Source organism: Eublepharis macularius, chromosome 7 (genome assembly GCF_028583425.1).
Source record: "Eublepharis macularius isolate TG4126 chromosome 7, MPM_Emac_v1.0, whole genome shotgun sequence".
NCBI lineage: Eukaryota > Metazoa > Chordata > Lepidosauria > Squamata > Eublepharidae > Eublepharis > Eublepharis macularius.
Window position 1 is genome coordinate 96,577,703 of NC_072796.1, and position 264,333 is coordinate 96,842,035.

General features: G+C 41.7%; 1 protein-coding gene across 4 annotated transcripts; it reads right to left on the bottom strand.

The window, feature by feature from the left end:
* Window positions 1-30,496: 30,496 nt before the first annotated feature.
* On the bottom strand, window positions 30,497-184,609 carry EYA1 (EYA transcriptional coactivator and phosphatase 1). Of its 4 annotated transcripts, XM_054984999.1 has the most exons (18): window positions 184,539-184,609; window positions 182,933-183,060; window positions 181,202-181,264; window positions 150,332-150,409; window positions 149,094-149,163; window positions 148,676-148,821; window positions 141,739-141,876; window positions 132,308-132,390; window positions 130,141-130,327; window positions 122,505-122,647; window positions 119,754-119,837; window positions 90,230-90,319; window positions 55,751-55,809; window positions 55,400-55,560; window positions 55,107-55,221; window positions 53,060-53,181; window positions 44,487-44,587; window positions 30,497-33,828 (listed from the first exon to the last, which is right to left on the bottom strand). In XM_054984999.1, exons 2-18 carry the CDS (start codon window positions 183,054-183,056, stop codon window positions 33,748-33,750), a joined length of 1,845 nt encoding a protein of 614 aa, XP_054840974.1. In that variant the 5' UTR covers window positions 183,057-183,060; window positions 184,539-184,609; the 3' UTR covers window positions 30,497-33,747. The 4 variants fall into 4 exon arrangements, with proteins under 4 accessions (XP_054840974.1, XP_054840975.1, XP_054840977.1 ...); XM_054985000.1 differs by lacking the exon at window positions 181,202-181,264 and having other exon boundaries at window positions 122,505-122,644; XM_054985002.1 differs by lacking the exons at window positions 90,230-90,319; window positions 181,202-181,264 and having other exon boundaries at window positions 122,505-122,644; window positions 141,739-141,861; window positions 148,676-148,818.
* Between the last annotated feature and the right edge of the window lie 79,724 nt (window positions 184,610-264,333).

Here is a 264,333-nt window from a genome sequence, read left to right on the forward strand (position 1 = left end):
GGCATCCACAGCTGCCATTTGAGGGGTGGAAAGGGCATTTTTTGCCTTCTCCTCTGCTGTGCGGGTCTGCAGGGCAGTGAAGGAGGCCTCCTCCACCTCAGCATCAGAGGGAAAGTAAGTTGGGGGCTGGGGCTGGGACTTGGGAGGGGGTGAGGGGCTGGGGCTGAGGGGTTGGGGCTTGGGGCTGTGGGGCTGGGGTTGGGCCGTTTAAAGGGCCCTGCTGCTTGCAAGTGGCAGGAAAAGTTTAAATGGCCATTTCCCCCTGGTTTGCGAACCCCGAACCAGGCTGGTTCATGGGTTTTTTTGGTTCGTATATAGGTTCATACCCATCTCTATTAAAGAACGACTATTTCCAGAGTATGAGTTTTTGAGAGTCAAAGCTCCCTTTGTCAGAGAGCTTTGACTCTCAAAAGCTCACACTCAGGAAATCTAGTTGGTTTTTAAGGTGCTATTGGATCTTAGTCTTGCTTTCCCACCATAGACTAAAATGGCTACCCACCTGAAACTATAACCAGGACAGTTAATTAACATTAGTAGTGCAGCTGATGAACAATATATTATTTACTTATTTAGCTTATTCATATTTATTAATTACACAAATGTCCTCCTAAATATTCCTGTTTTGCAAATGTGTGGAATGATATACTCTGGGAACCTTCCTGATCTCCTCAGGCAAGCTGTACTACAAGGTGGGAGCCACTACAGAGAATGTATGTTAGTGGCCAGTTGTCAATATTTTCAGTTTGCATGGAGGATCATTTAAAACGTTCTGTTCAGGTGCCCAGTACTGCCACGATGGGACGTAGTAGGAGAAGCAGCTAAATGAATCCTAGGCCATCAAGGGCCTTGCAGGTGACTTTGAATTGACCCCAGTAACTCATCAGTATTCAGTCGCCAATGCGGCAACCACAGGGTGGGCTTGAAATGGATGTTCCGCAGGGTACCAATGAGTAATCAGGCTGCTGCATTTCATACCTCCAGTTCCCACCTCTTCAGAGAACCTTCTCAAAGTGGCTTGGGTTTGATACATCCAACTGCCTGCAAATGGTGAATTTGTCTTTCTTTTGATTCTTGGCATTTTATGTACTTTAATTCTGGGAAAGCATGGGTTTAAACCAGCCCCTGCTTTCCACTGGCACCAATACATTATTTCAGTGCAACGAACATTCTTGGGGTGGGTGTGGGAGAATGGACCACCGTCCTGCATCAGTGGAAGGGTCCTTGCGCTAGGGAAGCACACTGGTGTCAGCAGAACACGCTCTAGTATCCACCTCTACAGTTCCCAAAATGCTCCCGTGCTTTGTGTTTCCAAGTTGGCTTCTGGGTACTTTTTGTCTCTGAAGGACATCGGTCTGGATGCTTATATACAAGCAAGATAAGGAAACAGAAACAAAAGAAAGGTCAGTGAGCAACTATAAGGTGGTATAGAATATACAGTGAAGTTAAGTAATCCTGTTTGGCATATTCCGCTCTTCAGATACGAGCTACCAATAGGCTCTAATCCATTTTTATTGTTGTGACCAGAGGATGGTAAAATGGGGAGTGGTTTTGGCCCAACTATATATCAGAAGAATACCTTGTGGTGTGTGACTTCCTATGATGAATGCTAGCTTCTCAGTTGCCCATCAGTTTTCATGTTCTGTGGTGCTGGCACTTTAAAAAGCAGAAGTCAGGCCAGTTGCATCCTTCAGATCAAAAAGAAAATATTCAACATTCCAGAGTGCTCAACATGGTCCCAATTCAACTTGCTATATTATTAAAGGGGGATTTGCAAAACAACTGACGATATAAGTCAAATCTCCTAAGTAATCACAGAGCACAAAGAGAAATATTTACTGTGTATCAGGTTACAAGATGAAATGAGTAATTGGCTTTGTCTGAATTTAAATTCTGATGAAGATGTATGAGCATGAACTAAACACTCCGTTGAGCCAGCTGCCCCTTTACAGTTCTTGAGCCATAAAGTTCTCACATAAGGAATATTTTGTTAGTACTGCTAGAGACAGCAAATCATTCTGAGTTGTTGAAGCAAGTGAAGATTTCCTACCGGCAAAATGCAACTGCGGATTAAGTAGTCCCTGAGGTGACTGAAGCAAGAGTGGTTTTCTTTTGCTGAAAATGTTATTAACATGTTTCTGCCACACATATTAAGACTGGGACACGTTAATACGCAATATAATGTAATTATTAAAACACTGAAATAGTGTTTCTTGCACTGGGGCTCTCATAAGACTAAAAGGGCCATGAAGAATTGACAGATATTAGTCTACCAAGCATCAATGTTATTATCAATATTATGGCTCGCTGGGGTCTCAGATATTTCATGTCACCCACCACTATTTCATCTTTTAATGGGAGGTGCTGGCAACTGAATCTTCCAAATGCCAAGCATGTAATCTACAGACCCCCACCTGTTTCCCAGTTTAGCCCTCAATAGCTGACCAGTCACCCTCAGCTGAATAGGTGGAATGGGGGGGGGCATACCAAATTTTTCAAACAGTACCAATAAGGAAGGTACAAGGTGTCTTTCCCAATATTTTCTTAGGGGTATTCTCTCCACTGTTGTGTGGTTGCCCTTCCCCAGGCCCTAATTTCTTGTCCTCAGAGCTAATAGTGCATCCCAAAGAAGATTCATTCAAGCAGCACTATCCCTAACTTTCTGAATTACCTTTGGAGGAATGTGAAAAGTGAAAAGTCATGGAAGCCCCAGTCCACACGTGGGGCTCATCCTTTAGCTCTTTATTGGGGCATTCAGAAAGCACATCACTGTCCTAGGGAAAGAACATGAAGGCAGAATTCTGCTCCAGATGGAGAGTTTTTAGCTTATTCAGCTATTGTGTGTTTGGCATTCTTTTGCAACCACAGAGACTTTCTGTCTTTACTGCAGTCTCTTGATTTACATGCATGAGCCCTAGAAAAGAACTTACCTGCTTCTAATTCAGGTTCCATGATCAGTTTACTAGAAAACATTTGAAACTTCAGTTTCCACAATAAGAGCCAGTTTTGATGTGGTTTTGATGGAATCTTGTTTCCATGGAATGGCTAGTAAAAATCATTGGTATGCAGGTTGAGGAAGCTGTGAACCCACCTTGAATTTGTAGCAGGTTCAGGCAAGAAAAACAGGAGTAAAGACCTGACAGGCAGCCACTCAGGACTGGTAACTTGAATTCACATTGTATTTGTCTGCCATGAATGTGAAATGTTACATCAGACTTTAAATTTACTGGAGATTGGCTGCAGGAACTCCATTAATGGAACACAAAAAAAGACTCTTCCATTTCAGAGAAGCTGTCAACCAGTTAGTTGATGAGGTCCTTTTAGTCATGAATGAGGATGCAGGTCAGGTAGAAGACCGACATTGTGAGGCTATTTGGTTCTCCTTTGTCACTCTCCATTTTAGGAAATGATTTGCAGGAAACAAAAAGTGATTCTTCTACTAACTTTAAAAAAAATAGCTGTTCCATATTGGCTGTGACACACGGTGTGTTCAATAATTTTATAGAGAATTCCTACAATGGATCTTTACCTACCATCTACACTTGCCTGCCTTTCTGCTGCTCCACTATCTTCCACTCCGCCCCAAAACCACTGATTGTTTTCTGGGCCACAGGGATGATATATGAGAACTGTTCTGCACCAAGCTAGAAACCAACATGAACTGTCTCATTACTGGTATAAAACTACTGGGATTATATTCATTATATGAAAAGAAGTATTGTTGACTTATAATATACTACATTCGGAGTGGATATCATGTTCCATTTCATATTACTAGCAAGAAGGGTTTCATAAGAACATAAGAAGATCCCTGTGGGATCAGACCAGTGTTCCATCTAGTCTATCATCCTTTATCACACAGTGGACAACCAATTGCCTGGAGAACCAATGAACAGGTCATAGAAGAGAATCTAGATTCCGTTCCCATCACATATTCATAATAGGCCTGTCTGGTGTGTCTATGACTAATAGTACTAGTGATTTGATTTTTAAAATCCACAAGCCCTGTTGCTGTTTTTCCACTATGTTGTTAGGCAGTAACCTTGTCAACATGCCTTTTGCATTTCACTAATGGTGCTTGATTTCTAAAGCTACATATGTAAAAACCGCATGCATTGTGCGCGAAAGTAAAAATATAAAAAGGGCTCCTTATTTTGATATAGTCAAATCAAAACCATTTTTACAAATGACTGGCAGATGTTTGCATATTGTTTATACTATCAGATACGCTTGTTGTCAGAGTCAGTACTTTTTGGTGAATATCATTTGTTTAGACTGTAGGCAGTTTTAAAGTGAGAATATTTTCTAAACTGGTCTTTTCCAAAAAGAAAATCCAGCTACAGATGCTTGCAACAGTTGGATAACAATAAATGCCTTACAGCACATCAAGTTTTCTTAGTGGAATAATGTTATATAGACACTTTATACCATACGGAAGATCAACAGTATTTAATATTAGGCACATGTAAAAGCCTCAGATGGAATTCTTCTTTCAGATCAGCTTTCTAGTCACCAACCAAAAGACTTCCACAGGAAACTTCAGCTGGTTGGTTCCCCAGTATTTAATATTATCAAATTATTCAATATTATCAATGACAAAAGGAGATTTTGCACATGTTCAGTTTGCTTGCTGAGCAGCATCAAAGGAGTTGTAGCCTGAGAAAGCATAAATTTGTCATTCTCATCCATGCTTGTTTCATTTGGGAGAATGAAAATAACTTGCCACCAAAGTTAAAATATGAGACGATAGACGCAAAAATAAACATATTTAATTCACACAAGAATGATTATAAGCAGATTTGTTGAAAGCAATGACTATCAGAATCTTCGCATTAAGATCCAGGTGTGATAGAACTGGAATAGTCAGCTCCAGTTTCTGAATCAAGAAGAGTGGGATGGTTGGTGAAGTTATAAAAAGGATGGTGCTTCCATGGACAGGTCAGTCTTTTTTTGTCAATGTCCATGAAGAGTGAGAATCTTCCATTTAAGAAGCAAGTTGGCATGGTGGTCAAGAAAGTTTTTCATCAAACTTGGTTCCCCCCCTTTTTTCTCTGGATTCAGTTCAAGATACATAAAGCTCATCAGGCTCCTCCCTCCTTTACTACTCAGTAGCAGAAGCCTATTACTTTCTATGCCTCCCTTCCACACTCACAATTCAGTCTATATAATACAGGTCTTGTTGGGTCACAAAGAAAGAACAGGTGTGATACATTTATGGATCAAGGATTCTACAGGGCTATAAGCAAAACAAGCCATGCAGAATAAGAAGCTGAGGAGGCTGCTTAACAAATTGAAGGGACCAAGCTGGCACAAATCCAAGGCATTTGGCTTAACTAAGCAAATGTAAGTGAAGTGAAGCTCTTAAGCAAAGTGCTCTAGAAATACATTATTTGTATGAAAATATTATCACTGCATCTGCCCTGAGCCTTGTAGTCTTTCCCATTAATACAATTATTTCCAGAGATGTCTTTCAAAGAATGCAGGGATGGAGCCTAGTCTTCTCTTTATCTTATGTTTGAAGCCCCACTCGATTGTTCCTTAGCAGCCTCTGTACATTACTGTCTTTGTAAAGCTTCATAATATTGATCAGAGAATAAGCAGAGAATGTGTCTTGGGCAGGGCTTTTTTCCAGCAGGAATGCGGTGGAACGGAGTTCCGGAACCACTTGAAAATGGTCACATGACTGGTGGCCCCGCCCCCGATCTCCAGACAGAGGGGAGTTTAGATTGCCCTCCGCACCGCTTGGCAGCGCGAAGGGCGATCTAAACTCCCCTCTGTCTGGAGATCAGGTGGCGGGGCCACCAGTCATGTAACCATTTTTTCCAAGGGCAACCCACTGAGTTCCACCACCTCTTTTCCCAGAAAAAAAGTCCTGGTCTTGGGTGACATAACCAATACAGAGGTCCCTATAATGTATTAAATCATGGGTCCTAGGCACCTAAAGGGCATTTGTTATAAATTACATGGGACAGCATATGTGGCACAAGATACAAATCCATTTTCTTCAGAACTCTCTGTGTTCAAATTTGTTTTCAAATTTCTGCAGCCCGTATCCTATTGTATTTGTTTATTGACTGTCCTAGCTGTTGCTCATATTGACTTGCATTATATAATCTGCCTTGGGTCTCAGTAAGAAAGGCAGCCAATCAGTTAATCAAGTGCCCAGAGTGTCGGCCACCACCTGTTTGCCCTTTGTTAGTTATTAAGAAGCAAAGAAAAAAAAATCTAAAAATTGTGATAAATGTTGTAAGAACTTCCTTTTCATAGTTTAACGTTGAATGTATGTGCCAAGCAGGAGCTTTTTGGAAGTTGTTTCTGGACTTCCCAAACTGTTCCATTACACAAGTACATAAACACACACACACACAACTCTAAAATGGCATCTTGAATTATTTCAGACCCAACAGAGTGAGGACTTCCTGAAGCTAATTATGTATTGTAAACGAGTTACCACAGGAGTTACCAAACCTATATAATTACCAGAGATGACTGAAAGTGAATTCTTAAAACTGAAACAGCTGCTTTCTTTCAGCCAAATGACCAAAAGGGGGTCAAAACAAAACCTTCGTAGTATAAGCCACAGCAAAAAAAATCCCACAAAGACTACAATTCGTCTGCAACTCACTTATTTCTGTATGTAGGTGTTGTGGCTACCATGCATCTGCAAGAAAGGCCCTTTAGGAGCAAAAGGTGCAATATTTAATTTGTAACATCCTTAGCCAACTGCATTGAGTAATGTCGCCTGTTCTGCAGCTACTATACCAATGTTGTTTATTGGTGGTTGCACCACATTTCTGAACATCTGAGACCACTAATAAAAGTAAAAGATGTTCACACATGTTAGGGCTAGCAATAGTTACCTTGGCTCTCTAGCCTGGTTTCTGAAAATATACAGACCCAGTTCTGCATTTCATCCCAGATCTTTCTCTTTGCACACTTAGCCCATCTCTTTCTTTCTGCTCCACTTTACACCAAGGTGTATGGCTGCTAGTTTAATAGAACTTTCTTCACCAGGAGCTGAACTCTACAAGGCTCTTAGAAAAAGCTTTAATGCCTTGTTACAACTGTGATAGTAACATTTTAAATGATTGAGTGCAGAAGTAGATTTGGCCATTAAAACAGCCCAGGAACAAACTGAGTCAGGCACCCAGTCCAGGGCCCACTCATCTTGGAATCAGCCATCATCAACTCCTCTCATGCTGCCACAAACCAGGTTTAAGTCCACTGCAGCACTGGGGCTCAGTTTGTTGCTGGCCGCCAACAGCCTTCCATAGCAGCAGCACATGCGGAGCTTCTCCAATCTGTTAAATGGCCAGTCTACCCCAATTGAATAAAATGTTGACATTGGTTATGGATTTTATTCATTAATTGTATTAATGTTGTAGGATTTTGAATAGGGGTGTGCAAGGACAGAAAGATTCTGCTTTCCCACTTTGGAATTTCCGAAGCAGAAAAAGAAATAAGCGATTTCGCTTCAGAAACCACTTATTGCCCTGTTTCGGTATGCTCCATGAAGATTTGGAGCACACCGAAACTTCCCGTCCCACCTCATATTTTACCCAATGGGAGGGGGAGGAGGGGGTTCCCTCCTCCCCCTCCCATCGAGTGAAATAAGCAGCAGTAGGACTTCCTGTGCTTCAGCTGGCCAGTGCAAGGGATCCCCCCCATGGTCCAGCTGAAGTTTAAAGGACCCTTTCCCTGCTGCTTGCAAGAGGCAGGGAAAGGGCCCTTTAAACTTCAGCTGGTCCGCTGAGGGTATCCCCACACCACGGGCCAGCTGAAGTGCAGAAAGTGACTTTTCCCTGCTGCTTGTAAGTGACAGGGAAAGGGCCTTTTAAACTTCAGCTGGCCCATGGAGGATTCCCCCCATGGGCCGGCTGAGGTGCAGAAAGGGCCCTTTCCCTGCCACTTGCAAGTGGCAAGGAAAGGGCCCTTTAAACTTCAGCAGGCCTGCTGGGGAGATCCTCCTCTGCTGGTCAGCTGGAGGCAGCTGCAGGATTTGAAAGTTCCCCGAAGCTTCCCAAAGTGACCCGAATTGCGTTGGGAAGCTTTGATTCAGCATTTCCAAATTTGGACCAGCATGCTGGGCCTGATTCAGAAATCCCGGATCTTTACAAATCAGGTCTGATTCAAGTATTTATCCCAAATCAGAAACTCAAATTGTATTTCCCTAATTTTGAATATTTTGAATTGCCTTAATTCTCTGGTGAACCACTGCATATAAATAAACGATCAAATATATTTTTAAAACAGGAGAAATGCATATGCAGGAGGATACACAATTGCAAGTTTGCTCTCTTTTGCTGGTTCTGAATTGCCCTTTGCTTCCCAGTGTTGCAAATGTTTCGCTAATATCCAGAGACCATTGAAAGCCTACAGACTACAAAATGTACTGGCATTTGTGCCATGTATTCAAACACTTACCCCCTGAGGAATGTGCATGTAGCCATAATTACAAAGAGTGGAATGTCAGACATGCGTTTGCCCACAGAATATTGTTGTATTGGTGCCAGAACAGACAGTAAATATATCACAGCAGGACTGAAGTACAAATAATATGAAAATGATTATCACAAGTAATTTTATACACCACTGTAGCATATCCATTTTCACTGGGCTGCATTAATTCATTTTTCCTAATTTTGAGATCAGTATTCAATAACACTGGCTCTGATGAAATTCTGAGACTTTAAAAAGAAACAGCAGAGACAAAGGATAAAGAAAAATAGAGAGTCCTGATAAATAACTAGAATGGATCAGCAACTGCTAGAATGGATCAGCCAAGTCTCTGCCCTATGGCTTGGTGCAAAACCATGGTTTGGTGCTGCATGTTAAATTTCTTTGGGTACAATTCCTCTTCCTCTTATGCACAGTGAGCGAATTAGATATTTCCAAACCAACAAACTGATTTGTGCTTGTCCTGTAAACTGGGACTGCAAACAGAGCACCAGTCAATGTTTCCATACAACCCTGGTTTGTTAACTGGATGTCATGGCAAACTATAGTGAGCCACAAAAGCAGAAGTTACTAATTTGCTTGCCATATGTGTGGGGAGGAGGGATCATTTGCGTGAGCCTGAAGTTTCTTCAAGGCTGATTATGTAGTGCCAGAATAAGTACATGGAGTAAACTGGTTGCTAAAGTGAAGGTCATAGGGGTGTGTGTGTTTCTTTGCCTATACTAGGTGGTGCTGAACTGACGCTAACAAATGCATCAAAGACGTAATGAGTTTTGTTGGCCCCCCACCCCCACTATTGTTAAAAGATCAAATAACTGCAATAGCAATACGTGTGAATTTTCATTTGTACTTTGTATGGATGCTGATTCCCCTCTGGGATTCTGTTGAGGTGGCCACACTGAGCCATGTTTCTGTAACTTCAGACCTTGATTATTGCAATGCAATGTATGTAGGGCTGTCATTGAAAATGATTTAAAAGCATCATTTAGTACATAATATGACTACTCAACTGTTGGTGAGGGCCTAGAGGTGAAAGCATATTGTTCCCATCCTGAAATGGCTTCATTGGTTACTCATTCATGTCTGGGTCCCATATAATGTGCTGGTAATCCTTATATGACCTGGGACCTGCCTGCCTGCCCATTTGTTTGTTTATATTCTGCCTTTCTCACAGAGACTCAAGGCAAATTATATAGTGTAAGCCAATACAATCAATGGCTGGTACATCCAACAAACAATACAATGGGGTAGGGGTTAGAGATGGGCACGAACCACAAAAAAACTGAACCATAAAGTTTGTGGTTCGTGGATTTTCATGAACCAGGAACCACAAACTGGCATGAACTGTGGCACGTTTATGAACCAGTTCGTGGTTTGTGGGGTTTAAATGCCCCTTTCCAGCCGCTTAGCAGTAGCAGGGAAAGGGGCATTTGACAGTTTAAAGGGCCCTTTCTTGCCTTGCAAGTGGCAAGCAGGGGATCCCCCCAAGGCCACCTGCCAGCTGATAGTTTAAAGGGATTTGCCACTTGCAAGCGGCAGAGCCCTTTAAATTGCCCAAAATCCAGCCCCCACCCCCCTGCCCCAGCCCCACACTTACCTTGCCGTGCAGGCCCACGACATCCTCTCCCTCCTCCAGCGAGGGGCAGGAAGGCCATTTTCGGCTTCCTCCACTGCCCTCTGGGCCCATGCAGCGGTGGAAGAGGCAAAAAACGGCCTTCCCACCCCTCGTGGGAGGAGGGGGAGGACGCCGTGGGCCCATAGGGCTAGGTAAGTGTGTGGCTGGGGCTGGGGGGTGGGGGCTGAGGTTTGGGCAGTTTAAATGTCCCTGTGGCTTGCAAGCAGCAGGTCCCTTTAAACTATCAGCTGGCAGGCAGCAAGGGGGGGATCCCCCCTGCCACCTGCCAGCTGATAGTTTAAAGGGACCTGCTGCTTGCAAGCCACAGGAAAAGTTTATATGGCCATTTCCCTGGGGAACCACTGGTTCGTGAACCATGAACCGGACTAGTTCATGCATTTTTTTTGGATCGTAATTCAATTCATGCCCATCTCTAGTATGGATTGCAGAAATCTGAAAACAAGCATAGAATCAAATACAGATATGAAACAGTGCAGAAACAAAACATAAGAAATTTGGCATGAACATATTAAATAACACTGAAACTCTTGGTAGGAGGATATATACACTGACAGATAGTACCCAGTAGTATTGTCTACAGGCCCTGCCCCTTTACCAAGAAACTTGTCTGATCCATTCTTAGAGGACAGACCTATTTTCTGTGTTAAAAGCCCTCCTGAATAATTCAGTTTTGCATAGTTTGCAGAAAGCCAAGAGCATGGGAGCTTTGCTAACCTCTTCAGGCAGGCCATTCCATAAAGTAAGGGATATCAAAGAGAATGCATGTGTATGTACCTGTTGATTTTGCCCATTTGCAGAGTGGTATCTTCAGAAGGCCTGAATCAACCTGGCGATCAATGGGGTGACAGATGTCGCAGCCAGATCGCCCTCACAATAAGCAAAGCTGCCATGGTGAAGCCTAGGGAGAGATTAGATCCTGCAGATAGGAAGGGCCAAAGCCATGAAAGGCCAGTTTGGTATAGTGGTTAAGAGTGCGGGACTCTAATCTGGAGAGCTGGGCTTGATTCCCCACTCCTCCATTTGAAGCCTGCTGGGTGTCCTTGGGCTAGTCACAGCTCTCTGGAGCTGTCTCAACCCCACCCATCTCACAGGGAGTTTTGTTGTGGGAATAATAGTAACATACTTTGTAAACCACTCTGAGTGGGTATTAAGTTGTCCTGGAGGGCGGTATATAAATCGAATGTTATTATTATTATATTATTATTGTATGTGATAGCCAAAACCTTGAACTGAGCCTGGTAACTGATGGGTAGCTAATAGAGTGACTGCAGAATGGCAGTAATATGGATACTTCACCTCACTCTTGATAATAATCGAGCTATGGCAGTCAACTAGCTGGAGTCTCCAAGCTGATTTTTAGAGGTGACTTATCTAGAATGCATTACAATGGTCTTGAATGTTACCATGCCATGGATCCAGGTGGCCAGATTGGTCTGGTCAAAGGACAGAGCCATCTTTTTTGCATCTGCATTTACTTGCTTCTCTAGGAGCAGTGCTAGATCCAGTAAAAGTCCCAGATTCTTACCTGAGCCTGCAAGAGTCAGCTGAACCCTGCCAAAGGTGGAAAGCACAGTATCATTCAAGAACTATATCCAACCAGCATCACTTCCATCTTGTCTGGGTTCAGTTTCCATTTGTTTGTACTTCAAAGATCAGCCCTCCCAGTATGAACTTTTGAACTCTGTCAGTTCCTTTCAGTCTCTCCTACTATTAGAGCCCTCTTTAAAATTGATCCTTTTGGTCACCACTTGACTCACTCCTTTAGAAGTCATTATTTATGGTGAGAAAGTCATGATAAAAATATTTTCATAAATAAATGACTGTATAGTGAAGAACTGTCATATATCCCAAGATGCTAATATGGAGGGGTGGGCAGTGATTCTTCTAGTTGCTTTCATATAATCCAGAATTTTAAAGCCCTGCATATCCAGGCCTGTCGCAACTAAAGGGCATGTTGAAATATGTCTTGTGGCATTTCAGATTTGTGGACAGTAAGACAGATAAACCCTACACAAGATTCTAGGACCTATGATCTAGAGAACTGAAACCCTAAGATCCTGAACAGCCACTGCCAGTCAGTGTAGACAATACCTTGGAGAGGAGCTGTGGCCCAGTGCCTCTGCTTAGCATATGGAAGATCCCACGTTCAGACCCCAGCAGCTCCAGTTAAAAGGACCAGATAGTAAGTGATGTGAAAGACCTCTATGTGAGATGCTGGAGAGCAGCTACAGTCTGAGTAGACAATACTGACCTGCCAGGACCAATGGTCTGATTCTGTATGTGTCTCTGTGTGTGTTCCCATTGTTGGACCAATGGTCCAATAAGGCAGCTTCATGTGAACTGTGCAACTAGCCCACACTTTCTATGGACTTTTGATTTTTGAAAGCGAAAGCCCTACTAGGTGTGTGAAGATGTAGTTACATGGTTCATTGGATTATGCAGACTAAGATGGCTGTACTCCACCAGCACACAGTGAATATGGCTGCCAAGCTACAGGTGTGGCCTGGAGATCTTCCAGAATTACAACCGATCACCAGACTTCAGAGATTTTCCCCTGGAGAAAATGGCTTTTGAAGAGTAATCTCAATGGCATTATACCCCATTGAGCTTCTTCCCCTCCCCAAACCTCACCCTCTCCAGGTTCCACCCCAAATATCCAGGAACTTCCCAGCCAAGAGTTGGCAACCCTAACAGTGAATCATTATTTCTTATGCATCTGTGTCAGTCCGAACCTATTACAGCTCTTTGATAATAGAAAAGATGACTATTGCTCAGTCAGAAAAACAAATCACAGCCTTCTCTTTAGCTGGAAGTTACGGTTGGTTTGTTTCTGTAAATATGAGTTGCCCTTGCAAAACAGGAAAACAAGATACATATTTACATTCCAAGAATCAAAATGATCTGCTTTAAATGATTTTAGAAGAAGGAGAAGTAGTGAGGGTTTCTCAAAACTTTGGTTCCTGGAGAGTGGTCCAATGTGACTTTTCCATTTAGCTCATAATTAGTTTATACATATCCTATTTTATAAGCAACATGTGTCATAAGCCATCCAGCTAATCTATATTCTCAAAGCATAGTTCAAAACTCATGATGCCCTACCATAGACGAGAATTTAATTTCAAGAAGGATATTCATAGAACATGTAATTCACAGTTAACATTTCCTCATTTCTATAAGGCCCCCATGAAGGGTAGGAGTGTGCCTGCTGCTGGGCACGATGATGTGCCCAGCAGCAGGCACTTTGATGTGCCCAGCAGCAGACCACTTTGTTCTGAAGGCTCGTCTGAGCATGCCGCTCCTTTCCCGGGTGGGCGGTGAGCGGATTTACGCTCGCCCGCGGAGGCTTATGGATCCAATTGGTTTCCAGGCGGCTCTGCAGGATCCGATGCCCCCTGGCAGTACGTTAGATGAGCTGGTGGATGATTGGCATGGCCGTCTTTCCGAAGCCATCGACGCTATTGCCCCCTGCCGTCCTCTCCGAGCCCGCAAACGGGTAGCTCCTTGGTTTACCGAGGAGCTTTGCCAGATGAAGCGGTCTCTGAGACGACTAGAGCGAGTGTGGAGGCGGGGGCGCGACGAAGAGGCAAGAACATCTTATAGGACGTTTATGAAAGCCTATGAGGTGGCAGTGAAAGCAGCAAAGAGGGATTTCTTTGCTGCTTCCATTGCATCCGCTAGCTCACGCCCGGCTCAATTATTTCAAACAGTTCGGTCCTTGGTCTCCCTCTCTCAGGGAGACCACCAAATTCTTAATTCAACTATTGGCTGCGAGGCTTTTGCGAGCTATTTTGCGGGTAAAATCTTGTCCCTTCGCCGTGGCCTGCCACCCACTGTTGATACAGTAAGGGAACTGGAGACCCCTTGGCCGTCTTCTGGGTCCGTATTAGACCATTTCAGCCTGCTCTCTCAGGACGATGTGGACAGGATCCTGCAGGGGATGAGGCCAACCACCTGTCCTCTGGACCCCTGCCCATCCTGGCTGGTGAAGGCCAGCTCGGAGGGGCTACGGGACCATCTGGAGGCCATTGTTAACATCTCCCTGAGCTCTGGGGTTTTTCCAGGAGTGTTAAAGGAGGTGGTAGTGCGGCCCCTCCTGAAAAAACCATCTTTGGACCCCACTGACCCGTCCAGTTACCGCCCAGTGTCGAACCTCCCGTTCCTGGGCAAGGTGATTGAGCGGGCGGTGGCGGTACAACTGCAGGAATTCCTGAATGATGCTCTAGTCCTGGACCCATTCCAGTCTGGCTTCCGTCCTGGCCATGGGACGGAGACAGCCTTGGTTGCCCTCACAGACGACCTTCGCAGGCATCTGGATCGAGGCGGGTCAGCGCTGCTTGTGTTACTTGATCTCACAGCAGCGTTTGACACGGTTGACTATGATTTGTTGGCCAGCCGCCTTGCCGACGTGGGGATTAGGGGGACAGTCTTACAGTGGCTGGTCTCCTTTCTCCAGGGTCGGGGACAGAGGGTGGCGCTCGGGGGAGATCTATCGGCCCGTCACCCTTTGGTGTGCGGGGTTCCCCAAGGGGCGATACTCTCCCCAATGTTATTTAACATCTATATGCGCCCCCTCGCCCAGTTGGTGCGGAGGTTTGGGCTGGGTTGTCATCAATACGCGGATGACACCCAACTTTTTCTGTTGATGGACGGCCGGCCAGACACGGCCCCAGACAATCTGGCCAGAGCTTTGGAGGCTGTGACGGCATGGTTGAAACAGAGCAGGCTGAAATTGAACCCAGTGAAGACGGAGGTCCTGCAGCTGGGACGGGGGCTGCCAGATGTTGGGATCCAGCTCCCTGCCCTGGATGGGACACCACTGGCAACTTTGCCAGTGGTAAAGAGTCTGGGTGTGCTCCTGGATGCCTCCCTATCGATGGAGGCCCAGGTCACGGCGGTTGCCAAGTCTGCATTTTTCCATCTTCGTCAGATCAGGCAACTTGCCCCCTACCTGACGCCCCAGGACCTGGCTACAGTGATCCATGCAACGGTCACCTCCAGGCTAGATTACTGTAACTCACTCTACGCTGGGCTACCCCTGGGCCTGATCCGGAAACTACAACTGGTCCAGAATGCGGCGGCACGGGTCCTGACTGGTATACCTTACCAGTCACACATCACACCTGTCCTGCGCCAGCTGCACTGGCTTCCAGTTGAATTCCGAATCAGGTTCAAAGTGTTGGTTCTTACCTTTAAAGCCCTGAGTGGGTTGGGACCGGCATATCTTCGGGACCGCCTCTCCCTGTACGTTCCCCGGAGATCGCTCCGATCAGCGAATAAATATTTACTTGTGGTCCCCGGCCCTAAGGAAGCCCGCCTCGCTTCAACCAGGGCCAGGGCTTTTTCAGTCCTGGCCCCAGCCTGGTGGAACGCTCTGTCAATGGAAACCCGGGCCCAGCGGGACATATTATCGTTCCGCCGGGCCTGTAAGACAGAGCTGTTCCGCCAGGCGTTTGGTGATTGAAGGGGGCGGTGCCATGTCGGCCTCCCACCTTTGGGGTGGGGAAGGTTCTCCCCACCACTGCACCTTGTTAATTTGTTTTATTATTTGTATATTGATTTTAGTTTTGTTTTTATCAATTTTAACTGTTCACCGCCCAGAGCCCCTGGGATGGGCGGTATATAAATTGAATAAATAAAATAAATAAATAATGTCATTTCCAGAAATGACATCATTGCACCCATGGGGAGGGTGCCCGCTGCATGCTGGCTCGGGAGGTTTCTTGCCTTCTGGCCCCATTCCCCAGGACCTTTCCCCCCCACCATCCAAGTGAGTGGCAGTGGGGGACAGAGGCTGAGAGTGAAGGATCCTCTGCCCCCACTGGGGACTAGCTGCCCTAATTGCAGGTAACCTCATGTTTTCCTTTATGTGCTACTTTATATGGACAGAGAATCTATTATTTTTCTGCAGCTATATTTAGCCCATCAACAACAATTGAGAACAAATCTGCCATCTGTTTGTGTGAATTAGGCCCCACATCCCTCCTCCTGGACACCCACTGGTTGCCAGGCCATGCCTGAAACCCTATGCCAAGGGTCAGGCTTACAGATGTCATAGAGAAGCTTCCAAGCTGAGGGCTAGGCAGGTGAGATAACTTGGAAGAGTAAAATAGGCCCAAGTGATCGCTGAGCGGCTGACAAAAGGGTATGCTTCAGAGACATTAAAGATCAGGACTGCAGGTAGAGGCTTAAACATGAGAACAGAGGAGCAAGTGTGGAATGCAGGACCATCAGAAGGGCGGTTTGATGACACTTGTAGAAAGCTGCCAGCTGTTCAATACCTGTTACCAGGTATATACATATAGTACTGTTAAATTAGTGGTTATATAGTTAGAGATTTGCTGGGAGCCAGATACATTCAACCACATCAGAAGTGGCAGAGCAAGGTGTATTCAGGGGATGGTAAGTGATGGATCCAATCCTAACCTCTTTGTTGGAAGAGGACTATGGATTCTTACTTTCCTTTTCTGTGTTAATTTGTTGTTGGTTGAAATAAAGCAGAGAGCTACGTTCAGCAACTCCTGAGAGTACATCAATTAATTGCATTACCACTGTGCAATCACAAAACCTTACATCACATGTAGTTTGTCCCCACCCCCAGTTTGAGAAAACTGATATGAAGGCTACTATATTCTCTGGGAAGCAAAGGGGGAGTATTAGTGATTAACTGTTCCATTGATTTTTATAGGACTCAAATTATAATCACCTTTCAATGGATTTGAGCCAAAGGATTTAATTTTTTTTAAAAAATATTATAAGGCTTTAAAATTAATATTTCATTTAAATCAAACCGTTCCTGTATTTGTTTGTATGGTTTTTTTTGTGTGTATGGGGGTGGGTGGGTGGGTGTTGAATGGAATGTAAAACTTTAGGATGGTGGTGGTGCTTTATGTAAACATTAGTTTATAGCTGATTGAGACATCGAGTTGTATATTAGCCACTTAATTCTCATGTAGGTGCCTAGAGAAACACATGAAAATGATTGGCTTTTTGTAATGTTAGGGTTGCCAGGGTCCCCTTGCCCATCCGGGGGGGGGGGGCAACACTTACCTTCCTGAAATCTTAAAGCAACGGCCCATTTGAGGCGCAAATCAGCAAAGTGCGGGAACACTCCTGTGGCCTGCGCAATGATTTCAGTCCTGGGAGTGATGCCGTTGCGCTGCTCCAGGAGTGCCCCAGGAAGCCTGTTCCCCCTTCTTTTCCTCCTGCCAGCCAGGTGAGTGGTGCTGGGGCAGAGGGCAGGTTCCCCCTCCAACACCGGGGGACAGGCAACCCAATGTAACGTTCCACATTTGGGCCCATGAGGCTTGTTTTCACTTCTGGAATTGATGACATTCTAAAAATTAATCCTTTAAAAAAAATGGAAACTCTACCTATCTCCTCTGTCACTTGATAGTCAGCCAGCTACTCTTTAAAAAACAATCTCAAAGTACTAACATCCTAAGGGATGCGAGATGCTCTTATCATATTTGCATGGTAGGCCTGTCACTAGATTAATTTTATGTATTTCCATAAAATGAACTACCTGAACTCAGAGGTCATTTTCATGTAGACTACAGAATGTGCTCAGTGATGTTGTTCAAAATCAGACTGTTGTGTATCTTTAGACACCCATGCATGGTGGCATTACTTCAGGACGATTTCAGAAATTTCTCAAATGATATGCTATGAAGCAGTTTTGTCATGTCACACAGACTTCATCTGTAGAGCCTGTCCCCTATGATTTTACCCTTACCTTTCTCTCAGGCATTTATGACAAAATACATTGTTTTGCCCATTTTATCCTCTACCCTGTCTACGTTAGGCTAAGAGACCTTTACTAACACAGATCTTCATAGTTTAGTGGAAATTTCAGCCTAGGCTTTTTTTGGTCCTAGTTTAATATTCTAGCACTACACTGAACTGACTCTCATGAAAATAACTTGCATCTTGGGAAAATGCAAATTTATACTTGCGGATAAGTGTGATTTGGTGTTTATTTTAATACTTATTTTATTTACTTCATTTATATGCCACCTTTTCCCTCAGTGGGGAGTGGGGACCCAAAGTAGCTCACAGTTTTCTCCTCACCTCCGTTTTATCCTCACAATGAATCTGTGCATTATGTTAGGCTGAGAGTTTGTGAATCATCTTGTGGATTAGAAACTGGTTAAACAAACTGCAAAAATAGAAGTAAACAGAGGCCATTTCCACACACGTTGAATAATGCTCTTTCAATGCACTTTCACAATCCTTTGGAAGTGGATTTTTTGTTCCACACATGGAAAATCAGTTTCAAATGTTCACTAAAGAGTATTGAAAGTGGATTATCCAACGTGTGTGGAAGCAGCCAGAGACTACCGAGACCTCTGCCATTTAAATTTTTAATACATAATCTGGTACTGGGAGTGAAAAGCAAGGTGGCCAAGTTTGCATATGACACCAAGTATTATGAATGATAAGGACAACAGTAAATTATGAAGAGGTCCAAAAGGATCTTTCCAAACAGCATGATCGACAAGATATATCCCTGCAAGATTCTAAAGCATAAGTGTCATGGAGCTAGGGTTGCTAGGGTTGCCAACTTGAGCTTGGTAAATTCCTGGAGATTTGGGGGTGGTGCCTGGGGTGGGTGGGTAGGGTTGCCTGCTCCAAGTCAGGAATTCCCAGAGATTTGGGGGGTGGAGCCTGGGGAGGGCAAGATTTGGGGAAGAGAAGAAGAACCTCAGCAGGGTATAATGCTATAGAATCCAACTCCAAAGCAGCCATTTTCTATGGGAGGTTTCCAGGCCCCACCTGGAAGTTAGCAATGCTACTGTGGGGTGTAGTTTGCGGAGGGGAGGGAACTCAGCAGGGATGTGATTTCACGGAGTCTGCCCTCCAGAAATGCCATTTTCTCTAAGCGACCTGGTCTCTGCAATCTGGGTATCAGCTGACTTCCAGAAGAACTCCAGGCCAATTGAGGCTTGGAATCCTAATGAGGTTCTTTCCATTCTGAAACTCTGTTCTTCTCAGGCTCTACCTGAGAATCTCCAGGAATTTCTCAACCTGATGTTGGCAGCCCTACATAGTGGTTGTGTATTTCTAAGCAACTCGTCCTCTTCATCAGGCCTCTACCAACTGAAAGTCATCCATCCGACTGGGACCAGACTTTGCTCCAAAATTAGCGCTCCAAACCATAGGACTGCACTGTAATATGCACAAAAAAGGTATTTTAACATCATGTGATTTCATTTTTCTATTGTTAAGATGTCTACATAATCTAGCGTTACCTCTGCAATACATGCTAATAATTTCTCAAAGTTATGTAGCTGAACTTGTGTTTACCAGTTTTTCAAATGATGAATTTGGAAGCAAAAGAGAGAGAGAACAGAAACATGCAACGCCATGCCTTTATATAAATACGAAGCATTTTGTTTATTCATTTAATTCATAGAATAGGGTATGGGCAGACAATTTAAATATGCAAAGGCCCTAGCTTATTTATGTCTAAAGGCCAAACCAATCCATTTTGAACACAATCAGATCTTTGTACATAATTTTGAAAGTCTACACTTGAATCTTTTAAAAACTTTATTGTATATATTAAACATTTATCTCCTGAACACTCACTAAACCTGTTGCTTTGGGCATTCAGCTGAAGCTCAGCTATTATAGAACAAGCCTGGGGAGCGTCTTGTAAAAGTTTTAATTATCACATTAAATAAAACATCAGCTGTCTCTTTATGGGGTGCATCAGCGAGTGCAGCCTTTCTCTTGAGTTTTAATAGCTTTGTAAAAGTATCCCATTAATAGACAACTAGTTTTTTCATGTGATTGTTCAGACAGGGTTGGAGGTGTGCCTGGTACTTTACTAAGCAGATAAAAATGGTCTGGAATATCTGAACATTAAAATTAAAGCCCTTTGGATTAAAAGGGCTGAAAATCTGCTTTTAATCTTGAATTGGGAAGAGTCTGAGAGCAGTAGCTGTAGAACTTCGGTACTAAACTTATGACAAATATGCAACCAGCATTAATAATAAACAGAGCACAGTCACAAGGAGACTATTGTGTAAATCCCATTCACTTTGGTGATGTCCTAGTAGTGCACGAAGTCTTGTTTCATAAGGCCTTTTTAGGAAGATCCTGGAAACCTTGGTATCAATCCCGGCAATACTTTGAGATACAGCTGTCGAAAACATACAGTCATTAAGCCTAGCAATGTGCTTCTTTTTAGGTTTTCACTTTTTCCCTGTCTCACAGTCAGGGGTCATTTCGTAGAAAAAGAGCTGGAGGAACTCATTAGCATAACCCATTAGCATAACTCATTAGCATATGCCACACCCCTTGACAGCACCGGGAATGTGCCATTGGCATAACTGATTTGCATATGCCACACCCCCTGACATCACCTATCCTGGCTGGTTTGGACCCAATCCTAGCCATTCAGGGCTGAAATTGGGCCCAAAATGGCAAAAGGGGGCTGAAAATGACTGAAAAGGGGCCCAAAATGGTCAGGATTGAGCTGCTGCTGAACAGGAGAGTGATCCACCACCCGTCAGAGGCCCAATCCAGGCTGTTTCGGGCCCAATCCAGAACAAAACGGGCCAAAAATGGCTGAGAGTAAGTTGGGAGGCCACCAGACATGTGACTTCTTTGGGGAACTGCCGGAATTGCGTTCCTGTGCGTTCCCCCTCAAAATGAGCCCTGCTCACAGTACAGCACAGTTGTAAAGATTTTGTCGACCACTTCCCCCATTTCATTCAACTAATGTGCCAAGAACTAGGAAGGTGAAACTCCTTTTAGAAGAGGCTTTGTCAGGGAGGCTTCAAAGGTGATGAAATTTGGCACATTAATTATGTTTGTTACCACTGAGCACCTTCTTTCTGGGCAGTAAGGAGATAATATTGATCTCTTTTATGTTTGTTTTCAGCTGGAGATAATAAATGTGTAAAGCACTTTGAACACTTGAGAGAACAGGGGAGGGCAGATTTTATATTTCAAGGGGGGAGGTGTTGTCAGAGTTATAGGAACCCAAGGGCCTTGGAACAATGGTATGTGCAGCAGACTTGGGGCTGGGTGTTGGGCCATCCCAGCTACAGTTGCCAACCTCCAGGTGTCACCTGGACTTCTAGAATTACCTGATTTCCAGACTACATAAAAGGTGGCAGTTCAGAGGGTGCACTTTATGACATGTTATTCCTTCCTGACCTCCCTCCCCTTCCCAAACTCTGATTTCCTCTGGTAATACCCCCAACTCTCCAGGAATTTCTTAAGCCACAGTTGGCAACCATAATCTCAGCCTAAACAAACTCTCCCAGACATGAGCTTTGTAGGCTTCAATCTTTATTCAGGTTGTCTGACTGGGGAGTTCCCCATTGTATCCCTGGCATGGAGTTTCATCACTCCCTATTTACCTGGCTCTCACTTGGTCTGCTGGTTACCTGCCTCACTTCATCTTCCCCAGGCTTCTGACTAGCTCTTTTAAGGACCTCCTCAATATCTGGGCCCACACCTTTGGGGGGCTTCTGCCTTGCTGTTGGGCCCATGTCTGGCATAGCTCCAAAGGAATGCTGTCTCTTTCAGTAATGGCCACAATGGCCAATCAACCCCTCCTAGAGATCCCAGGTGCCCACCACGGGTGGGCAACCTTCCAGCATTTTGCCTGCTTGCCTACTTCTGTCTGAAGAAGGAAAAGATGACTCTCAAAAGCTTGCACTCTGAAAATCTTGTGGGTTTCTAAGGTACCACTGTATTAAAATCCTGCAGTTCTACTGCAGACCAACATGGCTACCCACCTAAACTATTATTACAGCAATGCCAATTAAATAAATAATTTAGTGCAACATCATGCTAAAGGCCAATTTTTTTTTCAGCATTTCTTGTATGTATGTGTGATGCACGGCACTTTTAAAAAAATTAGAAATGCTAAACAGCTAAAGGACTGTGAAGGCTTATTTCTTCACAAGAACAGAGCGCCTTGAGTGACAGGTTGCTCCAAGGAGTCTGATTGGGTAGTATGAACTGAACAGGGAGAAACTTCTGAACTGGATGCTGGGGAGAGGAGAGTCTGATTTCAGCCCTAGCTGAGAGGAGTCAAGTACTGACAGTTCTGAGATTTAGCCCTGACTGAGAGCAGTTTAACACAGACAGGAGAACTGGGGGAAAGTTGGAAGGGAAATTTGAGAAGTAGATGAAGACTCCCATTCGGGCCAAAGAAAGGGAATAGATCTTTTAGTGAGTGGAGAATTTCCCTACTGGGTCAAAGAGGGAGATAGCTCTGGAGAGTGAAGAGGTCTCTGGTTTGGTGTGGTTAGGAATTGGGGTGTGTAAAAAAAAATTCAAGTTTCCTGCTTTGGGAAACCCGAAGCAGAAAAAAGAGTCAGAAATAAGGAATTCCTAAAGATTCATAAAGATTCGGAGCCCACCAACAAACTACCCCCCTGCTTATTTCACCCGATGGGAGGGGGAGGAGGAAACCCCCTCCTTTCCCCTCACATTGGGTGAAAAAAGCTGCGAGGGGGGAAAGTTCAAACCCACAGAGTAGATCAGCTGCTTGGCAGGGTTTGTGGCTGGCCCTTTAAACTCCATCTGGGTCACAGGGGAAACCTGGGAAACCCCTGCGACCCAGGTGAAGCATGGAAGGGCCCTTTCCAGCTGGCTGGAGGAAGGGGAGAGAGTTTGAAGGGAAGAAGGTTCCCCACGCTGCTTGCAAACGGTGCAGGGAACCTTCTTCCCTTCAAACTCTCTCCCCCTTTCCAGCTGGCAGGAGGAAAAGAGGAGAGTTTGACGGAAAGAATGCTCCCCAGCAGGCTGTACTCAGCCACTTGTCAAGGGAAACCCCTAACAAGCTGCTGAGTCGGGGGGAAAGGCCTCTCTCCTTGCCACTGCGCAGCAGCATGGAGAACGGCATTTCACCCTGGCAGGCTGCACTCAGCCGCTTGTCAAGACCAGCCTGACAAGTGGCTGAGTCGGGGATTTAAATGTCTGTCTTCATGCCACTGCACAGCAGCATGGAGAGGGAAATTTAAACCCCAGCAGGCTGCACTCAGTTGCTTGTCAGGAAACCCCTGACAAACAGCTGATTGGTGGTTTAAATGTCCCTCTCCCTCCTGCTGCACAGCAGCATGGAGAGGGAGGGACATTTCAGCCCCTTGACCCGAAGCTTCCCCGAAGCTGCACAAATAGCTTTAGAATATTTTATTTGGGGTTCCTGAAAAAGCTCCAGTATGCTCAGGCCGTTTAGGAAATCCTGAATCTTTGCGAATCCGGTCCGATTTGTGTATTTTTCCTGAATTGGAAACTCGAAGTGCACACCCCTAGTTAGAAACTGCCTTGGAGACCTTAATAGTCAGATAAAAACTAACAGAAAGGCCAGAAGGCGGGGGCCACTCTCCCTCTTAAGCCCACGCTGTGGACCTGGGAGGAAGCGCTGCCTCCCAGGTCTGCCGAGCTTTCCCCACCCCTGATAGCTCTCAGCCGGCAGGTGCTGATTGGCTGGCCGGCCGTGGCCACATGGGATCACCCACAATGGCTGCTGGGAGCCCAGAAGATGGTGGCCGCCATGAGTCTCACCCTTCGTCTCCCACCACAGCTCGCAACTGGCACCTCAAGGAAGTCTGGGTGTCAGTGTTTTCAAGAGAAGGGGGTTTGGGTACTGGAAAGAGGGTAGCAGCTTTCTGGAAACCAAAAAGAGTAAGAGAATACTTAAAGAAAGTATACTAGAGTGTTTGGGAAAACACTGGAACAAAAGCCTCTCCACAAAGAGATTTAAGCAGTTTAAGTCAAAAATGGGGTGTGTGTGTCATAGTATGTCATACCAGTCATACAACAGAATTGTCAGTTAGGTTGTTTTCACGAAATGAATGAACCGGTTCATGAACTGGGGCAAGTTCGTGAAAGTTTGTGGTTTGTAAAATGCGATGAACCTCAAACCATACGGTTTGGAATTTTCCCAGTTTGCGCCCATCTCTATGCTGTAATGTTAAAGATAGTGGAATTAAATGAAATCAAACATATTTTTTAAAAAGTTGGCAATATTTTTTAAAAGCTCAAGGAGAATGACATTTCATATGTGAGATGCCACCACTGAAAAAGCCCATCTCTAACTGGCACTGGCCTCACCTCTGAAGGCATGTGGATGGAGAACAAGGCTGGTGAAATAGATCTTAACTGGCGGGCTGGACAATATAATTTCACATCAATGGTTTTCCAAAAGAAGGCATGTTAATCAGGTGGCATTTTTAATAGAGACCTTCTTTTAACCAACAAAATGAAACCAAGGTTGCAATCAGAGGAGTTAGCCGTGTTAGTCTGTAGTAGCAAAATCAAAAAGAGTCCAGTAGCACCTTTAAGACTAACCAATTTAATGTAGCATAAGCTTTCGAGAATCAAGTTCTCTTCGTCAGATGCATGATCCGAACTGGTCAAATACAGAAGAGGAGGGATGAGAGGGGAGAAAGAAGGGGACATATATCACAAGGGGACAGAATGCAATTAGCGTGGAGGCAGTCAAAACATTCCTTTGCTTGGAAATGTAAACATCTCCTTTTGGTGTGCAGTCAGTTTGCCGTATTCATTTGTAGCAGTGAAAGTATCTAATTCCTATGTAGTATAAGCCTTCGATGACCACAGCTCTCCCTGCCAGCTGCATCTGACAAAGAGAACTGTGATCCCCGAAAGCCCACACCAGGCGTCACTGGGCTCCCCCAGACCACGCCTCTGTAAAGGGAATCTGTTACCTGTGATAATGTGATAACCATTCATAGTCTCTATTCAGTCCCAGCTTGACAGAGTCAAATTTGCATATGAATTCCAATTCAGCAGCCTCCCCTTGGATTTTGTTTTTGAAAGGTTTCTGTTGAACCACAGCGACCTTTAAGTCTTTGGTGGAATGTCCTGGTAGATTGAAGTGTTCTCCCACTGGTTTTTGGACGTTTCCATTTCTAATGTCAGATTTGTGTCCATTTATTCTTTTGCGTAGAGGTTGGCTGGTTTGTCCAATGTACAGAGCAGAAGGCCATTGTTGGCACATGAGGGCATATATCAGATTGGAGGATGAGCAGCTGTAAGAGCCAGAGACAGTGTAGTTGATGCCATTGGGTCCTGTAATTGTATTCCCTGGGTAGATATAGGGGCAGAGCTGGCATCTGGGTCTGTTGCAGGGCCTGGTACCTGTGCTGGTGACTCTGCTGGCCGATTCATGATTGTAAGTGAGAAGTCGTTTAAGATTGGGGGGCTGTCTGTAGGCAAGGAAAGGTCTTCCACCCAGGACTTCTGAGAGAGAGGTATCATTTTCCAGGATGGGTTGTAGCTCACTGATGATACGTTGGATGGGTTTGAGCTGGGAGCTATAGGTGACAACCAGTGGTGTTCTGTTGTTAGTTCCTTTAGTTCCTTTAGTTCCAAGGTTGCAATGTGTTGGTAACTTTGCATTGTTTTCCTGCATTAACATATCTTTGCCTTTGCTGCTGCTTTAGAAATATATAACTTTTGGGACTACTGCTATTTTGAATAGCAGATTAAAAGTATTTTTGGACCTTTTTTGTGAGGGGGTTAAAACTAAGACTATCATGTATGTAACAAAACTTTTCAAAAGCATGATAGGAGTTAAACATGGAAGGAATTTTGTTTCAGTCTCTATTTAAATCAATGATGTTTTCAGATGGGGTCCTGACGAATAATACAGACCTGGATAATCGTTCTAAACAGGTGATGCCCATAGCAATTATTCAAACAATGTCACTGAAATGATATTAAGTACATAAGAGCTTTCATTGAAGAAGGCAGATTTCAAAGTGAGAGGGGAGGAAGCGTTTCAGAATTACACCGGTTTGGCTCAAGCTTAACACAGAGACTTCACACCTTCAAACAGAGCCATAGAAATGCACCCCTGAAAGCACTTTTCAAGAGTAGATCTCCTTATTCCCATATTCTGTACATATTTAATAAGCAAGGTCCTTTAGAAGCTTTACTGTTTGCCTAACAAACAACTCCCAGAAGTAGATTGTCATTCCAGCTTTACAGATGGAGAATAGAAATTGACAAACGAACCCAACTTGCTCCACCCAGTTTGTTATCTTCTGAATGACTCTGACTTGAAAGGAGCTGTGTTGCTTTCTCTCTTTCTCTGTCTCTGCCTGTCTTGTATGGAAATGAGGATATGTATTTTAACTAAATGCATGTATGTAAATGACACTGTCAGACATACAGCCCGTGAAACTGAGAGCATGGGGTAAGGTGAAAGCAAAGGGTGAGAAAGGAGAAGGGGGATATTTCCAGTAAAGGAAGGTTTCTGGCAGTGCAAAACTGAAGAGACACCCTTCTCAGGCCCACTGATTTTGATGGACTTAGAAGAGTATACCTTTGCTTAGGATTGCACTGTATTATGCTCAGCCAAATGAACAAACCTGAACTGGTAGCTTTTAGCACAGTAGATCCATTAACCAGAGCTGCACAGTGAGTGGTACAGGACTGAAGCTCTGCCCAACATTCTTTAGGCAGTTAGTTCAAGGCCTATTGACTGATAGAGGCCATTCACACTTATTTATTGAAAAACAGGTAACAGACAGGGAATGTGTTTACTGCCTTCCATGGGTTTATTTAGCTGCATATTTCTACGCCACATATAGCAACACTAAAGAAAGTAGGATATGAAAGAAAAGTACTTTGATATCTGAAGAAGGGAGTTTTGACTTTTGAAAGCTTATACCTTGAAAATCTTGTTGGTCTCTAAGGTGCGATTAGTCAAACCCTGCTGTTCTGCTGCAGAACAACATTGCTGCCAACGTGAAATAGTGAATAAACAGGTTTCCCAAACTTTGAAACTTCTAATGAATAAAGCTGTGCTATTTCCTTGTCCTTCTCACCTTGCATCTTTGCTTTCTCTTGCTCGGCTTTGTGTCCTTTTTATTTCATTGCAGTATAACCTGTAATTTCTCTAGATATGCATAAGAAAGCCTAATTCACAAGGCTCAAGTCAATATCCTTGGGAAACTGGAAAATGATTCTGTTGTGTGCCCTCCTCCCCTATTCTTTTTATTTCTCCCCTTCATTTTCTGTCATTAAGTCAAAATTAATAGAACAGTCTTGCTTGTGTGTTGCATTGTTAGCTGGCTATTGCTAAAACACATCCACTGGCCATTTGAGCAGAATAATTTTTCGGATCTTTCTTTCCATGCTTCCTTTTAATTTCAAAGTGATTAACAGAGCTCTCTACTTTTGGAACATGACTTTCCAATTTCTCCCTACCTGATGAAGTCTCCTGTGGCCCCAAGAAACCTTTCCTGAGGTTCAGGGGAAATTCCTGAGAATGGAGTGGAATGTAGACTGGGGGTTGCAAGTGGAAGACAGAATCAGGAGAAATTAGAAAAGAGCAAGAGTCCAGTAGCACCTCTAAGACTAACAAAATTTGTGGTAGGGTATGAGCTTTCGTGAGTCACAGCTCTCAAAAGCTCATACTCTACCACAAATTTTGTCTTATAGGTGCTAATAGACTCTCGCTCTTTTATACTGCTACTGACTGATTAACATGGCCACTCATCTTGATCTGTCTCCTTAGGAGAAATTGTCAGGGTCCATCTGTTCATGCAAGGCCAGGTTTGGAGCCAGGCTGGTGTTTTTGTGCCTATGAGAATAGCACGAGTTATTCTTGCAGGCACTGAATTCCACTCTCACATATACAATTAAATAAATGGCAAAGCACACCTAGTACCTTAAAATATACTATATCAGATCCTGTATTGTCTCTGTTTCAACAGAGGGAATGTTAAGTGTTGATGGTTCCAGTAAAAAATGTGCACTTCACTTCCATCATTTCTCTTTGGCACATTTCCTGAACACAAAGAGAGATATCATATGGACAATAGGATGATTTCCGAGGCTCCCTGCTGCTGTGGAAGACACAAGACCATTAACCATATCCAGAAATATGAACCTGAGGTAGATTCAGTACAATGGGATTAGGGATATTTGTACTCATTACAGGATATAAAGATGCTATCTTTATCTGGAGTCTTGATGTTTTGCTGTATGTTTGGATCCACTATTTTATTAGATGCTACAAAATAATTAGACTAAATCTTTAAGCCATTGTTTCTTTATTAGATTTCAGTTGGCTCACAGGCTGTTTTACTATTTTACCAGAGAACAAGATTTCATGTTCTCCTTTCTCCTGTACAACTCAAGAACTTTTCTAAACAAAAGATAATTTACATTGTAAAAATTTCTTCTCTCATGTTATAACTTTACATAAGCGGAGTCCCATTTTAACCTCTTCAGTTTGACTTGCTAATCCAAACAGACAAACGTTCATTGGATTTGATTTTTTACCCTACCTTTTGTTCTAGAAAGGTCCCCAAAGTCGCTTACACAACACAACAAAATGCAATTAAATTGTGGGTGCTGCCATTCCATCCTCTCTGACACACAGCATTGCTCCAGAAAACCACACCACAGGTCTTGTCTAGTTGCTGTGGTTCTCTCTATCCCCTTTCTGCTAGCAAATAGATGGTCAGTTGACAAGCTTTGCTCCCTCGGTTGTGCGGTTTTCTCACTGTCTAGGAACAGAGGGAGAGAAGGGGCCAGGAGCCCCAGCTGATATATTGTTGCTCATATTAGATACAATAGCAATTCAATACTTCTATCACTTTAAAATACAGATGACATTTTCCTGTTTGAGGATGCCGATAAATAAAACATATGAAATGTAAAAGAAGACCATGAATTCTAGATGTTTTCTGAAGCAGCTTAATCCCTCTTTTGTCTGTCTCAGCATGGAATGTGAACTTTAAACCTTGTGTTGAATATCTGGCATCATTTTAATCTCTAAAATGGTCTCTGGTCAGTTACATTTTTTATACTGTAGTAGTAATGCTCAAAACATGCTGATAAAAAGGACCATTCAACATACACACAGCCAGTGGCTTTCCACTGCATGTTTGTGGTATTCTCTCTAAAGAGTACAAGGACGTGGAATTCGCAAGCCATCAGCTTCTTGGTGGTAGTCCTCCTGAGTATATGGTTTTGAAAATCCAGATGACAAACTGGTTAATGATAAATAGTTTGAAATGATGCCTTAATGTCAAGTTAACAATATATTCTTTAAAATTCATTTTGAAAGTTTCGTTTGGCTGCATTAATTCACTTAGAGGCTAACAACTATAGATGCTTGTAAATAAGGAAATAAAAAGGGTCTTAACTTTTACTGTCCCAATGTAGTTTTCAACTTATTGCACCATGTACTAATAAACATCTCTTATGTATTCCCATGATGCCCTCTTCCTGTGTTTCTGTTCCACTTTTTTTACTAAGGAGATTATGGGTCACTCTTGCGTGCTAGTCTGCCATGAAGCTTGCTGGGACAGTTACTCATTCTCAGCTTTACCCATCTTACAGGATTGTTGTAAGAACAATGTGTGCTGCTTTGAGCTTCTCAGAAGAAAGGACAACAAACAAACAAACAAACAAATAAAATGCAACATCATCAGCAGGGCTTTTTTTCTGGGAAAAGAGGTGGTGGAACTCAGTGGGTTGCCCTCGGAGAAAATGGTCACGTGGCTGGTGGCCCTGCCCCGATCTCCAGACAGAGGGGAGTTTAGATTACCCTCCGCGCCGCTCGGCGGCGTGTAGGGCAATCTAAGCTCCCCTCTGTCTGGAGAACAGGGGGCGGGGCCACCAGCCATGTGACCATTTTCAAGAGGTTCCAGAACTCCATTCCCCCGCGTTCCTGCTGGAAAAAAGCCCTGATCATCAGTATGCTCCTTCCAGCATAGCTGCATGTTGATAAAGGCCTTCCACAGACTATTGTAAGGTTGTCATCTTGGTGGTGCAGCTAGGAATGCTGTTTGAGCAGCAACAGTAGTTATGTCTTTTCTATGCTTTTATAATACATTTGACATTTTTTCTGGGAATGTATAGGCTAGTTAAACAGGTGTAATCTCAGGTGTAGTGATGGCCATCTAATATGGACTACAGGACTGCCCTACCAAGATCAAAGACAGGTTATGAAAAAATTTAAACGATAAATTCCTTGGTGGTTTAACCCACAAACACACAGTACCTTTTGCTTCCTTTCTAGAAAATGCCATGGCTTGAGTTCCATAATGGTGAGCTTCACAGAAGCAATATAAAATTTTGTTGTTACATTTCTATCTTGCCATTTCTTTAATAATGAGGTCAAAGCTGCCTAACAATAACCCTGTTACATTAGATGTCTCTAGAGTGAGTGATTTGTCCAAAGTCACTCCATGAACCTTCTGAGCATTCTGGGTTTCTTTCAAACATCCAAGTTCAACCTTCTGGATGTTACATGACTCCAATACGAACACTGAAATAAAACAAATATGCACTTGAGGGGTAGGTGTGGTGGTTGGATGAAGAAAATCAAATCCATCTAGGAGATATGTCACAAATCAATTTTATTAATTTAAACACAAAATGAATGGAGGAAAATTTCTGTACAGAACTGTGGACACAACACACTTTTTGTACAATAAGGCCCAGACAAACTTTTTTAGTCACATGATGACTACAAAAATGAAAGAAAAAATAATTGTCCATCATTGTTTTGCTTGAAGCAAAAAAAAAAAAATCTAATTACAGCCCCTGTCCTTAAAAGACTTGAGGATATGTTTAACTTCATAGACTGTGAATAGTCCCTGAATTGGACTGCTTTTGGTGCATAAAGCTGATGAAAGACAAGGGGCCACATTTAATAGTCAATCTGAAAAAAAAATCACAATAATTATAAACTGTAGCAGCAATATACGTCCTCAAAAAAGAGAGGATGTTGCCTCATAGCTACTGTTGTTGCTTTGCTAGTAGCTGGCTTAAAAGCTGGTGTATTTTGCAAAAAACAAAAATCAAGAAATTGGAGAAAGAACTAGAAGAACTGAGGTTTATTTATTATGAAGACATTGGTGAAAAGAAGAAACCAAGGTTCAGATCAATCATTTGGATGCACAAATTCAGTGTAAGCATAACAATGGGACATTCTTATCTGTGGTTTTAAGACTGGAAGAAGGTTGTGAGATTGTGTAGTCACCTCCCTCCCCCGCAGACCTCCCACTTTGCAAATTTCTACTTCTCATGCACATGTAGAAGAATCTTGATTAAAGTGGGTGCTAGTTAACTGTAACTGTGTTAATATAAATGTCAATATATGACATAAATGTCAATAAAACTACAGTTTAATTTTACTTCATTTATACTCCATCTTTATCTCCAATGGGGACACAAAATGATTTATATCACTCCCACCTCCTCTGTTTTATCCTCACAACAACTCTGTGAAGGGAGTTAAGCTGAGAGTGTGTGACTTGCCCAGTGAGTGTCCATGGCAGAGTGGGGATTAAACCTGGGTTTCCCAAATCCTAGTCCAATACTCTAACCACTACACCACACTAGCTCTTTCAGAGGAGAAGCTTGCTCTGGAGGCAGACTGAGAAGATGGTGTATATATCACCCACAGTTAAACAGTCCCCCTTGGTTAAGTCTACACTGGCTTGAAGTAAAATGGACTGGATTTTTCATGGTCTTCATATTTTACAGAAGACAGATGTAGTTTAAATGAAGTATAAGCTAGTTATAAAAAAATAATTCAGTTTAACACAATTGGCAGTAACTGTTTTATTGTGTCCATTGCCAGCAATGGACCAACAGAAAAATCTGGTTACTGTGATGAGAAGTTTAAAATTGGGGGCGTACCATACCATACTATACTGTAGATTTAAAAAGAAATTCCAATTAAAAATGCTCACATGCTTTTCCAAAGGTTGAAAATCCGAAGAAGCAGGTGTGTCACCAGTTTCTTCAATTTGGGGGTGTATTGTGGTTTCAGACTCACCAAAACCACAATTTTCATTGTGAACTTCAGCAGTAAAAACTCAAAATCATTATCCTCTACCCTCCATCAAAATATTTCTCTCTGTTAAGCCAGGGCCATATTTGGTAAGTTTGGTACTCATCACAAAACATATAACTATATCCTTACATTTTTTTTTACAAAGTTCAGTGTGATATTTCAACAGTTTTAAGATTTTAGCAAGGAAACACTGTTTTTTAAAAAAATTCTCATTGGGAGAGCAGGAATAAAAATTAGCCAAAAAACAATTATTTCTTTTTTTAAAGAGATGGGACCAAACTGAACTGTTTCAGCTATGCCCTAGTTTGTTGTGTTCTTACAAGATCTCCTTTCTATTTTAAAATACATTATTTTCTAACATTTTTATTTTTTCTAGTCCATGAACATTTTTATTACTTTAAAATGCAAGCAATATTGCATAAAGTATTTTTCCAATTCTTTTTCCATTGGGGGGAAAATGAATACATTTAATGATTCACTTCTACCTTGTTCAGTATCTGTCAGTAAAGAAAATGAAATGAAACAGGTGTAGATGTGCACTTACTTTGCAGATATTCATATTCTAAAGACCAGGTCACTTCTCACCACACAGATTGCGTACTCAGTTACAGATATTTGCCTGAGCACAAAATACATGTGCTTCAAATCGGTTGAAGATTCATATGTATCCCTAATTTCCTGCTTTTCTTGGCAAAGTACGGTGAAGCAGTGGAATATTAAACTTGCATATATTTCACCAAGAAAAGTGACAAATTAAACATGTATTCCATTTTCAGCTGATGTGAAGTGTATATATTTTGTACTTGGATGCACAAAACATAGATGGGCAGCCACTCCATGAAAGATAGGGTGTTAGGAGAGAAAGGAGTAACCAGTATTTTGATATATCAGTGTTGCCAAGGAGGAAAAATATAGAGAAGAAAAGAGAGCGTAAAAGCAATTCCGTATTGACACTTGACATCCATGCTTTTGGTCTTGACAAATTGATCTAAAAAATCCATTATCTACATATTTATACACAATACTTTCAATAAGGCACAGCACAACAATTTGTGCGCACACTGCCTCATACTTCACCAAAAAGTCATTACTACCTTTCAATAGCATTTCCCTAAACAATATGTAAAACATTATCCATTCATTACAAATTTACACAAAAACATTCTTCCTGTACATGATTGTCTCAGTGATGTACCTATTGACTTAAATTAGACATACTTTAAACTACTTTGCAATGTGCTAAAATCAAAATATTTTTTACTATCAGAAGGCAAGGACTCAGTATAGCCTTTCATCTATCATACATATCCACATTTAGGTGATGATGTCAAAACAGAGTCTGTTCATAAATAAGTAATAAGATTTACAGAATACCCTGGGTCTGAGAAACTAAAAAAAAAAAAAGAGTAAACCTTTTCTTTTTCAAGAAATGTATCCATGGGATTTTGTTTTTAAAAAGCGCAGTCTTTGATGTGCAATCAAGTTTACTGAAGTTAAGAAGGTGTGTGTGACACACCGAGAATTCTAGAAACCACAAAGAACCCCCTCCCCCAGTCTCTTCACAGGTACGAACCTTTCAATGTAGCAAACGTGGTAAGAGCACATTGTTAAAACATTCTCATCATAGCTTGTTTTCATTGGATTCACAGCACTAGAATCAACAGCTGTTACCGAAGAAGAAACATGCTCCTTCGCTTACTGAAAGGGCAAAGGTTAAGACCAGTTGCAGCTGTACGTCAACATGATGAAATCACAAAGTCCTCCTGTAGGCCAACGCTGATACAAGGCATAGGCACGCTGTCCATAGGCATGAGGGAAGTTCTGGGGTTACAAAGTGCTACTATAAGTACTCCAGTTCCAAAGCATGATGAAGGGCCATAAGGTCAGAGTGGCTTGTGATCCTCCAGAATGGCATGGCATGCTATGAAAATACAAAAGCAAAGTACAGGGAAAAGGCTACGTTATTTCATGAGCACAGTTGTATAAAGTCATTTAAAATGGGTGAGGCAATCAAATTAATGCAAGAGAAGAGCAGAAAAATTGATCAATTCAAGGTTTGAAAAGTTTGCATTATGTGTAAGAGGCAAAGTAAAACATTAAAATGTTTAGGGAGATAAAAACGTACTAAAACTTGAATAGATAAAAATGAATGCAAAATCATAGTGCTTACTGCTATTTTTTTCATCATAACAAAGACAGGCTCAAATAGAAGCTATTTGGATAGTACTCTTTATTAAGACTTCTAGCTTCTGTGAGAGACCAGGGTTATGTAGTGGACAGATGTAGTGGACAGAGTGTCGGATTAGGATCTGGGTGACACAGGTCCGAATCCTCACTTTGCCATGGATGCTCACTGGGTGACCTTGGGCCCGGCCGTAACACACTCTCAGCGTAACCTACCTCACAGAGCTGTTGCGAGGATAAAATGGAGAAGATAATTATGTAAGCTCCCTTGGGTCCCCACTGAGTGAAAGATGTGGTATAAATAAGTAAGTAAATAATAAATGCACATATATTTTGAGTCTAAAATTGGAATAATGTTATACCTGGAACCTAACATCAAGCAGGTTCCTGACCATTAAACAGATTCTCCCCAAATCGAATTCTGCCTTCTTATTAATGGTTTAATAATCTGAATTTTCAAAAATAGGTGAGGTAATCACCATTTTCTCTTCTCAGTAACACATCTTTCTCGCTATTCACTATCATAATCTTAAAATCCAAACAAAATTGCCTTTATTCATTATTTTGAAAGAAGCATACATAAATATACAAGATGATATATTTCTACATGGCATGTACAGAGATGTGTTCCTAAATGATATAACTTCTGGTGACAATAAAATGAATCAGGTATTGTTCACTATCAAAACATATTCTTTAAAAACTCTTTCTGGCAGGTGGAAAAAACAGCATTTAAAAGCAAAATACTGTGATGGCCAAATCACATACAAGATAATTGTCTTCTAGTGATTCATATTATACCAGCCATTGTTCGCACTGACCTTATAAAAACTTTCCCATATGGAATATTTTATATGAATGTTTATGTTTAATTTCACTACCTAAATAGAGGATCTGAACCTCAGACCATAAGTATGTTTGCAAGACACCTGAATAAACCAGAGACACAAATAACAAGAAAAAACATATATTACATCATCTCTATGGATGATTGTGAAAACTTGTTCTCCTTAAACTGGCCTTTTATATCAGCAAACTATCTTTTACATAAATGTAAAAAAGATAGTCCCCTTTCATGCAGAAAATGTTTAAGTCACTGGGGGAAAAAACCTTGACAATTAAAATGTACACATAATGCACAATTCTCACTGTGCGTGTGTAAGGGGCTTTTCTTTTCTTTAGCTGAGTCCATCATGCTAATGGCTCAGGATTGGCTAGTTCCCAGTCTCATGCTATGGCATGGTTATGTGGCAAAATAGCAAAAGACTGGAACCAAAGGGAAAAAGCAATCGCTTCCTGAGGGCCAAACCCAACAAATAATATATTCCCTGTGGCTTTTGGATCATAAAAATGGTGTAGCCCCTGAGATAAAAGGTGCTCTAGGATTGTACAAAATAGAGGCACATCCCTGAGAACAGTGCTGGGGACTGTCTCTCATTGGCTTTGGCCCTTAATTCTTTAACAATGTGGGTTTGACTCTGTCTAGGCTCTGACTTCATTTTTAGCATCATTCTCAAATATAAGAAACAACACATAACTGTATTGAGCTGTGCTGTAGTATAGTGGCTAAACTTGTGAATCAGCACTCTAATGGTTTAAATTCCACTATTGCCATGGGCTCAGTATGTTGTCTTTGGTAAACTACTTCTTTCAGCCCCAGTTCCTCAGCTGTATTGTGGGGATAATAATAACACTGACTTTGTTCACTGCTCTGAGTGAAGAACTTATCTGTATAGAAGAGCGATATATTAGCATAGTTATTATTATTTATATTCTATATTTAAGCCTCTTTAGATAATGTAAATATTGACTCATAAAGCATATGCAAACAAGGAAGAATGTGCAAAGACTATTCCTGTAGCCAAAAGAAAGGAGAAGCCTAAATGGATGACTGAGGAAATTTTTAAAATTGCTAAAGATAGATGAGAAGCAAAAGCAAAAGGTGACAGAAATAGGGTAAAAATACTTAATGCAGCTTTACAGCGACTTGCAGGCAGAGGCAAAGAAATCTTTTATAATAACCAGTGCAAAGAAATAGAACAACAAAAGAGGAAGAACAAGCGATCTGTTCCAAAAGATCTGAGAAATCAAAGGGAAATTGAAGTAATAGCTTGGGATGCTGAAAGATCAACACGGAAATACAGTGTCTGATCAGGACAAAATTTTAAAAAGATGGAAATAATACACGGAAGAACTACAAAAAAGAAATGGAAGGATGACGTACTTTTGACGAAGAATCTTTTGATGAAGTAAAAGCTGCACTCACCGCAATTGGGAGAAACAAAGCACCTGGAGTAGATGGAATACCAATAGAGCTATTTCAAGCTACAGAAATGAAGTCCATCAGAATCTTAACAAGAATCTGTCAACAAATATGGAAAACAAAACAATGGCCCACAGACTGAAAACGCTCAGTCTACATTCCAATTCCAAAAAAAGGGGATGTCAAAGACTGCAGCAACTATTGGACTATTGTGTTAATTCCCCATGCAAGCAAAGTGATGCTCAAAATTCTACAGCAAAGACTCTTACCATATATGGAATGAGAAATGCCAGATGTTCAAGCTGGATTCAGAAAAGGAAGAGGCACCAGAGATCACATTGCAAATTTACAATGGCTAATGGAACATACCAGGGAATTTCAAAAGAAAATCACCCTGTGTTTTATAAATTACAGCAAAGCTTTTGACTGTATGGATCATGAAAAGCTATGGAGAGTCTTAAAAGAAATGGGGGTGCCACAACATCTGATTGTTTTGATGTGCAACCTGTACTCTGGACAAGAGACTACTGTCAGGACAGAATATGGGGAAACAGAATGGTTTCCAATTGGCAAGGATGTCAGACAAGGATGCATATTATCTCCCTACCTGTTCAACCTCTATGCAGAGTATATCATAAGGAAAGCTGGATTATATCTAGAATAAGGTGGCATGAAAACTGGTGGAAGGAACATTAACAATTTGAGATATGCAGATGACACCACACTACTAGCAGAAAATAGTGAAGACTTGAAATGACTACTGATGAAGGTCAAAAGAGAAAGCGCCAACGCAGGATTACAGCTGAACACCAAGAAGACAAAAGTAATAACTACTGAGGAATTACACAATTTTAAAGTTGACAATGAGGAAATTTAATTTGTTTAAGGTTTTCTATTCCTTGGTTCAGTCATCAACCGAAAGGGAGACTGCATTGAAGAAATCAGAAAAATGTATTGTCAAAGGCTTTCACGGCTGGAGAACGATGGTTGTTGTGGGTTTTCCAGGCTGTATTGCCGTGGTCTTGGCATTGTAGTTCCTGACGTTTCGCCAGCAGCTGTGGCTGGCATCTTCAGAGGTGTAGCACCAAAAGACAGAGATCTCTCAGTGTCACAGTGTGGAAAAGATGTTGGCAGGTCATTTATATCTACTCAGGAGGGGTGGGGTTGAGCTGAGTCATCCTGTAAGAGTTTCCCAGGGTGTGGAATGCTAATGGCGGGAGGCTTCACTGTATCCTGAGGAGGTTCTTTTGCATATGGATTGGTGCTTGATGTGCTAATCTTCCCTGCAGGGCTATTGTCGGGTGTAGAGTGTTTTGTTAGCCTGGTGTTTTTCAGAACTGGAAACCATGCTCTGTTCATTCTTAAGGTTTCTTCTTTCCTGTTGAAGTTTTGCTTATGCTTGTGAATTTCAATGGCTTCCCTGTGCAGTCTGACAAAGTAGTTGGAAGTGATTGTGTTGTGTTTGTCAGACTGCACAGGGAAGCCATTGAAATTCACAAGCATAAGCAAAACTTCAACAGGAAAGAAGAAACCTTAAGAATGAACAAAGCATGGTTTCCAGTTCTGAAAAACACCAGGCTAACAAAACACTCTACACCCGACAATAGCCCTGCAGGGAAGATTAGCACATCAAGCACCAATCCATATGCAAAAGAACCTCCTCAGGATACAGTGAAGCCTCCCGCCATTAGCATTCCACACCCTGGGAAACTCTTACAGGATGACTCAGCTCAACCCCACCCCTCCTGAGTAGATATAAATGACCTGCCAACATCTTTTCCACACTGTGACACTGAGAGATCTCTGTCTTTTGGTGCTACACCTCTGAAGATGCCAGCCACAGATGCTGGCGAAACGTCAGGAACTACAATGCCAAGACCACGGCAATACAGCCCGGAAAACCCACAACAACCAAATCAGAAGTAGATTGAGACTTGGAAGACCATCTGTGAGGGAGCTAGAGAAGATCCTTAAAGATAAAGATGTCTTAATGGGAGCCAAGATCAAGATAATCCAAACTATGGTATTCCCCCATTGCCATGTATGGATGTGAAAGTTGGACAGTGAAGAAAGCTGACAGGAAGAAATGTATTCATTTGAAATGTGGTGCTGGAGGAGAATTTTGTGGATACCATGGACAGCCAAAAAGACAAATAGGTGGGTACTAGATCAAATCAAGCCTGAATTCTCCCTAGGAGCTAAAATGACAAGACTAAGGCTATTGTACTTTAGTCACATCGTGAGAAGACAAGATTCTCTGGAAAAGTCAATAATGCTAGGAAAAGTGGAAGGCAGTAGGAAAAGAGGAAGATCTAAAATGAGATGGCTTGACTCCATAAAGGAAGCCATGTCCTCCAGTTTGCAGGATCTGAGCAAGTCTGTTAATGATAGGATGTTTTGGAGGTCTTTCATTCATAGGGTCACCATAGGTTGGAGGCGACTTGATGGCACGTACACACATAACACAAGCATCTGCAAAACTTTATCATGCCTGTGTTATGAAATGAAGACAGACAGGTCAGAAAGGTTCAATGCCTACTTTGCCTCAGTTTTCTCCTTGAAGGAGGGAACAGGCCCACCCAGATATGGTAGTGGGCAAAGCATAGCTTCAGGGATACTGGTTGACATGGTCAGAGAAGTTATGGAGAAGCACCTTGCTGCACTGGATGTGTACAAATCTCCTGGGCCAGATGAGGTACACCTCAGAGTGTTTAAAGAATTTTCAAAAGAGCTTGCCCACCCTTTGTTGATCATCTTCTAGGCCTCTTGGAGAACAGATAATGTGCCAGAAGACTGGAGGAGGGCAAATGTTATCCCAATCTTCAAGAGAGGGAATAAGGACATTCCTGGGAACTACAGTCCAGTTGGCCTGGTATCTGTCCCAGAGAACATACTGGAACAGATATTAAAGGCATCAATCTGCAAGCATCTGACATATAACATAGTGATACAAGGCAGTCAGCTTGCATTTGTCCCCAACAGGTCCTGACAGACCAACCTTCTATGACTGAGTGACAGGCTTACTGGATTGCGGGTTCCCCCTCATTGTCAGTCTTTAAGGAGCCGGTGGACAAATACTTGTTGGGGATGCTTTAGGCTGTTCCTGAATTGGGCAAGGGGTTGAATTAGATGGCCTAGAGTCTTCCAGATTCAGATTCTATGATTTTTATATTATGGTTTTGGATCAAGGGAAACTGATTTCATTTTCTTAGGTAGTGGGAAGGGCAGCGAGAAGTAATAGTGACACTGCTTAACAGTGATGTTGTCTCACCTCCAGAATAGGTTACTTAATAAAATAACTTAAACATTAGAGAAGCCCTGCTGAGTATATCTGCTCTAGCATTCTGTTTGCAGCAGTAATCAGCCAAATACCTGGGGGAAGCATACAAGTGGGCATGAATGCAACTGCTCTCCCGATTATCTCTACCACTTGGTCTTCAGTGACATATATCCTTTGTATTTGGAGGCTGCATTTAGCTGATTCACAGATGTTGATAGACATATCCTGTATGAATTCACTGAATTCTTTAAAAAAGCCATTCCAGGGTCTATAACTGCATGTCATGGAAGCTTGCTGAATGATCTTGGGCCAGCCACACAGGCTTAGCTTAACCTCCTTCACTGGGTTGTTGTGAGGACAAAATAGAGAACTTCCCTCAATGGGAAGAATGGTGGGGTATAAAGTCAGTGCGTAAATAAATAAATGTGAGACACTAAAATTTCTAACAGTCTTTTCTGTCTGGGAACAGCAGTTTGATGCAGCCTCTTTCCCCTTTTGCTCCATGGAGTTTTTAAAAAGACTTATATATGGGAAAACCTAGTGGCAATCCTAAATTTTTAACAAGTCAGCAGAGCTCAGGTAGACTGCCGCCTGAGACCTTGAAGAGCTGCTTCCTGCTTATCAGTTCTGGATTAGATGGACAATGGTCTGCTTCCATATAAAGCATCCTCATATGCTTATATGTACTGGCTATATATATGTCTCTGCTATTAGTTTTAATGTGGTAGACAGCAGTAACTGGGATCCAGTAGCACCGATGCCTACTGCTCCAAGGTGATCCCCTCAGACCTTGGGACCTTCTTGACTTTTCAAGTCAGTTAGGCAGGAAGTGGAACTGAAGTACTAACAGTGTTGATTCATGTATCAGAACAGAACAACAGTAAAATGCCTTTTGCACATTATATTTAGTAAATACCTTTTAGCCAGTATTCTATTTAATAACTATAAGCACTTGGCCAAGCCTCAGGATAAAAGCTGGTTACAAGTATTTTAAATAAATAAATTATTTAGGTAGTCTATGTTTTAAGCAGTCCACTTAAGTTTAAAAGATCCTGATCAGCACATACAGAGATAATTAAAGATTTTCAAGAGGCAATTTGAGTTAAATCATGGAAAAGGCATGGGAACGAAGATTTAAGCACTCTATCTCTGAATGGCCCTTCTCTGATCAAGTCTAAGTAATGTCTTCTGTTCTTATATGGCAATGTGGCAACCAAACGTTTTGCATACTAACAAATTATTCCCGTTGTCTTTTAGCCTGTTCATAAATCAGGAATTGCAAAAATTGTAATTTGGGACTGGTCAATAACCAAGCAGTCTGTTAAACATTTATTGTTACATTCTATATGCAATTTTTATAGCACGTGGGGCTGGAATTTCCCTAAACATATGAAGACATAGAATCATGATTCTGACTCCTTACAATCTCAGCTGCATAAATGGTTCTTGTTTGCATAGGTTTCTCCCATTTACTATTAATGCTTGGTCTGAATATTTTAACTGTGTTATAAAATGAGAGTGTAGGAAATGACAGCTCATGGAAAGGTGACAATGCCATGATTTATCCAATCTGAGTGAAATGTAAGAAGGTGTTGCATCCTGTATGAATCGTATTTATTTTAATCAATCAAAAGGGATACCTTAAAAGAATGCATTGTGAAATTGGTTCTTTAAAGAATATAAACTCTACTGACAAGTTCATTTACAAGTAAACTGCCTGATAGTCAGCCTTCTGTTATGCAGATTCAGCTTCTTCTGTTTTTAGCAGATATGCTGTTATCTGATAAAGTTTAAAATACAAATCTTAATTTTGGCCTAAACAAAAGTTCATTACTGTTTTTAACAGGTCTGAACACTCAGAAATCGTACATTTTAGAAGAATAAAGGGAAACTGCATGGCAGTGATTATTAGGAACGACATTGAAAATAAATTAGCAAATATCATAGTGACATTGTGTAGATCTATTCTGTGGCTGCATTTGGAATATTATGTATAGTTCTGGTTACCCCATGTCAAAAAAGATACAGTAGAATTGAAAAGTTGCAGGAAAAGCTGCAGAAAAAGCTACCCAAATGATCAAGTAGTTGGAATTAGAGATGGGCGTGAATCCAATTACGACCCCCCAAAAATGCATGAACCAGGCCGGTTCAGGGTTCGCGAACCATGGCTCGTGGAACCTCTTTTCTATGAACTTCCATGGACTGGTTACTGATTTGGGTCATATTGGGAAAGGGACAGTTTAAATGGCCATTTCCCCAAGGAAATGGCCATTTAAACTTTTCCTGCAGCTTGCAAGTGGCAGGTCCCTTTAAACTATCATCTGGCAGGCGGCAGGGGGGATCCCCTTGTTTGTGAATAACTGGATATTATCTCCATATTCCTTTACATTCAATTTCCACAAATCTCCAAGACCCCACTGAATATTTGTACTATCGTCTTTGTGCCGTATCAAGCAATGGATGGGATGAGGGATGAAATATAAAATTTGACAGGTTGACTTGAAGAGAAGATGGCTTGGATGCTTGAGTGGCAGTTGGGAAGAGATGGAAAGCTGACTTGACCACCAGAGTCAAGGAACAACTAGGATTAGGTAAAATTAGTATGTATATTACGCAAATGTAGCTCACACTAGAAGTCTATTTCTTTCCATTTTAGTTTGGGCTCTGACTATTACTGATTGCAAGATCTGCATTAGAAAGAAAATATACCATTCTGCAGTTAACTCCAGCCATGTGCTGTAGATGTGTTACAAAGAATGCTGCACTGACTTCAGCTCGCCTGCAACACAGTGCTGGTTGGTTCAACAAAACAGAGAAAGTGCATTTGCTGTGGTGGGCAGAGCCAGCACAGTTTGTTCTCTCCCCAAAAGTACAGGAAAAAATTGGAGGAAAATCTCCCTGTTGGCTGCAATGGGAGCAACACAACCACAGGCTGTCCTTTATTATTTTGGCCTTGGGGACAAAGCCACAATTGAGACCTTTAAGTTGAAGGCATATAAATATAGTCAGGGAGAGCTTGAAAAGTAGTATTTTTGAGGTGAGGTAAGAATCTGAATGGTTGTAGACCCAGGAAGATGTTTTTCTTAGGCATGAATACATATAGTTACCAAATTCCTTGCTGATATAATTCCATTGATTTCACTGTAGTTTTGCCAAGACAAAAATTTGGCAGTTTCCTTATGTCCTAGACTGGAAATTCCTTCCGGCAACAAAGAAGACATGAAAGCAAAGCCTCTAGAGGATGTTTTGTACTATCTGTTCATTTGAGAAATGCAAATTCTTACTTAGTTGGGTTTTGTAAAGGAAAGAAACTATTTATTTAGATTAAGGTACTGATGTAAGTACATTCTCCATTTGCAAAGGTTACTCTTTATTTATGACAGGGAATAAAATACTATTCATTTTGAATAGAGATAAGAAGCAAGAGAGATTTTCTCCTGATTTTTAAATATTAACTTTAAAATGTAATGACCTGTATCTAACAAACTGGTAGCAAAACAGTGATTTTTCCTGTGTTCCGCTTCCTGCCTGCAGTCCCTTTCGATCCCTTGGGTTGTATTATCCACAGGGATAAAATGTTGTGTAGCTAGGGGACTTCAGTGAGAGATGGGGTGGATTTGCCCCTTGTCTCTCTTCTGTCAGCATGGCGCTTCTGACAGAAGGAGGTCTTTGGCCTCATGAGTAGATATGGGCACGAACAGAAAAAAACCTGAACGTGATATTTGTTGTTCGTTGTCATCCACGAGCAGGGACTCACGAACAATCATGAAAATGGCCCTGTTCATGAACATGTTCGTGGTTGACTGTTCGTGGGGGTCAGCAGGCTCTCCTCCAGCCATCATCCAAGTCAAGATCCCTACTGCACCACTCCCAGAAACCTGTCCTGAGCAGGCATCAGGAAAGGTACCAATAATAAATAATCGCTTGGCCCAGAGCCTGGCAGCAACCCTGGAACTTGAAGGGGTAGATCCTTATCTCACCACACACAAAGAAAATTCAAGCTCCAATGCACTCTCTCTATCAAAATGCCAACAGCAACTGTCTCTCCACTGTCTGCAAAGTCAAAGCTGGGAGGCACCCCTCCCCCCCGGTCTTTGCTCTCTTGTAACAAATTTGGAACTCCACACTTGAAAGGAAGACCTGCCTATCAAGCTAAATTGGGCTTAGATCGAGGTTTCTAGGGCAACAGCAGGAGTTCAGACAGAGTTCAGACAATCCCTGCCTAAGTTGTCAAGGGAAATGATTGCAAGTGCTAAACTGTCTGGCTTGATGAACAGCAACAAATAGCAACAAACGAGACTTGCAATGACCACCTGTTCATTTAGAATGTGGCCTCATGAACAGCTTGTTCGCGAACAGCATATTGGGCTGTTCGTGCCTTTTTTTGTTCGTATTGCTGTTCATGCCCATCTCTACTCATGTGAACACTCATGTGAACACCAAGTAAATGTTTGTCTTTGGTCTGCATATTTATTTAATTTTGAGACCTTAGCAACATATTTCTTTGTCATTTATTGTTTGGATCTGCTAATGTAAGAGGAAAAAGTACCCCTTTTCAAACCCCAAATGTCTATATTGGGGTTTAAAGGGCATATTATGAGGGGAATTGGACCAAATTATCCCGCCACCTTCTTGTGACAGTTCAAAGACTAGTTGGATAAAACCAGTAGTATATAAATATAAATGAATTTAAATAAATAAATTAAGAATTCAAATCTTGTGATATGACATGTTTATTTAGAAGCAAGCCATTGACTTTAATTGTGAAAGCACTTAGAATCTGAATATTACTTACTTAAAAATTAATTCAACTATAGATGTAGTTACAGAAACGTAAACCTTGCCTCATTACCTTCTTGGCTCCTTGTTCTTCTTCCACACCATCTCCTATAACAACATATACTACTTTTCTTCCAAACCTTTGAATTATGCGCTCAAAACAGCTTTCTTTTCCTGAAAACAAGCATAAATTACTGAAGACTGTGCAACTGAAGTTAAACCATCTAAACTGAATGGTAAGCAACCATATTCTATTTGATTTAAGTATTCAATCAAACATTTATTTTGATTTAAGTATTTTATTTGATTTAAGTATTTAAACAAACATGGAAGGTGCCATCAAGTCACAGCTAACTTACGGTGACCTTGAAGGAGTTTTTCTGGCAAAAAGACTAACATAGGTGGTTTGCCATTGCCTGCCACTGCATAACAACCCCAGTCTTCTTTGAAGGTATCCCATCCAATTACTAACCAAGGCTGACCCTGTTTAGCTTCCATGATCTGATGAGATTAGTCTTGCCTGAGCTATCCAAGGGCTTTCCCACATGCTTACTTACAGTGGGTTTTCTGGGTATTGTTTGTGAGGATCGGATCTCTTTTGGGCTTCTGTAATTCTACACTTAAGGGAGTTGAACTGAAGTGGTTTTGGTTTTTAGTTTTGCACACAGAAAAATGCCCTGTTTCTGCTGCAGGCTTTCCTGGGGGAAGATGATGTCAGCGGTTTTGTTAGGCTTCCCAGTTGCCCTAGGTTTTGTCAGCATGGCTTTTTGGTTTATTTCTTTGTCCATGTGTTACAACTTTCTAACATTGGGATGTCAGAGGGGGTTGTGGTTAACCACTACCTCACTCTGTAATTGTCCATCAATGATTGGCCAGTGTTATTTGAGCTCTAAATTTAACAAAAATTCTCTGTGCTGACTGGCTGAAGTGTTCTGGAGGAAAACTTTAAAAACTGCAACTTAAAAAAAATTAAATGTTGTAACTTTTTTTTTAAAAATTAAAAGTTCGGGGTGGGGGGGTTGGCTAAAAAATACAGGAAACACAGGAGACTCCTTTACAAAATTTCATCCTAAATACCTTGTGCTCTTGAGAAGATGATTTACTTCATACTGCTAAGGTTAGTGTACACATACAAACAGTGACAACATTTTCTTTTTAAAGGATGAAGGCCGAGAGTGGTGTTGGAAGAAAGAGGAGGAAAGGGTGTGGATCAGGGGGTTTTTTCAGCTGGAACGCAGTGGAATGGATTTCCGGAACCTCTTGAAAATGGTCACATGGCTGGTGGCCCCACCCCCTGATCTCCACACAGAGGGGTGGGGTGGGGCCACTAGCCATGTGACCATTTTCTCCAAGGGCAACTCACTGAGTTCCACCATCTCTTTTCCCCCCGAAAAAAAGCCCTGGTGTGGATAAACATTGCTGTTCAACTCATCAGTATTCTGGGGGATAAAGGGGAGGGTGAAAGACAGGAACAGGGCTTACACTGAAGAAAACATTCTGCACTTTTTAAAAAAAGTCTTTTCACTATAAAAAATGGGGGTATGAGCACAGGGGGGAAAACGCAGAAAATCTGGAGAAAAATCTGCTGCAGATGCAGCCTTTCACTATACAGAGCACAACTGTATGTGAAGCAATTTTAAGACTGAAATGCGGTAATTTGACTGTATGTGGAAATCATGGGATAAATCAAAGCTACATGGGGCCAGAACTGATTTTAAAAAAAGGCCCGTGTGGAAAAGCCACAGGTTAAGGCACAAGTATTTTACAATGTGAAATTTTTATATTAAGGATCTGTATAGCATATGAATCTTTCATCTAATTTACTCTCCTAAATTAGGTTTGTACTTTTCTGTTTCATTTTTATGAATGTTAATGCCCCAATAGATGTAACATTAAAAAATCATGATTAAGATATTGATAAAAACGAGTTAACAAGCAGCTGCTTTGAAGACTGGGGAAGGGTTACTGGTTGAAAAAATACCTTTTCCACCTTGCGTTAGGCACAATTTAACACCACCCTCACAAATCTGCAATTATCTTGGAGTGGGAAAAAGATAGATTCGACTGATTGTACGCATTTCCTTTCTTCAGCTAACTAGCTTTGGTGAGGAGGGAGGTGTCACTTTAAATTTTGGAAAAGACAAGGGAAGCAAGACTTAAGCACTCTTTAAACTAGAGATGGGCACGATCCCCCCCCAAATACCGATTAAGCCATTCGTGGATCCGGGCCGCTGCCGAACCCAGGCCACCGATTCTAACCGATCAAGTCCCATTTCCGATCCGGAATCGGGAAGGCCAAAGCGGGAGGGAGCCCTGCTGTTTCCAGCGATATAGGAATGGTGGTTGGTGGCAGCGGCCGCCAGACCCGGTGGGCAGGGGGAGGCAGCTATGAGCCGCCTCCCTTCAGGGAGGGAGGGGACATTCACACAGAGAGAGAGAGTAGAGGGGGGGAGTTTTTAACCCGGCAACGAGCCACCTCCCCTCAGGGAGGGGACATTCCCAGGGCCAGCACCCTGGGCAATCGTAGTCAGGCTCTTGAGCGCGCGCGCTCCTGGGTCGCCCCCCCGTGCACGCAGCAAGCCGGCTGTCCCGGTGCGCTGCAGAGCTGGCAGCAGTGCGAGTGGCTCGGCGGCTGCCTGCGCCGTTCACCTGCCCCGCAAGACAAGGGGTGGCCGGCTTCCCGCAAGCCCCTTGTCCTGGGGAAAGGTGAATGGCACAGGCGGCCTCCCAGCCTCCTGTGCTGCCTTTTGCCTTTCCCCAGGACAAGGGGCGGCTGGCTTGCCCGCACGCCACTTGTCCTGGGTAAAGACGAACAGCGCGGGCGGCCTCCCAGCCTCCCGCGCTGCCTTTTGCCTTTCCTTTGTGCCCATGGCTTCAGAACACCCCCTTCCCCCTCCCTCCCCTGGGTTGCTGCTCCGTGGTTGGAAGGAAGCCTGCTAATCAAGGAAAGCTGGGCTTCCATTCATGTTTTGAGGGTGACAGAAGGAGGGCAAACACAGCTCATTCTCCTGGCTCCGTTGACCCAGGAATAAATTACTGGCGCCAGAGTGTCTGCAATTCCGAGCAGAAACCGATATATCCGATCAAGTCCAGAACAAGCAAACCCCCGACTGCTGGATCGGTTGCCGTGGACAGAACCGATTAGCTGAGTCACGATGGCGCAAACGCCAAAATCAGGATTTTTTTGAAATCGTAATTCAGATCGTGCCCATGTCTACTTTAAACCACAACTCTTTCCCAGATCTTCAAAGCTGCCACCTGTCACTATGAATTGGCTTTGTTAAAAACAATGGACGATCTATTCATAGACTTTTGTGTCATGTCCGGTTTTTTACTTGGTACTTCATTAAAGAAGTCCTAAGAATCTCACAGTATTTAGTAATGGCTCTTTATACAGGCTACTGAAACCTCCCCTCAACCCTCCACCAGATGATCTTGGGCAAATTTCTAATTTCTCATAGATATTCCACTGAACACTCTCACCTTTTTTCCAAGTTTCATTTGGGAGAGGCAAGATATTGCTGTATTTGCATATTCTGAACTACTTCATGAGATCATTAAAATGTCTTAAGGTTCATGTTCAACACTATCTCTCTGCGTGCAGCATCAAAATTACCAGTATGTGCACAGCTATAAAATTGAAATTATAATAAAATAAAATAAATCTTCTTTTGACATACTATGCCATGCTATCTTTGAAGTCTGTGTCAAGAAAAAGCACATGGTTCAGAATGTGGCAGCCATAATTAGGATGTACTCAATGGAATGTGTAATGCCATTAGTATCCCTCTTTGTATATCTTCAGGATCCAAATTCCGAATTATCTGAAGGACTACCTTCTCTTCTGAATTTGCCCATCTGTTAAGATGTTCCTCAAAGGATCTCTTCCGGTAGCCCCAAATTTTAGAAATTAGGTGACAGTCAGGGACAGGAATCCCATCAATGCAAACCGTTCTTTAGATAATTATCTAGCACTATTCATTTTGTATTTTATAGAGCAAATTAAAGGAATATTTCCCTGGGCTTTTGGTGTCAAAGTGTGGAAATCATTCTACAGTTTTAGTGCTGTTCTTTTCTGCATAGTAACCTTGATTGCTGTTTTGGTATTTTATTATCTTTTTATCCTTTTCTGTAAATCTTCTTGAAGGTCTAGAGAATTATAAATGAGGGATATAAATATTTTTAATAAGAATAATGAGTGGCAGAAAGCAGCAAACTGATGACAAATGGAGCAATGGTGAAAACTGAGTCTGCTAAATTAACAGTATTGCTTCCTAATATTAAAACATAGTTTACTATTAGTGTGAAAAAATGCATGCATGGAATGCTGCATGTTGTACAGTTTTCTTGTTTATCTAGATACAGAATATGTTAAACCTATGTGCATTAGAAAAAAGATACCTCAGACTGATGATTGGGATCTATGCACCTAACGGTGCAAAAGAAAATTTTTTTAAGGACTTAGAGAAACAATTAGATGAATTGACCTATGATCACACAATTTTGGCGGGTGACTTCAATGGAGTTACAAACCTGGATGAGGACAAGCAGTCTAAAGCTGCTCACAAAAAAAGAGGACTATTACCAAAGGCGTTTTTTATGCTTAAGGAACAAAAAAGTTTAGAAGATGTGTGGAGGAGACAATACCCTAAGAACAGACAATATACATTTTACTCTGCAAGACATTTCACATTATCAAGAATAGATATGATCTGGGCCTCTAAAGAACTGACATTATGGACTAGAGAGGTGGAGATAATGCCAAAGGTAGGCTCAGATCATAACCCAATTATGTGGAGATTTGGGAAAAACAATAAAAGAAAAGGATGGAGAATAAATGAGGACTTGTTACAAATAGAAGAAAATATTGCGTTGCTGCGGAGGGAGATCAAATTTTTCATACAATATAACCTGAACAAAGAAGTGCCGACCAATAAAGTATGGGACACATATAAAGCGGTGATAAGAGGCATACTAATAGACCTGAATGCAAGAACTAGGAGGAAAAAGGAGGAAAAGAGATCTGAAATTTTGGATAAAATAAAAGCCAAAGAGATACAACTTAAGAAAAGACCGGGGGAAAAAAAGACATATCAGGATATTAAAATTCTGCAGGAACAATTGACAGCAATGGACAATAAAGAATTAGAGTGGAATTTAAATAGGATGAATCAGAGGTCGTTTGAAGGTGCAAATAAACCTGGGAAATATTTGGCGTGGCAACTAAAAAAAAGGAAGGAGAAGAAAATCATAAGTAAAATTCTAGAAGATGATAAGGTGCTTATGGACCAAGCGGCTATTAGTAGAGCCTTTTTTAAGTTTTATGCAAAATTGTACCAAAAAAAAGAAGTGAGTAACGATTTAACAGCGGAATACCTAGAGAAGATGAAAATTCCGACAATTCCTGAAAAATGGAAAGAGAAATTAAATAAGGAAGTGACGGAAGAAGAAATAAAAGAAGCTATACAATCAACGAAGATAGGAAAGGCGCCAGGACCAGATGGACTAACGGCAAAGTTTTATAAAGTGATGGCTAATGAACTGGCGCCATTCCTGAAAGAGGCAATGAATGGAGCGATGCAAGATCAAAGGATTCCTGACTCATGGAACGAAGCCAATATATCGCTGATACCGAAGGAGGGTCAGGACTTGACCAATGTTAAAAATTACAGACCAATTTCGTTGTTGAATAATGACTATAAAATATTTGCAAAGGTGTTGGCAGAGAGGTTGAAAGGATGGATGTCGGAATTCATTGCTGAAGAACAGGCGGGATTTTTACCCAACAGACAAATTAAAGACAATTTGAGGACAGTAATAAACGCTATTGAATACTATGACAAGCACTGTGACAGAGAGGTTGGTTTTTTCTTCGTAGACGCGGAAAAAGCATTTGACAATCTGAACTGGGATTTTATGTTTGCTACCATGGAAAAGCTGCAAATGGGAGAAAAGTTCATACAAGCAGTCAAGGAAATTTATAGAGACCAGAGTGCAGCAATCATAGTGAATGAGGATTTGACAAAAAAATTGAAAATCAGCAAAGGAACTAGACAGGGATGCTCGCTGTCTCCATTGTTGTTTATTTTGATTTTGGAAATATTGATGATTCAAATACGTGAAGATGACACAATCCGAGGTATGAAAATAAAAGAGTTTTCTTACAAGGTCAGAGCTTTTGCGGATGACATAATGTTAATAGTAGAGGATCCAATTGAAAATATGCCAAAGGTAATAGAGAAAATAAAAGAGTTTGGAGATTTGGCTGGATTTTACGTGAACAAAAAGAAGTCAAAGATTTTATGTAAGAATATGACTAAACAGAAGCAGCAAGAGCTAACGGAGATAACAGACTGTGGGGTGACTAATAAAGTAAAATATCTTGGCATTGAGCTGACTATGAAAAATATAGATTTGTTCAAAAATAATTATGAGAAACTGTGGATACAAATAGAGAGAGACTTAATAAAATGGAACAAACTGAACTTATCATGGCTGGGAAGAATTGCAGCAGTAAAAATGAACGTCTTACCACAGGTGATGTTCTTGTTGCAAACTATACCAATTATCCGAGACTCCAAACAATTTGATAAATGGCAAAGGAAAATCTCAGATTTTGTGTGGGCAGGCAAGAAACCACGAGTGAAAATGAAGGTTTTACAAGATGCGAAGGAAAGAGGTGGCTTGCAACTGCCCATCATAAGACTGTATCATGAGGCAGTATGTCTTGTATGGTTGAAAGACTGGATAATGTTAAAAAACCGTAAGTTGCTGGCTCTGGAGGGACATAAAAAAATATCTGGATGGTATGCATACATGTGGTATGACAAAGTAAAAGCGGACTCTATGTTTTTGCATCACTATATTCGGAGAAGCCTCTTCACGGTCTGGAAGAAATACAAGTTGTATATGGAAGATGGAATTCCTTCATGGGTGGTTCCGTATGAAGTAATAGATCCGAGAACTGTCGATAATGAACAGCAATGTCTAACCTACAAGGAGATTACACAAATACAACATTCAAAGCTGAGAATAAAGACAGAAGAAGAATTGTCTCCTTGTTATGGATGGTTCCAGTACAGACAGATCAGAGACCTTTATAATGTGGACTGCCAGAGAGGAGGAATAAGATTGGAAAATTCAGAGTTAGAGGAAGTGATACTACAAGAAGGCAAGAAAGAAATATCCAAGATTTACAAATTACTTTTAAAATGGTTTACGGTGGATGAAACAGTAAAAGTCCAGATGGTGAAGTGGGCAATAAACTTTCATAAAGAAATAACAATGGAGGCATGGGAGTACCTATGGAAAAATACAGTGAAGATTTCAACTTGTACGAACATTAAAGAGAATGTGTACAAAATGATTTACAGATGGTATTTAACACCAAAGAAAATTGCGCTAGGAAATACTAATATGTCAGACAAATGCTGGAAATGTAAAAAGCATGAAGGATCATTTTATCATATGTGGTGGACATGTGAAGTAGCTAAACAGTACTGGGGAGAAATAATTGAAGCAATAAATGAGATTTTACAAATACAAAATAAACAAGAACCCAGAATTGTTGCTACTGAACTTGGGAATGGAGGCAGTTCCAACGCAGTATAGAACATTGTTATTTTACGTGACTGCAGCGGCAAGACTTTTGTATGCACAGAAATGGAAGACACAAGAAATACCAACTGTAGAAGACTGGATTTATAAATTGCTGTACATGGCAGAAATGGATAAAATGACAAGGAAACTTAAAGATCTTGACCTAGGACAATATATTGTTGATTGGGGGAAATTGAAACAATTTTTGGAAAAAAAGTGGGATGTCAAAGGAGAACTGTGGCAGTTTGAACTTTTAAAAAAAAACAATGTTGCAATGAGAAGAGAGAAGGGATATTACCATTTAGGGGGAATGTAATTATAATCTAAGCTAATATAATATTTAAGGGAATTTTACATTGAATATATGAGATAATGAGAAGGGGTAAATAGATATCTCAATGAGGTATACTATATATGATATATAACATAAAATAATGGGTTAGTGGATCAGACTTTACATTATAACATATTATGTGGTTATGCTATATGGTGTTGTGTGCTGTGCTACATTGGTGGCATAGCATACAATATATATATAATATATTACTATAATATATACTATATTGATAGTGTCTTTGATGGAGTATATGCCTAAAAGAAAAGAAATAGAATAAGTTTAAAGTAAGAGACAGTGTGATCCCTGCTATATATTATACTATATTGTTATGTTATATTGATATGAGATATACTATATTGATAGTATGTTTGATAGAGTTTATGTAAAAGAATAAGAATGTGCTTAGAGTAAGAGATATTATGATTCAAAGTTGTTAGGAAAATATAAATGAAATAGATTTAAGTAATAAGAAGGGTTAAGGGTTGGAAAGCTGTTGGAAATCAATAGGGAGGGGGGAGGAAAAGGGTGGGGGACAAAGTAAGGGGAAAAAATGGGATTATATGTGTTAAATTTGGACAATTTTCTTTTGTTTTTCCACTCACCAATAAAATTTTATTTAAAAAAAAGAAAAAAGATACCTCAGGAATTTCACTTCTCATCTGCAATTACAACCTCAAGTAATACTTGTGCTCACTGTAAAAATAACTCACCTATTTTAGTTGCACTGTAAATATTTTCAATTGGAAATACCACACCTAAGCCATATAGCAAGACTTTTGCAAGAGCTGGAATAAGCTGAGTAGTCGTCACTAGAATATTCACACAATTTGTCCTGGAAAAAAATTGAGATTCCTCAATAAATCCAGAAACCTCAGTTTCAAAACCTGGGATAGGAATGGAAAGGCAATCTGCACAAATTATGGAGAACAAGCTTATAGGATGGAAAATGGTATTTTAACAGCTGCCCAATGCACATCTTTGTTCTGGGGTTGGTGATAGTATGAGAAGCCACCTCTAGAACTTTGGTGTTGTAAAAGCAGCATCATAACTTAAGCAATAGGGACGCTAGTCCCCCACTGGGGGGGGGAGTCCCCCGCTCCCACTGTCCACCCCCACCCCCATTTATATGGCCGGTGGGGGGAAACGTGTCTCCCAGCAGCAGTTGGATTTGGACCTGATTCAGCTGGATTTGACTTGAATTGGGCCACTGCGGAGTGTGCTAGTGCTCTTGCACTCTGCAGCAGCTGGATTCAAGCCAATTTGGGTCCAATTCAGCCCTGATTCTGGCCCAATTCAACCCCCTGTAGAGCTCAGGAGTGCTCCCAGGATGGCACATGACCCACACAATGATGTCACTTCCCAGAAGTGATGCTATTGCATGGGCTGGGGCCATGCGCGCAAGAGGGAGCCAAAAATGTAGGTGCTGAACCTCTGACCTCCCGCCTGGGGGGAGGGGGTCAGGGGACCTGGCAACCCTATTAAGCAAACTTGCAGTTTATTCTGCTGCTAGCCTGGGGTGAATAATAAGTTACTCAGGTGACAAGTCAAATCACAGACTGCACCTATTTTTTTCTATTATCCCTGCTACTTTTTACACACACATTACATTACATCTCATTACAGAGTTTTCAGTCAGGGAAAAAACAGTGCAGCTGTATACATCTTTAATCTTGGCCTTTTACGTCCAAAAAGTTATAGGTTGTTTCATGGACTGTAAACACTACTGCGAGACAACATGATGACAGCTAAGGAGCAGGTCTGGTTTAAGAAACAGTGTTTGGGATGGAAGGTGATGAAAAATGTAGAAAAAAGAAGACAAAAAGGTTAAGAAGGGAGTGGAATTGAATACCCACTTCAAATCTAATTCACATGCTATACTAAAGCCATTTTTGCAAGAATCAGGAATCAATTTTTGTATTTCCCATATCTGTCTAATAATGTTATGTTAATCTTTTTCACTTTCTACTTTCTTTAGCCTGGAAGAGACAAAGCTTTTCAAGAGGTTAAAATGCAACCACTATTACACATCTGTAAGACAATGGTAACATTCAGATATCATGAACGAATCATAATTTATTCACAATGAGAAAGAAACAGGAAGTTATTTGGCTCTTCCCTTTGTACTTGACACTGAGATCTTCCTGGTTTAGAACTAATCACAAATTTTCATAACATTTGACAAGGATTCCAAACCAGGTTTAAGACTGAGGATTTCTGAGGCTCATCACAATCAAATACATTCACAATCAAACCATGGATTTTATGGTTTGTTAGTGATATCTGAATGCACTCAATGCCACTACATAAAAATAGAAAAATGAATCTGTTAGATTATCCAAGTGTAATTGCCATATTTCAAAGGGCTATGATTTACAAAAAAATAACTATTTCCAGCAATACATAGTGCATTAACCACAAGCACAAGTTTTAACAACAACAACATTCGATTTATATATCACTATTCAGGACAACTTGGATCTTGTGATTCTGTGATTTTACTTTTTTATATATTGTATTTATTTGTATGCTGTAATCCGCCTTGAGCGCGCTTGTGGGGAGGGTGGACTATAAATGTGATGATGATGATGATGATGACGACGACGACAACAACAACAATACTCATTCAGAGAGGTTTACAAAGTATGTTATTATTAAGGAACCAAGGTAGATCAGGAAGGATTAAAACACTATTTATGAAGTATCCTGCTTTGTATTTGATGTTTATCTGTATTGCCACCTTAATTTATCTCTACCTACCTTGAATGAATTAATGTGAGTGCTTTCAGTGCAAGTGTCAACCAAGAATCTGTAAGGGCTTCAATTTCTGCTCTAAGTTGCAACCAAGCTTCTCTCTTTGCTGGACCCAGAAGACCTGTGAAGAAAAAGAGCAAGCACTGAGGTGTTTGCAGCTGAGTTAAGATCACTTACTAAGATCTTATGACTCTGCAGATCATGTAGCTCTAAACAGCAGGGTAAACACAGTCACAGTGAAAAGGTTCAGAAAGAAATGATACTGCCATTATAGAGGAGTTGGTATGATAGACACTTGCCTCCAACATTATTTTTGTAGGTGTTGTAGATTTCTTTTACTCGTCTGTAACGGAAGGCCAGTTTTCTCATCCAGTCCACTCCTCCACGCACACCTGTTGCTAGGCATAAATTAGCACTGGTGGCTGCTGCAGGGAAGCCATCTGTTCCAAAGTTATAGGTGCTGATTTAGGTGTAAGAAATTAAAAATGTGTATCAACAGAATGTACCAGCCAAGAAGATTATTGTGGGAGTTTAGTTGAATTGCAAAGACAGAAGGACAAGCTTGTCTTAGAATTATTTTTTTCTTTAAAAAATCATTTATCTAGAGAGAGTTTGCAATACCAGTGATATTTGAATCAGTTTAGGCTTACCTTAAGTCTTGGCCATTGTCATCTGATGAAACGTCATCAATGTGAACTTGGTCACACTCCTGCAATGAATGAAAGTTGTCATTCTATTTATTTTTATTTGTCAACTGTAATTCAACAAACATTCATGTCATCAGGGATTTATTTATTTAAAATATATCAGTACATATATTCTATTTTTATATTGCTGTAACAGAGAAACTTGTCATTAGATACTATTGTGAAAAAACAGATTTTCATGTTTGCAGAGAAAGGGAGTTAAAAACAATTAGCTTGTGTGTTCTATATATACTCTTGTCCCTTTTCAGATACCTTCAGACATCAAGTTACTTCGAGCTCTTTCAGACAGTGTATGTGCATAACTAAAACCAGACATTTTGGTAAATGCAACATAATAGAAAAATTAAACCTGATGCTAACCACCAATGAAATTATGACCTCTGATTGCTGTTGAGCCACACACCAACACAGCCTGAGGCCAATCTTTCAGAGTCATGCAGACAAAATCTGTTACTTTCCCTCTATTAATTTGAGGGCTGCAAGCTACTCTCCTTCCTACTCCCCCCCCCTCCGGATTCATCTTAATGCATGATAATAGCAAGCCCAGAGTACAGAAGCATGTTAAAAACCTGGACTATATTATTTTTTACTCTCCTAGAAACCTCTTATTTAGGTTTATCTTTTTGAAAATTGTCAAATGACTACATTATTTGCTTCAATATTGAGAAGCAGAACATCAGTTATTATTAGTGCTTGACATTTGTCAAGCAACCAGACTTCCAAAATGGCAGTTTAATTCGATTCCAAGATCTAAAACATTACCTATTTAAGCCATCTCCTAATGTGAAGACAAATACTAAAGATGATACATTTTTTAAAGCACCAAAACACCGAAGCCACATATTTTCATGTTTCTGGTTACCCCTGAACAAATTTCTTTCTCTCCATGGGCTTGTGAGGGAGGGGGGAGAGACATAAGTGGAAAGAAACTCAAAACAGCTGTTCCCTAACAGAATTAAAATTGTGACCCTTAACCCCTCTTCTAAAACATCTATTTTCCAGCCAACCTTCTCCCAGCAAGCAGCAAGCTCCAAGGAGGAAAAGACTTTGACCTCATAACCTTAGCCTGGTCTCCTGAGGTCAACAACCTTAGATAAGAAAAAAAAGTCTATGTGGCCTCACATGATGGCTGTGAGTCTTTTAAACACAGATTGCCTTGTGAAATCATACCACAAGCTGAATGTAGCACTGGCACCAAAGTGCTGGATGGGAGTGAGAAAAGAAAATGAATTACTATTGTTTGATGTAAATTTTTCTTGAAGGATATAGCTCTATGGCATAGAGTTAAATGAAAATAAATGTAAAAATAATTGTTTTAAAAGTTATATGAGTAGAAGTTTGTTTTTGTCCCATTTAAGCTACTCCCTGGATTTTTCCTTCTTAAACATAAATTTTATATCCTGCTAAATCCTAAATGAGAAGTAAACAACGAAAAAAAAAAAGCACCACAGAAATTCTTGTCCATGGTAAAATCCTGGGTCTTATGCTATGCAGTCTCTGCTGAACAAACCTTTTATATAAGTAGATAAACATAATGAACTAACATGAATGTAAGCATTCAAAAGGGACTAAATTAGCAGATGTAGCATTATGTGCCTTAACTCACATAGATACAACCTTAGTACATATTCTGTTATACAACACTTTCTTTACATATCTAAGTGTGAAAGTAGGTAAGTCATTTCTTCATCTTCTTAAAACAGAGAAACATTAATGCTGACAGTTGCGGGGATTAATTCAATAATATTAATTTTAACTGTGAAAAAACTAGATGGATTTCCATAGACTAAGGATTTCCATAGACTAAGGGATAATTTTTGCTGATTCTCCTTGCTCACTGCAGACCTGCAACTCCTTCCTCAGGTGGTTCCCGAGGGTCACCTTGTCTCTCAGCAGCAGCAGCAAAGGTGAGTGGGGGGGAGGGTTGAGCTGCAGTAGGAGGTAAACACAAAGGTTGCTCTCTGTAGACAGAAATCACTTCTGTTTGTAGAAAAAGTCAGCCTTATCCAAGTCACAGGAGGAAAGGCAAGAATAAAATGTTCAAGAACAGAACAATCCCCATCCATTATAACCGAATCAGCTACCCGATGAATGAGAAAAACAGAAAAAGCTTTTAAACAGAAGGAAAAAATGTGGCTTTTCTGTGAATTCACACATAATAATAAGATCTGCCTTTTGAAAATAGCCACTATTTAATTTATTTCTTCAATTTACTAATTATTATTACTATGAATGCCCTGACCTAGATGGCCCAGGCTAGCCTAATCTTGTTAGACCTCAGATGCAAAGTGGGGTTGGCCCTTGTTACTACTTGGATGGGAGACTATCAAGGACATCCAGGGTCATTATGCAGAGGTAGGCAATGGCAAATCACCTCTGAATATCTCTTGCCTTGAAAATCCTATGGGGTTGCCATAAGTTGGCTGTGACTTGACAGCACTTCATATCCTTCAAATGCACATACTACTACTACTACTACTACTACTACTACTACTACTACTACTACTACTACAGATTAAGTTTAAAATACAAATATAATCTCATTTATACTCATAATGGAAAGCAAAGTAAACAACAGTTATCCCTTTATATACACTGTAACAAGATTCTGAAATACTAATGATTTGTCTAGAGCCACCCATGGATATTGTAACTGGACTTGAACCTAGGTCATCTAGTCTTTGTTCTAAAAACTAACTGCACAGGCCTCATTAGAGAGGAATACATTCTCTGAAGTATAGCAAAGAACACCAACTTGACCAGCAATAAAATGTATCCCAATGTTTACTACCTTTTAGGTGAAAATATTTTATGTTCTTTAATGCTATTTCAAGTGTTGAGGAGAAAAAGACAAGCGAGGTGGATTAGAAGATCTCTGTTTTCAGGATTGTGATAACTAGAGAAGGAATATGGGAAAGACCTATGCGGGGAAGGAACCACAGAGATAGACAGATCATGATGTGAACAAAAGAGAAAAAGAAAAGTATCACCAAAACCAGTTCAGAGGAAGGAGGAGGAGTAGATACAATGAAAAAGTAAACAAAAAGAACACTTTTAGAAACTCCTAATTTAAAAGGCATGGAAAACAGCAAAAGCCTTATGGGTAATTCCTGGATATTGGAGACGAAAAAACTCTTTAAAGCCTGGGAAAAGATAAATCATTAAACAACAAATTCAACTGACAGAATCCAATTATCCCCTAACTGTTAATGAATCTATTCTATCTATTCTTTAAACATCCTGTGTTTGTTTTTGGCTTTGGGGGATTTTTGTTACTAAGCTGAAGGAAGCATTTGATGCATTGTTCAGTATCTTGGTTAGGTTTAATTAAGTGTCAACAGGTTTACAAGACTTAAGTTCTGAAAACCTTAATTTGTTGAATGGGTACAACTGGGATTTTATTCTTATTATTAGTAATATGACTGACAGTCAGCCAACCTCACCTCTCTATCAGTATACTTTTGAAAAGCTTTTATTTACTTATAACATATGCTGTCAGAAAATCTTAAAGCATTATTTTTTTAAAGTTAAGAACTGCAACTGGATATGAAGAACAACTTTCTAGACATACTGTCCTGAACTCTTTGGAGGAAGAGGAATAAAAATGTAAAAAAATCAATGTTGTATTTGTATCACATCTAATCACATGTGTGTTTTACCTTATTCATAACAAGTTAAAATAGTTTAATAAGATAAATCAAATATCTTTTCCCCCTGATTATATTCAGATTGCATATATTGAAGAATCTGAGTATCCAAAGAAACACTTAAATGACTTAAAATTGCTGTTCTGAACAAAGCCTTCTGAAGGTGCCACCTTGCAACAGCTCCCTGTAGCATTATCTGGTTGCTTCCACCTGATGGAATGAGGTGAAAAAGGTAGCCACACTTCTATCATTCCATAGAATGTATAAAATAGAACTGTTCAGAAGAGCATTTTATAATGTTTAGTGGGGCATATTTAAATAAAAGTATTCTAGGGCTGTATTTTAATTTTCTCTGAAAAAGGTTGGCAGGTTTTTTTCTTTCTTTCTCCTCATATTGCCCAGTTTATTGGATATACAATCAGGGCCACCCCGCCCATTGAGGCCGGCACCTCAGGGTGCTAAGGTGCTGGAGGGGCACCGGCCCGGGGGCAGGGGAGCGCACCATGGAGCTGCCGCCGCCACCGCCAGCCAGGAGCACATGCTGGCAGCGGCAGCATGGGGCAGCTGAGTGGGCAGCCATTCCGTTCAGTTGCTCATGGGCCAGGCGCAGCTGGCGGCCAGGGCGGCCGGCTGCGCCTGGCCTGCAGAGCAACTGAACGGGAGGGCTGGAAAGCCCCCGTGCACATGCCAGCCCATGTGATGTCACACGCAGTGATGTCATCATGCAGTCCGGTGTGTGTGCACACGTGCGTGCATGTGCACAGAGGCAGCATTAAGCTGCCTCAGGTGCCAGTGACACTGGAGCCGGCCCTGTATACAATACTGGTTTTATTACATTGTTTCTTTAACATGTAATCATTTGTTTTTTAAAACATTAATTTAAGATTTATTTACAGTTCGCTTTTGTCACTGAGACCCAAGGTAGATTACACAGCGTGGGTCAGTAAAATTCAAAGACGTTTCAATACACATATAACGAGGTATGTGTGTGTGTGTATATATATATACATATATATATTTACAAATATTGAAAACTAGTAGAAATCCAATACAGAGCTGAAGAAATGCTGAATCAGAGTGTAAGCAATGTTAAGATTGACATATTAAACAGCGTAGGATCTATCCATTATGGCCATACTTACAGCAATAGTAGTAAAGTCTATAGTCACTCCCTGCCCCTTTAATAATGCATCTCTTTGAGACCACTTCATTATATCACAGTCCCCCTATCTAAGTAAAAAAGCCCTTTTAAATAATTCAATTTCATAGTTTGCAGAAAGTCAGGAGATTGGGATATTTCCTGACCTCTTCAGGTAGGCCATTCCATAAAGTGGAGGCCACTCATGTACGGGCAGCTGTTGATTTTGCCCATGTGCAAGGTAGCACCTGCAAAAGGCCCTATTCAGATGAGCAAAGCTGCTGTGGTGGGAAAAAGGTAGTCTTGTAGATATGCCACGCCAAGACTGTGAAGAGTTTTGTATACGATAGTCAATACTTTGAATTGAGCCCAGTGACTGATAGGTAGCCAACGGAGTGGCTGCAGAATGGATGTAATATTCATGTTCCTCCTAATTTCTGATAATAGCTGTGATGATTCAGATAGTGAGATATAGAGCTGGGTGTCATTTGCATATTGATTTCATCCAATTCCATAGCAATGAATGAGGTTTCCTAAATGAGGCTTTACATAGAGATTGAATAAAACGGGGAATAAGACTGTGCCCTGTCGAACCCCACAAGATAATCCTCAGATAGTTGGTCCCTACTAGGAATCTTTTGAGTCTGCTCCATGGTAAATGATTTATACCAGTTCAAGGCACATCCCTTGATCCCCACTTTTGCCTCTAAATTTCTCAACAAGATGGTATTGTCTACTGTAATGAAAGCTGCAGATAGATCCATGAGGAGCAACAAAGAAGCATGACCTTTGGCTATGTGCATGTGGAGATCATTAAATTAAGCCACCAGAGCTGTCTCTGTCCCATAGCCTGGTCTGTATCCAGACTGAAAAGGTGGAAAGGCACCAGAGTTATCCAAGAAGACCTGGAATTGATCAACTACTGCTCTCTCAATCACTTTGTTGTTGTTGTTGTTGTTATTATACATTTGATTTATATCCTGCTATGACGTAAGATGGTGATGATGATGATGATGATACAACAGTGAAAAAGAAAACTTGTGCTGAATAAATAAAAAGGGTCCAAAATACTCAAATTAAATGGCAGGAACATAATTCCTGCTATAAATACCTGGGCAATCCCAGTGAATCAATACTGAGCTGAAATTGTAGATTGAACACAAGCTGAACTAGAGTTCTGAATGATTACGTCAAGAACAAGAAAGAGCATATGCTAGATGAGGTAAAGAAGGAATAATTAACATTAAGAGTACAAAATATTACTTTAGGAAAGAAATATTGAAAGAACTGCATGGAGGCATGGCAGAGCAAACCATTGCATGTTCAATACATTAAAAATACTGAGGGTAAAGTTGACAAGAGTAACAATGGGAAACGGCTAACACAAGGGATTATTGAAAAAACAGATATAAGGACTTATATTAGCCACAGAAGAACAAGCATTAAAAATGTAGAACTAGATTTAAGTTTTGAAAAAAACAAACTAATCAAACTTCCTTGCTTTAGGCAGAACCCACCATATATCACCCCCTTCAAATTGATTCACTATATATCAACCTCCCCCCCTTCAAATGAAGCTACCGTATCCAGAATTTCACATGGCTCAGGAAAAAATCATCAATTTCCATTGGAATTGTTCTATAAACAAGGCTAGATTTATCTGAAGAAATGACCAGTGATTCACAAAAGCTTGTATTGAAATAAATGTTATTAGTCTTTAAGGCAGTGCTTTTTTCTGGGGGCATGGAGGGGTACATGTACCCCTAAACATTTTGTGAATCTAACGGGAGAAAGTAAAAATTTTAAAATGTTGGAATTCCTGCTAAACCAACTCCAAATGTATTCTGGATATTTATGTGATTTGTTAAGTTTTATGTAGCGTATGTTGGCAACAAAGATGTTTAGTTATATTTAAATTCACTAGAAGTGCTGTTCATCTTACAAAAAATGGAACATCTTTGAGCATCGAACATGCCACCGAGATCGCTGGCATAATCGGTGATCGTTAGGGTGCAGACAAATACAAACAAGTCTCCTCTAAGCCACTTGGAGCTCTGGTACTTGGAATCTAGCACGGTGATTGGTCAGTCTTGTTGCTACCCTTGATGGTGGTGACCAATGTGTGTATTTGTGTACATTCTGCGCAAAGAGTGCAAAGAGTTTGTCTATATCGAAACTCTTTGGTTGTGCGCACGTGTCACTATAGAGGGGCTTGGTTGGCATATTGATACCCATAATTCTCATCACCGACAGTCTTCTGACGTCATTTCCTTTCACGGTGTTTCCTGACTCACAGATGGAAGCGAGTGTTTAATCTGTGAAGCAGCATGGTGTTTTACTGATGAAAGTTATTGTGAGCTGTGTAATATGAGGTAATGCATGTTCTTGGTAATTTTGTCCACTGACTGCATTTGTTTTTTCTGATTTGAACTATAAAATGGTGATTTTCTTGAGTCAAACTGAGAGTACCCCTAAACATTTTTTTAGAAAAAAAGCACTGCTTTAAGGTGCCAATAGACTTCTGTTTTATTTTGCTATGACAAATCAACATAGATACCTCTGAAATCATTACAGAACTCTTATGCAAGTAAACATTGTGCTGTGGCCATTTGAACAGGCCTCTTGATTTTCTAGAGAACAGATTGGAGAGAATAAAGAACAACAGCCTCTCACAAAATGAAAAGAGGGCAGGCAAGAAGAAGGAGATGGATTCTGCCTGCAGTTTCTCTGAGAGTGATGAGAACGGCACCAGTGACTAATGTTTCCCAACAAAAGTGGGTAAATGGATGGCGAATGGTTGCTCTTTCCCTTATAACAGAATTGTGACGTCCACTGATATATGCCTCGGCAAGTAGGTCTTCCTTGACGATACTTTTCTACTCACAGTTACAAACAGCCAATATTTTTCACAACGTTCCTTCCTCTTATAGCTTAATGCGGATAACAGCCAAGTTGGGAAAGTTTAATGAATAAGTTGCAGAGATAAGTTTGCAACTCTTGTTTTTAACTAATTAAAGTAAAATACTCAGATCTGTATTTACTTTAGGCAAAAGCTAAACACCAAGCAGAAATTAGTAGCCATGCCAAAGTTCCTATATAAACTTTAAAGCAAGGCAGATACTATAATATTTTATACTTTTCTAGGTATTCAAGCGCCATGATAATATAAAATAGATTTTATTATTCAGGAAACTTTAGGAAAATCAAAGGAACAAAGCTGTATCAACTGCTGTTCTCAATTTTGTCAAAAGTATGTCAGCTGTAGTGATGTAATGTATGCTTCAAAAATTCAAAAAGTAAAACCAAGTCATTCTGTAGTCTGAATGAATAGTACTTATAAATGCTTTGGACAAGGTTGCACATAATGAAAAGGAACAATGTGAATAACATTATAAACATATCCTCTGAGAATGCTTAAGCACTACAGGCCACGGCACCAAATCTGCTGATTATAGTTAAAATGCACTTCCATGTTTGCTTAATCTTCCTAATTTACCGTGAGAAAACCAACACCATGCTGTCAACTAATTGTTTCAGTGATTTTCTTTACAAAGTAAAATGAGCTGAGAAAAAAAACTTCTTCAGAACTAGCCCTTTTCCTTTAGCCTTTACATCAGGGTGTCCTTTGAGACTTGCTGGACGATGGCCAACTCACAGGAAATGATCACTGGATTCTCTGTTCCTCTCATATCTGTCACTATGCAATTATCCTCACTGCTTCGTTTTCTCTCACTCTACTGACAGTAGAGAAATTTGGTCCAAGTATGTGTGAGAACAAGATGTTAAAGCTGCAAACTTAAATACATACATATACATGGAAAAGATCCCCTCAGTTACAAGAATAGGTTTGGAATATGCATTTCATTTTGTTCTAGAAAAATACAAATTTCCATATTGAATCTTTTATATATAGTCATAAACTAGTAGAAGTGACCAATAACAACATTAATAATAATAAACTTAAACTGTACACTTAATAATCTCCAACTGAAACAAAACTTAAATTTGTATAACTTCTATTAGCTCACATTCTATTTTCTACCTTTATCATCTTCCCTATTGTCAAAATTAGATTGTAAGCTCCTTAGAGGTTTATGTCACTCTGTGAAGTGCCATAAAAAGCAACAGCTATAATTGTAGTAGTAGTAATAGCAATACACCAAAAACTATTTGAATTAGATAACTTTCAGTGCACTCTTTTATTTTAATGAAACAAAAATCAATTTTTATGGATATTAGTATCAGAACTCTACATCAGTAGAAGTTTCTTGCACACAACTTTGAAAAGAAGTAGTAATGTGCACCTGGGATTTTCTTAGTGCATGCTTAGAAAAGACCTTGCTCATTAATTTAAAAAAAAAGAAAATCAAGCACATACGTCAGAGCCTTTGTGTACCGAATCATAATTACCACAAAAGTACTGGAGCGGGGGCTCTCTGACATGCTCAACTACTGTATTATACACAGGAAGGGTACTTTCTTCAAGACTGTTTTTCTGTTGTGGAGATGTTATTTTTTCCAACATTGCATACACAACTATTCAGAAAAGCATGCAGAAAAGCAAGTACTATAAATGAAAATATTGTAAGTGATAAAGCATAATAAATAGTTTGGATTGTTATAGCAGAGTTACCTGTATTAGACTGGCTTTTTATTCAGCTAATATTTGGGGATCCAACATTTTGTATTTAAAATGGCATTATCTCAGTTTTTGTGGTCATTATTATAAATCTTATATGACTCTAAAATATCTATGTTTTAATTAAATTAATATCTACAGAGATTGTGTAACTAAAGAGCAACAATTTAGGTACCCCCTTTCTACTTTTTCTCCATGTACCTTACAAAAAAAAATTGAAAAGGTTCAGAAAACCGTTACCTATTTAATTTACCATAAAGAATTTACTTTGGGGCTGTAAGTTCCCTGTGTTGCAAAACCAGCACTGAAGTACTCATTAAGAACTTTTTTTAAAAAAATCATAAACTATAGCCTGGTTATCTTCATGCAGCAAACCACTTCCAATCAGCACTCCCATCCTCTTTTTTATGTATGAGATATTGTACCTGGAATGGCTTGGAGGACTATCACACTGTCATTTTAGGATTTAGGAGGAAGCTTATTCTATGTTGCTGCAATTCTGAAATGAAAAATTTGTGATGCCCTCACATGCTTATTTTGCATTCTGTAAACAAATCAACTTAGAAAGGATGAAAATTGCACCAAATTGTACTTTGGGCAAACATTTGGTTGACTACAAGTAAAATTTCACTAGACTTTATACCCTAACCCCTAAACCCCTAAAGTTCTAAACCAACCACCAAGTACAAAGTGGTTATTTCTGTTGACTGTATGTACCCATGCAGCTACAAACTAATTTTCCTAACACTTCAGAAACTAACTGGATTATTGTAACATGGTGAACTTTCATAGGTGCATGCCACAGTCAAGAAGGTTATCTCTAAGGAGTTACAGTCCGTCTTGCCTCTTGCTGGCTGGCAGGATGTACTAAAGATAGCTAAGTACAAGGATCAATAGGATATAGTAATTCCTTAGAGAAGATAAGATCAGTGAGCAAGGGGTGGGGGAGTCAGCACGAAGATCTGCTTGTGTACAGTCAGGGAACCTCACGTCCATTCCTGCTCATCAAACACAGTGATTGTTACTATGTGTTGTGTTTAAATCTTCAGCTTTTATTAACTTTAATACAAAATCAATGTTCAAAAATTAGCATATTTATGTTTAAAAAGTCGTTCCAATTTTTTCCCCATTGTACTTCCTTTGTCTGGTTTAAAGACCTGTAGAGGCGGCTGCCTTTCAGCTAGGGATAATAAAAAGCTTAAGTGCTTCTGTGAACTGCCTAACCCATCATCACAAAATTCCTGTAAACACACAACATAAATCCATGTGAAAAAAGAGAGACTATGGTTCGCAGGTTCTCAATACTGGCGCATAATTGGCAGAATCTGTCATCCCTGTCTAGGGTGCAAAGACTGCACTTTGTGACCTGAACATTTCCTCCACTTTCCCACAATAATTATTCTGTGCAAAAGGCACAGAAAGGTGCATATTACCTGTGGGACAGGCATGAGATATAGAGAACAAAGAGAGCTCTTGAAATCCATTTCATTGCATTTGACAATTTGTGGATTAACAGTCAAGGAATTAAAACTGACCTTGAAGAGTTTAAAAAAGCTTCCATTTAAAATTTATGGAATGTACATTCATAGACTGCGCTCACATAAAAGAAATAACTACAGCAATACTTGTCAAGCAAATATTAGTGCTACATTGCAGAGCCCTGGAAATCAAATTAGATAAAAAGGCCTGCCCTATTATTTATAAAAGGCTGTGATTTTTCTCAGTAACTGAAGACAAAGACACATTTCCTATAGATACAGAGTTTGGTTCAGGTTCTTTTATCAGGTAACATAACTCTGTACAAATTTTTGTATTACATATATAAATTTTGACTATGCATCTAAATTTTTTTAATATATCAGGAATTTATTTTTGATACTGTAGTTTCAATAAAACATGAATACTCCATGTATTGGATTCTTACTAATGCCATGTCTTTGTAAAATTGTGTTTATATGCCCTATGGCATTGTTTATGGAAATGTCCTTGAAATTGACTGTACTAATCTCACACTGAGTAATAAGCCTTGAGTCTCAGTGAGAAAGGCGGACTATAAATGACATAGATAAATAAAATAAATAAATGCATTTTCACTATGTGAGTTATTTTACAGACTCAGAACAATACAGGCCTACAATAACCTCCTAGTTCAAGCTGTAAGTTTCCTTCTGAGACTGAACAGTGATGGATATACACCAATAAGAGTCAAGCCAAGTGATGCATATACACCAATAAGAGTCAAGCCAAGTGATGGATATACACCAATAAGAGTCGAGCCATAACAAGCCAAGAAGCTTTTTGGGTAATTTTAGGATAGACACCCTCATTCAGCCCAACCCTCACCAGAGGTTTGTTATGAAGTTAAAAGCGGGGAGGAGGGGGAGAACTATGGACACTACCATAAGTTCCTTGGAACAAGGATGAGATAAAAATGGATAGATTCTAACAAATTTGTTAATGTCTATAGACAGTAATCATTAACTAGAGTTCTTTTACTATTCGCTATAAGAAAACTACATCTTGTACATAAAAAATAAACACAACTCACAATTTAAAATATTCAGAGATTCACATTATTATTTAAAAATGGACAGATTAATAAAAATAAATAAATGTAAAAAAGATAAAACCAAAAAAGGAAGAAAAAATTAAAAAGATAGAAAGGGGAAAGGAGAGAAGAAAATATGCAAATAACCTACTCTAAAACTTGCACTGGGCAAGTTTTTGTGGCACTGTAAGCAGGGGAAATGTGGAACTTTCTCACATCTCTGAAAAGAATTCTGCCCCTCCCTGCCATAAGTAGGCTATAAATTGACACTTTCCATCACTCTCCACTGAGAACTTATTTCGATACTGCATCATTTCTGCATTCCTTAATCTATCATACACGACACAGCAATAAAAGAGTCTTCTGGTAACAGACAGGGCCTGCAAGCCCTGTTTCCCCAGGAAGGGGATCCCCTTATGTGATTTTAGGAGTGAGGCATGGCAGGTACATACCCAGCTTGGGGGCTGCCAGGGCGTTCTTTCTCCCGGGTGGCAGGGAATCCACACATGGTATCCTGCTCACTGTCATTCCATGATTCCCCCCTCAACAGGTGGGCTGAGGGGATGTGGTGGGTCATTGGCTGTCAGGCAGATCAGCTGATGCTTGAATCCAACCCCTATGCACTGCCAATGCTTTACAAGCTGTAAACCGATAAAGTTGTGGCCTCCTTTAACTCCAGCTAAACGTTGTGCTCTGTATTTTGTCACCATGCCCCAAACCCCTCCCCACTCATCAGTGCTGAGTCTGCAAATACAGGCCCCTAGACTCACCTGGGTGGCCCAGTTACAGCCTGCAGGGGGGACAGAGGCTGCCATCTTCATGATTCCAGCAATCCCTGCAGGAGCGTCCAACATTATCTTTTCAAAATGCCCAGCTAGAAAATCAGAGCAGGCCAGCTGGGCTGCTCGGGGGCAGGGTTAGGCAATGGACTTGAGGGGCAGTTCCATCACCAGGGCTTTTAAGGAGAAGTTGGCCATGCCCCATCATCACTTGGCTTGTGCCTGACAAAGACCAACTCAGCCCTCCCTTGGATCTTCTGCTTCCAGTAGGATTTTCTCAGTCTGGCTACTCTTGGGGCTCGGGGAATGTGGTTGCATGGCAGAGGGTCTTGGGAGATATTGTCTGTAGCTGCCTTTCTCGTCACAACTTTGGTTTGGCAGTTTGGGCACTGGGTTTGGTTCTTTTTGCGGGGAAACAGGGCCTGCGAGCCCAGTCTCCCCAGAAAGGGTATCCCCTTATGAGATCTTGGGAATAAAGCACAGCAGGTGCATTCCCAGCTCGGGGGCGGGGGGGGGGCGGCTATCAGGGCATCCTCACCCCCAGGGAGCACAAAATCCACACAGGGATATCCCACTCAACAACCAGAACAAAGTTTATTAGCCAGAGGCCATCACATTCTCAATATTAATTAAAAATTACACGATTGCACATCAGCGAGACACAGACCATTTTAAAATAAATATTTAAAAGGTACATATTTCCACAAGTTACCACCTTTAAAAATTTACTTATAAAATTAATCAGTCCTAAAAGCATATTTGGCAACAATATAAACTTAAAATATCCAGGCAATCATTAAAATTGTAGGTTACTAAAATTTACATAATATAAATACCCAAAATTCAAATTACCTTATATTATCAAATTATAACAATACTTATCTAGGATTCTGCGCACTAAGCCAAGATTTCCTCCTATTAATGGCCATCCAGCCATATTTTGCCACTTGGAGTGTCATTTCCCTATTCCTGTCTGCTAACATGATTTTAATATAGTTTTTTCCCACTCGCTGTCATCCCATCATTTCCCCCTCAGCAGGCAGGCTGAGGGGGCATGGTGGGTCATTGGCTGACAGGCCCTCAGAGAGTATGTGGAGCTCCATAAAGAAGGCCAGGGCATGTTGTTCTGCCTTGAGGATCGGCTCCCATTAACTAAGTATCAGTTTGGGGCGGTTACAGAGAGGGCTCTTAAGAATATTGGTTTGTCCAGAATCAAATTTGGCACCCATTCCATTAGGATTGGGGCTACCTCTACAGCAGCAGCTTTGGGGTATCCTCACCGGGCAATACAATGTGTGGGCAGGTGGAGGTCAGGTGCGTTTTGTACCTACATCCGCCCCTTGCCTCAGTTTAAAATAGCCATACTAATCACTCTTTTCCTAGGTGCCATGTCATGCCAAGGGAAGAGAAGGATCTTGATTTGTGGACACAGCATGGTGTTCTGGGCAGCCTACCAAGCCAGGAGAATGCCTACTGAATCCCAGCTGGGCCTGAGGGCTGTGGCCACGGGCGGGTGGCAGGGATGGTGCGGCCTTAGATGACTGGGCCTACTGCCACTTTTGTTTAGGGGAAGGACGGGTCCTCCCCCACATATTTTGGTCATCCACCTCGGTGGTAATGACTTGGGGTTAGTGCAGGGAAAGGCCCTGTCACTGCAGGTAGCTGAAGACCTCTGGGTTATAAGCAGCCGATGGCTGGGTATGCTTATATTTTGGTCTGAAATGCTGCAAAGGCGAGTACGGTGGGAGGCCTTGGATCCACAGGCAATTGAAGGGGCCTGTCGTAAGGCTAATCACTATCAAGAAACCCTTGGGGGAAGGCTTGGGAATTTACTTACCACATCCCAGCATTAGGGCTGAATTTGCCCACCAACAGCGTACACCTGTCAACAGAGGACAACAAGATCTTTCTTGATGACCTGCGGCAAGAGATTCGGTTGGCTTTAAGCCACCTGTGGGGCACGAGGGCCTAAGCAGAGGCTTGGCCCTTGCAGAGGCAGAAGAGTGTTGGGGAATAGGGAGCGGAACAGTGAGCACCTAGTGGCACTTCCCCATGGGTGGGGAATCAGAGTCTGCCAGCAGTGCGGTATGCTTGTGATGGCTACCATAGCATGGGCAGATGTCTGTGGGGATCCCCAAGGGCAGGTCCTTCCCTCATGCTGTACGGCTGGGGTGTCAGGAGCTTGATGGAGGATCCATTTGCCTGGCTGGCCGTGTTACAGCCATTACAAGGATGGCCTACACCCAGGGCTTTGGGGCTTTCCCAAACAAGTCAAGGTGGCGGTCCAGGGCTGACCTCATGGCTTGACCTGTACTGCCTATGTGGCCCTTGCCGTGGTTATGTTTAATGTTGCATTAATAAAAGGCCCTTTACTTCCAAGCCTGTGTCTGTCTCTTCATTCCAGCTAGGATTGAAAATACATTACAGTTCAGATGTGATTACACAGATTTTAGGTTGTTTGATTTCTCAAATATGCACTCCTCTGTCCAAAGAAATACGGAAATCCAAGTAGTTTTTGAGGGTTATCCAAGTGGTTTTTAAGTTTTTGAAGGTTATTTCAAAAACAGATTCCTGGCACTTTATCTTTGATTTTTATACCTTTTTAATTTATTCCTTTCCAATGAGTTATTCATTACCTTACATTCACTAATGTGTCTTTGCCACTTGCCAATGTACTCTACAGGTTCTATCACCTTTTATTCATATCTGCTAGTCCTGCTGAGTCAATCTAGTACAAAAGAATTTCTCATACTGACATCAAGTGTAGTCATGCTGTGAAGAACTACATTCCAATAAAATCAGTCTTTTTATTGCAAGATTGCTGCCAGACACTAGGAGAAAAACAGTGAGCTCAGGAAATCTTTTATTCTTTTACGCCTTGTTTACATTAATTCTTCTGCTTTAGGAACCAAGGCTTCAATTGCTTAAATTATTTCTTTTGCTCTACGAATCAGAACTTGCTATTCACTCACAGCAGCCTTAATGCAAGCCTTAACATAATTTTATTGATTGTAAGCTGAAAATTGCATTTTACATTATTTTGCAATGAAAAACAGGCAGAAGTTTAATTATACAACAGTTTTGGATCAAAAGTTTTATTTCTAGAGGCTCTGAATCTAAACTTTAATCATTGCATTTAGACAATAAGGAAAACATGTACATTCATAGTGAAGGAAGAACAGGTATCTCAGTTAAGCAATCTTTTCTAGGTGTCTTACTTCAACTATAAAATTATCAGAAATTAATGGTATAACTGTTCACTGCTGGGTGCCACAAGTCAACAAGCTTTCTGTCAGTGGAAAGGATTCTGATGAGAACTGAAAAATCAGAGCCTGAAAATCCTGAACAAATTAGGTAAATTTAGAATTTTAACAAATCTAAGGAGGAGAAAACAGTTGAAATATTTTTAAAACGTATCAGAAAGAAGAATGTCTGATTTACAGTTCACTGATTATAGCATAAAACCTGTTCTGAGCTATCTGAAGAAACAATGGGATACAAATATAATACATAAATTGCTGTTTATCATTTTGAAAGTTTCAAGAGAGTTCCAAAAATTGGTAGCCAATAACTGCATTCTTTAAGTTTAACTCATTAATTTTCAGCACAGACCTTTCACTCAACAAGTAATTAAATTATGGAATTCACATTCAGTGAATGTATTGATAGCCCTATATGTTTCCTCTCCAGAGTAACTGTCGCATCTAATTGCAAGTGCCACTGTAGGAGAGACCATGGCTAGGGATGCCAGCCCCCTGGCTGGTAGGGGACACAGAGGGGGAGGCAGGCCTGGAACCACCAGAGCATGGAGTAAAATGGTGCATATGCTCTGGAAGTCCCAATAACACATTTCTGATTGAAAATCGGAAGCTACATGGTCTCAGCAGGGCCAAATCAGCCCCAAACATAGGATTCCTGCCTATCCAGCAATCCCCCATTGCCCTATTTGATGATAAGCAGGCTGGCAATCCTAGCCATGGCTCTGTGGTAAAGCATCTGCTTGGTATTCAAAAAGTTCCAGATTTAATCTCCAACATCTCCAACTGAAAGGATAAGGAGGAGTAGAGATGGGCATGAACCAGGAAAATTCCAAACTGTACGGTTCATGGTTCATCACATTTCACGAACCACAAACTTGCCTGGTTCGTGAACCCATTCAGTTAGTGAAAACGTCACTTCTGGGTCAGCAGAAGGTCTGCAGAGAGCCCACCCTCCCCTGTTGCCTAGAAAACTGATTGAAACAAAGCAGGGAAACCCCGGATAGTCAAAAGCTACAGGAAACAATACCGGGAATATACAGTCAAAATTTTTGGATTTTTATAACAATATATTGGTGCAAAATGTGCAAAAGTGCAAAGTGTCAACAATAAATACAATCTATAATAAATACAATCTATAATAAATACAAGGTAACAATTATACAAGGTAACAGTTGTTTGTCCGTGTTTTTGTAATGTTCATAAAGAAACGTCTGGGTGAGAGCTGCAGTAGAGCCTTCTTAGGAATGTAGGCAGACAGTCCCACAGAGGAGGGTGACCACAATCCAAATCAAATGAAAATATTGATGTGCCGACGGGATTATGCTTGCATATTATACCATTCCCGTTTCGTATACACAACTTCTTCCTGGGCACAGTTATTGGATGTACACCTTCCTAATGGTCTTCAATTAGAACAGCTCACCACATGATATTTTCATTACTGGCATGAACCACCATTTCAGTGCAACGGACCCAGTCCGTTGCACTGAAATGGTGGTTCATGCCAGTAATGAAAATATCATGTGGTGAGCTGTTCTAATTGAAGACCATTAGGAAGGTGTACATCCAATAACTGTGCCCAGGAAGAAGTTGTGTATACGAAACGGGAATGGTATAATATGCAAGCATAATCCCGTCGGCACATCAATATTTTCATTTGATTTGGATTGTGGTCACCCTCCTCTGTGGGACTGTCTGCCTACATTCCTAAGAAGGCTCTACTGCAGCTCTCACCCAGACGTTTCTTTATGAACATTACAAAAACACGGACAAACAACTGTTACCTTGTATAATTGTTACCTTGTATTTATTATAGATTGTATTTATTATAGATTGTATTTATTGTTGACACTTTGCACTTTTGCACATTTTGCACCAATATATTGTTATAAAAATCCAAAAATTTTGACTGTATATTCCCGGTATTGTTTCCTGTAGAAAACTGATTGATCAGTGCTAGGCTGTCTGCAGTGATGAACTGAAATATGAACCAAATGAACCAGGCTAAAATTCATCACAGTTCTTAAGTCATGAGCTCCCACGAACCACTGGTTCACAAACCAAGAACTGGCCCGGTTCGTGATGAACTTCCGTTCGTGCCGACTTCTAGGTAGGAGGTGATATGAAAGACCTCTGCCTGAGGCCCTGGAAAGCCAGTGCCAATTTGAGTCAACAATAGTGACCTTGATGAAACAATGATCTGATTTAGTATAAGGCAGCTTCATGGGTTCATGTATATAGTGGATGTTATATCCATTTAGTGGCAGGTGTAGTGAAAATACACATAGTGTGATGACACCAAATCTGACGTGAATGCAGAACCTTTATAAACGTCTTTTCTATTAAAAATATCTTTTCTTATTAAGCATATTACCCAAAATTTAATTTGTTTCAAATGTTGCCAATCCATATAAATGAAAAGATTTTAAAGAAGTGGCAGAAAACAGAAAGTGACTTTGTATGGAACGGGAAGAAACCGAGAATAAAATTTAAAATATTACAAGACAAAAAAAGATGAGCTGGGTTGGCAGTACTAAACATCAAACTGTACCGTCAAGCGGTTGCATTAATATGAATATCAGATTGGATCATAAATCAGAGCAAAAGACATATAAAGCTGGAGACAACAGATACCAAGGAAGGAATTCACAATTACTTATGGATTAAGAAATCATTAAAAACTATTAAAAAACAAGATGGTACCCATATTTTGATCCCATATTTTGAGAGATGGACTATTAAGAATATGGTTCCAATGTGGAAACATATTAAGTCAGCCAACTTCACCATTGACATCACCAATAGATTCCTATTATGATGCTACTACAAGAAATAAAATAAATCATGTAAACTATTAATATATGATGGATAAACAAGTAAATATAAAAACATGGCAAGAAATTCATGCTCAAGGACAAAACATCCCATGGTTGATGTATTATCAAATGATGTCCAAACTAAAAGAACAGTTATCTAAAGAAGGTGGATGATTAAGAGAGAAAACAGTGTTTGAAGAACTAATCAGAGGAGAATCAAAGCATTTATTATTAAAAATATATAAAATTCTACTGCAATACGTCACAGAATCAGAACAAGTTAAAAACTGTATGATAAAATGGATGCAAAACTTTGCAGAAAGTGTCTCTATGAGTCAATGGGAAAACTTATGGACAAAAGAAATTAAATTTACAGACTGTCAAATGTTAAGAGAGAATTGGTATAAAATGTTTTTTAGATGGTATATCACCCCAAGGTCATTGCAACAACAAATAAAGACTACAGTGGAAGGTGTTAGAAATGTCAATGTACGGATGCAATGTTCTATCATGTGGCAGACATATAAGGACAGAATATATCAGATAAAAATTCATGAAGAGATGCAACAAATATTAAAGTTTTGCTTTATGCTGAACCCTAAAAATATGTTATTAAATATTTTACCTAGTAATATTACAAAAGTACACAGCATTTTTTTAAATATATGGTGACTGTGGCAAAAGTAGTTTATGCAACAAAATGGAAGGCGGAATCTTGTCCAGCTGTGACTGAATGGATGAACAAACTGTATGAATATGTGTCTATGGCCAAATTAACTTCCCATATGCATAACAGATCAATCTTAGAATTTCAGGAAAAATGGAAAGACCTTTTTGACTATATGGCTGGAAGTTAAGGAAAAATATTATGGAAGCGGAACAATTGGATAATTAATATTTTAAAAAGCTGAATATAAAATGTTGAGTGTAATATTCAATATAAAATGTTGAGTATATGTAAGTGATATGGAGAAGAGCAATATTGTGTAGCTTGAATGTGCTGTTATATATTCTATTTATGTTTCTTTTTGTAATGTTTCTTGTCTTTTTTCTTTTCAAATAATTTGTTTTTAAAAACCTGTATTTTCTTCTGTATGAACCTGTTTGTCACCTAAGATTGGCATCTGAGGCCCTGTTCTTTATGCAGCTATGTTCTAAAATAAGCACACATCGATGGATGACCAGTTGTTCACGGAACCTTTTAAATTTGTGATGTTATTTTTTGCCTCACCATTCTGCCGATTATGTCATTTTATTACTTTCTTTGTGTCCTTGGCAATAACGTGATTGTGTTAAATGCTGCTTAATTGATGTGCCTAAATTTCTAAAGTTTTAAAACTAAATGCTTGCTGTATTAAATATATTTCTTGTTTAACTTATTCATCTTGTTATAATTAAATTTTGTTGTAAACCAATTTGGATATTTTCTTTGAGCAATGATTGGCACTGTATAACAAAAGAGAATAAGAACAGAGGTACAAACTTAATTTATATATTTTCAAAGAATTATTCTCTATAGCTGCTTTAAAAAATCAAGATAGATTTAAGGTAAGTATATTTGCATTAATAAAATTGTAAGCCAAATTGTATTGTATAGTGGACAGAGTGTTGGACTAGGATCTGGGAGAACAAGGTTCAAGTCCCCACTCTGCCATGGAAGCTTGCTAAGCGAATTAGGGTCAACCACATACTCTCAGCCTAACCCAGCTCACAGGGTTGTTGTAAAAATAAAATGGAGGAGAGGAAAACAATGCAAGCCCCTTTTGGTTCCCTTTGGGGAGAAAGGTGGAATATAAATGAAGATAAACAACAATAGCAATTATAAGCATAACATAATAAATAATATAAAAATAAAAACAAATATAATAAAATAAAATAAGTTTCAACAAACAAGGATTCTAACATTACCTTTAAAAGACATGTTTTTAATACTACAGTAAGGAGAGTAGCAACATTCTTTAAAAAATTAGTAATTTAAAGCACATGCAAAAGTAGAGATCCTGAAGTCACAACAAACATTTCCTTAGAAATGGCATAAAATTCAATTGAGACAAATTTCTTCAAATACCAGTCCAATAATATTTGATTAAGAGATAGCATCAAAATGTATTTTAGCCTACTCCAATTAATCTACGCTTCTTTAAAATCGAAAGCAAGAAGAAAATAGTTCCCTGACATAATTATAGATTTTCTCCATCTCTCATATTTAGACATGTATTTAGATTCAGTTTTAAAGATAGTTTGTGGCTTTAACTTGGAAGTAACAGAGATAGTGACAAAGACACAGGATGAATTCTCTTTCCCTGATTCTCTTCCTATACTCATGAAATTTTGATCAACCATTGAACACTAGTCTTATTGTAGCACCCCTGAAACAGAAGAAGCCTGTACAGACTCTGAATCTCAAATTCATTCTGAAAGTCTGAATTATAGCAGCCGTCTTTGTTGTTTTAAATAAGCTCTGCAAATAACTTGATCGTACTAAAATATCTAATGCCCCAACATTTCCCACGCCGACACAACATACATATTAGTGGAAACATGCCTAGAAAGTCCAGCATAGTAATACTCAGTTTGAAAAGACCAGATTATAAAAGGTACAAACAAATCCAGAACGATGCCAGCACCATTAATGCATGTGTGGAGTCCTGTAATCTATAAAAGGCAAACAGATTTTCTTTAAAACATAGAACTCTTGGCAAATTCAGGAAAATAAAGAGGAGCACAAACTTGAGAAATACACACATAAATTGACAATAAAACCAATGAAGAAATAATTTGAGGGACATATTATTAAGAATATTAAAACAAAAATTCTTTGCCATCGAAATCAGAAAAATAACGAGAGAGGTTGTTGAATTTTTCGGCTTTTAAGTGTAAAAAAATGCTGAAGTTAGAGAGAAATATTATTTTTATTATTATTTTATTATATTTGTATTCCATTCTCCCTGAAAACCAGGCTCAGAGCAGATCACAGAAAAAATATAAAACAGGTAGAATGGTAATTAAAATACGTTCAATAAAAATACTGTGGCATTCTTATTGCACAGAGAAGCTAAATGGGTTACATTGGGTTCTCATTGAGGGAGATGTTAGAAACAGCTGTGCCTCAATCTTTTTCAGGGTGGGGACAGCACCTAAAAATTAATTCAAGCAGAAGTAACAACTGAAGAATGTCTAGGTCTAATTCAAAAATTTAATAACAAGTATTAATTTGAGAGATTTTGTGAAACGAAAGATTTTGTGAAACATGCAATTTGCCACTAAAATCAAGGCTGTTTTCACACTGCTTACCAGCCACAGAACATCGCGCCAAGCTCCCGGAACGACAGCGTCTTCCTGCCGTGAAGACTCTTGTCATTCCAGGAGCTTGGCACGATGTTCCGTGGCCAGTAAGCAGTAGACATGGGCATGAAAAGAACATAAACCGAACATAGTGTTTGTTGTTCGTTGCCATCCACAAACAATGAACAACGAACACTGATGAACATGATCCTGTCATGAACATGTTTGTTGTTCATGGGGGCCAGCAGGCTCTCCTCCAGCCAGAAAGATCCCTACTGCACCACTCCTAGAAACCCTACCTGAGCAGGCATTAGGAAATGTACCAATAATAAATAATAGCTTGGTCCCAGAGCCTGGCAGCAGCCCTAGAACTTGAAGGGGTAGATCCCTACTGCACCACTCCCAGAAATCCTACCTGAGCAGGCAGCAGGAAAGGTACCAATAATAAATAATAGCTTGGCCCCAGAGCCTGGCAGCAGCCCTGGAACCTGAAGAGGTACATCCCTATCCCACCACACAAAGAAAATTCAAGCTCCAATGCACTCACCCTGTCTCTCTAACAGCAGCTTTCTTTCCCTGAAAGCCAGAGCTGGGAACCCCCCTCCCCCCTGGTCTTTTCTTCTTGTAACAAATTCGGAGTTCCAGTCCACACTTAGAAGGAAGACCTGCCTATCAAGCTAAATTGGGCTTAGATTGGGGTTTCCAGGGCAACAGCAGGAGTTCAGAAAGAGTTCAGACAATCCCTGCCTGAGAGCGGGACCACAAGTGACGCCTGACACAGGTTGGACACTTGCCAGCTTCCCTCAAGTTTTGATGGGAAATGTAGGCAGCTTGGCAGAATGTTGGACAAGTGACAGTTGAAAAGTCCATTGGACAGCAGTCAGAGAGTCAAGCTGCAAGACCAGGATGCCTACATTTCCCATCAAAACTTGAGGGAAGCTGACTAGTGTCCAACCTGTGTCAGGCGTCACTTGTGGTCCCGCTCTGAGTTGCCATAGGAATTGATTGCAGGTGCCAGACTGTCTGGTCTGACGAACAGCAACAAATAGCAACGAACAAGGCTTGCAACGATCACCTGTTCGTTTAGAATGGGGCCTCATGAGCAGCTTGTTAGCGAACAGCTGATTGGGCTGTTCGTGGGTTTTTTTAGTTTGTATTGCTGTTCGTGCCCATCTCTAGTAAGCAGTGTGAAAACGGCCCAAGATATTTCTAGAGGATTGTGTAGGGTATGGTATATCTTAGGAATGATCTTGAGTCTAATTAAGGAGTGAATAAAGAGAGTTTATTCAGGAACTACAACTTTGATAGAAAGCAAAGAAACAGAATAGATACTATCTCACTAAATTGGGAACAAGGGACTTCCGGGAAGAAGCAGGAAGTAGCCTAAGAATGCCAATCTGGAGACATGCAAGAAGGACAGAAGAGAGGCAGAAAGAAGGATCTTATTTTGCTATCTGTCAGATTTGCTGCCCTCTGCAAGTATTCTGTCTCTTCTGCCTTCTCTGTACACAAGACATAGCATTTCCAACAGATTGGTTCTAATAAGAAATACTAATCTAAAAGAGATCTAAAGAAAGGCAGCACATAACATGACTCATTAGCATTATGTTTCAGGCAGTTCAGCAGAAATCATTCTTAAATCTAGAATTTAAAAAAAAAATTAAAAACATATATTCTGCTTTTTTGCTGAAGAAAATCAGCCCTCATAGCAACTAAAATGTAAATAAGTAAAATATAATCTATCATTTAAACATTATTATAAAACAAAAAAATGAGAATGTGGCAGCAAACTACCAACAGAAAAAATTTAATCCAAAAGCAGAATTCAAATCAATCATTAAAATTCATAAAAACAAAATCCAGTTATAAATATGACTAAAGCACAAATAAAACGGCTCTAAAGGCATAAAAACATTAAAGGTCTTCCTCAAAACAGATTTCAGTAATTTCTGGAAGTCCAGGTCTATGTTGTAGCATGGGGGGCTCTACATAGTTCCACGGGGTGGGGGGGGAGGAATCACTACTGAAAATATCTAGTTCCACATGCTAACCATATTAACCCTCTTTCATTGGGCACAAGTCTTCATGATTGTTTCTCCATACTTTCTTATTTGCCTTTGATGCTCTTCACTAGTTGTTCTGTCCTTGTTCAGCCTCCAGTTGCTCATACTTTATGTTTTAGCAGTTGTTTCACTGCTGCTTGGTCAGTGTCACCTTCCCTCCTTTTCAGTGTTAACATCCTTTTGCTTTCCTTTTCTTAGATTATGATATGCCTGTGGCCTCTGGATCCCACCTCCCCTTAATTTATTCGGCTACACAATTTCAATTTGATAGAGCACAAAGGGAAATCAGGTTTCTCTGCAACCACAAGTACTAGTAACACATTCTTAATACAGGTATGCTGAGACTGTGGTCAAGCAGCTAATAAAACCTTAAATACCAAGGACTACTTGGTTAATTAGAATCTGTCTGCTGATGTATCTACAAGATGTCAAATATTCATGATGTACACATCTGGAGTGAGCATGAAACATTGAACATATTGACAAGATCCAGATACATGTAAGACTTTTTCAGTCATTACAATGAGCAAGAGGAGGCAGGACAAGGAAAATGGACATGTGTACACAGGCCCAAAACACTGCATTTCCTGCCACCTCCAACTCCTGCCAGTTGCTGGGGGAATGTGGCAATCCTAGCCAGGCTTTCTATAAAAGTAGGATTTATTTCAGAGTTATTTTCTTTAGCCCAAGAAACCTATTCCCTGTGTACATTTCTTCTCCAGCTAAATGACAATCTTCATAATTATTTCATACAAATTTTCCTTGCAACAGTTATGTTAACTCTGAACTGGGTGACGAAATAAAGCAGTGAACAATGTATATTATCTTGTCAGTTTTAATTGTGTAGGTCCATATCCTTTTTCTTTGTAGAAAACAAACCTTCCACAACATATTCTTTGAGCTAAAGCATTAGCCCCCCACAAAAAACAAAACCCAACCCCACACACGGAAAAATAAAATGAATGATGACCACTTTTCAAAAATCTGATTTATAATATTAAGTTGTCTGAAATCATAGTTAACTTTAGGCATATTTAGTTGGCAGAGAATCCCACTGAAACAATAGGAAGTATTTTCAAGCAAATGTGGTTGTGAATAATCATGATTATGATGCATCCACTTTATTTGGGTAATCAGAGCTTCAGCTAAACAGGAACATAACATTGTATTTACATATTCCTTGAAACATCCCATGTATTTAGATAGAAAATAGTAATTTAAAATGAATACTTTGGGACAAATGGAGATCAGGTAATAAGATTTTTATGGGTTATATTATTCAAAATGAAAATCAAGAACTGGAGAAGATATTTGAGTTTAGCTGAAAAGATCTGTTCTGCCAAGAGACTATATACATATACATATACATTTGTCTACTCTGTTATAGACCAAAATGCAAAGTTGGATGCATTACTTGATTTTGTGATTTTTTTTCCTCTTTGAAAACTAGATAATGGGCATATCATTATGAAGATAAAATAATGCACAGTAGATAATGCACCATCTTCACACTGAGCCAAACTAGACATGGCTTGGGTTCCCCACAGCTACACAGCAGCTACGGTGAATGGCTATTAAAAATAAAACCAGGCTGATTTGGGCTTGGAATGTTGCTTCAGGGGAAAGAAGGCCTCCTCCCTCCCTTCAGATATTTATCATGCTGAAACAGCACTGGGTGGGTGGTGCATAGAGTTCTTCATGTGAAGCAGCAAAAATGGGGAAATAACTACCTCCCAGCACTTTATTTTTTAATAGTCACTCCCTGCAGCTGCTATATGGCTGCGAGGAACTTTAGCTGGGTCTAGAGAACCCGGATTAACTCTTTAAAAAGGTAAAATCTCATTTGGCCCTGTGTAAGACATTATTCTAAACATGTAAACATGCTGGGAGAAAAAGAAAATATCTGTACAAATGAACTGCCTTTCACTATCTGTGGCTGAAGATACATGCATCGAGAGTTTTTATTTTTTTAAAATCCTAACTGCAACCTCCTCCAATTCTCAGGCCATATAAGTGTGAAGCTCCTTCATGTAAAAAAACAAAAAACAAAACTGAGTTTGAAACATGGCAGGTGGAAAGCAGCAGAGAGGAATAAAAAATGGATGGCAGCATTGTTGGGTAGGAACAAGTAGTTGCAAGCAAAATTACACATCATGCCATACTGACCAAAATCCATGAGACAGGCATTGAGTTCCTCAGGAGAAGCCAACATGGATTCATATGGATACATACTGGCCTTATGTAATACAGATGACAATCCAGAAGGTCAGATATATTGTATTGCTAATTTATACATAATTCAGGGCTTTCAGGCAGCCAAGTAAGCTGATGTTGAAAACATCACAGCAGCCACGGTGTATATTCATTTTTATAGTGTACACTCTAAAGTTTAGTGATAAGAAGTAAATTTCTCTGACTTACTTGCTTCTGGAGCAGTACAATAAATAGGTGGTGGGGCGTGAGGGAAAGGAAGTAGAGCACTAAAATTAATCACTGTGCCACACCAAGCATGATTTATCCATTGGTAGTTAAATCAAAATACCTCAGAGCTTCGCTTAGAATGCAGGGAAGAGTAAAAACAAAGCTACTTAAGAGGTCTGAGAGGCTCAGATATCTTCCCTGCCATTGTTTTACATTTCTTCATGCATCTACACTTCCTGGTTCTGTCTGAGACCAGATGTGCCAAAATGCTCTAATAAAGAAGGTTGTCATAACCCAGCAAGAAGCAGGAAACACAGGTAATCTGGTGAACAGGAGAAATGTTTTCAAGACCAAAACATCTGCTCACACTTTTCATTAGCACTGAGTACTTTTCTAAAACTGTCACATTTCATTTTCAGTTACTTTTTGTTACTTGTCCAGGAATACACACACACACACACACACACACACACACACACACACACACACACACACACACACACACACACACACACACACACACACACACACACACACCACTGTTCATTAGATATATACCCATTTGTGTTCAGATATAACAATCTGTGTGCATTTCCAGGAACAAAAATTATTCTTTTAACTTTTACACCACCTATAGTGTTGCTGGCACTGCAAACTAAAATCTTTCACTGTTTTATGAAGAATACGTTGCCTTCTGCTATGAAATAGTGCTGGACAGACTTTCTTGTGGCCTAAATCAGCACACTCATTACTGTGTAGCTAAAACTAGTTACTTTAAAATGTTTCCATTCCCAACAATTATCTTTACTATTTTATTCTCACCCTTCTTTTATCGACAACAACAGATGTCAAAGAGGGACAATAATGTGAAATAATTTACTGAAGACTGAAAACCATATGATGAAAACGGGACTACTACTGCAATGACACATTGCCTCAGTCTCCCACCATAATGTAAATCATTACAGTATGCATTTCCTACTTCCACCAGCAGAGGTCAGGAATGTGGGCTAGGCAGGGAGCTGCATAGAATGATAGTAAAGAAGAATTTATTATTTATTTATTACATTACATTTCTAGACCACCCTCCTCGTCAGACGGGGGTGATATCCAAATACCATGTAAATTGTTTCTACATATTATGGCGGGGATAATGTGACATACAAGCATGGCAGTATCAGAATATGTAGTTTAATATGAGCATGTTAAACACTGGGATTGAATTTTAAAGAAATATTAAATTAGCCTCGCCTGCTCCTTTGGTAAGATATCATCTAATCATTTTACTGGCTTGGATCCAATTATACATTCTGACTATGGTGGAAATCATTAAGTAGTCTAAGCCTTCAGAAACGGTCAGAAACAGCCACTGTTCTGAGCTTATTTTTCTAAATCACTGGCAAGATATCTCTATACCAAAAATTAGACGTGAATTAATCATCAGCCTCTTAGTGGCAGCAAAAACAGCAATTGCTCTAAAATGGAAGTCACAATCTGTTCCAACTATATCCACATGGTATTTGAAAATATGGGATCATCTGATAATGGAAAAGATTTCAGATGGTCTTCTCCAATATGAAATTTACCCTCAAACAACTGGGTTCATTGAGAAAAGGCTCCCATTTCTTGAACACATTACCAAAGAGCATATCCTACTCCAAAACCCAGTCTATCTGAAACTCTTATATCCATAAAATTTAACTACCTTAACAGTATATCTAAGGTTACGCTCTGTTGTGTGCAATGTTCAGTCATGGAGCACATCATTAGTAGAATGTTACTGCTCATCTCATTTGCAGCTTGTTGTGTTAGCTTAAATTTAATATGTTTAATTGGCTCTGATAATATGACCTGATATCTGTAATTCATTCTCAGTTATATTGTAACTCATATGAAACGTCAATATGATGTGTTGTAAATCTTAGAATCAAAAATGAAATTTGGGGGGGAAAAGAAACAGCAACTGTAAATGAACACTAAAGAAGAAAGATCCTAATTACAAAACTTGGGAATATGGCCCTCACGGCCAACAGCACCTACTGATAAGGCCGGGGGCGCTCTTTTTGCCTCCCTAGAAGGAGGAGGAGACAGCGCATTTCCATGGCATCTGGGTCTCAGGCTGGGGGGCGGAGACAGGAGCCTTATGAGGCAGCTCTGCCCAGCCAGCTGGCAGTTGCTTTGTGTGCTCGGCCCACCTACCTCACCCTGTAGTAGTGCAGGATTAGCTGACTGCTGTTGACAGAGCCAGGTAGAATTTTTTTCCCCCTTTTCCCTAATTGGCATGGGGAAGAGGTGTTTTTTCGCCTACCTTGTGCTGCTTGCAGAGGTTTGAGGTAATTGACAAGGTAGAGCCACCTTAGGATGGTCACTGCCAGGATAGAGTTTGGGGATAGGGAGCAGGCCAGTAAACACCCTTAGCGCTTCCCCATTGGTGGGGAAATGGGTCTCCCAGGAGCGGCTGGTACTGCTTGTGATGGCTGCTAACTGTAGGGGCAGACTGCCTAGGGGAACCCTGTGTGCAAGTCCTTCCCTCGCTGCTGTACGGCTGAGGCTTTAAGAGCTTGAAAGGGGGGGATCAAGTTGCCTGGCCGACCGGCTCCAAGCCATCTGCTGGGATGGCTCGCACGCGGAGCTTCAGGGCTCACCCAGACAGGTCAAGGTGGAGGTCCAGGGGTGACCCCATGTCTTGACCTGTACCGCTAGTTGGCCCTTGCCATATTAATGGTTGATGTTATATTTAATAAAGTGGCCCTTTAGTTCCAAGCCTTGTGTCTGTCTCCTTATTCCAACTAGGGTGGCAAATACATTTTGAGCTATCAGTTCCTGTGGAAAAAAGTTTCTACCCTTGGTCCACATATGTCACAGTGAAGGTTTTTAAAAATTAATTTGGCGTATAAATTAATTTGAAAAGCAAAACTGAAATATATCAGTTATCAAGTTATTAGGAAATTCTGTTATTTGTATAAACAGTTGAAAGATGGTTGCATGAAGTTATTGTAGCCTAGCAGATAAAGTATTGGCTTTGGAGCAAATTGGCCTTGGGTCCAAATTCTCTCTCATCTATGAACTTCATTAGGTACCAAGGTCCAGTCATCTCAAAGGATTATTCAGAGGATTAAAAATTTGATCACCTCCCATCTATGCATTCCTATGCATGCCTACAAAGGGTAGCCTCAAATGAGGTATTACACTGTCGGTTGATTTTCTTCTGAAATTATTTGGTATGCTCCAGTATCTATCATAAATTTGCAGTATGTTCTCTGGTGCCTCCTCTTTGCTGAATCCAGCAGGAACATACGACATTTATTGTTCCATATATGTTAAGAGATTTTTTTGTAAAATGTGAGTCTCACTTTGCTTGTGAGGGAAATTTACTTGATGATCCAATTGTTGCTGCAATCTTAGCCATCTCCTTTAAAAAAAATTAAAATGTATATTGAGCATTTCTAGTCTGTGGGCCATTGTTTTGTTTTCCATATTTGTTGGCATATGCTTTTTAAGATTTTGATGGGACTCAATTTTTCTAGCTCTTCTGATACCCCATCTACTCTTGGTAATTTGTTCCATAATTATATATTTATAAGTATAGTATGTGTGTGCATGTCATGTGCCATTGGGTCTCTTCCAAATTATGGTGACCCTATGAATGACACCAACTTATGATGACCAACTTAGGGACACCAACTTATGATGACCATATTGTGACCTTCAAAACATAATTGACAGCTTTGCTCAAGTCTTGCAAACTGAAGGCAGTGGCTTCATTTATAGAGTAGATACATCTCATGTTGGGTCTTCCTCTTTTCCTAATTACTTCTACTTTTCCTAGCACTATTGTGTTATCATGATGCAACGAAACTATGATAGCCTCAGTTTAGCCATTTTAGCTTCTAGCTCAGTTTGATCTGGAACCCACTTATATGTCTTTTTGGCTATCCATGGTATCTGTAAAACTCTCCTCCAACACCACAAGTATATTATATTCCCAGTTATTTCAGTAGTTATACACATGAAAGGAGACAGATAATCTGCATGCAAGGTGTTGCTATACCATTTTTCTTCCCAACCAGAAAATGTGTTGCAGAGCTTTTTCCTGTTCACTCACATCACAATGCACTTTCCCTGACCATAAAAAGAACTTCCAGCTGCTGGCCCTGCCTCCCCTCACTCCGTTTTCTGCTGATGAAATCCCACCTGGCCCTCCGTACATTTGGGGGTTTGAATTTGCTCTACATGCAGGAGTTGTTTGGTTCTATTGTACTTTTCCTTTTCCTCACAACTTTGTCTGGCCCTTTGGCATTGGGAATGGATCCCTTTTGAGGGAGGCAGGGCCTGTGTGCCCAGTCTCTCCATTAAGGGGATTCCCATAAGGAATCTTGGGAGTTAGTTATATGGTGCATGCCAGCTAGGGGGCTGATGGGCATACTCACTCCCAGGTGGCAGGGAGTCACATAGCAGTGTACATCCATGTGATTTCCCATTTGGTGTCATTCCTTGGCCGTCGTCACACGGGCTTTTATTTAGCGCTAAAATGGCGCTATTTCCCGGCAAACACCCACCTTATTCCAACACTGTAGCGATTTTCTCTCTTCTGCTTTGTGCTTGATAGTCGCGCTATTTTGTGCCTCAGTGTGAATGCCTCACATCAATGTATTTCGCCTCGCAACGTCCTATGCCCTCCCTTCAATCCCAGAATCCATTTCTTCCTGCGACTCCCCTTTTTTAAATTTTATTATGTCCTTATAACGCCATAACGCCATAACACAATGCAAACTTTCTGCTGAAGTAAAAATGACTCAATCGCCATGGCAGTCTTCAGCGATGGGGATCATGTCAGACAGGGAGTTTTCTGCGGGCAAAGGGCTATTTATATAATATCAAAGTTGAAAAAATAAAAGGGTCGTAATGTTTTGCTCTAACGGAATGTTTATATGCTGTTATTCCGTTATAGCGGAATTAAACGCCAGAATAATAAAAAAAGGGGGGGAGGAGCTGCTTCTGCGTGGTTAGAGAGAACAGAACAGAGTGCTTCGGTGTGGACAGCTGGTGGCGCGAAGAGCCGTTAGGTGACCCAAAGAAACGTTACTGTGCCGATAAAATGTAGGACGCTATATGCTGTAAATTTAACGGAAGAGATGCCCGTGTGACGACGGCCCTTGGTTCCCCCCCAGCAGGGGTTTGAGGGGGCAGGGAGGGACATCGGCTGGCAGGTGGGTCAGCCAGTGTTTGGGATCCTATCCCTATGCACCATCAATGTTCCTCTTAGCTGTATTTAATAAAGTTGTGGCCATTTCAATTCCAGTCAACTGTGTGGGCGAGTGTTTATCGCTGTGCCTTTCTCCCCTCCTCCACCATCAGCGCTAGGTTGCAATAGTGCTTGCTTAACCAAGGGTTGCAACTGCAAATCAGTCCAGGTTACAAAATGAACCTCTGCAGGTACATACAAGCAGTACCCACAGCGGTTACTGCTCATGGATTTAGAATTATTAGTAATGTTATCAGAAAACATTTTTAATAATCAATATACAATTACCTGCACTAAAATTGATTTATGATAAAAATTCTCTCATGTCATGATCTTAATCTGAACATACTGAAAGTATGTGATGGGGGGGGGGCACACAAATCTTTCCTTCCTTTCTATTTATGTTCTGAATCACACTATGAGTTCAGCAAAAGTGGAAAGAGTGGATTCTCATTGGTATTTTTAAACACCTATAATTGTTTTCAGTTTACTGAATGAATTATCAAAAGACATTTTTCAGTACTCAGGGAGATACTCTATTCAGTACTCCCATTTTAAGATAGTGGCCATGGTCCAGAGAGTTACTTTGGACATATTCAATGGAACTCCTGTGCTGTATCAAAACTGCTTCTGAAATATTCCAGAGTTAGAAAAGTGAATTCCCTATGTGGGTTGAAAAGCTACTAGTCGAGAAATACAAGTTCAAAACCCTGTTTTGCATGCTGAATGTATCATACTGCATCTCTGGAATGCAGCCAGTGTTTTGTCACAATCCCTAAATTTATGGCAAATTTCCATTAACATCAATTGTAGCCACATCCAGTTATAAGATCTTACATATCTCCTCATGACTGTTTATGGTGGAGAAGAACAAATGAAAATACTAGGAACTATTTGACATAGGATCAAGATGTGATACTATTTTTAACCTTTCAATAAAATTAAACCTAACCAGAAAACACATAGAACCTTGGAAAATAAGCACCTTTGTTATTTTCTTCAATGGCTGAATAGCAATCCAATGCACATCATATACACTAATTACTCTGTTTGTACTAAACAATATATGTCTTTACATTAAATTGTCTTATTAAAAACACTTGCAAATATATGAAATCTTGTAGTTTGTATGTGACAGAAATAAATACTTCACTAAGGAATGGAAGAAAAAATAAAGCAGATTTAAATAATTTTATTACATTCTTAAGTTGCCAATTCATCTGAGAGTAGTTTCTTCACAGATGAAAAGAAATCAAAATATAGGACAGATGTTTGAGAAACCACATTTAAGGTTCGTCACACACCAGCATTTTTCAAATGATATTGGCTCATCTATTAAATAAGGTGTATTTTGCTTGATTTTTGAGAAAAGGAAACATCAGGAAATATTTAAAGGCCAATTGCTGCCAATTAACTTTGATCAGCAAAAGTTGTATTTGAATCTTTTGGATTCTTTTGCCTGTCTGGAATAACATACATTCATAAATTCTAACAAAACAACAATGTGATGATTAATGCCTGTTGGCAGTCCTGCCACAAGCTTGTTTAATGGCTGGCTTTTAAATAAACAGCTGTCTTTATTATGATGGGAGCAAAGCTTGACTGTTTTCATATTTTTTCTTTTTAATGAAAATATCAACAGAAACTGCTTTTCTCTTTCTAAGATGAAACAGACAGGCACTTTACTGAAAGCTGCCCATAGGAACAAAAAAAAGTTAAAGATGAATTCACAAAAGCACTAGCACCAAAAGATTACAAAGGTGGGGAAAGGATCCAACTGATTTTTTTTTCTTTTTCAGCTTATGTGGGAAATGCTCCAGCAGGATGGTATGCTGCGATCCCTGATCATGAAAGTAGGTGGCTGCTCAACCGTCAGTTCCCTATACAAAATTTATTGCTTACACAAGTGAGCTTCAAAAGAAAATAAATGACCAATTATAAATTTGCTAATTGATCACAAGTCTTTACACCACAGCACAGCACATGAGATGCATGCTAACAAAGAAACTCATGTGCATAACATGCTGTATGTGCAACTGGAAAGGCAGTAATAAGCCGAGATTGGCAGCCTATGTAACATTAATGATTTCCCCTGGATTCAGAGGTAATGCTTCCTCACCATGAGATGCAATGGAGAATACCAGTGATCATTAATAAGGCAGTGTTTAATATTCAACAGCCTACACAAACTATCACATTGTAATATGTGTAACTGTCATGCATTGATCATAATTATAATGGCTGAATCAATGACAGTCACAACAGCATCAAAATAATATGTCCAGTTATTAAAAGCACTAGATCTTGGATTAACAAATGAAAACTAAGATTTGTATGAGCATATATATTCATGTGTACATTAAATGCATTCAAAGGGTTATGACAATTCAAATTATTTCTTTTTCTACATCATGAAACAAATTCTGTATGTTCCTGAGGTCTTTTTTATTTTATGTTTTATGTGGTTTATACTTATATTTATATTCATATCCATATTTTGAGCCCGCTTACTGGGAGAGCGGAATATAAATTTAATAATAATAAAAATAAAATAAATAAAAATAAAAGGATCATTACTTACTTCTAAATCATTAAAGAACAAATGTGTATCTGCCAGATTGAAAATCATCTCCTCCATTCTCAGTCCAAGTGAAACAGAAGTTGGAGGATCCTTTAAAAAACAACAATAATTATGGTTAGTAAAGTATAGACAGGAAAGGTAAGAATCTATCCTGAAAAGCAAAATATAATATAACATCTGAATAAATAAAAAATGTATGAATTGTATTGTATCATTTCTTAATGGACTACATATAGATTAAGAACAGTAAAACACTATGCAAGCTGACAGTACAGACTAATTTCTCTCTTGCAGGTGCTAGCCTGCACATGGGTGAAATCAACAGCAGCCTGCACATGGGCTTTCTCTGTGGTGGCATCTATCCTATGGAACCGTCTGCCTGAGGAGGTCAGGAGAGCCCCCACTGTCCTGGCTTTCTGCAAACAATGAAAAATTGAATTATTCAAAAAGGCTTTTTACTCAGATAGGAAGGAAGTATTGTAGGGAAGGGATCTAAAATGCTTCACTAAGGAGTTAGGAACCATAGACTTCACCACTATGTTTCCTTGCATATTATCTATTGCTTGAATATGTACTCCTATACTACCTGTGCTTCATGTTATCTAATGTCAGTCCTAGAATTGATTATGTTCTGTTTCAGCAATTCTTCAACTCTGTATTGGATCCTTGCTAATGCTGCGTCTTTGTAAAATCCTATGACATTGTTACAGAAATGTCCTCAATACTGATTGTACTAATCTCACGCTATGTAATCCACTTTGAGTCTCAGTGAGAAAGGTGGACTATAAATAACATAAATACATAAAATACTAAGAAATTTCAGCTCATTGGACCACCCTATCTTAATGTATTTGTACAAATGTGAAACTGGTAACCAGCACAATATTTCAGAAAATCTTCTAGAAACTGTAAACAAATATTTTATCCACTTCCAATTTGATGAGAAAGACATTACAGTTGGATGGGGTAGTCAGGAACCAACAAGACAGGTTGGATTAATGTCTTTAAAACTTGAGAGATGTCTTGTGAAGCATCCATGACTGTAAATGAGAGAGAAAAAGAGCCCAGAGTTGACTCTATCTTGAACCACATTATGACATTATTGTTTCCTGGTAAGGAATAGGTGATTGTGGCCATGGGCTGCTGTGTGAGTGTATGTGTACTCCTGACTATAGAACTGGTGAAGGGCCAAAACATTTCTCTTATGGGAAAATGGAGTAAAGAACTCTTTGATCACCAGTATATGGGAACAGAGTAGCAGAAACAGTAATCATTGAAGTAGGATAAAGGACCTAGAATGCTGGGATTTTTACTGTGGAGCCTGGCTGGGGGAAATGAACTTACCCCTGGGCTCTGTTTCAAGATATTCTAATTAGAGATGGGCACAAAACGAACCACAGAACAAAATTCTGGACGGAACAGCTGGTTCGTAGTAAAAGAAACACATGTTCTGTAGGGCTGCATTTTTATGAAACAAATGACTTTTTCCTACTGTTCTGTTGCCGGTTTGGGAAACCAGACACTTTGGCGCCATCCAATCCATTGGCCAGGCAATGGTGGCAGTCTTTTGGTTGCCCCCAATCTAAGGCCTCCAAGCTTGATTGGCAGCTGTCCATGCCAACTAGAGAGCTCCCATTCTGGCCCATCCAGCCAGGAAAAGGGCCAGCCCCTCAAAGTAGCTGCCAGCAGATGCTCCAGTTTTTGCTACTGTGAAGAGAAAATGACAGGAAAGGGGGGTCCCATGGACCATGCCTTTCCCGGGGTTCAGTCTCTCTGAAACTTGGGGAGTCTTTAAAGGACAGTGAGGACTAGCTCCCCTGCAAATTTGGTAGGTATTGGACATTGGGAAGATCAGTTTGTAGCCCCTCAAAGTAGCCGCCAGCAGACACTCCAGTTTTTACTACTATGAAAAGAAAATGACAGGAAAGGGGGATCATGGATCATGTCTTTCCTAAGGTTCAATCTCTCTGAAACTTGGTGGGGGGGGGTCTTTAGAGGACAGTGAGGACTAGGTCCCCCGCAAATTTGGTGGGTATTGGACATTGAGAAGGTCTTGTTTAGTTTGGATGTGAACATGAAGGGGCCCGTTCTGGGCTCCCTCGAACCATGAACAGCAAACCGGTTCGCGAACAGGCTCAAGTTCAGCAAAGTTCATGGTTCGTGTTCCATGAAACTGAACGAACCACAAACCATGTGGTTCGTTTTTTTCCTGGTTCATGCCCATGTCTAATTCTAATATATTTACAAACTAATGAGCTCCGTCTTAAGACAGCTACTATAACGAGCTACTATAAGACAAGCTACTATAACCCTATACTCAACTACCAGAATTTCTGGCTTAAGGATTGTTGATATACTACTAGATATGTACACCTCAGTTTTCTGAGTACAAGGCATAACTTTAGAACAGCCTTATAGTAAGTCACTGCTGTCAATTAACAGAAATGTGGACATATGAAGCTACCTCATACTGAGTCATACTATTTGTCCAGTGCTTAAGATCATAAGTTGTTACTGGCAGTGGTGGACAAAGATATTCAGAAAAGACCTTCACACATATGCTATCTCAGGTCCTGTACTGAATAGTATCAGGAATTGAGTCTTGGACCTTTTACAGGCAGAGCATGTAATCAAAAACAATGCTAATAAATACTAATTTATTCATGGCCCATACATAGAAAAAAGCTTCTTATTAATGTACCACACACTTTAATCGCTCTGCAGAAATTACTGTAACAATGTACTTCTTATTGATCTAACAAACATAGAATGTGTTCAGCATTATGGTTACCAAATATGACACAGATGTTTGTGTTTAATGTTAATTTTATATGTTTTAATCAACAAGCTGCAGCAGAACCTTAACATATTAATGTGGCATACGTTAAATTATCATTTAAAATGTCTTCTCAAGGTTATGAACACAAAAACATGAGAGTATAGCTTATAAATAAAACTTAATAACCACATCTCATTGTAATTTATATTTTGTCAACTGCATGTAGAGCAGGCTTTCTCCCTCTCAATTCAGGCTCATTTAGCCGCTACTAGTTGAACACTGTAGCTATAAAGATTATCAGTTTTGTTCTGTTCAGAGAGCTTTCAAGAAGATCATTTGCCTTCCCTAATATTTGTCTGTCAAGTTCCATCATATGCATACCATTGCTAAAACTGGTAACAATAATCAATGAACAAACATTTTTAAAAACTGATGCTACAAAAATAATGAATTGATGTTTCAAAATTATATTTATATATCATGAAGAGAGAAAAGTAAGTTTGCAATTCAGGAATATTTCACATATTACATTTCTTTTCCTGCACAGAAATAATCTCCATATATAAAAGCACACACAACTATGCTATAAATCAACCCTTTTAAAAATGGTAAATCAATATTTTCAAAGTGAATATTCATGTAGTTTCTTTGTTTATACCACATACTGAAAATCAGTGGTGGCTAAGTGAATGATTTAGGGCTAGCCAGAGAACATGCCACAGAAGATTAAGCTCAAAACTGTTCGATCTCAAGAAAACACATATGGATGGGATAAATGAAAGTGCCAATTAAGAGAGGGAGGAAAATAACTGATGGAACAGGCCGCACGCTCAAGAATATCTAGTTGATCAAACAGCCTGAATCTTTAACTAAGGCAAAATAACTATCTTTTGAGGGCAGAAGAGTTGCCAGTTAGAAAGTGTTCTACTGAAATAATAGCCAGTATTGTGGTATGAAAAGCTACAACTCTAGAACTCTGCTAGGCTCTACCAACAATCCTCTGTGTTCATCCTTGGTTCTTCCCTCGATCTCCCTGAACCACAGCTCCAATACACCAAGCTGTGTCTGGTTCCTCTCTTTGGCACTATACAAAGGGTTTAGTATTTTTAATTGAAGTTTGGCAACTTTAACATATCTATAAAGCAGTATGAATAGCTGCACCTTCCCTCCACCTCTCAAAGAGGTGGTCATCTACCCACTGCTTAAAAAAACATCCTTAGACAAACATGACGTAGGCAGTCTTTAATCCGCTCTTTCTGAGCAAAGTGGTTAAGAGTAGCAGTAAGCCTTCTTGGACAACCCTGGACTCTTCTCAGTCTGGTTTTAGGCCAGTCTACAGGACAGAGACAGCCCTGTTGGTTCTCATTGATGACCTACACCTGAATATAGACAAAGGTCATGGTTTATTGTTGCTCTTATTGGATCTATCTGCAGCATTCAACACAGTAGACCATACCATCCTATCTGGTATTTGGAGGCAGAAATAGCTATCGGGGATGTGCCTTGGATTGGTTTAAATTGTTCCTTGTGGGTCTCAAAGAGTTGCTACTGGAGATCATTTATCAGTGCGGGAATTATCTTGTGAAGTTCCACAAGGCACAATCTTATTCCCCCTGTTATTCAACCTCGATGTAAAGCCTTTAGGGAGAACTCATTCATAGACATGCAATTGGATGCCATCAATATGCAGATGATAGTCAGTTCTATATTTCATTGACAGCAGTTGTGAATTGGCTGAAAGTAAACAAATTGAAGCCAGACAAGATGACAGTGAAGTTGATTGGTAAAGCAAAGATCTTAAAATTCTGCTTTCGAACTATGATGGGGTTCAGCTGACCCTGGCTGACTCAGTTAAGAGCCTAGAGGTTTTGATAGACTCAGCATTGCTGCTTGAAAAGCAAGTAAATGAAGCTGCAAAAAAATGCTTTCTCACAATTCAGACTAGCCTGGAAGATGGCCCCTACCTTGACACAGCCAATCTGGCCACCTGAATTCATGCCACAATAACACTGAGACTAGACAACTATAATGCACTCTATATAGGTCTCCCCTCAAAGCTGACTTGGAAACTCCAGCTGCTGCAGAACTTTGCAGATCACTAACTCTCAGGAACTAGACGGAGCATGTATATCACTCCCATTTTGCAGTTACTTCACTGGCTTGCCAATCAGTTACTGGGCTCAATTCAAGGTCATAACTATCACATTCAAAATCCTTCATGGACTTGGCCCCTCATATCTTTGGGACCTTGCTGTGTTTCATCATGACAGTTTCCTTCATCTGAGGCCTTCTGCAGATGCCACCCTGCAGCTGGACAAAATCAAGAGCTGCCTGCACATGTGCTTTCTTTGTGGAGGCCCCCACTGTATGGAATGACCTGTCTGAGGTCAGAAAAGCTTCTATTTTCCTGGTTTCTGCAAACTATGCAAAACAGATTTGTTCCAGTGAGCTTTCTACCCATATTATAGGGCTATGTCATAAGAAATAACTCAGGGAGATGCTGTGGTAGGACAATATGCTATGCTATTGGGTACTGTCTGCTGCTGCAAATAAGCATCACTAGGGACCTTTTACAGTGCTTAACATGCCATATAAATTAGTTATACATTGTTTCAGAAAATTTCATCTCTATGCTTGCTTGACCTTATGCTTGTTTTCAAATTTCCTGCTAACCATACCTATTGTATTTGTTCACTGAATTTCTAACTGTTGTTCATTATGGTACTTACTCAGTGAATGTCCTAATTGTGGATCTCGTTTGCACTATATCACCTTGGATCTCAGTGAGAAAAGCAGACTAAAAATGAATAAATAAACTGCTGTGAGAGACAGTTACGGAAGAGGCTTGAAGAGCGACCCTTGGAGAGCCGACTCGGAGGACTGGACTAGTTGTCCAGACAAGCCGCTGAAGTTTTCCGAAGAGCAGCAAGGGCCTCCGGAGGCTTCCAAAGGGGGCCGAAGAAAAACAGGGTTTCTCACCTGTAACTGTTGATCGTCGAGTCTCTTCTGTGCAGACACACATTGGGACTGCGCAGGCGCAGGCCGGCCGCGGAAAAGATTTTTCTAGCTTTTAGAGATGTGAAGGGGACGTTCGGATCCACCGCGCATGCGCGTCGGTGTTCCCGCCAATTTTGAATGCATATATATCCGAACGTCCCCGGCATTCCCTCAGTTCACCTGAGCCGCCGGAGAAACCAAATTAACCAAACACTCACAGCGGGGACAGACGGGAGGGAATGTGTGTCTGCACAGAAGAGACTCGACGATCAACAGTTACAGGTGAGAAACCCTGTTTATCGTCTTCGTCCTTCTGTGCAGCCCCACATTGGGAGAGTAACTAGCATCTCACCAATGGGGGCGGGTGTGAGTGTCTACTTGAACAAGGACTGCAGGACAGCTGTGCCAACAGCCGAGTCACGTCGTGCATGCACGTCCACAGAGTAATGCCGGATGAAAGTGTCTGCAGTGGACCACGTCGCAGCTTGGCAGACGTCCTGGAGCGGCACCCCTCGCAGGAAGGCAGCAGAAACAGCTTGCGCTCGAGTGGAATGAGCGGTAACCAACAAGGGACACTGGACTCCAGCATGCTGATAGCAAAGTTTAATCGTAGACACAATCCAGCGAGAGATGGACTGGGCAGAAGCAGGTGAGCCCTTGCGAGGGCCAGAGTAACACACAAACAGGGCAGGAGATTTCCTGAAACATTTGGTCCGGTGCAAATAAAACAATAAAGCACGCTTTACATCCAATGTGTGTAGTGCTCGTTCCCCTGGGGATGAGGGTGTTGGAAAAAAGGAAGGGAGGAACACCTTTTGCTGTAGGTGAAATCTGGAGACTACCTTGGGCAGAAACTCCATGCTAGTGTGGAGCATGACAGTACCAGGGAAAAACTGCAGGAAGGGAGGGTCACACCGCAGGGCAGACAGCTCCCCAACACGCCTAGAGGACGTGATTGCCACCAGGAAAGCCACCTTCTGAGTGAGCAAAGGCAGGGGACAAGAAGACAGAGGCTCAAAGGGCTGGAGCATCAGTTGGGAGAGAACCAGGGAGAGACTCCATTGAGGAATGGGATGGGCCCTAGGAGGGAAGGTCTTGAACAGGCCCTTCAGGAACTGCTTGGAAAGCCAGTGAGTAAAAACGGTCTTCCCATCAATCTGCTCATGGAAGGCAGAGATTGCAGCCATGTGGACCTTAACACTGGAAAACGCAAGGCCCTGGGAGCAGAGATCCAGGAGGTAGTCCAGGATGACAGGAAGCGGGCAATTAAAGGGAGAAACCCCCTTCGGGGCCAACCACTTGGAGAAACGTAACCACTTCCTCTGGTAGGACAACCTGGTGGACGGTTTCCGGGCATTCAAGATCACCCCAAGCACTCCAGAAGAGAGGTTCACTCCCGGTTGCCCAGAAGCCAGGCAGTCAGATTCAGTACAGCCACATCGTGATGCCACACCCCGTCCCTGGTCAAGAGGTCCGGGGCGTGAGGCAGGGGGAGGCATCGCCCCTGGGACAGGGAGAGTAAAAGGGGAAACCAATCCTGGCGAGGCCACCGAGGGGCAACGAGGATACAGTGGGTTCGGAAGGCCCTGATCCTGGAAAGAACCTTGTATAGGAGCGGGAAGGGCGGGAAGGCATAAAAGAGCCCCGGGGACCAGGGTATCTGAAAGGCATCCCCTAGGGAGTGACGGCCAATTCCGGCCCGGGAGCAGAACAGCGGGGCCTGTTTGTTGCGGGCTGTGGCGAAGAGGTCGACCAAAGGCGTGCCCCATGTGCGGAAAACCTGGTCGAGGTAAACCCTGTTTAGGGACCACTTGTGCTGAGGCAGAAACACCCTGCTCAGTGCATCTGCCGAGGTGTTGAGATCCCCGGCAATGTGCACGGCCCTGGGAAGGACGTTGTTGACCATGGCCCAATTCCATAGAGTCGTTGCCTCCTTGCAGAGCTTGAGCGAGACCGTTCCTCCCTGCTTGTTGAGGTAGTAGCAGGCCGTGGTATTGTCCGACAGGACCTGAACCCTCCTGTTCCGAATGGCATCTGCAAAAGAAGCGAGGGAGTAACGGATCGCCCTAAGCTCAAGAAGGTTGATATGCATGGATGCCTCAGATGGGGACCAGATGCCCTGAGCCGAGAGCTGTCCACAGCGCCCTCCCCATCCCAAGTTGGAGGCATCGGTATAAACCGTAACCTCAGCTAGGAAGGGGCCGAAAGGACAACCCTCAGACAGGTTTCCAGGGACAGCCCACCAGGCCAGGGAGCGCAGCACCACCCTGGGGATGGAAAAACTCTGGTGCTGACCCATGGTAAGGGGGTTGTACCTCCGGACAAACCAGTTTTGCAGAGGCCTCATACGCAGGCGCGCAAAGAAAACCACCCCTGTGGAGGAGGCCATAAGGCCCAACAGTGTCTGAATCAAAAGGGCAGTCTGATACCGGCAATGCATAAAATGCCGGGCTAAAGCGGAAAGCCTGGCCAACCGGTCAGGGGGCAGGTAGGCCCTGCCCAGCAGGGAATCGAAATGGACCCCAATAAACCTAATGGCCATGCCCGGGGTCAGGATAGACTTATCCCCATTAACCACCAAGCCCAACCTAGCCAGCACGGACAAAGTGAGGGCAATATGGGCCTGGAGAGAGTCAGGCGAGGGTCCCACCAGGAGCCAGTCATCCAGGTACGGGTAGATAAAGCAACCCTGGGACCGCAGGTATGCCACTACGGTGGCCATGCACTTCGTGAATACCCTGGGTGCAGAGGCCAGCCCAAAGGGCAATACGGTATATTCATACACAGAATTCCCATACACAAACCGCAGGTATTTCCTGTGGCCCTCAAAGATAGAAATGTGGAAGTAGGCATCCTTCAAGTCTAGAATGGCTAGCCAGATGCCCACCTCCAGGAGCTCAATGACCCGTGCCAGGGTTAGCATTCGAAACTTTTCAACCTTCAAATAACCGTTGAGGCCTCTAAGGTCTAAGATGGGCCGGGAACCTCCACCCTTTTTATCCACAAGGAAGTATCTGGAGTAAAATCCCCATGGGGAAGTAGCGACATTGACCACCCGGACAGCACCTTTGTTAACCAACTCCATAACATTATTGTGTAACACAACATCACAACATGTAGAACAACGGGGAGGGAGAGAGAGAGGAGGTGCATCTGTAAACATTAACTTGTAACCATGGGCCACAATGGACAGGACCCAAGTGTCAGAAGTAACACGTTGCCAACAGGGCAAAAAAGGCCGAAGCCTGTCCAGAAACTGGGCAGCAGAGGCAGTGTCCTCGGAGGCCAACAGGGGAGCGTTCAGGCTTAGTCAGAAGACCGAGGGCTTCTGCACCGAGGTCGAAGGCTTGGGCGAAGAGGGCTGTTGCCTGCCCTTGGACCGGCCGGAGCGCCTGGAAGAGTGACGCTGCTGGGCTGAATAGGATCAGTGACCGTAGGACTGACCCGAGAAAAAGCGCCCTTGACGCTGCTGGTAAGGCTGGTAAGGGGCCTGGTAGGATCGGAACCGACCATAACGATACCTCGGACCCGATGACTGAGCAGAGGGGGCGACTCCCAGGGACTTGGCTGTCTGCTGATTCTTTTTCATCAGGGAGAGGGATTCATCCGTCTTCTCCGAGAAGAGCTGGGGCCCCTCGAAGGGGAAATCCTCCACTTTCGCCCTCTTTTCAGGCGGCAGGGCAGTGGACCGGAGCCAGGCATGTCGACGCAGGACCACGGAAGTTGCCATCGTTCGCGCCGCGGAATCGGCGGCGTCCTTGCCAGCTGTCATCTGCTGTTTCGACAGCTTCATGGCTTCGGCTTGAAGGGCCTTCACCAGGTGGCGTCGATCCTCGGGGAGATCGGAAAGGTAAGAGGACAGCCTCTTCCACAGGAACAAGTTGTAGGAACCCATTATGGCCTGAAAGTTGGCAATACGGAACCCCAAGGACGCAGATGAGTAGATCTTCCTGCCCATGCCATCCAGCTTCCGGCCCTCACGGTCCTATGGAGCCGAAGAGGAACCATATCGGAACCGGGCCTGACCTTCTTCCGCCACGATGGACGAGGGTTTCGGATGATTGAAGAGGTACGGGCAATCATCCTGTTTTAAACAGTAGTACCTCTCTACCTTCTTTGCCGTCGCAGACACGGACGCCGGTGTTTGCCAGAGCGCAAGAGCGCTGTCAACGAAATCCTCCACAGGGGGAAACGCCACCGACGCGGGGGACCCGGAATACAGCGCCTCCAGCAGCTTGCTCTTGGGCTTGGAGGTCGTGGAGGAGACGTCTATCTCCAGCGCGGCGGCCATCCGCATCATTTGCTCGGAGAACAGCCTGTAGTCGTCATTCGGAGACGACGAACGGGGCCCACCCACGGTGTCATCCGGGGAAGGATCAGAGGCTGCGTCCGAAGAGCACTCTGACGGGGACGCCAGACCCTCCTCATCCTCGGAATCCGAAAACTCCGGCGAGGTTTGCGTCGGAACCGAAGACCGGTGAGCGGTCGGAACTGACGGACGAGCCGCAGGAACCGACGGTCGCAGAGGCATGCCAGGAGGTGGAGGAGCGGATGCTGGGAGCCCGACCAGCTGAGCCGGAACGGAAACCATCGGAACCGAAGGATGCTGCAGGAAGGGCACCGACTGCTGGAACCACGCCACAAAATCCTGCCAGGAGGTCATGTTCCCAATCCCCGCGACAGGCTGACAAGGGGGCAGAGGAGCAGGCACCGGGGCAGGCCAGCGAAGAGGCATCGGAACCGACGAGGTAGACGGCAGTGGAACGGAGGCCTCCGAAGGCGCCGGGGCGGAAGGCAGGGAACGTTCGAAAGACTGGAACGGTTCCGGGAAAGACAGGAACGGCACGAATTCCTCGGGAACCGACGGAGGAGGCGTGCAAGGAGGCGACGGGGTGTGGAGACTCACCACATCGTCAGGGATCAGGACTGGTCCAGATGGAGAGCCGGGCAGCACAGTCGGAGCCGGGGACAAAGTACGCTCCTTGGCCGCCGATTTCGCCTTGGCCTTCTTGGGTGGGGGCTCCGAAGCAGGCCCTGCGACCAGAGGCCGGGAGGAGGCCTTTGGCTTGGACGCGGAACGCTTCTTGGCCTTCCGGCCCGAAGGGCGATCTCCGGAACCGGAGCCGGATTGGGCCTCCGGAACGGGCTGTCCCGTGGAGTCCGAGGGGAGCGGCTCTGGCGACTTACGAGACGGCGCCGGCGACGGAGCAGCGGAGCGGGGCCTATCTCCCGAAGAGCCTGAGGGCTTGGGGGGGAGTAGATTGGCATCCCACAAAAAGGCACGGAGTCTCGCCTTTCGATCGCTCCTCGCTTTCGGGGTGAAAGACATACAGATAGGGCAACGCTCCACGACGTGCCCCTCGCCCAGGCAGATGAGGCAGTGCTCATGGCCATCCGAATGTGTCATCTTAGTGCCGCATTTAAGACACTTTTTGAACAAAGATGTCTGCGACATAATGAACGGTATCTCCCGAAAGATGAGATCCAGGGGAAAATACCGACTAGAAGATCACAATCCAAAAACTCCGAAGAGAGAATAAACGCTAGACAATAGAACCTTTTCGTACGGCGGCGAAAAAGGAACTGAGGGAATGCCGGGGACGTTCGGATATATGTGCATTCAAAATTGGCGGGAACACCGACGCGCATGCGCGGTGGATCCGAACGTCCCCTTCACATCTCTAAAAGCTAGAAAAATCTTTTCCGCGGCCGGCCTGCGCCTGCACAGTCCCAATGTGGGGCTGCACAGAAGGACGAAGACGATCTCTGGGATGCTCTCTGGAGCGGGCTGAAGGCTTCCGAGTGTGGAGAGTGTTGAGGGCACAGGGAGCCTGTCGAACCTGAGTCCAGTCGAAGCAAGATCGTGAGGAACATAGACTATCAGTGAGACTAGGAGCAAACCTTAAAGGCTATAGGGAACTATCATCTGCTATGGATTTTTATAATACAAATTAAATCAACTATAGCCTGAATTAATTACAGAGAAATCAATTTATATGTAAAAAGGGGGATAGGGTTAGGGTGGGAGTTTTTTTGGAAGGTGAATGTTAACTGATTTGATGATAGCATTGATTAGTTATAATTCCTATGAAATGAATACTGCCCCCAGTATTAATTGGTTGCTGACTATGCCAATGAGTCCTTCTAGTTGTAGCCCTAATTAATAAAGAATCTCGAGAGAGCTTCTCCTGAAAAATAATGAAGGGGGGGGAGAGAATTTTGCTGCAAATTGGAATTTTTCAAATTAGATGGTAATTGTCAGAATTGGAAGATTGGAATGGAAAGGTGGGGGGTGGGGTTATCGATCAGGAAAATGATTTACATTGGATCATGGGAATTGGATTAAACCCTGATTTTACAAGGTGCTATTATACAAGATGGAAATCATTTAGGCTGTTTCATAAGAAGTTCATCAGATTAGAGCCTGGTGTTACTTTCTGCTGATAGGGGGATATTGTGATGTAATGATGGTAGATGAGAGGAGGGCAACTGAGATAGAGCCAGGGTTCCTAGTCCTCTGGGGATGGGGAAGATATGGCGGTGGGACTTGGTCAAAGTGGAGAAGGCCTCGAAGACATGGAGAGGCTCGGTGCCCTTCTAACCTATGTCCCATCCCGAGACACGCAGGTATTGGAACTAGGAAGTTAAACCCCCCTCCGACACTGATTTCGTGCAATGCCAGGTCCATAAATAATAAGACCAGAATTCTGCATGATACTTTTGCAGTAGCTAATATGGACCTGGTATGTGTGACTGAGACCTGGGTGAGGGATGACGAGACAGTTGCCTTGGGTGAGCTACCCCCCCTCCCCGGATATTTTGTCCTTCATCAGTCTCGAATGGGGTGTCGGGGGAGGGGTGGCAGTCCTTATCCGAGAGGTTTTCTCCTTCAGACCGCTCCCCATCCTGGAGATCTCTGGCATTGATTGTCTGGGACGGGTGTGGAGTGCTGAGGAAAGTTTGGCTGTCCATCTGGTGTACCGACCGCCCAGCGAACCAGCAGACACCTTGCCGTGCCTGTTGGAGGTGGTGGTGGAGTGGGTCTTGAAATACCCCAGGCTGATAGTACTAGAGGACTTAAATGTCCATGCTGATGATGCCATCTCTGTACAGGCTGCGGACCTGGTGTCAGCCATGGCAACACTGGGACTTTCCAAGTTTGTATCGGCCCCCACACATAAAGCAGGCCACATGCTAGATTTGACCTTTGGGATGGGATTGGATGTAGTTCTGGACAAAGTAGAGTCAGTGCCATGGTCAGACCACGAGGTTTTGGAGGCTTGGTTGGGTATGCCACAACCCACCCCCCCGGCAAGGTCAGTGAGCAAACCCGCCCCCCGCAAAGGCGGTGAGACTCATGAATCCCAGTGGTTTCCAGAATGCTCTGTGGAAGCCAATGCTCCACAACGGTTCATTGGATGAGCTGGTGGAGGACTGGCAGGGTCGGCTGTCCAAGGCCATCGAATTGCTCCATGTCATCCTCTTCGTTCCCTAATCGTCGAGCTCCCTGGGATACAGAGGAGCTAAGGTAACAAAAGCGGGAACTAAGATGACTTGAGTGCACGTGCTGGCAATCTTGCGACGAGGAAACAAGAACATCTTATAGATTGCTTATGAAATCCTATGAGATGGCAGTGAAAGCTACGAAGAAGGAATTTTACGTAGCTTCCATTGCATCAGCTAGCTCACACCCAGCTTAATGGTTCAATGTGGTATATTCATTGGTCTCCCTTCCAAGTGGAAACCATCAAAATTTGAATTCAGAAATAAGCTGTGAGGCTTTTGCAAGCTTTTTTGCTGATAAAATCCTGTCTCCCCGCCGCGATTTACCGGCCACAGTTGATACAGTATGTGAACTAGAGGCCCCTTGGCTGTCTTCGGAGATGATTTCAGTAAAGCTTTTGATAAGGTCCCCCATGACATTCTGATGGGCAAACTGGAAGACTGTGAAGTAGACTATAGGACAGTTCGGTGGATAGGGAACTGGTTGGAGGACCGCACTCAAAGAGTGGTGGTCAACGGCGTTTCATCAGATTGGAGGGAAGTGTCCAGTGGGGTGCCGCAGGGCTCGGTTTTGGGCCCGGTACTTTTCAATATTTTTATCAATGATCTGGATGAAGGAGTGGAAGGGCTGCTCATTAAATTTGCTGATGATACCAAATTGGGAGGGGTAGCAAACACCCAAGAAGATAGAATTAAAATTCAACAAGACCTGAATACTCTGGAGAAGTGGGCAGCTGTGAATAGGATGCAATTCAACAAAGACAAGTGCACAGTATTACATCTGGGCCACAAAAATGAGAAGTACAAATACTGGATGGGGGATACACTTCTGGGCAGTAGTATATGTGAAAGGGATCTTGGGGTAAGAGTGGACTGTAAACTGAATATGAGCAGTCAGTGTGATGTGGTGGCAAAAAAGGCTAATTCAATCCTGGGTTGTATCAAAGGGGCCATAGCATCGAAATCGCAGGAGGTCATAGCCCCTCTCTATACTGCCTTGGTCAGGCCACACCTGGAGTATTGTGTGCAGTTCTGGAGGCCTCACTTCAAAAAGGATGTGGACAAAATCGAGAGGGTGCAGAGGAGAGCGACGAGGATGATCAGGGGTCTGGAGACTAAGCCCTACGAGGAAAGGCTGAGGGCCTTGGGAATGTTTAGTTTTGAGAAGAGGAGGTTGAGGGGGGACATGATTGCTCTCTTTAAATATTTGAAAGGCTGTCATTTGGAGGAGGGCAGGGAGCTGTTCCAGTTGGCAGCAGAGGGTAGGACGCGAAGCAATGGGCTAAAACTACATGCACAAAGGTACCAACTGGATATTAGGAAAAACTTTTTCACGGGCAGAGTAGTTCAAAAGTGGAATCAGCTGCCTAGGGAGGTGGTGAGCTCCCCCTCACTGGCAGTTTTCAAGAAGAGGCTGGATGAATGATATTTGATCACCCTCTTTCTGGGGAAGAGATGGACAGGATTCTGCGGGTAATGAGGCCTACTAAATGCCTCCTGGACCCATGTCCATCATGGCTGGTGAAAGCCAGTGTTGACGGATTACAGGATTCCCTGGAGGCCATTGTTAACCTGTCCCTGAGCTCTGGGGTTTTTTCCAGAGCTCCAAAGGAGGCTGTAGTGAGGACCCTTTTAAAGAAACCATCATTAGATTCAGCTGACTCACTCAGTTACCACCCAGTCTCAAACCTCCCATTTCTGGGAAAGGTGATTGAGCGGGGGGCAGAAAAACAGCTGCAGAATTTCCTGAAGGAGACCTCGGCCCTAGATCCCTTCCAGTCTGGTTTTCACCCAGGACACGGGATGGAGACATTGCTGGTCACCCTTACAGACGATCTTCGCAGACACCTGGAAAGAGGTGGATCGGCGCTGCTGATTTTACAAGATCTTTTAGTAGCGTTCAGTCAATTATGATCTTTTGACCCACCGCCTCGCAAATGTGGGAATTCAAGGGACAGCTCATCTCTTTTCTTCACGGTCGGGGACAGAGGGTGGTGCTAGGGGATAAGCTATTGGCCCATTGGCCACTAATATGTGGTGTGCTGCAGGGGGCAATACTATCCCCATTATTGTTTAACATCTAAATGCGCCTCCTTGCCCAGCTGGTGCAAAGTTTCGGGCTTGGGTGCCACCAATATGCAAATGACATCCAGCTATAGCTGTTGATGAATGGCCAGCCTGGATGTCCTAGAGCATGTTTTGAAGCTGTGGCTGTACTTGAGTTGATCCTGTACTTGAGTTGCGGAAATGTGGATTTGGGACCCAATGGGGCGGTGCTTACACCAGCTCCAAGAGTCAAGAGCCTGGGGGTGATCCTAGATGCCTCCTTGACAATGGAGGCCCAGATCACTACAGTTTCCAGGTCCTCTTTTTTCTATCTACAACCAGGCGGCTTTCCCCTTATCTTTCAACCCACGACTTAACTACAGTGGTCCAGGCAACGGTCACCTCTAGGTTAGACTACTGTAATGCACTCTACGCAGGGCTTCCCCTGAACCTGATCCAGCGGTTACAGCTGGTGCAGAATGCGGTGGCATGTGTCATCACAGGAATGCCCATGCGTGAGCATATAACACCAGCACTGCGTCAGATGCAGTGGTTACCAGTGGAGTACCGAATCAGGTTCAAGGTTTTGGTATTAACCTATAAAGCCCTATGCTGACTGGGACCGGTGTATCTGTGGGACCACCTCTCCCCATATGAACCCCAGAGGACTCTTTGTTCTAGTGACAAACATCTGCTAAAGGTCTCTGGCCCCAGGGATGCCCGCCTGGCATTGACCAGGTCCAGGGCCTTTTCAGTCCTGGCCCCAACCTGGTGGAATGCTCTGTCTAATGAGACCAGGGCCCGGCTGGACTTGTTATCTTTCTGCCAGGCCTGCAAGACAGAGCTGTTCCGCCAGGCATACGGGCGGTGGGAGGCGGAGCCCCCCTGGCCGGCTAATTGTAGAAGATGCCCTCCCTACTAGTAACACCCCCATCTAGTAATTTTTTACTGCTATGATGCTCTGTAGAGGATTAAGGACTGGTCGGTTGGATCTGGTGCTGCTATGTGCATGTATATATATGCATTTTAATTGCGTAATGTTTTTATAGCTTTTTAATTTATATTAACTGTTTTATGTATTTTAACTTGTATGTGATTGCAATCTGCCCTGGGTCCGCGGGTGTGGTGAGGGCGGAATATAAATCTAATATAAACAAACAAACAAATAAATAAAATTATCCAAGAAAAAAATCTCAGCCAATTAGGAAACAGTATTCTATTCTGCAGTGCCAGTATTGAATCTGAAGGGATGTACAAGGTAATACTTAAACAGAGCATTTATGAAGGCTGAAGTCTTCATAAATGAACTTACATACAATAGTTTTAAGAAAAAATGCAAAACCTTTAAAAGGTTTTCTGTTTTTGAAAGTTCAGATATAGCTAGTAGGAGTGTGCAAAATGAAACACATGAGCTGGAAACACGCATGGAAATCTTTGTTTTGTTTCATTAAAGCACCTTCCAGAATAGTGAAACAAATGTGGAAAATTAAATTGTAACAACATCCTCCCACCAAAAAGTTTGTGTGTTTTATTTTCACTTCTTACCATGCAATGGCAGCAGTACGCAGGTTGGCCCTGAGCTAGCAGTATCTTTTTTTCTTTAATGGCATTCTATCAATAGGATCCCAAGAGCCTTTATGTTATGTCACACCATGTAATTAATTCCAATGGTAGAAAGGGAGAATGTGCACAATGTGCACGAGTGCATCTTTTTTTCCCCTGGTGCAACCCAAACAATGACACTGTATTCCTGCCAATTGGGACCTCAAAAGGGGAGATTTGGCTTCAGAGTTCAAAGATCAGAGCCAAGGATGCAGTCATATCCAAGTGCATTGCCTCTGCTTGATTCTGTATTTGTCAGTTCCTTCTTTGAGCATCAAAAGGAAGGATTCATCCCTCACTGTAGGAACAAAACTGCAAAGCACAAAGAAACATGGCAGCAACAGGCAACAGCAGGACACAAAGGTAATTTATTGGCATTAACAGGAAAAAGTGAATATAAAACAGGATTTTTTAAAATATTGCTGTGCCGTGCTGGCTGGAGCACTCTCCTGCTTGAGTGCCAGCTTGCCAGTTTCCATCATAGCGTACTCCTGATAACACTTGCCTTCTCTAGGGTTTGTTGTTGTATGTGTATAGTGTACTTAAGGGAAAACTCAGTGGAACTATCATTAAGAGAAAGCAGGAAGAACGGTTGATGCAGTTTTTGGTTAAGCGTGAAAACAGTTGCCCAGAGCCTAATTTCCCCAATGCCCCTTTAAAAAGAACAGTGTGCACATGCACAACCACCAAGCATTTGCTTTGATATCTTCTCAAATCATTCTTCAGGGTCTGTAAACACTGAACCATTTTGGTATATGTGCTCTCAAACTTGGTGGGTTGATGGTTTAGAGGGAGAATTGTATTCTGTGCGATCTTGGTGCCCCACTCTCTCTTCTCCCTTTCTAAAGCTCCTACTCTATCTTTGTCTCCCATTTCAATGATCCTACCTTGTTCCTTCGCCCACTACAGACCCTTTATTCTTTCCTCCCATAGATGCTTTCCTGTTCCTTGTCCCCAATAACTTTCAGTGTTAAGTCTCCCCCATCCTTCCTCCCCCTACCCTCCTTTGTCCCCCAACATCCTTCCATGTTAGTTTTCCTCCACTTTCCTTCTCCCAACCCTCCCTTCTTCCCCCCAACTTTACCTGTTTCCTTGTTTTTCTTGTGTCTCAGACTCGCTGCCCCAGGTCAGTACTGCGCTTGCCACCCCCGGCCAACACTGAAGGCGGCAGGGATTGGCGTGCTGTTGTGTTGGCTGGGCACCTCAGAGCTCTGTGCACCCCTTCACTGGCTGTGCATGTTGGAGCTTCGTGCGCCCCAGTGCTGCAAGGAATATTGTAGCTTTGCATGCCCCAGTGCCAGCCAAGCACCTCTCTGTGTGTGAAACCTTGGTGCCTCTGCCTATAGTGCCATGTGGCACCTGGTCATCTTTTATAATGGCCAGGTCATTTGGAACACCCAGAAGCTGTGCAGTTCCTGTGGCTCACTGGAGGAGCATGTAGGTGCAATGGGCAGGTAAGTCTTTTGGGGCATCTTAAACCCCTTATGTTTTGTTTTTAGACTTTCCTCCCCAAAGTTTCAGAAGTCTGTGGTATGTTTGGAAGTGGCCATGATCTTTGGATATAAGCATCCATATGGTTGGGGCCACTTAAGAATTAGATATATGATATTAGATTAATGCTACCCCGCCACTGCATTACTTTTCTATTTTGCCAGTTCTTAATGTGCCCAACTAGGTGAATAGTAAGTTATCTATGTTCCAGTGCTTCACATTACCTACTAAGAGCTTAAATTTCAGTAAATTCATTAATTTGGCAAATTGAAGGCAACTTTGCCTAGTAGAAAATCCTTTTTTAAATATTCTATCTTAGATCCATCTATTTTATCAAAATACTTTAGTAGACTAGGAAGCTGGTAGTCCTCTTAAAATACAATGTTTAGGAATTACATACATTTTAAGTATGTTTAATTTTTGACACAAATGCATTGAGGGAATTAAGCAATGCAATGACTTAAATTGAACTTGCTGTCTCTAAGAGCGGAACTAGAAATGACAAAAGGCACAGATTGGACACTTGTCAGCTTCCCTCAAGTTTTGATGGGAAATGTAGGCATCCTAGTCTTGCAGCTTGGCTCTCTGCTGTCCAATGGACTTTTCAACTGTCACTTGTCCAACATTCCGCCAAGCTGCCTACATTTCCCATCAAAACTTGAGGGAAGCTGACAAGTGTCCAATCTGTGCCTTTTGTCACTTGTGGTTCCGCTCTAAGAATAAAGAAACCCAGGTATTCATGTTGAAACCCAGTGGAATTGCCAGTTATCAGATTATTGGAATCCCGTGCTAGTAGAACAGCCTCAGTTTTGTTCCAGTTAATTTTACAACCAAACAGTTTTCCAAAAAGGCTAATCAACTACACTATGTTAATTTAATTATAGGAGGAAAAAATACAAGGAGGAAAAATCAGTTGATAGAATCTCCACGCAATGTAAATCTCATAAAGCTAATAAATAAATCAGAACACATTTCTTTAAGAATAAAACAATGTTTTAGAGAATTTCCAGGAATCAAATAGGGCTTTTTAGTTGTCTCTAAAATATAATTACTCATCTGATACTATATTTAGGGTGATTTTGCACATCCCAGCATAGCGCTATACTTGCACAACAAGGGCATCTTCCTGGCGTGATTTCTGACGCCATTGCGCCTCGATGCTGTTCTCAAGGCACGATGATGTCAGAAATCATGCCGTGAAGATGCCCTTGTTGTGCGAGTAGAGGCATATGCTGGGACGTGCAGAATCGTCCTTTGTGTGATTTTAGGAATTTGAATGTTTTGACATTAAGCTAATAGTTACCAGTATAGCAACATCGCTTTAAACTGTTGCTCATTGCATGTGAATTAAACATTGGGATTTAATTCTGAAACTTCTGTGAAAAGATCTAGGCTGTCATTTATTCATACTGTAAACAAATATGAAAATAATGACATTTTTATACAAGGGCATTACATTTAGGATCAAACATTAGTTAATGGTCATCTTCAAACCTGAATTCTCTCTAGAAGCTAAAATGACTAAACTGAGGCTATAGTAGTTTGGTTGCATCATAAGATAAGAGTCACAGGAAAAGACAATAATGCTAGGAAAAGTTAAAGGCAGTAGGAAAAGAGGAAGACCCAACATAAGATGTATTGACTCAGTAAAGGAAGCCATGACCTCCAGTTTGCAATACCTGAGCAAGGCTGTCAACAATAGGAAGCTTTAGAAGTCATTAATTTATAGGGTTGCCATATGTTGGAAGCGACCTGATGGCACATAACACATGATGGTCAACTCAAATGATCTACATATTCAAATGAATAATTGAGACAGGTTATGTGAAGATAGCAGCATCCTTACATCTCATTCTGAACATCTACTATGCAGATCAAAAATCTGCATAATAGAGCCATGTATAAAGAATGGAAATTTTCTGCAAACCCAAGAGAACCAGGATTTTAGAAAAATCTAAAAATCTTTTTGAAAAAAATCCAACCCTTCCAAACAGAGAATTCCAATGAAAAATGCTTCCTGAGACTACATAAGAACATAGCTGGTATTCTCAGGGAGACTTTGAAAAACACTGAGGGTGAAAACAGCAGCAGGAGGAAGATGAAAAAAAGAAATGGTTGGAGGATTGGGAGGATGAGGAAAAGCACAATGATGAGAGACAGGGATGACAGGCAGCTGCAACATTCACACCCATCAATCAACTGTAGGGTTGCCAGGTTCCCTGGTGGAGGTGGGGGATGCCCTGCTTCCACCCTCTGCCACCACTCACCTGGGCGGCGGGGGGCAAATGTTGAGGAACAGGCCTCCTAGGCATGCTCCTGGGGCAGCGTGATGACATCATTCCTGGAAGTTACATCATTGCGTCACCCCAGAAGCACTTCCACGCTTCTCAGTGGGCTGATTTCGGCCCCAAAGCAGCCTGCTGCAAAGCATGGAAAAGCTACTAGGCCCAGCGTGCTGACATCACTTCCCAGAAGTGACATCATGTTATCCCGGAAGAACGCGTAAAGCATACACACAAAGACACCATGGCAGGTGAGTGTAAGCCCCGCCCCCCACTGGGAGGGTAATGAGACCTACCAACCCTAATCAGCTGTGAGTCAGATAGGCTGAATAAAGTTTGAAGCATCACCTGTGCTTTCTCCTTCAAGGCCTCTTACTGCAGCTGCCTCCCCTCAGATGATGCAGAGGTGCTTGGACAGGTTTCTCTTTCATCCTCTCTGATGTACAGCTGATTGGAAGTCTGCCTGGCAGGTTGGAAGACCACTGGGGAGTGGGGAATAGGAAATGGGAGGGGGAGGGGAAAAACTGGAGCTAGGGTAGGTGAGATTTCATAGGTCTACCTACTTGTTTTTAAATAATCCTTATCTTACTCGTTCTTTCAGTGTTTTCTTGACATGAGGTATACAGGTGGGCAGGTTCGGGCATGTACTAACATGCTGCCTTTCTTTACACACTACTGAAAATTACAAGAAAGATGCAGTGTGGGCAACTGTTTGCATGTGTGGCTGGCTACCATGTACAAAAGGGACTATGAAATATTTATCATGCCCATGTCTGCTTCTTTCACAAGAGAAAAAAACTAATCTTGACAGTCCATAAAGACTGGGGTCTGGTTTACACATGTAGGAGAATGCGGTGGTAAAATAGTGAATTGGTTGGAGACTGCAAATGGTAAATTTTAACTTTGAATGTTCATTCACATAAAAAAAACAAGTAGGGAGAAATGTTCTAATTTCTCTTTCTGCTAGTATCTAATTTTAGATATCAAATACTAGAAGAAACACGAAGTAAAATATGGCTTGGATCTAACAGAGCAACTCCATGGACAGAATGTTTTCTACCTGCACTTCCTACTGCAGCTCAGTCCAGACTCCCTGAAATACTACTTAAGAATTTTGGGTTGCAGTGGAAAGGGAGAGATGAAAATCTTTCCAGTCAAAGAAATACACCGTCAGATTCAGCTGCTTTTAATAATTTGGCTATTCCTTCACTGCTGCTACTCTTCTTCAGATTCAGAGTAATGAAGCAGCAACACATCTCAAACATCTGCATTTACAAGAATTTCTCATTATGGTAAAACCTTAGGATTTCATTTCCCCTTGTGAGGGGGTGGATACAGTGGCAATTTCCAAAGGTTCAATTCCTTCTTCACTCCCATCCAAAAGAGGAAAATGCAAACAGAACTTTTGAGCTAGGGATCATCCTAAAAGTCATGACAAATATGTTCATCAGCATATGTAGAATGACTATGAGAAAAAAGAACAGTCAGTAATACATCCCATACACATATCTGGGAGAGAAGCAGCGCTTCACAGTCAGAGGGTCTGCGTATTTTATTTTAAAAATTAAACAATGGAAGAGACAGAGCAAAAAAAATGACTCTTTATTGGCCAAAGCGACAACTAATTTTAAAAAATCAAAATTATCTACACTAGCTTTTCAGTTCATAAGAGATATTTTCAAGTCTGGTTAACTCAAAACCTCCTTTCAATTAGAGGTGTCAATGTCCAGGTAAAGCCAGGAGTTCTCCTGAAATTACAAATGATCTCCAGACTACAGAGAACAGGAAAAAATAACAGCTTTGGAGGTAGGGTTAGCAGATCCCATCTTGGGGTGGGGGTCACCTGCTCCCACCTCTGCCCCCACTTACCTGGGTGGCAGGGGGGAAAGGCGGGAGAACGATCTTCCTGAAATATGCTCCTGGGTGGCACAGCATGCTCCCACACTCCGCAGTGGGCCAATTTAGGCCTGTTTCAGCCCTGCACAATGCACCAAGTTGTGCTGCCCCGGCAGTGCTTCTGTGCTCTGCACCAGGCCAATTTCAGCCCCAAACGGGCCCAATTCAGCCCACAGCATGGGCACACAGCTGGGGGGGTCCTGGAGAGCTCCTACGTTTCACAGCGGGCCAAATGGCCCAAAATTGGCCCGCTGCTGAGCAGCTGTGATGACATCACTTCCTAGAAGTGACATCATTGCGCAGCCCTGGAAGCGCACATGAGAGATCCATGCTAAAGGTGAGTGGTGGGTCTTCTACCTTCCACTGGGAGAGTAAGGGAACTTGGCAACTTTATTTGGCGGGTGGACCCTGTAGCACCCTGTTGAGCGCACTACCTTCCCCTAACTTCATCCTGTCCAGGTTCTACTCCTAAATCTTTAGGAATCTCAGGTTGTCAATCATATTTCAATGACAGGCTCATTCCCACAACACTAGGTATTCCCTTTGCCATTGGGGGCAAAATGTTCCCCAACACATCATCCAGTATTCCAGAATATGTGCAGGAGTCTTCAGGAATCATAAAGTGTTGTTGCATATTAGGGAATCAAAGAAGCATGTAAATTGTGTTATAAAGCAGTTCCCAGTAGCATTCTTCTTTAAATACAAACAACTCGGATTTCAGATCTTTACTCTGCATCCACAATAACTCACTCTCAGAAGAAAATATGTTGAATGAAAAGATATAATGTAAAAAATAACCGAGAATAGCTTATTCCTTTAATGCAACTGTTCCATTTGGCCTCAAAAGGAGAATATATGAACGAAGCTCAGTACAGAGCAGGTGTGGCTTTGGTGTGGAAAAAAGCATAAGAAAACAAGGAAGTCCTAGATGCAAAATGGGCTTTCTTTTTAACTAGTAACCAAGCTCTTTAGTAACCAAAGAAACTACCGCTGGAGGGCTGCGCCACCATGTCAGACCTTCCCAGGCCTCCAGAGGACCCAAGGAGGCTGATGTGGCGGTGGGAAGGCAAGCCATGTTGCCGATGACTCACTTTTTATCCCCACAGAGGGGCCTGCAAGGCCCCTTTATCCTTTACCTTCCATCTCTTTATCCTGTACCTTCCATCTCTTAATTACCATCTACCCAACTATCTTTATATTAATCAACATTGCTATTCTGTTAGTCAGGCATATAGTCTTGGTTTTATCTTGGATCCTTCTGTCTCATTTCTTCCTCACATTCAATCAGCTATCAAATCATATCACTTCTTTCTCTTGAAGACTGCAGAAATCTGCTAACTCATCTTTATTGTACGTCCTGTCTTGACTACTTCATCCTTGACTATTTCAATCCCCCTTCAGGGAAGGACTGTGGCTCAGTGGAAGAGCATTTACTTTGCATGCAGAAGATCCCAAGTTCAATCCCTTGCATCTCCAGTTAGTAGGACCAGGCAATAGGTGATGTGAAAGATCTTTCCCTGAGACCCTGAAAAGTGCTGTCAGTTTGAGTAGACAATACTGACCTTGATGAACCTATGGTCTGATTCAAGCTTCTTGTGTTTATCTGGCCACAATTCTGGTTACCACTCACATTGTGAGGCACCCATCCTCAAATTCCACCCCCCTTATCTTTTGTGTCCAGTGCAAACCCCTTGTATTTACTTTAGAATAGAGATGGACACGAACAGCAATATGAACTTTAAAAAGCCAAGAACAGCCCAATCAGCTGTTCGCAAACAAGCTGTTTGTGAGGCCCCATTCCAAACGAACAGGTGGTCGTTGCAAGCCCGGTTCGTTGCTGTTGTTCATCAAGTCAGACGGTCTGGCACCTGCAATCAGTTCCCTTGGCAACTGGAGGCAGGGACTGCCTGAACTCTGTCTGAACTCCTGCTGTTGCCCTGGAAACCCCAATCTAAGCCCAATTTAGCTTGACAGGCAGGTCTTCCTTTCAAGTGTGGAGCTCCAAATTTATTACAAGGGAACAAAGAGCAGGGGAGAGGGGGGCTCCCAGCTCTGGCTTTGGAGAGGGAGAGACAGCTGCTGTTGGCATTTTGATAGAGTGCATTGGAGCTTGAATTTTCTTTGTGTGTGGTGGTATAGGGATCTACCTATTCAAGTTCCAGGGCTGCTGCCAGGCTCTGGGCCAAGCTATTATTTATTATTGGTACCTTTCCTGCTGCCTGATCAGGTAATGTTTCTGGGAGTGGTGCAGTAGGGATCTACCCCTTCAGGTTCCAGGGCTGCTGTCAGGCTCTGGGCCAAGTTATTATTTATTATTGGTACATTTCTTGCTGCCTGCTCAGGTAGGGTTTCTGGGAGTGGTGTAGTAGGGATCTTGATGGCTGGAGGAGAGCCTGCTGGCCCCCATGAACAACGAACATGTCATGTTCGCGAACAGGTCATGTTGGTCAATGGCAATGGACAACAAACACCATGTTCGGGGTTTTTCCCTGTTCATGCCCATGTCTACTTTAGAAGCCTTCCAAAGCCTTTCCTATCACATTTGTCAACCACTTTCTCATTAGGTCCCTTCCTGTGACCTTCATTTTTCCAAGTTTACCAATCTTAGCTGACCTCTTCCTTAAACATTTCTTCTGTTCCCTGCTGCTGACCCAACATGTGAAATTCTTTCACTAAACTAGTGTGCGGTGCCACATCTTTCCCATTCTTTAAATATCTCTTCTCCCCATTGTGGATTATCTCCTTAATTTGCATTTTCCACTACAACCAAAATTTAAGTAATGCGCGTACTCTTATATCTCTTCCTTCTTCCCACATCTTGTTTTCCCCTGTCTATTTTACACTGATAGCCATTAAATTGGACCTATGCAATTCTGGGCCTATGAAACTATCTGTGAGTCACCATATACCTTGACAGTACATCATCACCACTACCAACACACATAAATGCATCATAACTTCCCAACCAATCACTTTATCAAAGAACCTAGTCTCATCACAATACAAACAATCCCTCCTCCTACTTTTTCTGAGGGCATTTATATGTTTACAGACATTCTGTTATTATATTTATAATTTACAGTAAGTTTTTTGCAGTAGAATTGTTGAGAGTAAATTTCACTTTTATGGCTTTAATGGATAATCAGTAGCAGGAAGTGGCAAATTAAAGATGCTGGTGGGCAGGAGAAACATGGTATTAGGAGAAAAAAATGAGTGTCCATGGTTACTACTAACCTGCCAAAAGTCACTGATGGATAAACTATGGCAGGTAGGGTTGGCAGGAGACAGCATGTCACACTTGCCAGTGGGGAATGAGGAAGAAGGAATTCTTAGCGATCGTTATGAAAACCCTGCTTCCACTCAGACGACTTCTGTGTCCTACTTGGACACAGAAGTATCACTGATCAGTATCACTGATTGAGAACCATTGCTCTAGTGGCTGCAAATTTCCTCTTAATGGGATATTTTATCATTCAAATTACAGATATAAAAGAGGCTTTAGAACAGGGGAAAATAGAAAGAGACATAGCAAGGGTTTATAAAACTAGGAATTGTATGGATATACAGCATTTCTCTCACTCTCTTTTGGAACACTTAGATTCAGTAGATTTTCTGAGAAAATGAAGGACTTCTTGCAACACATAAGCAACTTACAGAATTCATTGTCAAAGGATATTATGATCATAGGAAAAAAATCTATCAGTAGCATGGAGCCACAATATTTAAAAACAATGTCCAGGTTCAGATATTTAGATTTACAAATGCAGCAGAAATCAGTAGAGTTCTGAAAGAATAGAATGGACCAGATTTTAAAATACTCTCCTATATATTTTACCTGCAATTGAAAAAAACGAAGACAGAGGAGTCAGGTTTTTTTTTTTTTTTAGCATGAAAACCTTTAAAATAGTATCTTCTCCCTACAGTCTACTGCATAAGGATTCTGTTGCCTCATTCTGTTGGATATTACCTTTTTTAGAATTATTGGAGGTGGATGAAGAATAAACAGCAAATTACATGACTCCTACATGAGCTAATTTAGCAAGGTAATAGGTAATTGTTATGCACTGAGTCTAAACAAGCTACAGGATAAAAAAACTTTGTAATGTTCTTGTACTTGAAATCCACAATCCACCCACCCTAGTTCACTCAACACAAGTATAATGGAAGCTGGGATTTTTGGAGGACAAGGCTAAGGGAATGTGACAAACTTATTTTGCTATTCACAAAAATAATTTCTAAATAATTACTGGATTGAAATAGCTATGATCCTCTGTATGTTTACTATGATTTGAAAAGTAAGAAAAATAACAACAACAGTGCGTTTATAAGTTGCCCTTTTCAACAGATTAGTGCCACATTCAGAGCTGTGAACAAAGTCAATGTTAGTATTATCCACACAATACAGCTGGGGAGCTGGGGCTGAGAGGAGTTGCTTACCCAAAGCCACTTGTAGAGTTCATGCAAGTGGCAGAATGCTGACCCAGAGCCCAGCAACTTAACAACTATAGTATAGTATAGTATAGTATAGTATAGTATAGTATAGTATAGTATAGTATAGCATAGCATAGCATAGTATAGTATAGTATAGTATAGTATAGTATAGTGAGAAAGGTCCAAAACCTAGAGGGAAGTTAACATCATCTTAATTAAGAAGAGAACTACTAAATGAGCTGAGCCATGTATTCATGTACTGAACATGGATGTCAGGCAACAAACACCACCAACGGTGTCATTCTAAAATATTCACCAGTCACTCCCTTTGTTCTGTGGGCAAGAAATAGTTGAAAAACAGGAAAGTTCACTCACTATGCATGTCTTGGCTTATTTTCCAGTTAATCTGAAAAGCCACAAAAATCTTATGCAAAATAAGGTGGGTTGTTTCCCCTTAATTCTTTATAGCAAATTTTACAGCACAAAAAGAGGATCAGGTACTTTTTTTTAAAAGGCAAAATTGCTTCCTCAAATCGACAGTGAAAAATTTCTAGTGTCACTCTTACTACTTTCCTTCCCCTGTTTCATGTGATATCTACAATCCATTGCAATAATCTTTTTATGCTTCAGAGGGTTAATCATGTGGCAACTGGTGCTGTCTACTTTGAGCTGCTAATCTTGTAAGCAGTGAAATAATTAATAACCACAAATGTGCAGAAGGTACCTCCCTTTGTATATATTCAAAGAACTTACTGAGTCTTTCCGGACTGTCTGTTTTAGCACAATATCTGCACAGCTGTTATTCATTTACTGTGCAGCATTCAGACACCTTTATTCCAAAGAGTGCATAGACAGGGAGATACTGCTTTCTCTCAACACTCAAACAACAATACTCAATTTCTGAAAATATATAAAATCCCCCAGGATTTAAAACAGCAAACCAAGATTTCTTCACCACTTGTCATAACTGTTTATAATATATCCATGATGAAAATAACCTTGGGAAAGTGTAACAATAACTTCAATCTATACCATGCTCACTGCCACCACCTCAGCTCATCATTGGCACTTATTGAGTTGCTTTGCTGCATGCCGTGCCCTCATGGTTAATAGCATGAAAATGGAGAACCAGTCTGTGATTGAAATATGACATTAGGCGTGTAAAACAAAAAAACAAAAAATCCGTACCTGTGCAAGATTACATGTTGTGCTTAAATTGTGTGCCGGTTTGTATATGGGAAGGGACCATGGCTCAGTGGTGAAATGTCTGCTTTGCATGCAGAAAGTCCCAGGTTCAGTCCCCAGCATCTTCAGTAAAAAGGATCAGGTAGTAGATGATGTGAAAGAGTCTGGAGAACTGCTGCCAGTTGTAGTAGACAATACTGATGGACCAATGGTCTGAAGGAAGCTTCATGTGTTCATATGTAAAGCATTAAAACGCCAGCATGTGTACACAGGCTCAGGATTCTTAGTACACTGATGCTGTATTCACAATGCTTTAATGCTGTGGTGGCTGATTTAGTTTAAATATGACCCTACCTGCATGTAACCCCACACAGCTAAATTTCTTCTACACTCTCAGCCCAAATTTTAAATCAGATGTCCATTGCATGTTCCTGACATGTTTAAGAAGATGTGCTAATTTCCTAATCAACATTTCTAATATACAGAAGCTGAATGTAATCTGAGAAAATCAAGTAATGCAGTATCCAAAACCAAAATGCATTAAGGAAGTATAGTTATTGAAAGTATAATAATTCTACATGCCAGCAAACTGGAGAAATTATTAATCAGATGGATACACAGGAGTAGTTTTTTGATCCTGGATAGTATCCATGGTTTTGGACGGCCATTTTCAAATAAAAAATTACTTCTGGCATTGAACCAAAGAGTATATACATTTACTTTTAGCTAGATCTCTGATATATATCCTTATAAATTTCATGAAATATTTTAATTTGGCTAGTGCTCAGTGAAAATAGGGGCTTATTTCATGAAAAATACCCTGTGGTATTTTTCATGAATATTTTTGTCCCTTTCTGACACATTTCACAGCTAGTGGCAAAAAGACAAATACAGCACTGAACAGGAGTTGCTGAACAGGTGATGGCTATCTTTCTTCTGATTGGCTACTATGGAAAACATGATTCTAGAATATTTGGTCTGATCCAGTATGGCTTCTTTCATGAGGGTTTAAAAAATGAAAAACAAAATGATGTATCATTTCTAGTTTATAAAAATGGTCAAGTGATTCTGAATGTTTGACCATTTTTATGAATATATTAAAATAGCTGATAATCTATAGTGCAACTTAATTTTCTTGTGCAACCAGTCATCAAAGACCATTAGACGATCTTGTTATGTAGTTCATCTACTTCACCTTCTGCTCCAAATACTAATCATTCATTTGTACAATCCTATACATTTCTTCTGCATATAAAGAAACATTATGAAACAGAATACTATTGTAAGTAACTAGCAGTATCTTTATACTTACTCTCCCATATCTGTTAGCATAGGATCCTGTAAGCAAGGAATGGAAAATGATGATCGTTTCATCCAAATCCCAAATGAATACTCTCTGTAAAAAGATAACCAAATCAATTCATCCTACTGTAAAGTGATTTAGAAAATATATACATGATCAACAGACGTAGACAAAATTGTTCGAAAAGATGTAGTACATTAAAGCTATGTTTTTATATTATTTGAGAAACAGTTAAACACAATTTCACTAGAATAATAAAGCATCTTAATATTGTAAATTAAATTTTTACTACCACACATTTAAACACATACATACTTAAACTATATAATTACAATTAGGAACCATTGGAAAGACATGGAAGAATGGATAGGATAGAGATAAGAGAATTTTTTAATCATCTCTCTCCCCCTCTTGTGTTCTTTATCTAGTGAGAGAAAATCCTGGGGTGTTTGACACCATGTCCTAAGTATACTTGCTATGCATTGCTTGGTCTCCCTGGGGTATCTGCAATGAATCTGGCAGGTATGGAAACAATTGGTGTAGTGGTTAAAAGCATAGTTTGGTGTAGTGGTTAAGAACGTGGGACTCTAATCTGGAGAACCGGGTTTGATTCCTCACTCCTCCACTTGAAGCCAGCTGGGTGACCTTGGGTCAGTCACAGCTTCTAGCTCTCTCAGCCCCATCAGCCTCACAGGGTGTTTTGTTGTGGGGAGAATAATGACATACTTTGTAAACCGCTCTTAGTGGGTGTTAAGTCATCCTGAAGGGTGGTGTATAAATCAAATATTATTATTATTATATTATTATGGGCAGAGATAGGTGGTGTCTGGACACCAATGGCCATTCTACTGAAAATGGCAGGCATGGGAACCTCGGGAAAGCCAGCAGCAGATCCCAAGAACTGTTGCATTGGTTGCCTCAACATTCATCTTGTGGTTTTTTCTGGAAGGCTGAAGGATAGCTCGTTATATTCACTATCCATCAGTCAAGACATTCTCTTGAACAGCCAGCGTGTTGCGATACACATTCCTATCCCTATCACTGGAATTCAGGGAGGGCAAAAGTGGGTAGTTATTTAGTTTCACTGATATTTTGGGACAAAGATTAGGAGTCTCTACCATTGCTAGAGTTTGATTCCTAGCACTTCTTATCCCCCCCCCCATTTATGTTCCCCATTTTTACAAGTTTATTTTCAGAAACACAAGTAGACTAGATGATAAATGCTTAGGGAAAATGCCATCAAAGCTTTACAGAGATTCGGATCTGTAACTAACTGTTTCCATTTTCAGGTGTAAGATATTTAAAACCTCAAGGAATATTAAGATATTATTGAGAGAGATGCAGCAAAATTCAAGTCCAGTAGCATCTTAAAGCCCAAGAAGACTTTAAAGTTTTGAGAATCAAAGTTCTCTTCATCAGATACAAGTAGGACTGGAGATCCTTGAGCCTTTATATCCCAGTAAGAAAGTGGGAGGTGGGTAGCAAAGAAAGGCATCAAGATGCAAAAGCTTGCTTGGTAGAGATGATGATTATTGGTTTCTGTTACCCCTTCTTCTATTAGGAGGAAGAAACTGGTGTGGAATACCAGCAAATGTGGATAGGGGTGACCACACAATTAGAGTAGGGAGTGTTCCTTCTATATGGAGTAAGTACAATTGTTGTGCAGCTGCCTCAGTTGAGGGATGAAATAAGGGCAGCCGTGGGTAAGTAATTCTGGGGGTAAGGAGTAGACATGGGCACGATCCAAAAATAAATCCCGATTTAGCTGATCGTGATTCTGCGGCGCCGCCAAACACAGGTTCCCGATTCTAACCGATCAAGTCTCGTTTCCAGTCCGAAATTGGGAATCGAGGAGGCCAGCGCCCAGGGCAACTGTAGTCAGGCTGTTGCACGTGCGAGCGCTCCTGAGTCGCCCCTGCCCACGCAGCAAGCTGGCGTTCCCGGTGAGCTGCGGAGCTGGCAGCAGCGCGAGTGGCTCAGAGGCTGCCCGCGCCGTTCACCTGCCCCGCAAGATAAGGGGCAGCCAGCTTGTCTGCGCGCCCCTTGTCCTGGGGAAAGGCGAACGGCGCAGGCGGCCTCCCAGCCTCCCGCGCTGCCTTTTGCCTTTCCCCAGGACAAGGGGCGGCTGGCTTGCCCACACGCCCCTTGTCCTGGGGAAAGGCGAACGGCGCAGGCGGCCTCCCAGCCTCCTGCGCTGCCTTTTGCCTTTCCTTTGTGCCCACCCCCTTCCCCCTCCCTCCCCTGGGTTGCTGCTCCATGTTTGTAAGGAAGCCTGCTAATCAAGGAAAGCTGGGCTTCCATTCATGTTTCGAGGGCGACAGAAGGAGGGCAAACACAGCTCATTTCCCTGACTCCATTGCCCTGGGAACAAATTACTAGTGCCAGAGTGTCTGCAATTCCGAACAGAAACTGACCCATCCGATCAAGTCCCGAACAAGCAAACTCCCGACTGCTGGATCGGTTGCCATGGACAGAACCGATTAGCTGAGTCACGATGGCGAAAATGCCAAAATTGGGGTGGGGGGGTTGAAATCGTAATTCAGATCGGGCCCATCTCTAGTAAGGAGCATGATACACAAAGTGTAGGAGAGGGAAGTTATGGCATGGGTTTTAGTCGGGAATTATAATTTACTTTGCTGTTGTGTGGTTTCGGGTGCTAGAATTTATGTTTATGTATTAACTAGTTTGGTATTTTGTAATCTCACTAAATCTCCTTGGGAAGGTGGGATGATAAATTAAATAATACTGCATATACAATACCTCTAAGTCAGAGTCAGGTGGTGGTGAAGGATTATTGTTCCTTCTGCCTCGGCCACGTGATTTGCCATCTGAGCTGCGGCGCAACCTGTCTGCCTCTGAATCTTTAATGGGAGTCGTTGGACTGTGGATTGTACTGTACTCTGCTGCAGAAGAAAAAGTTGCTCATGTTTTAGTTTAATAGTAACTACTTGAATTTTATTACTTGTAATATGACTCATTGATGTAACACAAAATATTTTTAAAGTAACACATTACAATATACATCTAGAGTTTTTAAAGCTGGAACAGTAGTTAATTCCCAGACACTAGAACTCTTCCCAACCTATATATAAACACCTGGAAGAGTCAGGCGTGCTCTTTGCTTCCTTTCATATATTGCTGTTGAAATCAAAGTGAGCCAGGGAATGCAGCAGGCAAAATAATGGGGGGGGGGGGTTAAATGAATCCTTGTTAATATAAATTCTTGTGTTTCATTTGGCCAGTTACTCTCTCTCAGCATAACCTTCCTTACAGGACTGTTGTGAGGATAAGATGGATAATCCCTATTAATGCACAAATACTACTACTAATTATTATTATTACTAATATTATTTCTACCCCACCCTTCTGCTCACACAAGGCTACAAATGGGCCTTAACTCTGTTTAACTGGGTCTGAATCATGCTGGGAATGTCTATAACAGTCTTTCTGTAATTTTGAGAATTACTTCAATTTATATTTCAAATAACTTTAACAATTTGATCAATTTAATATTTAAAGGAAGATTTATGAATGCCTACAAATTTCCTCCAATACAAAAATGTTTAGATTTAATTGTGTGTGTGTGTGTGTGTGTGTGTGTTTGTGAGAGAGAGAGAGAGAGAGAGAGAGAGAGACAGAGAGACAGAGAGAGAGAGAGAGAGAGAAAGAGAGAGAGAGAGGAAAGCAATATTGGGGTCTCGGGCACAAAAAAAAAAATCTAACAGCAAGCTGAGAGTGGGGAAGAAAAGAAGCTTTTTTAATGTGTGAAAACTTGTGTGAGGGCACTGTATATCTGACCATAATATGTGCTTGCTGATTAGAGAAAGTTGCAGAAAAATCACTGCATTCCAACAAATCTTCGAAAAACTAGTATCTTTGATGTCTAGGCATAACAGAAATATGAGACTCCGTCTCTTAGATCCATAGTACTTTATGGAACTCCTCCTGATCCCATCAATATGATGTATCAAACTAACAGTTTATCAGCTATAATTAATTTTTAAATGGAAAATTACAGCTTTTAATTTAGCCTCCTCACAAAGTTTGGGAGTCTTAGAATTAATATTTAAACATAACTCTACAAATGGGTTAGATCTTGTCTAAATTCTGTGCACAGAAGTGCAGCTTTCCCCCTGCCCCTCTCAACATAGCTCAAAACGTCCCCTGAAACGGTGCACCAAGGCTGGATCTAGGGTTGCCAGCGCCCAGAGCAACCCAAGTCCGCCCCCCCCCCCCACGCGCGCACAGCGTGCATGCACTCCCAGCGCTGCGTGATGATGTCACTTCTGTGACATCATCACGCAGGGCCCAGAGGAGTGCCGCCCGCGTGGCAAGCTGGCCACCCTGGTGCACGGTGCACCGCGGAGCTGGCGGTAGCAGCAGGTGGCTGAGTGGAGGGCTGGGAGGCCACCCACACCATTCACCTGCCCCACTGATGGGGCGGCCAGCTTGCCACGTGCTCCCTATCCTGCATGCTCGGCAAGCCAGCCTCTCCGTTGGCGGGGCAGGTGAATGGTGCAGGTGGCCTCCCAACCCTCTGTTCAACCACCCGTGCTGCAGCTGCCAGCTCGGACGTGCTCCTGGCAGCTGGCAGCTGCGCCCAGCACCTCCTCTTTGGCGGTGCCAGTGGCAGACTTCCCCCCCCTGTCGATCCGGCCCTGCGCTGCACCTTGAGGGCAAGGAAGCCTCAGGAACAACATGAGGGGGGAGTAGGAGGGCTGATGCAGGAGGAGGGATTGCCCAGCCTCCTGTGCATATGTATCTTTTCAGTGGCATCCAACTCATTAAATATATCACAACTCCATAAGGTTTTTGCAAACTTTAACAAGGGAACATAGCTCACATTTAGCTTCATGGAACAGATTCACATCAATCTTAGCCCTTGTCTAGAGAGCTAGCAGAAATTTGGTGATATCTGTAATTACTCTTGGAAAAGTAATTCTATATAATATTTAAGGATTTTAGTGATGAAAATTGCACTGAATCTTAATAAAGAAACATCTGAAAATCTTCTTACAAATTACAGCTTTCATTTCTAGACAAAATAAATGCTGTTCAACTGACTATAATTCCAAAAATTGTTGTCCAAAATCTCCCAACAGGATCTTGAACTCTAACATACAATGAGGATAGTTTTAAGTGGGTAATTGTCCGCAGTAGAATAGCAGGATTTGAGTCCAGTGGCACCTTAGAGACAAACAAGATTTTCAGGAGCCGTTTTCACATGCCCTAAACCTCTGGAAAATCATGTAAAACTGATGGCATGAAGCGTCTTCCTAGCACGATTTCCCGGTACAATCTCATTTAACGGTGTGTTTTCTGATGTCATTGCACCATTAAAAGGCATCATTTTGAGAAATCATGCCATGAGGTTATGTGCATGTGTGAAAACAGCTTGAGTGTAAGCTTCCAAGAGACTCTCAAAAGCTTACACCCTAAAAATCTTGTTAGTCTCTAAGGTGCCACTGGACTCAAATCTTGCTGAACATACAATGACTTTCCAAAGAAAGCAACAGTGATACTGCTCTGCACATGCTGTTCTGTTTCATGAACAATGAAAAACAGAAACCATGCACAGCCAACTTGGAAATACAATCAAGCAACTGATTCCAGTTAAGCCACACACAGCAATACTCCTGTGCCTGTAGTAACTGCCTGCTAACACAAAAATTAAATTCTGAAGCTTTTAGCTGCATGAAGATAAATGCTAAGGAAAACTTCATGTCCTTAATCTGTGTGTCAGTTTTAAAGCACAAAGGCATGCAAGAATGGAAAGAAATAGGAATCCGAGTTAATTATGGGTCTACGAGAGCAACCAGGAATATATTCTGAAGTTTTAAGGATGACTACTGTCATTATTGGCTTGCAGACCAGCCAGGAGTACATTCAGAGCAGTAGCTCCTTCCTTGCCTCTATCAATATTTGCAATGAAGCCAAATCAGACTCCACATCAATAAGTGACTTACTTATTTATACAGATCAAAGGGACAAGAGAAAACAATGTATTTATTATGGTGCATTCGAATTCTTTTCCCAAAAATCTGCTTTGCTTGATCTTGCATTTCTACTTGATAAAATGTTTCCTTTGCAATTAACATTTATCTTTATACATAGATTGGATTATCTGTTGCTAAGCACTTAATTTCTAGATGCCAGTGAACACAGAATGATATAGGTACAAGTTATGGAAGCATATATGAGGCATTCATCACCCCCTCTCTGAAACAGTTAAAGCAAAGCAATGTAGTGACTATGCTTCATTAATAATAATAATAATAATAATGTTGACCTTAATTCTCTGGCATCTGTACTTGAGGTAAACACGTTAAAAAGAGGAAGTCACTGAAAGCCTCTAGGCCTGGTATTGTAGCCATTATTTCATTTTCTGTTGCCTCTTCAAACAGAAAAATGCAGACACTTTGCCAGTACTTACTGAAGACAGATCTACATGTGATGCTGGGAGCTTCTAGCACTTTGTTTTTATCATATGCACAGAGAGCCTATTCAAATCAGGAGCATGGTGTGATGGGGTAAAAAAAGGTAAAGGTGTGCAAGCATCGAGTCATTACTGACCCATGGGGGGATGTCGCATCGTGACGTTTTCTTGGCAGACTTTTTGTTACGGGGTGGTTTGCCATTGCCTTCCCCAGTCATCTACACTTTATCCCCAGGAAACTGGGTACTCATTTTACCGATGTTGCAAGGATGGAAGGCTGAGTCAACCTTGAGCCGGCTACCTGAACCCAGCTTCCGCCAGGATCGAACTCAAGTCATGAGCAGAGCTTGGGCTGCAGTATTGCAGCTTACCACTCTGCGCCATGGGGCTGTGTGATGGGGTGGAAGTTAAGATATGCCATTTTCCCACTTTGAGACATCCCTGGAAATGGCTGTTTACCCTACAGAGGCAAATATACAGGTTCTGATGCAGGTCCTATATGATTGCAAACATTGGTTCCCTGTGTGTAGACTTTTCAGGTTTGTAAAATGGCTGGGAGAAAACTTCAGCTTCCCCATATGATTGCAATTCATGACACTCCCAGTGTCACAGTTAGTGAGCCCCAAGAGACTGTTTTCTCAATCCCATAGTCTAAACTGTGCCACAGAAAAGGGAAATGCAACTTTTTCGTATGCAGCTAAACTTGGCCAAGGTAGAAAAGGTTGCTTACACAGAAGGCTTGAAACATTTCCTGGTGCCAGAAGTGAATTTTCTATTTAATCTTAAATTTAGGATAGTTCTAGCTCTATGCAGCTTTGTATATAGATTCCAAAATAAAAATAAACCAAAAAGAATTTTGATCTAATAGATCACTGTAGCTATCTATTTAAAATGAAGCTGATGAAATGAAAGTGACACTTTAAAAAAATACTTGACTTCTCATAAAGACTGACCTAAATATTTCAAATGTGCCATCAAATGAAAAGGAATAATAATAAAATAAAATGAAACATTAATAAAATGGGGTGGGGTGGGGGCAGAAGGAGAAGTAGTTGTTAGGACAAACATAATCTGGAGATTATGACTGTGATTAACGGTGAAATCCTAAACAGAGTTCCTCCAGTCTAAGCTCATTGAAATCATTTAATATTAAACATCACCTAACATTGAAATCAACTAACAACAAAGGAATTTATGGTCAAACTGGACATCATGATTTTAATTAATCATACCTGACTCACTTTCCCCACAGCTACACAGCAGCTGCAGATAATTAATCTTTCAAGCAGTATTCCATGCATGTATAGCTCCAAAAATGTTATTTGGGGGGCATTGTGGTTTGGGAAAACAGCTTGAGGGGGAGGCACAGGGCAGAAGCCCTGCCTGCCTCTGTGCAATGTCCTGATTTGAACTGCTGCAACTGTGTGGCTGTGGGGAAAGCACATTGGGTCCTCAAGGAAACCCAGACCCATCTTTTTTAACAAGGTTACATCTAATTTGTTCCTCAGAAAGTGAATGCTAGAAAGACCTTTGTCTGCCTGAAACATTGGAAACTAGCTGCCAGGCAGAATTCAATTGATAGTACTGAGCTATGTGGACCAGTTGTCTCACTTGCCCTAAGGCAAACTCACATATGTTCTCGTGTTTATGTTAAAGTTTGATCTATCTCTGTAAGTGAAATACAAAGAAAAGCCGATTACTTTCAGCTTTAATAATAGTTTTGTATTTTAGAAACTATTCCTATTTATTTATTTAGTAAGTGCTTACCAGTGCAATGTTATACAGAGTTACTTCAGCTGAAGGACACTTCTTTCAGTGACCTTAGATTGGAGTAACTCTGCATAGGATGCACTAGTAAGTACATCTATATCACTGTTAGTTTTAGAGAATTTTTTTAGGGAAATATTTTTGCCATTCCTTAATATTACTATAGGAATATGCAGTGCTTTCTTTGAGCTGGAATGCCCTGGAACAGCATTCCGGCACCTCTTTAAAATATCCATGTGACTCATATCATGTGGGTATTTAAAAAATGGCCTGTTTTGGCCCATTTGGGCCCAGATTAGGCTGCTGACAGGAGAGGGAGGGATCCTCTGCCTGGCAGCAGCCCATTCCAAGCAGATTAGGGCCCAATCTGGATGATATTGAGCTCGTTTTGGCTGTTTTGGGCCCCTTTAGGGCCCAAAATGGTTCGGATTGGAGCCAAAAAGGCCAGGATTGGGCTGCTGCTGGGAAGAGGAGGGTCCCCCCTCCCAGAAGTGGCCCATTCCAAGGCCCATTCGGACTTGGGCCCGATCCGGGCTGTTTCAGGCCCATTTCGGCCATTTGAGGCCCGTTTAGGGCCCAAAATGGCCAGGATTGGGCTGCTGCCGGGTGGGTGAATGTTCCTCCACCCAGCAGAAGACCATTCCAGACCAACTATGGCCTGATTCGGGACATTTCGGGCTTGTTTTGGCCATTTAGAGACCCTTTAGGGGCCCAAAATGACCGAGATAGGGCCAAAACAGCCAGGATAAGGCCGCTGCCGGGTGGAGGAGGGTTCACCTGCCTGGAAGTGGACTGTTCCAGGCTGACCTGTACCCAATCTGGGTCGTTTGGGGCCTGTTTTGGACATTTGGGGGACATTTAGGGCCCGAAATGGCCAAGTTCAAGGTTGAAATGGCCAGGATAGGGCCACTGCCGGATGAGGGAGTGTTCCCCCACCTGCCAGTGGTCCATTCCAGGCCAACCTGGGCTCGATCCGGGCCATTTTTGGCCCACTTTGAGCCCATTTCAGGCCCCAAACGGCCAGGATCGGGCCCAAAACAGCCAGGATCAGGCGTCTGCTGGGAGGGGGAACACTCTTCCACCCTGCAGCAGCCTGATTCTGGCCATTTGGGGCCCCTTTCAGCCATTTTGGGCCCAATTTGGGCCCAAAATGGCTAGGACCAGGCCAGAAACAGCTAGGATCAGGCCTCTGCTGGGTGACGGAACAGTTCCCCGCCTTGCAGTGGCTCAATCCTGTCCATTTTGGGCTCAATCCAGGCCATTTTGGACACCTTTTGACCATTTTGGGCCCAATTTGGCCCCAAATGGTCAAATTTGGGCCCAAAACGGCAAGGATAAGGCCTCTTCCGGGCAGGGGAACACTTCCTCGCCCATCAGTGGCCCTATCCTGACCACTTTGGGCCCCTTTAGGCCCAATTTGGGTCCAAAAGTGCCCAAATTGGGCCCTAAACGGTCAGGTTCAGTCCCCTGCCAGGTGGCAGAGTGCTCTTCCATGCGGCAGTAGCCCATTTCAGGCTGATCTGGGCCACTTTGGACCTATTTTGGCCCAATTTAGGCCTGAAACGGTCTGGATCCAGCCACTGCTGGGCGGGGGAGTGCTCCCTCGTGGCACAGCTACCCGTTCTGGGCTGAATCAGGCCCCATCCAGGCTGAATTTAGCCTTATCTTGGCCGAATCAGCCCCCCCATGGAGTACGGGAGCGCACCCAGGGTGGCTACGGCCTGTGTGTTTACGTCACTTCCCGGAAGTGACGTGATCGTGTAGGCCCAGGAGCAGTTGCGCACTGTGTGCGTGCGCATGTAGTGAGAGGCGTGTTACCTCCTCCCAGGAGTTCCCCTGTGTGAGAGTTCCCCCACCTCTTCACCAGAAAAAAAGCCCTGTTAGCCACCTAAAATGTGAAGATACTCCAATCAGCTCTCAATCAATCTTCAATGCTGTAAACTAGCATCTAGAAGACAGTGTTTGTAAGTATCTGTAAAGCCTTTCATGAAACTCAATTGTGTTCTTAATTTTTAGTGCTCCCAGTAAAATAACAGTAAATCCTGTTTAAAACTCACCACTCTTCATTTTTTAACCTAAGCGCATTCTTTGTCAATACAGCGCAAGTGGTACCATAAATTCAGGATTCTTTTAAAAATAGTTTTCAAGTACCAAAAATGTGGCCCACAGGGGTAATAAAATCAGTGCAATTACCTGCTGTAGGATCTGTAACTGCTTGACTTGCGATGCCTGATGGTGGTTCTTGAAGTTGGTATGTTGCATTGGAGGAAGGGGTTGTTGGACTGGTGTTGCTGCTTGCCATATAATGTGAAGGATATGGAGAACTGTTATAATACTGTGCATATTGACCCTGGCCAAAGCTGGGGTAAGATGGATATTCCTAACAGAGTGGGGAAAAAAGCTGTATTAGACTTTCCAGTTAATATGCTGCTAAACTGAAATGCGTATTCTAGAACCTAAATATAACCAAAGGCTTTAATTTCTCTACTCCCTTGGGTTTTGCACAGTACAAATCATGAGCATTGGCTTCAAATGTGGGAAGGTCCAAATTACCCTTTTTATTCAGAATTCGTTTTGCATAAAACAGGAAACTGAATTTTATAAAATAAATCTGTAAAATAACTTTATTGTTGGTATTTTTTTGTTTAAAAATATAGGGCAATAACCCCCCTCCCCCAAATTTACAGTAGCATCCTAACAAAGGTGCACCATTCTAAATTCTCTGAAGTCTGTAGATTTAAAAGGGTGTAATTCTGCATAAGATGGTACTGTTACAAAGCAAGCCTAAGTAGGGGGACTGAAAGTGCTCAAGTAGCCGTTATGCCAACATATCTCACATTTGCATCAACATAAGCCCAAGTTACTAAGTGCAGATCCCCAGTAGCACCCCAAATCAGCTGGCCACCAGCGGGCCTTGGGCATAAATTCCTGTGTCAGTCTGGGAGTGAGTGCGCTGGGGAGCAGGCTGGCTTCCTAAGCCACTCCAGGCTGGTAGTGTTCCCAAACAGCAGCAAACAGTAATACCATGAGAAGAGATGGTATAGCCTATAGGCATCCATGCAAAGGGAAAAGTCAACTGCCCCCAAACCTTCATGGCCATGCCCAAATAGCCCAGAGGGCACAGGATGCTAACTACAACCACAACCAATCCCTCATGCTCCAGCAGTGGCCAAATCTCCTCCCCTGCACCTAATCATGCCCCCTAGATAAAACCCTACTAGTATGTCAACTCACTAAAAAGAGGGCACAGCATCGGGCTCTGTCTCAGAGCTCCTTGGTTGCTCTGTGAACTTAGAGCACAAGGTGACAGGAAAAGCACAGAGGGGGCACTTTGCAAAATTGGGCAAGCACATAGCACTTACACTTCTGGGGGAGAGCACAGTTCAGAATGTTTAACTAACTACCCCAGCTTGCTTGCCCAGATTTGCCTCCCTTGTTCCCCACAGAAAGAGGCCAGGTGCCACCCTCACAGTGGTGACTTCTACAACTGAGGCCAGTGGCATGTTGGGGTGGGTGGGGTGGGGGGCTGAGCCTGGCTCTCTAGACACCATGGCCTATGTCTAACAATGAGGCAGGCTCAGCATACCAGACAGAGCTGCCTTGGGCAGGGGGAATGCTAGCAGCCCTGAGGAAGGCTGTTAGACTCTCTTGGCTGGACTCTCCCCCACCTTTGGGCAGAGAACAGGGCACAACTGTGGATTGGGTGGTTGCTACCTGCTCCTTTATACCCTCTTGATAAGGTGGCAAAGTACCCCTGGGACTCAGTCCCTTGCAGGATCAGAGCTTAATGCAGCAGCAGCCGCAAACCCATCTTTACCACTTACAGAACACTCCAACATTGGATGGGTAAGTGTCATTTGGATGGCAGCAGCATCTGCCTCAGCAGGGTCTCCAGGCATGGACCTATAGATTCTTCCGGGGTGCTGCTGTGGCTGACTCTGCTTGACTGTGGCTGACTCTGAGGCTGCGCCCTTTGCCAAGGCAGCACATATCTTTTTCTGTCATGCCATTGGCAATCCATCTGATAGACCTGGGTGCATGGCCCTTACAGTTCCCTTCATTATGCCCAAACTGCATTTGCAGCCTGGCTCCTGGATCATCCTTCCTCAGGCAGCAGTTTGACCTAGGAATCTGCCTTGCTTGCAAAAAAGCTCCCTGAAAAAGTCCTTAGGGAATAGACTAGTGTCACACAAGTTATGCAGGCGTCTGTACACCTCTGCCACAATGTCCTTTAGGATTGCATTATTAAAATACTTCTCAATAATCGCAAGAGTTTATGCAGGAAGAGGGCACATTTGTTGTCCTCTTTTTGAGAAAAAGGGTTTTTTGCTCACTGTCATTTAGTAATTTTTATATTTACCTGCTGTGAACTATTAAATCCACTAGAATTTGTGAGTGAATTGTTTCCAGCATATAATCCAGATGATGTTGTGAAACTGCTCCCTGAAATAAACAAATAAATACAAAACCTGTATGAATAACCAAAACAATGTCTTAAGAACATCTAAAGTAATTGATATATTTGTAAATATTTTCTCTATTTTAATGCAAAAATAATTAAACTTTGGTTTTCATCAAATGATACACTTTGGAGGAAGAGATTAAGAAAAAACAAAATGTAATGGAGCTTTTCCTTTTCCTCCTTCAGGCTGCAACCACTTGCTTCCCATAGAAATCCTAATGCTGTGGGAGATAGCACAGAAGGCTGCAGCTGGTGGAAAAAACAGCATGAACTGAAGGCCTTTTTCATGAATCGAAGGGCCTTCTGTTCACTCTGCTGCCTCACTAGATACTGCCCATTGATGTCCAAACTAGGGTTGCCAGGTCCCCACCTAGTCCCACTTGTTGCCCTGGGAGCACTCCCAAGTTCCACAGGGAGACCAAATAGGGCCATTGCAGAGCGCAGGAGTGCTACTGCAGTCTGCAGTGGCCTGATTCGGCCTGAATCTGGCCCGAATGAGACCATTGTGGTGTGTGGGAGTGTTGCCGGGCAGAGCTAGGGGGCTTGGAGTGCTCCTGTGCTCCACAGCAGCCCAATTCAGGCCACCACAGTGCACAGGAGTGCACCGTGTGGCCCAGGAGCACGCCCTGAGAAGCGTGTTCCTCCCCTGCTGGCCAGGGAAGTGGGGGCAAGGGGTGGAGGGTGGGATCCCCTACCCCCAGTGGGGGACTGGCAACCCTAGTCCGAACTTTGCATTAAGTGAAGGTTACATAGTTATTACAATTAAATGCAGTAAGAGCAGAATTAAAATGTATAAGAATTCAGTTTTCTTTGAGATACCCATAAAAGCCACATATAGTGCATTTCTTACATTTCTGACTACAATCAGACAAAAAGAATTATATAGTGAGCCTCATATTCACACAGAAAATTAGCTGGCTAGCATGCTAGCTTATACTGTACACAGAATTTTTGATTGGGGAATGAATTCAGGCATGTGATTGACCACCTATTGTCTTAAAAGTATAGTTCAAAGTGATTCTAGCTAGGCAATAAATCTCTCAAACCTGAATGTGCTTTTCAGTATAAATGGAGATATACAGGATGTGCATCTCTGTGTACCACTGCTATCACATTTTCGTCATGCTATCAAAACACATGGGAATTTTTTCACTCAAGTCTCTGAGGAGCGTATCTACTTCTCCAATAGTGGTACATGCAATTATTGTACTTAATATACAGCCTTGGGCAGCAATTTTCTCTTTCATGAAGAAGTTGCTGCTGTTCCAACACTAAGAGCATTATTACATGACATCTGAATAGAAAGGCCATAGCCTAAATGTGTCTGGACACTACAACGCTCACTCAACCTTTGCTGCCCCAAACAGACAGATGGGTCCTCTGTGTTAATGCCTTTATCTACAAAGCTATGCTTTCAAAAGGGCAGCAACCTCCTGTTAGACCCAAAAGCAAACATGAACATATGGACACTTAAAGGGAAATTATGTGGAGAGGGGGGCAGGGCAATTAAAAAACCTACCATTGCCAGGAGAATAAAGATACATTGAGGTAGTAAAATATTGCCATCATCTGCCTTGGTCATTTATCATTATTATGGGATATAGTAGCCATGAAGTTCAGAAAAGAGAACAAGAGGAGAAGGAAATGGTCCTAAGGTTATGGATCAGAATACAAGGGTTCGGTTCCTTGTTGTGTCACGGGCTTGTCTCTTTTTCAAAAACAGAATACTTCTCTCCCAAATCTCCTCTCTCAAAATAATTCTGTAACTTAACAGAATGATGAAATCATGGCATCAACCTTTCCCCTCCATGAACCTTTGACTTGGGTGATACAGAATAACTGCTTATCACTTGTGAAACATAAATAAATACTAAGTCGTTGGTGTACCATTACTTCTTCAGAAGTAGTGAAAATAAAAAACTTGAAAATCACAGCAGTCTTGAAATGATTCATAATTTTGTAAATGTCACGTATAAAACTGTAGTCTTTGGCTACTAGTTCTTATTATAAATACCTATGGAGGTAACAATACCCAAAGATTAGCAATAGCTCAAATGGTAATTCACTGAAGGGCTCTTACTGTTCAGCAGCACTGTTGAATGGAGGGGAGGGGGCTGGGAATCTTGTTTCTGTTTCTGGGGGGTATCAACAGGTGTTGTTGGAGTCATAAGGGTTGCTGCCTACGTGCTGTACCGACAAATGGCTGTTTGGTGTTTCTACTTGGTACATCAAGCAGATGTGTCCACCAGTGAACTGCAAGTGTCCACCACTGCAAACATTACATTTGGTATTGATGCAAAAACACCAAAAGCTGAAGGTATTTGTTTATTTATTTATTTAATTAAAATATTTATATGGTGCCTTTACCCTGAACCTTTCAAGACCTGTATTTCTTGAAAGAAACCCTCTTTGGAGTAATATACACGTCCATTGGCATTCTGTATATTTTTTTTAAAAAACATACATGCTCGGAATGTTTTAGCAGAACAAAGTGCTGCCAGGGAAACAGGAAGAGGCAGTTCAAAGGGATCAGCTACTGACATGCACCCTTAAAGCAGGTAGCAGCCAACTGACACAGCTGCTTGTTTTAGGACTTGATGAGGATAAAAAGTAACATGACTTAAAAGATAACAAGTGATGGAACTATATACATTACTGACTAAAATGAAAATGAATTATCCTGATGAGGTTGTTGCATCTATAACTTCAACTTGCCTAGCTTGTTTGGTTTCATGCTTTACAACTGCCTTTGCACTATATATGCAGTTGAGTTACTTAAGGAAGTTGGAAAGAGAACTGTCCATTAGCTAAGGTAAGGCAAGCATCAATATTTTGGCATGACATGTAGATTGGCTACCTTTGAAGATTTATGACACTCATTTATTTATTTATAGTCCACCTTTCTCACTGAGCCTCAAGGCAGATTACACAGTGCAAGTCAATACCATCAATGAACAATACAATAGGGTGTGGGTTATAGAACACATGTCAGATCAATGAGCAATATTTGTAAGTAATGAGAGAAGACATGAGCTAGTTAAACATGCTTTATTCATTATTTTTCTGTAACACCCAAGTAAGAGTCGTTCATATTTATATATCAGAATTCAGATGCTGAGCACGGCATACATGCATGGGGTGTACGGTCCTCCAGCCTTAAAACTAGGGGTGGGGGAGGGCTTGTGGGGGGCACACATCCAGAGTCCTCTTTACCTCACACATACGCTATGCATGAGCACACTCTGGAGCCTCTTCTGTCGCACCGGGAATGACATCATTCCCAATGGGACAAAGGAGGCTTCGGAGTGCATGGGAACATGCTCCATAGCTCCCGGTCCCATTCCCCATGCCTTTCCCCCTCACCAGCCAGGTGAGTGGTGACGGGAGATGGAGGCTGGGAGCAGGAGATTCCCAGCCTCCTTGGGGAACTGGCAGCCCTAAAGGGTTGGTTCCATTAATCAAAATTCTATGATAGTTTAGGCTGAGAGCGGAACTACAAGTGACAAAAGGCATAGGTTGGACACTTGTCAGCTTCCCTCAAGTTTTGATGGGAAATGTAGGCATCCTAGTCTTGCAGCTTGGCTCTCTGACTGCTGTCCAATGGACTTTTCAACTGTCAATTGTCCAACATTCCGCCAAGCTGCCTACATTTCCCATCAAAACTTGAGGGAAGCTGACAAGTGTCCAACCTGTGCCTTTTGTCACTTGTAGTTCCGCTCTGAGAAAAAAATGACAAGTTCAAAGTGACCTAATGAGTGTTGGGGGCCAAGCAGAGATATGAACATAGCTCTCTCTGACATCCAGTACTGTAGCCAGTATCCTCACTGGGCCTCCCTGCCGGCCACCTAGAGAAAGCTGTGCCCCTACAAAGGGATATCTACCACTTAGCCTTTGCCATATATTTCTGGAGGTGGTTGGGTGGTGATTGCTGGTGAAATCTGCTGCCATATGTTTTTCAAAACTTGCTGCTGTATTGCTTGTTGTGTGTGTTCTTTTTTAAATATTTAAGATGTTTTATTGGTTTTAAAGATACTGTATTTTATATTATTCTATTAATTGGAATCCGCCCTGAGTCTGCTGAGGCGGGGGAGGGTGGAATACAAATTCAATTAAATAAATAAATAAATTGGCAGCTCTGGCTTCCAGCCAGAGAGCTCACATTCTGATCTATGAGAGCAGAAGGAGTATAACCCCGAGCTCTCAGGTGAGTGGTTTCCGTTTCCAGCAGGCAGTTTGACAGGGAGGAACTGCTGTTGAATTTTCAGTCACAGAGGGAGGTATTTGAAGCTTTTGCTTGACATTCTGGTGCTTCAGGGCTCTGAAGCACTTGCTTCTGTTCCATAGCCAGGCTCGGGGGCTAAGCCTAGTGGGTTACTCATCTGAGGAGTCTCTGGAGAGGGTGGGGTTTGGGGAGGAGAGGGACTTCAGCAAGGTATAATGCTATAAAGGTAAGGTTGCCAGCTTCAGGTTGGGAAACTCCTGGAGATTTGAGGGGTAGAGCATGGAGAGGACAGGATTTGGGGAAGGGAGTGACCACAAGCAGGGTATAATGCCAGGGAGCCCACCCTCCAAAGCAGCCATTTTCTCCAGGGGAATTGATCTCTATGGCCTGGAGATCAGTTGTAATTCTGGGAGATCTCCAGCTACCACTGGGAGGCTGGCAACCCTTCCTTCCCCCCAATCATGGATTGCCTCTGTCCTTTCCTGTACAAGAATATTCCTGTCTCTCCCAAAGAGCATCTACTCTTTCCCCACAAGATTAACCTCCTCTCATAGATTGTCTCTGTCCTCCTGTCCTTTAAAAGAATATTCCTGTCTCCCCAAGAACATCTCCTTGACTGTCCCTTCAAGGAGTACTTCTGTCCCCATTCCAGCCCCAGAGCAATGTTCTGCTCCCAGGAACCATCATTCCACTCTGGGGGCTGTCATGCCATTCTCAGAGAAAGACTCTCCAACTCCATCCCATGTTTTCATTGCAACTTTTTAGCACTGCAATGTATTTGAAAGTCAGAGCAGTTTTATCTGTTCCCAGAGACCGTCATTCTTCTGTGGTGGCTGTCTTTCCAGCCCCAGAACAGTTTAGCTGCTCCCAGGGACTGTCATTCCACTCTGGGAGCCATCATTCCATTCTCAGAGGAAGATTCTCTAACTCTATCCCATGTTTTCATTGCAACTTTTTGGTGCTTCAATGTGGCCAAATCCACATTACTTCTTTTTTTCCGCGTTTTCCCCGCATTCTCCCCGCAATCTTGAGTGCCGGTCACATTACCTCATTAAACAGACGCATTTCATTCGCATTTCTCCCGAATATGTGGTCACAGTTTTTCAACGGGAGTTTCACGGTGGCCGTGAACAGTCCAATGCGCAATTTACGCGGTTTTTTTAAAAACCACCCCCCCTTCCTGTCTCTCCGGCCGTTCCGAGAGTTCCTATTGGCTGATTCAACTTGCAAGTGCTCCGTAGTCTGCAAAAGACTGTTTTTGACTTCATAGCATTGGATTTATTGATTATGCTGTTTCTGAATCAAATCTGGTAGTTTGAAAAATCATTTTGGGGTGAATCCATCATCAGAACGGACTCGCAAAACTTCCTTTTTAACTGTTTTTTATTTTTTTATTTTATATTACTGTAATATCGAAATTACAGTGAATCAATCATTCAAAATAAAGAAAACAGTCGCTGCCGAGGGCCGCCCCAGCGGCGGGGCTGGAGGCGCTGGGAAGCCGGCGGGCTCATCGCTCGCCTCCTCTCCCGCCGGGGTCAAGAAGGTGCCCGGCAGACCGAGTCGAAGCCCGGGCGCAGCTGGAGGCTCCCAGCTCAGAGCGGAGAAGGGACTGGCCGAGGCATCCCCGGCTGAGCCGAACGGCAGGGCTTGCGGGGGCTGCCGGGACAGCAAGGGTGGCTTGGCCCGTGGGCTGGCACATCCGCGGAGGGGGGCTGAAGACGAACAGGGATTTTAAAAACTGCTGCCGAGAGAAGCGGCGGCGGCGGGCCGGGGATGCCGGCCGAGGAGACAGCCGCGTCCCTCCAAGCCTCTCTCTGCAGTGAGCCAGTGCTGCGCTGCCGGGGGGCGAGGATGCGCTGCGCTGCGAGGCGCCCTCTCCACTGTGGGCACTCCGGCTCAGGCGCTCACCACGCAGAGGCCCAGCTCGCGGGGCGCCTGCCCCTGCGAGGTCGCCCATCAGCGCGGCGGTCCGCGGGAGGGGAGGGGGCGCAGCCTTCCCCCCTTGGGGTAAACGGCCCTCTGGCCACCAAGCTGGCTTGACCCCGCAGGCGCTGCCGCTCCAGTCTTGGAGAGGGGGGAAGGGGGAGCGGACGGCTGGGTGGCGTCTCGGCACGCTCCACTCGCACAGACATGCAACCCGCACCTTTCAAACCAGCCTTTCAAACTGCACCTTTCAAACCACCTTTCAAACCAGCCTCTTCATCCAAAGTGACTGACCGGCCTGAACCCGCCCAAAGCTTGGCTTTGTGAAACTTCAGTAAAATTCGAGCACTGAACTGTCCTGCATAGGAAATGCCCACGAAAGCTTCCCGCATGCTTCAAAATGTCCAAAAAAGAAACGGAAGAGCCATCAGTGCTGTCAGTGGGGGAAAGAGAGGCATCATTATCTTCAATGATGTTTCTTTATAACACAAGATCGAAATAACGGAAAAGTGAGCTCAAAAAAATTTTTAAAAAATGGGCGGGGAAAAAAGGTCCCGCCCAAAAAAGCAGTTTTCGAGCGGCCATGTGACCGGAGGGACGCGCGAGAAAGGCGAATTGGAAGCAGGGATGTGAACGAAGAGAAAAAAAATCACGGATTGGAGGCAAACGGAAGATATCCGATAAACATGCGGGTAATGGGTGAATGTGGATTCGACCTGTATTTCAATGGAGCCAATGCAAGTCAATTGGCATTCGTGGCTCCCATTATATCTAATAGATTTTTCGTGGGGGCACTCACTTTGGGGGTCTATAACTCGGACATCCAAAATCCAATTTCACCAAACTTAGAGGGTGGCTGGAGGCGAGCCTGCTGAAGACTCCCTGTGAGTTTGACATCTCTGACTGTCAAGGGGGCCATTTTACAGCCTCTGGAATGATGTAACAAACCAAATGAACCAAACGAACCGGTTTGCAAACTAGGCAAGTTAGTGTAGGTTCGTAGTTCATGAAACAGGACAAATCACAAACTGCCATGAACCACTACATTCTCAGTTCATGCCCATCTATATACAGGAGTAATTGCTTAACACTACAGTCCCAAGCAAAGTTACACCCTTCTAAACCCATTGACTGCTATGTACTTAGAAGGGTGCAGCTCTGCTCAGGATTGCACGATCAGGCTGCAGCCCTAAGAACACTTGCCTGGAGTATGTCTCATTGAATAAAACAGAAATTACTACTATGTAGCCCTGCTTAGGCTTGGTCTCTAAGTTTCTCATCATGGCTCAATACCTCAATCAAAAGTCAGCACTATATCTGGAGATAAACATAAGACAGACTGGCAGGTATATAAATCTAGGGTTTTGATGTCTACTTTCAGTCTTGACAAATTCTCCTTAGTTGCCCCAATAATCAAAATGGTCCTAGTTAATGAAAGTACAGCACAAGCATTTTAACTTCCTTATTAGCATTTTCCTCAAAACCATAAGCTTCTTCTTATGCTTGCTTCATGCATAGAGCATCAGTAGTAGATTTTGATATGGACTAAATTAATTGCTGTTTAAAAGAAAATGAAAAATCCTTGATGTGTGCAGATATTTTAGGACTAAGGTCAGTATTTTTAAAATGAAAAATAACTCTGTCCTGAAGTTGCCCTGGTGCCCCCGGATGTACCGCAGGAGTGCTGGACTGTCCTATGTGTCCAGTGACAGGACGGAAAAGCTCCACTTCAGTTGAGAGTGAATGTTTGAATCAGCATTAGTACATAACAAATAAATAAACAAATATGAAACCTTATTCTGACATGTAATAGGCTTGAAGTTATTAATTATTAATCCACGATAAGGTTTATAATATTTTCAAAGCCTTTGCATTTTGGCAATTTTGGGGCAGTTCTTGAAAAGGCACAAAGTGTTCATTCAGAATAAAGACAATACAAGGCAAGAAATATTGCCATTGCTATAACTTGGTTTCATTTCAGTAATGATATCATACGGCCAAATCTCATTTGCTATGTGATGATGTCATATTCCCACAAAGAATATAATTACTGAGTTAAGCAACAACAACGACTCCGACATAGCAGGTGAACAGCAATAAAACAGTGAACAAAATGATCTAGAGGCATTTTTAGGGACTATTTCAGAGTCAGACCCTGAAAAAACACAAGTTTTTTTCTTAAAATGTTCTAATTTTATGTCTAAAAAACTTTACATAGCTGAAAGGATTATTTAAAATTCCAATTTCTGTGTTTAAGATGGTTAATGCAGACCTTATGTCAGATAGTCTCCAATGTCATACAGTTTGCTATCAATTCAAAAGGTAAAAGTTTCCATTGCTTATAAGCAAAAGACCAGATCAATACATCTTAAAAGCTACTCAGTATCAACCAAGTATCCAGCTAATACAATCCAGCTAATATATTAACCGCTACTCTACTTCATAACATCTGTTCTAATGTTTCCAGAGGCTCAGCATCCATGTCTTTCACTGACCCATCTAAAATTAGAGAGTATATTTCTGTTGAGTTTTAAATCTTTTAAAAATCTTTCTAGGAAGAATTATATTCCAGATGTACTGACACAGAGAAATATATAATGTATTAGCCATAATGTAAAATATCAAATAAACATTTACATCTGCTTAGGGAAAAAATCTACAACTGATAACATCAATACATTCATGCATCTTCCAAAGTATACTCCAAACATTAACTAAATCATTCTGACAAGTTAACTTGTAGGGAATGTCACCTTAAATTTACAGATTCAGAACATACACCTAACAGATGAAACCATGTCAGTTTATATTTATAATCCTGATATAATTTTTCATGCTGTTCTGTTTTCCATCACAGTAGAGAACTATTATTTTAAAAATAGAATTTCTATGTTAAAATGTTGGTTTTGACCACAAGAAAGACCCTAATATATTTATCTGAAGGGGTGAAATATGAATTGAAAGTTACTACTCATAGAATAGAAAATACTAAATTTTAATCCCAGCAGGAATTTTAAAAGATGTTTAGAATCGGCCAAATTATACACATTTAAGAAAACAGTATCATAATTAAAAGGTATCAGTATTCAGCTAGTAATCTATGCCTTTTATTAATGTTTAAAAAAATAAAATAAACCAAAATAATATATAAACCAAAGTGATACTAGTTTTTTATACAGACCTTGCATTTGGTAACTGTACGGAGCTTGTCCCGGTTGGGGAGTGCTAAAGCTTGCACCATAGCTTAGAAAGCCTGTTTGTCCAGGTGACTGCGTTTGTGACAATCCACCTTCTGTCTTGATGCCTGCCCACAATGCACCTAAATCAGTTAGTGATAGCAAAGCTATTTGTTCATATTTAAACACTTACAGGACATTAAATAAATCACACACACATATTCAAACACTTTAAACACCCAAAGTCACTGCAATCTACAATCCATTTAATTGGAATGTAAAACAATATGATCTTCATAGTAGTTCAAATGCCATAAACTACAGATTGAACTATTGCATAATCATACACGATTGTTTTAGAAATATTGCTAAATAATGCAAAGAAAAGGTAAACAATATGAACTTACAATGACAATACACAATGGAGTGTTACCAACCGTGCAGTTCCAAAGATTTAATAACATTTAAGACTTCAGAAGGAGGGGAGGGATAAAAATTTCTGCAAATTTACCCTGATGCTGTTACTGAGGGTCTGCTGACCTACCAAGAACAACATTTCAGGAGGCTCAGTAGACTGCTGTGGGAAGGGGAGGCAGTAAAGTTCTGCTTTGCAAAGTTCTTAGATGGTTGGATATACCTGATTTAAAGCTTGATATAATAAACTGAATATCTCAAAGACAAATGTAAATCCCCAACTTCTTTTATTTGTTTTTATGTTCTGCTCACACAATAGGACCATTCATTTCTTCATCATGGTTTCTTCTAGCAGTTTTCATATGTCCATGCTTTATAGTCAGGAATGTACTAACATTATGTTTTAAAGGGAATTCTTGCATTTTCATACATACTTGAATTTCATTTACTATAATTGAAGAATGAAATAACTTCTGCACTCTTAAACCAATTCAATTCACCTTCTTAATTGCTAAGGGCATACATTTGTTTAATGTCTTGTGAAGATGTTGGTGGGCTAACAAACAAAAGTGGAGGACTGAGATGAGGGCTGTTCTTGACCAGAACACCCTGTAAGCAAGATGAATCCCAGCAACACTGTTAGTACCTCAGGCATAATTCGGACAGAGAACTTGCCCTGCCTGTCAAGCAAAATGGTCTGTCAAGCTGGTGTTTTGTACACATACCTAGAGTTGCCAATCTCTGTACTAAAGCTTTAACTGGTTAACTGGAGCAAGTAAATATATGCTCACAGTTCATTATATTTTCCTTATAATTTAAAAGTTTAATATTTCAATTTTCATTTACATGTTTATTAATTAAAATGTATTAAATAACAGCCCTCCAAAGGTAATAGAAAAGGAATGAAAACATACCAAATAAGCACATTGTTGAACAATTTAGCCTTTACATACTGTCCACTTAAGCAAAAAACAAAAATATCAATACTGAGCATAGTGAGCAATCCTAATTCTACTTCTAACTAGGGGCGTGCATTATGAATTTCCTAAGCCTAAAGATACACAAAAATTACTGTTTTGGATCATTTCAGTGATTTCCCAGAATGGTAACACAAATCTGGGATTCTTAAGTATTAACCTCCTTCCCTCAAAAAATCTGTGCTGTTTTTTGTGTTTGGGTAAGTAAGTAAGTGGAACCCCTTTTCTCTTTCCAAGTATGATGGCAGTGGTACTTTGTTCAGGAACTCATAGAATTGGATCCCTTGGCCCAATTCATTTGATACGTGAGGGTTCTGTAGTGAACAGGAAGCACTAGTTGTGCTGCAATTTTGGCGTCATTCGGTTGAAAAACAGCCACACTAGACCACCCAAAATAAGTCCGCGATAGGGAATAATGGCAGACTTGCAGGACAGGACAGAGATTTTTCTGCATAGGAAGACTTCTTCAAGTTGTGAAGGAAAACAAACAACAGACCACAGCTAGGAAGAATGGCAAATGCAGAGTTTTCAGCAGAAAAGTAAAAGAAAAAATCATTCAGTAGGAAAATGAAATGCATGCATGCAGTTTTTTTTAATGCCAGTGGCTGGCTGGCATTCTCCTGTCAGTATACCACTTGACCACCATTTTAGGAATCAGTACACAGAAGTATGTCTGTGCAGAAAGACACCTATATTGGGGGAGGGGTCTATAAAATCGAATCCCTTAATTCAATATGCTTGAAACTTAAGGATGCATTATATTGGAGGGAATACTGTGTTCTGTGCCAATTTAATGCCATTGTCTTTTTTAAAAGCTGCCACAGACTCTTGCATTCATCCCCCTTTGGGGAAAAAATGGCTCTGAATTCTGGAACCCAAAAATCCCAAACTGGTAATATCTTACCTAGAAATAAGCAATCACAATTTTAAAAAAATCCCACTGGAGCCTGGATCCAAAACTATTCTGTTACCAGTTCCATCCTCTGAACAACTGATCATACCAACATCATTATTTTTTGTAAACTGTAAATTTCACCAAAATGTCTACCAAATAACTACAATTCTGAATCTATAGATCAGTGGGTAATTTTAAATGATCAGGAAAGAAGGAAGGAGGAAGGAAGGAACTTCCTAGTTCTATTATGTTTGGTTGTTAGTAGGGATGGGCACAAACTGAAATACAAACCAAAGTCTGTCAAGAACCAGGCTGGTTCGTGGTTTACGAAACAGGGGTTCATCAGAGCACATTTTTTGACAAACTGCGACGAACCACTATGATTTTTATGGTAGTTCATTTGGTTCATTCTTTGGTTCATCTCTGCGTACAGTCTGGCTCTGATCAATCTATTCCCCAGACAACGGGGGGGGGGGGGGGTGGACTGCTGCAGACCCTCTGCAGCCCTTGGAACACCAATGGCAGCCCTCCAAAGCTTAATAGGCAACTCTGGCTGCCAACCAGAGACCTCACATTCTGATCTATGAGAGCAGAAGGAGTATATAACCCCCAGCTCTCAGGCAAGTGGTTTCAGTTTCCAGCAGGCAGTTAGACAGGGAGGAACTTTGAGGACTTGTATTTAGAGCACCTGCCCCAGTTGGGAAGGTGCCTCAGTGGTGGGTCAGGGCTCTGACCCCACCCCAGTTTCTGTGCCACAGCCAGACTCAAAAGCCAAGCCTAGTGGGTTCTGAGCCTGGGGGCCAACACAGTGCTGCCTTACCAACCACAATGCCCATTAGCACCCTGAAGGTTAGATTGAGGGTGATCATGGGGGAAAGAAGTCCCATCCTGCTGACCCACCAGTGTCCAGCACTAGTGGGGAGGTCTCAGAAGCAAAGCCTCTTTTTCCAGATCCACTTGTGAGAATGAGGAGGAGGCAGAAGACTTGTTAGCATTGCCAGAGGAAGAACAGCTGCTAAAACTTTTTGAGGAAGAGGGATTTCAGGATGCTGATGAATTGGGGTGTGTGGAGAAACATCCACCTCCTCTATATTTCAACCACTTGGGGCTGCCGTCACTCAGTCCTCCCGGCCCAGCCACACACAAAAGCAGTTAAGCATCCGTCCTGACCCACCAACTCCTCATCCCTGTTTCAGGCCCACACTTTGGCAGCACTTCCGAACCCTCCCCAACAAACCCTGTGTGGTGCATTGCTGGGCTTGCAATGACCTGGTGTGTAGGGGCTCGGACCCCAAGCACCTGTCGTCCACTGCCCTCTGCAGGCATCTGTAGAGGCACCACCCAAGTGCCTCCAGAGCAACAAGAACCATCCAGCGGGGGGGACAATGATGACAAAGAGGGCTTCTGAGCAGGGAGAAGGGGGAGGGGAACAGAAGTCTACCCCAAGAAAGAAGACTCGCACCGAGGGTGCTGTGGGTGAGAGTGGAACTTCCAGGCATGTTACTCTTCAGGAGGTTGTTCCCTCGGGGTCGGTGGCACTGCCAAACAAAAGGAATAGGGGGAGGGCTCAGGAGGTGGGCACTCATGTAGTGGCTGAGATTGTTGCCTTGGATGGACTGCCTTTGTCCATTGTGGAGGGTGTGGGCTTTCGCTGGGTGCTGTGTAATTTCTTCCCCTGGTATACCATGCCCTCATGATGGACCATTGGCTGGCAAGTCTTGCCCTCCATCTACTACTCTGTGGCAGAGCTGGTCAGGAACAAGTTGTCCAGAGCACAAGGGCTGACCATGCACTTCACAGTGGACCTGTGGAGCAGCCATCCACATAGATACCTTGCCCTCACTGCCCACTGGTGGCAACCAGAGGACCTTTGGACCACTAGGGAAAAATCAGGGCCCGAGGAGGGGGGGACAGACCTGCCACCGGGCTACAGAGTGGTTCTGCTCTAGGCATGGGAGATGGATAAGGACTACATGGGGAGGAACATTTCCACCGTGATCAAAGCTGGACTGAGGGAGTGGGTACCTGTAGGGGATGTTGTCTGTGGCTACATGGTCATGGACACCAGTAGAAACATGGTGGCAGCCCTGAATGCCACATCCCTTGAGGGCATTGTCTGCCTGGTGCACAAGATGCACCTGGTTATGAGCGATGCTCTTGGGCTGGGTAGCGCCATCAAGCCCAGGGACTAGGGAACGGTAGACATGTGCGCCTTACTGAAAAGCTGCCTGCATCTGGCTGCCCACTTTTCCCACAGCATTAAGTCTGCCCACCACCTGTATGAGAGGCAGGGAGGAGCCTGCGCACCAGCTTCTCCAGGACACACCCAACAGTTGGAACTCCATGTATGTGATGATAGCTTTTCTAGTGGAGCAAAAAAACCATGGTGCAGAATATCATGTCCTCTGTGCCCATTTTGCAGGGGGGAAAGGAGCTCAGCATTAGCTCTACAGACTGGTTAGCCCTTTCCCAAATAGTCTGTCTCCTGAGGCTTTTTTAGGACACCACCAACCTTCTCTGCTCCTACACGGCCAGCCTGGGGCAACCCATCCCTCTGATCCACGGACTAGACCAGGTGCTGGCCAAAGAACTAGAGTAGGGGGAAGCTCTTCTCCCCAGGATCAGGGACTTGGTGAGAAGGTTGAAGGCAGGTATGGCCACCCGCTTGTGTCCTCTCTACCAGCTGCTAAAACTTTTTGAGGAGGAGGGATCTCAGGGTGCTGATGAATTGGGAACTATCCCAGGAACCGTCATTCCACTCTGGGGGGCATCATTCCATTCTCGGAGGAAGACTCTCCAACTCCTCTCACATTTTCATTGCAACTTTTTGGTGCTGCAATGTGTTTAAATGGAGCCAATGTAAGTTAATTGGCATTCATGGCTCCCATTATATCTAATGGATCTTTTGTGAGGGCACCCACTTTGGGGGTCTATAACTCGGAAATCCGAAATCCAATCTTTACCAAACTTGGAAAGTGGCTGGAGGAGAGCCTGCTGAAGACTTCCTGTGAATTTGGCATCTCTGACTGTCAATGGGGCCATTCTGTGGCCTCTGAAAATGATGAACCATGAACCAAATAAACCGGTTCATGAAACTGGCAAGTTCGTGAAAGTTCATGCAACAAAGCACAAACCACCACAAACTGCTATTTTCCTAGTTCATTCCCATCTCTAGTTGTTAGGCATTAGAAATTGTCTTTAGATTAGAAAGTGTCTTCTTTCTGTAGGAGGATATTTGGAATTGTCTCCTTTAAAGAGCAGAAAAGAACAACCAAAAGTATTGGGGTGCCTTACTGTAGTTCCTTTCCTTAGAGCAGAGGATGAAGCATCTGGGATAAAAGGAGACTGTGAGTGACATGACAGAGGTTGTACAAAATTAACCTCGATATTGAGAAATTGGGCAGAAAAACTTTTCTGCCTCCAATAATATGAAGCTGATTGGCAGTAAAAACAAAGAAAAGGAATTGCTATTACCAACAGCAAGTAGTTGACTTGTGGAACTCATTGCCATAAGATTTGGAGACAGTCTAATTTAGAGGGATTTAAAAGAGAGACAAAGTTATGGAGGTTTATTTCTGGGTTTTAGCCTTAATTGCTTATAACTATCAGTTCTAGGGAAAACATGGCAACGTGAAGGTGAGCCATGTGGTAAGTTGCAATAAATGATATGCCTGGAGAGTCAGAAACTCATTGTGGGAAATCTGGCTATATATTTTCAGTCCAAGAAATCTTTATTTCTTATTCCCCTTCTTGAATCCAACAGAGAAGCAGATCAAAGCCTTTAGGGCAGTAGTCCTGAGATGTGCAAGTACCTTCCATTTTTAAATTTGTACTTGATTTTTATTTTAACAGAAACTTCAGGACATATTACTAGGAATTCCATCTGCCAGTATTTACAATTGTGGAGCAGAAGTGCTGTTGTATTGTCGAAGAAAATTGTGGAGCAGAAATGCTGTTGTTAGCTTTATTAATTATTGTTTTAAAGAATTTGATTGGATTGCACTTTGCCACACTACAAGCAAAATCCAGCCAAAATTAAGCACTTTGAAGATCCATTGGTTTCAAATATCTCCTATGGAAATCAATAGGACTTCAAAGTGCATAATTTGTCTGGACTGCACCCTGCATTTTGTAAGCAATTTTCAAGTATCTAATAACAACCAGAACAACTCAGAAGAAAGCATCTATTTTTTACAACCAGCACATGTATATGCTAATGAGCTTTTCTAACATTTCTTTAGTAAAAAGAAAAAAGGCATTAATCTTTGTTCATGAGCCTTATGCTGATCATAGATCATACTTTATTTGACACAATATTCGCTATAGCTTATCCATAATTCTACATTACATAGGAAAGGATGAAATGTAAAAGAAGACACACGGCACATTCAGGTACATGTTTCCAAAATCCTGAAACACTGACCTACTACTTTCCACACCTACGTTGTCTTCTAAAATATTTATGCCCTGTCATGGTAACTTGGTAATTAGGTACTGCTACTAAAATGTAATGCTGTTAACACTGTTAACTACCAGCAGAAAAATAATTTCACAGTTAAACACAATTTCACAAATGTGAAATATAATTTTACTCGCCATTTCACAAATGTGAAATATAACTTTACTCACCAACTTTACTCAAATACTCATACTCACCATATGATGGAATTCCATATGGCTGGCCAGGCTGAGGGTATGTTGAATAAGCAGTGGCTTGCTGCATCCCTGTAGTAAACTGAGTCTGCCCATATGCAGCCATAGTTTGTGAAGAAGGAGTAGGAAGAATATGTGGGTATGGTCTGCTATTTGTTGCACAACAACAGAAAACAGGAAAGTGTTTGCATTAGATATAAACATGCAATCATTTTAGTTAAACCAAATCCCCTGGCCTCTGTGCAACACTAATTAATTAATTAACCCATTTTCTATGTCTAAAAATACATTTTCAGCTTGTTCATATTTCAGTTCCTCTCAAGGGTAAACTGATTTCAATTTTGATTTAACAGATGGATTCAATTATAATAATAAATGAGGCTTCTTTCTTTTTATTTTCTTAAAGAAACAGACATCTTACTTGGAAGGGTATATCTGTGCCGGAGAAAACTGGTGAGTTTGTCTTGGGCTGAAGCCACTGCTTCCAATTGCTGCATGGAGGAGGGAAAAAAGCATTTGAAGTGTAAACATACACACATCTAATCTAAATATTATTTCTACTAAGGGAACTTTAGAAATTTATCAAAGTTTAATTAAATTAAATTAGTGCCAAATAACATTTTACTGAATACAATACAGCACACAGATTTCAATATCTTTATTATAAATTAGCCATTTTAACATTGGTTCTTAGGAATCATTCCAAATCATACTTAAAGGTCCTTTTAACAGTCTCTCTCATTTTTGTCCTCATCTTCACTAACATGGAATTCTTTATTTGTCCTAACTGTGACAGTCTATATCCCTATCCTCAAACAGATTATACACTTGGTGAATTGTCCCTAAATGTAAAATGTTAACAAATGAGCATTTTTGCATCAGGTTTGTTCCAATAATAATTCACTTGGATAATGTGAATTATTATTCTTTAGTATTCTTCAGTCTATCCTTTCAATGAGAATGTATGATTTTGGGGTGCAGGAAGAGAAACAATAAGGCACCAAAGATTACTGAAAGAATTCTTTACTCAGCTAACGCGAGTGTTCTTAGGAAATTTTTGAATGTTAAGGTTAATTCTGAAGCACTTTCATTGAGTTCAGCCCAAGCACACCTTTCTGTTCCAAGGCTAAGCTCTGAGGGAAGAAAGGTCCTGTAAATTTGCCGCAGAAATTTGCTATAGATACTACTGATTGGCTGGTGCTCATATATTAACCCCCCCCCCCCAAAAAAAACTCTATCTGTAATACCTGGAGTTGTTTAATTTTTTTTAAAACAAATTAAATTAAAATGATAAATAAATACATGTGACTTTTAAACCTTAGTTTTTTAAAAAAGTGATGATTACTGGTATGTATATTTTTATTATAATGTATATCTGCTTTACAACAATACATCAGACAAAAAACTTTCACATTAATAGAGATGGGTTTATTAGAATTATTAAGAATGGCAAAAATACACAGAATAAAATTGCTAGACACATTTGTATGGAAAATGAAGCAATTTAATTTCAAAATAGTTTTGACAGCTGAAAGGCAGCAATAGCTGACAGAAAATACATACATAAAAATTCACTGAATGCAGTGTAGACTACTCTGAGAAAAACAAGTAACTGTTGAAGGTTTTTTCTTATGGCTATTTTGTGTCTTCTTTCCTTACCTGATCCTGAGAAACTGTCTAAAGACCCGTCTGCTGTAGTAGTAGCAATTTCACTGCTGCTCATTGGCTCTGTTTTAACTAGAAATATAAATAAAATATTTTCTATATATACTCTAATACATGTGAAATAATACCCATGCATGCATGCGTGCACACACACATATTCTTTATGATATTTTAATCATTGTTCTTTCTGGTTACGGTTATTTTGATGCCTTGTTGTGGCCTATTTTTGTAATTGTTATGCTAAGTGACATTTTATTGTTTTCTTGATGATTTGCTATATTTTAAATTAATATTGCAAGCTACCTTGAAAACTGTGTTTAGGCTAAGAGGCGAAAATATTTTAATTAAATACACAAACAAATATTTTAACTGTTATGTACTTTAAATACAATTAAAATGTCCATAGAAGTGAACATTAACAACTTCTCCTAATACAACTTGCTTTAGATATTTTAGAGATATATTTGGCACTAGAAGAAATACAGAACATGTAATTCTGTATAAATAAGTAAGAGATATAACATCAAAATGGAATATACTGTCATATCTGGATAAGATTAATGAAAAACAATTTATATGAAATTGCGTATCTTATTCTTATTTTAAATTCTCACACGAGACATAAGGCCCATTCTCTACACACACACACACACACACACACACAGAGGGAGAGGGAGAGGGAGAGGGAGAGAGAGAGGAGTGTAATCTCTAGGGGTGTGTGATTCAGATTCAGTATTTGGTTAAAATCAGATTCGGTAATACCAAATTTAAATTTACTGAATATATTCAGTAGAATTTGGTAAACTTCAGAAATCATGGCTGGGATGTTCCTTCCTGTTTCTTTGCTAAGGAACAGCAACAAAACGCTGCTTCCCACCTTTTAAAACCAGATGGGAGGGGGGAGTGAGGCAGAGGCACTCCTATTAGTGCATTTAATTAGGTTTTCCCTGCCAACCTCTGGCTCCCTTAGAACTAGGCCAGGTCAGGCACATAAGAAGTAGTTTTTTGTCATAGGTTTACCTGTAGATTGGGGTTCAGGGGTAGCTCCATTCCTGAAGAGGAATTAAGCTGCTTGCTAGTGTAGTGCCACCACATGCCTAAATAGGGCCTTTTAAAGAGATTTGTGTGCCAGTCTCCAAGTTTAGACCCACAAAAAGCAAGCTTTTAAAATAAGTAGGTAGGTTTTAATACAAACTATCATTGTTGGCTAGGTGCTTTGGGTGGGTTGGCTTGTTTAATAACGTTAGCTACTAGTTAATAATAATAATATAATAATAACATTCGATTTATATACCGCCCTTCAGGACAACTTAATGCCCACTCAGAGCGGTTTACAAAGTATGTCATTATTATCCCCACAACAAAACATCCTGTGAGGTGGGTGGGGCTGAGAGAGCTCCAGAGAACTGTGACTAGCCCAAGGTCACCCAGCTGGCTCCAAATGGAGGAGTGGGGAATCAAACCCGGCTCTCCAGATTAGAGTCCCACACTCTTAACCACTACACCAAACTGGAATGTAGATTCCAAGGGGCAGAAGAATGATTAATAGGAGACCAGAGATGGGCCCTGAGGGAAAGGCAAGGGATACGACTGGAGGGAAGGAGGGGAGGGGGAGGGCTGTGGCTCTCACCTCACCTGAGCAGAGGAGACCTGTCCCAGCACAGCTGCTGTTCACCAGTCTGGCTTCTGGTGACAGCAAGAGGGTCTAAAGCCTCCCTTTCCTGAGGCACCTGTAAGAGCACCACCCTCATCACCAGTGCCTGAGGCAGGAGCTGGCACTAGGCAGGGGCCTGTTGCTGAGGCTCCCCTTTCTCCAGATGTTGAGACCCAGCAGTGAGAGGAGAAGCAGCATGAGCAGTTGGTAGCGGTGGGCTTGGGGAATGTGAGTTTTCCATCCCTTGCACCCACCCCAGGAACCCAGAGGATGCTGGAGGAACTTCAGAGGAGCCTACCACTGGTGAACATTTCTCTGAGGCCAATGGTAGGCCTTTCATAGCGAGGAAATATGAGAGGATGGTGGAGGAAGAGGAAGAGATTGTGGAACTGATGACCTCTCCACATCTATACCCCTTCATCCTCAGACATATTTTTCTGCCCAGACTTGGCCCAAGTGTGTCACCAATGATGTTTCCTGGGGTGCCCACAGCTGCAGGGGAGCATGGGCAGCCCTTGTCCTCCAACATCTGGAAACAGTTCCAGAAGACGGAGGACCTCAAATATGCACAGTGCCAGCATTGTAGGTCCTGGATCAGTCGAGGGACCTGAGCAGGAGTGGGTGAGGGCACTGTTGCCATGGAATACATGGTGATTGATGCTGATGCAAACATGAAGAAAGTGGTGGTGCGAGTGATCCTCAAGCCCATTTATTGTGCAGCCCACAAACTTTACCTCCTGGTGAAGGATGTGCTTGTTCCAGGTTCCTCCAAGGAACCTGAAGAGGATACCGCAACTTGTGAGTTCCAGTGTCTCCTCCAGAAATACTGGCGACTCACAAGTCACTTCTCAAGCAGCATGAAAGCAACTTACCAACTGCGTCAGAAGCAGGACAGGACATGCATGCCGGAGCATTGCCCAATCACTGATGTTGACACTTGCTGGAACTCCACTAGTGTAATGTTTGAGCATTTGGTGGAGCAGTAGGCCGCCCTTATGGCATGGCTCTTGGAGAGTAACATTTGGAGGAGGGGGGTGAGTTCAGCTGAGAAGATTGGGTCACCATCTCACATGTTCATGAGAAAGCTGCAACAGGGCATCACATCTTGGCTGTAGCCTTTCACTGAAAAGGAGTCATATATGTTGGCAATCATGTGCAAGCGGCTCATCAAGGGCACCTTCACTGAGCAGGCCAAGCATCTCACCAGTGTGCAAGATGCCCTCTTTTGGGGAGTGTGGTGTAGGCAGGCCAAGAAAGGCCTCCTGCCAGCAGAGGGGATAGGGGAGGGGCCCTTCTCATCAGGCTCCCCCCATGGCCAGTACCGGGATGTCCATGGAAATGAAGATGCTCCAGCATGCCCTCGGCCCCTCTTGGAACCAGAGGTGCATGAGCCAGAATTCGGCAGAGGCAATAGTCAGGGACTACCTTGCAGAGACTTCCAAATTGCTTTCCACTGAGCCAAGAAGCAGGAGGTCTGGCTGGACCTCTCTCTTGAAGCTCAGAAGCTCCTCTCATGCCCTCCAATGAGTGTGGAGATCAGGCGTGTCTTTTCCCATGAGGATGTCTTTTCCTAGCTTGCATCACACTAGCCTGCTCCCCTGGAGAGCTGAGCAGTTGGTCTTCCTAAAGTTCAACATGCCACTCTTCAATTTCCAAACTTTGGACTTCCAGAGTGAATGGGGTGAACCCACTTTGTGACCTATATCCTCTGGGAGTCTATGAGGTGGGGGAAAACGCTCTTCCCAAGACTTAAGTTAGGTGGAAAACTAGAAGGAGAAGGACAGTCAATTCAGTTGGTAGAACTAATGCACAATGCACACACACACAAACACACTGCAAAACCACCAGCCTGTGTTAGCACAAATTTTTGCACATAACTGAGAAAACAGGCCCCAGAAATGTTGGTCTCTTGACACTGAGATGAGAAGAGTCAGAGAAAGATGTTAGGGAAAGCAGAGAATGACACACGCCATGTGTCACAGAGGAAACCCACAGAAACACTCAAATGAAGCTAAACTTAACTTTCCTCATTGCAGGGGTAGGAAGGATAGCTGATGTAATGCATGGTTCTAATGTTGTTCTAATGTTAACTTTCCTCATTGCAGAGGTGGGAGGGATGATTGATGTAATGTGTGGTTCTAATATGTTGTTGTTCTAATGTTAATTTAACTTTCCTCTTTGCAGGAGTGGGAGGGGGCCGACAATGAAGGCTTCTGCAGAGAAAGAATTACTTGAGTTTCCCAAGTACCTTACAGTCAGTTTCAGACTGAGACTATTGGGTCGGAATGGGATTCATCTTATGCAATTGTGCTTGGGACATGCTATTGTCATGTGCTTGTGTCTGGGTACTGCTTAGTTCTGTTCTGTGGTGTTCCTCCACTGGCTGACCTCAGTGCCTATTTTTTGTGAACGACACTGGTTCTGTTGGGCTAAGTTACAAGAGTGTCCCTTGCTTCAGTTTAGTTTGGGTAAAATGGATGTGTTTCACTGGTGTGAAGTTGGTCAGTCAGTCTGACTTCTGTTGCTGAGAAGTCACGCCGGTCAGTCTGACTTCTGTTGCTGAGAAGTCACGCCGGTCAGTCTGACTTCTGTTGCTGGGAAGATATTAGAACAGATTTTAAAGGGATCAAGCTGTAAGCATCTGAAGGACCGCTCAGTGATCCGGAGAAGTCAGCATGGTTTTGTTCCTAACAGATCTTGCCAGACCAACCTGGTTTCCTTCTTTGATCGAGTGACCAGCTTACTGGATCGGGGGAACTCTGTTGACGTGATTTATCTGGATTTCAGTAAAGCTTTTGATAAGGTCCCCCATGACATTCTGATGGGCAAATTGGAAGACTGTGGAGTGGACTATAGGACAGTTCGGTGGATAGGGAACTGGTTGGTTAGAGGACCGCACTCAAAGAGTGGTGGTCAACGGCATTTCATCAGATTGGAGGGAGGTGTCCAGTGGGGTGCCGCAGGGCTCGGTTTTGGGCCCGGTACTTTTCAATATTTTTATCAATGATCTGGATGAAGGAGTGGAAGGGCTGCTCATTAAATTTGCTGATGATACCAAATTGGGAGGAGTAGCAAACACCCAAGAAGATAGAATTAAAATTCAACAAGACCTGAATACTCTGGAGAAGTGGGCAGCTGTGAATAGGATGCAATTCAACAAACACAAGTGCACAGTATTACATCTGGGCCACAAAAATGGGAAGCACAAATACTGGATGGGGGATACACTTCTGGGCAGTAGTATATGTAAAAGGGATCTTGGGGTAAGAGTGGACTGTAAACTAAATATGAGCAGTCAGTGTGATGTGGTGGCAAAAAAGGCTAATTCAATCTTGGGTTGTATCAAAGGGGCCATAGCGTCAAAATCGCAGGAGGTCATAGCCCCTCTCTATACTGTTTTGGTCAGGCCACACCTGGAGTATTGTGTGCAGTTCTGGAGGCCTCACTTCAAAAAGGATGTGGCCAAAATCGAGAGGGTGCAGAGGAGAGCGATGAGAATGATCAGGGGTCTGGAGACTGAGCCCTATGAGGTAAGGCTGAGGGCCTTGGGAATGTTTAGTTTGGAGAAGAGGAGGTTGAGGGGGGACATAATTGCTCTCTTTAAATATTTGAAAGGCTGTCATTTGGAGGAGGGCAAGGAGCTGGTCCAGTTGGCAGCAGAGGGTAGGATCCAAAGCAATGGGCTTAAATTACATGCAGAAAGGTACCGGCTAGACATTAGGAAAAACTTTTTCACGGTCAGAGTAGTTCAAAAGTGGAATCAGCTGCCTAGGGAGGTGGTGAGCTCCCCCTCACTGGCAGTTTTCAAGAAGAGGCTGGATGAATACTTGTCAAAGATGCTTTAGGCTGATCCTGCACTGAGCAGGGCGTTGGACTAGATGGTCTGTATGGCCCCTTCCAACTCTATGATTCTATGATCCCCTTGCTTCACTTTGGTTCGGGGGGAGGGTCCATTCCCTTTTCTTCAGTTTGCTTCTAGTTGCAAGACTGTCCCTTGCTTCAGTATGATTTGACGATTCTCTGGTATGATGTTGGTCCTCATAGGGAACAATGGAGAGTGGCTGGTCAGCCTGCTCAGGGGGTGCTGGAGCTTTTTGGGGGGGAGGTGTTGGACTGTCTGGTGTGGAGCTTGTATTTAGGAGTGTGCCTCTGGCCATAGTAGCCTTGGTCAATGGGTTTCTGCAGTGGGAAACAGCTTGGAGTTTTCCCCCATGTCAGATGAACAAGATCTGGACTAAGCATTAATCCATCACTTTCTACAAATAATATAAAGCCTGGGCATGGCCAGAGCTTGTGACTTGATGCCTGGGGCCATGTGCGTCATACCAACAGAACCAGCACCAGTTTGGGTAGTTCCTGTGGCTCATTAGCTGCTTGAAATTTGTACTCTGTGTGTGTGTGTGTGTGTGTGTGTGTGTGTCCATCCGTCTGTCCTACTGGGATCAAAATGTTCTTTGTAAATGGTGTTATGTTTATTTCATTTCATAAGCTACTTTTGAGTGTCCAGTGTTAGACAAAAACAGGATAAAAAAATCTAAATCGTTTATAAAAAAGGAGAGAAACAAATGTATATATTGTACTATATTAGAGGATAAGCCTTGATCAACTATTAGTTCTGCGAAAGGAGGTAATTAACAAATTAAAACTCAGATGTATGATGAACAAGATATTGTTCAAATTAATAATTTATTTGATGATAAAACATGCACTTTTCATTTCAATTTTTCTGCTTTCCCATTTTTTTTCTAAAAAAATGTTATACACACATTTTTTTTTTTACTGGACATAAAACAGTGTTCCACTTTCCTGTAAATGTTGTTTATCGAGTGGTCTTCTCTGCAGGCACACATGCAAACTGTGTGCACACAGGCGAACCATGGATGTTCCAAAGCTCCTAGACCCGTAAGATGCTCGCCTAGCCTTTTTGCGCACTTTCCCCTGTGGCACGACTATAAAAGGTGGGGCTACTGGCTCCCTCCCTCAGTTCTCTAAGCCACCAGTGTAGAAGGAGGGTAAGAAAAAGAGTATATGGTGGGGCAAGAGGGAGGGATGTATGCCAGAACAGAAGACCACTTGATGAACAACAGTTACAGGTAAGTGCAACCCTGTTTTCATTGTTGTGTCTTCTGTGCACTCCCACATGGGAGATCAACGAGCTAACTTACCCACAAGATGAGTGTGAAACTCTTTAATGGAATAGACTCTTGAGGACAGTGCTCCCTGCAGCTGTGTCCTTTCTGGAGTCTACATCAATGGCATAATGCTTCATGAATGTGGACGGTGTAGACCAGGTGGCCACCTTACATTATTCCACTAAAGGGATGCACAAGCTGAAGACATAATGTGGATTGAGCACATGTAGAGTGCTCTCTTATGTGCAATGGGCATGGTTTAGATCCTTAATGAGCCACACTATCAAATTTGAAATGGTCTATGCAGTGACCTTCAGACCCTTTTGGGGCCCTTTAAACAAGACAAAGAAATTAGAGTCCTTTCAGAAAGGAGCTGTCCTGTCCAAGTAGAAGCACAACGCATGTTTAACATCAAGAGAGTGCAAAAGTTTCTCTGTGTCAGTCGTAGGAGTAGGGAAAAATACCAGTAAACAATGTCCAGATTTAAGCGAAAAGCTGAGAGGATCTTCGGCAAAAAGGGAAGGCTTGGACAGAGGACCAACTTATCTGTAAACATCTTATGGGTTATGTCTCAGAGCTTGCAATTCACTCACCCTCCTAGCTGAGGTGACAGCCACCAGAAAGACTGTTTTAGCTTTCAGAACCTTAAGTGAGCAGGTAGCTAGGGGTTCGAAAGGTTCATGCATGAGTGAAGTGAGAACCCAGGAGAGCCTCCACTGAGGAATGAGCCTAAATGCTGAGGATATAGGTTTCCTAAACCTCTAAAGAAGGACTTCTTTAGTTGGGCAATCATCATGGTAGGCTGAAATGGCCACTAGATGGACCTTAATGGAGGAATTAGCCAAGCCTTGAACCTTAAGCTGGACCAAACAGTGCAAAACAGATGGTAATGAGGCTAAGACCAGGTTCAATGTGTTGCCTGTGGCCCAAAGCGAAAATCCTTTCCATTTGACTAGGATTTTGTGCTGGTTGGTTCCCTAGCTTCCAACAGGAACTTTTGAACTGGGGAGGGGAAATTCAGTCAGGGGGAATATAAACCAGTCTGTCAGTTTCAGAGTGCCTAGGTCATGGTGCAGAACCACGTCATCCTGTAGCAGGTGTGGTGTTAAGGGAAAATTGTAGATTCTGTTCTGCACCATTTTGGAATAAAGTGGTAAACCAGGCTTGCCATGGCCAGTAAGGGGCTAGTATGATCGCTGAGAAACTTCCCTTTATCATCTTTCTGATTGTCAATGTCATAAGAGGAAGAGGGGGGGAATGCATTCAGGTGGGTACTCGACCACAGGATCTGAAAGGCATCCTCAAGAGAGGCCTTCCCCTTTTCTGCCCATGAACAATATTGAGCATATCTCCTGTTGAGGTCTGTGGCAAATGGATCTATGGTAGGCTACCCCCACATTGCAAACCCAAGATGCAGGAAATCCATGTCGATGGATCATGCGTAGTTCTGGGCATTGACCAACTTAGTGCATCTGCCAGAACATTGTCCTTGCCTGCTATATGTATGCCAAAGAGCATGATTCAGTGCTGGATAGCCCATTCCCATATCAGTGAAGATTTCCAGAAGAGAGCCAAAGAAGCTGTGCCCCCTGTCTGTTCAAGAAAACCAGGGCAGTCATATTGTTCGTGCATATCTAAACATTCTTGCCTTCCACTAGGCCAACCAGAGTATTCAGAGCATATTTTATTGCCCTGAACTCGAGGAGACTGATGCACATAGATGATTCTTGAGGAGACCATGCTCCCTTTACCTGAGTGGTCCCAGAATAAGCCCCCCCATCCCAACAGAGAGACATCTGTGTAGATCAACATGTGAACTGGGGAAGAGCAAAAAGGGGTCTACACTAAGATTTTCCGTGTGTTGTTCCACCACTTCAAGGACCTGTGGATAAGCCTCGGGATAGAGAACCACTTGTACAGGTTTGGGAGATGTGGATGGAACACTGATGAACTAGTTCTATAGGGGATGTCAGCCTGGCAAACAGAACTATCAGAGTCAGAGAAGCCATGAAACTTAACAGTCTTTGAATTTGTTTTGTATTTTGGTGCCTATATGAAAGGACCTTGTCCAGAGTGAGGAGAAATTTCCCTGTCCTTTATGGGGTAGAGAAGGCAAGGGCTAGGGAGCTCCCACAAATATCACCTTTTGCTAGGGAACCAGGAATGACTTCTCCACATTGTCCCTTAGGATGGTAAGAACCAGAGACGAGTCCTGGGACAGGGATTCTCTGGAGTGGCCCAAGATAGGGAAAAATAGAACACCCTTTCTCCCTGAGGTGGCTTACAACCATGACTTTTATAAAAATACAAGGGGCAGAGGGGAGGTTGAAAGGAAGAATCTTGTACCAGTAGTTCTTGGAACCACATGGAAAGCAGAGGAACTTTCTGTAGTGAACATTTATTGGGACTTGAAAATGTGTCTTTTAAATCAACAGTAATGAACCAAACCTGAGTTGTTGACAGGGGTAAAACATCTTTGGACAACAACATTTAAAAACTTTTGAAAACTATAAAATGCATTTAGGGAATGGAGGTCCAAAATGGGGTGAGTGCTGAATCCTCAGTAAGGAATTCTGCTGAAGATGGTTCTGATGCAAAATCAGAGTTATCATTGGACTGAGTAGTGTGATTCAATGTTGGTTCCAGAACAGTGTTGCCTTCTGAAACCGTGACTGGAACTGATGGTTTAGTTTTACCTCTCGATTCCAAGTAAACAAAAACATTCATTGAAGAAGTAATGAGGGGGTGGGAACATGCCTGGCAAAGCTTCAAAATTGTAAGTATAGTAATGGTACGGGGAGCCATATGGAGAGTAATGGAATTGATGGCATCTATGGTGAAGAGCCAGTTCCAAGCGATTGTCATTCTCAGATGGAACTGAAGAACCCTTCCATCTTTCTCCGGGCTGTATTGGTGACAGTGGCAATGGAGAAATAGCTGTGGACAGTTCTATGATTTCTGGAATCTCATCCTCTGAGAGGCCTGGAACTGAAGCGGAATGCCTTCTGAGAGCCGGAGATAGAGTTCTCAGAACCTTGGGCACACTGATGCAACCAAAGCATTCAGAGCTGAAGGTTTTTTCCTCTTTTGCAACTTAGAAGTCAATGTTTTATCAGCATGCTTCAACTTGAGCTTAGCCTTTTTTGTAGGTGGCTCTGACTGGCACCGAAGTAGAACCAACAAAGGTGTGGCTGGAACCAACTGGTCCTTATGGGCAGTGCTAGGCCCCAAACATGACAGAAGAACCAAGGAGGCCCATTCTGGAAACTACAGTCTGTTATCTGCGGCATTAAGATTGGAGTTGGTAGAGTCCTTCAGAGCTGACTCCCAAAGAACCGTTTTAAGTTGTGACACCCTTTCATGATACGCTTTGGGCTTTAACTGTTTGCAGACCACAGACTGCAAAGTGACATGGCCCTCACCCAAACAAAGAAGGCATTTGTCATGCCCATCTGATTTGACCATCTTTGTCCCACAATGTGAACACTTCTTGAATAGGGCCTTCGATGCCATGGAATCAAAGGCCCAAACTCGCATCTGTAGTGGTTGGAACCAAACAGCAGAGAGAAAACACATACTTCTTCAGCAGTGGCAAAAGAAGAACTGAGGGAGGGAGCCGCTTACCTTGCCTTTTATAGCTGCGCCGGGGGGAAACAGGCAAAAAGGGTAGGTGAGTATCTTGCACTTCTAGGGGTTTGGGAACATCTGCAGCTGGCCTGCGCACGCACAGTTCCCATGTGCACAGAAGATGTGACAATTAACTGTGTGTAATGTAACAAGGCTCCTCTTTTTTATGGTACACTTGAAAATCTAGTCTTGCATTGGCATGAATACTGTAGTACAATTATAGGAGTAAGGGTTTTGAAGAATCCCTTAGGTCTAGCAGAAAAATTTGAAGTTCTCAAAGTATTCTCGAAGTTGGAATAAGACAGAAATTCTATTTTATCTTTTAAAAAATTATATCCTGCCTCTTGGCATAGCATTTAGTAGGCAGCTTCCAACCATTATCAAAACTGATGCTATCAATAAAACAATAATTAAAAACCACCATATACCAAGGAAAACCAGCAATAAAAATGTAGGCACTGCAATGAAACCACTATAAAACCACCATAAAAAACCAGCAGAGAATCTATATATAAAGGAGAAACCAAATAATTCTGAAACATTCAGTAGTTAAATAACCTACAGCATTGCAGAAATTAGGTCCCATTTTCACTATAACAACTTCTCTGTGTTGTCACTGTTCTTTATTCTAAATTTATCTCTGCATAATTCTGCCCTTTGTTTTTGATCCTACCAGTTCTCTATTGTCTTTCCATAGCACTACCCTGCATTTCCATTTTATATTGCTTATATACTGGACATCAATTTGGGGGGAAATTCCCAAAATGATTGTCTATTTTGCTTCATTAAGGTGTCAGATCAAGTCTCCTTAAAAAGGTTGCAATGTTTTAATGTTTGATGTTCATTACTTTAGAGACTGACTCTATTTGGGTGGAAAGATGGCATAGAAATGTTTTAAATAATTAAATAATAAATACATTAAACATTAAACAATAAATAATAAATGAGTAGGAGGGACATGCTCAAAGTGCAACCAACACACATTGTTCAGACAGAAAGACAAGGTCTATTTGAAGTTGCTTGTCAATTTTTAAAAATGCTGCTGACTGGAATATTATTCTATAGTAACATTTATCCAAAATCTCTGAAATTATCCAAAATATTTGCTGAATCAGCATTTATTTCAACATGATGTACATGGATCTGTTTCTATAGAACAGAATGGTAATGCTAAGTACCAAGGTTGAATGTAAGTTCTGCGCTCCTTAATCCTAGAGAGCTACAAGAAGGGAAGGCTTGTGTCCAGCTAGAGCTATTGTGAAGGTTTTTATTGAAACAGGTTAGGAAACCCACTTTTCATTTAAAACCAGCTTGTCTGATCATCTAGATAACAGGCCATAGCAAACATTTTCAAAACTGCTCTGGCAATATGAAAGTTTCTCTCTTGCCCATGTATACAGCTGCCTAGAACTGAGCCTGAAAGTACACACTTGAAAAACATCAGTTTTGCAATAGTTCTTTCCTAACTCATAATGACGGTGCCTGCACACTGAAAGTACCCCATGCATATACATTACTGTATTTTCCCCTAGGAATCATAATTAAATTTTACCTGCTATGCACTCACACCAAAGGAGCAGCCATAGAGGAAAGATACCAAGAAATTCAATCACTCCTTTTAAAACAAATATACTCAGGAACAACTGATTGTTTTAGATCTGGTTAGACAACACCAATCACACTAAACATTTGGAAGAATCACAAGAGAATTGATGGGTTCCAACAAAGAAGATAACAACCAAAGGGGTATTTGATTGGTGATCATGCAATTCACAACTATCAATTAGAGCAAGGGTATACAACACCTGGTCCATGAGACTAATGGTGGCATGTCATACTCACAACGTTTTCCACAACATAGTTTCATTGTTTCACCCTAAAAGCCAGGACTTGTCTAGCTAGTCCAGGCTGGACCATAGGTCTAGGATTGGTTGTTGTGGATTTTCCAGGCTGTATAGTCGTGGTCTTGGCATTGTAGTTCCTGACGTTTTGCCAGCAGCTGTGGCTGGCATCTTCAGAGGTGTAGCACCATTGTTCTCCACCCGTGAAAGCCTTTGACAATATATCATAGGTCTAGGACTTTTTCTGAACCTGGACTGCAAATGTCATCAACCAAGCTACTTCTGGCCTCTAGTGAATGCCAACAGCCCTTTCCTAATGGTGGATGCTGTAATGGACAAGCAAGCAGCATTGCTGTTCAGTGCATTCAGACTGTATGTGTGGTGCCACTGCCCCTCCAAAGAGTCAAAGAAACTGTCACTGCAGCTACCATCTCCTCAAGAGGAGCTGACATTGTGGCCAGAACAATCCTAATCTCACCCCTACCACTAATGAAGAATGGTTCAGATAGAAAGGCATATCATAGTTTGCCGCTATATGAATGAGGCTCAAAAAAGTTTTCAGGAATGTTAATGCAAACCTTTCTTTCCTGACACATGCAGTTTTGCCGCAAACTATTTATATTATATTCAAACTGACAAACTGTGGGTTGCTTTGATGAGGTCTCCAAGCAGTGATTTGATTCAGGTATATAATCCTAGTTTGAATAAAAAGTGCACAAACACTGTTTGTCAGTTTACATATAACAAAAGGCACTTCAAGTGACAAACCCACATTCTGTTAGACAGACAAGGAACAGGGGAGATACAACTGTGTGAATGAAAATACTGTCTTTCTTTTTACTGTGTGCACTATTCCACCTAAATCAAAGGAGCAGGAAGGGATCCCAAGTGTATAATGCACCCACAATGACAGATGTCCTTCCCTTACTGGGGCGCATTACACAACTAGGAAAGTATAGGGCACATAAGAATAACAGGTGTTTTTCAAGACATTTGGAAAACAGGAGGAAAGGAGAAGATCCAGATTCATCTGGAAGTTCAGTTGTTGACCCTGTAATGTATTGCTGTTGTTTCTTCAATTAATACATCACATCTTACAAATTTCTTGAAATAATTTTAATTTAAAAATTATTTTTAAAGAATGCAAGACTTTAAAGATACCCCATAATAGTATAAACGTTGTGCCAATATTTTAAAAGGTTTAATTAAAATTATCAGTAGTTCAAAGCCTGAATATACAAGACACAAATGTTCATGAAACATATTATGGGTAGACATGAGCACGAATCAAAAAAATTTAATGATTCCGTGGTTCGGTGCTGCCAACGATCCCAAGGTCACGAACTGCAACAAACCGGTTGCCAAACCGGTTCATAGTTCTCTGGGCTGGCACCAGAGTAGATAGATGTCTATCCCAAAAATCCCAGCTCAATTATACTCTCTGTCTCTCCCCAAAAGCTAGCAAGAAGCAAGCAAGAGCTCCATCCCACTCCACTGCTCGCTGAAAGTGAAACCAGAACTGGGATTGCAGTGCTTTTTATAAGCTGAGGTCCCATAGAGAAACGCAGGAGGTCTGTGTTTGGCCGTCGGAGCTGCCTATCAGGGTTTGTGGGGATGAGATTGGATTGCCCATGGCTACAGAACACCCCCTCCACCCTCCCTCCCTCAGGTGTCTTCTCCCAACTTGTAACTGCTTTGCAGCTCCATAGTTGGAAGGAAGGCCTGCCGATCAAAGTAAGCAGGGCTTCCATTTGGGTTTCCAGGGCGACAGAAGGAGCGCAGACAGAGTTCAGGCATTCCCCCAGCTCCGTTTCCAGGGGAATTGATTGATGGCGCCTGACTGTCTGGCTTCCTGAACCGTGGCCAAAGGCATCGAACCAAGCTTCTTCCGAAAGCTGGTTCATTGGCCGTGGACAATCACGATCTGCTAGATCGTGATCACGTGATTGCCAATTTCGTGGGTTTTTGAAGTTCGTAATGCGGTTCATGCCCATCTCTAATTATGGGCACACAGGCTGATGATGAAAAATGGGGAAAGCAGCTGGATACCTGACTTTGCAAAAGGCCAGAGATCTGGAGGAAATTTTACATAGCCTATTTTCAAGCACTGTTCTTGATATGAATCTTTCCTCCCTCAAGCTCTTTTAAAGAGACCCTTCTTACAAGGGATTCCAGTATGCACTACTAAGCAAAGACGACTAACTTAGCAAAACCCATACATTCTGTTCCATGCAAAATACAGGTTTTTCTAAAACACGTTAAATTCTACAGATAACCTGAATTAAGAGGAATCTGAACTTGACTTAAGAATCAGTGTAGTAGAAAGTTTGCACTGTTTCATTCATTTTTCTTTTACCAGTTGATATAATTAATTGTTTTAGCAGAATTCTGTCGAATCATTAAAGAAACTGTTACTAGCATGGTTCTTACCATCCATGCTCTGCTTTGCCTACTGATTGATACAATCTGTTGGATCTAAATGTGCTATAATGAGCTGAAGGGCCTTTCCAATCATGAGGGAAAGCAATTTTTGCAGATTTCCTCCCTCCACTACAGACCCCTATACTGTTACCAGGAGCACAGTGGGCTACAGCAGGAGCAGAGAGGCAGGAAAGATCTATTTCATGTGCAGCTCAACTTTTTGGATCCAACCCATGATCTGTAGCATTTTTCACATTTTCATTTTTAAATAACATGGAAGTACAATGTATAATTTTATGAGATGCTAAAAAAAAATATGTAGAGTTGTTAAAACAGTATGATAGCAATACTGTGACAAAACAACCAAAAGTACCACATAACTAATTCTTTCATAATGATATTGTAAGTGGCAATGACTGTATATTAAATTTTAGTGGTCCTATCACAAAATCACTTTATGACTATGTTGTCTCCTTACTTCTACAAAATACTTTTAATCTTTCTTATGAACTTACTGTGTAATCCACCATGACTCGTACTTAGAGACAGAAAGACACCTATCTCTCTCAGTGGCGTTGGCTTGGATCCTATAAATTATTTCTGTGTATGCTGGTCTCCTTGTGGGGTCTGTGCTGTGGAGCATTCTAGTTTCAGTTTTCTCTGCAAACAGCACATTTCCTCTTCTGTCAAAACTTTCAATTGTGTAAAATCAATGGTTTTCAATGGACCTTACACTAACAGAAGTTTTAGTGGAAGAGGAAGAGTGTTCCATAGCAGAGACCAACTATTGTGCATGGAATTTGTTCAAACAAGGATATTTAATAGATAGTAGCAAATCCATCTCCTTAACTTAAAAACACATCTTAGAATATTCACTGGTTTAAAAGCTGCTTTCTGTGGTCCTTATCATACTCTACCTGTTACAATTGCCATGTAACAAAATCAGTAACATTTAAGTTTATTGTGAAGTCATTTCTTTAACTAGTTGGACTACAAGTTAGGAAGCTGTGAGGAATTGCCAAAGAAGACAACAATTTAGAAATCCAAGACTCTTCAAAATCTCCCCTACAGGATTATTTAAGTTCTTGGGAACTAGAGCAAGCCAAATTCGTCACCCACCCACCCATTTTCCCTCTCTTAGGTGATCTCAATATTTTGTTTCTGAAGCCACCTAATTTACAAAGCTGACATTTTCTGTATATTTGGGAATATGCAGTAACTCCTTCCTTGTCTGTGGGTGAATCCAATTTTCTGCTTTAGTACCCGGCATGAGGGCCACCCTCTTTACTATTATATCTAGTGACAGATGGGAGGGCATGAGGAAGGGTAAACAAAACAATTTGGAAATATCATCCCACCCTTCATAATCTCTTGATGTTGGATTCTTTCAGAGGCTTGATCTGTCATCCCCATCCCCCCTTTCCTTTTGATATTCAGCTATTCTCAATATTCTGCCTTTTACAGATCATATTAAGTCCTCATCACACCATTTTTTCCCTTTTCTTTATACAAAGTTATATTTTCTGCATGCCTAGGGGAGCCCATATGTTGTCTCTGGGTGGTTTTGTTTTCTATTTTCATTATCCATACATGGGGCCATCCAATTTAATATTAGATATAGCAACTACTTTAACTCTTGTACAAGGAACAGCCTGGATCACATATCACATTATATTTTCTGTGAAGGTGAGCATTTTCTATGAAGGTGAGCATACTCTTCTGCAGAAAAATGGCATACACTTATGTTGAAGAGATGCCATGCAAATGTCAAACTAAGAAGCAGTCTGCACTCATGCTTATTCCACATGCCATAATAAATATGCTTATAGCAGAAAATAGCTATAGGAGTCCAGTAGAACCTATAAAACTAACAAAATTTGTGGTAGGTTATGAGCTTTTGTGAGTGACAGTTCACTTCTTCTTGAAACATTCTTATGTAAGTGTTGCATAGATTGTCATACCTATAAAAAAACTGAATTTAGAAAAAGTGTTGTGTGGGAAGCAAATTCTGATGGCAAGAAAAGAATGTCTAAAAAATCAATTTAAAAGAAGGCACAGTGTAGTTGCCCAGATACAGCCTGGGGTACTTGCAGGTCTGCCATAGTGTCCAGCTTGACAGTTAAGGTCCTCTTGCCAAGCTCTATGCTCTGTACCCTACCTACAGAGGTGAGGTGGATGGCAATCAGAGACAGAGCTTTTGCAGAGGAATTGCATCATCTTTGGGATGTCCGCCCCCTTATGGCTTGTCTGGCACCTAATTTGCTGTACTTTAGATAAAAAATCAAAACATTTTGTTTTACACAGGTTCTTAATTCATCATCATAATCATTTATTATTACAGTACCAAGACCAATATACAAAAATTATGTTACCAAACCACTTATCAATAAAAAGGAAACCATCAGTTTTTTAATTAAAAGTACCATCTTTCTAAACAGTATTTACGGGCTACTTGAAGGCTGTTTTGATTTTATTTTAGTGTGCTGAATGTTGTTTTATACTTCTTTTATTCTCTTTGCTTATTTTGTGGATTGTTTTAATATTGTTAATTCTTGCATTTTTTAAAAAAATATATATATTGTATGTTTTCTATCTTCAGCTCTGGAGAGATGGCATATAAATATAAGAAAGAAAAATAGAGAGAGAAAACAAGAAAGCAACAAAGTGAAAAACTGAGAAAGTGTGCATGTGCATGAGAGAGAGAGAGAGAGAACAAAACTTGGAGTATTTTGCTTTGCTGATTCTTGAAAGTTTACCTAGGAGAACCACCATGCCGCCACATGGGCTAATAAAAAGTATGGAGGTTTACTGATACAAAAGATACCACTGAGAACATAATTTATCTTGAGTTCGGCGATGGCATGGTAAGAAACCTAAGCACAGTCATTCATGGTCATTCTTACCTATGTGGAAGGAGGACAATCAAATGGGCCACAGCAAATTTCCAACAACCTGAAGAAAAATGTCCTGTCCCTTTAACAGAGGTTTAATAGGATGCTATTTACCAAGTGATGTTATTTATCTTTGTGCCATTAAAAGCTTCAGCTGTAGCTTCCATTAAGCCTCTTTTAAAGGGGAAAGATATTTTTTCGTTCAGGTTGTAGGCAACTCTAATGGTCAATGCTGGAGGAAAAATGGAGGAAAAAACCCATTGGCTGGGGCAAGTAAAAGCAAGTAACAAGATAGTAGGATGGATTCAGTTTTAAATCTTTTTTATTTATGTAAGATTTTAATTTTTTTCAGTTAAAGTAATCATCTTTTAAAAAATAATTTCTTTTAAAATGAAATGTGGGTTTAATACAGAATATGTTAACATTTATGAACATTTCTCCTTATAACTGGATCCATTGCTTTGTATCAAACACACTAAAGACCATGATGAAAATTGATTTTTGAGGTCAAACATCATATATTGTATATATTATAGTGACAAATTATCAATATTTATGATCTCACCAAATTACACTGACATTTATTTTCCTTGTCATGGAATAACACTCTTCAAAACTTGCCAGGCTTTGTTTCTGAAATGTTCTAATAGTAATAATAATAACATTCAATTTATATACTGCTCTTCAAGACAACTAAATGCCCACTCAGAGCGGTTTACAAAGTATGTTATTACTGCCACAACAAAACACCCTGTGAGGTGGGTGGAGTTGAGAGAGCACTTAGAAGCTGTGACTGACCCAAGGTCACCCAGCTGGCTTCAAGTGGAGGAGTGGGGAATCAAATTCAGTTCTCTAGATTAGAGTCCTGCACTCTTAACCACTACACCAAACTGGCTCTCATCCTACAATGTGGCACCTGTTTTCAGACATGCCCTTGGCTCAATTCTAGGGATGCCAGCTCCCCAGTGGGAGATCCCCTGCCCCTACCTTTTATTTCCTGACCCTGCTCACCTGGCCATTGCAAAAGGAGGAGGGAGCAGGCAGGCTTGGAACCCTGGAGCTCATGGCAAAATGGCATGTGCACACATCCTGGAGACCCCAATAACATCACTTCCAATTGAATACCAGAAGCTACTTGGGGCTCAGCAGTGCTAAATCATCCCCAAAGAGATGCTGTTGCTTCTAGTTTACACTAGAAATGATGTCACTGGAGGGCCTCCAGAGCACGTAATCCCATCCCCCAGTTTCAAGGTAGGGAGAGCTGGCAACCCTACTTAATTCATGTATCACTGAGATTAAATTACTAAGAATTGGTTGAAAACTGCTATCTTCAATCTCAGTGTCCCATTTGCAAAGAAAAGTGAGAGGGGAAAAGGAAAGGAATGAACAAGTGGTTTTTTAATGATATAATAAACCTAGAACAAGAAGTGATGTTGCTTACTATTGGCATGAATACAGACATGGCCAAATGAAAATCCATTAATTTTATAATTATCCCCATTGCATCTAAATACAGATTATTTAGCACAAAAAGCGAATGGACATGAAGGGTTTGGATTATACTCTTAGGTAATATAAATATGTCTTGTTTTAGCAACCCGTTAGTATATTTTCTTGTTCAAAAGAAATCTACAAAATGAGGTGTATTTCATTTATTTTGCACACATGAAGCTGCCTTATATTGAATTAGATCATTTGTCTATCAAGGTCAGTATTGTCTGTCCGGGGTCTGAGGCTCTTCCCCCGGATTTAGCAGAAAAAGGGGAGGGGGGACAGCCAGATGACCACTGCCCAGCCATTCAAACAGGCACCAAGGCCCTGCCACGCCCAACAACGGAGGAAAGGGAAGGGACACTCAAGCCCCATAAAGTCAAATGGGGCAGGGGAAAACAGCCCCACCCTCTGGTGGGAGAATAGGAGCCCAAGCCAGGAAGGAAGGGGCATGGATGTCAGAGGTGGCCAGACAGCAAGACCACCAGCAAACTCAATGACAGAAGCTGAAAGACAGCACCGGGCCACACCTCACTCAGCAGGCAGGCTAGAGGAGACTGGGAAGGGGCAGCTGGGAGCAGAGCAAACCCAGGTGGAGTTGCCTGAGGCACACTGCAGGAGAAGCAGGGTAGACAGCCAAGGAGGCACAGGTGTGCATGCCTCAAGCAGCCAGCTCAGTAGAGAGAGCTTGGCAGCCAGCCAAGGAGGCACAGGTGTGACGGCTCAGGACAGCCAACAGATCAAACCCAGGTACGACTGCCTGATCCAGCCGGGACCATGGCTAGAGTGCAGGAAGGAGGCGTGGTTAACAGGTGGTACAGGGAATGGGTGAAGGGATAAAATGGAAGTCCACCCACGGGGCAGGGTGGATTGTTGTGTAGGACTGGGGTGGGAGGGGGAGGGCTGGAGATTACAACTGGTCTCCAGGTCACAGAGATCAATTCACTTGGAGAAAATGGCTACTTTGGGGGTGGACTCTATGGAATTCTGCCATGCCAAAGTCTTTTCCCTCCCCAAACCCCACTTTCTCCAGCTTTTTCCAGGTTTCACCCCCTAGATCTCCAGGAATTTCCCAACTTGGAGCTGGCAAACCTAGTAAGAACTGATGAAGTTCCTATTGTTGGCAGAATAGGACTCTTGTCCTCCTGCCTCCACCATATGCAATACCAAAACAGAGGTTCCTGTTCCATGTGGATTACCAGTAAAAATAATTTGGTTATTGATGTAAAATGTGTAAATGATCTAATATGGCATCATAAGACCACTCACAATAAATTAATTGAAATGTCTACTACAGTACTAACAAAAAATAATTATTGTCAAGCATTATATCTAACCAGACTAGGTAATTTTATTGAGTAGTTGTTTTAGACATATTACATGCCACATCTCCAGACAACTGCTTGAAGCAGCTTACAGGTAAAAACAATTCCATAACATAAAAACAAAAACTTAAATTATCAAACAGGCCATTGTATATAAAACAACAATGAGCGGCCTCATTGACAAGAAGACCACAGAAACAGTTAAAATGGTAGAAACTATTACTTAAAGGTCTGTATAATACCAAATGTTTTAGTTTGGGGATTAAAAGACATTAGGATAGGCATCAAACAAACTTCAGCCTCAAAATGGTGGTGGAGTCTAAGGCAAGGTGTGCACATGCCATAGTCACTACCTGCCACCCTCTGCTTACAGATAGATAGCAGGCCTTGAGATGAGGATCTTAAAATAAAAGGCTTCTAGATCACATTTGTAAACTTTCCATTGTTCTACAATTCAAATATATTATTTCTATATGCTATAAAACAACACAAATCAATGTTTCTGACTTCAGAGTATATTGCTGCATGTTCTCTTATTATTAACCTTAGAATAATGCTTAGTGGTTTATGGAGTGCTTAACCCAGCAATATGCCTAAAGTGGTAACAATTCAGTTCAGAAGAGGTGGATAGCCATTATATTGCTACTAGAAGTAGGCATGGACTGGAAAATGGACCAAAATTTAACATGGACCAGGCCAGTTTGGTGTTCGCGAACCGGTGGGTTGTGGGACACCCATTTTCCAGGGACTCCATGAACTTGACTGGAGCAAGGGGGGTTAGAGCACTCCTGGCACCACAGACAAGTGGCGCCAGGAGAGCTTTAACATTTAACCCCCCCTTGCTCCAGCTGACTGGTGGGCTGCAAGTGGGGGGTTAGAGCGCTCCCAGTGCCGGCCTGGACCGATGAACCAGTCGGTTCGCAAACCAGCACTGGACTGTGAAAAGTTCATAGTGCGTGGTCCATGAAATGCCACGGACCCACTATCCGTGGGTTTTTCCCAGTCCATGCCCACCTCTAATTGCTACTAATATTTTATACTCAGTTCTCCTACATCCTTGAAAAACTTACATAAACAGACGTTTGAATTCATGAAGATCACTGCTCAGATAATTATAACCAAAGTATTGGGTATTAATTTTTAAAAAAATTAATTATATTATTTCATATTGATTTTAATTCACCGGTAATAAATCCCAGAAGGAATTCTTACTGGTGTGTTGCAGAAAAATTCTTATGGCAATTTAGAGATTAACAAATTGACTCACGGCCACAGAAGTATATGCCACAATAAATATGTTAATCTATGTGAAACACCTTACACAGCTATATTTGGAGTGTATTCACTACTCAGACCTAAAGCTCGATATATGTCAGGGTAGTCACATGTCCCACAAAGAAACCTGCAACTCCTACAACCTGTTTCAAATACGCAAAGCCTTCATACACTCTTTTACATAAGACAGAAGGTTTCTTTTCTTTATATCCCATCCTCTTTCTCATTTTTAATAACACATGGGTTTTGTGATATGTTAGTAGGTTGTCTTTCTGTGAAAAGAGGGATGGGTTGTATCATTTGATTTCTTTCCAGCTTTTTCTTTCTGGAAAAAAAACCTCATAGTGTGTTTATTAATTCCAGTATCCTTTACGTTTTCTGAGGCAAAACCAGCCCAAATACAAAATCAATTTGGGGGGGGGAGGGAGTTTAATGCCCCTGATGCTTTTTTGTTTATGGAAAGAAAATTGGAAGCCACAAGAGCAAGGTTCAGGTCCAATAGCACCTTAGAGACCAACTAGATTTCCAGGGTGTGAATTTTCAAGAGTCAAAGATCCCTTCTTCAGATATATGAAGTGTGGTAAATAGCCTCACCACACCTGGGTCAAATCCACATTCACCCATTACCCGCATGTTTATCGGATATCTTCCGTTTGCCTCCAATCCGCGATTTTTTCCTCTTCATTCACATTCCTGCTTCCAATCCGTCTTTCTCGCGCGTCCCTCCGGTCACACGGCCGCTCGAAAACCGCTTTTTTGGGCGGGACCTTTTTTCCCGCTCATTTTTTATTTTTATTTTTTTGAGCGCACTTTTCCGTTATTTCGATCTTGCCTTATAAAGAAACATCATTGAAGATAATGATGCCTCTCTTTCCCCCACTGACAGCACTGATGGCTCTCTCCCGTTTCTTTTTTGGAAATTTGGAAGCATGTGGGAAGATTTCATGGGCATTTCCTATGCAGGACAGTTCAGTGCCTGAATTTTACTGAAGTTTCACTTCCTTGGAGTGTCATTATTTCGATATTTTGTAATTTCGATATCACAGTAATATAAAATTTAAAAAAAAACAGTTAAAAAGGAAGTTTCGCGAGTCCGTTCTGAGGATGGATTCACCCCAAAATGATTTTTCAGACTACCAGATTTGATTCAGAAACAGCATAATCAATAAATCCAATGCTATGAAGTCAAAAACAGTCTTTTGCAGACTACGGAGCACTTGCAAGTTGAATCAGCCAATAGGAACTCTCGGAACGGCCGGAGAGACAGGAAGGGTTTTTTTAAAAAAAAAAACCCATGTAAATTGCGCATTGGCCTGTTCACGGCCACCGTGAAACTCCCGTTGAAAACCTGTGACCACATATTCGGGAGAAATGCGAATGAAATGCGTCTGTTTAATGAGGTAATGTGACCGGCACTCGGGATTGCGTGGGGAATGCGGGGAACATGCGACTTAGAATGAGTAATGTGGATTTGACCATAGTCTGACGAGGGGAGCTCTGACACTCAAAAGCTCACACCCTGGAAATCTAGATGGTCTCTAAGGTGTTACTGGACTAAAATCTTGTTCTTCTACTACAGACCAACATGACAACACACCATGCCATAGGTGACAGTTACTTTGGAGACACTGTTTACTAATATATAGGTGATAATGTCCTAAAAGGAAAAAGTTGTAGAGTGACTTGTCAAGAAAAAAAAAGCAACTCGGGTAGAATTTCTCCTTAAAAAATTGATACTGATCTAAGACTCTTTGTTGTTTTACTGAAAAGGAAATCATTGTTAAACATGCTCAAATCACTGAAGAATATTGTGAAGACTAAGCAAAACTGTAATACATTTGTGACCATCTATCATCAATTTCTATGATTTTAGACATTTCTATGGTAAAAACTTGATAGTACCATCATATATACTAATTTTCCTTGTTACCAATAAGCTTAACATGCAAGGCTGAAAAAGCTGTCTTCCCACTACATAAAACCTTTTGAAATTTCATCTGAAATCTCTTACTTTTCACTGATATTCTAGAATTTTCTTTCCCTCCGCTATATATTTTAAAGTTTGACATTAATATTGCACACTAGCATATATCAATATCTTATATCCTAAAAGCCAAGTAGCCCTGATCTGTGGATACTTAAATCTGAAAATTGGAGCCATGAATGGACAAGTAAGATCTTCCTACACACCTGAAAAAGCTCCACGTTTGCAGAAAAAAAATTGAAATCTAAGAAAAATATACTGCTGTGGAAGATGCTGTGGAAGCTCACTGTGTGGCTTTGGGTCAGTCACACACACTCAGCCTCACCTACCACACAGACAAAGGCTGGATGTACGTGCAGTAAATAAATATTATTGAAGATAGGTAGAGGTAGGTAGGTAGGTGGATGGATAGAAAGAAGATAAAGAAACAGGGAAAGGTGATGATATGAGTCTGTCTGGAGGAGGGAAAGAGAAAATAGTGCAAAGAGGGGATGCAGGGGGAAGTGAAGTTCCCCAACGAGTCCTTGCCATTTCTTCACCATGCAACTAGCCCCAGCTCAACCAGCACTGCACAGTTTTGCCAGAATTTTTCCTGGGAGAGGCTGCCAGGGGGAGGAAGGAGGGAAAGCTGTGAAGACAGATAAAGGCAGTCTGGCTGATGGGTGGGAAAGATAGAAGGAAGCAGAAAACGGGGAGAGGTATGGGGTAGGGAAGGGTAAAATCGTGGGGAAGGTGAAATTAGATGGCTTCTGCAAGCCCTTGTTGTCTACCACTTACATTTTAATATTAAAAATATACTGAACATATAATATACTCAGTTTCTGGAGAAAAAAAACGTAATTCTCAGTTAAAGGAATCATATTCAAATAACAAATTATTTATGTTTAATGTAAATAGTCTTCATTTATATTAAGTGTTAAATATCCCAGCTTATTTGTTATTTCTAATCTATACTTTCAAAATGGCTCAGGATGGATGATAACTTTCTAAAGTTGCAGAATAACTGAAATAAAATATGTCACACTATAATACAGTTAAAATTATTCCATACTGTATTGATTCTCAAAATGTTCTGTGACTACAACTGGGGAACAAAAGGCATGTGCAAGCAGAACTATGTACTACGGAATGATAGAAGAGCCATCCCTACCCACGACATGCAGCCAGGACCCAAGGCCTTGACTGATCCACACAGGATAAAAAAGGGTTAATTGCAGTCATTGTCTCAACATTTTAACTGGATTAGAATGCTCACAAATAACCTTATGATTTTTCCCTGTGCACAGTTTTAGAATAATCAGAAGGTACTATATCTTCCTTAAGTGTTGGAATTATTGTGCTAATCCACATATTCTTGCAACCATGTATTTGATTGTGCTCAAAGATCTCTGAATTCTCACCTATGGAATAGTGTATTCGGGAAGAGTTGGGATTAGGGTTGCCAGGTTCCCTGGAGCCCAACCCAGAGGTGGGGGTGGGGTCATGTGTGGCCCACGGGAGTGCATGGGGGGAACTTACCTTTTTATCAAACCAACCCCACATAGGGGCCCTTCCCTTCCTTGTCACGCTGGGAATGATTAATTCCTGGCATGACAAGGAAGAGCTCCAGAGTGGTCTCTCACATTCTCTGGAGCTCCTGGCCCATTCTTCGTGTTTCTTCCCTGCCAACCAGGTAAGGGGAGGTAGGTGGAGGCTGGGAGAAGAGGATCACCCACTCCCACCAGGAGACTGGTAACCCTAGTTCAGGGAGCAGGCAGAAATTATTATCTAAATTCATAAACTACAATCTGATCATATAATATTTTTAAAAAATACAACAGATTAAGAATATGAAAGTGTCTTTTATCTAATGGATCTTTAAAATGGTATTGCAAGATATTTGTTATTGTACAAAATATTTTTTTCTGATTCACTCTAATTAAATACTCCTTTTTTCTTAACATAGCTTAAATTTATTACAAGGATATAATTCTAAAATGTCCTTGAAATCTCTACATTTTGTTTACATTGATGCAATCTGTTCAGTGATTCATCTGGACATAGAAATACCATTTTTGGTATTATTTCCTCTTTAAAATGTTATAGCCCAAAATAGATGCACTGGATATATTTATACTTTATGCCTTTTACTTTATATTTATACTTTATGCAGGGATTCAAAATAAATAATAACATAATAATAATAAATAATGAAAGGACTAAGTATTGCCACATGATTTAATTATTGGTGTAAACTGATCTAAACCTGCATTTATTATTAACCTGTATATTAATTGCTTTCTCATGAATGCAGGTTCTGATTTAAAAAGCAACTTCTGTAATAAAATATAATTTCTGCAGTAAAAATACATGTTAAGCTTCCCCTTTCCTAAAGATACTCAGAAGAATCTAACTACGCATTCTGCAAAGCAAAGACGGGCCTTGAGACATGTCTTTCATATAGCATAATTCATAGTGAAAAGATAACTCATCCAGAGTACCCTGAAAGTCCAAAGATTTCCTTGTTCAGCAAATGCTTCCCCTGTATGGCCAGCAACTGATTGATAGCAAAATGACTTCCAGATTCAACTATCCCAATTTAAACAAGGTGGGAAGTGTGAAAATAAAATACCTGTTAGCTGTTCTGCTAAGACAGAAATAGTATGTTACTGTTTTAGCAAAGAGTTATCTTACTGTCACCCAAGTTAATGACTACATGACCAGAACTAATAATCTACCCTACTATCCATCCTCCTCTCACATTTAAACAACAGTTTATAAATAGTTATAAATTTTTGGAAAAATGAGGTGCCTAACTTTTTAAAATTTTCCTTCAATGTAGCAACATAAGAACAATGTAATAAAGCAAAATAATCAGGAGATGGCAAAGAAAAGGTAAGAATATGAGGAAGTAAACAAAAATTTGTAAAATGACAATGATGGATTCAAGTTATTAAAGACTGGCAAAGGGCAAAAACATAAAAATTAGGAACAGGATAAAAATGACTAAAAATTTATACATCTGGACTAATAATAACCCATAATAAATATTTAAAAAATGACAGGTCAGAATGCAAAAATAAAATGTTTATATAGCATGTTCAATTCTATATGTACATATAAGGAACATTTGTTTTCACAACCATAGCTAGGTAATTTTAAAAGATAATAACTATACCAAGAATTCATGCAAGCTATACACAAAAAATATTCAATCTGAGACTGAACTTCTTAAATACAGTTCAGAGGTTCATATTATATCTTCGTGTCCATCTCTCATACAGCATAATGTTTCAAAAGGGGCACTTCCAGCTCAAAATCAAAACTGCTTAGATTCATTACTAATCCATGTTAATTCAAAAAATATCAGAATCGAAGCATAATTTACAGACTAAGAGCCTACAAAATATTTATTGTTTAATTATTTTAACTGTTATTTATTGCATATATATTTTAAAGTGTGGTTTCATGATGTTGTGACCGGCCTTGAGCCCACTTATGGGGAAGGTGGGATATAAATCCAACAAACAAACAGAAAAATAAATACCTATTTGAACGATTATGATTCTAACCCATGTGCTCACTTGAAGGCAAATTATGTCAAAGTCAAACCATAGGAAATTAGATGCTTTTAAATTCCACTGAAATAAAAGAGACATAATATATTGCTCATTAATTTGCACAGTATTTAGGTATCCTTGACATTCTTTGGACTGCATCCAGTGGATGAGATCCATGTATGAGGTAAGGCCTATGAGCTTCCACAAATTCCTTTTCTAATTGAATCATCTTGCATTGCATTGGATGACACTTCAGAAGATCTCCAACTTTCAGAAACTGTATTTTGGCAATGTGGAGTGCTTCCATAAGAAGGAGAATCTTAGAAGCCCCAATTACATGTACAAATCTGCCCGCATTATCAATGTCTTCACTGTTATTTATTTATTTAAAACATTTATATATTGCGTTAACTGTTCAAACTCCAGAGGGCTAACAATACAGTACCAAGTCATAATAAGTAGAGGAGTACACCTCCCAAAAATGAGGATGATCTGGATCTCGGTTTTAGGGATGCCAAAAAATTTCACTATCCCTGAAATCCAGGACAGATTTTCTAATCCTGTCAGAGAATCCCTAATTTTCCTGGCCATTATTATGGGGAATAATGGGGGAAACTATCTGGGGGCTGGGTGGGGGAGTCATTTTTCAAGCAAAATTAAACACATTTTCAGGAAACCTATTCCTTCCTGTACACTAAAGACCGCCCCCCCAGCACATGTTTGAGGAATAGTGGATTCCAGAGACCAATTCTATGAGACCCTGAACAAACTGCCCCCAGCCACTCTCCATTGTTTCCCTATGGGGACAACATTTCCAAGGCATTCCAAGCAAAGGGAAATCTTAAGCAAGGCAACTTCTGGCCAAAACCCAGTCTCAAATGCAAGCCATACCAACTGACCTAACAAAGTCCAACTGAAACAAATTGAAGCAAGGGAGCTAACGTCAAACCAGATAAACCAATGTCAAAACAGATAATCCTCCAAAATTGAAGGAAGGGGGAAGAGGCTCGCCAGCACCACAGATTTTAAAAGGCAGCTTGAAGGGCTCTTTTGGAGTCTGGGCAGTGGTGGAGGGCGGGATGGAAATCCATTCTGCCTGCTGCCTCCTGTCACCCAACCGACCTCATGCTGCTCTCCTCCTGCCCACTAGCTCTGCTGCCTGCCAGGTTTGCACTGCTCTCCTGCTGCAGAGCATGCCTCCACTTCGCGCCACCTGCTGCCCTCTTGCTCACTACTGTTCCGCCTTTGCTGCTGCCACCTCTGTGGCCAAATCTGGCCCATCAGAGTTCAGATTCCCAGATCCAATCTAGGATTCTCCAGTGTGATCTGGCATATCTGGATTATGCTGGATCATCATAAATCTGGCTACACACAATAAGCAATTCTTGAAATTTTAAAAATGCAATTATATATTAAAAATATACAGAACTAAAATATGCACAAAATTAAAAGTAACGCAGCCAAATCAGAGTGTTTTTGTATCAGCCACTTATACACATGCATACACACAAACACTTTTGCCAAAATAAGGTCACAAAAAATACTTCACAGATATCAGGATAGGACTTAATTGGTACTGAACTCTGAATTGCAATGGGCAAGCTCTCTGCCCTAACATTGGATGTTCACTAAATGGGTTCATCTGGTAATCCCAAATTGTTACTAGAGCATTAAGCTGAGATAGTCAGTGCATTGTACTTTCGTATATTTTTCAAAAATAATGCAATAGAAGCATTATTTTTACACAAAAATGAATAAAAGAAGACAAAAATCTACTTTATTACTATCTTTTACAAAAGCATATAACCTTCTACTATATTAAGACAGAGACTTATTAAGGCCAACACATATATCTTTGTTTGTACCATAACAATCTGAAATCTTTACTATATATAGTGCATAGATCTGAAGAAAAACTCCAAATGAAAACATCCTAAAACAATTCATATCATTAGAAATTTGACTGAACATCTAACCTGCGTTTTCATTTGAGTATTCATATATTGCACAAAATAGACGGCAGTCCTAGCTTTTCTTTGCTACCAAACTATTTGACAGTGTTGCAAAAATGCTCAGTATAGGTGAAAAATTAGACATTCTGTGCCAGTCATAGCATTCAATTATGTAGATATGTGGTATTATGTATTACTATCCATAATAATTGTCTGTGTAGCCACCAGTTCTATTTTGATAGGTGCCTAAATAGTTCTGCCACCAGTCAAGATTCACTTTCCTTATTCCATCTTTTTCTGTTAATAATAGTTCCCCATCTGGGATCAGAGCAGAGTTTATGACAACAGTATGAGTCATAAATTTCAGCAAGACTTCCATTTTTTCCTAACATAAATTGAAAGAATGTAGGTATGGCATAAAACAAAACTTGTGAGACAAGAATAATAAATTAAATTCTGGAACATTCTAAAGCAAATACACTAATAAACTGTAATCCTAAACACAAGCTTAATTTGGAAATAAATCCTTCTGAACTGATTGGAACTTTCTCTGATTAAACATGCTAAGGAACAGCATTTCTTCTATGGTACCACAAGATAGTCAGATATAATAATTTGGTTCAGTCTTATTCTGTTGTTTCTGGGACAGATGTTTTGTTCTCACAAATGTGTGTCATAAGCAGCATAAAAACTTCTGATGGTGTAATGCATAAAAACATACTAAGCACAAATGATATCGAAGTATTCCATCACCCAACTCAACTCAAATTCCTTGCTCTAAAAAGGCTAACCACTAAGTGTGAAGGGAAAATATTAGCTAACAACAGATAGGCATCTATCAACCACATCCTCCTGCAGTATATTAAAAAGAGGCACATTTGAAAAGAATTAAAGAATATGGGTTTGACACAAAGCCATTTCATTTTGGGTTTGTTTGGGTTTTTTAACTTAAAGTATTTTGCCCTACAAGGTTCTATGTAGTAAGATACCTTAATAATGTAAAAACGCTTCAGAATTCATGCAAAAGCAACCCCATACAAATTGCAAGGCCCATTCTCATTTAAATTAAGACATGCTGGCAATGTTGTACTAGTGATTAGGTCACAGTACATACAAGAATGTAGCTAGCCCAATCTATCCATAGTCATTGTTATACACCCTGACCAGCTGTCTATTCCATGACATACAGATCAATCCTAAGAGCACTTTCCTTGGTGTAAGACCAACCTAATAAACCTGAGTCACATTCCAAGTATACCTATTTAAGATTGCTCTCAAATGTTATTGTTGATGCAATAAGCAAGCAGCTCTATCTGAATCGTTTTAAAATAAGCACGTGGAAAACAAAATTAGACAGACACTATGTACTATAGAGTATATTACTCTTTATAATAGTTTTATCTTTTATTTTTAAGTTGTTATTGTCTACCTTCAATGTTGTGCAAACTCAAGTAATATGAATTCATATTAAGGAGACAGAACAGCTCTTGCTATGTTCAGTGGAAATTGCTTAGGTAGTTGTAAAGCAAATTTGGCTCCCTAGTGTATGGGAATTAAACCTGGATTATGTACTATTACCCCTCCCCTCCCCCTCCCCCCCCCAAAAGGAATCAGGCTCATCACTGAGAACAACCCTCCCACAGCATTTAAACTTTTAGTCAGAACTTTCTGATATTTTGCAAAACCTTAACATGCATGCTAACAATTGTGCATTCACCAAGACTACACAAACCTGCAGTGGTCTGTGTATTAGTATTTAACAACCAGTCTGCAGTGCTGAGCAGAGTCATGTCACCTGAAGGAAAATTACAAAGAAAATAAAGTGGTAGTACTTTTTTACAGACATCCCATAAGCATACGTAGAAAAAAAATCCATCAAAAACTATTTCGTTTTTTAAAAGTGGTTATTTAAAGGCAGTACTGCAGGCTCTGATCCTAAGCACACTTTACTTGGAAATAAGTTCCATTGAAATCAATCCATTCCATTGACTTAACTTCTAAGTCTGTTTATTTAGGAACAGGAAGCAAGTCTTATGGGTTGATCACTAGGATGAGTAAGTATGCTTAGGTTTCAAAATCTGAAGTAGAAAGTTTCAAAGTAAATTATGGGACTAAACCCATCACTACATTTACATCTAAATGCTGTATATATACTCTGTGAAAAGATACATTAGATACTCTGACCAAAAGAATGCTGCTTTAATGTGCATATTTTAGTTTGGAGAAAAGGAATTATAAGAGCATGTAGCTTTGTTAAATTCAATAGGAATGACAGTTAAAAGTATAAGTGAAGGATAATCTGACATTCCATATGACATTCCAAATACTTTTCAATTAGAAAGGAGAGCAGAAATGTTCGGGAGATAAGTGCATGGGAGTAGCTGGTGAATAGACACTATCATTGTTAGACTGATTTTTTTTTCCTTAGAAGATCACAATGCATGACCCTTCTAACAAAAACTTCTAATTTTCATACCTTTATTTTTAACATACTATTCTTTCTAATGATAAAGAATTACTAAAATGTATTTCATACTAGACACATTCTGTTTCTTAGGTTCAGAACAACTGACATTATGATAAATAATATGAACACTTCAACATTCTTCAGAAAAATCTCAGATGGATTGTCCTGTCGATATTGATATGCCAAGACCATCCTACTCATTCAGTGTACACATCTACGGTTTTTAGCATACCTTATACATTCTCATCTCCCCAGTGTAGTACGAATGCAGTATACAAACTACATCTATTTATGCTTTCCACTACTGAGCTACCTTTTTGAGAGGTAAATATGCTACATGTGAAGACAACAGCAATGGGGCCAATATTACTTAATTTGCCTGTATTACCATTTGTTCAATATTAGTATTTTACAATGCCAAGTGAAAATATAGTGTAAATATATATGTCCTAAGCCACTGTTATTGCTGTAGTCAAGCTATCATAACTTATGTACATGATCAATTAAACCAATTAAACTGCTAATACTGAGAATGATTTATTTTCAACACCATACCGCATAAAATGTAGGAAGGTAGGTAATAGTAGCATTTTGTCAAATTAGACAAATTATTTAATATATAATGGAACACTAAAAGTCTCAGGCAGCATTACTCTTGATTCAAGTAATGCTGCATAGGACTGCAGAGCAAGGCCTTACTGAGTCTGACAGATCTTCAGAATTTTTCCACTTCTGACTCTTGTGAGTAGGGCATGTTATCACCATAAAAAGTCAAATCTTCCACACAGACAACTAGATGTTAGATAATTAGATATTATAGATAATTAGATATTATGTTCTTTATGTTCCGATCTTTTTATATTGAAGAGCATTCCATCATGTGGGACTTCCATATGCTATTTGAAGTAGTAGATCCCTAGACACAGGTTTGGCATCAGAACCAGGCCTAAGATAAAATCATGTATTAGGAATATTCAAAAACAGGTAAGAACTCACCTTCTGTGCCATTGGGTGTCATGGAATTATTATTTATGTGAGAATTATCAAGTTTTGGACCATTGGGGGATTCACTACTACCACTTAGACGGCTATGCGGGCTGGCTAGATCCTGCATTTCCATAGACCTAAAAAAAATTAGTACCAAATTTGACTAATGCATTTGATGTGACTATGGAAGGACAACCTATGCCCTTCCACTTATCAAGTATATGATTGATTATACTATTTTATATGCATGAATACATTCTTAAAATAGTCTCTCAATTTATTTGGGTAATTCCATATAATCAATTCATGCTTAACACTAATATTTATAAAATTCAAGCTCTTACCAGACTAAAAATACATATATACACATTTAGTCAATCCATACCAAATTACATTTTTATAGAGTATGCATGCGTGGCAAAAATTAAAACGCATTAAAAACTACAGCCCAAAAGCAATAAACTTACACTTTTTGCTTGCATGTAATTTACCACCCAATTGCAATTTAATGGGCTTCCAAACCAAACAAAACCCATGAAGTAATAGTGCAATCTACAGTCTACTGACAAGGAATGAGATATTCCTGATGTATGTGTTTACTCTGGCAAACTACTTAATTGTTCCTCTGTTTCCGCTGAAACAAATGCAGCATTAAAACATTATTATGTGTGCTCTCTTGTTTGCTTTGTGGATTACATAAAGTGTGCCCAATTGAAAAGGGATAAGGCCAACATACAGTGAATCTATACAGGCATTAGTATGCCTTAGCACTTTGCAGTACTTGAACTGTCACTTAAAGTAAAACAAGGACTAAGAATCAGTTTTTAAAAGTCAGTATTTTACTGACCATATCACCTCTTTTGTGTATCTTAACTGTGCTTAAATAAAATGCTATGATTCCTGATCAAAATAACACTTCAATAATATGAGTTGACATTTGTACTCTACTAAATAGAATACATTTATTTAGCAATTAAGAAGCAACAGTCAAATCATGCATTCCAGAAAAATTGGACTTCCGTTTATGGAAGTTGATCGGATATATTGCACAAATGAAAAAGAGGTTTTTATTTAACCAAGGTTTCTAAACATGAATGAATTTTATTTTTAAAAAATATTTCATTATGAAAAAGTCCTACATTCGTAGGACTCTAGTACACATGAAGTTTACAAAAGCAGGTCAGCTACACCTGAAAATATATTCAACTTAACCTGGGAGAAAATCCCAGGGATGTCAGTGTGATTTACTTCCAAGTAAACATGGATGACATTACGGCTGCACAATTTTCTACCATGAAAACATATTTTACTTCCATAATAGTATCCCATGCTATAGTTGTTTTCATACACAATACTTTCAAAAATTCTCATTGGAGCAGATTTAAATACAAAATTCCTGATAATTAAAATGAAGAAGGAATGATCTCAATACACACAATGTAAAAGTATTTATTGCTGAATAGAACCATCTATACATTAGACCCATATTTAAATTACTTCTCAAAACATTGAAAAGAATATTCTCCAGATTAAAATTTAAAAGCAAATCTTATGTCTCACTTTAAGTTTTTTTAAAAAGCATTTCATAGAAAAGCCAAATCAATCTTATCCTTACCTGCAAACAGAAAAAACAGCAACATCTGAACTGGTTTGGGATTTTTGCACCTGCAACCCAGGGACACAAATAGAAGACTCTGTTATTCTACTTTCATGTCAAGTCTTAATCTAACTAAACAAAGAAATCTTCCTTTGGAAGGTAATGCTGTCTTTTAACCAAAAGAAAAGAAGGGGGGTACTGCTGCAGTGAAAGACATATTGTCTTTAAATTGAAGCCTCAACTGTTGTTTCCTCCTGCAGGTCTATCCTCCTCCTGCCCATGTCATGAAGAAGGCAGCCAAATGACGGGATAGTGATTCATCATTCGCCTATGACAGCTGCACACTGGATTACCCCTCCCCCAATCAACATGTAAAGTAGTCTTGCTAAGGTAGTTTAGGAAGAGGTGCCTGGATAAGGTAGCTATTAACAGAGCAAGCATATCGAAGAGAAGCAGAAGCTCTGGCATTAGCCCCCCAGCAGCCTCTGAAGATCTTTCAGTTTTTGTTATCACTGGCTGAAATACATTTCCCTCCCACTCCTTTAACTCTTGACAGTCTCTTATCTTTTATCTTGTTGGTTTTCATCTTCTTTCCCCAATCACTGTCATTTATGTTTGTGTGTCCAGCCTCCAGTCAGTTTTGACAGACCATGCAATGCAATGTTATAGGACTGAAATTATAATGTGGTGTTATACATCAAGACATAGAGTATGTTTAATAGTATGTTTAACCAGGCCATCAGGCCAGAAATGCTCCTTCCTCCACTTTCATCCCCTCTCCAAAAAGAGTTAAAATTACCAAATATGGGGGAGCGGAAATTTACATAAATGTTTCAAAATATGTATACCATACGAAAAAAAATCATGTTCGCATTTAGATAAACATTCTTGTAAATGTGGGCTCTTCAGGTTTTTTTTTTTTTACAAAAATACTTTGCAGGCTTATATTGCATGGTTTCTTGTTATCAGAAAAATGTGTTCTGTTGGGCTGCATTTAACGAATAGCCTTTGATACCAGTTTCCTCACAAACTGCCAGCAGGTGATAAAGCCCAGGTGAAGACGGGCTGCTGGCTTGAAAGCCCAAACAAAACTTCCCCAGCAAGGACATATATTGTCCAAATGTCTGAATTCAGAATTCCACTCAACCTGAACTGACATCTCTTAGATGATCACAGAACAAAGGCAAGAGAGATGAGGCATTTTAAGTGCCGTAAAAGTCATTCAGGCAAATCTTACTTACGTGTCTGTAGTTTTTGTTATTTTTAATCACTGGCAGAATTACTACTTTAGCAAGTACTACTCCTATAAGCAGCCAGACAACATATAATGTTACATACAATGGCAAAAAGTGCTCAGTAGCACACACTGAAAAACTGGAATGTTTTTCCTGAACAGTATTTAAAATGCTCCATGGTGTGCTTTTTAATAGACCATAGCAAGCCAACTCAAACTGGAGTATCATATGTGTATTTGTAACTATTAAGCCAATTTTTTTAGAAAGGAAGAGAAAAAGACTCAAGTGTAAGATGGAAACTTTTTACTCTTAACCCTAGACATTGCAGTAAAATGCCTTCAGGATATGTTCTCTTTTGCTACTTCTGTACACCTTGAATAAATTATAGGTGGTAACTAAGCATACTTGAGAGCTATCGCTGGTTAAAAATGTGGAAGACCATTTAAAAACAATAATCTAAAACAAGCTATTACTAAAATTTTACTTTGTATATTTTACAATAAGTTTATAATAACATATAGAGCATAATTTATTCATTCTAGACCACTAATCAACAAAAACTAATTTTTAAAATAAACAATAATAAAATATCCTACCAGTGCTATCTTTTCTAAAGCCAGAACTAGCAGACATTTGCATATGTGATGTCATATATGATGCAGATATTTGCATGTCTTTTTAATGCTCCATAAGCTGTAAGACTTCATGTCCAAGATCTTCATTTTCATTAGTCATGCTTCAGTTATAGTCCTTTGCCTATTAAGGATTATTTAAACCATGTGTTGTATGTTATGGTATTTAAAAATTATTCTTTAATCAAAATAACTTTAAAACTACTAATCTTCACTTAGACTGGTCAACTGAATCCACATAGTGGTACAGGAAAAATAAATCTATTCTCAAGAATGCAAATGCATACAACAATTAGATACAGATGTTGGTGAAATTAGTTACAATTTACAAAATACTACATTTCATATGCTTTCTGTTTTTTATGTGGAATGCAAATCTAGTGTAGTGAGGAACTTCACTTAAGACACCCAGTTTATAGAGAAAATGTATGTATGGGTTGTGCTTCAGTATCTATTGTAGTCTAACACAACTTTACTCATAAGTGTAAGTTGTTCAAAAATATAGTTTAATGGCTCATTAAGTAACCACATGGAGCAAGGTTAAAGTGATAATAAGAATTCACGAATGGACACTTTAAAGTGGAGGGGGGTGAAAAATGTGAGGCAAGTATCATGCACAGTTGAAACTGACCAACTATCTTTTAAATGGCAAGTAATATAGGTCCTTCTCTTTAAAATAATCACTATAAGATCACTATTTAGGAAGTGATTGTAGGCTAATCAAATGATAAGCTTTTACACAGACAACAGATACTGAAACTGTTAGTATTTACATAATGAATAAGAAATGATGATGAGCTACTAGCATCTTGCTACTAGCCGGTAACGCCAAAATGACATTTAGTAAGCATCTTAAACCAGTATCATCTAATTCTGCTTAGTTAATGAGATCTTTTGCCTTTTTCCCCTAATTAAATTTATAATTCTTCACAGATGTAGGTATTGTTGATGTTCAATTTGTCTCTCTCATTTTGTTAAACCTCACATAGTACTCCACCAATCCATTGAATAGCCACATTAAATCTGTTAATACCATGCTCTTCAACCCCAGAAATTATTTCCAGAAGGCAAACTTGCTTTGAGAGATCATCAAACAAGACTTAAGGTACACATTTTATCACATTTTCCCTACCACAGAGCTCAGGATGCAGGAGAAAATTCATGACTTTTGCACTGTTTATTATACTTTGCTAAATTACAAATCAAAAGCATCTGACAAAAAATCATGTATGAAGCCAAAAAGTTAATAATGTTCCATGAAAAGTAAACTGTAAATGGGAAGGGATTCTAAATCTCAACAGCACAGAGCAAATAAAATATAGGTACTTGTCTAAATTATGGGTTTTCCAGACATTTTTTTTTCTCGTTAGAAGCAATTCTTATAAAATGACTATAATTTAAAACATTTCTTGCAGATGAAAGAAAATTTTAAAAGTAAAAGTACTATGCTTATTCAAACAAATATAGCTCACATGCGAGATAGAAACCTATTTTTAACCACAGCTGTAAACTAAATAGAATCTTTAAGACAATGGCAACTTTTTAATGATAAAATTTCTCTCAGCTTAAATTTTCTCCATATAACTTTCATAAATTTTGAACTAAGTGGAAGAAACTCCTATCCATAATTTCAAAGTACTACTTACTTCCGTCAATGTTCAATATATATTTAACATTAATTTTAAAACGGAATCATCCATTTAAAAAATTGGATTTAATTAGTGTCATATCCTCAATCCTTTCTTTCAAACAACACAGTATGATTATTTGTTGTTTAAACACTCACGAACTATTTTGACACAAGGCCGAAATTTAAAGCAAGACAAGTGCCATTCTGTAATAATGCAACAAAAGACAAATGCCATTCTGAAACAACAAGAAAATGTAACTATTAAGCATGAAGTTAAAATTTCTTGAGCCAATATTTAGTTACTCTCAAGTACTATATATGTTGTATGGTACCATGAATTTATTCTGTTTCATTTGGAGGTATGAACCCACCCCCACTGAGCACAAAAAGGTGAAATAGTAGCTGGTTCTCTATAACTGTCACTGTGTGAGTGAATAGCAACCTAAAGTTGAAAATGACATATTACAAAAAATATTACTAATAATATTTTTGCAATCAACAACAACAATAACATGCCTTTAAAAGAAAGTGTTTCATATTGAACATAGGGATGCTCCCAATCTATTTTCTCTTTTATAAAATCTCAGGGACATTCATTCATTAAATTTATAATTCTCTTGAGAGTTGTAGAAAAAAATCACTTTGGAATGTTTAAAGAAGTCTAAAATTATATCTAAATATGATCATTGCAACTTTTATTTTTTAACAGATGAATTACGTTTGTTTATAAAGTGTTCAAATATTAACTTTCTGGCTTGCCATTTTTCTTTAATGTCTACTTAAATTTTGTATTTGGGAATAATTTAACATATTTGATATTTTTGAATTTTAAAATGATATTTTGACATTTATAAAATAACTTCAAGAAACACAAAACTATCGTAAATTTCACAAAGAATGAGATTCATAAGCATAATGAAAAAACATGTTAACACTTTACAGAGGTTTTATATCTTACTTCTAAGTGTTCAGCTCTCTGTAAAACCAAACTTCACCTAGTATTGTAATGTAGTAGTTTTATTTTAACATTTTGATAAGCCCCCACCCTTTAAGATTCAGCAGAGTTTTGCCAGTATTTGCAAAAATTAAACACTTTAACCAGGATTTCCTGCTTCTAAAAGAGCTGTCAAATCTCTGCCATTTGTCTTCCTCCACATTTCTAATGGTTTTTTTTTTCTTTGCACGTCTGTGTCTTTTAGTCAGGTCAGTAAATACAAAAATCATGATTACAAAAATGAGCGTATTATTTATTTTTAGTGACCCACTAACACTTCAGAAAACCAGACAAGTCACAGAATGCAAGTTGGATACAATAAATAGTTTAGAGCCACGTAACATCTGAATTGTGGGAAGGCTACGTACTGTAAAACTCAGCCAACACGAACTATCAAAAATGGTGACGTATGTTAGGTATTAATAGGGAGGGGGGGAGAAGCGTACAGTAGATATCCTATCGTGGAAGATTACTCAGATCTTTGGAAAAGTACAAACTTGTTTTGCAAACAGGGCATAGACGAGGTACGTTTTCTGTTTGGTCTAAAAGAGTCAGAAAAGAGCGAGCGAGAGAGCGAGCGTGAGTTATCTATCTACCTCTCCCCATTTTACAAGATGGAGCAACTCTTGTCAAATCCATGCAGTTTTTGAAACAGCCGGGTTTGTACTTACAGCGAACAGCTCTGCAGCATCCACCAGTGCTATGTACTCCCTCCACGTTTTCTCTGACTTAACCAACCACCGTTGCTCATATAGTTTTATTCCTGGACGAAAGCTCTGTTGCCTGCCCTGATTTAAAGCCAAACAAACAAAACCCCAACTCCCTTCCCACTCGAACAGCAGACCCGAAGTGCAGCTCACGGGAGGGCAAATCCGAGTTCAGAGCAGCGCGTGGGTGACTGACTTCTGCTGCTGCTGCTGCTGCCGCTGCCGCCGCCGCGGGCTGTGCCTGCCAAACGTGAGGGAGTGAGGGAGTGAGCGTGGGGGGAGGGGGAGGGATGGCTCTTCAGAAAGAAATTAAAAACAGCCACCGAGGACTTTCCCAGGAAGGCTTAATGTCGGAAGTGGCACCGAGCGGTCCGTCTCCAGCTGCACCCAAGTCCCAACTCGTCGCTCCGCAATTCCCGCTCAAATCCCACTTGGGGAAGTCAAGGCGCGCGCGCTCTCGCTCTCGCTCTCTCCCCTCTTTTCCCTTCGGCCGACGCGGCCGCCGAGACGACAGCAGAAGTGCTGGCACAGACAAAGACGCCGCCGAATCTTCCTTCTCTCGCTGCCTGTTTGTTTGCCCGGTCTTGTAGGTTAGCCCTCAATCTCGCCTCAGGGCTCTGCCACCCCCCCCCCGGCTCTTCCCTTCTCTCCCCCTTCTGTTTGTTTGTAATGCAAGCCACAGCTATTCTCTTGTCCTTGCTCTTATTGGTTTGGGGGGGGGGGGGGACGCTAACAATCGAACAGAGACTCTGGGCTGGCTTGTCTGAGGCAACCTCTGCTTGCGAGAACAATTTTGGTATGCAAATGAAGGATCCCGCGGTATGTGAATAAACAGCTGTGGGGGAAGAATGCAGCCGGAGCGCGCCCTGTCAAGAAGCGGGCGGGCGAGCGGGCCTCTCTCTCTCCCTGCGGCTGCAGAAGCACCGGCACCTCCACCACTGCCAGGCCATTTATAGCTTCTTCGGGCAGCAGGCACAGGAGAGCCTTCCTCACACCTAGCGAGCATGAGTCTCCTCAAGCCAAACCAGGGAACGGGAAGGTGTGGAAAGAAGGGACGGAACGGGCCAGTTTCTTGTCCAGACAGCGTTTAGGGGTCAGGGGGAAGCCCTAGGCAGGCCACCGTCGAATTCAACTAACCGATTCTCCATAAACGGAGCTGAAGAGCCAACTGTCTCTAAAGCAACATTCACGTCTGAACTTGATCGTGGAAAAGATTTGGGTTCAGCTGCCTATTAAAGGGTAAAAAATAAGTATTCTTGTATTCACAGAAGAAGCCTAGTCGGAAATGTTTAAATTGCACTAAACTGAACCCAGTGGCAACATGGAGCACTCTGACACAAGAACCACAAACCTTTCAACAGTTCATAATGTGTAGATACAAATGATTCACATTTTGCACTGAAGGTTTAGAGTTGGCTAGACTTTGTTACTGCATTCAGTAACTAAGGGGTTTCCGTTTGTTTCCTTTCTGTACATAAAATTCAGTCCAGAAAACAACAACGATGCATGGAACGGTTTGATTTTGCTTGGGAATATTTAGTTTCTGATTGTTAAGAAAGTAACTTGATGCCATTTATTAATATAACCATCTAAAATTTAAAATAAATGTCATGAAAAGCACCGGCTAAGATGTGCCAAACAGAGCTTTTAAAACAATCTCACACATTTCTGATTGGTTCATTTTCTTCTACAAATATAAATAACTTACTCTCAAAAGAAATTCCTTAATATCTACACAGAAATAACAGTAAGTGTCCCAAATTAGATTACCTTTGGGCTACAGTTTATAATTTTGTCTTAAACTTTGCTGCAGTTAAGTATGTAGTCTTAAAGCCATTCTTTAAATGCAAAATATATTTTGGCAGCTGCAATATCCAACTGACTCATTTTCTCAAGAAAATACATTTTAAACAAAACTTCCCACTAAGCACAAAGTTTTGTCTGACAGCTTTTAGAGGATACACCTAGGATCTCACTTTGCTCTATCTCATTCATGAGACACATACCATATATGGAAGGTTAAGGTCAAACTCTACATATTTCTATTGGGTCCAGTAGCCAGTATAAATAGAATGAGTTGCCTTCTTTGTATTCCTTCAGCATCTTCCTAAGAGTACTATTTCTAATGCCTGGTTTAAGTTGCACTGGAAATAAAACTATTTGTCATATCTTACTTCTGTAAGTGGAGTCTTTACCAAGATAAAATTATTTTATCTAAAACATGACACAGGTAGTAGTTATGGTTAGGGGGTGTCTTTTTAAATATGATTAACAGTTAAATATTATTGATATTCACCAACATTGAAAACATATTAAATATGTATTTCTTTAGCAAAGACTGCTAAAATGAAGATATTTATATGAAAGCATAGCAACATATTATATAGCCTTGTGTTCAAAATAACTTTAGAAATAGGTAAGAAGGGGGGAGGGGAAACAAAAAAATCTACTGGACAAATATACTGTCTTTACAAATGAACACAGATTCGTTTGTATGGACATATTTAGAAGTTTCACAATGGATATTGGTAGATGTTGTATCCAACTGTTCATTTGTGTTCAAGTCAATTGGAAGTTACTTGATTAATTCAATCAATTTATCTACATTAAAATCATGTTTTATACAAATTTATTTTCCAAGTGTTAACAAACAAGTAGCTAATTTTCCCACTGGTATTCTAAATGAGGTAGAGCTATACAAATATAAAAAGCCTGATCTATTGGATTTTTAAGAGATTCCTCTGTGAATATTTTAATAATCAGTGATGCTTGCATGATGCAATGACTACAGATTTAAAATGACAGCTTTGTAACTAATATTGAACTCTGTCAAAATATATTCCTGATATGAATAACTATTTTCAGGAACATCTGCAAAATATGTTCAGCATAAACATTATTGTACATGGCCTCATGTTTTTCCTGTTCTTATTTTCATTAAGTGTCTAATTAACACAGCCCATTCCACAGTATTTACATTGCTCCTGGTTTATTCAGGGGCTTTTTTTTTTGTATTCCCACATGCAGCTTGTTTGGAAATAAATTCCATTAATTTACTCAACTTTATGCCACGTATATGCACTTAGGATCAGGGTGCCAAATGCTGCTTCAAAAGCTTTTTAGGCTGTGCTCCAAAGCACAAATAAAATCTAGTGAATTTCCATTGAAATCAGCGGTACTGACTTTTAGATACTTTAACCTTAGGAAATTAGTGTGAAATAGGCTTAGTAAAACCCCACTGAATCACCTCATTTAGTTGTTTAAACAACTTTCCAAAGAAAACTCTTCCGAAGGTGATGTAGGATAAAAATACAATAAAACAATTATAAAAGCCAACAAATAGAGCAAACCTAAAATATAGCAGAGCAACCTCATATCCCAACTGCTGACCTAAACTGGAAAGGTTTTATGTGCCTCCTAAGAAACTTAAGGGAAGGGCGCAAGTAAACCCCTCAAGAGAAAGTCCCACAGAGTAGGCACCACATCAGAGAAGGTCCGTGTCTCTGTCAGTCTACTGTTATGGACAGAAGCCCTGCCTCCTTTGCAGATCACAACAAATGAATAACAAAAGGCAAAAATAATTCACTTATAGTATAATTAGATTGAACTTTAACCACCTTAGACCAACTTTGATCACCTTGACCATTTTGCATTATCTGCAAAATGTCAAAGAAAAAAAAGCAAATTTCAGTTGCAGAGCCCCGTGGCACAGAGTGGTAAGCTGCAGTACTGCAGCCCAAGCTCTTCTCACAACCTGAGTTCGATACCGGAGGAAGCCAGGTTCAGGTAGCCAGCTCAAGGTTGACTCAGCCTTCCATCCTTCCGAGGTCGGTAAAATGAGTTCCCAGTTTCCTGGGGGTAAAGTGTAGATGACTGGGGAAGGCAATGGCAAACCACCCCATAATAAAAATCTGCCAAGAAAACGTCGTGATGTGACGTCCCCCCATGGGTCAGTAATGACTTGGTGCTTGCACAGGGGACTGCCTTTACCTACCTACCTAATATAAATACCTCAAACGATACACTACCATCTGCAAAATTTTAATATAGTGGCATCACTGTCCATAAATAATCCCTGTCTGATAACAATCTGATGGCATGTGAAATATGAGCCAAAACAGTGCTATCTCCCACTATGAAAATGTATGACCACAGAAAATACATAGTATGGGATCTACCCAGAGGGAGGAGGGGGTTCCCTATCTCAACCCAGAAAGACTATGCTAAGGAAATAAGACCTGCATGGAAAAAGTAATGTGGGACATGGGCTGTGATAGGGAAGAGAACTGGGTATGTTTGAGTGAAAAAGCTGACTGGATCCCATCCATAGCATTTTAAAAACATAGTCTTATTTAAAAAGTAGTCTTGAGATATAAGGAGGCAAACCAAGAATTGTACATGTCTAGAGGGATACTTTTTACTTTTGTCCCTAAACTTCAGAGCCCAGGGTTTTATCAGACCCAGACACTGCCATGCAACATGAACAAGAGCTGTTTCCCATTAACTTGGCCCCTAGTTCAGTAGTCAAGTTACGAACATGATTTGCGTTCAAGTGGGTTATTAAGAAGATGAGATACCTAGGATATATCCCTGTACATATGAATGATGTCTGGATAAATTTTGATGAACTTTTAAAATCTGTGTTGATCCTTTTTTCTAAATGGAAAAAACAAGGTTTGATAGGATCTCATTGGTTAAATCTTTCATTCTCCCTAAATTCATGTTTCTGTTTCATTCCCTCCCAGTTAAGATACCCCCAAAGAAAATACAGCCTTGGCAAAGGGCTCTCAATGAGTTTATTTGGTCTTGTTGCAAACCGGGAGTTGGGTTTCAGACACTATGTCAGCACTCGAGTTTAGGTGGGCTAAATGTCCCAGACCTGTCTTTATATTATGCTGCCTTTTCTCTGGCTCCGTTGGTTCAGGTTTTAAAATTGAATCCAACAGAAGCCTGGATCTCTGTAAAAAGTGTTTTTTCTTCACCATTTTCGATATCAGTAACCATCTGGTCCCCTGCTAAAAACAGACCTGCTTTGATTTCCTTCAACCTCCTATTAGACAACATGCTTAAAACCTGAGACAAATATAGGAAAATTTTAGCTCCAGGTATTTCTCCCTTAATGTCCTTCATTAATCAGGACTGGTTTCCACCAGGAAAGGATTTAAGTGAATTTAAGGAATGGAGATACTCTGGTTTGTCAATTATTATTAATTGGATTAAAGATGGGGCAATCCTAGATAAATCCATAATAGAAGAAAGATTTGGAATTAAGATTTCTTGGTTTAGATATCGTCAGTTAAAACATCTGATCATTAATCTGATCAGGTCCAAGGATTTGCTTTGGCTACTAACCCCATTTGAGGAAATAATTGGGAATGGGAATGATGGTAAACGGGGCATGATTTCCACTCTTTATAAACTTTTACTAATGACAATACATAAAGCTCCTATACCATACAAAAAAAAAGTGGTCTCACTCTTTAAAACTGGCCTTTTCAGAATCTGATTGGAAACAGATATGGAATCCCCCCTCCAACAAATCCCATTGTTGGAACATTAAACTCCAATTTTACAAGTTGTTGTCCAACTGGTATTTAACACCACACAAATTGAACTGGATAAACAGGTCTTTGAGCCCATTAAGTTGGAGATCTTGTAAGCAGGAAGGCACGGCTCTACATATGTGGTGGGAATGCCATCTTGTTCAGGATTTTTGGAAGGCAACTCATAAGGAGATATCCAACATGGTGGGTCTTTCATTGCCATATTTCCCAGAATTTTTGTTATTGGATTTCTGGGCTGATTCTCTGCTTGACAAAAATACTAAATCTCTGGTTCCGATTTTGGTTGCCTCTGCTCGTTTGGTTATTGCTAGGAATGGGATCATTGCTCAAAAAATGGTACCAGAAAATCTGGGAGCAATAGTTGATGGGTAGGATTATGCATAATTTGTTCTTTGGGGACTTACATATGGTTGTTCTTTTATTCAAATATGATAAAATACAGAAACCAGCTCTGGGTTTTTATGCGTTAAAAGTGTAATTTATGCGTTAAAAGTGTAATTCTCTCGGTGCAACAAAGTTTAGATGTTTGTTCTTTGTGATTCTTGGTTTTTTAACAGATTGTGAAGTGTAGTCTTTATTACTGCTTCCCATGGTTTAATTTTATGATTTTTTCCTCTCGCTATCTCATGGTTTTATGGTTCCCTTTAGTTTGTATCATTGTTTATATGATTAAATTTATTTATAATAAAAAAAAAACAAGAGGCAGTTTGAGAAACCAAGTTCAGATCTTGCCAGACATACAAAGCTAATTTCATGAAGAACTCATCCTGGTTTTAATAAAAGTCAGTATATGTCTAAGTTAGCATTATCTATAGACAATAATTAGCAATCAAATGAATGTATTTTCTCTGTAACTGATGTATCCATACTTGCCCATAGTTTTAAGTTATTATTATATGCATGGAAGCAGGCGTGCAAACATGCCAATGCCGTTATGCATATGGAAACACAAGCAGTTGCTATATGTAGCCCTAGATCAAATTTTATGTATGCCTTTAATTGGTTGAGGCAGAATAGGTTCCTGCCTTCCTTCTGAATTCTCCTGTAGACATTTTAATCAGTAGAGGTGTACACAAACAAAATGAAACAAAGAGTTTCAAAGAGCCAGTTTGGTGTAGTGGTTAAGAGCACAGGACTCTAATATGGAGAGCCGGGTTTGATTCCCCACTCCTCCGCTTGAAGCCAGCTGGGTGACCTTGGGCTAGTCACAGTTCTCTGGAGCTCTCTCAGCCCCACCCACCTCACGGGGTGTTTTGTTGTGGGGATAATAATGACATACTTTGTAAACCGCTCTGAGTGGGCATTAAGTTGTCCTGAAGGGCGGTGTATAAATCGAATGTTATTATTATTATTATTTATTTTAGTTTTTTGAAACCATTTGTAATTATTATTATATGTTTGTTTTCTTATACTTCATTCTCTTGAAGATAATATCAGGTAGGCAGCTGTGTGGGTCTGCAGAATAGCAGGATCTGAGTCCAGTAGCACCCTAGAGATCATCAAGATTTTCAGGGTATAAGTGTTCAAAAATCAAAGCTCCTTTCTTCAGATACAAGTAGGAGTGGAGTTTCTTGAGCCTTTCAGGAGGTGGTGATGGGGTGACGCAAAGAACGGAGTCAGGATGTAATGGTACAATAGTACAATGTAGCTTGATTAGAGCAAAAATTACCATTTGTTGTGAGAGAAGAATCCTATGCCTTGAGCTTGGCTGTAGACAATGGAAAATGGGAAAGAAGCCCAGGAAGAATTTCACCAGGCCTTCAGCAACTTCCACCCCACTGTCAACCTGATCATGAATCAATCCACAGCGCATTTTCTAGGCACTATTGTACTAATATATGACAGAAGCTTAAGAACCACCTTATACCAGAAACCTACTGATTGGCAAACAGATCTCCATGCTTCCAGTCACCCTCCTACACACATCCAATGATCCATCTTCTTCAGCCAAGCTCTGTGTTACAGCTGTTACAGACACAGACTCTGGGACCTGGGCCTGCAATAAATCTAGATGCCAACTCTGTCCCCATAGTCACTGACAACTCAGTCACTGGACCTAACAAAATCAGTTATACCATCTCAGGTTCATTCCCTTATTCATCTTCCAATGTTATATATGCTATCCATTCTCTATATTGAACAAACAAGTCAGTAAAATAATAAATGGACATAAAACTGACATTAAAAATCACAACATTCAAAAGCCAGTGGGAGAACATTTTAATCTTCCAGGGCATTCCATTGCTGATCTAAAAGGGGCAGTCCTTGAACAAAGAAAGGCAAATTACAAGGTTAGATTTCTGAACTTGAGTTCATTTACAAGTTCAGAACAATGGAAGCCCCATGCCCCGCCCAGGGCTGAATAGATACATAGGATTCTCACTACATATACTAATTTCTGCTCTAATCAAGCTGCATTGTAACATTGTACCTTTATGTCCTGACTCTTCCTTCTTTGCTTCACCCCTTCCACTTCCTGACTGGGATAAAAAGCAATCTCTACTCCTACTTATATACGAAGAAAGGACTCTCAAAAGTTTATACCCTGAAAATTGTATTGATCACTAGAGTAATGGACTCAATCCTGCTGTTCATTCTCTTGGTTTCAGTTGAGAACATTTAACTGTAACTCCCTCCATTCCAATATGGATGAAATTCTTAAGAGATTGTCCGCTTCACTCAAGGGATCCAATTTTGGGCAGTCAGGAAAAAGAATCCTTGTTTTACAGAGAGTTGAACTTCTTGTTTATGGAGTGGGCAGAAGCAGAGAACCCAAGCACTTGGGAACAAATGATAGGGTGATCATCTATATATATAAAGACAAGTGTCCTGACTGACTCATCAACACCCAGCCTAAACCCCTGGATCTAGAAACATGAAATTTGGGGAGAACATTCCTTTCATGATGTAAACACCCACTAAGAAGGGATTTTAAGAAATTCACCCCCTAATAGGGTAAAAAAGGGTAAAATGTGTTTTCCCAAAGGGATACAGGTTCCTTGTGTGACTGACAGGCTGCTGCCTGCTTGAATCCCCGCCCACTTCCAGTTCAGCCACTCTTCCTTGATTGGGCCAGCCTTTCAAGGTCATTTGCATATGTGGGTTGATTGGGGCTCACAACATTCCACACCTCATTCCCCCCCCCCCCCCAGAGACAGTTGGAACACAGAGGTCATTTGCCTATGAGGCCTGATTGGTCATCACCCCCCCCCCCACACACACACACACAATCATAAACAGTATGCACTTGCTATTGGGAGCCATTGAATATGTCCTGAGGTAAAATGCACTTCCCTATCTTCTCCTAAAAATTCACTAGGGCTGCCAATCTCTATGTGGGGCCTGGCTTTCCTGGCTCCTGCCTGCTTGTACCCTCCACTCTCTGATTGGTCAGCTGTGGAACTCTTGAGTTCTGACGTAACAATCAGGTCAAGGAAACTGCAGACAGTTAATTACCATAGTGAAGCACGGGTATCAAGCTAGTGTCCAGGGATGGCTCTCCAGCACACCCCAGCCTGCCCAGTCGACCCCCTCTAACCCTGACCTACCTCCGTGCCAGGGCGGCCTGGATGATTGCGGATGACGGTGCCCAAGAAGAGCCAACTGGGACCCGTGGAGAAGCCGTGGCGCTCTCCCCAAGTGACCGGGAGAGGCGCCGCGACAGAGAGAGTGGAGCCGGGCCCGCTGCCACCAGGAACAGCTGCAAGTGACGCAAAGCCTGGCAGGGCTGCGGCCAGTGTCGGAGCGGCACCGGCAGCCCCGTGCAGGGCCTGGGAGTGTCCAGGAAAGAAGGGGCCAGTAACAGGGTGGCGGCCAAGACACAGCCGCCACGGCCAAGACTCCCCAACCGGCGTCAGGATGGGAAATGCCCAAACACACCTGGTGCTGTGGGAGACCTGGGGAACAAGGAACCCGCCCCAACTCTACCAGGGTCAATGGGGCAGTGGGAGAAGGGATGACCAGCCCTAACAGAGCCTGGGGGTGGGGGAGAAAGATGTGGCCCTCTATGGCCCAGGTAATAGGATTGGCCTGGGGGGAGGGACTTGGGGTGGAGGATGGGACAGATCAGGGTGTGGGATAAAAGGGGGCAGAAGACCTCTGGCCAGGGAGGAGAAGTGAGGTCTGGCTCTGAAGTAAGGGTCAGATTCTCTGGTAGTAGCTTGGCCTTCTTGGCCCGCTGCCGCATCTGAGACCAAGAGACGCAGCCCCACAGGGCCCGCGGGAGCAGATGGCTGACAAGGCGGCCGGAGAAGGGCGCATCCCCGGCGGTGGTTCTACAGACGAGCGTGCAACGTCACAACGCACCCCCAGGAGTGGAAACGCAGCGAGGGGGACCGTCACACTATATATATAAAGACAAGTGTCCTGACTGACTCATCAACGCCCAGCCCAAACCTCTGGACCTAGAAACATGACATTTGGGGAGAACATTCCTTTCAGGATGTAAACACCCACTAAGAAGGAATTTTAAGAAATTCACCCCCTAAGGGGGTAAAAAGGGGTAAAATGTGTTTCCCCAAAGGGATACAGCATCCCTGTGTCACTGACAGACTGCTGCCTGCTTGCACCCCTGCTCACTGCCAGCTCAGCCACTCTTCCCTGATTGTGCCAGCCATTCAAGGTCATTTGCATATGCAGGTTGATTGGGGCTCACAACACTCCATAACTCATCACCCCTGCCCCCAAGACAGTTGGAACACAGAGGTCATTTGCATATGCGGCCTGATTAGTCCTCACTAGAGATGGGCATGATCAGCATTATGATAGAAAAATACCCACGATAATGGCGTTTGCGCGATTGGGACCTGGCGGATCGGTGCCGTCCACGGCGACCGATCCAGCATTCAGGGGGGGGGGGGCCTTCATCGGGGCTTGATTTGGGCCATCGGGATCTGATCAGGGATGCAGACAATCAGGTGCCAGTAATCTATTCCCGGGGCAACGGAGCCAGGGGAATGCCTGAGCTGTGTTTGCCCTCCTTCTGTCGCCCTGGGAACCCGAATGGAAGCCCAGCTTTCCTTGATTAGCAGGGCTTCCTTCCAACCACAGAGCAGAGACCCAGGGGAGGGGGAAGGGGGTGTTCTGTAGCCATGAGCACTCCAAACGTTTTTGCTTTTTAAAAAAACGGGGCTTTGTAGGAGGAATGGCTGTTTTTCTGTCTTAGATCCAGAGGAGTTAGCCGTGTTAGTCTGTAGTAGCAAAATCAAAAAGAGTCCAGTAGCACCTTTAAGACTAACCAATTTTATTATAGCATAAGCTTTCGAGAATCAAGTTCTCTTCATCAGATGCCTGATCAAAACTGGGCAGATACAGAAGAGGAGGGGGAAAGAGAGAGAAAAGGGAGGGGTCATAAATCACAAGAAGGCAGAATGCCTCTATGCTAATTGCATTCTGCCTTCTTGTGATTTATGACCCCTCCCTTTTCTCTCTCTTTCCCCCTCCTCTTCTGTATCTGCCCAGTTTTGATCAGGCATCTGATGAAGAGAACTTGATTCTCGAAAGCTTATGCTATAATAAAATTGGTTAGTCTTAAAGGTGCTACTGGACTCTTTTTGTTTTTCTGTCTGTCACTCTCTGTTTTTAACCTGCTTTTAAAACACTGTATTTTGTGGGAAAACCTCGTTAATGGCTGTGTGTGTGTGTGTGAAAACATCCCCTCCCTGAGGGGAGGTGGCTCGTCGCCGGGTTAAAAACTTTCCCCCCACTGCTCTAAGTGTGTGTGTGGGGGGGCGCCCCTCCGCTTTGGCCTCCCCAATCCCCGATTCTGGATTGGAAATGGGACTTGATCGGTGTGGATCGGTGATCTGGGGTCATCGCCGGTGCAGATCCACTATCAGCTTGATCGGTATTTTTTTTTGGAGCGTGTCCACCTCTAGTCCTCACCCCCACATTCTAAACAGTATGCAGTTGCTATTGGGAGTCATTGAATATGTCCTGAGGTAAAATGCACCTCCCAGTCTTCCCCTAAAAATTTACTAGGGTTGCCAACTCAAAAAAAACCCCACAAATCAAAAAATGTTTCATACCCATAAGTATTATAACTGGATTTAAAGTAGTTAAATACCATAGCGAAACACGGGTATCAAGCTAGTCCTATATAAAAACACACATTGTATCTAAAGCATGAGAGATAAGCCACACCATTCCTCAATTTTCTTTACACGTGAACAGGAGATGGCTTCTACTTTTGTCAGGATAATAACAGCAGGGAAGATTGATTGGTGAAATAGAGCAAAGGAAAAAGTTCATTCCCTAGTCACATGGTTAGATCCCCATTCTCAGATCAATCCTCATCACTAATCATTTCTCTTCTGGCTTTCTCTTATGGTATTGATTGTAATGTGAAATTTAATAAGACAGATTTCAGTTGCGGCCTGGTATCTGGAGGGCAAGAAATCTCTGTCCTTCATTGCCTACAGGCAATGTCCTGTGCCTAGTAGGCGCTAGGCACCACCTGAGAAAGAACAGAGTAGAAAGCAAACAGACGCCAGTGCTTCTTATACAAAATAAAATCAAAGGTTTCACTGCCCTCACCCCACACACAGGTGAGTCAGCAATGTAACTGGCACAAGCAACACTTTTGAGAGTAATCTTTGGAAGATCTGAGTGTAATTCTTCTGACTATCATATTTGTTGGGTCACTCTCTTATATATTAATTTAAATATTTATTTTTCCACCCCTTCTGACCTTTGATATCTATAATGTTGGCAATGAGGTGCCAGAATATCAGATAGATGAAAATATTCCCAAATATTGCTCTTTCACTTTGATTTATAGTTATTAGATTCTATTAACCACTAACTAAAACAGTTTCCATTGCAGCCTACTTAGGGCTGCCAACTTCCAGGTGGGGCCTGAGAATCTCCTGGAATTACAATTGATCTCCAGTCCAGAAAGATCATTTCCCCTGGAAATAGCCCACTGATGGGTATAATGCCATTATTAGCCAGTTTGGTGTAGTGGTTAAGAGCGTGGGACTCTAATCTGGAGAGCCAGGTTTGATTCCCCACTCCACCACTTGAAGCCAGCTGGGTGACCTTGAGTCAGTCACAGCTCTCTGGAGCTCTCTCAGCCCCACCAACCTCACGGGATGTTTTGTTGTGGGGATAATAATGACATACTTTGTAAACTGCTCTGAGTAGGCGTTAAGTTGTCCTGAAGGGCGGTATATAAATCGAATGTTGTTGTTATACCCTTCTGAAGTCTGTCTCATCTCTTAACCCCACCCTCCCTGAGATCTCCCCCCCCCCCATTACAGGAATTTCCTGACCTATTGCCTCCCCCCAACACACACACACTAGCTGTCCTCTGTCTGAAAGAGAGTGAAAGGTTGCCTAGGTGAGATACAACTAGAAAGGGAAAGGGCAAAAATCTTTCTTCACTTGTAACAACTTTTGCTTAATTCATGAAAGAGATTGTACAAAGGCAGACAGGCTTTCTCCAGAATTCACTTTAAGCTGCAGCCTTCCTTGCTGTATACCAGTACGATCCTGAGAGTCTCATAATGCTCAGGAACCGAAAACCATTCAGTCAGTTATTTATAAATATAAATAAAAAAATTTACAATTTTCTCCACATCATTTTATTACCTGATCCAACCATCCAGGATCCTTTGGGAGAATAAATTCAGCTACAGTATAGATAGAAATGTGGCTGCAAGGCAGAAGGGAATGAAACTCCACCACTACAAGTGCTGTGCAGCCACAAAGCTATTCAGCAGCTGCTCAAGTTAGATGGCAGGGAGATTGAATGTTTGACTCATAATAACTGATTGCGGCTATTGAAAACGTTATATTCAGCTGCCAAACGTGCACTGTGAAGTTTGCAGCAACCCTGATTTTAAATTCAGGTTTTGATTACTTTGATATCTGAATGCATATTCCTACCAATTCATATAATAGAGAATTGTATGCCTCCCATATTTGTTGGTTGCTAATATTAGTAGCAGGATTCTTTCTTTACTTTTTAAAGTCTTAAAGCACATGTAAATTCTATCAGTAGATAACACTTTGCTTTAGAGGGAAGGATAAGGAAAGCTGAAATTTTGGGGTTTTTTTAATGTGAGAAGGCTCACTGGGAGAACTTTGCAAGTCCATTCTTATATACTGCTTCCACTAGACTTTTGAGGTTGAGAAGGCTACTGCTGTTACATAATATTTCCATTATCACACAACCTGATACCAAAGCCCCTCTCTTGGGGTCTGCAGATCTTATAAGTTTAATGCCATTGTAATTCCATCAAGTAAGTTATCTTTTATGGGTTTTTTAAGTACTACTTCTTTTAAACACAATGTTTGAGTTACCCTACAAACCACTTAATATTGAACAATAAAATATAGTTCAGAACCCTGTTACCTTTTGACAGAATAGAGATGACAGCAACACAGAGATTTAAGAAACTTTGCTCTTATTATAGTTTCATGAAGGTCTAACCAAGCCATGTATACCACTTAACTATTTGTAAGACCAAGATGAAAGACCAGGGATGTTACAGAAAACACACAATAATTTACATTAATATTTTAGTGAATTCTCAAGGTGAGACTATTAATTCTCAATAAAATCATTCAGTCATGACATCATGTTGTCAATAATTTTGTTATTCATTTTAAATAAAACACTCAACATATGTAACAATAATGTTTGCAATTACATCATAATTATTATGGATAGCAGAGTTTCTCAAAGGAATGTGCAGTACAATCCTGAACAGAGTCAAACTCTTCCAAGACCATTAACTTCAATGGACTTACTACAGTGTAACTCTGTTTAGGATTTCACTCTTAATTGTGCAAAAGATAACATAATGAATTCTAATTACTGAAATAATCAGAATTTTCTTAACCTCTGTTGGCTCTTTGGCCACCACAAAACTATAAATGGAACTTTACATGCATATGGTTGTGAAAAGTTATCCACCTATTTAAAAACACTTGAATAAATAAAATAATTTCATTTTTAAGTATTAAATGGAACAAGAACTTGCAATAGATGCAGTCCTGTCAAAGCTAAACACTTTTAAATACATCGTTCTTTACATCCCAGCAATTGATTTTCATGAAAGAAAGTTAAGCATATGCTCATTGAAATTAGTAAGATTTTAACATTGTTAATTTTGTGCTGGATTGCACCAACCATCTTTTCATGCTTGCTTATACCAAAGGGTTTTACAACTCTGTTAATCCAATGCATAATATTCTATGAGCCCCACCAGCAATTTTGGATTCTTATCTATTTTATGCTATAAAATGAAACCGCCTTTTTCATTACTGTATTAAGTGAAAACCATTTTTAAAAATTTCTACACAAATGTTAGGCACAGAAATATTTCTCTTCACTGGCTATGGGTTCCATTGTGTTATTTCTCTTTTGTGTGTAGTTCTTGAACTTTTTATTACATAGATTCCTGGAGGCAATCTAGATCTATTTCTACAATCCTGATTTCAGTTTCTGACATCAGCATTGGTGGGATTTATGTAATTCTGTGCAGAAAGTCCTTGATTTTTCAGTGACCATTGAAGTCCTTAGTTTTTCAAGGTAGTATGAATTGCAACTACTGTCAGACATTTTTCTGTCCTATTTTTTTGTACTATTGTTTACTTCATTCCATAAAAATCATAAAGTTATCGGGCTCTCAATAGTAAATTTAAAGTAAATTTAAAAGGAGGAAGCCAAAGTTCTGATGGTCATTAGAAAAACCACTTGCTTCATACTTTCAGCACCTTATTTGTTGGTTTGGTTAATTTCAATTAACCACAATGATTTGCTTGCATCTATACACAGACTTTTTATTTTTATTTACCTGGAGTCTATTACTCTGCCAATTAATCCAGAAGCAAAACTCCAATCAAGTCATGTGCAGGCAAGATTAGATCTTGGAGTCTAAGTTGTAATTACAGAAGCAGAAATACTAATTCCTCTTTTCTATATAACCCTCCAACACACACTCACAATACAATCCCGCCCCCCAGTAAAGACAAGCAGTTATAATTGCAAAGCAACAGTAGAACAAAAAAACCCCATAGCAGCTTTAAAGTTTCATCCTCCCTCCTCCCCATATTAGGTTGTTTTCTGCAGTTTCCCAAATCAGAAAAAGAATAACCTCTAAAGCTGTTTTAGACTGAAGGTCAGAATTCAAAGGACTGGTAACTTAATCCACAGAACGCTGCAATCACATTGCTATTGGAAACACACCCAGGAGCCCCAGTATTCTAGATGTTTTTATTGAGCAATGTCAGGAAGTATACAATGTGGATTTTTCCCCCTGTACTGTAAAGTTTACCTAGAATCATGGTTGCAGGAGATCAAGTTGCCTTCTCCATCTGAATTTTACTTTAGTGCTCCATGAGGTAAAGAAACTAGATTCTGTGTTACATGCTAATGAAAACAACAGCTTTGGCTTGTTTACCTAATAATGAAAAGAGGCACCTTTTGCAGCCAACATTTAAATAAAAGATAGACCCTAAATAAGCACATTTTACATGTTCTTATTCCCTGAGGAAATGTTCCATGTTCTTTTCTCTTCATAGTTGTAATAATTTCAGATTAATATAGAATTAAACAAAGTTTCAATACTATTAATAACTGCATCGGGTCTATGGAGATAAGGTAGGATATAGATATAGATATAGATATAGATATAGATATAGATATAGATATAGATATAGATATAGATATAGATATAGATATAGATATAGATATAGATAGGATAAATAATTAAAATATTCTGGATGGGCATAGCCAAAAGCAACATATAAACAAATTTTAAGTAGAATAAATTCTACACTGATTTAATGAAAGCTTTGGGAGATAGAAATGGAGAGAAATGGTATAGTGCACATTAACGATCTCAAATACTTCACACTCATGATACTCTAAAGATTTTTGAAATAATAAAATAAAAGTATATGAGATGGCAACATAGGCAAATGTACATTGCTTAATTTCATTTATAAGAACCAGTTTGAACAGTGTTCATGCATTTATAAACAGTAGTAGGGAGCATCATGTCCAACTGAGAGCATCTTGTTATGAAGATTCTATATTTACAGTGCCATTCTAAGAACACTTTCCTAGTAGTAAGCCCCATTGAATAGGCTTGAGTAGGACTCTGAGTAGACCTATGAAGGTTTGCTCTTATTCTCTTTGAGGGTCTTAGCTTAGATGAACAAGAAGCTAAATAAAACAATCGCTAGAAATAGTATTTATCTATAAAATATAGTCTCTTCTTTCCTAATAGGGATGGCCCAAAGTGTAGTTTATTTCTGGAAAACAAATGATCAAGAAGAGAGTAATAAGATAAAAGAGCTTTCATGACAACATATGCTAAGTGATCTATAGAGCTTCAGTTTTTTGTGATTTATTCAGAGGGCTGCAGTCAGATGGATATGAATAAGATCTATAGTGACTAGACATGGGCACGAATAGAAAAAAAATGAACATGTTGTTCACTGTTTGTTGCCATCCACAAACAACAAACATTGATGAACACCTGATCACAAACATGCTCATTGTTCGTGGGGGCCAGCAGGCTCTCCAGCCATCAAGATCCCTATCACACCACTCTCAGAAACCCTACCTGAGCAGGCAGCAGGAAATGTACCAATAATAAATAATAGCTTGGCCCCAGAGCCTGGCAGCAGCCCTGGAACCTGAAGGGGTAGATCCCTACTGCACCACTCCCAGAAACCTTACCTCCTGAGCAGGCAGCAGGAAAGGTACCAGTAATAAATAATAGCTTGGCCCAGAGCCTGGCAGCAGCCCTGGAACTTGAAGAGGTAAATCCCTCTTCAAAGAAAATTCAAGCTCCAATGCACTCTCCCTGTCTCTCTCTCAAAATGCCAACAGCAACTGTGCCTCCCTCACGGTCTGCAAAACCAGAGCTGGGAGCCCCCTCTCCCCCCTGCTCTTTGCATCCTTGTAACAAATTTGGAGCTCCACACTTGAAAGGAAGTCCTGCCTATTAAGCTAAATTGGGTTTAGATTGAGGTTTCTAGGACAACAGCAGGAGTTCAGACAGAGTTCAGGCAGTCCCTGCCTCCGATTGCCAAGGGAATTGATTGCAGGTGCCAGATTGTCTGGCTTGACGAACAGCAACGAAGGAGGCTTGCAACAACCACCTGTTCATTTAGAATGGGGCCTCACAAACAGCTTGTTTGCGAACAGCTGATTGGATTGTTCATGGCTTTTCTTAGTTCGTATTACTGTTCGTGCCCATCTCTAATAGTGACTACAAAGTAGTAAAAATTAATACTAGCTAGAAATAGAACAAAGGAAAATTTTGCAAATATTATATGATTAATGAAAAATATTTGCCCAATCTCTAAATAATGTATACTTGTCTTATTTTAAACCAGCATGCCTCCAGTTTGTAATACTGAAAACTCTCACGCCAATACAAGTGGTGTTACCGTATGAAGTTAGGCACACATTCCTAGATTTGTACTTGTCTGCTTGAATATGGTCTAATTCTCAAGTACTACAGACCATGTTCACAAAAGTTAATTCAGGAACTAAATACTGAGAAACTATCTTTTGCAAGCTTTCTCTGTAATGTCGAAGGCTTTCACGGCCGGAGAACGATGGTTGTTGTGGGTTTTCCGGGCTGTATTGCCGTGGTCTTGGCATTGTAGTTCCTGACGTTTCGCCAGCAGCTGTGGCTGGCATCTTCAGAGGTGTGGCACCAAAAGACAGAGATCTCTCAGTGACACTGAGAGATCTCTGTCTTTTGGTGCTACACCTCTGAAGATGCCAGCCACAGCTGCTGGCGAAACGTCAGGAACTACAATGCCAAGACCACGGCAATACAGCCCGGAAAACCCACAACAACCATCTTTCTCTGTAAACTTCTTGACAGTAGGGCTGCTGGCTCAAATTGATCATTGGATGTAGCAAAATATCCTAGGGAATTACGTACTCTTTTGGAAACAAAAGGGTGCAGAGGTGAAGACTAGGTATGTTTTCCAGCTACAAAAGAGGAGCAGGGTTGGAGTGGGAAGTTAAAATCGTCCTGAAGCAAACCAAACTGAAAGGCCTCTGTGGTGCTACAAGGAATCACTCAACTTATACCTGGCCAATGATGGAATCAGCTTATCCATCACATTCTCCTGAAGTGCTGCCATTCAGATAGACTGACTGGCCCTGAAGTGTTGGAAAAATTACTGGGATTTGCCTTTGCTTGCTTCTAGTGACCAGTAGTTTTTCCAGAGCTGTTGCACGCCAGAAACTTCCTCTGTAAGTTTAATGGCTAGTCTGCCCCTGAGGATAAGTATAGTTCTTGGACTCAGAGGTCAGTCCAAACTGTACAAATCTTAGGACATAGGCATTTTTGGGTACCAAATATGGTGTACCTTCTGGGTGAGATAACACAAATGATAATGAGGCTCCTTTGTGAGTAAACAAGATGACATGATAATGATGGTGGGGAGCTTGGGGGCGAGAAGTCACTCTAATGAAATTCCTGGAGTTTCCAATTGTGATATGACTACCTTTGAGTGCTAGTCTTCTATGTGATCCATTATCTCAGCAGTTCTTTTTCTTTCATAGTCATTCCAACTCACTCTTAGCTGGCAAGACTGAATTATGTGTGGCTTCATTTTACCTTTCAAGCACATCCACACAGCCAGAATCTCTGCATGATCTTTATTCAGGTTTGTTTATTTATTTAAAACATTTCTATGCCATCTTTCCACCCAATTCAGGATCCCCAAATCAGCGAACCTTAAAACATTTCAAATACTTCAAACATAAGTTTTGACACCATGACCAAGAAGGCCCTTTCTCTGGTTTCCATGGAAAGCAGGTCCTTTGAAGATGACTGATCGGGTAGGTTCATATGGGAGTAAGTGGCTCTCCAGGTATTCTGGCCCCAATTTGTATAGGGCTTTAAAGCTCATGCCAGCACCTTGAATTGGGCCTAGATGTAGATGGAACAAGATTGGACTAAGACGGTCCTTAAGATACATTCCAGTCAGCTAGCATTCTGTACCAGCTGTAGCTTCTGGACGGTATTCAAGGGAAGCCCTATGTTGAGTGCATTGCTGTAATCTAATCTAAATGTTACCAAGGCATGCACCACAATGGCAAGATCTTTCATACCCAGGAAAGACTGCAGCTGGTTCAACAGCTAAAGCTGGTGAAAGGTGCCTCAGCCACCATTGCTACCTGTTTATCCAATAGGAAGGTGAGCTCCAGCAGCACACTAAACTACAAACTTGCTCCTGTAGTGGAAATCCAACCCCATCCAGAGAAGATTTCCCAGTTTCTTCCCCCAACCAGCAGCATCTCCAGTTGTCAGGATTAACTTTCAGCTTATTATCTGAAAACTACCTTCAGGCACCTATTCATGGTTTGCACAGCTTCCCTAGGATCTGCAGGAAGTGTGAGATTAGAGCTGAGTGTCACCTACATATTGATGGCAACTCCACCGAAATCCCTGGATGACCTCTACCAGCAGCTTCATTTAAATTTTCAAAAACAAGGGACCCCATAGGCCAGAGGTTAAGTGATTGAGCCGCAGTTCCGATGCACCACTTTCTAAAACAAGGCGGGACTAAAACCATTGCAAAATGGTGTCTTCTCAGTCCCAACCCTGAAAGGTGGTCCAGAAGGGCAGAATGATCAATGGTATTTAAAGCTACTGAGAGAATTAACAGGGTAGCATTTCACTGGCTCTCTCCCATGGTAAGTGCTGACCAGGATGACCAAGGCCATTTCATTCCCAGAACCCAGCAAGGTTATGTAATCAGGGCATTCTGCATTGGAATAGAGTCAAACAATCTGCTTCATTTAGGAATCACTGAAGTTGCCCAGCCTCCACTTATTTAATCACTTTGCTCAAGAATGGTACATTTGAGAGTGGGCGGTAGCTAAATAACTCTCCTGCTCCAGAGTAGGTTTCTTTAGAAGTGGACACCACTGCTCACTTCAAAGTAAGGATGATCGTAAAAGCAATAAAAAACTTACAGGATTTTTTTCCGAGCCGGGAAACAGCATTGGAGTCGGGGAGACCTCAGGAAGAGGAAAACAAAATGGCGGGTGCAACTAAAACTGATGAAATAAGTGCACTCTCCCAACAAGACATTATTACTGAGTTGATAAAGTAAATGGAACAAAACCTGCTTGACAATATGAAAATGCTATCATGGCAATTTACAGCACAATTTGCTGAAATGAAAATCGAAATAAATAAGGCAACTCATAATGCTAATAAAGCGGTGGAAATAAGTAACGCAGCTCAGATAGAAGTCAAAGAGCTTCAACATAAAAACACTCATCACCAGGAAAGATTATTAAGATTGGAAATGGCTGTAAGACAGAGGAATGTTAAATTTAGACGATTTAAAGAAAATATTAATTCAAAAGAAGGGCTGCCAACCTTTCTGGCCTCATGGCTAACAAAGCAGCTGCAGTGGAACGAGGATGAAGTTGAGGGTCCAAAAATAGAAAATGCCTATACAGTGGGTCTGAGGAATGGTGGAAAGAATAAGTCCCCTAGAGACATCATAACTACATTTCAGGATAGGAACATTAAGAAAAAGATTCTTGTGGCAGCCAGAGCGAGGGGAGCACTAGAACACAACGGAATCCCAATATTAGCCGTCACTGATCTACCATCAGAAGTACTGAGCAAAAGGAGAGAATTGAAAGGAACAATTGAAGCATTAAGGAAAGCGCAAATAAACTATAAATGGATCGATCTAGAGGTCACACATCAAGATCAAATCTACAGAGCAACAGATCAAGATTCTGGAGAAGGACTTCTTAGAGCTGTTGGCATTGAGTCCACAATAGATCTGGAGAGAAACACACAGAAAAGAAGAATGCTATCTGCTTTATCTCCCATTAAGAACAGTAAAATACCCATTCGTTTGAATTAGCTGATTGTTTTTAAGGCTCAGGACAAAATTTTCAGGTTGTGAAACAAAAAAGAAGCAGTTAGTTAAGATGTCATAGAGGATTGGGGTGGGGGGGGGGATAGGGAGGTATTGCATTTAGCCCTCATTGTCTTTTCCTTTTTTCGGAATTGGTTTTTCTATACCAATAACCTGTTGGGTAACTACCTGCAGGTCATCGAGTTCAGGAGTGTCTGTATGTTGGGGAGGGAAAAGGTGGGGCGGAGAGGGAGGGGATTGGAAAGACAGTAGAATTTATGGTTGTTAACTATCTTTAGGGGGGAAAGAGGGAGGGGGGAGGGAAGGAGAGTTTGTTCTAGTAAAGTTGTTGAGTGTTCTAATCAGCCCCAACGCCAGGGTTACTGGCGCCTGAGGCCATCCTCACGCGTGCGCCCCGGACTGTGTGATGATGTCATCACGTGATGATGTCATCATGCAGTGACACTGGGGCCATTGGCTGGCGGGTGGCTGGGGTGGCACGAGGAGGCCGCCTGCGCTCCGCACCCCCCCTCCCCCAGCTACCTGCTGTCCCTGGCTTGTGGCTGCTGCGCCCGCCCAGGGGCGTGTGGTGGCGGCAGTGGCAGCGTGGGGCTGGCTGGCGGTGGTGCAGCGTGCGCCTCCGCCCACTGGCACCCCCTCCAGCCCCGCGGCCCCCGCCTCAACGGTAGTGCCGGCCCTGGTTCTAATGATAGTTACATATTATAGCCTTTTTTCTCATTATTTTTAAGTTCAAGTTTATGACCAAAGTTTGATTACCATTTTGTGAAACATTTCTTAGATTACTCACTAGAAAGAAGTCTTGTGCATTATACTAAGGATATCTTACTATGAACATTTATCTATTAATAATTTGGAATTGATATCCTTAAAAGTTTTGTAACTATTTGTATTTGTAAGCATTATTATAATAAAAATTTATATATATAAAAAAATAAGGATGATCACCTTTCTCTCATGGAGGTATTTATTGTTTCCCAGAACCAGTCCACCAGTCCACTCTGGCAGATTTTAAGCAGCTAGGAGAGTCAAGGGTTATTTAATGCTTCTGGTGGTGGGGCGGGGGGAGAGAATTCATCTCAGAAACAGGGTTCCAGGATAGCAACTAGTTGGCCACTAGTGCTTGTTGCCCAAATCCAACAAATTCACACAGATCCAGCATGATGTAGCAAATGTTGAATTTGGACCAGAGGACCTGCATTCAATCTCCATTTATCCATGAAGCCAGGCAGGGTTTCATGCCGGAGGTGGACAAGAAATGGGATGGGGTGGGATTACAGTCTTCCTGGGGGAGCATGTTGGCAGTATGGGATTGCTCTTTGCCCTGAATTTGTTTCAAAAGAGTAACATGAGCAGGAATTCTTTGTTAAGCCACCTATGTCCTTCTTGAAAGCCAAAGATCATCCGTGTCATACCCTCACAGATGGGTTACTGCAGTGTTCTCTGAGGAACCAGACTGCCAGAATGGCAACCCAACCGGCTATTTGACATCTAAGGTTCAATTTCATGATTTTACAGTTAATTTCAAGTATGATACACTGGAAACAGATATAGGAAGTCCAGAACAACAATAAGCTTCTTGAAATCAAGCCATTACTGCCAAATGCATCTCATAAGAATTGCAGAAAGAGAGTTGCCCTGGCTTGGCTAGGCATGGATATGGAGTCCATATGCATTACTAACTGCTAACAGGGAGAGGGCTCACCAGTGTTTCTGCCTACCATTTCCTTGACAGTCGAATGTACTTTTTAAACTCCCTGCCAAACATACACAACCAGGTAGACCTAACTCTTTCTGGAAGGAAGTTGTTATGACCTAGTGATCTCTGAATTCATACTGTAAGTCTTCTTTGCAAAGTAACCTAAACTATGGCACAATATTGCCTTGATGCCACTATGCCAAAAACAGTTCCTACCTCTTTGTTAGGCAGTGAGGCTGAAGTCTGTCTGGAAGCTATTGCTAGGGCAGCACACCACCACTTGACTGTTTATTGAAGCAAGGCACAGAGCATTGGAGCAGGGCATTCCACTAGTCCCTGTCTCAGTATGTTGACTGCAAATTTGATTCTAGATCCAGTTCAAGGTTAATAAGTAAAACCCTACATGATCGATGATGATACCTTCCCCCATGTGAGCCTTCCAGTTGATTTAAAAAACTGCCGAGGAGGCCTTTTCTGGAGACTACTTCTAGGACAAGTTAAAACTATGCAAGTTTAGAGTAAATCTTTTTCCATGTGCTGCCACAGCTTTGGATCTATAGAGAAGGCCTGCCCCGCTAACTCACTTTATAGTTTAGTACTGGTCTTTTATGGCTTTAATGGTGGGCACTGTTTTATGTTGATGTTTTTATATTGTGGTTATGTGCTTTGTTTTTTATTGCTGTTGATTTTATGTTGTTGTTGTAAACTGCCTTGCACAACTTTGGGTCAGAATGGCAGTCTAGACATTTTTAATTTTTTTAAAAAATCTGTGTATCTGGGACTATTGCTAAATTGTCTGCTATCTGCCTGTTACCAGATATTATTCAAATATGAATAATAGGTACATTCTCCTTGCATGAAAATTAATATTTCCACTCATTCATATCTCATGTGAAACAAGTTATTACAATCTGTAGAAATGCTTTAGTGGGTTCTAAATCAGAAGAATTAGCACATTGTTTGGTTTTTGGACCATGCAGTCATGCAGAACTGAAAAAATCAGCTGGCTTAAATTTAAGAATTTCTATTTAATTGGGATTTTATCACATAAGATTATGTAATTAATTTTATGCTGCTATGAAGACTTCAATTCTCCACATCAGGACTGGCCTTGGAATTTATAGCTTCCCCAACATCTCTGAAAAAACCATTTGCAGACAAAAATGACATGACCAATTATCACCCAGTTTCTATCTGCCCTTTCTGGGCAAAGTGACTGAAAGAGCAGTAGTTGACCAGCTCCAGGTCTTCTTGGATAACTTTGAAGCTTTGGACCTTTTCCAGTTTGTATTCAGGGCAGGCTATGGGATGGAGATGGCTGTGGTGACTTTAGTTAATGATCTCCGCTCGAATATAGACAAAGGCTACATTTCTTTGTTGCTTCTCCTGGATCTATCTGCAGCCTTCAGTACTGTAGGCTATGCCATCTTGTTGAGGCATTTGGAGGCAGAAGTGGATATCAAGGGATGTGCTATGGACTGGTTTAAATAATTTCTAATGGAATGAACTCAAAGGATTGCTGTTAGAGACCAGCTATTTCCAGAGATAAAATTATTTTGCAGGATTCCACAGGGTGCAATTTTATCTCCCATGTTATTCAACCTCTATGTAGAACCTTAAGAAGAAATTATTCATAGCTATGGAATTGGATGCCATAAATATGCAATGACACCCAGCTCAATATCTCATTATCCAAATCACTGCAAGATGCAGTAGAGATCTTGGATCACTTCCAGACAGCTGTGGTCAAATGGCTGAAACACATTGAAACTGAACCAGACAAGAGGGAAGTGATGCTGGTTGGGAAGGCAGAGATCTTGCAGGGCATTTTACTTACTTTCGATGGAGTTTGTCCAACCCTTGTAGACTCAATTAAAAGCCTAGGGGTTATACTGGATCCAGCTCTACTTCTAGAAAAGCAAAGTAGTTTAACTACTCAGTCTAGCATGAAAGATGGCTCCTTACCTCAACACGGCCAATATGGCCACCAGGATCCATGTTGTAGTAACATCAAGACTTGACTGTTGAAATGCACTGTACATAGTTCTCCCTCTAGGTTAATTAGGACATTCCAGTTGGTGCAGAACACTGCAGCTCCACTATTGCCTCCCCAGTCGGAATAAAGAGGCAGACACAAGGCTTGGGTAATAAAGGGCCACTGTTTATTTTGGCAACAACATTAACTGCAACAACTAAAACTTGGCACGGGGCTAACCAGTGGTACAGGTCAAGCCCTGGGGTCACTCCCCTGGACCCCGCCTTGACCTGTCTGGGCAAGACCTGCTGCCCCGGATGCAAGCCATCCAAATGCATGGCTGGGATCCAGCTGGCCTGGTGGATGGTTTCCCCCTTAAAGCTCCAAGCACCCCCGCCATGGAACATGAGGAAAGGATTTGTCCAGGGGATCCCACCAGGCAGCCTGCCCTCTCAACTGGCTGCCGTAAAGCATGCCAGCCGATCCTGACAGGCCCCTAATATCCCCACCAATTGGGATGTGCCAAGGGTACTTACTGTCCCGCTCACATCCCCCCAACTAAATCCTGCCAGTGATGGCCTATATCAGCATCACCATAGCCAATGGCTACAGCTACAGCAAGCAGTACAAGGTAGGCAAAAAACTTCCTTCCCAAGGCCAATCGGGGAAAAGAGAAAAAAATTCTACCTGAACCCCAAAACGGTGACGGTCTAAACCTGCACTGCTACATGGCGGGCAGGTGGGCCGAGTACAAGGTGGCAAGTGCTGTTACGGACAACCAGCGAAAAAAATGCCAGTCAGAAAGGCAGCCCCTGCACAGCCTAAGGAATGGAGCTGGACACTCTGACAGCTCCGCTCCGCTCCTGGCCGTGCCACTTCTTGCCACCTCTCAGCTGTTCTGCAGGCTGCCACCACTGTGCAAACAGCAGGAGCAGCACCTACAACCATTGAAAAATGCTAGTCAGAACAGCAGGTGCCACACAGCCTAAGGAATGGAGCCAAACACTCTGACAGCTCCGCTCCTCACCACGCTGCTTCTTGCCACCTCTCAGCTGTTCTGCGGGCCATCTCAACCGCTATGCAAACAGCTTGGCTCCGCTCCGCTCTGCTCTGCCCTGTGCCACACCGCCTCACTATCCAGAAGGCCTCCAAGTGCTCATGAAGAGGAGGGGGGAAAACCCTCTGCTCAAACTGAGCTGTCATGGCCCAGTCTGAGAGTGATGTCTCCTCTGGAGGAGAGGAGCCTCGTGTAGCCAGCCAGGACTCCTCAGGAGAAGAGGAGCCCTGTGTAGCCAGCCCTAGCCCTGATTCAGCAGAAGCCAGCAATCAGGAGCAACAGCTGCTGGCTGATCAGAGCTTACAGCCAGCAGCTGAGGCACCAGCACCCTCTAGCTCCAATACTACAGAGGAAGCTCAGCCAGGGACTTCTACAGGTGCAGCGCAGCCAAGAGCCTCCACCCCCCCAGGTTCACCCATGCCCAAGGAACGCCGCAGGCAGTGCCAGAGACTGGAACTGCAGGAGAGACGGCGCAGTGCTCGCCTCTTGAGCCAACGCCAGCTGCTGGAGAGTGACGATGAGTAGTGGCAGGATAGAGCCCCAGCAGCTGGCTGCAAACCACGCCTGGCTATAAGAGCCAGTCTGGAGGAACTGCTGGGCATGGAAGCAACGTGTCTACTGCCTGCAACCACTCTGTGTTCTGTGAACCTTACCTGTGCCTGCTTTTGGACCTGACACTATCGGTGACTGACCTTGGACTGTGCCTGACCTTGCTCTTGGACTCTGGACTCACTCCTGGCTTTATCTCGTGCTCTGACCACCGGTTTGACTTGGCTTTTGCTCTTGGAACTCCCCTTTGACTTTGGCCTTAAGGTTTGGACTTGAACCACCCTGCTTGGGCTGGCCCAGCCCGTGACATGAGCACAAGGCGGCAAGTGCCGTTACGGGGCAGGGCAGCCTTTTAAGGCACCTAACCCCGCCCCCACCCACATGACCCTATGAGGCCAGGAGAACACTGCCGCTCATCCTCTGCAGCGGCAAATGTGGCCCCCAACCTCAAGCCTTTGGCTGCCGGCTGGGTGGGGGGCATATTATCAGGAGCCAGGAGGAGCACTAATATTACTCCCATTGTGCAGTTACTCTGTTGGCTACCTATTAGTTACTGGGCTCAGTTCAAGATATTGGCTGCCACATACAAAGCTCTTCACGTCTTGGGTCCATCATATCTACAGGTCTACCTGTCTCCCTATGTTCTACCACAGCACCTTTGCTCATCTGAACAGGGCCTTCTGCCAACTTACACATGGTTAAAATCAACAGCTGCCCATACATGTGCATCCTCTGCGGTGGCCACGGCTTTATTAAAGGGCCTACCTGAAGAGGTTGAGAAAGCTCCCACTCTCTAGCTTTCTACGTAAAACTGAATTATTGAAGAAGGATTTTTACTCTGATAGGCAGGCTGTAATATAAGGAAACAAACTCCGATTCATCAGTAAAGGGATAGGGAGTGACTATAGACTTTACTACCTTTGCTATAAGTGTGATAGACTATAGACTTTACTACTATTGTTTCAAGTATTGTAGTACTGGGTAGTTTCTATGTTGTTTAATATGCCAGTTTTAGAATTGTTTATGCTCTGATTCAGCATTTCTTCAAATCTGTACTTGATTTCTACTGGTTTTTAATCTTTGCAAATTTTCATGTGTATACCCCATTACATTGTTTATTGAAATGTCTTTGAAATGGCCTGTACTGACTCACACTGTGTAATCCGCCTTGTGTCTCAGTGAGAAAGGTGGACTATAAATAAATAAATTAAATAAATAGTGTAAATAAAAGTGTTCACAGGAGCTGAAACCAAACCATAAGTCAATCATATTTTTATCAGCCATAACAACAACAACATTTGATTTATATACCGCCCTTCAGGATGACTTAACACCCACTCAGAGTGGTTTACAAAGTATGTTGTTATTTTCCCCACAACAAAACACCCTGTGGGGTGGGTGGGGCTGAGAGACCTAGAAGCTGTGACTGACCCAAGGTCACGCAGCTGGCTTCAAGTGGAGAAGTGAGGCATCAAACCCGGTTCTCCAGATTAAAGTCCCGTGCTCTTAACCACTACACCAAACTGGCTCTCACAAACTTAGAAGTTTGTGCCAGGACAGAAGTACTCTTGAAAATTTTATTTAGAGTATAAAGAATGAAATTCGCAACAGACAGCCCAATACTTTCCTTCCATCCTAAGTATTTATCCAGCAGTGTGCAGAGCACTGAACAAGAACTGAAGGAAATAGTTTGAGTTATCATGAATTGGTCAGCATGTGTCAGGTGACAGGTATTAAATTCTAGAAAGCCAGACCTTGACAGATAAAATAATATAAATTCTGTAGGACCTAGGAGAGCTCCCAAGAAAGGTGAATGTTTCAATGAATTACCTCACAAAGCAGGCCTGCTGGATCTTGTGGCTTTTCCTGTTAGCTGAGAGGTATGGAAGCACATAAAGTGTGAAACATTCTTCACAGCTTACTCCACACTTATCTGGATAATCTCCAGGTCTGCATTTTGTAGTAGTAGTTTACAGGTGAGTTAATGATATTTAGTATAACAATGTTAAATTGTGCATGGTTTACTATTCTTATTGTTACTGTAATACTGTCCACTTTTTATTTCTCCTTTTAAATAAAATCATTAAAAATGATATTTAGTAAGAAGGCAATGGAGTTGTGGAGCCTGGTTCCTCCTCTTTGGGAGTTTTGAGCCCCTGTTTTCAAAGCCAGACTTTTATATCATGGATTACAATATAGTGTTCTTTCACATGACATGGTCCCAAGTTGGCTGGAGGAGGGTTCTATGTGATATGTGTTGGAATCATGTGACATGCTTAGAATAGGACACACACCTTATAAAACATAGGTGTAAGTAACTCATTTCCTTAAAACATTATCATGTCCCTTGTCTACTGTATTACATCAACAGCTAAGGGCTAAACTAGATGTTACTTTTTAAAAGAGTTGAACTGGGAATTACAATGAGGAGGAAGCCTCTTGCCTTCCCATCTGTGCCACTTTCCTGGTCTGAAACAGCATGGAGGGGAGTTATATGATATCTGCCTTTTTGGCTGTTCCACATGTATGGAGCTGCCAAAAACAGAGAAATAACTCTTCCCATTTGGGGCTGAGAAAATGGTGCAGAGGGCAAGGCAAGAGCCCCTCCTCCCACCACATCACATTTCCCAGCTCAACCAGGCTGTCATTTTTTCTTAAACAGACAATCCCTGCAGCTGCTGTAATGTTACAGAGAAAGTTGACCCTGGAAAATCCAGACTCAAGTCTTTAAAAAATATATCTACTTTAGCCCTTATTTAAATGCTGTACTTAGAAACAAGGCTTTCCAGTAAACTGTTTGGTGTACTGTATTTCATGATAATGAGGAAAGGAGTAGTAGCCACTTTGGTTCCAGGATGGGTGAGGGTGCTGGCTACAGGAGGGAAATTGGGAAGGTGCAGCTCTCCTTATTGAACTGCCACTGTTTTAGGACACATTCAGAAATCCTAAGGCAACAGTTCTGCCTCAAAAACAAGACAGTAATCCAAAGCAAATTCAGACAATTTTAGAAGCATTCCTAGATTTTAAAAAACCATATCTTACTCTGGTGCTCTCTCGGGGTTATACACAGCCAGGCTATTTTTAAAAAAATAATTTTTAATAAACAAAAAAAAACCCCTAAGATATTCTACATAGTATTCAGAATACTGAATGCAAACTGTAAGCCAAAGAATTGCACTTTGCCGAAACATATCCCATTACAGGTTTCTAGCTGTCTAAATGGAACTTTGACACTGCAATCTTAAGCAGATTGATTTCAATGGGCTTAGACTGCAGTAACTCAACATAGGGTTGCACTGTAAATTACTGTTCTGTTTTAGCTAATTCTGACTGTGTCTTGCATTTTTCCTCTCTTGGAGTGAAGATTCATCCCAAATTCCCAAAACAACCATGGATATTTCTATCCATGTATCATCTTATCCTGTCCTCTGAGTTTGTGTAAATAATAGACATGTACTAAATCTGTGAACAGTGTTTTTAAAACATTTTTTAAAAGACTAAAGGAAGATTTTCGTTTGCCAAAATAAATGTGACACTGATTCATACCAGTTTAGAAGTTTCCCGTAGAACAAAAACTTGTGTTCCAAAATTCATACTGAGAAAAAACATCTGAATAATTTAACTTCTATCACCAAATAAGCACGGTAAAACTTCTTCAGTTAATATTTATATGACTCTAAAATGGGTTGACCAGAGAGAATATAGCCTAATATGCTAGACTAGTTTAAATTTGTTTGCCAACTAAATCTGGTAGACCATCATGCAGAGAAAGTGTATGGTCCAATATGTTTGTTTCCTTTTCTATAGAATTTAGTCAGAAGTTAGAAATGTGCTTAATACTATCCCACTGAAATCAATGGTACTTCAAAATATGTATAGTGTGGGAGCATATCATGCCCCAGGTTTTAAAAAATGGGTTGCTTTGATCTAGCTTTAGCTTGGTACAATAGCTAGTGATTCTGGATTCTCATGTAAATAAAAATTAAAATGCATTCAATTATTTCAGAGTGGCTGAGATAAACATTGATGCAGATTTAAATAAAAATAAAAAATGCTATAAATTTGTTAACATCTTTGTTCATTTTGTACTTATTTAGAGAAGTCTAATAGTTCTACTGTGTTTAGACATTCTTTTTTAAATACTAAAGGAATAAAACTTATTTATTCCTAAAATGTACATTTTAAAGAAATGAGCAACTATCATCATGCTGAAAACATCCAGCCAATCCAATGTTTCTTGTCCATAATTAATAATTTATTCACCTTGTCAGTTGTTCCTGAACTTTTATGCAGACTACCACCAGTTCAAGTAAAAAGCAAGATATCTTATGATGACGAGGTATTTTGAGAATTACACACTCTCTGAAATCCTGCCTTGAGCAACACAGCTAAATAATTAATTATGTATTGACAAGGTCTGGTGAAAGAAAGGTCTTAGCTGCATTGTCACTGATGTCTTCTTTTGAATGTTCACCAGGAAAAATCATTCCATGTGCTACACTTTTTAGAACATTTACATACTTTTCTCTTCAGGCCAGTTTAAATCCTGAATACTTTAGTTCTAGCTGCAGAACATGTGGCTACATTTGGTTGATCCTATACATTCACTGGTTGTGCTGTACAGTGCAGATTCTGGATCTGAATCATACAATTTACATTCTCAAATTATAATATTTTCCCCAAACACTAATTACATGCTTCCCAATTACAGTTCTTTTTCTAGACTTTCAACTAAATAAACACCAAAAGTTAGGCTGTAGCCCATAGTGATAAATTGCTGGGGCATATATGATGGTGGGGACAAAAACTCTTTCATAGTTTCTTTACTGGCAGGTAAATATTATCAAAAACAAAAAGCAATAAAAAACAAATATTATATATCTGTAAAACTATAGCACCATACCTAAATGCATCAGAGTATATGAATGAAATTTCATTTCTTTTTTTTTCTGTATAGTTTGCTCCAAATTGTGATCCAATGGCCTGCATCCTTTTGTGATATATCCACTGTCAGAGTTCTTCAAATGCACTTAATAAATTGCACCTTCTATGAAAAGAAAAGGTGATGGATTGAAAAATGTTTAGCACAACCATGCATAATTGATAGGCTCCCTAGTGCAAATAAGTGTCTAATAAATAATTAAATTTAATCTCATTATAAGAGTTTTCATAATGGGATAATTTAATTAAATGAAAGCCAAAGGGTTTCTAGGGGTTGAAAGATGCTGGTGTTGCTATATTTGGCTAATGGTCTGGGGATGCTCTAGTGAAGGAGGGTAATTCACAGGGGTGCATGCATTATTTAATGAATCCCTCTGAGAAAGAAGAAAGGACAGATCAATGATAAAATGACAAGTTATCACTGCTTACCAAGCACATTTAAACAAACTGGGAAAAGGTTTAAAAAGAAAAGAAAAAAAACATTGCCACTCAGTTGTAAGACAGTAGCATTCTTACACTCATTTTTTTTCAGATGTATACTTCTGGTACATTATCACATGATTAAATTTTGTCTCCATGTCAGAATGAAAATAAAAGAAAAACCTTACAAGCTACTGGACAGATAGGTCTAAGTGAAATTTATAATGGATACAGCATGTATATACGATACTAAAAAATTGATAGCTCTGTCATGTGGGACCCATTAACAAGCTTTTTCAGTGGGCAGAATTTGGGGCTTCAAGTCTCCAGAAGCACTTAGAATGCTCAATCCATACAGCCTAAGTAGTTATCTTATTTACAGGTGATCAGTTATGAATTAATACGAATGGTATAGTGTGCACCATCTGATGAGACTAAATGCTGCTCTGTGAAGGGTTGTGAATGCGATCAAGATGCAAGACTCATAAAAAGAAGTGATCTGGGCTAACTTAATTTCTTAGAAATGTGGTTACAGATGTAACCACACAGCTTCTATGCTAATGAAAACAGCGGTAGATATCTGTAGACTATAAACACAAGAATCCACCATTTCAGTATACCATATACTTTGTATGTGTATCAAATGAAAAATCAAGAAATGTGACAAACTAAAAGTGCAAACTAAAAATAAAGGTATGTCTACTGCATTGCAGTTCCAACAGTTCCGAGCAGAATTTTAGGGAAAGTATCTTTTGTAGCCCCAAATGAACTGTAACTGTGCCAAGTTTCTTCTTAGCTTTCTTGGCAAACCTGTTAGATTTAAGACTAAGTTTCATTCTTATTATCAAATGTTTACAACTCACTTGTGTAATCAGTTTTTGCTATGTGACAAGAAATTCTAGAATGGTAGCTTCATATTTTCCCATAATTATTTTATTTATTTTTATTTAAAACATTTCTATGCTGCCTTTCCACCCAAATAGGATCCCAACTTTTATGTTACTGAGCTACTAAAGCAGCAAGAAATTAATTTTGATGTATTTTCCCCTATCTAGCTCTTTGAACATGTGGAACTCTAACATGGAGATGGACCTCCTTCGTGTTAAAGGGCTTTCTGTTCATAGATGAGAATAGCTTCACACATACAAACTAACACAGATATCACAACTGAGTTGATATAAATCAACAAGACTGAAAAAGGGAGCTCCATGTCAGCACCAGAGTACCGTTGATGTTCTAATTTAGTCAGCTCTCTTTATCCTCTGTTTTCAATGTACACTGAAATCACTAAATAGTAAAGAGTCCAGTAGCGCCTTTAAGACTAACCAACTTTACTGTAGCATAAGCTTTTAAGAACTACAGCTCTCTTTATCAGATGCAATAGATCCTCTGGGTCTATTGAAATCACTGTGCATATTAATTGGTTGCATTTGTTTATTATGGTTGGCAGTTCCAATTACATTTCAATTGCATTTAGTGGAACAAGATTCCAGTCCAGCAACAACTTAAAGCCTGATGTATTGTCCAAGGCTTTCACGGCTGGAGAACGATGGTTGTTGTGGGTTTTCCGGGCTGTATTGCCGTGGTCTTGGCATTGTAGTTCCTGACGTTTCGCCAGCAGCTGTGGCTGGCATCTTCAGAGGTGTAGCACCAAAAGACGGAGATCTCTCAGTGTCACAGTGTGGAAAAGATGTAGGTCATTTGTATCTACTCAGGAGGGGTGGGGTTGAGCTGAGTCATCCTGTAAGAGTTTTCCCGGGTGTGGAATGCTAATGGCGGGAGGCTTCACTGTATCCTGAGGAGGTTCTTTTGCATATGGATTGGTACTTGATGTGCTAATCTTCTCTGCAGGGCTATTGTCGGGGATAGAGTGTTTTGTTAGCCTGGTGTTTTTCAGAACTGGAAACCATGCTCTGTTCATTCTTAAGGTTTCTTCTTTCCTGTTGAAGTTTTGCTTATGCTTGTGAATTTCAATGGCTTCCCTGTGCAGTCTGACAAAGTAGTTGGAAGTGTTGTCCAGTATTTTGGTGTCCTGGAATAAGATACTGTGCCCTGTTTGCGTTAGGCTATGTTCAGCCACTGCTGATTTTTCAGGTTGTCCAAGTCTGCAGTGTCTTTCATGTTCTTTTATTCTTGTCTGGATGCTACGCTTTGTGGTCCCGATGTAAACTTGTCCACAGCTGCAGGGTATACGGTATACTCCTGCAGAGGTGAGGGGGTCTCTACTGTCTTTTGCTGATCGTAGCATCTGTTGTATTTTTCGGGTGGGTCTGAATACTGCTTGAAGGTTATGCTTTTTCATAAGCTTTCCCATCTGATCAGTAATTCCTTTGATATATGGCAAAAACACTTTTCCTGTAGGAGACTGTTTTTCCTTGGTTGTTTGATTCATCCTGGGTTTGATTGCTCTTCAGATTTCATTTCTGGAGTAGCCATTTGCCTGAAGTGTGTGGTTTAGATGATTAATTTCCTCATTGAGAAAGTGCGGCTCACATATCCGTCTTGCACGATCCAATAATGTTTTCATTATGCCTCTTTTCTGTCGGGGGTGGTGATTGGACAACACTTCCTTGTCAGACTGCACAGGGAAGCCATTGAAATTCACAAGCATAAGCAAAACTTCAACAGGAAAGAAGAAACCTTAAGAATGAACAGAGCACGGTTTCCAGTTCTGAAAAACACCAGGCTAACAAAACATTCTATCCCCGACAATAGCCCTGCAGAGAAGATTAGCACATCAAGTACCAATCCATATGCAAAAGAACCTCCTCAGGATACAGTGAAGCTTCCCGCCATTAGCATTCCACACCCGGGGAAACTCTTACAGGATGACTCAGCTCAACCCCACCCCTCCTGAGTAGATACAAATGACCTACATCTTTTCCACACTGTGACACTGAGAGATCTCCGTCTTTTGGTGCTACACCTCTGAAGATGCCAGCCACAGCTGCTGGCGAAACGTCAGGAACTACAATGCCAAGACCACGGCAATACAGCCCGGAAAACCCACAACAACCAACTTAAAGCCTAACAAGATTTCCAGAGTATATATGCTTTCAAGAGTCAAGCTCCTTTCCTATCTGATGAAGGGAGCTTGACTCTTGAAAGCTTAAACGTAGAAATCTTGTTGGTCTTTAAGGTGCTACTGGACGCAAATCTTGCTTTTCTACTGCAGACCAACACAGCTACCCATCTGAAACTATTGTATTTAGTGTTTGTTTTTAACCCTTTTAAAACCTTTCATTTTGACTAACATTTCTATATTAAAAGTTACTCAACCCTCACAGCCTTGATCTTAAAAGTATTTGTATTTCTAATGATGCTCCCATAGAACTAAAATTATTGTTGTTTGGAATGAGCCTTGTAATCTTGGAAATTTGCACATTTCATTTAACATTAGTTCTCCTGAGATGCATAGGACTCTTGCTCAGCCTTCTGTGATCAGACTACCTCTGATAAATCATAGACTTCCAAGAGCACTTTCAATTTTAGTTCCAAAATTAAATCAGTAGAATTAATGTGAATGCAGTCTTAACTGGATGTTTTTTCGTAGCATTAAGTCTTACCACTCATTAAATGAATAAATTTAATCCTAAGAAGGTCTACTCTGTAGTAAGTTTCATTTTATTTAGTGAGGCTTACATCCAGAAATGTGTTCTTAGCATTGCAGCCTCATAGCACAATCTGCGGGGGGGGGGAGCATCCTGGGAGCTGACTAGGAGTTACATCAGCGTATCTTGAACTTATGATGGTGCAACTCCCCTATGACAGCGCAGTGGCCCAGTGCCGCTCCACCCAGGTCCTTTGTTGGTGCTCAGTCATGGCAGCTGGGTGTAGGCATAACTGGGGTGTAAGTCCCTGTGCCGGTGGCCTGGGGGATGGGGTGGGGCATGAGGTAGTCAGCTCCCTAGGACATTCTGGGCATGGGAAAACCTCCAACAGGGATGGTGCAACCTCTGCCTGTGGGCTGGCAGGGCCTCAGCCCATGGATCAGCATAGCCCATGATTGCCACAAAGGCAGTCACCTCCAAGGGGGCTTCAGCAACCCATGTCGGGACTATGTTCAGACTCTGTTCAGACTTATGACTAGATGCTTGTGATTATAACTCTCCCCCACCTGCCCTGAGCGCAGGCGCACCATCCTATGACTGTCTCCCTCTCAAGATCACATCTCCAAGCAGCCATGTAGGAGTGGAATATCCAGATATAGATGAGGAGCACTATCTTGTTGGAGGGGCACCTATCATTCGGTTGCGCGCAATGGAGTCGCTGCCACTGCCTCCAGCCATGGACACCTTCCCAGGACATGGCAAACCTGGCCATGGCCTGCATGAGGCCCAGCCCCTTGCCACACATATCTGTGTTTCCATTTCATACTGGTTGTAACCCATCAGGGAGGGCAAAGAGCCATTCTCCAGGTAGCCCATGACTTGACCACACTCCTGAGAAGGCAGCATGAGGAACAGCCCTCATGGCTTTGACCATTGCACAAACAGACACAGATCCTGTCATGGCCAAAGGGAATTGGTAACATGCAGCCAGACATCCTCTTCATTGCTGGCAGTTCAATAAAGTCTGTGTTGAACAAGTAGTGCCTCTCTGCCTCATTGCTCACCTGCGGCTGACAGTAGCTCCCCTCTCTCCTTCTCCTTAATGGGGCAGCCCCCTGGCAAATCCCTAGGGACAATCACTGGCCATGGAATGCCAGAGTAGTGGAGGTTCCCAAGGATCCAACAGGTGCCTCCACCCTGTTGGGTGGCTTGGACCCCAAATGGAATAGGCAGGGTGTTGATCCTGCAGGCGCTGCCACTGTATGCTGTCCCCTTCCCGCCTGGCCCCCCTCATATGGTGGCATGACAAAGGGGTCCCACTTGTGTGAGAAGGAAAGGGCCATTAGCCACTCTCAGTGGTGCTGGGGTCTGAGGCATGGCCAGGGGAATGAAGATGATCTGTGAGAGGGGGCTGACCAGTACACGCTCTGTACGCACACACCCACAAGGGGAGATTTGTGCCCCCAGGAATTCTTCATGTTACCAGTGTAAGCGGGGGTTCAGAAAGGTTGCTGCCTGTCATTCCCCTGTTTTGATTGGGACCATTAACCCAGGGAGTACTGAAGGAAAGAAACAGGTGGTGGGAGGGCCATGCCCGCCCCGGATCTGTATTTCCATGTGGAATATCGGTCTTGGGAGGACAGAACATGAATGTGGTAATGTTAGCACATGCCAGTTCTCTAGCGGTATTTCCAGGGTTAACATTCTCTATTAGACCAGCCCTGGTAGTGCAAAAGCTGTCTAAGCTGAATGAGCCACCTCCCCACCCACCATCTCTGGAGGAAATTTTTGGGTCATGGTGAGTAGACCTTCTGCCTCAGAGCAGGGACTCCAGCCAACAGCTGTGGAGGGTTCTGGAGCAGCCAGGCAGCTGCCTGAGCGAGATTCCTTTGAGCACCTCACTGGCAGGGCATGACCAAGAGTGGTTCTTGCCAGGATGGCCCCATCATCTGCATAGAGACATTATTTGTGGTGACAGGAGGGGCATGGTGGGGAGCTCACTGCCCCTCTTGCACCCATGTGGGCACAGTTGAACAGGGGAGGCCAGCCCTGTCTGGCCATGTGGCTGGGAAGACAGCCCCCAGCCATGCAGGAGGGGGCAACAACCTGGGCCCCAATAGGTGGCTCAGCGCCATTGGCAAAGCTGGGGGAAGCACAGGCACAGGACCAGTGTGATCAGTATGTGGGTCGACTCCACAGTCCATGGCTTCAGGGGAGGGGTGCAGCTGGGGTGCCGTGCAATTGCAATTGCCCCCACGTATTGTGGGATGGTCTTGCCATGTAGTGGCTACTGTGTCAAAGGCACTCATACTCCTCTGTGCCCGTCACTGCGCTCTGCTGCTGGCTCAGGCAAAATGGCAGCTGCAGCCCCATCCCAGGACTCCTCTCCCAGTTCCTCCATCCTAGACAGTAAAAGCTACGTGGTGATGTTGTGAAGCATGACACAGATAGCTACAAGTTTCTTTACTGCCATGGGCTGGATGCCTTCTTAATGACCATCATCATCCACTAGTAGGCTTGGTTGTAGGCAGCATGGTCTGCTGTCTCATCCGAGGGACATGGGGTCAGGAGGTATGGGAGGAGCAGGTAACCCCAGTCACAAATAGGGAAGCCTTCAGCCACCAGTGCCAGCTCCCTGTAGCAACTCCCTGGGCCTCTTACCCAGCAGCCAGCCCTTGCCCTCCGGCCACATGGCAAGGAGTCAGTTTAAGACAGATGCGTTGAAGAGCTGGGAATTGTAGATACTCCCCGGGGAACTTGACCACCAGGGAACTGTGATGATGTCCTAGTGGTTACACTGTCTGGACATTGATGCTGTGGAAGTGGTGAAACAGAGACATGTGCCATGAATAACTAACTATATAAGCACTTCCTAATCTGTACTATACAATAAATAATAATGAACAACAATACATCAAAATAGATTTTTTTGTATTTTTCAGTACAAAATAAGGAATTCATAAAATGCAATAGGGTCCAAAAGTGCAAAGTAAATTTCTGGCTCAAATGGTTACAGAGGCTCCCAATCTCATAACAAGTTGTTATATACAGCTCCTTTAAATCCACAGTTGATAAGAATGTAACCAAAGTTAAACTAGTTCATCTGGACTTAGTAAATATTTGGATATAAAGTCCACCTAAATTAAAGTTTAAAAAATTAACAAAAATTAAGAATGGGAGACAAATGTAGCTCTGGAGAAAAGCTGCAGCTTGAATGCAGGGCGGCTCCATAGTCCAACAGGTAGCCAGCTTGCAAGCCTGTTTCGTTCAATACCTTTTCAAGGAATTTGCCACTTAAATAACTAGATCAAAGTTAAAAATCAATAAACCAATAAAAGACAAATATTATAAATACAGCCATCAGTAATTCTTGCCATATGCTTCCTATATCAGTTACATTCAACTGGCTGGAAGTGGTGGCATTTCCGGTAGACTCCTGATGGCTCCTCATGGAGGGTACAAAGGGCTACATGCATGCAGTCCACTGTGCCCACAAAATTCAGAAACCCCCCGAGGGAGGAGACCCTGTCCCAAATGTGGGCCAGCGCAGCCTACTCCGTGGGAAAGTCAATATGCTTCTGGAGGTTGCCCACCATGGCATCCAGGGAGCTGTGGACACAGCGGTTCATGGAGGATTGGAACACCTCCAGGACTTCAGCCACCACACCTTGGAATGATCTGGTGACTAGGAAACGGAGAGAGCAGCACATTCTGCAGGACGGGAATGGCCCTGGGGGCTGGGGTTTGTCCCTGGAGTGCTGGTCCTGGATGACTGCCCTGTCCAGAGGGCAACAGTCCAGGCAGGTACTGTTTGGGATCTGGAGGGTGCAGATGCACTCCTGGTACCACCTCACTAGTGCCTCCTCTGGCACTGATGCGCCAACCAAACATACAGTACCAGCAGGAGGTGGACCAGGCAGACTCCTGGGACCAGGGACAGAAGGAACAGGCACTAGGCAGGGTCTTCCTGCATGGGAGCTTCGTTGGAAGGCAGAGTTAGTTGGGGAATGGGGGAGGGGTCCTACATCCTACCCAGCCCGAAGCTAGCACCTACCCCTATTCCTCTGGCCTGAGACTGAAGGCCCATGAGTGGCTTCCAAGTGCTCAGTGTCCATCCTATGGTTTGCCTGCCAAGGATGGGGGGGATGTCTCTTTCTTGGGGATTTTCCATGCTGTGTGGCCACACTTCCACATTCCTTTGTCTGGGGTCAGCATGGCAGCAGAAAACTCCAGAGGGGGCAGCAGCCATCAGTAGCCAAACTAGACCACTGCCCTAAAGGAGGTCCTTCTATAGGATCTGGTAGTGTAGCACACCAGTGTTGCCCTTTATATGGCCAGAGGAGCCTTGGCCACCAGTCGCCATCAATCCTTTTGGTACATGGTGGTAGAGCAGGTGTCAGCCTTGGGGCACACTGTATGAACAGAACTTTCCTCTATGAGGAGCTGGAATGACTCCTTCGGGCTAGCTCGGGAACATGTTCATGCCCTCGTGGCAAGGGACACCCCATGTGTGTGGGCAGTGCAGGGGGGCTTGCCTGGGGTGGAGGCAGTCATATGCTTGATGACCCCTTCTGTTGTAGTGGGTGGCCTTGGTATTGAGTTTCTGACTAGTGAACTCAGGACTGGGGGGGGGGAGTGGCATGGGCCAGGGAGGACAGGGAGCCTGGGGACAGGGGCCCCCTTGCAGGCCACTAGCATCCTTATTTCTCTCGTGCAGGTTTACCACTCAGCATGCATGTCACTCTGGAGCTGTTGGGTGCCATGGGCAAGGAGGTTGTGGGGGGGGCACCCTGCCATGGGCTCTCAGTTGTCCCAAGTTCAAGGAGAGCCAGAAGGAGATGTAGCTGGCTGATGTGGCAGACGATCCCAACATCAGAGGACTGGACAAGGCAAGTGATGGGGAGGGAGGCATCCTGAGGCCTACACAGCATGCCCAGGGTCCAAACATCTGACCCAAAAACCCAGTTTTTCCCCCATAGGGACCTGCATGCTGGCAATCTCTGCTGAAGTGGTGACGCATCTTTGAGCCATGACCCACTTGTGACAGGCTGCAGAGGCAGGCACAGCTGTACTCCAAACCCTGGGCACTGGTGGGTCCCTAGAGCCAGTGAGCACAGGGGACCCCATGCCACAAGTGGAATCTACATCCTCCGAGTGGTACAGGGTGACACTGGTGGGGTGTGTGGAGGATGACCACTGGCTGTTAGGACAGGTGGACCAGGAGATGGGTTCTGTAAGCTCCAAACCAGAGGGGAATGTGGGAGATGCGGGGCCCATTCTGGGGGCCCGGGCATGGGGACCTTGCCAAGCACAGCATGTCCCCCCTAACCTCCACCATGTGGGCAGTGATTAAGAGAAAGCAGCTGGAGATGTGCGAGTGGAGGGAGGCTGTATCCCAGAGCCATGAGTGCATGACTGGTCTGGTTGCATTAGTGGCGGCAGCCACAGACTACCTGTGGGATCTGCCGGGTGTCATGCATAAGGGCTAGGCATGCATTTAGGGGGCTGCTTGGCAGCTCACAGCTGTGGCACATGGTCCCCTGCCAGCCCCCCTCCCATCCTGCCGCCTGCAGGAATGGCCCTGGGCATACTGCGTGGTCACCCCGGTGATGTGGCCAGGTGGCCAGGAGGAAATAAATAAAGAAGAAATCATATTCGAAACCTTAATAGGAAAAATTAGCAAAGGGGATGGGGGGAAAGGGAGGAGTTGGGGGAAGAAAAGTTTGGTGTAAATCCTGTCAGAAATCTCTTAAATATGATTCTCTGCATAAGGGACTGGATCAGGCTGCTACGCAGAAGTCACATGTTCCAGCCTCACTCACATGAGATACAGATAAACAAAAGTGTAGATAGGATAAACAACAACTAATCGAGGAAGCAGCAGCCTGAAGCATAAAAAATTTAACCGACATCAGTAAAAAGTTATAGTATGTTTCAACATGTTAAAAATATTCAATTAAAATTTCTAAAAAAAATGAGTCCTGTTAAGCTATTAAAATTATAGTGAGTAAAGAAATCCAAGTCTCCATTTAAATCAGGATGATGAGATAATGTTTAGTTTTTTGATGAGTTCTGATTCAAGGCTTTCACATTGTACATTCTTTCTGAAGTTTTTTGGGAAGGGTTGGATAGTGATTTTCAGATCTGCAACAGTATGGCTGTCGTTTGCCCATTTGCTCAAAATGTTTGCATGTCGTTCCCACCCTTTCCCCACTTTAGGTGCGTGTTTTGCTGACAACTCATCCTCCACCCACACTCCCCACAAGTGCTTACCTTGCACTGTGAGGTTGCAGGACAGCCTCCTAACAGTCCCTAACAAAAGTGGTTTTGGAGGGGAGGACAGGAACTTTCGTCATCGTAGCCTTAAATCACCTGCCTCCTTTTCAGGTTTTTTTTTTTTTACTTGGCTCATGTGTGATTGCATTCAGCTCATTTTGCAAGGAGGCTTCCACTGAAAGAGAAAGAGCTTCAGAGGAGGAACTGGGCAGAGATGGGTCGATTCTTCAGAGTGCTTTAAGCATTCATATGCCAAAGAATGGGGGGAAAGCCACTCTGTCAAAGAAAACACTAGAGAAACTGTGTTCCCAGTAAACATGCGGACAAGGTGGTAACAAAAGAGTATGCATATGTTTTGCAAACATAGATGTGAGGAAGTTGGAATAAAAGCTGCCAAAGTTTCGTGGGTGGGCCGTGCCTATAAGGACGTGTAGAAACAGTCTATTTCTGGGAAGATTAAAATGTTTGCCCATTGCTTTTTGAATGCTGAAATTTCTTACGTTAGATTTGTGTCCATTGATTATCTCACATAGGGCCTGCCACATTTGTCTCATGTTAAGAGCAGAAAGGTATTGTTGGCAAATAAAAACAACAGTGTGTGTATACAGTGCCCTTCTGGACAACTTAGTGCCACACTCAGAGTGGTGAACAAAGTCAGTGTTATTATCCCCACAATACAGCTGGGGAGCTGTGGCTGAGAGGAGTGGCTTACCCAAGGCCATCTGCAGAGTTCATGGCAGTAGTGGGCATCAAACCAGCAGAGTGCTGGCTCAGAGCTGATGTTACTAGGTCTCGAAATAGTATTACCTGTGTGTAAAGTGGAGACAAAGTTGGCATCTAGGTCTGCTGCAGTTTGGTTCCTGGGTTTGTTTCTCTGTTGAATGGTCCATTGTTATAGGTGAGAAGCTTTTTTAAGTTGTGGGGGGGGGGCTGTGAAAAAGAAATATCCTTATCCAGGAGCAGCTGTAGGTCATTCATGATACAGTGAAGTAGTTGTCTCTAGAAAAAAATCTTTATATTATCCTTCCTTATAAATTTGAAACGATTTTTCTTCATCTCATTACTTTTGATTTTAAGAAAACTGATAAGTAAGTGACGTTATTTATAGCTTGATTTTTTGAAAAAAAACTTGATTAGGGAAAATATCTCGCAATTAGGGGTGTGCAATTCGGTATTTTGATTAGGTTAAAAATACCGAATCAGGGCCGTTTCGTTTTTTTTTAGTATTACCGAAACTTTTTCTGAATAGCGAAAAAATTCGGTAATACTGAAACAGATATTGCCGAAACGATTCCACCATTGTTTTCAATGAGAAAACCTTCTCCCGGCATTCTGGGAGTCGGGGGGGGCATTTTCTGTCCAAATCACAGCAAACTTGGTGGAGACCTTCTGCTAACTCTCCTCTAACTACCCTCCAAGTTTCAGAGAGATTGGACTTTGGGGGGCATGTTATGCCCCCCCAAATAAGGTGCCCCCATCCTCCTACACTCTCAATGGTTCTCTATCGGGAAAAACAAGTCATCTTTCTAGGTGGCTTGGGGGTGGCATTTTGCACGCAAAATGCAACCAACTTTCAGGGGACTTGATCCCACCTGTTCTCCCACCCTCACCAAGTTTCAGGCAGATTCCACTTTGGGGGGCCATTTTATGGCCTCCCAAAGAAGGTGCCCCTATCCACCTCCACTCCACTATTCCCTATGGGGGAAATAAGAGAGGCTTGTCTGGCTAGGGGTGGCATTTTGCATGCAAAATGCTCCCAAACTTCAGAGGACCTCCTCCTACCTGTCCTCCCTCCCTCCACCAAGGCTCAAGCAGATCTCACTTTTGGGGGGGGGGGCATTTTATTGCCTCCCAAAGATGCTGCTCTTAGCCTCCCTTTTCTCCATTATTTCCTATGGGGGAAATAAGAGAGGCTTGTCTGGCTAGGGGTGGCATTTTGCATGCAAAATGCTCCCAAACTTCAGAGGACCTCCTCCTACCTGTCCTCCCTCCCTCCACCAAGGCTCAAGTAGATCTCACTTGGGGGGGCATTTTATTGCCTCCCAAAGATGCTGCTCTTAGCCCCCCCCTTTCACCATTATTTCCTATGGGGGAAATAAGACAGGCTTGTCTGGCTAGGGGTGGCATTTTGCATGCAAAATGCCCCCAATCTTCAGGGGCCCATCTCCCACCTGTCCTCCCACCCTCTACCAAGGCCCAAGCTGATCCCACTTTGGGGGGCATTTTATGGCCTCCCAAAGATGCTGCTCTTAGCCTCCCCTTTCTCCATTATTTCCTATGGGGGAAATAAGAGAGGCGTGTCTGGCTAGGGGTGGCATTTTGCATGCAAAATGCCCCCAACCTTCAGTGGCCCATCTCCTACCTGTGCTCCCACCCTCCACCGAGGCCCAAGCCGATCCCACTTGCCCCCCCCAAAGGTGGTTCTCCTGCCACACCACTTTGTCTTTCTACTGTGGGGAAGACCTCCACACCGTAGAAACACATGGGATTGGGGCTGCCAATAGCCACAGCCACAGTCCACCTGCACCCAAACTGCCAAATACCACACACACCCTCCCCAAAACCTAACCCCCCCTGTCCTGTGGCCAGCCACTTTCTATTGATTCCTGTTATGGGAAAATCTCCCACAGCAAGAACCCACGGAATGTGGCATCTATGGCCACAGGAACAGTCCCCCTTTTAAATCCACCCCCCACAGCCCCACACTGACCCAAAGACACCCTCCCCAACATTCCCACACCGGCCACTACCCCAGGAGCAGGCTGGCCAGCCGTCCCCCATTGTTCCCTGTGATGGGAACTTTTAAACTCTCTTTCCCAGGGCAATTATGCACAGCCCAGGGGTGCCACAATGGTGGGCACACTCCTGAGTGTGAGCTTGTCCCTGTGAAAGAGCACCTGAACCACAGACACCCTCCCTCAAATTCCCCCACCACCTACAGAGATGGCTGGCCGGCCAGCCCCATTGTTCCCTATGATGGGAACCAACTGCACAACAAAGAATAAAACACAAACACACTGAATAAAGTTTTTTAAAAAATATTTTCTCACTTTCAAAGTACAGGTAGGCAAAGCATTGTGACACATTACACCAGCAGTCCCCTCCACAGAAAAATAACACATCTCACTTCACATTAAAGAATTACAAAAACACAATTCCTGTCAAAAACACTTTATTTCTTGAACAGCTTTAGGTTACACAGCAGGGGGGCACACCAAAGGGCATGTCAACAGTATCTTACACAAAAATAACACAACTCACTTCACATTAAAGAATCACCCAAAACACAATTGCTGTCAAAAACACTTTATTTCTTGAACTGCTTTAGGTTACACAGTAGGAGGGCACAACAGGGCATAAAAGCAGTCTACTACACAAAAATAACACAACTCACATCACATCGGAGAATCACCCAAACACAATTGCTGTCAAAAACGGTGATGTGAGTTGTGTTATTTTGTGTTAACCCCAAAGTGGGATCAGCTTGGGCCTTGGTAGAGGGTGGGAGTACAGGTGGGAGATGGGCCCCTGAAGTTTGGGGGCATTTTGCATGTAAAATGCCACCCCTAGCCAGACAAGCCTGCCTTATTTCCTCCATAGGAAATAATGGAGAAAGGGGGGGCTAAGAGCAGCATCTTTGGGAGGCAATAAAATGGCCCCCCAAAGTGAGATCTGCTTGAGCCTTGGTGGAGGGAGGGAGGACAGGTAGGACGAGGTCCTTTGAAGTTTGGAAGCATTTTGCATGCAAAATGCCACCCCTAGCCAGACAAGCCTCTCTTATTTCCCCCATAGGGAATAGTGGAGTGGAGGTGGATAGGGGCATCTTCTTTGGGAGGCCGTAAAATGGCCCCCCAAAGTGGAATCTGCCTGAAACTTGGTGAGGGTGGGAGAACAGGTGGGATCAAGTCCCCTGAAAGTTGGTTGCATTTTGCTTGCAAAATGCCACCCCAAGCCACCTAGAAAGATGACTTGTTTTTCCTGATAGAGAACCATGGAGAGTGTAGGAGGATGGGGGCACCTTATTTGGGGGGGCATAACATGTCCCCCCAAAGTCCAATCTCTCTGAAACTTGGAGGGTAGTTAGAGGAGAGTTAGCAGAAGGTCTCCACCAAGTTTGCTGTGATTTGGACAGAAAATGCCCCCCCCCCGACTCCCAGAATGCCGGGAGAAGGTTTTCTCATTGAAAACAATGGCGGAATCGTTTCGGCAATATCTGTTTCAGTATTACCGAAATTTTTCTCTGAATGCCAAAGAGGGGGTGGGGTGGGGAGTAAAGACACATGTGAGGAGGGAGGGAGGAAGGAAGGTGTTTCTGCAGCCATCTGAGAGAGGAGGACACAGCATCCTTCTCTGAAAACTTCCCTGTGTGCCAGCCAGGATGATTTTTTTAGATTAAGAATTTAGAAAGGAATTACTGCAGTAACATTTCAGCATTACTACCCTATTTGTTTGATTTTTTAAAAAGAAGAAAAGGAATTCAGAGAGCTGAAGAGGAAGAGAACAGTTTCCACAGCCATTTGACAGAGGAGGATGCAGTGCTATGATTCTTCTCTGTAAACTTCCCTATATGCTAGCCAAGATTTTTTTTAAGATTTATAATTTACAAATTAGAAAGAATATAAATGCAGTAACATTCCAGCATTACTGTCCTTCCGAAAAAGATTTAAAAAAACTGCGGAAAAAAGTTCGTGGAGCTGAGCTCCTGGGGGAAAGGAGGGAGGTGATGAGAAGCAGGAGTATGGTGTTTCACCCAGACATAATACACTGCAGTGTCGACTAGGCAGTGGCTTTAAAAATAAATTGCGGAATGTGCGCAAGGGAAAAAATGGGGAAAAGATGGGCAAATGTCATATTTGCATACTATAACTCCCTTGCATGTGTGGCACTCTGGAGAACATGGGAAGCAAAATGGGATACAAAACGCTGTAAAATGACCATGCAGAAAGTGCCCATGTCTAGTTCCTCCTACCATATTGTGCCACTTTTTCTTTTTTTTTTTTGCAGCAACTGCTGCTAGGAGTAGGGCCAGCTTTGCCTTGCAGGCAGATTTGTCAAAGACTGATAGATTTTCCATATCAAAGTGTGTGTTACTGAATTTTTCTGTTTCTATGCTTAATATCCTCACACTGCATCAAAACCCTGTCCAAAACTTCAAAGCTGTCTCTCATTGGCAGTAGCCAAGTCAGTAGTTCTGAAAAACTATGCATTTTTTAAAAAAAACCTATAACACAGCAGAAAGGTTTCTGGTGCACTAGCAACATAAGCAGTCACCTTCTGTTCATTGAAAGAACCACACATGCAGTATTTGCTTGCAGCACGTGGAAGCACTCGGTCCTTAGTTTTTTGGAGGGACATTAAATCACAATAGGTTTAAGAAGCAAATGATATAATCTATCAAGGGTCCAAGCCCTACCTATTTCTGATGCAGTTAGAAAGAGCTGCTGCTTAATCCATTGTGAGTTTCATCTATAAACTTAGAAATGCCATCATTTTCTCTCCCTCTCCCCAAATGCTAATCAAGCCACAGAAATACCATACATCAAATGATGTTGAATTTGTCTGTTTTTCTCCTGAATAAAATAATCTCTATTGCAATTTCATATGTGTACCATCATAAACCTTATACTCAAAGTTTGATTTATGAGATCCATTTATAATATGGCACCCTACTGACTAAACATTGCCATTTACAACAAACGGAGAAATAATTTGTTTAGCTGTATAATCAGAGCAGAGGGCGCACACAATAAAAGAAAGCATTCTGGTTCTAAAATGAATAAAAATTGATTGTGTCCCTATAAAAAGTAAATTGGCAGAGTGTTAATTGCATTTCACATAAACATCTGTAGCAGTCTGACTCGTTACTGTGCTGTAATGCAATACAAGACACTCAGGAATAAATGCATCCTTCCAGATGAGTTCATAGATATATTCTAAAAGCGCCTGATGAAATTGTAAAAATCTGATTAGCTAGAACTGCTAATGACACTTAAAACAAAGGGAAATCTTTAAATAAAGTTATTTTGCTCTCCTTCTCTCCTGGCAAATTACATGCAAATCAGCACTGATTGAAAAATGTTTGCCTTGAAGGTATTTTATACTAATTAAGAAAAAAGGCTACCTGACTTCAGTAAAGATATAATTGGCAAGTTATTTTGCAATTAGTCAAGTCTACCCAGAGTTTTGCACAGAAGCTTTATACAAACAGTTGTTACAATCGCCAAAAGAACACTCAGCCCCAAGCAGTGTATAACTAGTTTAAAATGGCTAAAAATATCAGAAACAAACAACAAGATGCAATGACAGAAATGTAGTTTCACCACACTAAATTAAACAGCCTAAAGAAAACACAAGTGGTTTCACTCTGCACCTGAACTCCATTAAAGAGGTGGCTTGGCTGGGTTCCCTGGGCAGCAGATTTCAAAGCTGTGGTGCCACTATGGAGAAAGCTCTGCCTCAGATCCCAGAAGTTCTTATTTCAACAGAACAATGGAACAGACTTTTTCCATTGAGTGATGACAATATACATTCACTTGCATGTATACATTCAACCTGTAAGTTATCACTCTCACCCAGACTTGAAAATTAGTCATCAACAATATATTAGCCTTCATGTCTGCCTATTTGGGGTTCAATAAATGTCTAAAATACAAAAGAAATGAGCAGTTTCAGTTTGCAAAATCTTGTTGGTTGCAATTCTCATTAGGTATGGGTGACATGAATATTTTATTAATTTTAAAGTTTTAACTATTTAAGAATTTGGATTCTGGAAATTCAGTGCTTACTAGATGGATAGATTCGTAAACAATATGGTTTACTTTTACTGTAATAATTAGATTATATGTTGTTACTTGTTTGGTCTTTGACCGTATTAGAATGAGCAGATCACACCTTCTATTCTCTGCTATAGTGTTTGCAGAGAAGAAGTTCTGGCTGGAGCCTGGAACAGGTGAGAACAGTCAGAGGCATCTTTTTATATAAGCAGTCTGGTAAAATTACACCTAACCCCACAAGTTACTTGTGTAAACCTATACTTTTGGAAGAAAAACATTTAATTTGCACTCTATCAGTGCTCAGTGACTAGTTTAACATAGTCGTCTTAGTTGGACAGCTGTAGAACAAGTAAATTAGTTTTCAACCTGCCTGGCTAGGATGATGCAACTGATAGACTTTTAAAAAAACCTATACATAGGTTACATGTTCTCTCATTCTCAATAGAAGTATACTGAGAATTTTCTCCCAGTCCATAGGGTGGATTTGATGAGCATAAAAGGAAGGGTGAATGCCTTTGATAAAATTCCAGGATATCCTCAGAGATTCTAAGGAGGAAAGGATGTCTCTTCTGGCTCTTTACCCAGATGGAGAAAAAAAAGAAATATGGCTGAAGGTGTTGACCTAGACAGAACTAGGACAAACAGATGGAAATGGATTTTGTAAATATATTGTTTTTCATCTTTTTTCTTAAGTAACACCATAGGTGTTATTTAGCATTATATAGGTGTTACATAGGTGAGACCCAGTTTGGTGCAGTGGTTAAGAGCAGTGGGACTGTAATCTGGAGAACTAGGTTTGATGCCCCACTCCTCCGCTTGAAGCCAGCTGGGTGACCTTTGGTCAGTCACAGCTCTCCAGAGCTCTCTCAGCCCCCCTCACCTCACAGGGACTGTTTTCACATGCGCCCTGGGAGATCACACAAACTCACGGCATGAAGCATCTTCCTAGCCCAATCTCCTGGCACGACCCCCTTTAATGACCTGATGATGTCATCAAAAGTGCCATTAAACAGGATCATGCCGGGAAATCGCACCAAGAAGACGCTTTTATGCCATGAGTTTCGTGCAATCTTCCAGGCGTGAAGCTGTGTAAAAATGGCCAGGGTGACTGTTGTGGGGATAATAATAACATACTTTGTAACCACTCTAAGTGGGTGTTAAGTTGTCCTGAAGGGTGGCATATAAATCAAATGTTGTTGTTATAGGGAGAAATTTAGCCCTGGAAAAAAGAGGATTCACTTTCAATTAATGCATGTTGAGAATGTGGACAGAGTACTAGGAGGAGTCCACTACAACTTGCCTCATCCCTCATGGCTTATTAGAAATAAGGGTGCTTAAACACCCACTGGTTCAGCTCACAGTAACAAACAGAACCATTTTTTCATTGAACATTTAGACCTGTTTGACAAGTTATTTTTTGCATATTCATAATTCTAGGTTTAAATATGTTTTGCCAAAGAGAATATACCTTTCACACGTTAAAAGCACAGTATACTGACAATTAATGTATAATTCATGCATATTCTCAGCTGGGTGCAAGTCCTACTCTCCCTCCTCCCCATAGATCTGTTGTCACTGCATGCTGCTAGGCAGCCAGTCATATAAATAAACGGTAAATATCCACATGTGCCCTCATTTTATTGTTCTGTGGCATCCTTCCCTTGCCTATGTATTACACTGCTCAGTTCCTCAGTGTGCTGTAGAGACTCCTTAGTGTCTCAGTTTTCCAGCCTCTGAAAATTGTTCCAATTATTAAACAAGAGATTATATCTGCAGCTTCAGTAGTACTTTGGATCCAGATCTTCTGGCCGACCCTGAATGAACAACTCCTTTAGATTCTCGGTACATCTTTCTCTTTTTGAACCTTGAGTCGCTACTTTCATTTACTGGTGCAGGAGTCATTTAACTGTTGAGGTCTATATGGTCCTGATCTCAAAGCTTTTTTTTTCTTCCTCATTTGAAAGTAGGAGTTACGTTTTTAGAAAAGTTATATACCGAGGAAAAATGTACCTGGAAGTTACAATTAAATCATACTTAGATGGTTGTTGTGGATTTTGGTATTGTGGTCTTGGTATTGTAGTTCCTGACATTTCGCCAGCAGCTGTGACTGGCATCTTCAGAGGTGTAGCACCGAAAGACAGGGATCTCTCAGTGTCTCAGTTTGACACTGAGAGATCCCTGTCTTTCAGTGCTACACCTCTGAAGATGCCAGTCACAGCTGCTGGCAAAACCTCAGGAACTACAATGCCAAGACCACGGCAATACAGCCCGGAAAATCCACAACAACCATTGTTCTCCGGCCGTGAAAGCCTTCAACAATATATCAAATCATACTTCATTTATCAGTCTCTGAGTGCTAAAGATACATCCAGCAGTTTGCAAACAATTATTCATTTCTGGCCTGTTTGTATCTAAATTGTTAGACCATAAAAATATTGATCAAATTATTCACAGGTGAAAATTATTTTCAGCAACTCATTCTTAGTCTGTGATTCTGTGCACATCTTGTTTCTGCATCAATCGTTTAGTTAGATGTGTTTGCCACTGGCTGTCAACCAGCTCCTTATACAGACTGTGATGCTCAGCTGAATTAGCCTCCCTAGGTCATAAAATGTTCTCTTAGATGTTAGGCAAGTTGTTGTTTCACATCAAGCCACAATTTATGCTGATCCATGTTTCAGAGGTCACTTTCCACCTACCTACACACCACCACAGATGCCATGATATTGGTGGAGACCAAAACCCCTGAAGCAAGATCAGACATAGTAGCTACATCCTAGGGGCTTAGTAGTTCCTGTGGTCCAATCATCATTATAATTGCTTTTAGTATCTATCTGGGAAATATCTTCCTTGGGAACCAAAGCAGGAAAAAATCAGAGGGGAAGGAGCAATCGCCGTGTGTGTGTGTGTGTGTGTGTGTGTGTGTGTGTGAACTACACTTAAATCCTTATAAGAAACTTTTACTGATGATCCTGTAGGCAACAGCCCCTTCTCAATCCTGCCAATTTCAGTTGCAGCAGAGAAATGCCTCCTGGGAAAAGGGCACAGCCAAACAAATAGCTTTCTGCCACTATCTCCTGACTGGCTAAGACCTCTTAGCCTCACTAATAACATCTCATGCCCCTTTAGGATTGACGTTGGCCAGGGCAAACTGATCAGTGGCATTAATGCCAGGAATCTCCCATATCCCTAATGCTTTGCATCTACCAGTTTAGATCTGGGAAAGACAACAAAAGAGATACATGGGAAGCAACAGAAACCAGACCATCCGTTCTAAAACATAATAAATTTTGCCCTGCTTTATCATCAATATTCTATACACACACGAATTATGCAATCTCAAACATATGTCTATATTTTTTTCCCATTGGTATCAATGAAGAGATGTAAATTAAATGTAATTCTTGAAGTGACCGTGTACAAGAAAGAAGGAAAAGCATTTTAAAAGAAAAAAGATTAAGGCTGATCAATTTAGGGTTTTATGTATATGCAATGGAAATACGATTCATAGCATTGAAATCTAATGGCATTAAATAGCTTGTGCCACTATGAAATCATACCCCATTTTTAGCTTTGTGTGTGTCATGAACAATAACAACTAAACAGATTGATATAAAATTATCAGCTGCATGCTTGAGGAAAAAAACACTGGCTAGCAAGGGCCATAGTAAAAGCAGCATTCAATAAATCATGATGCAAAAACTGAAAATAAATTATCAAATTCTATTTATAGACTACACTCTTCTCTCAATGGATGGGAACTGAAAATGGTAGTAAATACAAAATGAATATGGTAACCACCAAAATAATCTGCTGGAAGCTGATATATTTATGACAGCAACAGTGATGGAATATTACTGTTTTTATCGTTAAAAGGTTATGGAAAGACTGGCAGTTTTTCATATGTACTGAATTTTGAGTGACACCATTGGAATCATACAATGGTCCTTTTAAAAAGACTGAACAAATTCAAATAGATCTTATCAACAGGTATTCTCCCTGATCACTGCATAGAACCATCATACTCAAAAACAGAATTTCTCTGGAGAAATAAGAAAAAAATGAAAGTGTGTTTTCCTTTTGAGTTTTCTAGATAGTTTGAAAAACAGTACTCGATTAGAGGAACCTTTGGATAAGGGACTAGACATGGGCATGAACCGCATTACAAACCAAAAAACCTCACGAACTGCTCAATCTTCCGTTCGCGATCTGGCGGTTCGTGAGCATCCATGGCCAACGAACCAGCGTTCGTTAGAGGTGCAGTTTGGTGCATTTTTCTGTGGTTCGTGAAGCCAGACAGTCAGGCACCATCAATCAATTCCCTTGGAACCGGAGCCGGGGAAATGCCTGAACTCTATCTGCACTCCTTCTGTTGCCCTGGAAACCCAAATGGAAGCCCAGCTTTCCTTGATCAGCAGGGTTTCCTTCCAACCACTGCAAAGCAGTCACCATTTGGGAAAAGACACCCAGGGGAGGGAAGGGGAAGGAGGTGCTCTGTAGCCATGGGCACTCCAATCTCATCCCTGCAAACCCTGATAGGCAGCTCTGATGGCCAAACCACAGACCTCCTGTGTTGCTCAATGGGACCTCAGATTATAAAAAGCACCGGGCTCCCAGGCTGGGTTTCACTTCCAGCGAGCAGTGGAGTGGGACAGAGCTCTTGCGTGCTACTTGCTAGCTTTTGGGGAGAGAGACAGAGATAGTTTAATTGGAGCTTGGATCCCTATTGCAATCTTGACCAAACTTGGATAATGGCTGGAGGAGAGCTTGTTAAACACTCCCTGGGAATATGGGCTCTCTAATTCCAATGGGAGCCGTTCTGACACTCATAAACCTCGAACCGGTTTGGCAACGGGAAAAATTCATTGCGGTTCACCGGTTTGGGTTTGTCGTCGGCACCAAACCACAAACTGCTGGTTCATTAAATTTTTTCAGTTCGTGCCCATGTCTATAAGGGACATTCAATTTCTCAAGGATATGGAGTCCTGCTTGCCAGTCACCGTCAGGAAACTCATTGTTTGTGGCACAGTTGGAATGAATTAGAACAAATTCATATGTGTCAGCATGATTATACTTTTTTCTCACAGCTGCTGTCACCTGCCACCCCTCTGTCACCTCTAATTGTCAACAGGCATGTAGTTAGTGGAAAAAAATAGTTTAAAATGTCTGAGATGCAACTTATTATTTAGATGTCTCTCTGTCGTCGTTGTCTTCTTCGTCTTCTTCTTCTTCTTCATGAATAGATGCCACCGGGGGGGTGTGCTTCGGGTATCCGATTCAGGTTAAAAACCCAAATCGGGCCTGATTCAGAAAGATTTGGTATTTCCAAATCGGAAAGCTTTGGAGAAGCCGGCAGCAGCCCTTTGCAGGAAGTTCAAGCTTCCCACGCTTTTTTAGGAGAGGGGAGGGGGGAGAAGGAGTGAGTGACTCATTACAACCTTCTCCTAACCCCTCCCATCTAGCAAAAAACCGTGGGAAGCTTGAATTTGCTTTGCTGGCTGTTTGTAATGTAATGCAATGCAATACAAGCAGCCAGCAAAGTCTGCAGAGAATCCCTCCTAATTTGCAGGTTGGGAGGGGTGAAGAGGGATGAGTGAGTACAAGGGAGAGGAAGGTGGGGTGTTAGGGAAGGGAGGGGGAGTTAGGAGTGTCCAATCCCTCTGCTGCATTCTCCTTCCAGCCAATGGATTCTCTGGAAGGAGATGCAGCAGGGGATTTAAATTAGAGACTGGCCTTTGGGCCAGCTTCCATTCTGTTCCTGGCCTAGAGAGACTTCCACTGCTGCTGGTAGAGACTCTCTGACTTCATTTTGGCTGGCCTGCTTCGCTGAAGAAGAGAGGACTTCACTTTCATCTAGAGGATTGCCTGCCTGCCTGCCTGACCATCGCTGGACTGCAGGACTGGTGAGAGTCAGTGACTCACATGATTTTCTCGGGGGGGGGGGTATTTTTTTGGGTTGTCTGGTTGGGTGGGGGGAAGGGGAGGGATTGTTTTTAAACAGTAGATTTAAATTATTCTTTGTTTTGGGGGAGGAGGGATTCTTGCATCTTTGTGTGTGTGGGGGCTTTGTTGGTGTGAGCAGCTTCTGGCTGGAGCATTTGTTTGTGGGGGGGAGGTTGGTCTTTATTTGCAGTTTTAAATTTTTGAAGGGTTTAATGCTTTGGCTGCTGTTGTAGTGGGTGGGGGGGATACTGTTCATGTTTTGAGTTTTATTTTATTTATTTATATTTCAATTTATATACCGTCCATCCTCAGGGGCTCTGGGAGGTGCACAGTTTAAAATCAATAAAAACAGGAAAACAACAATACCAAAATCAATATACAAAACAGTGAAATAAATTAACCAAGTTGTGTGTGTGTTGTTTTAAAGATCACTTTCCTGCTGTTTTTTTTGGGGGGGGGGGAATTGTTCCAGGTTTTTTGCCATTTAAAAGTTTATTGCTGGGGTTTTAAATTTTTTTCACTGCTGTTGTTGGGGGAGGAGGGAAGAACTGTTCAATTTTTCTGCAGTTTAAAAGTTTACAGTTGTAGTTTTAATTTTTTTTCTAGTTGCTGGTGTGGGGTGAAACCTGTTCCTGTTTTTTTTTTTTTTTGCAATTTAAAAGTTTATTGCTGGGGTTTAAATATTTTTTCCCTTTTGCTGGTGTTGGGAAACCGGTATTTTAAGTGTGAGTGTGTTGGGAGGTCTAGGTAGGGGTCAGGTAGGGCCTTGCTTGGGGTTTTTGATTTTAATTGCTGTGTTTAAGTGGTTGGGCCTGAGTTTTTAATTTCAATTTAATTTTGGATTAGCTACTTTGCTCTGTGTGTGTGTGTGTGTGCACGCACGCGCAAGTGTGTGTGTCTGTTGGGGAGTTGTGTGATTAAGAGGGGGTTTGAGTGCATTAAGGTTTTTATCTGTGCTTTTCAAGTTTTCTGTGTTTCTGCCTTGTTTTGGAGTGAGTGGGCCTGTGTGTTTGGGAGGGGGGTTAGCCGTTTAATTTTTCACTGGGTGGGCTGTGATTAATTGGTGGGGGGCTGAGTTTGTTAAGTTACTTCTAATTTTTTTTGGCTTCCTTGCTAGATTTCTGCAGGGTGAGTGGGTGGGTGTGGGAATTAGAGTAGATGGGCTTTCTGCGTTGGGGGGTTTCCTGGGGTTTTGCTTTGCTTTGCTTTGCTTAATGGGGCGGGGGTGAGTTTGTTAAGTTACTTTTAAATTTATTTCTTGCTTCTTTGCTGCAGTTGGTGTTAGGAGTTGCTATTTACTGGAATAGTTAGTGTTGGGGTTTGTTGTTTAGAGTTGTTACAGTTTGTTTTTCACATTTACAGTTGGTTGTTTACAGCTGTTGTTCTGTTGGTAGGGGTTGCTGGTGCTCTTTGTAGTAGTTATAGCTGTTTGGTTAGCATACTTTGGGTTTCCAAGAATAGTTATACTTAGTTTTAAATAGTGTTTTTAGAAGGTAGGAAGGTAGGAATAGTGTTTTTAGAAGATTTTTAGAAGGTAGGCTAGTTGTAGGCCTTCACTGAACTTTTGCCCCCTGAACTAAATTGATAGGGAACTAAGGGTAGCTCTCTCCATTAAATAAGATTCAGTAGGGAAATAGTTAGAGTCAGGTTCTGTTCAAATTATAAAATAGGCTGCCCATTTGTACCCCCTTAAGTAGGGTTTCCCTGCCCATCTCTGGCACCCTTGGAGCCAGGCTGGCCACATTTTTTCTAATAGCCTTTTCTTTATATTGGGGTTTAGGGTAAGCTCGATTCCTGAAGAGGAATTCAGCTGTTTGGGAGGTTTAGGTTCCCAAAAATAAATAGGGCCATTTAAAAAGATATTTAACTGACCATCTCCAGTAGTAATAGAGCCACAAGAAACAGATTTAGAAATAGATAAGATTTTAAACCAAATTGTAAATTTTTGGGTTCTTTTTTAGAAACTTAATAACAGGTAGTTTGTGTAGGTTCAAGGAGGGGAAAGAATGGCTCATAGGAAAGCTGAGAGGGGCCCCGGGGGAAAGGCCAGAGATAAGTCTAGAAAGGTGGAGGGGAGGGGGAGTGCTGCATAACAGGGGACATAACAGTTCTCCCCTGTTTTCTCTGAGGATAGCAGCAGGACTCTCATGGCTGTGCAGGAGGAGAGGGTGCTGGAAGAAGAGGAGGAGACTGTGGTGGAAGAGCCCATATCTCTGCCCCTTCATCCACATCTATCTCCAACTGCCCAGCTGAGAGTGGGACATGGTGTGTCTGGCCCGAGCACCTCACAGGAAGTGTATCATGGGGGGCCCGTAAGTGCCTCCCCTGTGCGGTGTGGGGTCCCCATTACCTCCAATATCTGGAGTCACTTCCAGAGAATGGAGGATCCCCGGTTTGCCCAGTGCCGGCATTGTAGGCAACGGATCAGTCGTGGGAGGGATGTGAACCATCTCTCCACATCTGGCAACACCAGATGCTTCTTCAGGGGGAGAGTTCAAGTGGCACCACATGGCTGCCAGCAACCAGAAGGAGGTAGGGTCCTCTGGTGCTCTCCCCCCATGGGTTCCTGTAGGGCAGGGATGCCAAGCCTCTCTGATGGAGATGCTTGGTACACAGGGCACTAGTGTGCCCAGAGGGGGGATCCAGAAGGTGAGCAGGCACCTCACGTGCTGTATCGTCAAGATGATTGTCCATGATGGTCAGCCATTCTCCCTAGTTGATCAACTTGGTTTCCAGGAACTGCTCCAGGATCTCGCTCCCTCGTATGCTATCCCTGTTCACATGACTTTGAGTAGGACTGAGGTTCCCTTGTTTTACAGGGCTGCCAGGGACCACGTGAAGGCATAGTTGTCCTGCACTGCCGGGAGAACTGTGCACTTCACTTCCGACATCTAGACCTGCTCTAGTGTGCAGCATTTGTACCTGTCGCTTACTGCACACTGGTGGCAACCCAAGGACATTCAGGGTGAGGGTGGGGTGCCCAGCATTAGGCAGGGTTGGATGGGAGACCTCCAGGAGGCTACTGCAAGGCCTTGCTCCACACCAAGGTTCTCGACGTGTCACACACAGCGGAGAACATTGTAGCCACCTTGAGGAGGGAGTTGGATGGCTGGATAGGCGAGGTTTGAAGTAAGCTGTGTTACTATCTAGGAGACTGTGATGTGTTGTGCTGAGCCTTCATGTTGTGTAACTTACAGCCAAGAAATAAATAAAATAAAATTTTGCAAGTAATTGTGTGCTTGTGATTTTCTGGTTTGAAGTTAGCTGTGGTACAATTATCTAGGAGACTGTTGTCATGTGTTGTGCTGTGCAACTTACAGCCAAGAAAAAAATAAAGCGTTTTTGCAAGTAATTGTGTGTGATTCTCTGGTTTGAAGTTAGCTGTGGCACTGTTATCTAGGAGACTGTTGTCATGTGTTGTGCTGTGCCTTCATGCTGTGTAACTTATAGCCAAGAAAGAAATAAAGTGTCAAAGGCTTTCACGGCTGGAGAATGATGCTGTGGATTTTCCGGGCTGTATAGCCGTGGTCTTGGCATTGTAGTTCCTGACGTTTCGCCAGCAGCTGTGACTGGCATTTTTAGAGGTGTATCTGAAGATGCCAGTCAGAGCTGCTGGTGAAACATCAGGAACTACAATGCCAAGACCACGACTATACAGCCCGGAAAATCCAAAATAACCAAAGAAATGAAGTGTTTTTGCAAGGAATTGTGTGTTTGTGATTCTCTGGTTTGAAGTTAGCTGTGGTACTATTATCTAGGAGACTGTTGTGATGTGTCACACTAGTGTCATGTGCCTTTAATGCTGTAACTGAAAGCTAAAAAATAAAAAAAAATGTGATTAGATATATTTGGAATATGATAGACAGAGATGAGTATATCATGGTTATACTGTACTAAAGGTTAGTTTATGTTATATTATATAGTATATATTATAACATAGAAATATTTAAGGTTATATAGTAGGAGATAGTGATTTAGTATAAATGAAGGGAATGGAAAGCTGTTGGAAGTCAAATGAAAAGGGGGGAATGGGTGGGAATAATATAATGTGATGGTTGTTACAAAGTGTGTATGGTGATTTATGTATATATTGACCCATCCAATAAAAATTCTTTAAAAAATAAAATAAAAAAAATAAAAAATTTTGAACTTGATTCAATGTGTGTTTATGTGTTATTCTCTGGTGTGAAGGTTAGTTCCCATCATAGGAAACAATGGGGAATGGGTGGCAAGCCTGCTTTGGGGGGGGGGGGCTTGGGGTGCATGTCTTTGGGTCTGTGGGGCTGTTGGGTGGTAGATTGAAAGGGGGATTATGCCTGTGGCCATGGATGCTACATTCCATGTGTTCCTGCTGTGGGAGTCTGGATTTTCCCATAATAGGAACCAATGGAGAGTGGCTTGCAAGTTACTGCAGGGGTGGTTAGGTTTTTTTTGAGGGGGGAGGGTGGTTCTGATGAGTTGCTTGGGGTGTGTAGTGTAGCTGGACTGTGGCTGTGGCCATTGGCAGCCCCAATCCATGTGTTTCTGCTGTATGGGATGTCAGGGCTTGTCGCTGCTGCCGCTGGGTGGGGCGCCGGCTGGGCCGGCTCTGACGTCAGAGGGGTGCCAGGGATGCTGCAGAACCCTGCTCGGTGGAAGGAGGGGCGGTATACATCACCCAGACTCCTTCTCAGTCCACTCGCTGCCCTGCTCAACCTGGCATGCTCACCCCCTGCATCCTCCATCATCTCCTCCTTCCAGAACTCTCCTCCAAGCCTCCACTCTCCCACTGCTCCGCTCCTTCTCCACGCCATCACTCCTTACTCACCCCCACCACCCCAGAGCTCTCCCCAGCCAGCCTTTATAGGGCCTTCTCTCACCACCCCGCCCTCCTTGCAGGTCCCGCCTGCCAGACCACACCCCTCCCTGGCCTTCCAGCGTTGGCCTGGGCTGTTTCAAGCTGCTGCAGTTGGGGTAGCTGGCTGTTCTGCCTGGATCAGCAACAGCTGCGTCATGTAGGCTGGCTGCCAGGCCTCTCTGGCTGAGCTGATTACTGAAGGTAGGCCCAGCTGTGGCCCCTTGGCTGGCTGCCCAGCTCTTCCCACAGAATGCCTTCAGCAGCTTCACCTGGAGGGACTTGGTTCTGAGCATCTCCTGAGCCAGGTTGCTGTCTTCAGGCTGAGGTGGAGGCTGGGGCGTGGCTCTGAGCTGCTGTGGCTGCTTTTCCTCTCTGCCAGGTAAGACCTCTGTTTGGGCAGCTGCTGGTCCCCTATTCCCCCTGCTTTTGCCCTCTCTCTCTGCTCTGCTGAGCCCCCTATTGCCCCCCTGGAGGGTGGGTCTAGCTGGTGCCTCTCTGCCTCCTCTAGCCCTCTGAGGCCCTGGCCCTTTGCCCCTTTTCTCGGGTGTAGGTGGGTTCTGACCCTGGTTGCTGGCTGGGGCGGCAGGGCTGCTGTCTCCCAGTTGCCTCCCTCCCAGCAAGTCCGGGGGCTGAGGCCCAGACCCCGGACATGGGAGTCTTCCCCACAGTAGAAATAAAATGGTGTGGTGGGAGAACCACCTTTGGGGGGCCATGACATGGTCCCCCAAAGTCCAATCTCCCTGAAATTTGGGGAGGGTATGGTAGGACAGGTAGGAGCAGGTCCCCTAACATTTGGTGCATTTTGCATGCAAAATGCCACCCCAAGTCACCTAGAAAGCCCCCTTGTTTTTCCCATAGGGAATACTGGAGAGTGGAGGAGGATGTGGCACCTTCTTTGGGAGGCCATAAAATGGCCCCTCCAAAGTGCAATTTCCCTGAAACTTTGGGGAGGGTGGGAAGAGAGGTAGGAGCAGGTGCCCTGAAAATTGGGTGCATTTTTTCGTGCAAAATGCCACCCCAAGCCACGTAGAAAGATCACTTGTTTTTCCCCATAGGGAATAATGGAGAGTGGAGGAGGATAGGGGTTCCTTCTTTGGGGAGCCATAACATGGCCCCCCCCAAAGTCCAATCCTTCTGAAACTTGGTGGGTAGTTAGAGGCAAGTTAGCAGAAGGTCTCCACCAAGTTTGGTTTGCTTTGTAAAGAAAATGCCCCCCCCCTCAGGCTCCTGGAAAGCCGGGATCATGTTCCCCATTGAAAATAATCTTTACAAAGCGAACCCGAATATTTCCAAATCAGGTATCCCGAACCAGCTTGCCACTTTGGAATTACCTTTATTCTGAATCTTGAATTGGGAAACCTGAATCACCCTGGCCCTGCACACCCCTAGATGCCACTGACTACATCAGCAGAAAAACCTGGGAATGCCTCTAATGTCAGTCATTTAAAGGATATTGTGATGAAATTCACTTTAATGAAAGGTTTTCACAGTGCAGCACTCAGAGTTTACATAGTCAAGATGTAATAGCCTACATTTCTGCTCTGAAGGGTGCTTTAAAATGCAGCCTATATCTAACTCGAGCAGACTCTATGATATATATTGGCTATCCCCTCCCTACCTCTCCTCCTGTCCCCCCTATACCTATATGAGAAAACCAATAAAAAGTTATTAAAAAAATAAAATGCAGCCCATATCCAATTTAAATCCACAAGACCAGTTTAGGTTACTTTTACTTGTTTATTATATTTGTTGCCCACTTTTATCCTGAAGAGCTCAAGACAGGATTTTTAATTTTCTCTATAAGTAGTTATAGGGGCGATCTGATCTAGACTGTGACATGATCAATAGGCATGAGATAACTTGTCTTTTTTTCCCCTACGGGGATTAATATAAACTTAGGGCTGAACTACACAGGATGTTTTTAATGACTTGAGTCCTAATTCCCTGAACTTGACTTGCTTTCTTTGTAGCCACACAGCAGTGGTGGGAAAGTAATTTTTAAAGCTTGTGGGTGCCCGATTTGGCAGAGGACCACAATGTGAGAGAGAAGTGGCTCATTTCTCCTCCTCCACACTATTTTCTTGAGCACCTGTGCAGAGTTATTTGCATAACTTTGGAGCTGCATAAGTGGACCTGACTCTTTTAAAACAGCGTGAGTAGTTTGGCCCTCAGTGACCCTGATTAATTTTGGGGAAATGATTCAGGTAGAAGAATTACTCTCCCCTGTACCACTGCCACTGTCCAAATCTAAACAAGGTCTCCCTTGCTTTTAAAAAAAATTAACAGTGTCTGGAGACCTAGCCATAGATCTCCAGCATCTCTTCCATTTGACATTACTGTGGTGGGCAGAACTAGAGGCTATGGGCAGCCCAGGTCTGTCTCTGCTTCATGTGTCCTTATCCTTCTTTGTAATGTTCAATTAACCACAAATTATGATTGCATTTGCAACCAACATGCTACATGTATCCCACCACTGAAAACAAAGCATATAAAATGGGAGCAGGTCAATAATCAGCTCAATTACAGTTTTATCATATATGTGATTGGATCATAACTCCCCCCCTTTCCATTCAATGCTACCTGACCATTTAAGTTTCAGGGAAATTTCCTGGTGGGCCACTTCCCTAGAGGGTCACTGGTGGCCAGCAGCATACAGAGCCAAACCCCAGAAATTCTGCCAGTGCCTCAGGGGCCCATGGCCTCCCCAGCAACGATGACCTTTTTTCAGCCCACCAATTGCCATCAGTTTGCAGAAGGAGGCAATGGGGTAGCGAATGCCTATTGCTTGTGCTACAGCACTGGCTTCTAGCAATGTAAGGGCCACTCAGCTTGGCTTGCTCCAAGGCTATTTCACTTCCCAGTCCAACAATTTGCACTATTTACTTTCCATTCATACTAGTTATTTCCACTTGGAAGAAGGAGAGAACAATTTTTGCCAATCTCCTCCTCTTACTTTAGCTCCCAACTTCAACATGCATGGTATTCTTGGGGAGAATCCAGTGACCCAGATGGGCACAGTTTTGAGGGTCAAAGAAGACTGCAGAAGTATGCATCGCAGCACTTCTTGCGCTGCATAGAGTCCAAATCATAGTCTTAAACTAGACATTCAAAGAGGATGAGAAAGCCATAGAGAAAACAATAGCTCTGTGTGTCTGTCAATACTGTCCTTATTTCATCCATGTGGACAAGTAATTGGACAGAATTCATTCTTGATCTGTCCACCCTTATAACAAGTTTGCCAACATACTTCTGTCTTTCAGTTCTTATATTCTTTCCTAAACTTCAGGGGAATGGTTGGTCCCCCTCAAAAATAGACAACTGGAAGGAAGCAGCTATTCTTGCAAATTAGGGATTTAGAAGAATATAGAAGCATGAAATGTTCATTTTGCTGTACTCTCTTATGCTAGATTATATTAAGATAAAACCGCTCTCATTTTGTTAAAGTCTAAAACAATTGAACCTGAATCTGTAAAGTGTTGGGCATAAAGATAAACAAAAGCAACAACTTTATTTACATTTTAACATAAGTTGAGTACTACTGAAAACAAAATATTTGCTATCATCTATCTAATGTTCAATATCCAAAATAGAGATGCTTGTCATTTTTCTATTATATGGTAGAAATTTTTTGCAACAACTGACACAGCATTTTGCCAGGGCAATAAAAGAGAGCCTGACAGCTGCAGTTTCCTACAGATATGTAAAAGTCTTGTACTATGCTCTGGAGAATGTTTCTCTTCTACAGCCTATGTCAGGAAGACTCATTCACTTCTAAAAATGCTGACTTCTATTCCAGCTGCATTTATTGTTTGGTAGGGGGGAGGGGGGAGTCTCCAGATAGTTAAAGCCATGAAACCAAAAAGAAATAAATGCAGAGTGCATGCCTTTTTCCTGCTGCCATTTTAGAAATATTTTCATTTCTAGGCTTGTTTATCTTGCCCATTTCTTTCAAATTGCTTTGCATTATAAGACAAAATAACATTTTTTTAAAAAGCCCTGGCAGTTCTTTTAAGAACCTGCCCTAAATAACAAATTATATTAAGTAAAGCCAAGCACTGCAGTTAAAGTAGCCAGCCACTCCTTTGAGAGCGAGACCCACTGGTGCCTTATGCTGTCTGCTGACAAGAACTAAATATATTATCTTGCATTCTCCCCAACATTCCAGTTTGAAACTTGCATGCCAAGCATTGCACTATAAGTGAATAAACAGCTGCCCTCAGACAGGCAGTTAAAACCTTAAATATACATCAATTCACAAAACTGACTTAAAGAGCAATCATGCCATAAATGATTATCAGCATTTGAGTAAGGGCTAAAATTGTATTCTTGTCTGCCCATTCATAAAAAGTATCCATTGCAAATAGTGAACATCCACTTTATTTTCTGAAATTGAAATATAACCCTGCCCACTGATTTTTTTAATTGCCCTCTTTTATTTGTGCTTTATCATATATTTTTTTCATTTGCATTTTATTTCTTTTGGAATTCTACAGGATGCATATATTCAACAGCATACTTGGAAAATTGGTTTTCAATAAAAAAAAGATTCCCATGGAACAGATGATCCTGAACTTAGCTAGAAAGTCAAGATCTAGCCAAGGGACGGTTGTATGTCTTCAGTCATGGTAAGCCATTAAAAACATCCTTAGACACTGGAGTACAAAAAAAGGAACTGAAGTCATATATCTCCAGACTTGGAAACACAGATGATACTCAGAGGTAACAGTAGTAGATTTGAAGCTGGCTGCAAAGAGAAGACCATGGAACTTGGGAGCTGGAATTTAAAGACCTGAAGTAGTCACAATCAGAATTACATTTATCAGGAGAAATGCCACATTGTGATTAAGCAAGGAATTCCGCATGAGCTCATCATTACGTAGGTAACCATTGGTTCTGAGGAGGATGAGGTAGAAAGGCAACATTCCTGGACACCTCTAGAACATTCCAAGCAACCTGATTGGCTAGATTTTTGCCGCTCCTGCAGTCATAAAAATAACTACAAGCTGTTTCTGTTAACAGCCCAGTTCCCACTAAGGCTTTCTCTTGTAAGCCCATAAATGGTAGGGAACTGCATGAAGACAAGCAATGGTCTAGCATGATTCAGTAAACGATGTGGAAATTTCTTCCGAGCAGTGGATGGTAAGCTACATTTTAGCATTTGACCATCAACTTACACTCAATGGATTCACATGCCACAAAATTGGGTCTTGTACTTTTTTGATAGACTGAATCAAGGGTTGCTTTGCAATGGATTAAATATATTTTTTAAAATCAATTTCATTATTTAGTTTTATTTATTTATTTAGGAGGGGAAACCTAAATCAGGGCTGAAAATAAAAATTGTCTCCAAAATTGCATATATTTAACGCATAATCCAGCTAAAGTAAAGAGTGGAAGACTTCACCACATGTACTTAGCTGTCAGGCCCAGCAGTAGTCTCAAGTAGCAGTCTTTGATTAGTCTGTGCGTCTATTCAGACATAAACTAACATCCAATCCTACAATGTATTGTAAATTGATCTTCAACTTTATTAGAGTTATAACATGAACAACTTAAGAGCACATAAAAGTTAACACTTAGCTGTTGAGGAAGTATATCAATTTGGAGAGCTGGAGAAGCAAAGATGGTTAGCAGCAATACATGAGATCAGAAAGATAGCTGGCATGAGGCCATGGAGAGCAGTTGTTCAGTATTACAAGTGAAAATAGCACCTAGTAGTGAATTTACCCTTGTAGGGTATACATTGTGTTAGCAGTTCATTCTTGATGGCTACAATTAAGAGTTTCATGCTAACAGAGAGAGAAATGAAAGAAATATAAGAAAGAAACCCTCATACATTCTTTGCTTTCAAACTCTTAGCCAAATCTCTTTCAGCAAAGGCATACCTACAGAGCCGTCCTAATCCCAGTTATATCCTTCTAAGTCCATTGAAGTCAATGGGCTTAGAAGGGTCTGACACAGCTTAGGATGGCTCTGTAAATGGTTTTGAAAAACACTAGTGAAACCCATCTTGCCTAGACTGCATAAGAACGGTACAGTTTAAATAAAGCTAATCTGAAAGTTAGGTGAATCTGAAAAAGACCCAGCTAACTCTAAAGATAGTTTTGGGTGGGTAGCTGTGTTAGTCTGCAGTAGAACTGCAGGATTTGAGTCCAGAGGTGCCTTAGAGACCAACAGTCTTGATGTTCTCTAAGGTGTCACTGGACTCAACACCTGCTGTTCTAAAAAATATTCACTAATAAGTGTCATCCATACTATGTATTGATGTTATGAAAATGAAGATTTGAATTAATAGACATGATGAGTCTAGGTAGAATTATTGCATATGGTTAAACTTCTTCTGAGAAAGACAAAGGTTTGCCCTTATATGGGTTTTTCACTTCCTCCACCCTGATTATTTCTCCTCTTTATTTGATATATGAGCCCCTCTTAAAGTGTTTGCGGTCTTTTAAACTATGCCGTTTCTTCCTTGCAGCCTGTTATGCCTAGAACTGTTACTTAAGTGGTCTGAAAGACATTTTTCCAAATGCTGGCTCAAACTAGGGTATTCATAATATTTATTTATGTATTTTGTTATTTACCCTACTTTTATTTCCAATGGGGACCCAAATTGGCTTAGATTGTTCCCTCTTCATTCATTTTATCCTTACAACAACCCAGTAAGGTAGATTATGCTGAGAGACTGTGTCCAAGGACACGCAATGATCTTCAATGACAGAGTGGGAATTAAAACTTTGGTCTGTTTCTATTACAAGTGCACCTTATGTTGACCACAAGACAGTGCCTGATTAGCATGATACTAGAAGCCATGATGAGCAAATAAACATTTTGGATGGGATGCAATGTCACAGCCAGGGTGTTAGAACTGTAAGTTGACCAAGGCATCATGCCACCTAGCCATAAATAGGTTGGTATCATGCAAGGGCATTGCATGGGTAAAAACTGACAGATGTCAGTGTTAGGCCATTGTCTCAAGGTACACGTTACAATAATCTTACAGACACTAAGCAAGTGAATGCAAAACCACCTGAGAATCCCATGTAAAGTTCCTTAATTTCTAGTGTACAAAAGTACAATATAGTATAAATAATAATATAGCCAAACCAGGCTGATGCACCTTATGGAAGGCACATCAAAGTATTCCTTGTGTTGATATGACCACCTTTTTTGAAAACATAATGCAAAATTCCAGATGTGTGTAGCATACAACTCATTTCCATTTGGAAGCAACTGGCATAAGAGCCAATTTAAAGTGCCCATAGGAGTCATTTCATACACAATAATCATAAACTGAGCTATGTCCACCCTGCTGTTAGTACTCTAGAGAGAAGTTACAATGGAAAGGTAATTTAGTCAAAATGAAAAATCAGTATAGATGAATCAGCATGGCTGCTATTAAAAGCTGGAACCACAGAACACTGATATAGAAGCCTGGCAGGCCTATTGGAAGATGCACAGGCTGAGACCTCATTACATAGAGCATCTACACTATACATTTTTTTGGCATTCTCCATGTGGTAGCCACCACAGTTCACACCAAATATTTACTTAGATACTGATATCCCAGTTTTCTCCCAAATGGGGAACCAAATGACTTAAGTTACTACATTGTTCTCCTTTAATATCCCTGTGAGTTAGGTTAGACAGAGAGACAGAATGACTAGCTCAGAGTTGTACTAGTGAGAACATCTGTGTCAGAGTGAGGATTTGAACCTAGGTGTCCTAGATTCTGATCAATATTCTGACCACTACACCACACTGGCTTTGAGACCTGAAAGGTACATAGCAGGATATACCTGTCTCAGGAATAGGATACCATTATAGTCTCACCAGAACATATCTTTCAATATGTTGCTGTAGCAATATCCATATATGTAAAGGGAGGTGCTAAAGGAACAGGCTTTATAACTAGATATAATATTATGGTATGCCTGAAATTTTTTTTTAGTTCAGTATTACTTTCATCTCTGGCATAAACGTTATCTCAGAGTGTCTGTGCACAGAATGGGCAGCAGTCTGTCCGCACAATGGGAATCTTGTCTGAGGAAAAGGAATTCCGCTCCCCAAAAAGCCTTTGGAGTGAAAATCACGATGAATAATATAAAGCTGTAATAGCTTAAAAACAGAAAACTGTGAAAGTTGTCCATTAAAAACAAGTCCATATTCTATTAACAAAGTAATGTTTGTTTCAAAGAAGTACTATTATTCATTGCCCCTGCAGGTTTATCACCTGTAAATTCACGGAAATCAATTTGAAGTTCAAAATTTTAAAAAGGGGGAAAGAGTAAGAAATAAAATGTTCAATCATTTAGCTTTTACATGAAAACAAAAGCAGTTCACATTATAACTGTCTGATATCTGTTTTAAAACCTTATTCTTAGCTGGTTATATTCCGAATTGCTAAGTCTTTTTAAATTAGAGCAGGCATTTTCTTTTTGTTTTACCTAATATTTGAAAATGGCCAAAAAAAAAATCCCCATGGGTCTCTGAAAATTATCCTTTCATTCCTGCCGCCTGTTTCAAGTCAGTCAAAACATTCCAGACTTCAAAAGGGGGCTTTGCCTGCTTAGGCCATTTTGGTGTCTTCTATGGTTGGCCTAGGAGGGATTGGTTATTTGGATAAATTAATTTGTGGAGCCTGCTGGCCTTCCAGAAGACCTCAGTGTCTGACTGCAAATTAGTTCTACTGAACATGCAGAAATCCCTGGACAGACTAAAAGAAATAAATGGTGATAAAATCTAATACTACAATGTTTATAATGTGATTTTATTCTGCCATATACCCTGTAAGCAAAGCTAATGCTGAATTTTAAAAAAAATAAAATATACATTTTTTAAAAATCCATGAAAACATAAAATCAGATCTGTATCCCAGTCACAGCAGAGAAGGCAAAATGCCAACTTTGAAGCAAAGCTTCCAGCAGGAACCTTTTGCAAGAACAAACAAAAATGTCCCCGTTTTCCACAAAATCAACTAGGTATTTACATTACGGATGCACCCCTGCTTAAGCCAGGAAGTCACACAGCTGAATTCTGCTTGAATTCAGGGGCTGTGAATAAACTGCTATGCAGTCATTTAATGCATAGTTGTTCAAGTGCCTAAGGGTAGTTTATCCTTAAGGAAGAGGAGAGATTTGTTAGCCAAAACTAACAAACATGGCTCCTCAAGCGGAACAATGGGCCAGAAACTTAGTAAAAAAGAAAATAAACTTTGCTGGCAGTTTGTTTTTTACTGTTAAGAGCTCAGGGACAACTTTATCTAGGCTTTCTATAAGAAGGTAAAAGAATTTACATATAATTCATACTCTGGGGGCTGCTCAAATGTTTGTGATGGACTGTGTAATCCAGTTTTCCTATGCTTAATCCACTTTAAAAGAGTCACTTGTATATCTGCTATCTATCTACAACAGAGTTACGCCTGGAAACAAAGATATTCAATGCACCTCATTTTTTTTCTAAAGGTCTAATCAAATCCTTACTTTGACTAGATCACCAAAAGTGTCTGATAATTAGGGCAAGAATTCTGAATAATTCTCTGTTTAAACTGAAGAAGAAGAAAGCAGAAACATCAGTCTTTACAGGAATTTCAGCAGACTGCCAATAGTAACACAGGATAGCAATAAGTATATTCATAGGAATAGAAGACCATAAGTAGAGCCTACTCGATCAGACCCACATCCTATCCTACACAGGACCCAACCAGTTGCCCTAGGGAGTCAAAAAAACACAGCTTGGAGCCTAAGGCCCTGCCCTGATGCTGCCCCCCAGCTCTGGTACTCAAAGGTTTGATGCTTCAAAGGTTTGATGCAGATGGAGGCTCCTTTCAGACACCATGGCCAGTGAAGGACCTCCATTCCATGAATTTGTCTAACCCTCTTTTAAAGGTATCTATTCTGGTGACCACCATCACCTCCACTGGCAGTGAACTGCACAGTTTAATTAGTCGTTTGATTACTCATTCCTGATAATTAATTACAGTTTAATTACTTCTTCTTAATAGTTCCCAGTGTGCAGATTGCCATTTTCACTGTTGTGGCACTCTGGGTCATCATTTTCATCGAGCTTTTCTACTTCCAGATTCAAGGATTGTACTCTGTCCTATTAATGCTTACGCTTCTGTAAATGTTAGTCTTTAAGATGCCCCAAGTTTTTGTTTTGTTTAGGTGGAAACCAACTAACACTGCCAGTCCTTTTGGAAACTGCTCATCATATAAACACTTTAAATATGATTATTCCAGCCACAGACAACTAATTTCATGTTCACAAGATTCCTCTAACAAGAAAAGTTCTGTCAGTTTAATTTTATCCTGCTTCTAGTCAGTATTTATTTAATTACTCCATGTGTTTGTTGCTTTATGTATTGATTTTTGTATAGTTTTATTTTTTTAAAAATAAAACATTACAATTGCTTTTGTTTATTTATTTTAAATATTTATACCTTGTTTTGCTTTGTTAGACTCAAAGTGGCTTTTAAGTGCTGAACAGTGAAATCCTATAGAGTTAATCCAGTCTGAGCCCATTGATTTCAATGAGTTTAGACAAGAGTAATTCTGCTTAGGATTTCACTGTAAACCAACAAACCAACAAAATCTTGAAATCTCAAAATTCTCAAAATCACAGAACAAAATTGATTGGGAATATGTATAGGAACGACAAAAGGAAAAATTCTTTTCATAGATACTTTGTGGAGTTGACTGCCATACGATGTGGTGATGGATACTAGCTTAAATGGTTTTAAACATGCTAAATGAAATTAATGGAGATTAGGTTATCACTGTTGTCCATTAGGTAAACAGATCCTTTATATTGAGAAACTGTATACCTGAGTAGACATGGGCATGAACTGCATTACAAACCAAAAAAACCCATGAACTGCCTGATCGTCTGTTCATGAGCCGGTGGTTTGTGAGGGTCCATGGCCAATGAACCAGCGTTCGTTGGAAGCCCGGTTCATTGCGTTTCCCTGCGGTTCGTGAAGCCAGACAGTTAGGCACCTTCAATCAATTCCCTTGGAAATGGAGCTGGGGGAATGCCTGAACTCTGTCTGCACTCCTTCTGTCGCCCTGGAAACAAGAATCAAAGCCCAGTTTACCTTGATCGGCAGGTCTTCCTTCCAACCATGGAGCTGCAAATTGGTTACAATTGGTTACATGGGAGAAGACACCTGAGGGAAGGGAGGGGGAAGGGGGGTATTCTGTAGCCATGGGCACTCCAATCTCATCCTTGCAAATCCTGATAGGCAGTTCTGACGGCCAACCCCTTGTACACTGGGCCAGTGTCAACTGGTGGCTCTAATTGTATCAAGTGGGAGTTTCCTGGGGGCCTTGGATCGGAGAGGGTATAACTCCAAGATCCCTATTGCAATCTTGACCAAACTTGGATGCTGGCTGGAGGAGAGCCTGCTAAACACTCCCTGTGAATATGGGCTCTCTAAGTGCAATGGGGGCCGTTCCAACACCTACGAACCGTGAACTGGTTCGGTAACGGGAAATGTTCATTACGGTTCATTTGTTTGGGTTCGGCGGTGGCACTGAACCACGAACCACAGGTTCGTTATTTTTTTTGGGTTCATGCCCATGTCTATACCTGATTACCAGTTGCTGGGGGACAAATAGAAGGGTCAGGCAGTCCTGCTTGCCAGATTCCTGCAGACATCCCCTTTTGGAAAAAGAATGGCAGATGAAATGATCCTCTGTGTTATTTTGCAAGGTTGTCTTGTGATTTTATAGCCATCTTATGAATAATTATTTATTTTATTTATACCCCACTTTTCTCCCACATGGGGACCCAATGTGGCTTACAGCGTTCTTCCCTTCTCCATTTAATCCTAACAACCGCTGAGGTAGGTTAGGCTGAGAGTGTGTGACTGGCCCAAGGTCACCCAGCTAGAGTAGGAATTTGAAACAAAAGTAGTACTTTGGGGATACCTGAAGAACTTGTTTACATGCAATGATTGTGACTCACATGACTTTTGATAACAGAAAGAACATGCGTGCATCTGTCACTTGCTGTTGAATACAGTTGTATTCTTCATCATATTTGATAAATTGCTTTAAAAAGAATGAGTCCATAACTTGGTAGAAACTGCCACAATGACCTGCTATAATGGAGAAATAGACATGAGTCTTTCCTCAGTACATTTGTGGGGAAATGGCTTTCTTAGACTTTTAGAATAACATGAATGTGGAGTGCTTTTTATGAATGCTTTTTATGGTAGAGGTTTGGACTGTATCAAAATCTTCACCCCTAATTTAAAAAGTTTCTCTTGCCTGAAAACAGCAGGAACGGGGAGGGAAAGCCAAATGCTTTCCAAGCCACACCCAGGGTTGGGGCTTTAGACATGCAGGTGCTCTGCCTGGCTACAGAGGAAGGAGTGGCCAGTTAAGATCTTCTGCTAAAAGCTGACTCTTCCAGGTGGGGAGCAGGCAGATATTTGGAGGTTTAAAATGCCAGAAAAGATTCTTCCTTTAAGCTCTTCTGACTTGTCCTCTTGACATGCCCAAATCTCCTAGTACAGAGAGGGGACTCTTTTTGGCTGATTTCTTCTGGAGGTAAAAGGAGTACACTGGAGCTCCTGGAGGCAGCGGCCATTGGCCATGTGGAGGATGGAGGCCTAAATTAGGACTGCAAAGTACAGAGCATTCTCAGCAAGCTGTGACCTTCTAAGTTAAAGAGGTTGCCTAAGAATTATATCAACAAGTGCATATATAGAATGAGGGGGAGAGAAATTGCATTTTTACATCTTTCTTTTGGGATCCCTTGTTCAAATCTGTTGCTTGAAAGCATGTGTGTGAACATTTTTTTAAAATGCTTTTTAATTGTTAAATGACGATAGCTATTCTCTGTACCACATAGACTTCCACTGTTTGAACACTGTGCCATTACGGCAGAATAGAAATGCCTATGTATTGGCAACAGAAATCAATACGGTTTGTGCCTTAAAGAACAGACTTATGGGAAATGTAGTTTCTTAACCCCTTTAAACAATTTCTTCTGGGGAAAAGCGGGAACCATGTTTTTATGATATCTCTTCCAGTCTTTGTATCACCCTTTCCTCAACCAGGGATGAGGGTGATACAAAGAGTACATAGTATTTAAAACAGGCATCATGGACATGGGATGGTCTGTTGGCAATATGCTGATCACTCTGCGGTGCACAAGTGCAGAAAGCAGTCCCTGTGGCTTGCAGTAACCAGGTACTGGGTAGCTGGAGACCAGGCATGAGGCAGGGCCTCAGAGCAGTAGGCCCACGTAGCTGAGTGTGGAGCCTTGGCCCTCCCTGCAGGCAATTCATTCAAAGGACAAGTGGTACCAGGGAGAAGGAAAGAAAGCCCTCCAAAGGTTGGGAGGAACCAGGTGGGTGACATGTGCCAGGCAGAGACGTAGACTGCCACTGGTTCATTTCTAGATGCCTCAGAGGCCACAATGAGACAGTCGGAGTTTTACATCATAATCAGTAATGATAATATAAAAAGTATGTATTATTCTATGGTATAATGAAATTAAACTATTTTTGCTAATTCTTTATCATGTGCTGTGAAATAAACATATAAATAAAAAGTATGGATAATCAGTAAATCAAAATCCTTCTGTCGTTAGAATAATAACAAACCATTGATTCTGAATGGGCCTATATATTTGATATTTGAAGGACTGTCTTCTCCCATATGTTCCTGCCCAGAAATTAAGATCCCTCCTGACCGTCCCATCGGTTAAAGAAGCTCACCTGGCGGGTACCAAGTGAGGGCCTTTTCAGTGGCAGCCTCACAATTATGGAACCTGGTCTGATCCAGGTTTGTGCTTGTGAGTATGCATGATTCTATAAAAATGAGGCACTCTCTTTTTCTGCCTGTGAAGGGAATGTGGAAACTGTCTTGTTCCTTTGAAGCAAACTGCTCTCCTTTTCTCTGATAGGTGAGTAGGTGATAGGTGAATAGAGCAAACAGCATGTGAGCAGGAACAGTACACAACAAGTACTCATACTATGTAATTTCAGTGAGAAAGGAAGAAGAAAGAAGGAAAATCAACTTAGAATAAAAATCCTATGCTAAAAGGTTATTATTAAGCCACAAGCAATAAACACAATAAACAAATAGGAAGGGTGTTGAGATTGGGGGACACAATAAATAGTTTCTGGGTAACTAAAACTTTAAAAGTTTCTCTGGTAGTCATTTCCCTATTAAAAAAACGTCAAAGGAAATATACAGCTGATTTATGTATTTGTAAAATTAAACATTGTCTGCTATCCTGGCTTAAACAGAGACTTAGATTTCTTTACTATAATAACTCAACAGGATCCATTTTTTACAAACATGAATCAACAATTCTCAACATGGCATCAGTGGTATCAGATGAGAGAAAATCTTCATTTGACTTCCTACGGAGTGAAGATGGCCTGGTTATTGTGGCATCTGGCTAGGTGTCAAATATAGAAGGCAAGGTACTACATCAATAGATCCTGGAAATGTCTAGCTCAGAAAAGAAAGCATTTATTCCATTTTAGGCATTTATTTGTATTACTGATCTTCCTATACTTATTCATTACCATCTTGAATTGAGTGGTTCCCATACTCTTTGTATCATATTTATTAGACTGGATCGTTGTCTGTTCATTTGCACCCTGACACTTACAGCTATCTCTTCCACTGCTTGCCCATCAAGCTTCAATTTATAAATTTTAAAAAATCCTCTCTCTCCATTATATATGATCTCTTCTGGTCACTTCATGGACATGACAAAAGTGGGTTCAGGCTGTTAGCAGTCAAATCTGCCCTCACATTATTAAAACGGCTTATGAATATGACAAATATCATAAGCCCCTCTCTGTATGTATTTTAAACACAGAAACACTGCCTGGCCAGACAGGAAATGGATTCCAGATCCCGGCTGGGAGATGGAACATTACTAGCATTGAGTCGCCAGGTAAGACCAGCTTTCAGTCTTGATACCCTGGAGATGTGCAAAGATCCTAAGACAATAGGGTCTTCCCAGAGTTCCTGAATTAATCACCTTAACACACCCTATCGAGCTTTCCTTATCCACTCTCCTATCCTAGGCCATTTAGGACTCCGATAGCCTCACTCATCCAGTCATCACGGATCATCAATCATCATAGAAAACTTTAGTTTTGCCCAGGAAG

What these genes read in the sequence shown, in the direction of transcription:
- EYA1 (XM_054984999.1), bottom strand. Translation starts at nt 183,056, where the DNA reads ATGGAAATGCAGGATCTAGCCAGCCCGCATAGCCGTCTAAGTGGTAGT. An exon ending in ATATGGAATTCCATCATATG is followed by an intron (nt 141,877 to 148,675) that starts GTGAGTATGAGT and finishes TAACTGATTTAG; the next exon opens with GTGCATTGTGGGCAGGCATC. An exon ending in ATGCTAACAGATATGGGAGA is followed by an intron (nt 90,320 to 119,753) that starts GTAAGTATAAAG and finishes TGTTTTTTAAAG; the next exon opens with GATCCTCCAACTTCTGTTTC.